Genomic DNA, 281,671 nt, shown 5'->3' with positions numbered 1-281,671 from the left:
GCCCTTCCTATGGGTAACTTGCAGGTGATCCTGAGTAGTTGGTGGTGGCTCAAGTGTCGTGTCTAGGGCTCTGATACGTGGGATGAGAATTATTATTGTTTTTCTTTCCTATGTATCTTATTTTGGAACTTGATGTTGTGGCCCTATGTTGGTTGAATTATGTTCTTAAGGCTTTATGCCAAGATATTATTTTGGAGGTTTAAACAGTTGTTGATGTTTTGATGATAATATTCCGCTGCTAATTAAATGATGATTTCATTGGATGTTTATTAAATAGTTTTATATTCTATTTAAGAAAAATTTGAAAATGTAGTGTGACATGCCCGTTGGGTTTTACTCTGATGTTGAATTAATTATTATTTAATTACTTTTGGGTAACGGGGTGTTACACTATGGATCTCAGCAATAACAAGTACTCCGTAAGTTTTGAAAATTAATTTTAATTTTAAAAAAATAAATAGACACAATTTTTTATACATAATTTTTATTTTTGATAAGGCAGCATGTCATTGTTTTTCTATAATTATTTGTGGAAAATGGGTTGAAGTTTTGTATCGATTGAATTACATCCTTTACATAAGTTTTAAAATGAGCGTCATTTTAGTAAATAAACTTTATTTTATAAATTGAACGTCATTTTTACTTTTGTAATATAAGAATTTTCATTATTAATACTTATAAAAAATTTCTTCAAACATTGGTCTCTCTGCATTTTCTAGTACTAAGTTTAGTTTTTTCTATTTTACAAAAATTTATGCCGCATGTTTCAAGTAACTTTTTTGATAATATATCATTGTTAAAACCTTAAAATATTCTGAATTTGATAAAGAAAAATTGTCATACAATATGAACTTAATAATTTAATCTTTAATTTAATACAATAATAAATTAATAAAGATTGAATATTTAAATTATTAAAATAATGTTATTTAACATATTATCGAAAAAGTCACTTGAAACATGCTGTGTGAATTTATGTAATTTTTTTTGGTAGCATAAATTTTTGTAATTAAACATAGACTAAAATTGATAACCAAAAATTTAAAGAAACCAATAAGTAAATAAAAATATGTGACGATAAAAATGTGAACTCTAACATGCAAGTAATTGTGACAGCGATTTCTAATCTTGAAGGGAACACGAGCAGATTTCTTGAAGGCCAACAGAGCACTCTTGGAGTCACCTTCTACCCAAACATGAGACCAACATACTCTAAACCCAAAATAAAGTTGTTCAATTCTGCTTCAATAACCGAACTAGGCCTCATATTAGAAGCAAAACATCCTAAAAAAGAACCTTTGTAATCACAGAAAATACCTCCATAAGCCCCAACATCATCAACCAAAGAGCCATCCGAATTCATCTTAATATACATGGTCATCTTAAAATACTGGACAGTCATGGTCATGTTATTACCAATGTAATTTGGTGGAATTTTTTTACCTATTTTTTTAGGATGAATTTTTTAGGGACATACATGGTCTTCCGAATTTTCGTTTCCCTTATATCTCTGTTTTACCATTTTTGTTTTATGTTTTTTAGGGTTTTGGCCTAGTCCCTTTCTTGTACAATATTTCCTTTTTCAAATAAAATTTTCGAACATGTGATGGTACATGATGGAAGAAGCTTTGGGATGCCAATCTAATCGGATGTCTAGCTTTTCCTTGATGTCTTCCTTACTATATTTTGATTCATAAAAAAAATAAAAAAGATTAAAAGGGACAAAAAGAAAACTTTAACCGCGTTTGTTTTGAAAGGAAATAAAGCGTTGACATTTATTTGGTGGAATAATAACAGGTTTTTGTTTTTTTGACAAATGGTGGAATAATAACAGGTTGTTGGTCCCCTAAAAAAAATAGGGTGTTTGGACCACTTGTTTTTTTTTTTATAGACGAAATGTCAAAAGTTATTTTAAACTCACATACATAAGTGGAGGTATCGGAGTTCGAACATCGATCATAGCATCTGACTTAATAATTTCGGCATTTTTGTCAGTTGAACTAAGACTTGTGGATGTTTGGACCACTAGTTTAATGGATAAAAAAAAATGATATTTGTTCAATTATTTTATGATAATTTTTGTCTCATATTTTTATTTTATTTTTATTTTCTTTCCATTATTTTGATTTTCGTATTAATATCTAATTTTCTTTATATATTTTTTGTTGTTCTATAAGTTGTGCTACAAATGGTTTGCTCAAATAATATATTTAAAAAATAACAAGTTTTGGGGGAAACTACGAAGAAGGTTATTGTTATTAGCGCGTTTAGTTTTTTCAATATTCGTACCAAGAGTCCCAACTGAAATATTGCTTAGTTTTTTCAACGTTTTTATATTTTAGAAAGTTTTTTCAACGTTCGTACCAACAAGTCCAAACTGAAAATATTAAAATATCCATATCATTGTTAGTCACCATTCACTAAGCTGAAAAAACCAAAAGAAGCACACCGAAAAAATAAAATAATTTTTTTCTTAGGGAAAAAAATAAGATAATAAAATAATTTAGCACACCGAAAAATTGTTACTGAATAAATTCTCAAATCTTTCATCTTGTGTTCTCTGAAAAAAAAAAAAAAAAAAAAAAAAAAAAAAAAGAAACTTTCATCTTGTATGGTTTTAAATTGTAATGTTGAGCTGCACTTGAATCGATACTTGTAAAAAAAAAATTCATTTTTTTTTTCTTCTATATCATGATATAGTCCCAATTATTCATTAGACAAATTCTATGGTACACCTAAAAATTTGGGTTATTTTTTGAAGAGAAAAATTGTCTTATATCACCTATAATTATAATAATTAAATTTTATTTACCAAAATCGTCGAAGAAATAAAATTTAATTTTTCTGAATTTTTAGTACTCATAATAGAGAATTTTGATTATTTTTTACAATAAAATGTAAAAAAAATTAGTATGATTTTTATGAATAATAAAATGATGTTTTTCTTATAAAATAAAATTTTCTAAAATATAAATATCAACAAATAGCTCTTTATTCCATAAAAATAATTGTTAATTTAAATTTTTTTGAAGTGGGAGTACCAATACACCTTAATTTGCGGGTGTATCGTAGAAGTTCCCAATTCATTATTGATTAGAACCAATTGCATCACAACATGTGCATATTTATTTTTTTATTACAACGAGGACCAGTGCCCAAGATAAGTGCATATTTTAAACTTCTTTTTTGAAGAAGCAATTTCTTTTTTTTAATATATAGTAACAGTAACTGGCTCACATCTTCAACACAAGATGTGCCTACAGAATGCAACAACATGTCAACGCAAAACAAAAGCACAATTAACAGATGTCTAGACAATTAAGAGGGCATGATAGCCAACTATGGACACCTAACACATAAACAACATTAGCCGCCTTCATCCACCAGTAAGAGTGGATTTTTACTTTTTCAACCAGCTGATGCATATTCGTCACCTTATTTTGAAACAACCTATTGTTACATTCAGACCACAAAACCCAAACACATAAAAGCCACACAAGTTGCATAAATGATCGTCTTGTCGCCGATCCGCCTAACAGATAAGTAAACTGGTGAAAATGATCATGTATATAAGGCAGATCAGCCCCATAGACCCCTATCCAACCACGAATAAGATGTCAAAACTCTTAGAAAATGGTACAAGAAACGAACAAATGTTGTGCCGTTTCCACTTCACCGCACCCAGCCACACACATTTGTGCCTCATGAGAGATGATCCCGCGAGCCAGAAGATTAGATTTGGTAGGCAATCTGTTGCGGAGTAGTCGTCATGCAAGGAGAGACACCTTTACCAGAACATGTATGTGCCAAATTAACTTAGAAATCGTATCCATAACATGTCTGTCATCTGCAGTGAGCATGTGATAAACACTACAGACATAATAGCCACCATTATTATCAAGGCGCCAATTCCATCGGCCAGTGATCGAAACATGCAAAACAATGTCGGACAACAACAACCTACACTCCCGTAACATCTCCTCCTCCCACTCCCACAACCTCCGCCGCCACCACCAAGTCTCTCCCCCCTCCTCCACCCCAACGAAAACATGCCCCCCACCATGTATATATGTAGGTCAATTACTCCTTTTAAACTTATGTCTTGATTGACTTTGTCCAAAGCTTTGTACAGGGGAATCATAAGGCTGAGAGTTGCAAGAAACCATAAGATCGTTATTTCTAACATACTTGCTGATAAGAACTTTGCACACTATAACTCATCTGGTTTATTTATGAGGTTTTACATAATCTTCTTCAAGAAAGCCTCATTCATACGATACAATGTGTTGCCTTTTATTCCATAAAGAAAATAAAAATGTGTTGCCTTTTAAGATGCGTTAATATTTATTTTTCACCTGTACACTTATTTTATAAAGGATATTTGTAAAACTAAATGTTTGAAATTGTACTATTGTTCATGTTGTGTCTTCTACAACGTTGTTAGCAAAATCTTCCGACTTCAGTTTGTTGGAAATTTCGACTTTATTGCGGTCCACCTCTGGTCGCTTAAATTGCGGCCTTTGGTTTGTCTTCATTGCAGCCTCCAACACCTTCATTATGTTGGCTTTGAGGGGGATGGATTTAATCTCACATCGGATAGATAGGACTCTTGAGAAGAGTTTATAAAGAAGATGCACTCTTCACCTTGTAAGCCGGTTTTATAAAGATGAGTTAGGCCCCAAATTTCACAACATGGTATCAGAGCCTATCCTAGATCTATTGCGGGCTAAAGCATAAAGGAGTGTGTTCGAAATTCCATCTTTATTGCGGTCCGCCCCTGGCTGCCTAAACTGCGGCCTTTACTTTGCCTTCATTGCACTCCTCACCTTGCAAGCCACTTTTGTAATGAGTTAGACCCCAAATTGCAATACTGTTGTGTTTTGTTACCATTTCATTATTATCTTTTTACTATAAGTAATGGTTTTGGTTAAGCATATTAGTTAGTATTAACGCATGTATTAAGTAAATGTTATCGTATTAAGTAAATGTTATTAATACACTATTACTATTATCGGTTAATACGCGTGTCATGACGCCCTAATAGCTGGCCTACACGAGTATCATACTAATTTACCGACAATAATTACTAATCTAGCATCCACGTGTCATAATCTTAAGGTCCATAAGAAAATCTTAGAAACATAAGAATTTAAAATAACAACTAATATACCAAAATAATAAATAAAATATTTTAACTAATATTTTTCAAAAAAAAAACTAATATCTCATGAATGATGAGTGTTATATGGATACTCACATTCTAACATCCACTCGTGAAACACATGTGACATGTGGTTCCCACGATTTGGAAATTAATCTCATATTCAATAGTGAGACTCACATGAGTTTTATCTAATAAAAGAGTTATGGATAGAAAGAATGTCCTTGGTATTTCTCTGAATGTATTGGACCAACTATAAGCCTTCTATCGTAACTATTCCTCCTTGGAACCATTTTCTTCACTCACTTTGGATACTTTCTCAACCTGACCCCCATTCTTGAATTCAGTTAACTCTTTCTCCTTTGAACTAGTTTCATCACTAACCTTGTCATCAATTTGTGGATTGACATTTTTGAATTCAGTTGAATTTTCCTCCTTGGAACCATTTTCTTCTTCACTCACTTTGGATACTTGATCAGCTGTAGGTCCATAAGCCCAACTGCATACTAAGTAATACAGTAGATTAAGAACATTAATTCCAGCTATAACCCATAAATATTTGTCGAAATGACCCTTGTTAATATTATCAGAAATCCACCCTTCATTTCCTCCACTTGAAGTAGTGTTTTCAATCGTACTGAATACAAAAGAAGATACCAAGTTTCCGGCAGCCATTGCCAATCCAGAAAGTGCAGAAGAAACACTAGACATAGTCTTTGGAAACTCTTTGTAATAAAACTCATTTTGGCCAATAACATTGAATGCTTCAGCTATACCAGCCAAACAAAGTTGAGGTGCAAGCCACATTGCAGACATTTTCAACACTCCATGAGTATTATTCAAAAATCCTGCCTGTATTGCTTTCTTTCTCCTTATACTCTCAAAAATTGCTGCAACTACAATGTGAAGAAAATTAAAAAACAACCCAAGTCCCATTCTTATCATTGGACTGATACTCGCTGGTTTCCCTCTTATCTTTGATGCTAAAGGAATAAGAACACGATCATAGATAATTATCCATATAAGTATTACAAAGATAAGGATTATTGTAAAAGATCCTGCCGGTACTTCAAAGTTTGAATTTGAAATGATATGTCTGTCTAAGGATAAAGCTTGCAGCAATCCAAATGAGCCTCCAATGTTAATAGACATTGTGATTCCAGTTGACCACAATGGAATAACTTTAATAATGGCTTTCAATTCTTCAACTTGATCTACTGTGCAGAGACTCCAACGATTTATTATGGAACCATCTGAGGCTATATCTTGTTCATGATCCTTAATAACACAAGCTTTATTTAGAAACCTGAAAATGAAATCAAATGTTTAATATGGGAAATGATTTTTGTACAACCTGAATTTTTGCTCAAATAACACAACTGATTTAATCCGTATGTACAAAATATGCAAAAGCTAAAGTGATGGTATAGTAGTTTGATTCTATATACCTTAGTTTATCAGTTGGAACAACAAGGACTGAGTCTTTTTTGTGATGGTAAAATTCAGGTGAGGTTTTCGGTGGCAATGAAAGTTTTCTGTTCTTAAAGGCAGCAACAGATACTTGTGCAAAACCAGTGAGCAAGCTGGTTCTTTGTGTAATTTTCACATAAAGTGGAGAAGCAAGAAAGAACAAGACAGTGGATATAAGCATGAGTGCTGCTGGAACACCAAAACCAATTCTCCAACCAAGATGATCTTGGATATATACTATTCCAAATAGAGCTGCTATGACAGCTATAGTTGTGGAAGCATAATACCAAGTGAAGAATATTTCCAAAGCTCTATTGTTATTGGAATTTTCTTTTCTTTTAACTTGGTCTGCACCAAATGCTAAAGAACATGAAATACCACCATTTCCAATTCCTATCAGAATCAACGCAGAGAGTAACATTGCCATTTGACCTGGTTTTGCTGATATACAGCCTTCAGGTGGATTGCTGCAAGCAGGAGGCTGCGCCGCTGGGACCATGGCTGTTAACCACAGCATTGCCATTCCCTGTAACAACAAACAAACAAAAAAGAGGGATTGTTACCAACTTTTTTCGTTATACCAATAATTTCAGAATCATAATTGAATTATACCAAGTTTGGTGGAACTTTTTTCCTTTATATGATTCTTTTTCATACAAGTGATTATATCACTTTTGAATTGTAAAAAGGAATCTAGTTGAATATCATAGTTGAATATTTTATTTAACTACTATAATATTTAATTGATACGGGCTCAATATATGTCGACTATGATCTTCAATATATCAGACACGCCGCATATTGTCTTGCCTAAGACCATACCGAGTCCTAGTTGAGAAATAATCACAAATCAAGGGGTATTCGTTATGACATTATCCGTCTCTCTTTATGTTTCAGATTGGTGTTGCCCGCGGACTTTAGCCATAGATTCAAGTGTTCCTAATATATCTTTAATAAATCAATATGTTGTAAATCCAGATTCTACATATGCTTATCTTTTTATTTTCCTTCCGCATTAAAGTGTAGTATATATATTGAGCATGTCTTCTATGTGTGTGATTAATTCAAATATATACAATTTACTAAGAAAAACGCAATTGAATGATAAAAGGAAGTAAAACAAAAATGAATATATTATATTACCAGGAAACTGATAATAGAACCTATTCCAACACCTAGGAATCGACCAATATAAGAATCTGCAATAAAAGCAGCAACAAGAGGTGTGAAATTTCCAGCTGCAGAGGATATGAGAAGTATCTGGGTAGCTGTGGCAAGATGAAGATTGTAAGAACCCATCAAATACAATATCATGTTAGGTCCTAATCCAGTACTTGCCATCCTAGCAAGTGCCTCATTAGCTGCAACATCAAAACCATATTAATATTATACATCAAATTCAAGCTCATTCAATATAAAAATAAAAATGCATGCAAGTTATAGATATTAGATAAGATACCAATGATAAAAGGCATGGTGACAAGACCACCCTTGCTTCTTTCTGGTTTTTGTTGAGAAACCATTTCTTCTTCATCAGCAGCATCAACAGAACAAAGTTGAAGTTCCTTGTCCATTTTTTTTATTGGTATCTTATAATGTTCCTGCAAAAGATAGATATATAGAAAGATAAGTAGAGTGAGTAGCTAGCAACGTGGATGCAAATTATTATATTTTTATTTGAAGAAACCTTTTTTGTTTTCTTTCTTTGGTTTTACTAAAAAAAATATAAGTAAATACTGTCTTTTCCCATAAGTTTGCAAGCATGCTATCAATGATTTTGCTTCTTAGTGCATATTTAGAGTGGTGTTTGATAAAACAAAAGCACATCTGCACACTATTCGATTCGATGTAAATCAGTTGAGAATTGAAGCTTCTACGTTAAAATGTTTTTTGTCATAATTTTAAGCAAAACTTGATTTGCAGTCGCCCATCCAAAGAGACACTTGATAACATTGATATCAGATGTTGACTTTCTATAAAAGATTAAGATAATTATCATGTGTCTTCAATGTTCATAAATTGTTTTTAAGAGGATTGATTTTAATATCAAAAATTATTAACGACACAATTTTTTTTTTGTCAAATAGCCTAGGAGAAATTCACCTTAAAGGTGAATAAGTGGGGTGTTCGGGGTTCGAACCTCAGCCCCTGCATACAAATGCATTATCCCTTACCAAATGAGCTAAGCTCATGGGGACTAACGACACAATCATTTACCATTTTGTCTCTGCATAAATTATTTTTAAAATACAATAAAATTTAGTTTTTTTTTGTTTTAGATGAAGTGGTAATCCAGTGAAAATAAACTCACACATAATTGTGGGGTCCCGGGTTCGAACCCATGTCATGGTGTCCGGCCTTGCAATTTCGGCATTTGTCAGTTGAGATAGGACTTCTTGAGAATAAAATATAGTTTTAAATTTGAAGAATTGTGAAATGAATGTCAATTTGGTTTTGTGGACAATCAAGTCAGTTGCGTATGCGTGTGTATCCACTTAAGGTCTTAGAGGTCCCCAAAAATCAATTAAACGAATATATCTTCTCCGACTCTTATTTATTTGGCGGAGTCTACTCTGACTTATGGTGTAACTATAAGTGAACTAATTGACATATATAAAACTAAGTTTGCATTACGTGCCAAAGTTAGACGTTATAATGCTTTTTTTTTTTTTTGGACTAGCCGTGTAAAACAACTTTACTCTATCAATCAATTAAAACAACTTTACGCATCATCTTAAGTGTTAAAAAAAAAAAAATAATAAATAAAATAAAATAAAATCTTTTCCAATAAATATCATATCCCACGTTTCTTAATTTAAGCATTTGATTTAGAAGTTTTCAATGTGCATTTAGAGGCTTTTGCATAATGAAGAGGCTAACAATCAAAATGGTGTGGCATTGAACATAGACCATCACAATAATGCTTGTATTTTAATACCATTGCAATCTGTGACTACTTCTCCCTATAGCCTCAATTCATATTTAATTTGATGGAAGAAGATATTGAAATTTGACTATTTCAAGAAGAGTTTACTACATTTCCTTGACGATGATAATTTGAGCTCCAAAACCTTCCAACTAACAATACATAGTTATAAGTAGTGATTCTACTACAAAATTCTGATTATCGTTCAAGTATGAAACAAAGTTATAGTGAAAATTGTTAAACAAAATGAGAAAAAAAACAGCCTATATATGACCAATCTGCATCCAAACAATGTCTTCCTTCAAATCATGAAGAAAGAAACAAATTTAAAAAAGAAGTTATTGGTTTTAGATAGAGCGAAAAAAAGAAGAATATTAATGATTGGGATGAGAAAGAGAGGCACCAAAGATTAAATGTGGAGAAAACCAAAAATCAATATCATTTGTTAGTGGTGGATAGACCCTCGCCACTAAGCTGAGAAAAACAAAAATCAAAAGCCTCTACAAAAGGAACAAATTTGGTTTACCTGAATTTAGGTTTTCTTCCTGAGGGAGTTTTTTGGTTTGGTCCCCTCCCTCTTCTTTGTTTCCTTTTCTCTTTTAATCTATCCTTTGTGGGTTGCTAAAAAAAAAAAAAAAAAGCCTCTACAAAAGATTTAATTAACAAATGTCCAAGAATATTTGTTAAGAAATTATAAAAGTTGAAAAAACACTACTTTAAAAATTATTTATTTACCTTTTTAAAAGTTGAAAAATATCTTTTGTAATATAAATTACTTTATTTTTTTAATTGTTTAACTAGTACATGAACATCTGAGTGTATTTATTTAGTCGGTATGATCCAAAACTTATTGCAATCAATAAAACAAAATAAAAATGCAAAAAGGAGCATGTCAGTTTGTTAGTGGACCCTCACCGTTGTCTCGTCGACGCCTACAATTATTGTTTACTAAATTCTCAAATCTTTCATTTTGGTTTCACACCATTTAAAAAAAATAAAAAAATCTTCGTTTCACACCATTTAAAAAAAAAAACAAAATCTTCGTTACATTCAATGGTTTACGTATGAGAGTTTTTTTTTTTTTTTTTGTGAATAAAATATGAGAGTTTGACTTTACTTTCTTTTATTTATTGTCTATTTATAAAATAGATAGATAAACATAGTAGATTAATGATTAGTGGATCCCATGAGAGACTGGAAGTATCTTTCATTTTAAAATAATTGTGTTATTTATAAAAAACAAAATTGTTTCAAAATAATTGATTCATAATATTAATTATTTTTTTCAAATCTTAATTTAATATAGGCTTAAATAGGTCATTTCGTCCCTCCAAATATAGGTCATTTGAATTTTCATCCTTAAAATTATCCTTCCATTTTGCTATTGTAAATATTAATCATTTGAAAAATGGTCCTAATTACATCTGATTAGTAACTTCAGGGACGAAAATTCAAATAACCTAAATTTGCAGAGACGAAAGACATATTTAAGCCAACCACCTCACCCAATCATCACTTGCCACATGGCATCACGTCGCTAATGACAACCCACCTCAACAAAAAAACTCTAATTATGACCAAAAAGTCAAATGATTAATATTTGCAATGGCAAAATGGAATGATTAGTAACTTTATGGACGAAAATTCAAATGACATATATTTGCAGGGACGAAAGACATATTTAAGCCTTTAACATATTCTTTTTTGCATCATTGATAATGAGAAATGCGTCAATATTTAACATAACATTTAAAACCATTCCTCTCGCTTTCACTTATACATTTTTTCTTATTATGCATGAAATGACTAAAAAGTTCAATCAATATGGAACGGAGGAAGTAATAAATAAATAAAAAATAATAAATGAATTAAAGCCAAAATCTATGTTAGGATGATAAAGTTAAAAACTTTCTTTATGATATAGTGCAGCTCATCTATCCATCATTGATGTATTGATTAATTTATTAGATTTTGCTAGAAAATGTTTTAAACGTACTCTTTAAAGATCTTAACTAAAAAATTGTTTATCGAAAAAGTTAACTTTCAATGCATCAATTTTTATAAAAATTTACCTCTAAAGATTGTTAAGGACAGTGAGGACATTTATCAACATTTCTCTAATTTAATTTAAGAGAATGATAATCGGTGTCCAATAGTATTGGTTTACCATTCAAAACAAACAAGTTTTTATGAAAAAGTTGTATAATCATTATTTGGTAAAAAATAACATCTTATATTTTCAAAATAAAATTTTATTACTCGATTAATATTGTGTGGAAAAGAGGTATTATTGTTATTTTATAAAATTATCCTTAATAAATAACATGGGAAAGATAAATGAAAGAATTGAAAGAAGAAAGAGTAATAAATAGTTAAGGTTATAATAGAAAAAAATAACACTAATGTTATATTGGTATTGTAAAACGACATATGACTTAGGACAATTTTTTCCCTCTAAAACAACATACAATTTAGAACGAATGAAGTATTAGAATCCTTAATCAAGGCCATTAGCGCGCTGATTAACAAGATCTTTTAATATGATTGATTGAGATTAAGGAGGGATACCTGCAATTTGAGACCCCACAATAACCACTATTTTAAAGAAAAATGAAGATATTTGATTTCAACAAAACAGGCTAACCGATTACCAGTCCCACACTCACCATTTGTCGTTTTTCTCGATAAAATTATATTATTTCTCTTTGTTCTCTCATTTTTTTTATTTTATGAAAAATACATTAAAAAAATATTCTTTCTAGTCACATTGATAAACAACAGTTACTTTTCAGATTCATTAATTAACTGATGTATTTTTTTCTGAAGAAAAGAAGTTTAAAACATTTCATTAATTAATATATGTTCAATACAATCAGGTATTACATATAATAACTGGAAACTATCTCACAATGTAGCCCTACATCCATTATGTGGGATAGGGGTTACATCCCGTATAAATCTTAATAGTATACCACTTCTAGCAATAGCTCTTAATGCCGCATCTCTTCCTAGACCGGGACCTTTTATTATGACTACGGCTCGTTGCATGCCTTGATCTACTGCTGTTCGAATAGCATTTGCTGCTGCGGTTTGAGCGGCAAATGGTGTCCCCCTTCGTGTACCCTTGAATCCACACGAACCGGCAGAGGACCAAGAAATCGCCCGACCTCGTACATTTGTAACAGTCACAATGGTATTGTTGAAACTAGCTTGAACATAAATAACTCCCTTTGGTATTTTACGAGGCCGCCTTAGCTAAAGCGTGAGCTGTCTCATTTGCTTGTCTCCGTACAGACTCTACCTTAGTGTTTTTATAATAATTCCTAAAAAGAGATTGACAATTTTAAATGATATTTTCGAATTTAGTTGCATCATGATTTGTTGATAAGAAATTATCAACAACCTTTTTCGCATCCATCTCAAAATCCATAGGACCAAGATTAAGCTCGTGAACCCATTCTAGAGCATATAATAAACCAAGAGCTTCTCCTTATGAACTTCACAAATCGAACTAAACCATTCAGTTTTAGCTAAGAGAAACGTACCTGTATAAAGACTATATATAATCTAAATACATACATCAGTTATTCAATGAATCTAAAAAGTGAAAAGTTGTTTATAAATATGACCGGACGTAGTCCCAAAATTTACAATAATCACTTGTGTCTTTAAACTCCTACTACTCATTCCAAACTTCAAAATATCCTAAATCAAATGTCTTCCCCTTTTTTTAATTTCCAATTTTTGTTTGAAGGCACTAAAAAACAAGGGTAAACTATTTTAAAATTTTAATCAATCGACAAATGGTGTTCTGGTTTTCTCTCTATCTAAACAACAATTAAAACTTCTTGCCAAAGTTAAAAATATATTTTTAATTCCTATAAACATTCAAAATTTTCATTTTAGTTCTCTTAATATTTTTCTTTGATTTTTAGTCTTCAAAAATTTTCCTTCATCATTTTTTGACTTTATTTTTAAATCAACTCATGTGTATCATTCGAAATTTTATTTTTTCAATTTAGAGTCATTTTAAAAATATTATAAAAATCTTCCTGATTTTTTTTTTAACAAAATGTAAATTAAATAAGTAAATAAAAACATGAATTAAATATGAATTTTTATATTTTTGACATTTAAAACTTCATATTTTGTTTAAGAATTCTATTTTTTTAGAGAGATTCTTATAATATTCTAAACTTTATTGCAAAATCTCATTCGAAAATTTGATTGGTACACCTTAACTAACTTAAAAGTAGAGATCAAATGTGATAACTAAATACTTTTAAAAGACGAAAACCGAAAGAAAACTTTTTAAAAAATTAAAACAAAAATTTGAAAAATATTTAACTTTTATCATTAGACTTTCTCACGTTAAACGTCACCTCCACACGGTTTGATGTTGAGTTGCACTTGCACTTGCACAGTTGCACCTATGCAGCTATGCTTGTCAATTTTATTTTATTTTGTTATTTATAATAATCATGATATAATACCAATTATTCATTTTTTTTTATCGTTTAGACCCACCACCAGCGCAAGCATACATACCAAAGTATGTATGAAAATAACCCGTTCATACGCCGTACTCATATTCCTTGAATGTTTACTAGTATATAAACCCACATTCATTTAATGAAAAAACACAATACCCACCTCTTTTTTTCTTTTTCTTTTTTGAGGGAACACTATACCGACTTGGCCACTTTATAGATGCTTGTATCTCTACTTGGAGGACTACAGTTTGTGGACGTCCACCTTCTTGGCCTCGAGGTTCACGTGGAGAACGCTAGCAAGCTAGGATTTTTGGAGAAACTTTTATGTTTTACTATGTCTAAATCATAAAAATAAAATAAAATAATTGTTAATAAGTATTTCCGAAACACTCTTTAAATATTTTTAAATTAAATAAATTATTTTAAAAAATATTAAAGTTTTCAATTTTCAATGTATTAATTACACAAACTTTTAAAAAAAATTATCATTTAAGATCCTTATTTAATGCTCTAAAAAATAGAAAGTATGATTGATAAATGGAATATGCCTCACTTTATAGAGGGGGCCACTGCCCACTACCATGGTCCAAATTTTATAATCTTGAATACACCCAAGTCTACAAATCGTTGGCAAGACTTTCTATTTTTGGATAATGTGTTTGAGAGTTGAGTTTTAAAAGAAAAGGGAGAAGAACACTTATTTTTCTTTCGGTTTTGAGAAAACTTACTTTTTTTTAAAAAAAATATGATGATTATGGAGTAAATGTTTTTAAAAATAAATTAAATATGTTTGACGTATTATGATTATTAATTACAATGTTATATTTTCTATAAAGGTAATTTTCTAACCTCAAAGCGCTCAATCATTTTTGTTGGACAATATAATGGTGTGATTGATAACATAAGAAATATTTTTTTTTATTTTTATTTTTAGATTCTTGAATTCTCTTCTAGTACTATTTCTTTTATCTATCTTGGTTTACCTATCTTCAAAGGTAAAACAAAAGTTGTGCCCATATGCTTGTTGTAGACATAATCAAGTTGTTAAAATTGTGATTCGACTAATGCTTATTTATACCTTTCTTTTTTATTGTTTGAATATATCTCCTATTAACATCATTAATAGATGGATTAGAAACTCTGTGTGGTCTTTTAAAAATTGATCAAAGAAAGATGGTTGCACTAACTTAGCATAAGGTGTGCACTCCTATCAATTAAGGAGGGCGACCTTGGGTTGAAATCTATAAGCGACGTCAATGTGGCTGCCACCCTCAAGCTTTGTTGGGAGTTGGTAACTCCAAATGACTTGGACTGTCAATTTAGACATAAATCACTTTGCCTTGTCCCAAGACTCGTGCTTGAGGGGTGGTGGACCGTAGATATCCTATTAAGAGCCCAATGTCCTTTCACAAGGGCTTGCTAACCCAAGGGCGTGCCTCCATTCCTAAAATCTCGCCACCGCGGTTATGGCTTCTAGAAGCATTTATAGTGCGTGCTTTGTATATAAAACGTGACTTAGGCCTAAGTCACGGAAGGAGCTATAAATACCGACTTTGAGATCATTCTCAAGGCATGATCAAAAGAGACTAAACCCTAGTTATCGATATTGTATTCACCACAGGTACATGACCAATAGGTCATTCGTCTAAAGGTTAGAGTTTTGAGATCTCAACGACTCCTGGAACACACAATAAAACCCGCTCTATCTATTCATGTGATCTTCAGGACCCCATACCCATTCGTACAATAAAAAAGGAACCACCTTCAGTCTGTTGATACTTCATCTCCACGACATCATCTTTACTTCGTCTAAAAGCTCATCAACCTCCTTTAGCATGTTATTAAAAGCTTTTTCATTTCTATTTCTCCAAATCATACAAATTACCCATATTAACCTTTTCAATAATTTACCCATATTAGCCTACATTTTTGTTGTTGCATATTTACATGCATTATTATAAAATATAGTTGAAATATGATACTAAAAAAGAAATATGATTCTATTATATGAAGTTAAATTCTCTAAAATCTCATGTTAAAATAGAGTTTAATTTTATCGGTCTATTAACTTGATAATATTTAAAGATACATCAAATTTAGTTATTTAAATATGTTAATATAAAATATGTTTTTAAATAGCCTTATAAATCATACTATACTTTCAAAAAAATAAAATTCATACCTAAAAAGAAAACCTTACTAGGTAGCAATTCAATACAATAGGCCTTGATGTTTTTAGTTAAAATACTAAACTTGAGTCTTGCAAAGTCTAACTCGACAATCAACTCCAATTTTGTTTCCAGCATGAGTGCATATAGGACCAAGCACAATCTTCTATTCCTCAAGTTATTTGCCTTATTCCCTTCTACATTCATTGACAACTCGGCTCTTCCATTGCCTTGATGTGGCACCTTCAAAATGCACCTAACTACCACTCTTCTAGCTCTATTGCTAGCTCATATCCATTTTGTTCCAAAGAAAAAAAGTTATGTCCATCCTTCCATAATTTGATTTCTGTTTTCTTCTTAATTTGCTTTTATTGCACAATGGAAACTCACTCCCACATCCGTTACATCGTGTTCCATTTTCTAACTCCCACATCAATTCAACATATTCTATGCTACGGTTACAACTCTATTTCTCAAATCCATATGCTCACCTTCACTGTTGCATTTGTAACTATTTTACCGTCGTCTTCCGACTCTTCTCCAACAAATTTACACAATGACTACTGCATTCCGTCTTGTGATTTTCAGTTTCACATTTTTATGAACTCCTTCGTTTTCAAATTGTGTACAAATTATGTGTGCTGACCTTACTGCCATGGTGAAGGAAACAATCTACTACAAGTTATCGCGAGGTTAGGTCACATTGTTTATGAGATAAACGTGGTTGCGAGGAATGTGAGCAGCGACACCATTAAAACAAGAGTATTGCTATATGGTATGGAACATGCATGTATGAAAATTAACAAAAGTGAAATTGAAGCATTTAAGTTGCATTGTTTCAATAGAAAAGTAATCACATAATTCCCACTTGCCGGAATACATGGATGGTTGGAAATAATTTATTTTTTTCAATAATAAAAAATAAGAATACAACACTTCAAGTCAGCCAAATACAAGGGTGGCTTTGTGTTCGTCAAAATTCGTTGTGTTTTTTCCCGCACCATCAAGCATTACTCTTAAAACAATACTAGAAATAAGAGTCAACTTATTATCAATTAAGAGGCATACAATAAGAAAATGGGTGAATTTTCCCGAGTGGTTTTCTCCTATTTTTTAGTCTTTGTGTATTTATTATCAATTGCTCTGTGAATGAAATAAAGTATGTGAACCCGTCATCTCAAGTAGTTTTCCTGCGAACATATTCGCAGGTACTTCCGCTGCAAACCACCCAGGAAAATCCAAAGGACACATTATGATGAGAAACAAAAATACGCAGATAAATCCGCATGAAATGGAATTATTTAATAAAAAAAAAAAAACAATACACTTCAATGCATTCCAAACAATAAAAACATAAATTATAAAAGATATTTTTTTAACATTTAAGCATTAAAACAAATTAGATGTGCAGATCATAAAATTTAAAGAAACACATCTCTTTATATAGTTGAACCTCCAATGTCCAACTGCTAATGTTTCATAATTCCTATAATTACTACATCATTTTCCCCCACTCCCCTTATGCCACATGTTCATTCTCCAATTATAAAGATGTGTAGCAAAAGGAACATGAACCTCCTTCGAGCATCTTCAATAAGCTGCTAATCCAAATTTCGATTTGGGACATGCAGGAAATAATTGACATAGATCAGTACATGCAAGATGAATAGAATAGATTGACTTCACAAATACCAATTATTGTAAAAGACAAGTTCCTACCTCGAAATCAAGAATCAGAGGACCCTTGTATCAAGGTTTTGAATTATGGAGTAACCCCTTTTTAAGTAGAGAGGGTCTTGTCTATTTCCTAGTTGCATTTTCTGCCAACTCATCTTTTATCAATTTCCTAGTTGTACAATATAAACTATAAATTATAAGTTATCGCCTAACTTATTAGCTATTTGCTATTTTTATCGAACAAAACCTATATTATTGTAAGAGATTTGATTGTCTTTTTTTTAATTATTTCAGGAATCTAATTACCTATTTTTAGATGAAAGAGAGAAAAGAATTAAATTGATATTGCACATACACGATAAATATGAAGGTGTTCTATTCCACATATGCTTTTTAAGTCTTTCGATTCAATATTTATGTTCTAATGTTATATTTTTTTTTAAGGAATTCTAATGTTATGTTATTTCTCAGAATATTTTAACATTGAATATAAACAAAAAAAAAAATTATTTACAATCAAGTTTGACATTTTATTTGGATATATATTGATTTGGACTTAAATTTAAAATTATAGGGTCTATCTTCAATATCTAAAATTAAGATCTTTCAAAATCTTACAAATTTTAACAAAATAAACAACCCGCAGAAAAATCTGTTGGAAACACCTTATGGAGAACAGCAGCAACACCTGCGAAATTTCCTACGATAATGTAGAAATTATATTCGATAATAATTTCGCAGAAAAATCCTCAGCAGAATAATAGTTACCTATGGATGTTCCTGTGGAATCCGAATCCGCAGGAAACTAATCAAAATCCTCTGGTATTCCTGTGGGTTATTTTTCGCATGAAAATCCGTAGGAAAAGATAGAATTTTTTTCTAGAAGTCAGATGTGATCTATTTGAATTTGGATCATCTTCTACCCATTCTTTCATGTTGTCCGTTCTGCCTTAATCTCAGTCATTACATGTCAACCGATCATCTGCTCTTATCAATGTTCAATATATAAGAAAAAAAGTCACCTTGCTTAAAGTCAGATGTGATGTATTTGAATTTGGATCATCTTCTACCCATTCTTTCATGTTGTCCGTTCTGCCTTAATCTCAGTCATTACATGTCAACCGATCATCTGCTCTTATCAATGTTCAATATATAAGAAAAAAAGTCACCTTGCTTAAAGTCAGATGTGATGTATTCATATTTGGACCCTCTTCTACCCATTCTCTCATGGTTGTCCATACAACCTTAATCTCATTCATTCATACCAACCGGTCATCTCCTCTTATCAATGTTCAATAGATAAGAAAAAAATAACCTTTCTTAAAGTCGAATGTGATATATTCGGATTTGGATCCTCTTCTAACCATTCTCTCTTGTCATTCACATACTAGTTTTTTTCTCTTTATTTTTTATTGAGATTTTTCTTTATGGATCAATCAACAGTTGGATTTAAAAAACGGTGAGATGCAGGGCCGACCCTAGGCATAGGTCGGGGTGCGAAGTTCTAGGGTTCATGCCAGTAGGGGCCCCAAATTTATTTACAACGGAGGTGCGTATATAGCAAGCTATTGTTTTTAGAGGGTACGTTTAGCAAAGAGCATCAAGAGGTCCCAAACAATGACTACTGAGTTGGCAAAAAAGGATGATGGGCTGAACTGAAGTCTATTAATATTTTGGCCTTTTTGGTATGATTTGCTATATATACTCCAACATTAAACATAGATTTTTATATACACCCTTCCCATAATTTTTTTTTGGTCTTTTGTTTCTAACAATGTGCCAAGAAATTGGTTATATTTTTTGGGTTATTTGTTCATAATAATGTGCCTCAATAATTATAAAAATATTGATGATATTTATTATCCGAGAAATATAGAGAATCTTCCTAACAAAACAAATTATATTTGAGTTGAAAAGGGAACTATTTGAGAAATCAATCTTAATCTTTCCTTTAGAGGGTCGAAAAAAAATTAAATGAATATAATAGTGTCAACTTTCTTGGGTTGACTGAAAAGATTACAAAATTGAATTTGATAATGCAAGATCATGTAAGACACATTCTTGATCATGAAACACAATGTGAGACACATTTACGATCATGAAATATATAGGATGGGTGCATTTGACACATGATGTTTTGGGGTGTCAGCATAACTGAGATATATATCAACCATCAAAATTGACGCATGTCTCATTAATTTGAGTAAGGAAATTACTTATCATAAGTGTCATAAAATTATTGATATAAATGATTAAGTGTGCTTAAATTCCCTATTGGTGGCACACCGTTAACAACAGTCAGTCTAACATTGATATTGTATCATCACAATGAATTTGATAGAAATACTTGCAGCATATAAAAAGAGGAATGATGTACTTGTAACATATAAAGGAGTTACGGTATCTTTGATTCCTCTAAAAAGTCTAATACTGATTTTGTATCAAGTATTATTGATGTTATGGGTTTAAATATTGGAGAGGTCTATATCCAAAAAGTTAAAATTTAATTAAATAAGTGTTGATATTCTTTAATTTTTTTGGTGTTATTATTCCCAGTTGCTAAAATTTCAGTCTCTATTTTTCCGGTGCTAAAATTTCAGTCTACTTTGCATGTGCTACTGTTCGCTGCAACTTCGATTTTTTGTTTTGGTTTAGTTTCTATTGAGTATTTGATTTATTTTAAGATGTTGTTTATTTATCTGATAGTGAAAAGCGAAGAAAATGAAATGAAGAGCTAATAAAATCACAACATAGAACTAAAAAAGTTTATGATGTATTATCATCTTCAAATTTATTTTTCTAGTATTACAATAATGTCAAAATTTGTAAAAACTTTAACTGCATGCCCTAAACAGCTTAGTTTTGCGGTAGAGTATAATTAAATAAAGGCTAAAATATGATTTTGGTCCCTGCAAATATGTTTTGTTTTGGTTTTAGTCCCTGTAAAAATTTTTTATTGTTTTTGGTCCCTGCAAAATATTTTGTTTTTGAAAATAGTCCCTTTTGTTTTTGAAAATAGTCCCTCAGTGACTATTTTCAAAAACAAAATATTTTGCAGGGACCTTTTTAAAAATCAAAAGATTTTGCAGGGACTATTTTTCTAATAAATGGGTTCAGTCATCATGTGCCACGTGTGCAAATAATCACAAAAGTGGGGCCAGGGACGAAAACCAAAACGAAACATATTTGCAGGGACCAAAAACAAAAAAAAAATTACAGGAACTAAAACCAAAACGAAGCATATTTACAGGGACAAAAACCATATTTTAGCCTTAAATAAATAAGAATAATAAAGAAACATCAGCTGAACTTGTTCATGTAGAAACCTGATGTATCAAATGGCTTCTAACAATACAGAAGCTGTGTGATTCTGCATAAGTGAAGCACCAAAGACTCATCTTTCTTTCTTCTTTTAATTTTAGAGGTTAAAAGTGAAATTCTAATCAATGACAGAAGTGGTACTCAGAACTTGGATCATGAAAGGCTACTTTGAAAACCAAATTGACACAAACAATGGTTTATGATTTTGTATTGTGCTTAAATATGAATAGTAATTATAATAATGGAGTGATTAAGTAGTTTCTTAATTACCTCTCCAAATGGGGCAACTAGGTAGCTGGTTTATGATTTATAGTAGGCAAAATACCTCTCCGGATCCTTTAAGTTTCATGTTTATTTTAGATATATAGATCCTTTAAGTTTCTAAGGTTTTAGATAGGTCCTTTAAGTTTGAAGTTTGTTTCGAATAGGTCCTTTAAGTTTCTAAGGTTTCAGATAGGTCATTTAAATTTCGAGTTTGTTTCAGATAGGTCATTTCTATCAACCTCTGTTAAGCCAAAGTTGATTTGATAGAAAGGACCTATCTGAAACAAACTTGAAACTTAAAAGACCTATCTGAAACCTTAGAAACTTAAAAGACCTATCCGAAACAAACTCGAAACTTAAAGGATCTATCTAAAACCTTAAAAATTTAAAGGACCTATTTGAAACAAACGTGAAACTTAAAGGATCCAGGGAGGTATTTGGCCTTTATAGTATTCATTAGTATATTTTTGAAGCTATGATATATAAGAATTTCATATTTTTTTCCTTGAACCAAACAATATTAAATTTACTTTATCTCTCATCTCTTTCTCTATTCTCACCCTCTTTCTCATATATTTCTCTCTTGTCAATTTATTCTCGATATCTGATAAGTGTCAGAAAGTAGTATTTCAAATTATTATTTACGGCACATTTGTTACTTGTTTCACAAGTTATTCAGGGAAAAGCCGAGAGAAAAGTGATTATTGACCTATTACGCTTTATTCATCTTACTCTACCCATTTGTGCAGGAATTGAGTGCCAAAACATCAAGCAAGGACCAAAAAGAACAAAAGTGGGAAAAAGCTACTTCGCCATGGCGAGCAGAAATCCTGCCAGAAGAAATATTTCGCCAGGCGAGACAAAGGCGAGCAGTTCCAGAGAGTTGGAAAAACAGGACAAGAGCACTTCGCCATGGCGAGCCGAAATTCTGCCAGGGAAAAAAAGGCGGTTTCATCTTATCAAAGTGATGTGGCAGAAACCCACTGGCAAAGAAAGCTTAAGTCGCCATGGCGAGCCAAACTTCGCCAGGCGAAATGTCACTTTTTCAGCATATGTATAAAAGCTCATTTCCCTCGTTTCAGAGAAGATAATCAGAAAATAAGCCACTTTAGGAAGAGAGAAAACAGGGGAAACACAGAGAGAACTTCAATAAGCAAGGGGCACAAGGATTGAAGGGATTCACAAGATCATTGAGACATCATGACTTGCTTTCATTCCATCTCTTCTTTTCTCCTTGTAAGGTTACCATGACAATGAGTAGCTAAACTCTTTTTGTTGGGATTAAATGTAGTTAACTCTATTAGTATGTATTCCCTTTGATTTGAATGTTGTGTGATTCTAAATTATCTTAAGATCTTGATGTTATTCCTGCTTTTCATTTCTATCTTATGGATTTGAATTGTTATTGAAAAATACATTTTCAATCTAGTTGAGAATAATCTTCTATCAATGCTTAGGTTCTAGACATGGAACATAGGTTTGATAATCACTTTGAATATTGGAACTTAAATCTTTCGTATCATTGTATAGTTTGGGAAATCAACTATACAACCATACAATCGACAATTGGAAAGCTTAATAGTTTGAGAAATCAACGATTAGGCGACTCAATAGAAATCACGACATCATTTAGGCACGAATGATGTTGTTGAGCAATATGTGATAATATCAATTGATAATTAGAATCCGCAACACTTAATCCGAGAATACGTATATGTAGGTTGATGAAGTTTAATCCCAGCATAATCATTTCCCTGTTAACTCTCAAATCTTTTATAATTTCATAGTTTTCTAGTTTATGAAACAAAACTTATTACCACTCCATTACTCAGAATGATATAGATTGTTGAACGGCTTAGAATATCGCACCAGTCCCTATGGAGACGATATAAATATTTATTATTGTTTGATGCAAAAATACTACATCAATACCAAACATATATTTTGACAGTGAGGCAGGGAAGAAACTTTTTTTAATTGCATTTATGTGTGTGTATATATAGCTTGCGTATACATGACTTTTTTAAATGGCTTGCATCCTCCCAAAGAGAGTGGTGGTATTGCACTTGTAGATAAGTAGTTGACGCTTCTAGACATAGGTTACATCGTTGCAACTTATTACAATAGACTTGTGGTCTTGTTGATAAATCATGAAATCGGAACTTTCGAAACTTTTTCCCACTTAGAGGGGTGCCGCCGCTTAAGCAAAAAACCCATATCATGTGTCTTGGCTTAATTCCCAATTATTTCGTTCTTCTTTTTTTGAAAGATGGTTGTCCACTACCTCCATCATCTACGGAGTGGAACAATCACAAGAGTGACGAGGCATCGACTTGGGAATTTGAGTATTTGGATCAACAAGCTAGGTTCCGGGAGCTCATGAAGATTGAAAAAGGATTAAAATCGCCCCTACCAAAAAAGAAGTCAAACCAAGCCAATCCTATTTTCTGTGACACTCCTGAAAAAGAAAGGGAAGAATTTCAAGTTATTGGGGAAGATGAAGAAGATTCAATTTCACTTGATGCGATATGACTGATTTTTTGTCAGTGTTCATCCTTTTTTTGGTCGAATTAGATCGATATATTTTTTTAGGGTCGATATTGTAACACCAATTTTTTGCGGCCAATATATAACTAACATTATATAAATATACATAAACATATGACTTTTATGTGGTGGAACTAGCACAATACTTTTTTATTCATTATTAATGTTTACGCATTTGATATATATGTCTATGTTTCCGTCAATTTATTTGTTACTACGTTTCATTTCATTTTATTCTAGTGTTTGATTTTTCATAAACTTTTGTGAAGTTAAATATGTCTGAGGTTGCACAAATCGAAGGTCGTGTTCGATACTCTGCTTTCAAAAAGGCAATTAAGGTTATGCTAACTCTGATCGACACTATTAATGATTTGAAGGCTGAACTTAACAAATATTTTGAGTATCTTATGTGAAAATCAGTATACACGTCACATATTTGTTCAAATGCCTTGCGTAGACTTGAGAGCAGATAAAGATGAAGACATGTGGAAAACGGTCAATTTTCCTCGGGTGTTCGTGACGATAGTGACGTAGGATTTATGTTTAGGCATATGGTTGAAGATAATATATTATATCTTTGTATTAGTTCCATCTGCATGTACGCAAAAAGTCAGTAAAGATTTTATGTAATGTTATGTAATGTGTTGTTTAATTTCAAACAAACATTTGTGTAATTTTAATGAAATATCAGATTGATTTAATTTTGGTCAGTTGTGAAAGATTATGTATTGTTCTTGTTTATGACTGATTATAATTGATGTGTGAGTTGTACCATCTCTGGAATTGATGTTGTTGAATTGCACGTAATAAATAGGCCAAAAATTGATTTGTGAACACATAACAGGTTTCGTTGTCTGCATAATTCATTACATCGACAATTAACTATCGATACATCTTACGGCAGTTAACTATCAATGCATCCGACGGCAGTTAACTGATGAGAAATATGAAACCAACAACGATTAATTGTCGAGAAAAATGTACGTCTTTTCTTAATGTGTTTTAGCTTTGTTTCAAGTGTGAACAACCATTTTAAAAATGTTTAGGCCAATGAAATGAAGAACCGCGATAGCTATTGGACCAGTAATCTAATATTCATTATTTATTCTATAAATGGTCATTGTAGATAAAAATTAGTTAATTTATTGTTGGTGGATAAAAGGTAACCACTGCCACTACCCATTTGGCTCTACATTCAAAAGTGATGAATTAATTAATTAAGGCAACATATATATTATAAAAAATTGACAAAGAAATTCTTTACTTAACTAATTATTAAAAGATCGAATATACTGGTAGAATTATGTGATTGTATGTATATATATTTGTCTTCTGATGATGCAATATGCAGCGTCACAATGATGAAAGCATCATCTATCTGAAAATTTTGGAGGGAGCATCTCTAAGAAATGGTGCATAGTTACATTACAAATGAAGCACTTGATGAGTAATAATATAATCTCAAAAGTGGTCCAAAATGGGTCCATATTTTTACATTAGGGTCAGCCACGCCACATCCATCCACATGAATGTCTGCCCATAAACCCTTTCTGACAACATTTTCTTTCTTTATTCAATTATATACTCAATATATTTTGTGTCATTTCCGGTTACAAATGACTAACAAACAAATATAAATCCATAGTAGCTAAAATGATAGTACTACACCTGCCATAGAATAGAAAACTTCTCTATGCAAAACAACAACAAAATGTGACTGTTTGTGTTCATGTTCGTGTTCCTTATTCATACCCCGAATTTGAAATATTGAGGAAGAGATATTCAACCGACAAATTGGAAAACTAGTGAAAGAAAAGGAATAAGATTAAACTATTTACATTTATCGTTGTTTTATATTGTACTGTACTGGTGTTGGGGTTGATTATCATATAATGCAAGATTTGATTTATTTTCACGTGCAAATGAGCACATTACTATTACATGTCTTCAGGAATTTAAAAAAGTATAATAGATGTAAATATATAAAGTTGAGTGGTGCATTTGTGCAAACCCTAACCAACTATATCTCATATCTAACGTTCTCTCAAAAAAAAAAAAATTTCTCATATCTAACGTGAAACTCTTAAAATAAATCCATCTATACTTATGATTGAATATTTGAAGCATGATATGAATGGTCCGATACCGGTAATATAATTTTGGAATATGAGTGACGTTAAATCAATCGAATAAGACTGACTTATAATACATGTTCAGACTATATCTTATCTAATGTGAGAATATCATTTGAAAACAATTTTGTCTTCATCAAAAATATTATTTTCAAAAGTATGTCCTTTAAGTTTGACCTTATTTTAGGCTAGAGAAATGATATTTGAACATCCATTTAACGACAACTTTTGTGACAACTTTCTCTATCCTTGATTCCTGTTTTTGAAACAACGGTCAAACTTATCCTTAACAAGTTTTTTCAAATTTAAATTTACACCGTAAGTAAAAGGAACTCAAAAAGTTAACTAAAAAATATTTAGTTGAACTTTTTATGTACAAATTTATCTTTAACATCATTTTTTTAGGGTTTAACATCTTAAGTTTTTAAAATTCATTTTTAAAAACATACAATATGAATATTAAAACAAATTTAGATGATATAGATATTTTATTTAACAATTAGATGATATAGATATTATAAAAATAAAACAAATGAAATAAATTAGAACAAACATTATACAATATATTTTTGGCAAAATTATACACGATGTCCTTTAAATTTGACCTTTTTTTTTTTAAGTTTTTCCTATCGAATTAATTTTTTATTTTACACCTCATTTTCACCTTTAGCCTTTAAGTTATGCTTATTTTACATTGTTGTCTTTTATACTATATTTTGTGACTATCTGAACCACAACTTTTATTCTGCAACTAAAGATAAACAACATGCAAGTGTCAATTTTGTCACGTCTCACACTAGAGATGATTACCTACCATTTTGGGTTTGTGAATTTGAACCATTGTTCATGAATGAAGTCATTGCTGCAAAAAATTAGGTACTCTAATTATAAGGCTTTTGGATTTGGAAATTTTGATTTAAACTAGAAGAAGTGAAGGGAGAAAGGAAATGGACAAATTTAACATTAAAAGACCAATGACATAATTTTGTCTAAAATATATGCAAGATGTGGTAGTTTTTTTGTTAGTTAATGTAATTTTAAAATTAGAAAACTATAGAAGAACCATTTCCCCCCTACTAAATAACCTGCAATTGTAAAGGAATGCATCATGCATGCATGTAACACTAATAATAATAGAGTAGTGTTATTTGAACAACCAAACGAGACAATTTATGTGACAATTTTTTTTCCTCTCTTTTTATTGATCAACAACAATGAAGAGAGAAAAAAAGAAGAGAGAGAATAAAAGTATAATGTGAGTATGAGAGAAAAAATTGTCAAAAAGTTGTTAAAAAGTGGTTGTACAAATATCATTTTCTCATGATAATAATACATTTAAACAAAAGAAGGGATAATTTCAACTAAGCACAAAGCATATTTAGAAGAACCAAACTTACATATCAATTGAAGTTTTGAACCAAACTTAATTAGATTAGAGGATTTTAAACATTCCAGTTATTGATGATCAACCATAATTAATTAATGGCATGCATATATATAGCATCGTGAGCAATCAGCCTTTTCATTACCACAGAATGACTGCTCATGATGTTATATCATCATCCACAAATTTCCTTGCTTCATATGTTAATTAAAATCCACTTCCAAATGCTGGTGCCCAATAATCAGCTCCATTTTCACTTCCAACATGTTGTGTGCATGACACTGGAACCAAGCACAACCCTCTACTCCTCAAGTCCTTTGCCTTATTACCTTCTGCATTCTGTTCATTATTTTTCAAAATCAATTAATTCATATCATCATAAACTCTTGCCAATGAGCTAACAACTCACAACAATTCACATCATTATTATTTTTTATTAATTAATTAAACAATAAGAATCATATGCAAAGTCTGACAGTTTCATTGCCCAATTTATGCACTTGATGATACTAATGGTTATAATGATAATATAGCACAGTATTATTTATTTTTAATAATATATATTAGAGTGATTAGAATCATATATATATATATATATATATATATATATATATATATATAAGAGAAATGCTAACGTGTGCCCTTAGGAAACAAGATAATGATCTAAAAATAGAATTAAAAAATAAATATTACATTGAAAATATAAGTTTTTAAACTTTTAAGATTTTGAATGCACAATTTTTAAGATTAAATTTCTACATTTAATTTTTTATCTTGTACCCTAAGGGCACAAGTCAACAAGATTGATATATATATATAAACAAGGAGGGGTCAAATGAAGAAGAATACTAAAATGATGATTCCATGGGGCAGCTTTTGTAGAAAAAGAAAGAAAAGAATACCTGGTTTGGAATTGGAGCGCCCTTTCTTTTTAGGCCAGTGTCATCCAACAGCTAGATGGGAATAAAAAGAAGAAAGTATATATTATTTACTAATTTTCACTTCTCTATGAAATTTGACTTCAAGTGAACAATTCAGCTTCATCATGCTTTTTCTAAAAGATGTTATATAAAAAGCTGAGAAACCTTGTTATTTCAAATTTCAATGGCTTCTTTCGTGAGTATATTAATATTAATTAATGAAATAGTGTAGTAATAATTGTAAAGAGAGGTTAATTTCCCTTAATTTGATTCTAATGAATTCTAATTAATTGATGGATCCAATAAAGCATACCTGACCGGGGTCTTCAGGAAATACAGAATTTCTTTCAACATGTACCTGTTAATAGTTTTAAATTAAAAAATTAAAAAAGGAAGGAACAAACATTCCCTTCAATAATAATACTATATTCTAAATACATTAAGTATACTCCATTTTTGTCCTATTCAATTTAGAAAGTGAAACATTGGGAAATGTGAACTTACAGAATGTTGATTCCTCATCATGTTTTTTGATGCTGCAGTGTCCAAGTAAGGGGTGCTGAGTGCCTGCAACAAAAGAGAGGAATAAAATTTTATAACTCCCATAACTAAAGAAAGAATGTTTTTAGAGTGAAAAAAAATCACATCAAAATTGAACTAACTTTAACTGCATGTTTGTTCTGAAATAACTTGCTGCATATTATTATAATTAATAAATAAATAAGAATAATATAGAAACATCACCTCAATTTGACTCTGTAGAAACCTGATGTATCCAATGGCTTCTAATAATACAGAAGCTGTGTCAGTCTGCAAAAGTGAAGCACCAAAGACTCATCTTTCTTTCTTTCTTCTTTTAATGTTAAAAGTGAAATTTCAATCAATGACAAAAGATAGGTACACAGAAATTGGATCATCAAAGTCTACTTTGAATTGAAAACAACTATTTCATGTGTGGACTTTTTTATAAAACCAAATTAACACAAACAATGGTTTATGATAATTATGGAGTGATTAATTAGTTTGTTAATTACCTTTCCAAATGGAGAAACTAGCTGGTGAAGTGCTGTTATTCTATCACCTAGCTTCTCCTTCCTCACCTGATTCAGATTCACATATAATTAGTATAATTTTGAACCTATATACTTAAGGATAAGAATTTCATATGCTTAAATAATTTCTCTCGTTCAACAAGTATATATATGTATATCAGCAAAAAGAATATTACAGTGTTGGAGAGAAAGACAATCAAGAAAAATAATAACAAAAAAACATACACATATATACAAGCTTACTAATTACCAAGTAATTAATTAAGATAGAAATTATAGAACAGAAAAGAGGTTAAAAGTGTTAATTTGTGAGTAATTAACCTTTAAAGGTGGTTGGCTTGAAGATGGCTGAACCCTAGCCTTCTTATTAACTCCAGTGGTTGAGCTATTACACTAGAGCATATGAAAGAGATAGATGAAATTAATTTGAATATCATATATACATGACTTATATTAATAAATAATAATATTAGAAATTGAGAAAAATAATAATTAACAAGAACCTATATATCCTTTCAAAAAAAAATGAACCTATATATATTACCTCAGATATTTGATCTGGTAGTTGATTCTTGCTATGATCTACCTTGTTGTAAGTGAAATCCAATATATTATCACTACTTAAGCTAGTGATATGAGAGCTTGGAGAAGAAACTGGCACCATATGTGACCAAGATGAACCAAGTGATCCAGAGTTAGCATGAAACTCCTCATGATGATGCCCTTGTTGGCCATAAAAATTCTCACCTTGAGAAACTTCATGCTTTATTATATCCATAAAAGGAACTCTTGAAGATGGATTCATAATTTGCACATCCCAGTTTTCTGAGTTTTTAGGTTGAAAATGATTAAAACCAAGTCTCTCTTCTTCTCCAGGTAGTCCAGTACTGCAAAACATACAAAACCCTCAAAATTTTCACACCATGTATACAATTATAATGAAAAAAAAAAACATGGATAAGGTCAAAGATGTTGTAACTTCAAGCCACGGTTTTAAATTGCGGTCTACAACTACAGTATAGAAGATTTTGAGGTCACTGTAACTGTAGCTTAACTGCAACTGTGATTTGAAATTGTGGTGATGGACACAAATTAAGAAGCTAGAGGAGAGAGACTAACAAAAGTAGTTGACTCCATGATTGAGGAGGTACTTCAGCATTATTTTCTGTCAAGGAATTGAAAGGGATTGAAGAAGATCCAAGCATATATTGAGGAGGGATATTCAAAGATGATGGATGCATGCTCCACCAGTTAGGGTTCCCAGCCATCATTTGCTACAATGGATCATGAGTCTCATGATATATGTGTAAGAAGGAATTATTTATTTTTTCAACTTAAAAAAATAAAAATAAGCTCCCTAAGAAATGAAATTTTTGTAAACTGCTTTTTTCTCTTACTTTTCTAACTTTCACCTTTGTGATGATATTTCCTTGTATGTGCAACCAAACAAGACTTTGGATAAAGGTTTGAAGAGTTGTGTTTTGCTTTCTTACTAGCTATGTGTGTTGAAGAAACGTAAAGTCTTGGGGTCTCAAAGTATTTTATAAAGAGATGAGGTTAACAAACTTTGCATACTTTTTTTCTTTCCTTTCAATTTATTCAGTTTTTTCCTTTTTTATTCTTGCTTTTACTTTATTATAAAGTAGAACAGAAAGAAAAAAAAAAAAGGTGGTGGCCAGTGTTTTGAGGCTATTAGTCACTCAATGCTAATTAATTCCTTAATTTGGGGTTACACCTTGGGATTATTTTTTTTTTTAGCCTAGCTAGGGTTGAGGGTGAATGTAGCAAGAGCATCATAATATAATAGTATTTGAGATCAACGTTTGAGATGCTTTCTTTATTCTTTGTGGCAATAATTCACTTTAATAGACTAAGCTACAAAATCTATAGTGGCTGATTTAATATAGAACAAAACAGAAAATGATAGAAATTGCCCATCATCGAATAAGTGCTTTCTCTCAACTCTCAAGTACTGTATATATACAAACATAAATCATATATTTATCAAAAACATGACATATGGAAGTAAGATTCTGATTAACTAACTAACATCAATTAATATAGAAAGTACTAACATTACATATATAATTAATTAAAATCGGCTTGCTTATTTTTTTTTTCTTTCTTTTAACATATATATACCAATATGTAATTCAGTGAACCATATTCTATCGGAAAAGACAAGCGATGCATATTGAAGTATACTTAGTATGCCAGAGGCTGCGTTATATTGAGATATATAAGAGCGGTAAACTTCACTCAAAGGTATTTTGTGGTTCTCATTTGAGGCACATACATTTTTTTTTTTCTTCAATAGTATAACTCTAAAGAACTCATGTATTTTATTACATACGGTGTTCTCAAATTTACTTCCAGAATTAGAGTTCCCCATTGGAAGGTGCTTGTGACATGAAAACTCTCAAACAAAACAATCGAGAGTTTTCAAGTTGCAAGCAAATGTTAGGCCACGTATAATAACGACTACTTTGATTAATAATTAGTTTGAATAATAGTTACTTTAAATAACAATTAGTTTTCATAACGGCTAATTTTGAAATTATTTTATAGTTTTTTATTAAAAAATATATGTGAAAAAGGTCATTATTACAACATTATTACCGCTGTATTCTGAGGTCCCTATTTTCTTTCCTCAAAAAAAGACACTTATATATAGGGATTTGCTAAGATACACCCAATTGTTTTTTATGAGGAGTATTTTAGGAAAGATATAACTAAAAAGTGGTTAAATACACCTTGAGGTGCATGTTGCTAAAATTCCTTCTAAAAAAAACAAATGGGTGTAAGTTAGTAACTCCTACAAGCGTTTGCTAGAATACACCTAGCTAGTTATTTTTTAGAAGGAGTATTTTAGCATGTGATGATAACTAAAACATTGGTAAATACACCCTAATGTACATGTTGTTAAAACACACATTCATAAAAACAAGTGGTTATGTCCTAACAAATCTCTTATGTGTGTGTACTGCGTGTGTGGTGCACCTTTATCCCGAGCAAAACCAATAAATAAATAAATGTACTTTAATTTGGTCAATAAATATGTCTTTCTTTGAGGTCCTAATTAGAACAACTAGTTTGTAACACCTAGCAAATTTTTGAACAAGACAGTTTATTAGATGTCATCGACATGTTGCTTCTATCTTAACTGCCCACGATACTAGTTATAGTTGGAAACGATTCTTAACCAGACGCTGTCTGTTTTTTTTATCACCTCCTCAAATAGATCCTTTGAAACAATGAGTCTTGATTGAATAAGCAGTGTATCTTCATCCCTTGTGAATGACTCTCGAGTTTTTTTTTAATAGAACTTGTTTCTCCATCATCAAGTATAATATTTTTAAGGCTAACTTGAGTTGAAAATTATGGAACTTAACATTCTTACTTAGAATCAATCAGTGTTTCATGTTCATAGCGAGTAAACTTTATACTTAGGTATTCATTTGATTTGAGATCTATGAAACATGTTGGAGTTGGTTGATGGACATAAACATGTTGGGTTTTGTAGGTGGTGTGAGACATTGAAAATTTTGAGAATCATGATGTTGATGATTTTGCATGAAATGCAACATAGGTTATCAAAATATTGAGAAATTGAGAAAAATATGCTATGTGGAAAAAACAACCAAGGATGAAAATAACAAAGTTTGATATTGGTAAATTCAATGGGTCCATCGATTTTGGGTGATATGAACTGTATTGGTTCATCAAGGTTTGGGTGATACATTAAAGGGAGAGGCAACACTTCCTCCAACAATGTCATCTAAAGAATAGAAAAATTTGACTGAGAATGCGAGAAATGTGAAAAAATTTGTGCTAGGGGGTAAAGCTCTGAGGGTGGTGAAACAACAAGTCAACAACAGTTGCATTATGGTTAAAGTTGAAGTCACTTTATATGACATAATTTGTGGCAAATAAGTTCTTATTTAAACAACTATTTTCTTTCAAAATGACTAAAGATAAGTTGTTGGATGATCAAATGGGACTTCAACAAGATTCTTGGTGATTTGGAAAATCTTGAGGTGAAACTTAAGGATGAAAATAGGGCTCTAATTCTTCTAAATGCTCTACCAAATTCATAGCATTTCATAGATGACATTGCTCTTTGGAAGAGATCAAACCATCAACCTTGATGAAGTGCAATCATCAATTAGAAAAAGGAATTGAAGAAAATACAATAGTTTAAACAACTGAAGGTAATTTAGGAAGCTTGAATAATTTCAAGGGAAAAATTAAAGATTAAAGGGTTGAAAGCAAAGCAAAAGTTTAAATCCAAAAATCAGTCAAAAGAAAGTATAAGTGCTTTTGTCACAAGCAATGACATTTCAATGTCTGATAATACAAAAATATAATATTGTATTTTTTGTCGGCACACATTTAAAAATGGAGACGACATCAGATATTAAAACAATTTAAATCTTAAATCATGAGAAATGATTGAATAAAAAATTTATTTCGAATAACTAAAATGAAAAAGTGACCATATTACATAGATGAAAAATATCAATTACCCTTTAGATTGCTTATTCATCATTATCCTCAATAACAAATAAACAAATTATTCCATAAAAAAAACAAAAAAAAAAAACAAATTATTCTATGCGGTTTAATTTTAGACCTAGCTAGTAGGCCCATTAGGTACGGACCAAAAATCACACTTTGCACTACAATCCAGAAGCCATAAAAGAATGGATGATATGCGACAACAATAAAATTACATTTCCTAGACGCCAAACAGCGATTTTTTATTTTTATGATTTAGTGAGCAACTTTTTTTTTATTTTTTAAGAGAAATGATATTTGTACAATCATTTCCTAACAACTTTTGTGATAATCTTTTCTCTCATACTTATATTATATTTTTACTTTCTCTCTGTTGCATTGATTTTTGTGCTAATACATACTTTTCTTTGTAAAAAAATAGTTGTCAATATGGTTGTCAACCAAATTAATGTTCAAATAACATTGCTCTTTTTTCAATAATAAAACACAACCATATCAAAATCCAGCAATTTTTTATAATATAGTAGAAATTATGTTTTATTATAGATTAACCTCAATATAATCTCTAGGCTTTTTTACCTTAGAGAAATTTAGGGTGAGAAATGGTACATACATCTATTCAAGGTAGGGAATACATTAGGGTTTTAGTATTTTTGCACCTAATGAAAAAAAATAACAAATATGAAAAAAGTAACCAATTTATTAATAATAATTTTTTTTTTATATAAAAATTGTTCATTGTATCCATTGTTAATATTTTCAATAATAGATAAAAAAAATTAATAGCAAAAACTTACTTTATAATAATAAAAAGAGTATTAGGAGTATTCTAACCCAACAGCAGAAGATTAAAAACAACGCAAATTTAATATCATAACCAATATAATTTTTTTAAGAGATTAAAATAGAATATATTACCATCAGTTGACAACCTTCTCGGAATAAGGTGTGTAAGAGAAAAGAGCCAAAAAAATTACAACAATATTTGACAATACTCCCTTCAGTCCTATTTACAAGAGATAATTTACTTTTTAGATACATTAAATAATTTATGTATTTGGTTTAGGTTTTTGACTAGATACATACATTATTCAATGTATCTAAAAAGTCAACTTTCTCTTGTAAATAAGTCCGGAGGGAGTATAAAACAACAATTAGCTAATACCCACACTTGTTTGTGGGATTTTGGCACCAATTATGAAACAAATCATTAAAAACAACAAATTTAACTTTAAACCACCAAAAGAAAAGAAACTTGATATTCTCCAAATACTAAAGGAGAGAATTTTCTTTTCATCGGAATAGCCTATCATTTCTTTCCTTTCAAATTACCGAAAAAACTTGCAAACTAGATCACGGACATAAACGAACACCTTGATTATGCATAACCAATAGAGTAAATTACACTCCCCTCCCCTCAAAGATGCTTGAATTACACTTCCCTCCCATCTTAAGTTAAAATATACACTTTACTCCCTCAATATTTTTTTTTTATGTTAAAATTTATACTCCCCTCCCTTATAAGATGCTTGACTTACAAACCTCTCCCTTAATAATTAAATATACACTACACTTTAATCTATTTGAACATAAATAAATATTCTTATAATATATATTAATTTTGAATCAACATTTAAGAAAAATTAATTCATTTCTTTGTAGTTTAAATGTCAATGATAATTAAATTTAAATATATTGCTATTGATTTTATAAATTAGAGTATAAAATTAACTTTTAAATAATCATGCTTTAATGATTTTAGTAATTTTTCACATATTTTAATTTTGTTTTGGGTTGTTTCATATTTTATAATAGAGTTTAAAACTACATGTTAATGAAATTGTGAATAAAAAATAGCGGAAAATATGTATTCAATTTTTTATTATATTAAAATAGACCCGCAATACTATTTTTTTTTAAGTGTGTTAAATTATTATTTTTGCTAGATTATTAGAAATAATAAAAAAGAATATTGATGGAGTAAAGTGTAGATAATTTGAACATAAGAGGGGAGGGGGATGTAATTCAAGCTTCTCTTAGGGGATGGAAGTGAAATTTTTTCTAATATGTTTTGAATAAGTGGGGAGGAGAGTGTATATTTTAACTTAAGATGGAATGGGAGTGTAATTCAAACATATTTGAGGGGAGAAGAGTGTAATTTACTGTAACCAATATAATTAACCTCAACCAATACCCTAGAATAGAGCCATACACACCACTCATATATAATACAAACAGGAACAGATCCAAACCATAGACTTGACCAACAACTATTTCAATAAAATGATCGCAGCACTCTCCATCAACCAACAAACAATACATCAAGTATCAAGTTAGAGAAACTATATTATTCTGAAACTCCCAAATAATCAATACAATCTAGTGTCAAATAAGAATAAAGTCTTCCTTGATGATTAGGTAAACAAATTAAGACAAACATACAAAATAAGAGGATCAAATTTGTTGGCATTACAAGAGATATCCCTATAACCAACTATACACTTCATATCATACTCTTGCTGGGACAATTCACACAAACAAAATAAATGCACCTATGATTCTTGCTACTGAGAATGATTAACACAACAGTTGCACTAGCGTCCAGTAAGTCTCTCCTTCTATATGTAGCAGGTTGCTTTAGTCAGTAATCTAGTGCAATCCTCAAATTCTACTAGATTGCAAGAAAGATAGTTAAGGATGATCAAATTACCAAGAAAAAAGTGAAGAGCGAGGGTGTTTTCATAACCAACATTCTCCGAGAACCATATTTATTTGCTAAATAATAAGGATGTTTTTTTTTATTATGGTGTTAAATAGATGAAACAGTCACCATTGTAGATGAACTAATATCTTTAATCTACGATAAATAGTTAAGGATTTAAAGACAATACAATAATTAATGTTTCGTTAAAATTTAACAACCACAATTAAATAGGAACAATATATTTTTTTAGTTGATCCATTTAATAAATTAAAGGTTTTTTTTTATGATAGTTGGATATGATAATATTGAAATTTAATTAATTTTTTATTTACGTGCTATTATTAAGCAGATTAACAATGTCAATGGCCCTCTCAAAGAAAAATGTCAATGGCCACTTCTAAAAGTAATTAAGTTGATCCTCGTAATATCAATGAAGTTGTGTCTAACGGAAAGAATTGGACTCTCACAACAATATGTAATATGGAGGACTAATCTTTGAGTTCCAAAAATAAAATTGATCCTCACAAATATTTTATTTTATTTTGTTACTATTTACTAGTTCACACACCCAAACGCTACTTTGAAAACAAAACAAAAAGGTTATGAATTGAACCAGATAAGCTTACTCTTTTTTGACCATTGGTCTTCCACTCAAGAATATTGAGTAAAAATCAGAAAGTTTATGTCTCACCAACACTCTTGAAGCTAAGTGATATCCACATTGATCACTTTTTATCAATACTTGAACTCTGTCTTTAATCATTAAGTGCAAAAAAGAAAACTGGATTTAGACTGAGTTTTGACTTAGTTTTTTGTTTTACTCCTTCTATAGTTCTATTTACATTACATGTGTGATATTGAAATAAAACTGAAAGGTGAGTCCACTTATGAATATAATTTGACTGACGTATTGAAAAATATCTTTACTTTAGAGGAAAGATGCAATCTAATCAAGCTTAACATTATTGAGACATTTGGTCAAAAAAATCTATTGTTGAGACATGTTGTAGAAGACACAAATTAATGGAAATCGTAAGCTTATTTATTACGTGGACAAGACTAATTAAAAAGAAAATCAAAATATGCAAGTATATTTATTGATGTAAAAGTGGTAACAAAAATTAAAACAAAAAGAGCCGTCGACAGCAGGATTCGAACCTGCGCAGGCAAAGCCCAACAGATTTCGAGTCTGTCTCCTTAACCACTCGGACATATCGACGTTGCTTGACTTAATTAGAAACATTTCAAATATAAATATGTAACTCTTTAGATGGTGTTAACTTGAGTTAGAGAGGCCCAATTGCAGAGAGTATCCATGACCCATAACCTGCAAGTTCAACAGAGAATCGAATTTTAGAGTTGCTTTTTAGGCTCCCTACAATTGCTCAAAAATCCAACTACTATAGGTTGAGCTATAGTCAACTACCGTTCGCCACAAATTAGAAGTTAAGTACCATTCGGCATTTTTTTGATTGGTTCAATCACTTATTTAAAAAGTCATTTAAATGGTAGTTAGCTGCTGTTAGAGGTATTTTCGTCAGTTCAGAGTGCCAGAGAGCAAACAATGGATGCTTAAAGAGCAATTTTCATCAAATTTCGCACCCGAAAAGATGGGATAGTAATTAAGATGGAAGTTATTATTTTACCCAAAAAAAAATAGAATGAATTATATTTTTTATGAGCAAAAAAAATGAAGCAATCACTTCTTGGTATGATGAGCAATCTCCTTCAGGCTGACCCTTTGTTCTATGCTATTTGTTTCCATAGAGAGCAATTACTTTTCTTTCTTTTGTACTATGAAGAAACAATTTAAGCTACAAGACATCATAAGCTTGACACTATGAGATCCTTTGTTAGCTCATGCCAAAAAAAAAAAAAATGTAAAATATTCTGATCATATAAATCTTCAAGATGATTTTCTATAGAAATACATACCTAAGTTGAGTTTGACACATGATACTTTTGCATCGGCATTATCAACACATGTGTAAAATGTCTAAAGACATTGGTATAAATACTTGCTTGTGTGTACATGAATTCAAATAATCCACGCACAAGCAAAGTCGCATCCGAAAAATAAGTGATTCAAAGTTTCCGTAGCCTGCAACACACATTCATATTTTGTTAAAGTATACCACGTTGAATTATAGATTATCCTTTGTAGGGATTCGGTTCTGAAGAAGCCATCAACAAAAATAGATACCTTCAATTATATATGATTGTAAATTTTTTATAACAACTAACTGTAATTGTTCAATTAGAATTGAATATAAACACAATTTAGTTTCTTTCTCATTTTGAATATAATTAGAGGAGATTCAAACATTTTTTTTGGGGAAGCATGTGTGTGGTGCTCTTTTCTATTCAAGGAGGTGTGTATGGTAAGAAACGCAGCTCATGGTAGGGATTGGGGGAAGAAACAAGAGAGGCAAGTACTATCTGGCCCAACCAACTAGCATCCCTACACATTATCATTCTCAATTCACTATGATTAGATTTACAATATTATTACCTTTAAATGCAATGATTTTATAGTTGTCACAACTTTTATATTTGTTACAGATGGTAATCGTCCTGCTCTCTGATGTTCTCCAAGAAATTAGTGACTTTATTCTAAATGACAACTAATAATATTTTTTTTGGGAAAAATGACAACTAATAATAATTAAGAGGAATGTTATGGGATTATTTACTTATTTGATACATATTAGAATTTTTTTCTAGTTACACCTTATTTAATTTTTGTTATATCCTAAAATAACAAAATTATCTTTAAATAAAAAATTATTTTCAAATTCACCTAAAATCTTTTGCATTGTTTTTCTATTCTAAAACTAAGTTTAAGTAGGTCATATACATTGAATTTAAGTGTACATATTGAAACTCAGTTTAAATAGGTCATGTAAACTCGGTTTAAGTAGGTCATGTAAACTGAATTTAAGTTTATACATAAACTGAAATTTGTGTTAACCTTCTCAATCTTGTTTAATGATTCTACGCAATCTTATTTTAAGTAAGTACATGTATATTTGGTTTATGTGTATCTACTTAAACTAAATTTAAGTTAACATCAACCTTTAAATAAATGTTTACTTAAATTTAATTAACGTTAACGCGTGGTGCACCATCAAATACTCGTCGCTTGTAGAGTGCATAACATATCAGCATGTTCAACAACAAGAAAAAAAATAGAAATTCAACATCATTGAAAAAAGGACGAAATTCACTTACCTATTTGCAATAGACTATGGATGAAAGACGTTTTAATTCACTCTTTAATCTTTCATTGAGATTGATTGAATATCCATGATTATTTATAGATGAAAGAGGGTAAAAATTTAAAGTAACAATCAATCAGGATTTTGAGAAAATTTATATAAAAATATAATTTTAGTATTATTGTAAAATTTTAAATAAATTTGGGTATAACCAGAAATATATGGGGTGTGACTAGAAAAATTCTATATATTAGCGACTATGAAACTTTATAAAGATGATTTGTCTATTTATTTTTTATAATTAAAATGATAGAAGTCCGACGAATCTACGTACTGAGCTAAGTCCATCACTTTGACTGCTTAAATGGGTCCCTTTGTCCATATCACCTATTTTACAATAGTACTTAATAAACACCAATTTTCTCCAACCCAGCACCGCAACAGAAATTACTAAATAGATATCATAAATAATTTTATATCATTACATTTCAACAACATTTTATTTATTTCATCATAATTTATTAAATGGGATTCAGAAAAAGTGAAGAGAGAGAGGGGGGGCTTCAATAGCCACCTTTCTATGTAAACACCCAAATATTATACCCCACAGCGAAGGTGCCTGCCTATTTAATACGGTGTTAAATAAGTGGAACACCCTGCATTATAGATGGCCTTACATGTTGAATTCACTTGAGCAAAACGAGTTTATTTAACAACTCGAACATAACAATTTGATTATGATAAATTACTTTTGCCGGTATATAACGGAAATATAAAGAGTACTCATAGCTCTTACCAATATTGTATGCATTCCTCCAAATTCAGAAATAACTCTTTAGAGAATACACCACATCATTTGCCAAAAATTAAAATAATACACCACATCAATTTCTGTGGTATATTAAAACATTTTCTGTCCATATATATATACCAAATTTCTAACCTCACTCAATTGTGTTGAATCATTCTATCCTACTTTTTACCAATAAAATAAATAAATAAGCTGGCATAGAGATAAGTGTGAGAAAAGGTATATAGTGAACATTATTACTATTATTCTTTAAATAACTTCTTAGGAAGATATAAACAGTTTTTTTTTTAAGTGAAACAATTTTTGTTTTTAAACAGCTTATAAATTCCAATATTAATTATTATCTGGATTGGCATTTGATTAGTTGTAGAATGAAAAAAGATAATGCTGATAATTCACGAACTCTAAATGCTCTAGTTCATCATCATTACAACTTTTGAAAGTCTTTTCAACTTGGAAAGATTCCAAACACATACTAATTTCCACTAAGAAAATGGATTGTCTGTTGTTGTAAATATAGAATTCATCTATTTCCTGAATTACTTCTCATAAGGCTGCTTTCTTCGTAGGGTTTTCTTGGTCGGAAAGTGTAGAAGTGCGTTTCTTTGGTGCTAGAAAATGACTCATAGATAATTTACTAAGTCATGCGGAATTACTGAAATTTTCTCTAGTGGTTAGATGTCAAAAAGTGCTTATCAAGGTCTTCCATCAAACAAAATAAAGGGTAGATTCTTTGCACCAAAAGAAAACAAAAGGGTCATACTAGCTAGGACATTTGTTAAATATTCAAAAGAGAAAATAATTGTTAAATTTTATGTATAAAAATTTATTTTTTAAAATTTCAACGTACTGAATACACAATTTTTAAAGTAAAATTTTCTTTTAAGACTTCTTAACGCACTTGTTACCATTTTCAAAAGAAAAAAAAAACTAAAATTATTAAAAAAGAAAGAAAAGAACATTAGTTAATAATGAACACATGCAAAATTAGCATTTCCACAAATGTGTTACTAATTTTTCTTAAGAAGGAAATAGTATACACCAAACACTTGTTTTGATTCTATCTAATTACTTGATACAATTAGAATTTTGAACATGTGAACAATTTGTTGGAGTGGTTGCTCTATCAGTATCATATAGGGATTACGTTATGTATCATGATCTCAATGACATTCATTAATCTACGATGTCTTATATCACAACCATAATTTGGGTCCTAATTGATAGTTGCATAAAGAACTCTGCCTGGAAACAAAGAATCAGTGTAATATTGAGAATTTGATTTATTTTTAATACTAATGATGCAGCTGCATGTTAGTTTTAAGGTGAGGGATTTATAAATTTTCGGTCTTCTCTTATGTCGTATACCATTGGAAAAAATCTTAGTCTAACATAAAGTAAAGACTGAACTAAATTTATAAAAAGTGACACTTCATTTTACAAGCGGATTTTGTATAGAAGTCATTATCTGAATAATAGTTAAAGAAACCAATAACATAATATGAATCTTGTGAAGTTACGAGTCATACAAATTTGTGTCCCAAAGAGTAAGCAAAGTAGTGATTTGAAGTTCATTCATGGTATTTGGTACGAAGAAATATTACTAGAAAATAGAGGAAACGATAAGGGTAGAAATATTTTGTTAAAAAATAATAAATAAGAGTGGAGATAAAAGTAGAAAACTTTCATAAAAATGGACTCTTATTTTATAATGAGAAATGATATTTGTACAATCACTTTAATACAACTTTTTGACAACTTTCTCTCTCATATTCATATTATATTTTTATTCTCTCTCTCTTCCTTTTTCTCTTTCCATTGATTTTGACCAATAAAAAGAGAGAAAAAAGAAATTGTCACATAAGTTGTATCAAATGATTGTTTAAATATCATTACTCTTTTATAATCTCTCAATTTTGGTTCATCATTTGGATTTTTTGACTAAAAAATAGTGAAGTAGCATGTTGACTCACGCAACATATGATATGATGATATGAAATAATTAACACTTTTAAAGTTCCAAGAAATTCCTTAAAATATCATTTTCAACAACATATAAATCCTTCATCCGTTTTTATATCTAAACATCCATTTGATTTTATTTTTGTTCTTAAATGTAAACCTTTTTTAACTTACTAGATGCATTTTTTTTTAAAACATACCTCTAATTAATACAACTAACTTGTTTTGAAATTTAAAAGGTCAAATTTAATACACATACAAACAAAGAACAATTTAGTAATATTAACATACAAAACAGACACATTAATTACACTGACAATTTTTCTAAAGAAATGTAAAAAAAGCAAAAGGGACTAACATAAGGGAACGAGGGAGTAATCAATTCATCTAATCATTCTACACAATCAGACCATATGTCATGTAATTTAAAACATGTCATCATTTATTAACTAGGAAATATGAGAAAGAGACTAAAACCGGATAATTTTAATATAAATGGATTAATTCCGCAAGTGGTAAAAAAAAAAGGATTAAAATTGCAATTGAATCAAATAATAATAATATATTAAAAATTAAAATAAAAAATTATTCTCATTTTAACACATGAATAATCGTCCTTGAGATTTTGAGTATCATGCTTAAGCTAAGATAGTGCAGTGTATATGAGTCAGATGTTAAAAATATTGCTAACAATTTGGCATATATCCAAGATTATGAGCTAAATAATTTGAGAACTTAGAATTGTTAGCTTAGAACCAAACTCGAAAGGGTCAGGTTTTGTTAACTTAAAAGAATCCGGTTAGAAACGTCTTGGACTGATCATTCGATCTGAGATCTTACTCGTTTGTACACTTTAATTTTGCCAAGGCCATCACTTTGTAGACATGAATATGTTTTGTGGATTAATTTTCTTTCAGGTTGGTCTAGTGCTAAAAGCTTACCTACAGGGCTATACACATGTTGCTTCCATTGCTACATGAACGAAAATTCCCTATTCATCAACAGGAGAGAAGACTCAGTCAGCATGGGCAAGTTTTCTTCCCATAAAAAAGGAGGTCGAATTGTCATGTTTCAAGTCTTAATTTCTATTTGGGTCGTTATCAACTTACAATTATTCTATCTATCTTGTTTCCCCACAATTTAATTAGCAGACATAATAGAGGTTTCCACAATGCGGGCTATGACCAAAAAAAACTACCACCCCTTTCCATGAAAAATGACATTCATGTGCATCAATAACTTTTTTAACAAAAAAAATCACTTTTTTTAAGTGTCAAAAATTTAAGTTTGGGATGAAATATCGTCTTTGATAATACAAATGTATATATTTAAAAAAAGATAAAAGACCAAAACAGATTTCTATAATTTACGAAAAATATATATATTTAAGCAAAAAAATGTTAAGCTATTAGTTTCACCTCAAACTTAACACATGTAACATGTTGACCCCAATGGTGCATAAGTTTACGATAAATATGAATGAAATGGTCGAATATGACAATTATTATGGACCAAGAAGTTACATTAACATATTAATATGAAGTGATAATTTTTGTTTTTTTGTTGAGGGATACATGAAGTGATAATTTTGTCAACAAAATAACACTTGAAGTGATTGTACGATTTTACACTTAAGTAGCTATTTTCAAATTTTGTTTTGCTTCACTTCCTATAAATATTTTGTTAGATTTATTTTTGGGTTAAAAAGTTGGGGTATATAGGCCAGGTTTAGTTTTGGGGACTCTTTAACAACGAGAGTTTATTGACTCTTTAAACATACAGGTTGTGGCTAGATTTTGAGGGTCTATATAAATTCATAGCTATAATTTTGTGGCAAAATTTGTAGATATATTTGTATGCTTAGATCTTGTTCTTATGCAACCTCCACCAAAGTCATGCTTGTAATATCTGGTTTTGTGGTGGTAGATTATGTAAGAAAAATTGTACGGTGAAGTCTTTTTGGTGAAGTTAACACTATAACATCAAAAATGTAATGAGTAACACCTCACTGTTTGTATAATGACATCAAAAGTTCAGTCATCATAGTATCATCAACTCATCAGATTAACAAGACTACACTTAATCTAATTTTATCATACCTTGTTATAAGTGTAACACCACACAAAGTATAACACTTAAGACTATCACATAATATCATCAACTTTGTTTCCATGTTAAAGATTTCAACGATAAAATAGCACTTGTAAGTCCAAGATGTCGCAAACATTACTAGATGAATTACTATTGATCATTAATCAGTAATCAACAATTTAAAAATGAATCAAACATTAAAATCAAAATTAACTTTTTCAAAAAAGTCAATTTCCTGACTGCACCGTAGAAGCTCCATGTAATGTGTTCTATTCAATTAATGAAAATTATGATTTACTAAGTAGAAAAAAAGTTTGATTCATTGAATCATTCCTTCTCTGTATGTAGAGGGTCCGACTTAGTTGTACAAACCGGATACGATACACAATCCTAAGAACCTTTAACGACTCGTGGGGATCAACTGGGTCCATCCATGCATGCTAAAGTCATTAAACTGTCATTATCATAATAATCTATCCTTTAAAATTAATTAAAACATTGCATCATTCCAACAAAAATTAAAGCTCATTAAAGATTTCTCAACTTATTTGATTGGAATCAAGCAAGCAAGTATGGGCTAAAATTATGAGAAGACAAACACTTTTTTCATATGTTCATTGTCATTTCTGAGGTTGATAATGATATATTACCTTTCAAATAAGAAAAAAAAAAATCACAAACTGTGTTTGCTTGCAAAAAAAAATTGCAGAATGGAATCACTAACCTGGTTATTTAATAATTTTGGTGACTTTAGTGTATTTAAGGTAGAAATTGAGAACTAAACATACAATATCGAAGATAAACAATTGAGAAAAAAATATTCTTGGGCATTTAGTTTCTTTCGATCACCATTTTTGGTCTATACTTGTAAACTCGTGTATAACCTTCACATTTTTTATTGAATTTTTTTTAATCACCACTTTTTAATGAATTTTCATTTGGGTTAATAGTCATATAGTCCCTGAACGTATGACAAATAGCCACAATAGTCTCTTAAAAAATCGACTTTCTAGATCTCAGTTCCCTCACATCATCTCTCGTCTCTCCTCTCTCTCTCTCTCTCTCTCTCATCCGTTCACCATCTTCTCTGCAACCACAATCAGATTGTCAACAACCGTACTGGACTGGCCACCACAACCGACAACCATCATTTTCTCTTGTCAGTCGTTATCCTCTCTCCAAACTCACATAAATTATTTTTCATTCTCAGTCTTTGGTCATCGTCTAACGTTCTCCCTTCGATCTCTTAATCCATAATTTCTGAGTTTAAAGTATTCAAGATCTATGTTGTTTTAATTTTGAGTTGATAGGCTTCTAAATCTGGCGATGTGATTGTGAGCGAGGGGGTGAGGTGATATAGCTAGTGGTGCGAGATGAAGAGGAGGTGGGGCACAGAGAAAATATGAGATAATGGTGGTAGTGAGGGAAGAGGAGGATGGAGGGTGTGGTGGTGACCGGTGAGAGACATAAGAGATAGAGAGAGATCTTTGTGTGTTCGGGGGGGTGTAATAGCCCGATTTTCGCTAGATTTATTTTTAATTGTTTTAATGTGTTTATATGTGCTTGTGTGTGATTATTTATCATTGGGTGCATTTTTATGGGTTTTCATGTTAGAAGGGTAATTTAGTCATTTTGGGTGTAAGAGTAAATTAGTAATTTTTGGTGAGGATTATTTTTAGTGTTTTTTTTTAGTGAGAACCATTATTTTACCAAGTTACTAGTGTAGTAATTAATTGTGAACCGTTATTAGTATTTTACCGTTAAGAGTATAGAAACATTTTAGAATTGTGTTTGAGTGGGTTAAGTCCACTAGGGTATTAGGGTTAGGCCCATTAGAGGAATAGCCTATATAAGACTTGTCTTAAGAGAAAATACAATTCATTTTTCATTACATTAGATATTTTGAGAGAGGTAGAGAGAGAAACTGTAGGAGAAGAGGAAAAAGGGTCAGAGAAGAAGAAGCTTGAAGATTCAAGAATTGGTAGAGATCCTAGGAGCTAAAGTGAAGCTTGGGCTAGGAATTGGTGATAATTAAGGTAAGGGGGTTAGAATTCAGTCATAATCATTTTTAGTGTAAATTTCCAATTGTTGTATGAATAAGTGTTTAATTGAGTAAATGATTAATTGTTCAAAGTTGTTATAATTCGTGCTCTAATTATGTTGATATGTTTGAATGCATGAAGTTGTTGATAATTGGATTGTTGTTGGTGAAATTTCATGTTTAAAGTATGAGAAAGTGATATATGTTGAATTATGCTCAAATTGTTGAATTATGCTATGTTGTTGTTGAACTGTGGTAAGAATCATGTTCAATTGATGTTGTTGTTGCTAAGTGATGTTGTTGTCGATGATTCATGACTTGGGTGTTCATAATTCATGATTTGTGATGTCATTTGAGTTGTTGGTGGTGGTTTTGTAAAATGGGTTGGTAATGAAAAAGTTTGATTTTGATGATGTTGAATGAGTTAAGGAAGTTGTTAGAAGGAATTAGGATGATATGATTTTCTGTTTTAATCACTTGGTTTTGGAGAGAAATCGTTTTGGGAAGAAAACGGGTTTTTGACTAAAAGTGATTTTAAGCGCTTTTGTAAAATAAGTCATTTTGGGATGAGTTTGATTAAGTTGTTTTAATGTTTATATGTCAAGTTTTCAAGTGTGGTTTGTATGGTCTAAGTGTTAGGAATGCATTGGCGAAAACGGAACTGAAATCGGATTCGAAAACAAGATTTTATGCGCGAAAACGTAAAAATGCATTTTGCTGTACTGGTGAGGTGACACGACCGTGTGTCTAGATGAAGCGACCGTGTCAGATTCTCCTGTAAGGGATAACACGACCGCGTGTCCTGACGACGCGACCGCGTCAGTTTTGCAGAATTCTGAAACCTCATTTTTTCGTGTTTTTGTGTACTTTTAAGCATGTCAATGGATTCCAAACACCTAACCCTATTCAATCAATTTATAATTAAGCTTCTAAGAGTATCATTGTAACACTCCAATTTCTATTAAAGCAATTAAACATGCGAATAATACATTTATTCAGGAAATAGAGGCTACGCCACATTCAAAATTCAAAAACCGATAAACATGTATATAAACCTCAACAGTTGCAGCGAAATATAAACCAGAGTAATCCAAATATGTACATGTCATGAATCAATAAATTACATCACACAGATGCATCTCAAAAATCTCAAACAAACGGGTAATCTCCAACATATCAAAATCCAAAAAATAACCTAATCTAGACCGACACAACAAGCCTAGATCAAAGCCGACTCAACACTGATATCGGAGAAAGCTCCTGATATCACCAAGCACTACTCCTGCACAACGTCTACCCATCCATACAGACAGGTAGACGGTTAAAACCACTGGGGGTAAGTATTACATTATCACAATCCAAAAAGCAGTTATCATGAATATTTCAATTAACATCATGCATTTGATCAATATTAACCACACAATAATACTTACATCACACCCCAATATCTCACATCAATAATCATCAATCATATGAACAATTATCAATTCGCAATTATTCATTCACAATCACCAATCACATTTATCATGAATAATCATTAATCACATTTCGTGAACAATTATCAATTCACAAATATTCATTCACAATCACCAATCACATTTATCAATAAGACTCATGTCATGATATGCACCTATTGACGCATATATGCATGTGGTACCAAATCTCCAAAAGATCGTCACCTTCGTTGAATCAAGCACATCGTATGTAAGGGTTCACACCCGCCTCACATAATCTTCGAAGTAAAAGAGCTCAACCCTTTTACAACTACACGACTATGATGCATGGACTTGTAACAAAACTCGATAATGCGACAACAATCACAATTTTCTCCACAATATATAGGACAACACCCAATTATATTGTTCATCTCCACATCATTTGCATTATCAAGAAAACATGCCCATTCACAATTAAATCATAGCATTCATCATCACACATCAACATGATTATCAATAATCAACATTGTCATTCAACATCAACTATCACATATAGTTTCATCTATTCAACATTTCTTACACATCTCATGATAGACATCATATCCCACATAACCATTCATTCATACAACTACACTTAGTTATATAAACATAGCCACCACAATTCTTAAGACAAAATGACATAGACAAGTTGAAAACCTTCAAACAATCTTAATCGACAATGTATTCATGAAATTAATTCGCCTCCGGATCATCAACATTAACTCAAGCACAACTTAAGTTCATATGAAAATCCCGTTTTCACAACCTTTCAATTTCCCACCCGAAATATCGCTTTTTACTTGATTAAGATGTTTGACCACTCTTGCAAGTATTACCTAAGTCTATAGGAGTTGTAGGTTCAACTTGCAAGCTTCATTAGTTTACAAAATTTGTTTTCGACAAAGTTTGGAATTCTCAAAATTCACAAGTTAAGACTCAATTCAAAAAATTTCAAGTATAGGCAAGCAATCATTGTTCCAGTAGGTTTTGGAGGATTAACAGTAGTTAAACATGCTTAAAGAATCATTTAAGAAAACTAGGATTGACCCCCAAAGACCCGGAACAATAGATCAAAGTGACTGAAACTGGAGCTGTTCGCTTAAGCGACCACCTGGTTCGCTTAAGCGAACAAGTTACAGAAGCAACTCACTTTGTTCGCTTTCTGGTCGCTGACTGGTCGCTCACCAGTTCGCTTAAGCGACCACATGTTCGCTTAAGCGAACGAGTTCCAGTAGCAACCAGAATTCTTCGCTTACTAGCTCGCTCACCGGTCGCTCAAGCGACCCAACCCAGAAAATCCATATGAATGTTCGCTTACCAGGTCGCTTAAGCGAACCTTCACAGGTTTGCAAAAAAGTTACGGGTTTAGACCCCTTTCCATCCAAAATCCTCAAATTTGATCCCTCAATGCCCAAATGTGTTTCCATAACATGTTTATAGGTCAATATGACTAAAAAGACTCACAAAGACACAATCAAACTTGAAAACACTTGACAATTGGACTAACTCATCATTTTCATCAAAACACCAACATCTCAAATTATCATCATCAATTCATGAATATGCATACCCAAGCAGTGATTCATCAACTACAACATCAATTAACAGCAATAGCATCAATTGAACAAGAATCATATCTCAAATTAATAACAACTAAGAAAAATTCACCAATTGAGCACAATTTTCACAACTTAACATTTGTTCCTATTTGAACATGTAATTTCACCAACAATCATACAATTATCATCAATTCATGCATACAAACATATCATCACAATTGGAGCACAAATTTAGCAACAATTATCCACTATGCAAAAATTCATACAACATTTGAAAATTCACAAAATGATGATGATTATGATAAAGACTAACCTCCTTCCCTTAATTATCTCCAACTATTAGCTCTAGCTTCACTTTTGCTCCTATGATTCTTCAAACCCTTGAATTCTTCAAGTTCCTATTCTCTCTCTAACCCTTCTTCTTCTCTTCTCCCACTTTCTCTCTCTACATCTCTCTAGAAAATATCTTATGAAATGAATGAAGTAATATTTTCCTAAGACAACTCATTAGGTATAACCCTTAGTGGGCTTAACCTAGTTTCTAGTGGGCTTAACCCATTTCTATTCAAACCAAAAATATTTCTACACTCCAAACAATATTTACTAATAACGGTAAAATGTCACTAACGGTCACTAAACGGTGAAATCTCAATTTACTCTAGTAACTTAATGAAATGACTATTCTCACTAATCACTAAAAGTAATTCCCACCAAAATTATAATTTTACCCGTTCTCACAAAATGACCAAAATACCCCTAAGTCTAAAATGACTAAAATACCCTTCTAACACATAAACCCATGAAAATGCACCCAATGATGAATAATCACACACAAACACATAAAACACATAATAAAAGTAATTAAAATAAATCTAGCTAAAAATCGGGCTGTTACAATCATAGTTTGATTCTAACGTGGTTTTGTTTTGAAAACGAATTGGTTTTGCAATATGGGAGAAACAATACGAACTTTGCAAAACTTTGAAATTTAAGTGAGTTTGCCTATGAGACGTTGATGTATACACTACTGCACTCATATGTGATTTGTGTATATACTTAGTTGAGGTTTCCAAATGTGTTTACTCTGTTTTGTCGAATAACTTGGGAAATGGTAAAATGATACGAACTTGTCGTAACTTTGTGATTTTGGTGATTTTGTCGTGGTCGGCCGGTGAAACGCACATGTATATTCAACTACACTCATATGTGATCTAATTGGATACATAGTCGAGGCCCTAGAGTTTATATACTTGGTTTTTGTTCATTTGTCTCAATTATTTTAGAGTTGTAGAATGAGAGACGAACTTTGTCGAAAATAATCTTTAAGACCAAATACTTGGCAAATCTATTGTAGATAGTTTGATATGATTATATGAAGATATGTGAATGCTTTACATGTGTTGAATATGATGTTTATCATAATGTGTTGTATTTTCTCCTTTACTTGAATTGTGAGAAATTGTATGGAGTTGTTGAACTATATGATGTAGTTGATGTTGAATGATATTGATGATCATTGATGATCATGATGATAATGTGATGATGACTCTTATTTGAATTATGACTTGAATGTTGTGTGGACGTAAATACTTGATAATGCAATTGTTGTGGAGGTGATCAATATATTTGAAAGTTGTCCATTACATTGTTGTGAAAATTATGAGATGATTTTTCATTGTCGAGTCTTTGCTTGTATGTCTATGCATCATAGTCATGTTGAGTCTTGTAGCCGTAAAAGGGTTGAGCTCTTTTACTTCGGTGATTATGTAAGACGGATGTGAAATCTTACATACGATGTTTTTATTGCATCGAAGGTGACGACCTTGAGGTGATTCGGTACCACATGCATATATGTGTCGAACTAGGTGCATATAATGTTGACCTGAGTCTTATTTGTGGCATGTGAATGATGATTGTTAATGATAAGTGTGTTTGAAGAATACATACTTGTGACATTTGAATCGATTGTTGATGAATCGTGTCATAATTGAATATGTGACTTGATGAATTTGTGCATTGGTGGAATTTTTGAATGATGTGATGCGGATTGTGTATATGTACATTGGTGGATTTTGTTGATGGTTGTAAATAAATGATCTATGCTCTAATTGCATATCTTGCTTACTTGTGCTTATACACTTGATGAATCTATTTAATGATAAATGTTTTGGTAATAGTGATGAGGTGAGAATTGTATATGTGTATATACATATATGTTTTGGTGATTTCTTTGATAATGATAATTACTTGCTTATAACTTTGAAATGCATTGTTGAGTTAAGTACGCTAAATGAAGAATAATGTGAGTAATCCTTTCTTGATTGTTGTTGATGAATGATGAGCTTATGTCGATGACTTGATTAGTGATTGAATATGTTGCTATGCTATGTTAGTAATTTGATAGCTTGAAATGTATGTGATGGGGGATAATAATCATGTGATGCTAGTATTTAGGAGGGATGGTTATGTATATGTGCTATGCATGAATCCTTGAATGCCTATGTTTGTTTATTTTATTGATTATGATTGATGTGAAGCTTACCCAGTGGATCTGTGATGGACCGCCTACCTATCTGTATGGATGGGTAGACGTTGTGCAGGATTAGTTGCTTTGGTGAGTTGCTCGGTGGTTGCTTGGATAGCGGGAGCTATCTTCGCTATCGTGTCTTAGAGTCTAGGATAGGCTATGATCTAGGCGTCTGTTTTGATTATCTAGATTATCTATTTTGGATTTTATTCATTTTTGAAGATTTACCCATTTTGTAGGGACTTAGAGAATTTTTATGATTATGTATTTTGATATCATGGCATGTATGCTTTGAAGTATATGGTTTATATCCGCTGCGACTGTTGGAAATTTTTATACATGCATGTTGTTTTGGGTTTTGTTGATGACGTATCGTCTATTTCTTGAATATTTATGCTATTCGCGTGTTTTATCGCTTTAATATAAATAGGGCGTTACAGGGGGAGGGAGCGAGAGAGAGAGAGAGAGAGAGAGAGAGAGAGAGAGAGAGAGAGAGAGAGAGAGAGGTGGTGACGTGAAATTCTGAAAATGCCCCTATCACATGGGGGAAAAAAGGGTCTTTTCGTTTTAATCCCTCTAAAAAATTTCTTCAACTTTTAGTCCTCAAAAATTTCTCATATTGTCTTTTGGTCCCTCCTTTAAAGTAAACTCATATGTAAAATTCATATTTTTGAATAAAATTTTGCATAAAAATTCATAATATTATAAGAATCTCTCCCCAAAAAAAATATAATTTTTTAACAAAACATGAATTTTTATATTTTTTACGGTTGAAAAATTCAAATTTAATTTGTATTTTGTTAAAAAAATTCTTTTTTTTTGTTTGTAATATTCCACACATTTTTGCACAATTTCATTTAAAAAATTCAAAAAATAACTTAAAACTAAGGATCAAAAGTAGTGATTGAAAATTTTATAGAGACTAAAAATTGAATGAAAATTTTAGATGGACTAAAATAAAAAGTTGATATATTTTTAAGGAAAAAAACATATTTAATCCTAAATAAAATGATAATATATGAATCTTTTATTTCTTTTTCAAAACGACATATAACTTGATTAAAAGATACTCCCTCCGTCCATGTATGTAAGCAACCATTGCATTTTTCACATTTTTAAGAAAAATTAATGTCTATTTTGTCCCCGTGAGTATGGATGGGAATAGGCCAGGCCGGCCTACAGGGGCTCGCGGCCTAGCCTGCTATAGTCTAACCTTGTCTGTTTAGTAGAGATGCCTAAGCTTAAACTTTTTAAAAAGCATCTTTAGTTAAATAGGTGAGGCTTAAGCTTCTAGGAAAGTCTGTTAAGACCGATAGGTAGACCCATTAATACCTATCTACTAAAAAAAAAAAAATTAGATTAAAATAATTGCATACATTAAAAGTAGAAACATATTTTTCTCTACCTATCAGTCCCGTAATAGGCTTTTAATTAGTCTTTAATGTTGTTAAAATTTGCTTGTAGTGAAATAGACTAAAGCCTACTTAGATTATTTATTAGGTCAAATGAACTATTTGATGACCTTAATTTAAACTAGGTTTGGAAGTAGGCTTTCAGATCAGGCCAGACTGTTAAATACGTCAGGCCATGTCAAGAAAAACGGTCTATGATAGGCCATAGATCAGGCTCAGGCTTGTAAACTTTTTCATAGGTCAGACCCAGGCCTATCGAAGCCTGGCCCGGCCAATCCTCATCCCTACCCGTGAGTTTAGTTTAGTTGATAATGACAATATATAATACATACAAGGTCTGAGGTTTGAACCCCATACACTTCCAAGAAAAAATGTGTTTATTTTGCGTGTTAATATTACAAAATTATCATTTATTTATATGTGTATTAAATTTGATTTTTCATAACCTTAGGAAAATAATAATAAATACATTTAATAATAAATACATTTAATAATTAAAAAAAAATTATATTTAAAGATAAATTTTTAATCAAAAATGGTGTTTTCACACATGAAGGATGGAGTAGTGCATTTATGAATAGTCGGAAATGTAATGATGAAGTGGGTTATAGTCCGTCCAACAATGGAACCCCGTTATGTTCCCTAACAACCACCTACACCGTCCGATCTTACCTGTCAATTCACACTTGACAGATACACACACTTCTTTCTTTCTTTCCACTTTTGGGTCTGTTTTTCATAAAAAGTAATTATTTCAGTTGGATACGTTACGATACGCGCGTGGATGAGTGAAATGAATATTCACCGTTACACTTAATTATTCTCTCTTTCTCTCTCCTCTGTTTCTCTTTTACCTCACACTCACACACGCTTCACTTCACTTTACTGTAACTTCATTTTTAACTCTACTTAACCAATTCATCTATGTACTCCGACTCATGAAGAAACAAACAGTACGTAAAAGGTTACCTTGCCGGGGAATGCTCAGAAACTTGTCGGTGCTAACTACTATACACTACACAGGACACATTCAAAATGTGTATAGAAATACTTGTTGATGTATTGAATATTAGAATGAAACCAATTTGCTTGCATTAAGAGAGGATGTTACCTTTCTGATTTATAGAACAATTCTACATACATTGTTAGTACTATTAGCGTAATGTGGCACTGTAGGTAGTTGGAGGCTTGTATTAAGAAAAAATATATCTCTTAAATTGATTTCAACTATCTAATATGCTTAATTATAATGCATATCAATGTTAAGAGTTTCCACGCAATCTACGTATCATTGTTGGATCATTAAAAATGTTAAGAGTTCTTAATGCATATCAATATTTTCAATTTATCTTTTTAATATTACATTCGTTCTTTTTAATAAATGTGTTATTTTTCACGCAATCTACCTTAGTTATTTAAAGTTCTTTTTATAATGTGGGTTTATGTGTCAATATAATTAAATATGCTTTTTTAATAATATCATAAGGATCATTGAAACTTACACATTAAGAACGAATGTAATATTAAAAAGATAAATTGAAAATATATAAAGTAATAAATAATTAAGGTATAATATCAAAAAATAACATCAATATTTCGTTGATATAATATATCAATTTATAATTTGAGATGATTTTTTTCTCAAACCATTTTATAATTTGAAAATGCTAAACAAATATAATAACATGACATTGAAACTTATACAATTAATTTTTCAAAAATTTAAAAAGTGGCACTTTTAATTTAAAACTTTTTTTTTTCTATTTTTTTAACAATTGCACCAGGAACATCGATCAAAATGACCCTTAAAAAATTTCAATGAAAGCAATTGTTTACAGATACTAGCACAATCATACCAGTATACACCACTCAGAAACATAATCATGTCTTAGGTTATTATACTACTATATACTATATTTGTGCTAACCGGTGCCCCGGAGCACGGGTTAAACATACTGTAAAAGGAAATTATTACCATAAAAAGAAATTGTTTTTGACTTTATTATAAATTAATTACACAATTTCAATGCATTAACTACTATATAATTTCCTTATTCATATCCTTAACCAGTGTCTCGGGGCACCGGTTAGCATTTCCCATGTAAATAAACAAAATAAATAAATTCTTGGAAAAAAGAAAGAGTAAAAAGTTTGGTACAGAAAGTCCCAAGAAGGTTGTTTTGAACATTAACAAAACCAGCCAACTCCTCTCCTATGCTACATAGTACATACATATCAATAATATAACATCACCTTCATACTCTCGTCTCTTCATTCTAAGTTTTCTATAACTATCATCATAAGTAATAATAATTTAAACTTGTGTTCAATATTTGATATATTTTCACCTAGCCATTTTCATGTCTACACCATTAGAACATGATTACATAGGTTTAGCAAATAATCCTTCAATGGACAAAACATCTTCATCTCTCAACTTCAAGGAAACTGAGCTCAGACTAGGCTTACCTGGTTGTGAATCTCCTGATAGAAAATCAGTTTCTGCTGCTGGTGCTGGTGGTGGAGTCTCTTTCTTTGCCAACAAAGATTTGAAGAGCATTAATGTTTGTTCTCCTTTGAAGAACCTTGTAGCTAGTGTTGGAGCTAAAAGAGGTTTCTCTGATGCTATTGATGAGTCTTCTAAGAAATGGAGTTTCTCTATGAATGATGGATCTGAAGGAGGTAGTTTGTTCTCGCCAAGAGGAGGGAATGTTGGAAAACCTCTTGCTGGTTTAGAGACTCAAACTAATATTCAAAAGATTAATACAAATGCAACAAAAAACATCAAAGAGGTTCTTCATCAATCTGTACATGAAAAGAATAAACAGGTTTCTGGAACAAATGAGCATGCTAATGCTCCTGCTGCAAAGTATGTTTATTTACATCATCCTTCTTATTGTTTTTAGATTTTACAATTGCTTAGTTCTGTTCTGTTTAGTTTTTTTGAGTAATCTTTTGTTCATTGCATAATCAACTAAATCATGGAACATGTTGATAAACAAGTTTGATATAGATCATGTCATGTTTTGGTTGGCTAGATTAGACAAAGGTGAAAGATATTGTAACTCATAAAAAACTAGACATGTTACTGTTTTTTTTTAATGGCTTTATGTTCTGTGATTCAACCCTTCAATAGACATGATTTTTTTCTTTTTGGGGTGAGTTTTAGTTAGATATATTTTCTTATGCAAAAATTGAATTTTTCTATATATAATTCAAAAATAGTGGCTTATGAATTTTTGGGTTGTTTTCAGAAAAGGTCTCATCTTCAAAGTTGTTAAACTTATGTGTTCTTCATTGTATCAAACTTCTGTAATAGGGCACAGGTTGTGGGATGGCCACCAATTCGATCGTTTCGAAAGAACACGATGGCGTCAAATTTGACAAAGAACAATGATGAAGCTGAGGGAAAACCAGAATTTGACTGTCTCTATGTAAAAGTGAGTATGGATGGTGCTCCTTATCTCAGAAAGGTTGATCTCAAGACCTACAACAACTATATGGAACTTTCTTCAGCTCTTGAGAAGATGTTCACCTGCTTTACCATTGGTACTAACTTTACCTTCATCATATTACTTCCCTTAGCTCTTTATTTTGATTTTTTACACAACTTTTTTTACTTGCTGTAAAATTATTTACATGTGTTTTAGGAACAAGTTTCCTAGCTTGACTTTCTCATGTAAGTGTTAATTAAGTGTTTATCATACCTTATCTAGACCCTGTTTGGTTACACAGTTAATTAAGTGTTTATCATATAGGTGTTTATCGATAACGATTTTGTGATCTAATATATTCCTATTCCTAAAATCAGGTCAATGCAATTCGCCTGGACTTCCTGGGAAAGATGGACTAAGTGAGAGCTCTTTGAGGGATCTTCTTCATGGATCTGAGTATGTTCTTACATATGAAGATAAAGATGGAGATTGGATGCTTGTAGGCGACGTTCCTTGGGGGTAAGTTATTTTTTAATTCGCTGTTTAGATAAACAGCTTAATTAAGCACTTATAGCATAAGCACTTATCATGTAATCGCTTATGTATAAGTTCTATCTATATCAAAAGAGAAAATAAGTCTAAATATTTTTATATACGCTATAAGTTGTTCTCATAAGCTATCATGAAAAGCTTATGAAAATAAGCTTAAAACAGCTTACAGACATGTCATAAGTTTTTTCTATATGCTCTCCCAAAAACTTTCATATTGAAGCTTATGTTAAATCATGATAGTCCAGTGGTTAAATCGGCTTACTGAAATTGTTGATTGATGCAGGATGTTCGCTGACTCGTGTAGGAGACTACGGATCATGAAAGGCTCTGATGCAATTGGGCTAGGTATGAAAGTTTACACTCTAGGTTCTTCTAAGGAAGTTGTTAACAAATTATTGCATTAAACTCTCCATTAGGCACTTCCAATCATAATTTCAAGATATATTAAGATGATTTCAGCCCGAGTTTTGTTTTCTTTTTTAACTGTCATCTTAACATATGTCGAGGTTTTATTTGGCTAAGTATTATGCTCGCGATAAAATTATTCAATTGTATATATCTTGTAATCTTTGATATGGATTACTGGTTTTATATTGGAGAGAAAGATTGCTGATAAGTATGTTCTGAATTATCTTGTTTGCAGCTCCAAGAGCAATGGAAAAATCTAGGAGCCAAAACTAGTCCAGAAAAACTCGTTGGACCAAAGAGGAGAATTCACTGATATGCATATATAAAGGTTTACAAGGAAGTTTGAGTTTATGGTTATGCCCCAAATCAAAAATATATGTAACTCAGTTTCTCAGTTTTTGTGAATTAATAGTCTGACAAGTTTTTAGTTAGTAGAATTTATCTGGAGACATGTCCAGAGAATATATACACATATTTTGTTTGCATATCTGTTTTGTGCACCTTTGAAGTTTGTGTCTGTATAAAAGAATGGCTTGTTATGCTTTCAATATATGATTTTGAACAATTTATGTAGTTCGGATACGCGGTTTCAAAAAGATTTTTTCACATTGAAGACGGGAAGCTGCCCGGTATCGAAAATATCATTCGACTCTTGTGTATATTTGAAATGGATTCCATATCAAACCGATTTCCTACCTTGCGCCTCCTTATGTCATTAATTATTTAAGCTGCACTAATGGTGCAAAGCTCTTGAACATGTTAATCAACATGTCAATCTGTACTTCACTTCTGCTAGAGAAGTATCATCACATTAACAGCATGGGATTCTAAACTTAAGACAATTTTTCATATCAATTAGTAAATTAGTAAATAAGTACAGACAAAATCAACATTTTTTAGTAGCTAGTTTTGGCTGTGTCCTTATGCAAGGATGTCACAAAGCATGGTATGGCAAATGACATCTACACTAGAAATATATATTCATGACCATAAAAAACAGAACCAGTTCTGATAAGCAAAATCCTGCGCCACTTTTTTTTTGTTCATGTTTTGAATAATCAAACTTGAAAGAAAGTTCTATCTTCCCAGGGTTCATGAAGAAGAATTAGATAACATTATTGGTGTATATATGCAAATTAATAGTACTTGGTAAACCAGGTATATTTATCTCTTTCCAAGAAAGCAAACCTTTGATGCATCGTTTCTTCTCTTCTTCATAGTGGAGACACATCACAGGCTGACACAAGAAGAGAACGAGAACTGTGTCACCTGTGGGAGGGTGCCCATGTTTTCTGAACAGAGCCCACATTGGCTGAGCAAACTGCTTGCTGTTGAAAAAAATGAGCTTACTATGTTTTGAACTACGGAACCATATGATGAGCACAAAGTGAACTATTCTTTCGCCTTTTACTAAAGAATACCGTGTGCTATGATATAGTTGTTCATGGATCTAAAATGAAAACAGATAGATGTTTACACGTGGAACAAATTTATAGAAGAAACCAACATGTTTAACAGTCGGTGACATTACTCTTGAAAAGTTTGAAGTTGTCCATTTTGGAAGGAATTCAACTTTGGACAACTTCTGAGATGAAACACGATGAAAAATTAGTGATCGAAGTGTGACACACATTTTGCTGATAAAGGAGTAGTTGTCCATTTTGCAACTGCTTTAGTTTCATATGAATGAACTTCTGAGATGAAAAATTAGTGATCAAAGTGTGACACACATAATATATAACAGCATATTGGCAATCAAGTTAGCCACAATACATTAAAAAGCAACTAAACAACATTTAGACAGAACAGAATTGAACAATGAGTAAAGAATTTGAAAAAGGAAAAGAGCAAGAAAAATAAAACTATATCTTAAGCCAAATCAGGCTGAAGCAAATATTTGTAAATAATACAGTTACAAAACTTCCTTCAACTACAACATACCCTTGTCTAAGCAACTGTAAATTATTGTTCAGATATCTGTAAATAAACCATTTGAGTGTATCCATTAAATACAGAATTGTCAAGTTTACCCAAACCAAGCCGCTGGAACAAACCATATCGCCCATCTTCAACAATAGGATTGGGAGCACGAGCAGGATCATATCTGGTTTGATGAGTGAGGGAAGGCCCAGCAACCGGTGGGAGTTCCCAGTACACATCAAGAATAGATTCAACATACCGGCTATTCTGGAAATGTTGTGCGTAAGATATTGGCTTATTACTGTGATTAAAGTTGTCACGCATGTACCCTCTAACTCCCCACCATGCTTCCCCCGGCCCACACAGTTCTTCAGTATCAACTGCTTTCTCCCAGAATTTCTTCCTTTTGGACCTGATCCTAGCTTCATCACTGTCTTTAAAGCAACTGTGTCCCCCACCTTACATCAACAAAGAACAAAACAAAAGTCAAATTCCTACTCCAATGCTATTAGAATAATATTTTAAAATTTAAGTAACTCCACCAATATGAAGATTATCAACAGAATGGAACCCATACAAACATTGACCAACAAATGGATGCTGGACTTCATGCCAACATTGCCTATATTTTTGCGACCAAAACCACAATTAAGAATTTTTTTCTAGTATTACGTAAATTCCTTTTGACATTGGCTAGAGCAGAACTCATACGTACAATTCCACATTCATTTGTTTATGCATAATTTCCCTACACTGATATGCATAAATATAATCTGCGAAAATGTATGCAAATACAAAACCAGAAAATGAATGAAATGCAGACGCACTTAAACCATAGTTGTCGCTACAGTGGGTGTCAAAGCGGTGCGGTACAAGATAGCGGCCGCTATAGCTGCTATAGTGGGTAACGGTAGCGGATTCTGATCCGCTATTGGATTTTAACAGGAAAAATCGCAAGTTGACCCTAATTTTAAAACCATTTTAGGGGTATTTATGGCATTTCGTATAAACCCTAACATTTTCCCAACTCTCTCTCTTATCCGCCACAAAACACAGGAAACACGATCTGTAAACTGATGTACAACCCTCGCACAATCTGCAAACCGATTGCCATCGCCGTTGCAGCCGCCGATTGTGCCGCTTCCATTGTCTTCCACTGTTCATGTCCCAGCTATCTTCCTCTAGTTCTTTGTTCTCTTTTTATTTCATATGTTCTTTTTTCTTTTGGATTTAATGTTTTGATTGAGACTTGAAAGCTTTCATAAACTTAATTATTTCTTTGACATTTGTTGGTATTCGGATTTGAATCTAATGTTCCGTGGATGTTTGAGTGTTTTGATTTATGAATGTTTCATGAGATTTGAGTTTTATATTTAATTTTATATTAAATAAATATGTGTTTGTTTATACTTTATAGTATTATTCAACAGCAGTCTTCACGCTATACGCTATCCCGCTATCCCACTTTTGGGGTCGGATGCTACGCGCTGCTATCCGGGATCGACTGCTATGACCTAAATGTGGCAGTGTCTAAGCCTCAAAAGTTTTGCCAATCATATAAATAGCAAGACTCTAATAAACGGTGGTTTCCTTGTAACAAAAATGTATTTTTGCAGTCATTTCTTGGGTTTGAACCTTTCAAGTTACTATATAGACTTATGTTTGTTTCCTTATGATCTAGTAGTGGTGTTTTTCATAAACTTTCTGGATTTATATGTTGGATTTTCATTCATTTTTCGTCAATTATACTATGCATATTATTTGTATGCATTTCTCACAGAAACAGAAAGAAAATTCAATAAAATAGGACAATTCAATACCAAAGTGAGTTTACACACCTCGTATGTAAAATTGATCACATATCTGCCTCAATGAATAGTGGTCACCAGTACCAGTGTCATAGTTATCCTCAAAAACAAGATGCCGGAACCCAGCTTTCAGAGCTTGTTCGATTCTGCTCATTATGACACATACAAAATAACAATTATAATAATCAGTAGCAATTTCATTCATAAGTACCCAACTATTGAATCATACATCTGGAAGATCTTGTAATTCACCTTTTCAATTCATTTTGATGGTCATCAAAAAATATAAGAACCCGACTAAGGTCCTTAATCCCATGTTCCCTCATCACTTTTGACCAATCAACACTTCCAAAATCCACAAAGTCCTTTCCAGCATAATATGTACAATTACCATCAACATATGCAGGTCCCTTTTTTAGATACTTTTCTGGATGCCTAGGTGAAAGAGAAACAATCCGTGTGTCTGGCATAGCTTGCCGCAAAACCCAAGTTGAATGTCCTTTGAAAGCGCCACTCTCAATCATCAGATCCGGTTTAAGCCACCGGGCAATAAACCAAAGTCCAAAGCTGTGGTCCAAACCCATTCCATACATATTGTTTTTGATTGGCCGTGTTTCGTATATAGGAACAAACTCTTCCAGCCCCTTAAGCAGATCTTTCGATGTCCATTCTACAGTTTTACCATGTTTCGATCTGCCTTTACCAACAATAAAATTATAAGTATCCAGCAACAACAAACAGTGTCACTTGACAATTTCAAAATAATAATCCAATAGTGTGAAACAACAGAAAATGAAATTGTAAATCCAGCACCACACACATTATCAAATCATTCTCACAAATTCTCCACAGTCAAGAAATACAACTTCAAACTCCATTTATAAGGAATGTGATTAAGAAGGAATAAGAAATGCCACTAAAATCAACATTTTACTCTCGACTAAAAAGCTTGATCTAACAATAAATATACCCAAAAGTGTTAAATAAATACTAGTTTTGCCACAAAACACTAGATAATTTCTGTTATGTTAACAATAATACATCAAATTTCCCTCTTTGATTAGTTGCTAAATGTAACTTTTTTTTGTTGCCGTGTTATAGGTATGAAGTTTCGACGGCTGTTACACAGTAACTAATCTCAATCGGGGAACTTGTGACGCACACAAGGTGGGTTCTTCCCGCCCAACTGAATTTTTTCCATATGCAAGAGTTGGGGAACGGACTCATGCCACTTGCTTAAGGGGCCCAAATCCCTTACGACTTCAACTAATTCATTGTTTTTTTTATTTGGGACTGTAGACGGAGTGGTAAATTCCACAAGAAACACACAATCCAGCCTAACAACTTCGATATTTGCCAATTGAGCTAGGACTTATGGATTGGATCAATTCAATGTTTGTGTTACTAAATCTAACTTAACTTAACTTACACATTCCTAATGCTATTCATCAGCATCAAAATGAACATGGAATAAAGCAAAACTCACAATTCAAAATCAACCAATTACACAAAAAGAAATAAAATTCGATTCAATTCAGGATCAACATCCTGAAAATCAATAACAATAAATTGAGTATTTAAAGAAAAGAAAAAAATCATTTTTTTATTATTTAACATTCTAATCTAGAAGCATTTCATTTTGATCTTCCACGCACAAGAAATTACCAACTCCTAAGCTACCAAATTGCATTTTTTTTTTCTCTTATCTAAAAGAAAAACCTAAAAATCATGATTCTAAAAAATGCGAATTTAGCATGAATTGGATCAGATCAGCGCAAAGAGACTTACAGCAGGGCACACCAAGAGCACCAAAATCCGAATCAAGTCCATCCAAATCAAAAAACGCGGCGCGTGAAGCAGGTTTGAAGAACGCGTTAGAGGAGATACAAACGAAGCTACGAGATGTGAAAAAGAAGAAGAAAGAGAAAGCGAAGAGAAGAAGAAATGCGATGGTGAGACACGGAACATAGTGACGAGTTTGAGAAAGAAAGGTTGAAGCTCTGTTGGTGATGCGAAAGAGAATGTGTTGTTTTTTGGTTTTGGAATCGTCGGCGTTGATTAGGTCGTCGTCGTCGGAGTCGCCGTGAGAGTTGCCGCGGCGGGAGGAGAGTGTCCGCTCTAACATGGCGGTGGTTTGCTTCGGAGAGTGTGTGTGGCGTGTTCCGGTGAATGTGATAGATAGTTTTGGTGATGATGATGATGACGACATTCGATTTTATTTTATTATTCTTCTTTTACTTTCTTCTTATTAAAAAAATGAAAAATTTAGTGAAAGACATGTGATTTGTTCCTTCATCATCTTCTTCCTTGGATTAACATCCTCCTCATTTATAATTTTTTCTAATTGTTTCAATTTGAAGAGAGATAGGATCCACCACTTTTTATTTTTATTTTTTTTGTCTATTTCTCTTCAAATTATAATAAATAAAAAAGTTATAAATGGAGAGGATATTTACTCCTTCTTCCTATATAATTAGAGAAAATTAATTAATGTGATTCCCTTATGTATTTATTTGTCCCCTGTATAAGCCGCAATTATTAGATATCTAAATCTCAACTTAAAGAATATTCATAATTAATTTGGAGGAAATTATCCTATATGGGGAATGCTTATGCACATCCATTCAAAAAATAGAAGGTGTGCATTAGCAATGTACATCTTTTGTATTTGGACCAAAAATCCACACTTCTCTTTTTAAAAGCCACTAAAGTGAATGGGTGTTATGGTAATTTTATTTTTTTTCTCTCTCCATGCAATTAATGAATCAACCCTTTCATCCAATCTTCTGTTATCTCTCATGGCTGCAAAAAATTTCTTTACTCAATTTTCTTTTTATCGTCAATGCTCAAATCATACAGGAGTAGTAGAACAAAAAAATTAAATGGTTATTATGATCTAATTCCCTACCATTGCAAGGAACGTCAAATTCAAATGATTATAATGTAAATCCCCTTCTTTTTCTTCAATTGGAATAAAACGAAAAAGATGCACGAAGATGTCTTTTTAAAGCATGATTTTACTTTGCTTTTGTTCCCGATTCAACAAAGGCATTTTGGCTAATGAAATTTGTTCACCTCTGGTCTCTAAAATTTTCCATTGCCATACACTCAAAGTTAACAATTTCATATTCAAATTGGTGGTATTATTATAAGATGATGGTGTTTTTGATGTAAATAAGAAGACTGTGGATAAAGAAATTGTTTTATGCGGTTTAGGTCTGATAGGTGGATAGGGGAGTCTCCTCTTTGTGTGCGGTTTAGGCGGTTGTTTGAGTTAACAGAGAATAAGTCTATGTTCGTGGCCGACTTGCTCTCTATTGATTCGGAGAGGTGGGGGGAGGTGTGGAGGTGGAGACGTAGGTTATGGCAGTGGGAGGAGGAGTTGCTAGATGAGTGTAGGGCTTTACTTCTTGATGTTTCCTTGAATCCTAATGTTTCAGATAGCTGGGTGTGGCTTCCGGACCCATCTGGTGGATACACAGTTCGAGGTGCATATAGTTTGTTAATCTCTCAGGTTCCTCCGGTCGCCGACTATGATTTGGATTTGGTGTGGCACAAACAGGTTCCCTTAAAGGTTTCCGTTTTTGCGTGGAGGCTCATCCGTGATCGTTTACCAACAAGGACAAATTTGATTGCTAGACGGGTGTTGTCGCCTGACATGTCTTCGCGTGTTGCTGATTGTGGTCATCCTGAATCGGCTCGACATCTATTTTTATTGTGTGATACTTTTGGTTCTTTGTGGCATTTGGTGCGTGACTGGATCGGTTGCTTTGGGGTGGACACAGATAATATTTCATATCATTTTTTACAGTTCACTCATTTGATAGGTGGTGGTGCTGCTAGACGTTCTTTTATGCAACTTATATGGCTTCTTTGTGCCTGGGTTGTTTGGAATGAACGTAATAACCGGATGTTTAATCATGTTGTTACCCCCATCCCTTGTTTACTAGATAAGATTAAGCTGTTGTCTCTAGGTTGGTTGAAAGCTAAAAAAAGCTACATTTGTTTTTGGGACTCAGCAGTGGTGGTCAAACCCTCTTGTTTGTTTGGGTATTGGCTAATGTTTTTCTGTTGTTTTTTGTTTGTAACCGTTGTAACTCTTGGTTTTTGTGGTAGTCTCTAAGGCACACCTTTTGCGTTGGGAACTACCCTATTCGTATATAATTCTATTTTAGCTTGTTCAAAAAAAAAAAAAATTGTTTTATGAGGCAGTCATGGTGAACCAAAAAATTAATTGTAAAGAGAGAAAAAAGATATTCATTAATGGCCGGGAAAAGGACAAAAAAAGAAAATTACCATAACACCTATTCACTTTAGTGGCTTTTTAAAAGAGAAGTGTGGGTTTTTGATCCAAATACAAAAGGTGTACATTGCTAATGCACACCTTCTATTTTTTGAATGGGTGTGCATTAGCATTCCCCTATGTGTGTGTGTATATTCATGTCGTTTTTGTTATATTTTTTAATATTTAAATTTATTTTTATCTATTTATTACTTGTATTGAACATCATAAGATAAAGTCAGGTGGAAAGGAGAGATTGTATATAGTATAGATGTATGCCTTCAAAATTCTTCTTAATCTTTTTACTTTGAGTTTATTTTTTCCTTTCCTTTCAATTTATTTTTGTTAAATTAAAATATGATGACAAAAAGTGTTGTGGGAATAGACCTTGGAACAACGTATTCTTGTATTGCTGTGTGGCTTGATGAAAACAGAAGAGTAGAGATTATCCACAATGACCAAGGAAACAGAACTACACCTTCTTTTGTTTCTTTCACTAAGGACCAAAGGTTGATTGGTGATGCTGCTAAGGGTCAAGCTACCTCCGACCCCGAAAACACTGTCTTTGGTAAATTTCTTCTCTCTTTATGCATTTAATATTATCATCATCCTTTTAAACAGCAGTTGCAGTTGTGCCGCAGTTTTCAAAATTGTTGCAATTGTTGCAGTTTCAATATGGGATACATTGTGATTAAGACGGCATCAAAAGTATGATGTCGTCATAATCCATGTCCAGTTTGCAATCAGCAACCTTTATTTGAAACCATGGTTACTTTACGATGAGACGATTGCTATCTATTTTAATTAGCTGAACAAAATGTATGATGCGAAATAATTATTTATGTTTTTTTTTTCCAGATGCTAAGAGGTTAATCGGTAGGAAGTTTAGTGATTCTGTTGTTCAAAATGATATCATGTTGTGGCCATTCAGGGTCATTGGGGTGGATGACAAACCAATGATTATTGTAAAATACAAGGGTCAAGAGAAGCGTTTTTGTCCTGAGGAAATATCGTCTATGATCCTCACAAAGATGCGAGAGGTTGCAGAGAAATTTTTAATGTCCCCCCGTAAAGAATGCAGTTGTTACCGTGCCTGCTTACTTCAATGATTCTCAGCGAAAAGCCACCATAGATGTTGGTGTCATTGTCGGCCTTAATGTTTTACGAGTAATCAATGAACCAACAGCTGCTGCTCTAGCATACGGCCTTAACAAGAGAATTAATTGTGTTGGAGAACGAAATATTTTCATCTTTGACCTTGGTGGTGGTACTTTTGATGTGTCTATACTTACAATTAAGGACAAGGTCTTCCGTGTTAAAGCCACTGCTGGAAACACTCACCTTGGAGGAGAGGACTTTGATGATAGAATGGTGAACTACTTTGCAGAAGAATTTGAGAAGAAGAACAATGTGGATATTATTGGAAACTCAAGAGCCATAAGAAGGTTGAGAACGGCATGCGAGAGAGGAAAAAGGACACTGTCTTTTGCTTCGTTCAGCACTATTGAGGTAGATTCTTTATTCCGTGGTATTGACTTCTTTTCATCAATCACTCGTGCCAAATTTGATGAAATAAATATGGATCTTTTCAACGAGTGTTTGAAAACTGTTAAGAGTTGTCTTATTGATGCCAAGTTGGACAAGAGTGCTATCCACGATGTTGTCCTTGTTGGCGGCTCCTCTAGAATTCCAAAAGTAAAACAGCTGTTGCAGGAGTTTTTCAAGGGGAAGGAATCATGCGAAAGCATAAACCCTGATGAGGCTGTTGCTTATGGTGCAGCTGTCCAGGCTGCTATTTTGAGTAAAGGCATTAAGAATGTTCCAAAATTGGTGCTGCGAGATGTTACCCCTTTGTCACTTGGTATCTTAAACAAGGGAGGTGTCATGAGTGTGGTGATTCCTAGGAATACTTCTGTACCTGTCAAGAAGACAAGAGTGTATGAAACATGTGAAGATAACGAATCCGAAGTCCTAATTGAGGTTTATGAGTGTGAGAGAGCATGAGTAAGTGACAACAATCTGATTGGTTCTTTTAATCTTTCTAGCCTCTCTGTTGCTCCTCGTGGTCACCCTTTAGATGTATGCTTTGCCATCGATGTAAATGGCATCTTAACCGTTTCTGCTAAAGAAAAATCCACTGGTAATAGGAATGAGATTACAATTACCAAGGACAAAGGAAGATTGTCATCTCAAGAAATTAAAAACATGATTAGAGAAGCTGAAATTTACCGCATTGAAGATGAAAAATTCCGTAAGAACGTCAATGTAACGTATGCATGAGGAATGCTCTAAAGATTAGCCAGCAAGAAAATGACAAGATCAATAATGCAATTACAAAGGCCACAAATTTGCTTGACACTAATCAGGAGAGTAAAACGGATGTTCTCGAGAATCATCTTAAGGAGCTTGAGAGTATATTCCAACGCATTAAAGGAAAATCCGTCTAGTTTTTTGTTATCTCATTTGGTTTTTCAAATTCTTGTCGTTGAAACCATGACTTAGATGCTTCTTTTTTCGTTTCATTTGTTTTTGTAGTTTTTTTCATTATTATTTATGAAGCCATTCTCTCCTGAAAGGCTTCCCGTTGAGTCTTCTTCAAGATTATCTCCACCTTTTTGATAAAAGCCTTCTAAAATGTTTATATATTTATATGCTGGCTTTATAAATTGATTGGAATAATACATTTTTATAAGTTGATCTAACTTTTTGAATTGAACTTATAATACTATATTCAGCAATTCTGTAATAGGTGTGTAAATACTTGTAATCTCCATTGTGAAAGTTAACTTAAAATCAGGTTTCTGCAGAATCATGGCACGATGGCTGGGCAACATGGCACGATTGGAGGTTTCAGTTTTGAGGCAAGGCACTGAAAAAATCGTGGCACGATGGTGCGCTGGCAGCAAATAACATAAACGTATTTTGGGTGCAGATTTGTTCCAAATTTTAAGCAATACTTTTACTATAAAAATAGACCTTGTATCAGAGTAAACTGGGAGATAGAGGGGGGTGAAACAATGGTTTAGAAAGGCAACAACAAAACTAGGGTTTGTATAGAGTTTGTCTCACTAGGTTTTGAGGGTTGATTCACCTTGGGAAACAATATTAGGATTGAGTCTCTTGGTTACGGGAAGAGGCTGGGACTTTGGGTAGAATTAGGCGGGAGACTTATTCTTGTAACCCATTGATATCTCTTTTGTAACGTTACTCATCATATAGTGGAACGGAGGGCTGCTCTCTCCCCCAAACTAGGTCAATTTGGACCGAACTAGGTCAACAAATTCTTTTGTGTTCTCTCTTCTTTTCTCTCGCTGTTGTTTTCTACTTTTGGCTTATGATTATAATTGTTCCATACACTTTAATTTTGGTTGCCTGATTATCTATTGCTCCACACATCAAGTTAGTTATTGGTGTGATTTTTCATCGAATTCGCAACATCCATAATTGGCATTGTAAGATGGTGCCTTTTAATCAATGAAGTCATTCTAAAGCCACTCCATGTATCATTCTATATTTGCAAAAAATTATCTGGAGTGTACATGTTGATTGTATATTATAGTTGTTGTGTCTGCTTCAAGTTGTCGACGACTCAACCCAAACCAAAGTCTTGTAAAAGAATCAATTTGGTCGCTCAAATTAGGCACTCGTATCAACTTAGTTGTTATTATTGTTAGAGGCGAGAGTTGAACTCATGACTTCCGATCTCTATGTTCCTCTCCCAAATCACTTTATGTGTTACGGACTATAGAATAGGCAGTGTCTACATTGACTACGACTTGTATGTCACCATGTCATTTAATGTTACACATATCATCACACTTAAATGATAAAATTAATGGAGGAACTAACTTGATCAATATTTTGATAACCTGTACCGTGATGGAAGATCTTTTTTTAAATGTAGGAAAGGCACCCTGTTGTTTGCTTCTTGGCATCTTTAGAAAAAGGAAAAGAAAAAAGCATCTTCATAAAAAAAATTAGTGGTTTACAAAAGAAGCATTGCTTCTAATAGAAGCCTACGTATTGAATACATGTTCTTTTCGTTGTTGTTATGCACTATTCAAGAGTACGATCACACATTTATTTGACTTTTTTCATATAATATATCTTATAAACTTGTATATTTTATTTAAATGGACAATATTGGAAAGGTTCTATGACCTTAAAAGGCATATAGAGCTGTAAGTTATTCCTTATTTGACAAACAAGGACAAGAACAATCCTACCTAATTGAAGGCAAGAATACACTAAGGAAGAGCATATATATATTTTTAATGAAATAATGTTTAAACATCAAAATGAGACATTAAATATGATGCCACTTATTTTTGTGGGGTATATTTTTTTTTATTAATTCCTATACATATGTATTATAAAATGAAAAGTATGTGAGAAACATATATAAACCTAGTCTAGCTCTAAATCATGCTTACCCTCCTATTCCCATGGCGTGTCTTGGGGCTCTGTTTGGATGCAAACGTTCCAATTCCATTGTAGGCTATCTTCTATCAACTTTGATCACTATAGCAATTCTTTGCGTTTTGCGTTTGCTATGTTATGGATTTTATCGGTTTCTAAAGAGGAGAGATTCTTGCATTGCTGAACAACAAAATGGTAGCTTACAAGTGCAATCAGAAAATACAAGGCAATAGATTCTTCTATTATCTTGCTCCATCATAATCATAATCATAATCTTCTAATTGTAATAATTTGTTGAATAAGAGCTTCTCTACAATATATTTTTTTTAAAATGTATAATCTGCTTTATTTTTACTCGATATAAAAGTTAGTTATCGTTAATTAGTTGGTTAGTTATTATCTATCTATCTATTTTATTTATGAGTAATGATATTTGTACAACTATTTTATGACAACTTTTGAACAACTTTCTCTCTCATACTTACGTTATCTTCTTACTTTCTTTCTTCATTTTTCTCTCTCCATTGTTTTTGATCAATAAGAAGAGAGAAAAAGAACAAAAGTTGTCACCAAATAGTTGTACATATATTATTATTCTTTATTTATCTATTAAATCAGGGTGGCCTCTAATATGGACCCTTTTTTTGATGGACCAATCATGGACCCTCTAAAATTACCTGCTGTTGCAGGTCATTTGTATTTCCTTAAGTTTATATAAAAACAATATTTCTTTTTAAAAAAATATAAAAACAATATTATTAATTAAGTAATTTACAGTTTTGCCCATCAATGTGTTGTTATTTTTGAAGAGAATACTGGAACCTTTTTTCCAGTTTTCTTTCCACATCACGTTGAAACTTTCTCACCATCTCACTCCTTGGATTCAAGTGAAACTTCTTCCTTCTTTTAATCAAACTGCTTATTCCTTTTTCCTTTTCATATCAAGATCGTTTCATATCAAGATCGTGATTGGCTTGTCTTGGTGAGGGATAATATGAACTCAACAGATCTGTGGCAGTGAGTAAGCGCAAATCCACAAAGGGGTTTTTATCAAAATTGGAGTTTTATATACGTAAGTGTCTGCCTATTTCATTTGAATGTATAATATCTTTCATTTTGGTAACTTTGTTCTGATAAGATGTTGTGAAATTTTTTGAATGCAGACTTTTAATTTGTTGTGATGGCTAACAGTAACAATGAACAGATTATGAGTAGCAGTGAAAATACCTCACAGGTATCATGCCTTTCTTTGTAATTTTATATTCTATTTTTGGCTAATTTATGGCATTTAGAATTTGTAGAGCCCTTTGTAATATAGTGTATGTATATATTTTGTTTGCATCAGTTTATGGAGTTTGGAGATATAGAAAGTGATATGAAAGTTGGATTTGGATTTGCTATTCAAGGAATGGAAGATATAGGAAAAATTGATTTTAAAAAATTAAATGCAAGTGATGTTATGAAGTTTCATTTTCCAAATATTGCAGTGGCTTATGCATTTTACAATTGGTATGCTCGAATGAATGGTTTTTCTGCTCGTAGAAGAAAAGTAAGGAGAAACAAAAACAACGAGATTATACAACAAATATTTGTTTGCTACAGACAAGGTTTCAGAGAAAAAAAGCTTGAGAACAATAAAATCCGTAAGCGTGAGGCAAGAGCTGACACTAGGTGCGGATGTGATGCCAAATGTAGTGTGCACATTGATTCTGGTAGTCGATGTTGGTATGTATGGGATTTTAACAATGACCACAATCATAGCCTTGTCGATGATGATTTTATTGCAATTCAAAGATTTTTCTTACAAACAAACAACCTTATGCCATCAACAGTCACACCCGAAACAAAAATAAAACACAGACTCTGGAATTATACCAAATTTAAAGAACTAACAAGAAGTGTGATTAACCAAACATTGAACGGTTGAATATTTCAAGTCTTTGACTAGACAACTTAAAACAACACGACACGCCTAATTCCACAAATAAATACCTTTTTTTTTTTTGGAAAATAAAGGGACCTTACTTGAAGAATTACATAATGGGAATGTAAGAGTGATTTACCTATTTACTCAGAAGGAGAAAAAACAAGCAGCATTTTATAAAAATACAAGTAACCAATTTATTCAACCATTTCTCTTTCCAGAAGCATCAATTCAATTTAGTTTAGTTCATCTATTCTTCTGACACAAATAAACACCTCAGTTAACACTAATTTGAAGTATTTGAATACTAACAAATCCAAATGCTGACATCAACCAGTAAACATGAAATTAACCTAAAAAGAAGAAAGAATCATAAGAATCCAAGGAATTAGAATGAATAGTTTGATAATAAAACAACTAGGAATCCACAACAGCAAAATTGGAATCGATTAACAGCTATGAAGCAAGAAAGGAAACTGCAATCGATTAACAATTATGGATTTGGGGTTTAAGTTTTGAAGATTTAGAATTTTTGTTTGAGAAGCTTAAGATTCAGAATTGACAATTGATGAAAAATAGAGGAGAAAAATGGAGGAAAAGAAATTACAGAAGAAGAAAGGGAACTTTCTGAGAAGAACTTTCTGAGAAGAGAGATGAAAAATATGAACACAGAACAGAACGAGATCACGAAAATCCAAATCCAATTCGTGTCAGATTTCCGATCTTAGCAATAAACGGACCTTCGATTCGACGATTTCACAAAGGAAAAAAAAAACGCTTTCTCAAGAGCTTCGTTGTCGGTGGCCCAGGCAAGTCCACCAACAAAGCATTGGTATTCAACTTCCGCCATGGAAATCGGGAAAGAAAATTGGCAATTGATGAAAAATAGAGGAGAAGAATGAATGAAAAGAAATTACAAAGAGGGAAAGGAATTTTCTGAGAAGAGAGATGAAAAGTATGGATTCAATCTAGCTTTTTTTTTTATAATTAAAATTGATTAATTCTTTTTTTTTTTTTTAATTATGATGATCGGTTGTAGCAGGTCATATAAGGAGGTTCATTGGTGGACCTTTTTTTGGGGTCTATATTAGGGGCACCTTAAATCTCAAATTAGTTTTTCGTTGGTGCTTTGATTGCCACGTCAAATAAAATCCGAGTTGTCACATGTTAGAATCTATGGTGCTATCTATTCCTTATTTTATAATTCTCATTTCGATTGACTACAATAGCAAATTGAGAATTGCTGTTCCCACATTTGGTTTGGCTGTGCCACACGAGTAAATTAATCAAATGCCCTTCGGCAGTTAACTGCCGAAGTTTTTAGTAAACCGGCGGCAGTTAACTGCCGAGGAAATAAATTCAGTATAATCCATCGGCACTTAAGTGCCGAAATTCCTGGACTCATGTTGTTCGACAGAAGCTGTTTGTTCCTTTTATACGAAGAATATTGTTTCATTCACATGTAGAAGAGAGTCAAGATTAAATGATTTTGTGGGCTTTACTTCATCAATTGCACACAAATTTAATTAAATTAGATAAAAAAAAGATGATAGAAAGAAATATGTTAGTTTAGGTTTGGTCTGTTCCATGCGATGAATTGAATCAAAGAATGAGAAGGATGTTAAACCCAAGCAGGAAACATTTAAATCTGAAAGATAATAAAAATCAACCAATACTTTAATTCATGCCATGGCTTTTCGTTGGATTACTCATAACACAAGACCCAAATCTTTGATTCATTTGAATCAAATATAAATATCAAAAGAATTGATGTTGTCGCATGAAGTTTGGAAAATTCAAGAAACTGTAGGTCTGAGATTTGGGTGAAATGGAGCAAGGTTAAGTGGGAGTGGGATTGATTCAGCACTCTTCGGTAGTTAACTGCCGAGGTTTTCCTCGGTAGTTAACTGCAGCCGGTTTCCCTTTTTCTTTGGCAGTTAACTACCGAAGGATATTTTCGTCTTTTGCATATGTTTCTCAGCCTTCTCATATGTGTAAACAGCAATTCTCTAGCAAATTCCTTCTTTTCTCTTTGCTAATGTCCGTTACAATTAAGTAAAAACCATCTCTTGTCTTCTGTTATAAAGTATGTTTAGAATAGAGTATAATCAACTTATTGTATTTTCTGATTTGGTTATAAGACACCTGCTACTATTATCAAATTTGGTTATCAAAAACCGGTTATCATAATTTAAGAACAAAATTCAAATAACCCCAATTTTGTATATAAGCTGTCATTTGTAAACCAAAAAAAACCTCAATATTTGATTTGTCACTCTTAAGGTTTTATAACTCGAGAGTTTACCTCAATTTATTTTGCTTAGGTAAACTCGACTCGAGAACTCGTACGAGTTTACCTAAAATTAAAATTAAAATTAAAATTAAATAAAATTTATTATTTACATGACATATGAACTAATATAATGTTGTAAATAGTCCAATAGTGTAAAATATGACTAAATTATAAAGGTTTTTAACCACCATAATAAAGCATTTTGTTCAACTAAACATCAAAATACAAAATAAACTTGCAAAGTCATAAGTCTCTTAAGTCTTAACCATCCAAAAAGGCAAGTTTCACAAGTTTCTAAAGTTGTTAATAAAACCATAAAAAATAAAAAAATAAAAAACATTAGACTTACATTCCGAGTTTACCCGAGTTTGACCGAGACAAACATTCCGAGTTTAATCAAATTTACCTCCAAATTGACACAATTTTGGTACCTATAAACGTAAACTCGACGAATTAATACTTGATTTGTGGAACATTGGTCACTCTTACATGACTCTTCTAATGTCTCATTTCATACGTCACTTTAAGAAAAATCTTCCATTGTCAAGTTGTTTGATAAAGCAAGCAAAGCTTATCCTCAAAGCCAAATTACATCATTATTAGGACATCGCTAACAAGTGTCTCCAAGATACTCTTTAAGATCCTAAGAACAATTATTCTTTCAAAAAATCAATTATTATAATTTCCAAAGCATTAAATACACGACTTTTCTTAAAAACATAACATTAATTTAAAGTGTTTAAAGAACGCACCAAAGATAATCGTTAGCATTTTCCTTATTAAATTTTTTTTGATAGAAAAAACTTATTAAACTAATATTATGGTATATCACATCTAAATCTAATCAATAAAAAAAATATTTTCGCTCGCACAACACGTGAGTCAAAATCTAGTTCCAAATTAACAACAAACAAATAACATCAATCATACAATAAATTTTGCAATATTGTGATGCAATGGATATAAATGTGTTATCCTAAAGTTGAAGAATATGAAATAATTAATAAAAACACAAAAAAGGGATTAATATAAAACCTTGTATATCTATGACAATTGATCCAAACACAAACATCTTTTCTATTCCAACTAATCAAACTAAGAAGAAGCTTCACCCAAGCAAGAGGCAACAATCTCCAAAATCTACAGGTGAGGGAAGAGAGAAAATTGAAAATGCTTCTTTGATCTTTACTAGTGCTTCTTCTCCTATATATAAGAGAAAATCTTGTCTCTAAAGTGTATAACTAAACGCCCCATCATGTAACCAAAAAAAATAAACGCCCCATCCCACATCGACAAGTATAATAACATAAAAGTGGAGCTATAAATAAAGAACTATGAGATTCGTTTAGATAAATGTTTAATTAATGCATTGTAAATCTAACGGTGTACCCCGTGAGCTTAACTCAGTTGGCAGTAGGGTTGGGAATATGTCAGGCCAGCTTACAGGGGCCTATGATCTGGCCTGTTTAAGTCTGGTCTGACCTGACCTGTTTATTAAAAAGGCTAGGTTTAGGCTTTTTAAAAAGCCTATTTAAGTATATAGGTCAGGCTTAGGCTATCAAAAAAACCTATGAAGCCTAATAGGCCGACCTGTTTATGCATGTTAGGCTTCATAGTGGACTTTTTAAATAGGCTTTAAAGCTTTATAGTGAAATAGGCTTTTAAGGCCTTGTAGTAGTGATAGACAAGTCTTACACTGAAATAGGCTTTGAGGTCTATTAAGCCTATTTAAAAGTAGATAAAATGAAATGTTTAGTGACTTTAATAGTAAGTAGGCCTGTAAATAGGCTTTCAGGCCAGGCCAGACTTTTAAATAGGCCTATGAAAGGCCATAAGCCAGACTCAGGCCTGCAAAATTTTTCGTAGGCCAGGCTCAGGCCTATCAAAGTCTGACATGGTCTGGCCTATTTCCAACCCTAGTTGGCAGGGATATTGCATATTATATGCAGGGGCCGAAGTTCAAACCCCGGACATCCCACTTCTTCACAATTATAATGTGCGAACTCTAGCCACTAGACCACTAGATAAAAAAAAATAAAATCCAACGGTGCTGTGGTATGTTTTATACATACTTATATAAAATAAATCTCTTCTACCGTTGGCTTTTCAGTTCGACTATTAATTATTATTTTTTTCCTCTTTTGAGTTTTTAGTTCCTCTAAATATATAATTCTTCAATGATAATTTTTATTATTATTACATGTTAATTAGATATATGTCGAATTACAGAAATCATTTACAAATATGCAAATTAATATTTAAATAGTAACATGTTACTATACTCTTTCAAAAATGTTACTATACATATACATATTATATTTTTTTCATTTATCTTAGATGAGAAATCAATAGTAACATGTTACTTTTTATTTTATTTATAAAGATAATATAAATATTTCTAGACTAACAATCTAATTAATTACTTCATCTTAACTTTTAACTTAAAATACAATGCATCAATTTTATTAATATTATAGTTTCACTACTTTTCAATTTATTACTCTTAATATTTGTAACATAAATATTTTTTTGTCACTTTATGTATTTTTCCTACATGTGATTGATTTTATTTTATCTATGAAAGATTATATTTTATTTTAGTTAATTGCTTGATTTAGCCACGAGATAAAAATAAAAATCAATTTAATTATTTTAATTTTTTTTACTAACCGATTGAAGTCGGACGAACTATCACGTGCGAACCACGGGTCACCACCTAGTTTTCATTAATTATATAAGCTTATGTACCTCTTCATATAATTCATATTCCATCGTTACAACAACAATCAAGCCTTATCAACTAAGTTAGTTTATATTCTCTCATTATCAATATAATTTTCGTTTTACTTTTTATCCCCTTCTCTCTTATCATCGACTTTACTCGTGCAACTAACTAACTAACTAACTGGTATAACTACCTTATATTGCATCATGGAAATTTAATTTTCTCATGGAGTTGGAGCTTGCAAATCAAATTCCAAGGCTGAGTTGAGTTTGCCTCCTCTTTACTTTTTCGCCAAGGTTCTTCAATTTCTCTACATTTCTAAATTTTGTTTCCAAATTCATTCATTATTTTTGTGTCTGAATGTAGTTTTGCACTATTCCTCTTGACAGGAATGTTATTGAATTCTTTAAATAGCTAGTACCAAGACAGAGCAAAAAAAAGAGATATATATTGGAAAAACTGAAAATTGGAATTACATTACATGATAGAAAAGAATAAAGAAAGGCATGGCATGACATGTTTAAAGTTGAGTTTAGCTTAGGATGCTGCCATGGTTGATGGCCTTACGGAGAAGAGCCTGACGTCCGGGGAATGGATTGACAATGGCTAAATTAATGTTGTCATCTTCAACTTCTTCAATATCAACCACATTGTCGTCCTTCTGTTGTTGTGCTTCATTTGTCGTCCTCGATCTCATTTTCTGTCTCGCTCTTCTCTCCATCCTCTTAGTCCTACTACTACTACTACTACTACTACTACTACTACTGTTACTACCGTTACTACCAATGATACTAGTAGCAGGTGGTTGGTTAGGTTGAGTGTTGGTATTGGCATCACTGTCGCTGAAATTGACAAGTCTCGGAATTCTCCCTCCTTTAGAAGTGCCGAGAAGGTCGAAATCAACTTTGCTCCAACCAACTTTGTCAAGGTTATCCCAACCAAATCTCTCGCTTATCTTCTGGAGCTCAGAATCTGCCGCTCCAATGGATTTAGCAGCACCAGAAGAAATGTTGTTACCATTTAACACATTAAGAGCAAATTCCCACTCAATGCGGTCTTTGTAGATTGGGTCTAGAAGGACTTGATCTGCAAGAATTGCCCACTCCTCAAACTCGCGTGCTCGTAAGTTTTTTGAAACCCACTTGAGGTAGCTTGACGGAAGGCTTCCCAACATCTTCCCCTTGTATTTTCCGAAATCTATTACTCTGTCTCTGGCCAGTTTAATTTCTCTTTCTGAATTGCGTCTCAACGATGTTACTGTGACTCCCACATAACGCTGCTTTTGATTTGTTATACAACGAGTGTCCCGAAACATAAAGTAAACATGATGCTGCTGGTGCAATAACAGATGCATGAGATGAAGATGATATGAACGCCTTTGTAACTGCAAGCAAACAAAACAAAAAGACTAGAGTTGGATGGGTCAACTCTCAATTCATTCAAATAAATAAAGAAAGGTAAAGATTTTCAATCTTTGGAGAGTCTAAGGCATTGTCTAACATGTATTTTCGTAAAATACATGTTGCTGGTGATTGGTTTAGCTTAAAAGTAAATAAGTATTAAAAACTAGAGTTAAGATCCATTTTGATCCTCACAAATTTTTGACGGTCTAATTCAGTTTTGACAAAAACAAAATCCAAAGTAGTCGGGTATAGCACAATAGAACAAAACTAACTTATGATATTATATTTATAAACATTTGTTCATGTCATTTATAATGTGTGACTCTTAAGACAATCTTTCACGCTAAGCACTATTAGACTTCATGTGTGAATATAAATGGTGGCCGGTCTTTGGGTGGATTAGTTTAGCCTCTTTAAAAAAAATGGTGGGTGATCCGATAGCAAAAACTTAATAACAAGTATTTTAACGAATTTTTGAGAATCTCTAATACCATATTAAAATTTGTGGTTGGAATGGACACAACTTCACAATTTTTTTTTTTTTTTTTTGAAGGAACAACTTCACAAATCTAGTTTGGAAGTTAGGACTGCCTATATATTACTTCCAAAGTAGGACTCTTGACCAATATTGACAAATTTGTCTATAACTCATTATAATAGAATAATTAATGTCCCTAGTATGAAAATGTTAAGACTAATGTTATGTTTGGCAAAATAAATAGGAGATACTTGATAAGCTAACTTATAACAGATGACTTATAAGAAGCTAGCTTATAGTTGATAACGGATAAGTTAACTGATTGAATTTGTAGCCTTTGATAAAAATAAAATTGAGATAAAAAATGATAAGTGAAGTTTTATCACAAACAGCTACAAGCTGGTTGAGTTTTATTTTTGTGACAGATTGCCTTATGCCGTTAAAAAATTGTGAAGTACTCTTCACTCTAAAAAGCAGTAAAAAAAAATGCAGAAATAATTGGAAGCTTTGCATATGATGATGTCTACGTAGCGTAAATTTGACATTTTGGTTAGTTTCTTTGTCTCACAATAGATGTTAAAAATAGAGTCTACCTCTGTGAGTTAGGAGAAAACCGTGGTTGGCTTCGACGGCGGAGAAGGAGGAGTGGCCTTGGCAACTCTGAACAGTGGAACGACTGCGCGGAGAAGGAGATGACGCTGTGAGTGTAGAGTAGTGGATTGTCTGTTTGTGCGATAATGTGAGGCTGTGAAACCAAATTAAAAGATTGGGTTTGGGTATGTACGATGCTTGTGCCACACATTTAAATAATAAAGTAACAAAGTGTTACGTGTCAACGCAAGAAGATTGGTTCAATTGATAAAAAGTTGATTCATAAATCACAACTATATTTTGCTGGTCGGGTGACTGAGTTCTCTCAATCGTCACCCGAACCAATAATGATCGGTTTGGTTTGGTTTGGTTTGGTTCGGTTTTGATCTAAACCGATACACAAAGGATATATTTAGTTTGATTTTTCAAGTTAATTGGATTTATCAAATCCCGTTGGAAACCATACATACATACATATTACATTCATACACGTACCTTTGCACATTTGAGTCTCTCATTCATTCTCAATTTCTCATATCCAAATGTCATCATACTCATATTATTATCATCCTTTCCCCACCAGCAAAGCTTTTCCAATTTGGCAGCCACTGTCACAGCAACAGCACTCTTTCCCATACTACGGCCGCCACCGGCAGCAGTTACTCTCTTCTCCACTTCTCAGACAACACAGGCTTCCTTGTTCAAGGCTTCAGGAAATAGTATCTGTTGCCTCAGAGTCACAAGAACAAGTGAGGCAGAGTGAAAACCCCAACAACAAGAAAAACTCCAAGGATGATGATGATGATGATGATGAAGAAGTGGGAATTTCTAAAATACAAGTGCCTAGACAGAAACACATCCCTGTTTCCAAGTCCCAGCTTCTAGATGCAATCCTCTCTAACATGCTTCATCAAGATACTGCTCATCACTTTCGCCTTCTCACCTCGTAAGTACTATCAATTTCCTATATTCATTTCAAACAACCAACACTTTATTCAACATTAGTACTGATATGTTCAGTATGGCTCATAAGCATATAATAGGGCAAGGGGCAGGGGAGCTGAGTGAGTGAGACGGTGCGATTCAGGGGTATTGTTGTAATCTGGACCGTAGTCTTATATATATGGTTTGTAATTGTAACACTGCAATAATACAGGACTACAGCTGCTCTATAGTCGCAGATGTAGGCACACTGGACCAAATTGCATAAACAAATGATTGTGTTCATTGTCATTGTTATTTATCGCTTCTTTGGTTCTTCCATTACAAGTTGTTATTCTAACACTAGACTACTCTATTATATAATCTACAGATGTTTGGACTCTATACTACATGCTGAACACAAATCCATCTTAGAGGAAATGCGTTCGGATTATCACCTCACCAATGCAGTCCAAACTCAAGAGGATGAGGACCCTCTTGTACCAGAGACACGGGTTGTGGCCAATGGAAACAATTCAAACTATGCCAATGACGACATCCTTCAAACCGGGAATGGAAATGGGAAGGTCTATCAGGATATACAGCTTCAACCGCAAAAGTCTATGCTCTCTGAGTATGCTCTCAGCCTCGGGAGTCTTTTGCGTTCTCTTGACATAACTCCCAACAACGATTCTGATACAGGGTCCAGGTTTCTGCTCCTTTCCACTTAACATGCTTCTTTGAATTCAATTGTTCCTCTCAACTTTATAGATTATAAAAGAATTACTGTGATTGATTGAAGTTCTAGTCAGTATAAGTTGGAAACGAATTAAAATTATATCACAAGGAGAGGTGATGGTAATTTCTCCAACAAATAAGGGTGCGAGTGTTAGTTTGAAAAATAGAGGAGAACCAGTCTATTCAACCATGTTCTTTTCATCTTTCCATTTCTTAGTAATGCTCTGATCAATTATTTTTTTCCAAACTTAATGGCAGAGTTACCATCGCTACTCGTTTCCAACGTGCTTTCATGCAACTTCTTTCTAATGCACAATTCGAAGAACTATCAGCTCGGGATCTAACGCTAACATCTGCATTGAATACAGACTATCTCCTTACCTTGCCAATATATGTTGACTGGGAGAAAGCATACGAGTCTAATGCCATTATATTTAGGTAAGGTAATTTCATATATATTTTTTCAGCATGTTTGTTCTTTAATAATAACTTTCAAATCAAATTTAAAAAATTAATCTTTTTAGCTTTGAAAAGGCTCAATCAAATGAAGTATTTATATGGCACACTAGGATTTTTCGAACGATATATAGTTTCACTGTCAAAGCTTCAAATGAGCAGATAGATATATGGTATACGATAGAGCTTTATGGCGTCGTTTAATCCATGTAGCCGACCCCATTTGGTGGGATAAGACTTGATTATTGACCAATTATTTGTTCTGACTGGCTAGTTAAGCTTCTGGGTTAGGTAACCTTCTAGATGAACTGAGAAGCAGAATATATAACTTAGCACATTTCTTCTGTTTATCTGAGAGTTATGTATTATCTTTTTCTATTGTAGGCGGGGCTATGCAACTGAGAAGCAGAATGGCCTATTAATTGTTGAAAAACTGGATTACTTACAGTCCAGGCTTCTACAAACAATCTTCTTTGTTATATCAAAACCACTAGCAAAACTTGGCTCCAAAATAAGCGAGGTTACTTTTTTGTGGTGGTTTCGTCATTTACCTTTATTGATATCTGAGTAAAGACATAGAATCATCCCATTATTCAGGCATGTCGAAGAAAGTTCTTTACGCACATTGTCGTGCACAAATATACTCTCAAATATCATATGGATATTTCGTAAGATGCATCAATATTTCTTAAATGCTTCCACTGTCTTGACTATTCTATAGATATTCAAATGATTAGCACATGCCAAGGAAATTCAGTGTTAATTGTCAAATGTAAAAGCTATAACCATTTTCAAGGGAAGAAAGTTATAACAAGGAAATTCAGTGTTAATTGTCAAATGTAAAAGCTATAAGAATGCAAGATGCTGTCAAATATCATATGAATATTTCGTAAGATGCATCAAAATTTCTTAAATGCTGATATTGTCTTTATATTTATTCATTCAATGGAATCAATTAATTTAGGTAGATAATCTTTGATATTCTACTATTAGAAAATGACACAGGCAGGTTTTAACTAGATTAGAGTCTATTTGAATTCACACTATACGCTGACATGTTTGATATGTAGGATCTTATAACAAGTTAGATCACCTATGCTTTGTCAAGCAGACTTACCACACTGGAAATACTTTTATCCTTGTACCAGTATATAGTTAGTCACAGTATTATAAAATCAAAATTTGTAGTAAGATTGAATAATTGAGATTATGGAAAAGCATGTTGTGTGAAGAAACAGATTTCTTTTTCCTATATTCTTTAATACATTTTTCTCATATATTATTTGACTATTTCGATGTTCAAGATTTATATCACAAATTTTATAGGGATAGGATTTAGGAAATCTGGAAATATATTTATAATTAGGCAACATTATTAGCCAAAGCATAGGTTTGTGTGCCAGGACATTTCGTGTGGGTGCATGGGTTTGATCCCATGACCACCCTTTCCCCCTCCCCAATGTCTGTGTGTTGGCCACTAGGCTTTGATGAATTCACTCTTAAATTGAAAAATATGTGCATCAGGATTTGTTTAATTACAATTCTCTTTGATTATGTGCATAATTTATATTATACATTCCTCCATCAATACTTTCATTCTTCATATTTGATAGGGCAACTCTATGTTTTCTTGATAAAAGTTGTTACATTTTCTAAGGATATGACAGTTACCTGTTTTCTTTATGAGAAATGGTCTTTTGATACGGCTTATCTCTAAATTATGTTTAATCAACTTATCGGAGCTGTCAATCTATCTACTAGGGTATATCATACTCTAGTTTGGTACTGTCAACTTTAGAAGTTATGCATTTTTTTAAAATAAAAAATAAAAAGTTAGAAGCTATACATGATATCACAATTATGTCTAACTTGTGTAAAAAGTATCTTACTAATTTTAACAACTTAGGTATCAGGTATAATCAGTCAGAAACATGAAGTGCGCAATTGGACAGAAAGATTGAAGCTTTGGCTAAAGAAACTTTCAGTATTTCAAAAGTCACTGATCTATACTGACAATGACAATGAATTGGACGAGCAAATAGATGAAAACCAAGTACCAAATGCAGAACTCCCTATTTGGCTGGCAGCTCAGAGGGCAGTAGCTCGATATGAAGGGATTTTGTCACCTGTAGGTCCCCGTGAAAGGCTCTTAAGGAGATTGCTTTCTTGGATTGGACTTATTCCGCCTACACCAGAACCACCTTTTCAGGTTGAAAATGATGGTGACTCTCCTGAACCTTATCTAAGGTTTGCTCCACAAACAGCTCTTTTATTACAGTCTGTTAACTCTCTTAGAAGCTCCTATTATTTGAATGATAAAGGAACTAATGTTTGCTTTCCGTCATTCCAAGAAATCAGATTTGAACCGATATTTCTGATTGCAGCAGCAACAGTGACATGGAAAAACTAAGCAATGCAGTATAGGCATATATAATATATAAATAAATGAATATCAAAATACTATCTATATAGCATTTCCATGTCACATACTTTTGGGTTCTTGCAAAATATTTATGCTTATCCAACATTTGTAAAGAATGTCTTGACAGTATCAAACAGATTCAAATATTCAAACTAAATAGTCTTGAAATCACTATTCAGAAGTATCAGAGTGTTGTGTGAGTGTTAAGTGTAAATATGATCCATCTTGGAGACAGACATGGCTCCTTTTGTTGAAGGTTTAGTGCTTCATAGCTTGCAGATACACTCAAAACAATATTATAATATAATTAGCTTTAAGCTCTGTTAACATTAAAAGCTCATTCCATTATTGTGATGCATATCTTTTTGCACATTGAAAGTGAAAGCACACTGGTATGGGAGGTGAATAGATGGCTACATCGAATATCAAACCTCCTACAGCATCATCATCACACGACAATATTATAGACTAGGGCCAGTGCCAGTTGAGCTATCCGCTATTTGACATTATATATGCAATAACTCCCACTTCTTGTTATAATTTATTCTTAATTAATGTTTTAGTCTGTTGGAAATAAAGATTTTGAATTGTGTATAATAATGAAGCCTTTAAATTGAAATATGTTGGATGCACCGGGAGTGATCAAATATATCCAAATTACAAATATGTGTTGATTTCATGTTAACATTGCTAGTATAGTGTAGTTTGGTTGAAGCATCACCGTTTGACATGACCGATCATTGGTATTCTCCATCCAGGCCTACTTTTTTGTCAAGGATATCGCTTAGTGATACATGGAGACCTGCAACAAGGAAATACTGCAGAAATGATCCTTGGAAAATGTTAAAAACTTCCATTTCCATACTTTTCTCACGATCAGTCCTGCAGGTATTACCCATATTCTACAATTTCTTGTAGGGTTACACAGATATGTATTTAGGTGAGCCATTCTGACGGCATGTCTTATGTTTGTGACCTTCATTTCTACATGGGATTCCCTTCCAAAAGGGGGAAGATAGATTATAAATCTTTTATTACGTATAAAAATATGGAACTCTCCTAATTTTACTAATAATGATTTAGAGAGGTTTTCAATTTTTCAGGCAAGGATTGAGTAAGTTCATAGTTGCAATAGTTGACAGAGTTCTTTACTGGCAATATTTTTCCAAGGACTGATAATTATGCTGGAATATTGATCCAAATTTTATACGTTTGCAAAATAGGAACCAGCCTTTGAAGAATTAATTCTACTATATACCAAGGAAGTTGAAATAAATGGTAAAGATAAAGCTGAGGTTCCATCATTGCAATTAAAGATCTATGAGAAAATTCCTTTTCCAGATTTACCGGTAATTATTTTGATACTACAGGGTCTGTCATATGTCAGATAAGAAGACCCTTCTTAGTGTTGTTCCTGTTGTAACTTTGGATGTTTATATGTTTAAAATTCTTCAGATGGTATTCAATTTATTTGCAGGTAGTTTTTCCTCACAAAAAGCTATCATTCCGCATCATTGACACAGTAAGAAATCTTCTAGAACTCGCGCTTCTTGTTTTTGAGTTTTAAACTCTTTTTAAAGTTGTCTGCTATGTCCCTAAGTGTAAATCATGATATAGTTTGAGCTTTCTCTGCTCCTAAATTTTCAGAGAAAAGCAAACTTTTTTTTTTATCAGAACCTGGCCCAGTTTTACAAGCCAATACATTATACATGTCTGTGTATTTCAGATATATAAGTATGCATTCTTTCCCGTAATAATTGAATAAGAATGTAGCGATGAAATAACATTAGAATATTGGTTGTAAAGTACCTTTAATTACCCTATTTGTTTAGTGTTGTAACTTTTAACTGCAAACTTACAGGTGCGCTTGGATGTTGCCTCAATTTTGGGACTCCTGGCATATTTTATAAACTACAAATTTGAGAATCTCTCAGATTCCCCGTATGTACATCTTAATTTCATATGATATTTATGATATTCCTAAACGATGTTTCTGCATCTAAATGATTTTTACTGATTTTAATTATGGTTCTAATTTCGTCTCTAGACTCAATTATCTTTGATGCTAGAAAGGAATTGCCTTTGTTTTTTTCTTTCACAATGCTGGTAGCTACCTTAATCGTGTACTTTTTTCCTTCCTTTCCAAACATTTTTTCAGAATAATACTATCAACAAGGGGAGATTATGATGCAAACAATATAATAGGAATATATTTGGTTAATATATGTTACCTTAGTAATAGGTTTTATTTTGTTTTGAACCTTACTCTATGCACATATTTTCTTGATGGACTAGTAGGAAACACCTCATTTCTACCTCCACCAATAATTTTCCTGCTTAGAAGTTACATCATCTGTGAAACTTTTGGAGTGCTTGTTTACAATATTTTACTTTCATTTTTATTTCAGATCAGCTATATTACTTGATGTAGTTGCCATAAGTGCCCTAATAATATTTGGGAGTCGTGTGGTTCTTGGTTACAAACAGACGTGGGATCGGTATCAGGTAGATTAACATGATATTTTCTTTTAGATGCTATTAATATTTGAAACTGTTGTTATACCAAAAGAATATAGTTCTACCTTCCACATTCTATGGAAATAAAACTATCTGAGATTCTGAGTTGTCAAAAATATTATATTGCAGCTATTAGTGAACAAGACGCTTTATGAAAAGACACTAGCAAGTGGCTTTGGCTCGGTGCATTTTCTTTTAGATGCTTCTGAACAGCAGCAAGTGAGAAACTTCCGCTCCTTATGCTTTCCGTGCATCTACATTTCCAGTTTCCATCTATAATTCTGCTGTTTATGGGGATGGGGACAACCAATGCCGTCGAATCAATCAGTTAAATAAATGGTGCTTCATTTTTTTCCTCATTAAGTTATTCAAACACACAAACATTTGTTAATGGATCTTGGCCATATCGTATCTTGCTTTCTAAAACATATTATCGTATTAGTATCATATTTTATCCATATTGTATTATGTATCCGGGATTTATATACAGTATACTAGTAAAAGTCATCCGGTTTTAGTAAATATCAACAACTATAAACCGGTTTCTTGTGGTTTAAGAAATCAAATGTCTGAACAGAAGTCCCAGTCACAGTAGTGGATAAGGCCATGCAGTATATTTTATTTGTAAAATGAATCCGGGTCTGATCTTGAAACATAGGTTCTAAACTCATATTTATTTCTATGCATTTTGACTTGCATTAACTTCTTTCTCCAAAAACTTTTCATGTGCAGTACAAGGAAGCTATTTTGGCTTATGCAGTCCTGCTCAAAGCAGATAAGAGCCAGGTTTGTTAAATTTCCTCCCAACGGCGTTATGCTATCATAAGTTCTGCTATGCATTTTCGTGTAGTTGTTTTGTTAGGAATAATTGTTTGCAAATCCTCTCGATGATACATAAATCATGTGTAACACTTTTTACTTCAGGTCACTTCTCGCCGAAGTGTAGGAGAGGACTGTGAGAGATTCATGTATGAAGCGTTTAAAGTAAAGGTAATGTATTGACAGGGTTCTGCCCTCCGAAGTTTATACTTCATTCTTTTACGCGGTAGTGCTGATTATAATCATTGCATAATTTGCATTCTTATACGATTTGAAATTGCCAGGTTGAAATGCCAATTGACAATGCACTCAATACATTATTACGGCTGAGCCTAGCAACTGAAACTTGTATTGATGGAAGGCATGGGTTGCTGGCTATACCTTGTCCTGAAGCCTATGAGGCCCTTAAAGAACGGTGGAATAATTTGCTTTGTTAAAATGTAAAATATGCACATTTCATTAGGTACTGTAGAAACAACCTTTAAGATTTACCCAATAAAGGCACTATATGGTACATAATCCCATCATCGCACCCAGTAATTGTTCTGTATATAGACGAGTCTAGGCACTATTCATACTACACCTTGTGTTGATGTATAGAACAAAGTATAGACCTTTATCAAATATACAAAGCTTGATTAACAGCTTCTGAATTCATTCCAATTGCATCAGTTAAAATTAGATTTAGATTAGTTATGATCAGTTATGCATGTTTTTCTACTAATTAATTCAGTTGAATTCCCTTTGCTCGAGCACCTACTTATACATATATTGGTGTATCATTTTCTTCAACCAATTTGAATGATTCTCTCTTCACTTTTATATGCTTCCCTCTGAAGAGTAACATTTTCTCATTGGTTACATAAGTGAGTATTATTGTTGAAATCCCTTGTACAATTCAAAATACTTGTTCCCAACTTGGGACAAACACTGATTATTATCAGGGGCATTCTTTGTAAGAGTGACACGCCAAAGCTTCAAGACACCATCAAGGCTTCCAGTACAAACAGTACAAGAATCTTCATTATCATCTTCCTTAACCAAACATCCTCCTAAAAAAGCTGTTACAGATCTAATTGGTCCTCTATGACCAGCCAAAACAGCTAAACAAACATGTTGTCCATCACGTTCTCTACTCCAAACCCTGCTAGTTGAATCAGCCGAACCACTAACTACATATTTAGCAACACTAGCTAAGCACAATACTGCATGTGTGTGTCCTTGAATTGATCCACCATATTGCAGTTGTCCTGCAAACCAACCCTTTAACCAATAGTGTATGTAACCATCAGTGCATCCACCATATAAAATTCCTCCATCATTATTGGTTAGTGTTAAGGCTTTCACAGGTGAATATTTGGCATGAAGTGTTACTGTGAGAGAATGAGGTTGATCATGGCTACAAAAATTCCGACGCCAAACTTTGATTGTGGCATCGTCGGAGGCCGTGTAGAGAACGCCGTCGTCGGATACAATCATGTCATTTATTGGATCAGGGTGTGCTTTGATTGTCTCTATGCATTTGAGGTCTGAGATTCTCCATACTTTTACTGTTTTGTCAAGAGATGCAGTGTATATAATATCCTCTGCTGTGTTAATTGCCATTGATGTTATTAGTCTCTTATGCTTCATCTGCTGAGTGATGCCATCAACCAAACAAAACAATCATGTTAATGGACCAAAAATGTTATTATAGATATATAAAAATTGCAAGTAAAACCAGTAAATAATTATTATGTAATGATGACTTACATTTTATAAATAAATAAATGGTTAGGTGAGTCTAAGAACGTGTATATGTGTTAAGAATAGAATTCATAAACACTTCCATGTTGTAATGATTTTTTACACTATTAATCAATCATAAGCGTTAGATCATTAATAATGTTTGATTTCAAATATTTCTAAAATCACACATATGATTGGTTGTGATTTATTGACGGTGTAAAACTTTCTACGCTGACCGTGTATCACAATTATACTCGTATATAAAAAAATATTACAGCTATGGAGGCAATTAAGGTACTAGACTTACTGTCTTGTCTTTCCCTGCGATGTAGCTACGAACATAGCCAAGTGTCTTAGGAATAGTAGCAGATCGAACATGTTTCAACACCTTGTTATCCCAAATTATTGTCCACACTCTGATCTTGCCATCACCATAAGCTGCATAAACAGTGTCATTGGAAACCTCAATAGCCACAACTTTTGAAGCTTTAGTCTTCAACTGTCCACATTCAGTGAACTCAGGCAGTTTCCAACACCTTACAACATTGGAATCAGAGCCTGTGTAAAGTAAACCACTTGATGACAATGCTATGGACGTGATTTGTCCGTCGTTTCTTAGGACAGAAGAGGCACAGTGGTAAGTTGTTTGTAGGGACTCAAAATCAGAGAGCTTAGTGGGAAAATAGTGATGTTGAGGAGATGAAACTGGAGAGTTTTGAAGACTGCGTGAGAAAGTTGGACATGAGAGTTTTGAGAAAGGTGTTTCTTTTGTAGAACGGCTTCTAAAGATGTTACTGTTGTTGTTGTGAACTGTGGTTGATGATGTAAAAGCAAAATCAGGTGAGTTGGGAGAGTCCATTGATATTTCTTAGTAAGTTGTATTTCTCTTCAAAAGAAAGATCATTTCATGATCAATGGTTTGATGTGTAGTAAGTAGTATTGGTTAATGTTATGATGATGATGAGTTGTGGGTTATGAATATGAAGTTTGGTGTAATTAATTAATGAGGTTATGAAATATATTGGTGGTAGATGTTTGCTATAACTTTGTTTATTGCAATAGCTGAATATAAGTTGCATATACAGTATATTGGTTGTATGTTTACATTTACAACTGCTCTCTGAGCCAGTGTTTATGATCATGGGGACAAAAAAAAAAAATTATAACTCTTTTTCATGTTTTTTATTTAGCTTCTCTACACTTCTCACAACTAGTTTAGGGTTATGAGTAAAAAATCTTTTTCAATATGAGAAAGGCCAAACACTCACCATATATTTGAAAGGTTATGTTTAGAGAAAAATATAATATCAAATGAATAATGGAATCATTTGAGGGAAATATAAATTTCTTTTGAATTAACTGATGAGGACTGATTGATTATTTTGATCTTAACCGTTTCCTGACTTATCTGGTGGCATTAATTGTAAGTCCATTAATGGTACTCCTTCAAGTTTCAATCATAAAAGCAGCTCACCAAATGGCCTGAAATTTGACATCCCAATTTCCATATGTATTTAGTGTCTCTTTGGTTTGTGTTATGATTTTGTTTCTGATGTCACCAAATGTGCTTTTATCTCTTTCAATCTATCTAACCAAAACAATGCATGTAACCCGTCAAAAAAAAGGCGGTCTAATGGACCAGCTCACCGATCTTTTTTGTTAATAACTTTGCTATAGAATATGGTTTTTTTTTTTTTTTTTTCAGATCAAAACTTGTAATATATCTGTATAAAGGATTGATAAACGTTTATATACACTCATGTTCCATGTTGGTCACCTACTCAAGAACAAATAAACAATTCCAGAATGAGCCTCTTTGTCACACAAAGAACTGATGACAAAAGAAGACACTGAATTGTCAACAAAAATAAAATTTGAGTTACAAGACATCATTTTAAGATCCCTGGATTTCTGTTCCATGATAAGTAGGATGGATCTCCAAGAGGTCTGCAAATAGAGAAATATAGCAATGTTAGCTCAAAGTGCTACTTACAGATAACCAAAAATGTTTCAGCTTTTCTCTACCATGTAACCATATGAATTTGCTAACATAAATTTGATCAGAACTCATCGATTTCAACCAATAGAATAGACCGTATTCAAATGTTATTGTTACAGAATGTGTCGCTAGCATTTCACATATATAATGTAAAATCATGATCTTTGCTCATAAAAAATAAATGTAGAACCATAAAGTAGTATAGAATAAGCACAATATTTCCTTTACCTTGGCTTGACCACATACAGAAGAATGAATCCTATAGCACAGAACAAGGATAGTCCACCAACACAAAGGTAGGCAACCCCCAAGAATCTATTTTTCCCACCAATCCAAGTTGTAGTTGATAGAACCAACTTCTTCCTACCTTGAAACTCGTATGTGTTGTAATTGTTCTGAATTAGTATTTCTATCTCATCGTTAACTTCAAGATCGGACTCTATCTTCCCATACAGTTTTCTGAACGTTGGTAATGCTGCTGTTCTCATCCAAACAATCAGATCCTCTTGTTCACTCAACTGATGCATGCCACAATACATAGATTACTTATTTCGCAAGTAAAAGATTATATTTTATCACATGAAAAAAACAAAGTAATTTGTGAAGTCATATTTTGTAACCGGTTGAAAGAGCTTATGGAAATAGTTAAAGACATGTCTATAAGTTGTATTGAGCTTAGTTTCATAAACTCTTCATAATAACTTATGAAAACAGTTTTATTTTATATTTTTGCGTAGAAATAACTTATATGTAAGTACTTATAGGATAAGTGTTTATATAATTAAGGCTTAAATGTGTGTTTAGTCCCTGCACTTTCGCCCAGTTTTGACATTGGTCCCTACGCTTTCAAAAAATGCAAGATGGAGATAAACCTCTCAAAGGTAATTGAAGATGAAGATAGAGATCCCAATGAAAATCCAAATGAAGATTATCGGAGGTTTTAGAACCTACTGATGTATTTTGTGAATTTGAGACCTATGTTTAACTCGCTATATTTTTTGTGCATTTTGAGAATTAGAGGCTTATGTTGCCAACTTATTATCTATGTGGTGCATTTTGGTTTATTTTGAGATAGAGAGGCCTGTGATGCCAAATTACTATCTTTTTGGTGCATTTTGAGAATTATAGGCCTATGTTGCCAAGTAACTTTTGCTCGACTTTGAAAGTACAATTACATGTTATACAATTATAGGCCTATGTTGCATGTGACTTTGAATTATAGGCCTATATTGCCAAAGTGCAATTTAATTTCCATCTTCTTTGTTGATTTTTATCTATTGTTACGGTGTTAATACGATACAATTTCCATTTGCAATGTTATACAATTATTACTTAATTTTTTTTAACAAAGATTTTTTTATTTTATTTTTTTATGATTATTCTCAATAAAAATAATGAACAAAACAATAATTAAAACATAATAATTTCATTGAAAGTATTTTAAAAAAAAAAAAAAAAAAGTTCAAGGACTAATACCAAAGTGCAGGAACTAATATAAAAATGCTGAAAGTGCAGGGACTGGTGATATTTTTAAGTAAAAAAATAATGAATAAAATAATAATTAAAAATTGATTTTTTTTGTTTTTTAGTGTGCCACGTGGCGTGTCATGATTGGGTCACGTGGCACACCGTTAGTTTTGGGTTTTTTTTTTAACGGAAAGTTAACGGAAGGACTAAAGCCAAAAGTTTTAGAAAGTGCAGGGGTCAATGCCAAATAAAAAAAAGCGTAGGGACCAATGCCAAAACTAAGCGAAAGTGCAGGGACTAAACACATTTAAGCCTATAATTAAACTGTTTATCCAAATAGGGACTTACAGGTACGCTTTCATTGAGTTTTGCACCTCCAATCAAACCTCCACTCTGAAAATTTTTAGGATAAACTTCATGACCAAATTTAGAATTTTTGTCACTTCCCCATGCTATGTTCTTTTTGTTGATAGTTAAATCCTTGTTGTCAATTGAAAATTTGTAGGTGTCATTGAACATACTCCATGCAATGAGGCCACAAGGAACAATTGGCTCCTTTCCTTCTGTTTTGTCTACTGGATCACAGTGGTCTGTTTGCAATTCAGCTGACTTACGCCACAACTGCTTATCATTTCTACTCTTAACATATCTGCAAGAATTAATCATCCAAAGTCATCATTAAAAATTGTTTTTGTTTCATAGAAAATTGTGAATAGTGGAATTCGAACAAATGACTGTTATTTTGCGATACACTATTTGAACAAACTAATATTTTCCATGATCCGCAATTGATAACATTGAAATTGTGCATACCGGCGATGATTTTGATAGTAATTCTCAAGCTGGTAGTAGATAAAAACAGGAGCTTGCATTTTTTGCTCAACCTGTAAAATTTATAACTAATTATTATTTCCATTTAGGTATAAAAATGAAACCCTTGTGAAACAGAAGTGAATGTACTAACAATCCATTTGTGGGTGCAAGTCTTGTTAGTGGTATCACTTTTAATATATGCAACTGCATCTTTAGCAACATCCGGAGAAAGACACGTTTCATCATATCTGAATTCAGCTTCCACCACCTGCATTAGTATTTCTTTATCATTATAAATAAAATTCAGTACCAAAACTTAATTTCATTCTATACATTGTTATGTTCATTACCTTCCCTGATGAAAACAATGATGCAAGACCAATAGGGATAAAGATTATTCCAATTGCAGTAAATGTGGCAATCACCTGATAAAATTACAAACATAAAATCATTGATTAATTTGTTGCATATATTAAGAAACTGTAAGAAATGGACGTGCATGCTTAAATTAACGGTAAGTATAGTAGAATTTTGTGCCACCGTGATTTTGACAAAAATTATATTTTGGAACTTCAACAAAATCATGTGATATTTGTCAAATTCGCCGTGGTTTCAAACAAGCACTAATTAAATGAGTTATGTTGCATATTATACCCATCCAGGTGTTAGAATCGGTTTCCATGCCGGAAGTTCTTGCTGTGAGAATTTTGAATCTACAGATTAAAATTAAAAAAAATTATGAGCAATGATAATATAACAATTTTATACATATGAAACAGCCTCAAGCCCTAAATTTTCCAAGATTTTAATACAAGCTCCGTAAATCACAAGGAACAAATGATATATGTTTTTTTTTTGTTTGGAATAATGAATCATTGTTTCAAGTTACATCATAGGAAGAAAAGGAAAAAAAAAAAACAAGAGATGCTATCATATCATATCATATATATTTACAAGTGAAAATTAAGACATACATTTAGGTTTCTTGGAAGTTTTCTTTGAATTTGGAGGAGATTGTCCATCTTTTGATGAAGTCATATCCATCATGGTTGCTCTTTCACTTTGTTATTGTTATTGTTAATACGAAATGATGAAAGGATAATTATTAAGTTACATTAACATGATGGCATATAGAGAATAACTGTAATGGAGTGGTTAAGGATTGAAGAGTGTGTGTACGTAAGTAATGCAGTTTGTTTGTTTGTTTTATCAAACGTTGGAGAACCGCACAATTTCATTGTTCAATATTGGACCAATTTCATTTCCCCACCGCAACTATCGCTCATCCTTTTACTATTGTATTATATTTTACTATTATATTATATATGAAAAAGAAAATAAACAGTTACCTTGACATGCATCCTTACCCAAGGTCACAATGCAATGTGCTATCAATTACTGAAATTTCCTCAACGTTGGCACATGATTGATATATCAATCATATACAGAGAAAAATGATGTTTCATGTGTGTTAACCTTTTGGTTCCTAAGGAAAGGGAATGATGTTCCATGCGTGTTAACATTTTGGTTCCACTCGAACTCAAGTTCTCCTGATTAACACTTGAGTTCAATTGTTTGTTTGGTTGAAGAAAAATGATGTTTTGATTCACATTAGTTTTTACCCTTAAAATATAAATAAAATTAAGGCTAAAATATGATTTTAGTCCCTGCTAATATGTCTCGTTTTGGTTTTAGTCCCTGTAAAAAAAAATTGTTTTTGGTCCCTGCAAAATTTTTTGTTTTTGAAAATAGTCCCTGACCCCATTTTTGTGATGATTTGCATACGTGACACATGATGACTGAACCCATTTTGTAGTTTTTGGTCCCTGCAAAATATTTTATTTTTTAAAAAGGTCCCTGCAAAATTTTTTGTTTTTGAAAGGGACTATTTTCAAAAACAAAAAATTTTGCAGGGACCAAAAACATTTTTTTTTACAGGGACTAAAACCAAAACGAGGCATATTTGCAGGAACTAAAACCATATTTTAGCCTAAAATTAATGGATGATGACCTTTATTTTGTTTGAGAGGAAAATTAAAGGATGTGCTTTAAAACTAAAACAATTGAATGAAATGATAAATACTTATAACCAAAGTAAACCACCATCCTAATCCTCCATATAAGGGCTAACTAAAGTTACAAAATGACAACTCAATCCTAACCTCAATTTAATTCATCCAGGCAAACATAAAACCTTTTAACATTGTGATGTTAACTAAATTGACCGTCATTCTTCAATTTAAGAGACTTAACTGTCATTTCTTAAATCTAAATTTCAATCATTAGAGTACTTTTTACCTTGTAACCAAAAAAAAAAAAAGAGTACTTTTACTTGATCATTAGAGTACCTAAAAAACTCAATATTATGGTATCTTCTTCACTTTAACAACCAAAACTATTTTGATAAACTAATCAATAATTGAACGGACTAAACTAATACCCCCCAAAAAAATTACAACCTAAATGTTGGGGTAGCTGCAAGGGCAATCAATGATAAATGCTAGTAAAATGTTGCATAACCCAGCATAGTGATATAATCAGATTATTCAAAACAAGAATAAATTGTTATGTTTAGTCAAGAAGCGGAAGTGGCAACATCTACTACATCATCTGACTCATCAACTGTCACTACTACATCATTTGACTCATCAACTGTCATGTCATTTCTGAAAAGCAATTTCAGATATGGAAGAACTTTGGGAAGCACTGGCAAATCTGCTATGTTGATACTCATCAAGTCAAATGCAATACACGTTATATCCATGTGTTCTTTGTTGATTACAGGAATTTTTGGATATCTTTGGCTGAAGTGAGTAAGTATGATACGATATACATTAGCAGCCTCTCCCGTTTCTATGGCTTCATTGGTGGTGCTGTGGTTTCTTGCTATAGCCTCCAATACCATACCCTCCTCAAAAGTTGCCTGCATCAATTAGCAATTCATAAGTTACCAAGATTTACAACTTATTTTTACATATCCTATGACATAAGTACATATGCAAGCATTTCAGAGTTTTTCTAACAACTTATAACATATTTAATATTTATAGCTGTTTTGCCTTATGTGATAATAGATATAACATATACACAAGCACTAATGCAATAAGAGCTTATTTAAAATGTTTATGCAAACACACCCATGTTGAAGAAAACACACTAGAGTGGACGAAATGTATATTGTTGGGCTTAAAACATTCACTGCAGAAGGAATTGTAGCAAAAAGATTTAAAATAGAAGACTTGCCTCGTGTATAAGAACTGTTGCATCTCGAGATGCTTTTATTAGCTCTGGGCAAGGCCTTGTGTCACCAGAATATACAATCTTCCAACCAGGTATCACTTTTCCAACACTATTAATCCTCTTTTCTGCTTCTAGAACAACACCATATGACTGTGAGCAATGTACAACGGGAAAACTAATCAAAGTATTGAGACCAGCTTCCTGGATTACCCCCTTCAATTTCCGTAGGAGGGGATAAACTGTGTCTTTGTCAACAGGACTACCTGGTCTTTTCCAAAGGCTTTGCATAGGAGACCCTCTAGCAAATAAAGTTGAATCAACTTTTGATGCATTTATTTCTGCATTATTATTGTTCAGATCCAGAGAATTAACTGTTTCTTGCAAGTCATTCTCAAAATCAGCCAATGACGCTTCAAAGGTGTGCTTGCAGTCAAGAAATAACATGTCTAAATCTTCTAGTCTATGGTATGCATCTAAATATCTCTTGAGCATCCTTGGTCCTACAACAAGCACCGGTTCATGAGGAACCCCCTTCAGCAAATCACGTCGTAGAGCGAGAATCCTTGTCAACCCAGTGTGGTGATCGGCATGAATATGTGAAATCCAAATGCAGCTTAAAGATCTCACAACGTCATCGGCACCACTTACACCATATCTTCTTTTGAGCTGTCCTAAGGTTCCTTCACCACAATCCAAGAGCAAACCCCCTTTTGAGAAAAGATTTATATATATTGAGGTCACGTTTCGATACTTGGATGGCTGGGATGAACCAGTTCCAAGAAGCACTATCTCCAAGTCATCTCTCCTTATATTTTCCAAGCAAGCAGGAGTAATACCATCTTCAGACAGCCATGGCTCCTCAATCACCTCACTGTGATCAGCCAAAGGAATTGAATCTTCCTTCGCCTGACTGGAATCTTCCCAGAGCTGCCTGACATGCTGAGCTGCTTCCACAACCTCTGGAATCTCTAACAGCAACTCATCAATAATTTCTGAGGAAGACGCTTTAGGTGGAATACATGATCTATCCAACCCAAGATTAACATAGGGGCGCAAAGTAAACTGTATAGCATAGAGCAATATATTCATCAATTTATCAACTTTGCAAAAGCAAGAGACAAAGAACGGACAAGTGAAAATAGTCCTAAGGTGACAAAATGTATGTGGGATATAGTTTAAGCAGTACATATCAAGGAAGAGATGAAAACTCTCCAAACAAAAGCAGTTATGTAAGAAAAATAATAGAAGCTCTAGTGGGAAAAGTGGATCAGATGGGAGATAATTTGATTGCAAAAATAGAGGAAAACCAGAGAAATGAAAGTGCGCTAAATGTATTTACAGCAAATCTGGAGACTTAATTTGCTTGAATTATTTATTATTTTTTCATCATACAAGGTTCATGAGAAAGCCACAGTCCAAGGATTCAACAAGAATACCATTCTTAAGTTCTATAGAGGTGCATCAAACCATTTAGAGTTCAAGCACATTTGCAAATGTCAGATCAGATCATTATAAATATTGTTAATTTGAAAATCACAAGGTTGTTACTTAAGCCTGTTTCGCAGCATGAAGTCTAATCTTAAAACTTTAAGCTCTTAACACTTACAAATAATAATCTCTTCTTTTTCAAAGGAATTGTCATCAACAGTCGTGTGAAAATTAGACTTTTCTTAAATTCTAAAAACTTTCTTTTGACATCTTTCAAAACAAATAAGTTAACAACCAGGCAAAGTCCATCTTCCATACCTTGAGAAGATTTTCAGCGTAAATGACATTAGAAGGTGCTGAAAAAGAATCCTGCAAAAAGAATCGAATCAAACACTTTGCTTAGACACGTCTCACATGTATGATGTATGTCTTAATTACCAGTGTACATGAAAACACATTTCTCATTTTAGCTCATAGTAACAAACCTCGCTTGAAGCAAGAGAGACAGGTTTTGAGCAATTCTGATTTGGAAGAGACCAAAATCCTGGAGCTGGAAAGAATCGAGGACACAAGTAATTAAGCCGTGTTGCAATTCTTGCACTGGCTTTCAAAATAGGAACCTCTATATTTTTCCTGCAAACAGCAAGAGCAACCAGAAGTAATTATTAATAAAACAACTAGGAAAACCAGAAGGAAAAAAAAAAAAAATGACTCTCCAGAAACACTAAGACCTTACTTTTCATGTCCGGCCATTATATGTTGTGCAGAACTAAATGTCTTCATCCAATTTTGGTAATTTGAACAGCAAACAACAGATTCAGGAGTTAAGTGAATTACGCATGAAACACTTTTACCAGCCTTTGGCAGGTTTCCCACTTGATCGCCGTAAGTGTCAAGTGATTTTGCGGACAATAATGCTTCCAAGTGAGATTCTGTCGGGCAATCTACAACAAGTACAACAGGACCAGGAATAGAAGGATCCATGACATCACTTGGGTGAACCTATGGTGTTAGGAAAACAGATACAGTAAGTTGTATGGAATCTCAACATCAAACTAAAAATAAACTAAATCATGTACAACTGTGAGGGAAATCTATCTGTCACACTACTCAACTTCTTTTGTAAATTTCCTTACATCCTGGTTTGGGTATAGAATGTGTTACAGTTTTGAGGCTTACCATAACATTCTTCTGGCGATCAGATTCCACTGAATTTCCAAGTTGCAGTTCACGATACTTTGGTCCAGGTCTTAGACCAAGTGCCTTAGCTTTCTCCGGATCGAATTTTCCTTGAATCTCAGGCAGTTCGCAAACATATACTACAGACATATCACCAGGCTTAGCAGCTAGCAGCTTTTTTCCGTTGAGGGAATCAGCGATGTCTATGCTATGATCTGTCTTTTGTGAAGGGATCTGACAAGGTTGGAGGATAATGGCTGATATTTTGACCACCTCATCATCAACAAGAACAATGGGGTCACTTTGACTCTTCACAGTGGACTCAGTGCCAAAGGTGGGTCCAAAACTTTTTGTGTGAACCATGGCGGCATTGGGAATAAAAGATCTCATGGCATCTACTAAATACTTAAGATCTGAAGGGCCCCATACGTTGACCTGCAAATTAAAAGAAGTTAGCATGTATATAATAAGGGAAATGCTAACTTGTGCCCTTAGGGCACAAGATAAAGATCTTAAAATAGAATGAAACAATAAATATTGTATTGAAAAGATAAGTTTTTAAGGTTATGAATGCACAATTTCCAAGGTTAACTTTCTTTATTTAGTTTCTTATCTTGTGCCCTTAGGGCACAAGTTAACAAGACCCATATAATAAATATATTTGACAGAGCTTGAAGATTATACAAAGTTAGTCTACTACTTACCGTCATCCCCTCGTCTCCCATACCAGCCAGAGTAAGCAGTAAACCTGTGAGTTGATAAACGGTTGTGAGTATTTTGAAAGCTACTCTCATGCATTGTTACTCTAAATATCAAATTTAAGTATTCCATAAAGTAGAAATACAATTTAAACACCAAATTATGGGCTGTTAATATAGTATGAACAATGACTAAAACAACAAGATTACTAATAACAAGGCTAAAATATGATTTTAGTCCCTGCTAATATGTCTCATTTTGATTTTAGTCCTTGTAAAAAAAAAATTTGTTTTTGGTCCGTGCGAAATTTTTTGTTTTTCAAAAACAAAAAATTTTGCAGGGACCTTTTTAAAAACCAAAATATTTTGCAGGGACCAAAAACTACAAAACGGGTTCAATCATCATGTGCCACGTATGCAAATCATCACAAAAATGGGGTCAGGGACTATTTTCAAAAACAAAATTTTGCAAGGACCAAAAACAAATTATTTTTTTTACAGGGACTAAAACCAAAACGAGGCATATTTGCAAGGACTAAAACCATATTTTAGCCTAATAACAATAATTTAACACGGACCTGGGAGCCCACCAGCAGTCTCAGAACAGACACGAGAAAGAAATATGTGATCTATCTGAAGAAATCAATGATGAAAATTAGCAAGAGTGACAATACATTGATAATAGCAAGAGTGTGAAACTAAAAATTGTTGGAAACTATCATCTCTGGTGAGTCAATAATCAGTAAAACTCACACCACAACAAAAAAGTGTCAAGGCTCGAGATACATGATATACCTTTGACAACTTAATCCCATGCTCAGTGCAAAATCTTTGCAGTCCCTGAATTGAAATAAGATACAAGGTTAATAAATCTTGTAAGTCAAGTCATATATTAAAGTCATGTTTTGATAAACAGCTTAATCAAACGCTTAGAGCATAAGCCCTTATTATACAAGCACTTACGCATAAACTATTTCTAAAACAAAAGCCAAGATAAAAGTCGGGGTTTTTTTGATAATCTATAACTGTTTTCATAAGCTATCCCGAAGAGCTTGTGGAAATAAGCTGACGAGTTATAGACATGTCATAAACTCTGCAGCGACAACACTTCAAATTGAAGGTGTGCATGTGACTGGTGTTGGATAGGTGTGACCGGTGTTGGAAACATGTCAATACCTGACACCGAAACATGTGATTGCATTCAATTATGTTATTTTCACAAATTATTATCTGTGTCATGTGTCCGGTGTCAGTGTCAATGCTTAATATGTCATAAATTGCTTTCATGAGATCTCTCAGACAATCTCACAAGTCTTCATGCCGGTAAGTAAACTCAAATAAGTCAATCCTAACAGGTGCTGAGTTCTTTATGATATAACATATAAAAATTCATAGACGCAATAAACTTACCTCCCCAGCATTAAAGATGAATCTTTGTTTATCAAAGAAAAGCATAACAGCAGGTGATGTATCTTGAGTATCCATTCCAGTACCCAAAACCTAAAATCAAAATAAAAATCAATAAATAAATAAAGCAACAATTTTGAAAATTTCTATAGCATAAAGGGAAAAAATAGAACCAACCCATTACCTGAACATACGAAATAGTGTTAATGGGATTAAGTTTTCGAACTTTGAGTTGAAGATTTTTCTTGGGTAAACCGGAATTTTCAGTACCCTCTGCCCTTCTTTTGTTGAAACCAACGGAGCTATTCTCTTCGACTTCCATTGGGGTGGTGCTGGTGGTGGTGCTTCTGCGGCGGAGATGAAGAGGAGGAGCGTTGATGTTACTGCGGCGAGAAGAAGAGGAAACAAGGGTTGAGAGGAATCGGAGTCGGAAGTGGGTTGTGGGTTTATAAGAAGGGAGGAAAAGAAAGTTGCGAAAGTTTAAAATTTGGGCCATAATGCCCTTTTTTTTTATCTATCAAGGGTTTTAGGTTTTAAGTCATCTACACACACAATCTCATATTCTATCTTCTTCTTTTTTTTCTTTTCCTTTTTGTACAAGTTTCCTATTCTATTTTATTTGTTTAAATAAATTGGACAAACAAAATTTAAATACTAACACACTTTAGTTAGGACAAAAGATATTCTCAAAACAGACTATGAAAACCCAGGAAAATAAATTCTAGCAAAATCACTCGAAGAGTGTGTGACGGAAAGTCAGGAACAACATATAAAACATTCAAATATAAATCCAATTTCAGCCATATTTAACAAGGACATTGACTATTTGGTTGACTTCTTGGAAGATATACATCCACTTGATAGAATCTGGCCACAACATGAATAAACTCGATAATTTGAAGAACAAAATGACGATACTCACTAGTGGAACGAACTACATTTTGAATCATATTAATAGATGTGAGTGCATCACTCTCAACAATTACAATTTGGAGGCCATGATTCTTAGCCAAAATTAAATTATGATAAATACCCCCAAAGCTCAACATGTACAATAGAGCAACATCCTATTTTTCGAGCATATGTAAATGATTGCACGTAATTCAACCCACTTTGGTTGGTTTGGTGGTGTTGACTTTGAGCCTTGGAGTGTGCTGTCCGTTTGGTTCAACCAAGGGGAGGGGAGGGAAAGGGAGGGAAGGGAAGGGGAGATATTTTAATTAAATATATGTTTGGTTCAAATGATGGGAGGGAAGGGGAGGGGAGGAATTTTAATCAAATACATGTTTGGTTCACAAGGGGAGGGCAGAGATTTTAAAACTAAATTACTTTTTTATCCCTCTAATATTAAAACAGTATCACAATTTTTAAATTATTCACTTCATAAAAAATTAAACATGAAAACTTGGTAACCGTAAACACCATAAATAATCATACACAAAACTTCTGACAAGATGTTGGGTATTCATAAATATTAAAGCACTGATTTATAAAATAACCTACGAAAATATAAAAATATTTATAAAAAAATTATTGTTAGAACTGATTTATAAAATATTTTTGTAAAAAATCCCGCACAAATTTTGTTGATAATGTTTTAATATATAATACAATTAAAAAATATTAAATAAAAAAATGAGAACAATGTTAGTACAAAAAAAAAAAGAATTCTCGTAAAAAATATATTACAAGAAAAGAGTATGTGGTTCTACTTAAAAAAAAAAAAAGGATGATATAGGCATGTTAAGAAAAAAGGGTAATAAGCAATATATTGAAAACACTTAAATTTTTAATAAGGACGATTTTGTCATTTAAAAAGGAATATGAGGATAATTATGTCAATATAATTAAAATTGCATTAAATCATTTATCTTTCCCTCCCCTCCCCTCCAAAAAACTCCAATTTGAGGGGGAGCAATAATTGAACTTATAAGTGATTTTGCTCCCCTTCCTCTCCCTCCCCTCCCCTTCTAAAAATTAAACCAAACACAACAAATTTAAAATATTCCCTCCCCTTCCCTCTCATCCCCATCAAAACCCCCGAACCAAACGGACCCTTAGGTTCAATTCTCTCCGGTGTTAATTTTGATGGGTTAGTTTCGCTTCTTCAAAAAGAATAGTCTTCCACAAGCACCTATTCCATTTGACATAGTTATAACACCGTCACAATTCACCTTTACCTAGTCCAGTAGATATGTGAGGTATACTCGATATGTGTTATGTGGATACAAGGTCAGTGTGTTTGAAGTCTACAGTAAGTTATCATCTCTTCCACCAAAAGCTTAATACGAGAGTCTAAGGTCTGGTGAGACCAAAAAATATGGTTGAAAACAAAATCATTTATGCTTTGCCAAATGACGGCAATGTTAACTGCAGAGGTGATTGTCTATTCTTGAATAAAAGAGATTTTTCAAATAAAAATATTCATCATCAATAGTTGAATATCTCCGGTTTGATTTGATAAGTATTGACATCAAATAAAATTGTTTTAATAATAAATTGAATTTAATCCATTTGACTTGGTGTATGGGTGTTGGTTTAGTATTTTTGGGTGTGCTCCTTTAAAGCTCTCAAGTTCGATTCCCCCTTAGATTGGGTATCAATAGTTTAAGTCCATACAACACTATAATTTGGTTTTAATTGTCCCGCCCCTTCCCCTGCCGCAAGTGAATAGTGGGATTGGACTCATAAGATCAGTCAGTCTTTAAGTCGAATACTGAGTTAAAAAACAAAAAATTGAATTTTTAGCTCAAAATTTTGAGGTCTAAAGACCTAGTTGTTCATTGTGACAACCATGAATATTATAAATGTAAAGTGAAATATATTAACTTAAGCGATACACATTATATTAATATGAAAGCACAACTTGATAAAAACATTACATTGAAAATGAAAAATAACACTTGTTTTGAGACTTTTTTTGTTCATAAAGTTCTCTCATTGTTATAATAATTATTGACCAGACTTTATTTACTTCCTAACAAAACTTCGAAGAGTTTATTATTATAAAAAAAATAAAATTGGAGAGCTATGATATTAGTCCAATCCTATCGATGGGTTTATTAAATGAAGCATGTACACGACCATTTAATAAAGTTAGTCATGTTAGATGGCAACAAGCTGGAATAGCTCAGTTGGTTAGAGCGTGTGGCTGTTAACCACAAGGTCGGAGGTTCAACCCCTCCTTCTAGCGTTTTCTATTTTATTACTTCATTTTTTGTTTTTTTTTCTGTTATGAGTTATTAATTTATGTCTTTATCTCCAACATGGATATGAATATATATAATATTAAATTTCATACATTATTATTCTTTATGGTGTGAACCAATTCAAATTGTATGAGATAAGATAATGATCATCACAAAAACAACCACAAATGAAAGACACACTCCACTAAGCTCAAATTCTATGCAAAATCCTTCAACAACATAACACTAGTTGAAGATATCATTCACTCACACATGTCACTCCTCCAACTCAAACTAACCCCTAATGCATTCACACCTCTCTCTTCTTCCTCACATAAAAAATTCAGACCAAACACAACACTCTTTGCAAGAACCAAAATTAGAGCAGTTGGTACAGTCCCTGAGAAAAAGGATTCAGAGACCACTACTGACTCTAATGACCCTCCCTCTATAGGCTTTGCATTTGTCAGTGTAAGTTCAAATTCATAATACTATACTAAATGTACATATATGTAACATAAAATAACATGTAACTAATTAATTTTACTTGTATATAGTTGGTTTTACATTTTTTATTAAATTAATCTCTAATGTTTTGTGGATTAGTCTGTGTTGCTACCAGATGGAACACCAGATGTGCATTATCGTACAGCTTGTGGTGGACAGAAGCTTAGGAACATAATGTTGGATTCTAATATTGAACTCTATGGACCTTATGTAATTATCTCACCTAACTTAAATTATTTTATTTTTAAGCAATAATTGGGTGATATTTAATTATTTTATTGTTGATTTTTCCAGGGTAGAATTTTGTTAAATTGTGGAGGGGGTGGAACTTGTGCAACATGTATGGTAGAGGTGAGCTATAATAATATTATATTAATTTTCTAGCAAAAAAAAGCACATTTTACTGGGTAGTTCAGAGTTAGCATTAAAAGTAAGTTGATTTCGTAAGGTGACATTTTGTTAAGTAATTGAAATTAATTTCTATGCTGCAGCAACTTAAACTTTTTTTCATACACGCATTCAATCAAATTATATTAAGGTGTCATTTTTCTATGTACCGAACCGACAACTTAAATCTTTTTTATAATTGTTATTAGGTTCTTGAAGGCAAGGAGCTTCTGAGTCCTTGCACCGACAAAGAGAAAGAAAAACTTAAGAGGGTAAATGACTAAATTTTAACTTGATTAATTGTCTTTTTTTTTTTTTTTTTAAGAACTTAATTGTCTTATTGAAAGAAAGAAAGAAAAACTCTTACCATAAGTATAATGTGAAATGTGAACTCTTTGTGGCAAGGAAGATTACAATTGTGATATCTTTGTGTTTTTTTATAGAAACCAAAGAATTGGAGATTAGCATGTCAAACAACTGTGGGTGAAGCAGATTCTACAGGGGTGGTTAGTACTACTAATTTTTTGGGTTAATATACAGATTATAAATAAATTAATAAAATGGCTGTATTTATTATTTATGCTTACTTTATATTGAGCAATATATCGTTACATTTTCATTCCATGTGATGTAGGTCGTGATTCAACAATTACCAGAGTGGAAAGGACATGAATGGAAATATGAAAAGGATGATGATGAGTCAGCAGAGTCTTTGTGAGGAAAATCTCTACTGTAAATCGTCAAGATAATATTTGATATTTGCTTGTAATAGAAGTTGTATATCTTTGTTAGAATTTTCATATTCTCATTTTTTTTTACATTTTTATTTTTTGTAACATTGTTTATCACATTTCTTTCTCTTTTATGTTTTCTCCTTTTATGTTTTCACACTTTCTCAAAATTTATCTACAGAAAATAGTACATATTAGATAGAAGAAATATTGAATGATTTCATTGATTGATTTGTAAATGATAGAAAAGGGTCATTTTCTATGAAGCACAGACACATACATGGACACCGGACACGGTACTGACACTGACACGTCAACACAGATAAAATTTTGAGAAAATGACATAATTCAATGTAATCACAAGTGTCGGTGTCGGACACGATACGTGTCAGACACATGGACACACCTTCAATCAGAAGTGTTCGTGCAACAGAGGTCCTTTTAGAGAAAAAGTTACATGGTCTGAGGGCAATAGATCTCCAGTTTATTGGCGAGGAACACAAATCACAAAAGCTACAAAACAACCTCAATCAAATCAAAAATCACTAGCCAAAGGTACATGGTCTGAGGGCATGAAGACATAGCTATAGATGACACCAGCCAAACCACCACCAATAAGAGGTCCAACCCAATAGATCCAGTTGTTATGGTAGTCACCACTTAAAACTGCAGGCCCGAATGAACGTGCCGGATTCATTGACCCACCAGAGAATGGTCCTGCAGCTAAGATATTGGCACCAACAATCAAACCAATAGCAATTGGTGCAATTGTCCCTAATGACCCTTTCTTAGGATCAGCTGCTGTGGCATACACTGTGTACACCAATCCAAATGTTATGATAATCTCTGTCACAACTCCTTCACCAGCTCCAACTCCAGAAGCAACACTGTGGATAGGAATTGTCTGAAAACAAATACATAGCACACAATCAGTTATGGAACTATTGATGTTTTAAAATTCAAAAAGGTATGAAACTTGTGATGCAAGAATGATAAACATACCAAGCCTCCTGTGGCATACTTGAGGAGAAAGCATGCCACTATGGAACCAAGAAGTTGTGCAATCCAGTAGAAGATACCAGTGAGGATAGTGATCTGTCCCCCAATAGCCAACCCAAAGGTCACAGCTGGGTTGACATGTCCACCAGATATGTTGGCTCCAACAGAAACAGCAACAAAAAGAGCAAAACCATGACAAACAGCAACTGCTACTAATCCAGCAGGATCAAGAGCTGCACCTGATGTCAACTTAGCTGCAAAAGTACAAAGTTTTTAAGTGTTTGGTTTCCATAACTCAAACTTTCTTCAATGAAATATCTTATCATGGTAAAAACAATGTATTACTTTAGAAATGGCATAGTCATTTTGGTTTTAATTCATTTGTAAAGAAGAAAAAACTAACCATAGGCTATGGCTGAACCAACACCAGCAAAAACAAAGATCAAGGTTGAGATGAACTCAGCAACATAAGCCCTAATGGAGCTCACACTGAAAGAATCATCAAAGCGTCCAAAGGCTATGCCACGACCCATCTACACAAGTTTCTAGTGAAGGAAAGGATAAGATAAGAATGTATGTGATGAGATAAGGAAAATGTTTCTAATTAGAAATGTAGTACAAATGGCTTCTATTGTGAGTTATATATATAGTAGAAATTGTGAAGTGCGACATCAAGGCTAGTTAAATAAGTTCACGAACTTGATCTGTAAGGTTGCATTATTATCATTATTAATTATATAATATTTTTTTTATAAGCTTTAACTAAACTGGTTTTATTATAACCAATTTATAGGTACGTTGTTTCCACCTTGTTTATGGTAAATAATATATGTAGAAAAATCGGTTGGATATACAAGATAGGTTCTCCCAACTAAATTTACTCCGTACGTAAAAGTCATGGATCAAACTATCAACCGTTTGTTTGCTTAATGTGTCGGAGTTCGTTAGCGCTCAAAATCTAATCAGGTTATATTACACTGAATAAATAAAGAAATGGTTATCCTTAAATTGTAAAGGGACACTTTAAATGAAAAGGGTGGATAAAGGTACATGTACTATAGAGTTTTGAAAGAAAAAAGAGGGAATGTAGTTATTTGGTATAGACATGCATATCCAAACATGTATATTTCTGGCAACCTTAGCTGTCACTGGCGTGATTCATTAGAAGTGTCCAGAAACAAATAAAATATTCTTTCATGTGAATTGTAGGGAGTGGTAAAGAGGTGCTGTTTGGTGGGGTAGAATGTGAAGGAAATAACCATAATCATAAAAGTAAAACAAACAAGTATTACTTGGAGGGGATATGAATAGCTATGGACCACAAACAGCACCGGCCATTCTCTAAAAACGGCAGAGGTAAATAATTTTTTTTTTTTTTTGGATAAGGCCAGAACATAAAAACAACAAGAAAGAGAATAGGTGATATATCAGCCATACTCTAATCTTGTGTCTAGTGCTCATAAACCTGGTGACAAGATTTGCCAACAACTGGATTTCCATTTGAGTTACTTGTGGAATTCAAAATGAGTGAACAGAAACTCATGAATCATGGGTCATAATACATCACATATTGGTTGTTTTTGTTGAGGTCTATCTATACTAAGGCAACATGTGATATGGTCAGCTAATTGGAGGGATCGGATTCGGTACATTTAAAAAACGCGCAGTTACATGTATTAACATATATCGGCTGTCGATTTGATTTTGATCGTGTTACATTACACTTTCACTAAATCAACTTTAGATAATCTTTTATATTGATTTAAGATTGGACGACCATGATTAATATAAATGTGTCTCACATTTACTTGGTGACAGAAACCTTGTGGTAAATTTTCCAAAAGACTTCATTCTAGCTAATCAAATAGGTTTGCAGCAGATGAACTTCTGTGTGAAGTGGAGATTTCACCCTCGACAGTGATTGCAGCAGTAGCACATGTTTTGTCTCAATTGCAGATTATTAGCTACTAATTAAAGGAATGAATCCTTATCTTCCAACTGTTATCTAATAAGACAGAACCATTAAGCTACAAAATAGGCAACTTTGTTAGCATCTGCTAATTGTTTAATACATGCATCATAACCCTGTTTACCATAGCATTATCCTAGTTAGTTTTGCTATACTTACAAGTGAAATTAAAAATTGAACCAAACACAACAATAGACTTGGACATACCATTACTGTATGTTACATAAATATCATGTCCAAGTGTATGATAAGACCGCTCCAAACTTTAGCATATGACTGTCTGATCTGTTATTTAACATTAACATAAATTATTTGTAAAGTTTGATCTGATCTATTTTAAAATATTTTTAAGGCTCTAGTTAAGCCTCATCCATTACTAAGATAGGTTATTGTGAGGTCTTGTCTGACCTTTTTAAGAATTTATCTTGGCAAAGAGTGTATTTATAAAATTCTATTAGCACTGAACCAAATTGGATTGAAATTCATTGATTTTAAGATGGAAAAGTCACGATGACTTTAATGTGTTTTATAAGTGAGAAAGATGAAAGAGAAATAATAAAAAGATGAGAGAGTAAGTAATATAAGTGAGAGATAGACACAAAGTCACCGTGACTTTTCCGCCTTAAAGTCGCTGAATCTCAATCCGACCAAGTTCTGAAGTTTGAGGAGGAGCAAAAAGTGATGCTAGAAGGGATTTGGCTCCCCTCTCTTTCCCTCCCCTCCCCTCCCCTTCTAAAGTTTGAACCAAACACAAAAATTAAAATGCTACATCCCCTCCCCTCCCCTCCCCTCCAAAACCCCCGATCCAAACGGACCCTGAATCACTGAAACTCAATCCAACCAAGTGCTAAAAATAAAAAATGGATAAGCACATATTTAGAGAGATGCTCATACGTGTTTATGAATAGAGCATGTACCCTGCTAGATATAATCATGGAGTATTTCAAACTTCACAGGCTGCCTCATTTTGCTGTTTGAAAACTCTGTTACATTGAAGCCATTAGTATCTCATAAGTTTGATTTCATTCAAACTAAAATCCAAATACAACCACCATGTAAAGACGTCCATATTTTCAATGATTAAATGGCTCGACGCCCCGATCACATGAAATGCTTAGTAATGCGTGATGCTCAGCAAATGAATAGAATAGATTAATAATTTAAATAGGCCAAAAGATTGTGTACAGTTAATTTCTGAACTCTATGGTACCAATAATAATCATCCCTAACACTCAATTGAGTGCATATTTTATGGATATTAATGGTACAGAGTATAACAATGCAATTATCCTTTGTTTCTTAATTAAACAATGGAGGTCTATAAAGGTAGACTGAAGCAGTAACAAATTGGACTCGGCAGGTTCCGATCCTGCAATCAATTGCTCCTATAAAAACTTAATGCCACTTGACCTGAGGTTCTTGGGCAAAATATATGAGCAAATTGACTTCATATGCTTCCCCCTTCTAGGCTTTCATTCATACCGCTTAAACTTGCAGAACCAAATAAAAAAGAAAATCAAACTTCTCATTATGAATATTGAAAGCACATAACAGTTATTAAGGAAAATCTACAGAGAAAAACTAAAAGGAAAGAGAAGCTTTATATTTTTCGGGCAGCATGGTTATAAATAAAAATGAGCAATCTATTCATCCCGAGAGAATCACAAGAAGCTTTTGGCCAATTAAATTTCTTCATTTCCGGAAAACATGGAAATCATGGGTACAGTTTAGGAAAAAAATCAAGTAAATAACTGCTCGGGAAATATTCGTTGGATTTTCTGCGGCTACAAACAGTATTTTCCAAGAAAAATACTCAAAAAGAGAATGAAATGGCAGCAGCACCTTGTCTTCACCTTGCAATAATCACAGCTGCACGCATCTGCGATTCAAGGTGAGAAAATAATTTGGATGACTACTGAAAACAACCAAGACGAAAACACTCCCTCTTCCTCCTCAAGTGCCATCAGACGTGGAGGTTGATGTCCATAGATTATGTAATGAGTTTTTTTCTAGATCTAGTGACACACAACCATTTCCTTGGGATATCAGGTTCATCGCTAACTACAGTTGGCACATGCCAACTTCCATTGGCTGATTCCTGCAGTTATATTTCCCAAAAAATTATTCATCTTTCATGAATGTATTTAGCATATATAATTTAAGTTTCAAATCTCAGTTCTAAACCCCAAAGAATTGGATAAAAATCTCAACTCAATGCATTGACCACATCATTTTCTTGGTGGAAACTTTTCAAAAAAAAAAATCTTGGTGGAAACATGCTCTTCTATATCCGAGGAACAAGAAAATCAATTGGGTTATCATCTAACCTGAATAACTAGTGAGTAGCGAGGAGGTAGAACTAGGGATGCTCCACGAGTTGAGACTGATACTCGAACCTGCAAACCAAAAAAAGGCATCATCTACTGTTTCATTATAGGTATCAAATATCTAAATATCATTAATAGAAGACAACTAACAAGTTAGTAACCACCATCAAGAAAAGCTGAAAACTCTCCGTCCCTAATTATAAGACCATTGATACAAACTTGTTTGTCCCTAAATATAATAAGACATTCTACAAATTTCTAGATGCATTTATTACTCTTTTACAAATCTATCCCTTATTAATAATACCAATTTATCTTGGAATATGAAAACTAACAGTGAAAGCATTTATACATAAAGGGTAATTTAGTAAAATCACACATTTCAGACAAATTTATACTCCAACAATTTTTCTTAATACCCGTGAATTTTGTTAGGTGTTCCTATAATAAGGGACAGAGGGAGTATAACTACATAACCTTTTCTTACAAACTAGTAGTTAAGAAAAATTGTCAGTGGAGCTAATGGTTAGGGAAATGAATCAAAAGGAGGATGAATTATATTTCTATAGGAACTTAATTGCAGGATTTATACGCTTTTCTAGACTAGCATCAATCCATTTAGATTAATAGGATTATAGTTAAGCAGACATGGTTGTGCAGAAGGCATATTGAACAAAAAACTGAAGGCAATATGCATGGCCAGCTATAATAATTTTTTTCCCTATGGTGTGGTTTTAAAATCCTTGCTTCTAGTCATGGCTAGACAATAGTTCATAGATACAGAACACATGCAGAATTCATAATAGCCTCTGCCTTATAATGAATGCATCTTGATATGGTTATGATAAACATGAACTTCTATGATAATTTAGAATACCTGGTGCTTTTCCTTCCATCTTGGGAAAAAACTAGAACCCAGTAGTTGGAACAAGTGGTCCCTCATCTCATCATTTGTCAAAAGTAAGCATTTACAACTAACTGCGGCATATAACCAGTACCTGCAATAAACAGATCAACATTTTAGTGCAGCTGAGTTTTTTGGAGTGCTGCGCATTACACAGATGACGTATAATGAAGAGTCTATATTCCTAATAATGTATAATACAATTCAACCAGAGTTGAAAATGTAAAATAAGAAGAAAAAATTACATTAGGAAACTCAATCTAACTAAAATATCATGGAAGCACTTCATTACCAATCGTCATTTGAACCATGGGGAGTAGCATAAAGAACACCATTTTTTTTCCAATTTTCTATAAGTCTCTTGTTATTTGGATTCTGAGCAGGACCACCAGTTACTCGATTAACATGCAAAATTATAAGTGGCAATCTCTTTGAAGGGCTCAGTTGACGCAATTGTCGAACAACATAATCAAGCTACAACCAAGCGGAAAGAACCATTAAGTAGCTGCTTTCATGATGTGCTAATAAAGTCAACAATCCCACACTTACCTGTTTAAAGCTGAATTCAGCAATGTTGGCCAGTCCTACATTTGCACCATCAACAACAGCATCAAACGGGCCATTCTTTTCAAGCCACTTCTGCAAAAGTTAAACATATATACATGAGTTCCTAGGCCTATACTAATTCTTCTATATCATCTATAAACAACTAAAGACAGAGGCTTGAAAGCATAGCCACTACACAAAGGCAGTCTACAAGTTAACAGAAGAGTCCATCACCAAATTCAGTTTTTAAGTAAGTAAACATAATTTATGGACAAAGCAGTGAAGACTGTTCTACCTGAAAATGATTGAAGTTTGCCTTAGGTTGTTTTTCATGAGCCAATTTAGACAACGAGGCAGCAAAGTTTTCAGTCTCTTTTGGATCAATATCAATGCTCACAAGCTTCTCACTGCATGAAAGACACATTCCATCCTCATCTACATTCGTCTTAACAACCTTCCATTCCCCGCTTCCAAGCCACCCTTGACCATGCCATCCACCACCTCCCCTCACAAACCCTTCTCTTATCTCCTCATCATCCCACTCCCTCTTCCCAATTTTCATCGCATATTCCGACTCAAACCAATCCTCAATAACCTTCAAAGTCGACTCAGACACCTGCCTAACCACGGCCCTTAACCGATGCAATATCTCATACACCTTATCTTCATTCTTCACCTCAACACTAACCTCCAAAAGTGCACAGAGCTCATCCTCCTCCGCCATAACACCTGACTCAATCATATCATCATCAACCTCATAAGCTTTCATAGCATCCCCTCTCGCACAAAAACCATACAAAGCTGGACCATAAGACCTCAACTTTGGTGCAATTCCAACTCTCTTCATCTGCTTCAACAACTCAAATGCCATCTCAGGATCCTCCTTAGCAGCAGCTAACCTAGCAGCATTAGTAAACGTCGCTTCATTCGGTTCAACATTGTCCCTTAACATCTGTTCAAAAATCTCAAAACCTCTTTGAAGACCCAAATGAAAAAAACTTCCATCACCATTTTGCACAGTACATAGGTACAAGAGTTTATTATAATGATCAAGATTGAGGGGAACATGCGCTTTTCGCGCTTCATCGTAGAGGTTTAGTGCTTGTAGAACATCACTGGTTTTAGAACAGTTGTTGAGTTTTTTTTGTAAAATTCCAACGGGGGATTCTTGAGCAGCTTTTCTTCTGGCTTTGGTTGAAAGCTTGATGGGGTGAGTGGTTGATTCAGTGTTGTTTTGGGAAGTGGGTGTTTGAGATAAAGTGTTGTTGATGGTGGTGGTAGTGAAGGGAAGAGTGGCACGGTTGAAAGTGTGTTTGAGAGAGAAAGAAGATAGAAATGGGCGATGGGTGAGAATAGAAAAAAGAGGGGTGCGTTTGGCCATTGAAACGGTTCCACGCAGCATTTCGTTAAAGAAAGAAAACAAAGAGAGAGGAAAACGACCTCGGACCTGTGATGTTGTTTGTGTTCAAAACCCTATCCATATATGTCCCGCGTACTTCGTCTGTTCTGTTCTGCGGACCGTGATTCACTGCAGTCCTTAATTTGATAAGGTCACGCAGTCAAACAAAAGATAGCCATCCGATCTAATCAACGCTGTAGATTCTTCTTTCTCTAACTTTTCCACCGGATCTGGATTTTGTTATGAATTAGCAGTCACCGATTTCAATCTTTGTTGAGAGAGAGGGACGTTTGCAGGGTTGGGAGAAGACCAGAATGAAAAACTTGGAAAAAAACCTCACAGAAATTTGACAGTATCCCGTGTTGTGGGTTTAGTCATTTTAGATGATCTAAATCATAAAACTGATTATGGTTTAATTGGTCTAGTAGGTTGTTGAATCGATTAAAAAATAAATAAATAACATTCGGCATCAATACTTTGAGTTTTTCTATTTACACCCCATATTTTTCTGGTTACACCCAAATTTTCTTAATTTTTTTTATAATACCAAAATTGCCCTTTTATATAAATTTTCTTAAAACCCTAATTTTATTCATTGTCAGTGAGTTTCACCCTCTTTCACCCCACAAAGCGATCGATCAAACAATTTGATGTTCAATATCAATCTCCATAAAAATTAAAGAGTGAATCAAAATATTTTTCATCCATACTCAATTGGATATAAGTAAGTGAATTTCTTCTTCTATTTGCTAGTTTCAATTTTTTTCCTTCAACTGCAATGATGCACTGTACGATTACGGTTTTAATTTACATTGGCAGGGTTAACTTAAATTCAGTTTAAGTAGGTTCATGTAAACTTAAACTAACATGAACCTACTTAAACTGAGTTTACATGAACCTACTTAAACTGAGTTTACATGAACCTACTTAAACTGATTTTTTTACTGAGAACCCATAACAAGAAAAACACAATCGATTCAAGAACAACACTTGCTAACCTGATTTGCTTCGAATTTTCTTTGAAATCATGAATGGACGTGAGAAAGTATGGTTTTGAAAATCTTCGCAGAACACAATCGATCGATTGGAGAATTATGGTTTTGGAAGAAGGGTTTTGGGGTGTAACCAAAAAAGAAGGAATAGGCTTTTTGAAAATCAAATTTTATGAAAGGGTAATCTTGTCATTTTAGGGTGCAACCATGATTAACTAGGGTGCAACCATGAATAGACTTTTAGTTGCTTAAACAATACTTTTAAAGCATTTGTTATCATAAATATATTACATTAAATATAATTATTCGATCCCGTTAAACATAACTCAATTGACAAAGATGTAGTATGCAAAAATCAAGGTTCTAATGCCGAGTTCCTCACTTATGGGGTGAATTTTTAGCCACCCAAAAAATGTCTCCTGCTCTAACTCAACTTTTTATGTGTATGGAAGAGGCTCTAGTTTGGCAACACCAATTCTCAAAGATCCTTCAAAATTGAAGGAAAGAAAATATTCGAGTTTCGAAATTGGCTTCACGAATCATGGATCAAATGTTCTTTTGAATTATTGTGTCGAGAATCATGTGAACTTTATAGTTAATACGATGCAGTGCTTGTTTGGTATAATGGTATCAATGTGGATTGTCATAATCACAATGGTTTACCATGATTTTGGTAAATCTACTGTGAAACCAACAAATATGCATTGTAATTAACCTTTAATTTGATTGTCATAATCACTGAGCATTGCTTGTATGTATATACAATTCATTTCCGTCTGTTTCGGTTATATTGATTGTACATTTAGTTTGTTGTCTTTCATGGTATGATAATTAAAGCAAATCAATAATAGATTTGGATTTGATGCCGGAAAAAAATCTCACAATCAATAGATTCCAACTGTTGAATAAAAGATCAACCGACTCATTTTGAGTTCATATTTTAAATATGATTTGGTGAGTCCAATATAAAGTTATTTGAGCTCAATCCAATGTCATGAAGATAAGTAGAGTGCAATAACTGAGTTTGGTGACGGCAAAGAATCCAGGTCCATCAATAAGCTATCAGCAAAAGGTGCAATATCAGTGATGTTTAACGAAAAAAACATTTGACATTCACTGCCGATTAGGAATTCGAGCTCCATAAGAAACCGTGTCAACTGTCAAGCAAAGCATTTAAACACAAAATTGATCTAAACCCCATGCACTACTAGTACCCACTTTTTTCTGATTGGTGTCGACAAGCATTTACATTGGCTGCAAGGGAAGTTTAAAGACTTTGAGAAGCAACTCCCATGATTCCTCAAAGATATCAATCACTCTACCTGCATATTTTCAGGAAAAGGTATTGAAGCACAGCAATGATAGTATCCATTTTCATCAAATGAAAATCTCTTCGATAGATGAGCTTCACGAATAAGATATTCCCCCCAGTCCTCTGATCCATACTGCTTGAATATGTTTCGTGCATCAAAAGATACATCATTTCTCTTCTGTTTTGTCCTGAACACCAGTGCCTTATATCAGCTATTTAAACTAAAATAATCTAACAATGTTTTAAAAAGAAAGGGAGAATGTTCAGCAGCAAAAGCTAAGGAATACTTGAAGTCTAAAAGAAAAGATAAAAAGGGTAGAAGCACCTTTTCCTATGCCTTGCATTCATCAAAGTGGCGTGCAGCTGCAACACAAGAAAAAAGTCGTTGATCACTGAAATTACCAAAGCTACAAGCAAAGTATAACGGCATAGGGAAAGTACAGTCTTATTCTGATGGTAAGGTTTCCTATCAGGGCCTCAAAGATGATATCCTTCTTTAGTTTTTTCTCATTGAAGAAGTAAACTCAAGTAGTATTCCAAAATCTTTATAATTTAAAGCTGGAAAGAGAAAATTACCTTTCTGCTAGAAATAATGAATAAATAACACTCACACGGGAATTTATATAGAAATATACAAATGAAATTCATGGCAAAAACCTGGTTTGACACTATATTAATATAAATCTCAGATAAGAAAATGAAATTATGGAAAAATGACATCTAATATATAGCTCGACTAGTAGCCTTGAACCAAAGTAATCATATTGAAAGTAGGTTGCACCACTTTTCTATTAACATCTTTTCAAATATTTGCACATAAGCACAATGAATACGCTAAATTTAATTTACCTTCAGTCCTTGTTTAGCATCACTCTCCAAGACAAGTCCAGCTTTAACATATGCATCAATTATGACTTCTAAATAAGCTCAGCAAAAAACAATTTTTGAGTAGAATGTATAATCAAAACCAGGTACGATGACAGATCCATAATTATTTGTAATTTACAGAACCAAAAAGAAAGAAAAAAAACTTTGTAACACTAACAGAAAACTATTCATATTTCATATATGGATACGACTGGCACGTAAAAGACGCCCCTCACTGCCAATTTCTTCTACAGGAGCATACAGGACACGGGCTTTGGCCAACGAACCTTTCATGCATTCCTGCAAGATTAAACACATGTTTCCCTTATCAAAGCTATCAAACAAATTGCATAAGGTCAAACTTTGTGGTATAAGAAAGCAAGTTTCTATCCAACATACATATTGGAAATCTTTCGATGAAACCCAAGTTAACATAAGTATTAGGATTAAAAGACAAACATCTCACAATGCAATGCTGAAGTTAATGTAACATTTTATCTGAGTTTGAAAAGGAAAAACTTTCAAAATGTGAATCAATTATAATTTTAAAAGCAACATAAAAGACACGTTGCAGAAATCAACTTGTATGGTATTTAGCACTTCCTTCTATAAATTTAGTGAATGCATCAGTCTTAAAATGTCCTACTATATTTTGTCAACAAACCATTAGCACGTAGGAATTCATGAGTGTTGTATTGATAAGCTGGAGTTAAAAATAGATTTTTACCAGCCCCTTTAATCTTATCGAGACAGGTCGATTATCCAATGCTTCCATAACTTCTGAGGAAATACTCTGCACGGTTACAAACATAATTACAAAGAAAGAATTTAATCGCATACTATATTATTATGTTGTGTTTAATAAAACTTACCTGCAAGACCTCAGTAGCTGTCTTAACCCGGTCCTTGTTCCACAGCTTAAGCATGAGTACTGTGAGGTGAAATGTCTTAGGCTTGATGAATATAGATTTTTCAATCCCCAAGTCTGTAAAAATGAAAAAGAAATCAGTGATATTTCAAATTAAAGAAGATAGCACATGGTAGAAGAAGATTAAACAGAAGTTATTATCTGAAGTAAAGCATAAACATTTCTTGATGGGTTTCTATACATGACAAAGTAATCTCATAAGCTATGAAAAAATGACTAGTTACTGAATAATATAAGTATGTATTGGGAACAACCATCACTTTCATAGATGATTAACTAGAATTCTTGGGTCAGGCCCAGAGTGTAAAATTATAGTGAACAGAAAAATGTAATGAAAATTTATGCTGCCGAGTTGATAACACAATGGAGATCATTTCACAATCTTTTGATACGATTTCTTTGAGCAGTACACATTCAAAATATAGAAAAAACAGATTGTTCCCATACCAGATGAAGTGGGAGCCTTGGATGCTTTAGGTGCATAACTGACTAGTGGTATGCTAGTAGGATTAACTTTAACTGATTTACGGTCATCATCAACTTTCAGTTCAACTGCAACATCAGCCTTTTTCTTTGACAATTGATCCACTTCTTTGTTATCATTAATATCCTCAGCCTCATTGGAGTCGGTGTCAAGATTCTCGTCTATGCTAGAATCGTCATTTCCCAAAATAGTGTGTTGAAAATTGATTAGTTTAGAAACTAACTCAGGATGGATGGCCAATGGAAGGGATACGAGGTGTGAATAATCAAGACTTCGACTCCTGACCGCCTGTTATAAACACCAGAAAATATGTGAACCATAGTTTGTGACTAATTTCTTAAAAAAAAAAAAACAAATTTCTTGAGGTAGAGGAAGACCTAGAAAAACTATAAGAAAAACAACTAGGAAAGATTTAAGGTTAATGAGTTGGATCCAAATATGATTTATGATCGAACGTTATGGCGTAATTTGATCCATGTAGCCGACCCCACTTAGTGGGATAAGGCTTGGTTGTTGTTGTTGTTGAGAGATTACATTGACAGACTACTGACCTCATCAATTATAGCCTGAATCTTCTCTGAAGCTGAAGTCACGCTATCTATTGAAATGCCTTCAATGGCTGCAAAAGAAAATTATACCTCTTAGATGATATGAGAAATATCATATAATATCTTGATCTTATTCTAGAATAACATAGTCTTTTGTATCAAATCACATCAAACACAGTTCAATTTTGTCTTTCTTTCTTTTCCCTCTTTTATCTAAAACTCTACAACTTCAACATAAATCATTTAGATATTGAATTTTCTTATCCACTCTTGCCAGAGTCATAATGATGTAGACAAGATCTTGTTCCAAATTGCCAAGCTGTTAAGAGGGGAGAGTCTCTACTAGGCTTTGTTTGCGAGTTTGGAGGGGAAGGGAGGGGAAGGCTTGGGAAAAAAGGAATAGGTAAGTGGAAGAAATAGAGGAAAGTGGGAGAGGAGAGGAGGGCTTTGGGGGTTAACTTTTCTTCATAATACAAAACCCTCCTCATTTGGAGGAACTAAAAAATTGTATTGGAGGAGAGTTTTGGGGGGTTTTGGAGGGTTAATAAGAATTCTTCAAATTTAATTTATGTTGTTATAATATTTTTAAAATTAAAAATAAAGTAATCATATGCATTAATTTATCATTCTCTAAAAAACTACTCTTTTAAATTTTTTGAAAGATTTCTCTATTTTTCCTCATATTTTGCACCCCTCAAAGCCTTTCCTTTCCTTCCCCTCCAAACTCCCAAACAAAGCCTAAGAGAACTACTTACTTGGTCACAGGACCAAATGTATAGTGCTTAGGCACAAACATAATGAGGCACTTGTCCCCAAAATGTTTATTTAATTTTATTTTTTATTATTAGAAAATATGTCTGCTTGTATGTGTGCCTAAACACTATACATATGGTCTTTTGAATAACACTATACATATGGTCTTGTGCCCATAGAAGACTAGCTCAATGGAAGTTCTGTATCTCACACTCGGCCAATATAAGACTCAATCTTATGTTTCTGGTCTATAATTATGTTATAGTCTTTTGATGGAGAAGAATTGTATTCATGTCAAATCAGTTATTACTTAATTTAATATCTCAACCAATAAAAAAAACTAATAAAAGTTGAAACAGAACCATAGTAGAAAATAATTATTTCAAAGCTGAAACATACAAGATACACAGTGGATTAGTTGAAACCAAAAACTTACTGATAAACTCGTCTTCTTTTGAAGAAGGGAATATTATCTTAACCTTCGTCTCCTCTTCTATCTTTTTCTGTGTGAATCCCCTGAAAAATTATTAAGTATGAGTGGCAATTCACAAGCATCTAATCTTATATCATAAGAACTATCTTCTACACTCTCTCTTTGATAATAACAATAGCAACAAGATTTGGTATTATTGTATTCATATGATGTTGACAATGTGAATCTCAAGCCTGAAGTATTTACTATTCCTGATAGGCAGTGCTATTTTTCCTTTTCTGTCTATCTATAACTATTAATATGCATTGCTGATTACAATTCTCTATCACTTTCACCCATGTCATACCCACTCTCCCTTTCATGTGATTTTTATTTAATTTCAGTTGTCTAAGCAATATTGTTATCAATATCAAAAAAATCAAAAGCTAGTTTTTACCCTTTTCCTTTAATAAAACGAAATAGAGAAGCACCAACCTGCACAACAAACACAAAATGAAATAGTTGAAGTTGTTGACTGTTCAATGCATAATCAAAAAGAGAAGCAAATGCACATAGGTTTTTTTAAAAGACAAGAAGAAAATATGAACTAGATTGGCAGAATGAGGCGGATAGATGGTACATTCAAAGCTTTCCAAAAAGTAACAGGTGATATCATTTATTTCCACTGTAAATTGTGGGGAAAATGGAAGAACAACATCAGACGATAAACAATAAAATAAAAAAAATAAAAAAAACAATCAGCCGCATATTGTTTCATGCAAGAGTTCTTATGAAGTTCTCCGATCCAATTTCTATGAAGTCATCCATTTGACAACAAACCAATAAATTCTACTGCTATAATAACTTTCAATATAGATTGAGGTATTGAACAACTAACAATTCAAGAATCCTGAACGTAAAGATAAGGGGCCAAATAAAATGCAAATCGTAACCAGTGTCATGGTTCACCAGCACATTAAAGAACAGATGAACAAATATTGGCTGACAGCTTCAGCAAATATGAACTATCACTTCATAAAGATAAAAATAAAAGTAAAAATAATATATACTCTTGCCTGCACAGAAATTGAATGCTTTTCGGTGGAGAGAGATGAATCTCCTAGCACTTTGTTTTCAACATCACCCTGCAATTGGCTGGAACTAGCAGCTGATTCTGTATTTTCATCAATAGATTCAGCAGCTACCTTCATGTCATACTCATTAGAGATAGTGCCGGATGTGCTACAACCCACTTCTTGAACTCTATCTCCATCTTTTGACTCAACCGTCGCAGCCGTTAACAAGCTTTCTGCAAAACACATGGAGGTCATCTTAATATTTACCTTTACATAGCCAAAAATATAAAAGGTGCCAAAATTCTCATTCAATCTAAGGGCCTGTTTGGATTGGCTTGAGCATAAGCTGTTAAGGAGAACTTATGAAAACAGCTTATGACATTGTTCATAAGCTTTTTTAGCTTATTTTCATAAGCTTTCCAGGATGGCTTATGAAGATAACGTATAGCTTAAATGAAAACAATTTAACTTCATTTTATATTTTACTATAGAATTAGCTTATACAAGCGCTTATCATGATAAGTGCTTGTGCTATAAGCTGCAAATAAGCTGTTTACCCAAACACGGCCAAAGAACATGGAACTATGCATTATACCATAATTGAAGATCGGATAAAAGTAACTACAGTATATGTTTCAATACTTTCGAAGGAGTATCACTAAAGTCATGTCATACAATATAAAAGAAATCATACATATCAAAAACATAATGTGATGTTATTGACACTGCCCATTGCATTGGACAAGAAATACAAACCTTCACAAGAACTAGCATTAGTCGAAACAGGTCTCCAGATAGAAGTCATTGCTTTCTGCTTATTGCTATGGTCATCAATAACAACTCTCTTTTTTCTACCACCCATTATAGAATCACAGCTTAAACCATAATAAGTTCTCTGTCCCTGTTGCAAACCCAAAAAAAAAAAAAAAAAAAAAAAAATTAAGCAGAGAAATTACTTCAAAACTTTTAAACGAGCAAATTTGTTACAATTATTATAAGCCTGTTTGAATTGACTTATTTGAGGTTATCCACTGGCATAAACATTTGTGAGAAATGTTGATAAGTTGTTTTTGGCTTATTTCCATAAGCTAAGCGGTTATGCTATAAGGTGCAAATGAAATGAATTAATAATGTGATAAAAAGCAAGAAGGAACCTGAAAGTGTATAAGGTTGGTAAATCTGAGAAATCGGTGGACTCTGCAAAAAGAATAGTAATATCAATTCACCGATATAAATTTGAAGATAATAACAAAAGCATGTAGAAATCAAATTTGTGCGCGACTCCAAGAACCTCAACAAAGACCTGCAACCTATCATTCCCTCACTCCGATGAATCAATGAATGAATTCCAAGGACACTTTCGGTGCATAAGCATGTTAATTGTAATTACTCCCTCGTAGGGGTGGCAAAGTTAAATATGTGCCCACGGGTCAAACGGCCGGAGCTAAACGGGTATCCGTTAATATAATAAACGGGTATTTAACTGCATGTTGCTTATTTTAGGGACATTACACAGATTTAATAAATTACTTCCTTAAAAAAAAAAAAAAAATTACTAAAATAAGTTTAGTGTCTTAAAACAAAACCTCAGAATGCTCGTGCGTATGGCGTTATTCTCTGTTTTTTCTCAAAGATTCTTTACAAAAAAATTATCTTCCTCTCCTCTTCTTCTCCGGTCAGGTTTTCTTCGACTGATGATTGATAGATGTTAACTTATAGTTGAAAAGTTTGCTAATTAAAAATAATGTGTTTGGTAAAGTTAGCTTTGAAGTGACTGATAAGTATAAAATGACATAAAATGAAATGTTTTTTTTAAATACATATATATATATATACACACACTTTTTTTTTGTGATGTATTTATTTTTTAATATTTTAATTTATAGTTAAATATGTTTTTGTTCCTTATAAATATTCAAACTTTTGGTCTTAGTCTTCATAAAAAAATTCTTCGACTTTTAATCCTCAAAATATTTCATCGACGATTTTGATCTCTGTTTTATGAATTCCAAAAATAAGAGGAAGGTTGAAACAAAATGTGAGCTAGAATATATAAAATTTTACGAGGTACATTAGGCTAGTTATTTTTTCCTTTAAAAAAATAGGCTAGTTATTTTTTTTATGGTGTACAGTAGGTTAGTTATAGCAAAAAAATAAAGCTTTTCCTTAAAAAAAAAATACATATATATAAAGTGCTCCTTAAAAAAACAACGTGGCATTTTTTTTAAGGGAAAAAATATGGCGGTTATAAAGATGAAAAACATGGGTAGTTGTTTTATTAAAAAAATAATTAATTTAAATTAATAGAGTTAAAGTTGGAAGAAAATATTAAAAAAAACTACCAGCTATAAGCTCAAAAGCTACTCGAAATAGCTTTTCAAAAAACGCTATAAGCTCATGATAAAAGCTTGTTACCAAACACGTCACGTTTTCATCCAACGAGCTTATAAGCTAATCCAACAAGCTATAAGTTAACTTTTTTGTGTTACCAAACACCTCCTTCATCTCTTCTCTTTTTTTTTCTTCTTCTCCTTAGCATGATTACTTGTTTATTTGGATTTTAGATGTTTTTATCCTTTTATTTTACTTCAAGAATTTGTATAAATTATGTAAGAATCATGAATTTTGTATGCTTTATGGTATGGTGAATTTGCATGGGATTTATGTAAGAATCATGAATTTTGTTTGAATTTTGATATGAAATTTGAATGGAATATGTTATCTATGGATGTTTAAAAGTTGAAGTTTGTAAGTAATTAAAAAAGTATATTTCTTTGTGCAAAAAAAATAATAATTAACAATCCATGAGCAGCCACGGATATAAGTGGAAATCTAAATACTCATGAATTACTCGTATAGAGATACCTGCACGGGTATGGAGACGGGCACATGTACCATATTTATCCAACAGAGTTGGGACAGATATCATACTACATGTACTCATGTACACCCATTGACATCCCTACTCCCTCTTCCAACAATGAAGTAATAAAATTTCAATGAGAGTATCAATTAATTAAATACTAAGTATATAACCAGTGCGTTGCACGGGTTTGATTAAAATACTGCTTGCAATTTACCCAAGAACCGTACCCAAACAATATTTTTAATTTGATCCACCCATTTTCCCACATTATCCATCCCACCTTGAAATATAATATTGTTTCTAATATTTTAAATGCACCATATTATTGCCAATCAAACCAATTGCTTAAATTTTTTTATGTGACTTTGCTATAACAAAGCTCTAAAATATTCTCTCTAATTGTTATGCATAGAACCTGAAAACAAAATTAAAAGAAAAACAACATCAATCTTGTTAAAAAAATAAAGTGCTCTCTCTAAAAATAAAACACAGCATCAATCTTTTTAAGAAAATAATCTGCTCTTTCAATGTACAATGATGATACAAAATTGAAGAGTATCATCCAAGAATTGATTGAAGAAAGTGATAATGATGATCCAATGCCAAAACAATACCACCGAAATTTATACACAGAAGGTTAGTACAATAGCCCTTAATTTAAAAAAAAAAAATTGACAAAATAAAAGATATTCATTCATTCAAATTGAAAGAGTACATCAATATATTGCAAATTCGCTAAAAACAAAAGGATGAATCTGTGAACAGGCTCACAACATCCATGTTAATAGCATAAAACGGCAAAGTACAAATGCCTACACATATGACTATATTTAAATCTCCGGAATAACCATGTTTCCGGATCTGCAACGTGGATGACACCAAAGTCATTGATTGGATCTGCACTGGATCGAAGCTGATCTGACAATCTGAAGCGATTAAATACCTGAGAGAAACAAGAAAAACAAACAACGTCGCACAAAGACGACGAACAACCAACGTCGCACGAAGACGACGAAATCACAAAATAAAAAACGAAATAGATGTGAAATCACTTATTTCAATAAAAAGGAAATAGAAAAACGAGTTAGAGGGTGATTTTGGGTCAAAAATTGACCCTAATCACCCCTCTTTGGTGGATGAAGGAGAAGAAACTATGGTTTGTGTGACGGCTCACAGGAGAGAAAGGAAAATAAAAAAATAGCCCTTAATTAAAATTATAACCAACCAATTTTCAACAAAAGTGTAGAAAAGTATTTATTGTGAAATTGATATCAATAGAAGGCATGGTGGAAACATCCCGGGATTGAGTAAAAATGAATGTGGTGTAAGTCGTGGTTATAAAGGGTGAATGGGAATTAAAAAAAAATACACTTTAAATTTTTCCATTTTGTAGGTTATAATTTAGGGAATGTTAAGAGATACATCCAATGATGATGGTGTAAGAAATTATGGAACGTTTGAATAGTTTGTTGGGTGCATAAACCGTTACTATTAGATTCTTAGAACATGGCTATAGAAAAAATATGATGTTTCTGTTCATTAACGTAACATCTTTGTTATTTTTTTGTTTAGAGTGAGATCATAACCCATTGTATTCTAATGCATTGTATGATTGATTTAGCATTATTGTGAAGAAAAATAATGTGATAAGTTACGTAATAGATTAGTTTATTAGATAAAATAATTAGAGAATAGAAATTAAGCCTTTTTTAGAGTGAGTCAAATTTAGTTTACAAAGAGAATAAGATATAGATAGATAGATAGATGCTCCAAAGATGTGACACCTATCTTGTTCCTCAGCTCCTAAAACTTGTCATTCTTCACAAACTTTGTTGGAACGTCTGCTTAGCGGTTTCATTCTCCCTTTATTTACTTGATCTCTAATAGAGTGATTCCTTGTCTCATTGTGTTTATGGTAAAATGTCACAATATTTTTTTCGATAGGTAAAATTTCATAATGTTTAATTTAAGTTTAACAATTAGATTGGAGAAAAATATGTCAACTTATAATTTTTTTTCTTCTTGATTTACATTGTATTTCAAATGGTTGAAGTAAAAAATAATATTTTTTAATATGGTTCCTAATTTTCACATATTCTTTTCCCATAACCTATAATATATTAAAATAGACCTCCGAAATTATTTGCTAACAACTCATCAATTATACGCTACATAATTACCTCACATCCTCCTCTAATCCAACACTACACTCCAAAAAAATCATTCCCGAACACTTCTTTTAATTCATTTCTCATTCTCTTTTTCTTTTTTTACTAACTCTTTCTCACATTTTCTACTCTCTACGCCTTTTTTAATGGAGGATAAATAATAACTACAAATATATTAAGAAAGGATGATAAATTTTGTAACTGAAAATTACTTGCATTGTGTCAATTATAAGATTAGATAGAATAAGAAAGGGTGAGAAGTTATGCTATATGGGAGAATGTTTTTTTAGAGGTGACGCATATGCATAATCATAACTTAAGAATAATGAGTCAAATTTAATTTATGGGAAAATCTTTAAGCTACCATATCATCATAATGCTAGATCAAGAGTAACTCAAACCTACTTTACAATATAAATATAGAAGACAAATATATAATTGATATAAACACTTATACATTCAACCTTAACCTCATACTTTCAAATATATAAAATCCATATAAACTTTATTAAATTAAATCTAAAAATATTGCTAATAAATTTATTAAACCTTAATTAAAAGAAAACAACTAAATGACAATAAAGTCATTTAATTATCCTTAATAAAGTAATAATAAAAATTTCTCAAAAGAATGTGAGTATAGTTAGACAATTTCATAAGGTGCACCTAAATTTACTCTTAATTGTAGGAAATTCAATTGATGGAAAGTATGAAGGGCAGCCAATTCCATGGTCAAGGGTTAAATTTCCATGTAAATGATCAAAACATGATTTTGACTGTCCAATTTTATGAAGATGAAGAACATTCCATTAGAATTTTGAATAGATATGTGCTTCTACAATTAGTTACCTAGGACTTGAATAGATGTGTGCTTCTACAATTAGTTACCTATGATACTTGATCTTATAAGAACCTATTCAAGTAAAAATATGATAAGAGTATTTTTCACTTATTACAAAGACGCTGATACTTGATCAAATTAAACTAACACCTATGGATAAAGATTCTTACTTTATCTTGTTCGACCCTTTAGAATTTTTGGTGTTGAGAGTTTTGAGTTTCTTGTAAGATCCAACCAAATCATCCTCCATCTTATGGCAATTAGTTGGGAAGGAAAAATATCTAATAGTTATAACAACAACCACATGTTGGCTTGGAATAAAAATGAATAAAAAAATATGCATTTTTAATATGTTTCTTTCCACATATTTAGTGAACTCTTGATCTCATAACAATGTTAAATAAAAAATAAGAATGAAAAAAATACTTTAATTTCAATGAAAAAATACAATCACCATTACATATATGAAGTGTCGTCTCAACAAAACTCTCTCTTTTTCCAAAACTTGTGTATTTGAAATAAATAAAAAATATCCATTAGAGAATACGAAAAATTATAGAAATAGAAACACACACACACAAAGCTTGAAGAGAAAATCAAAACTATCGAAAAATGAAATGGAAGAAGAAATGAAAAGGATAACATAAGCAACATATATATAAGCTTAGAAAAAAATGAAAAGGATTGATTAAGAATATGAATAATTTTAAAATGTAACCCCTCAATATTAATAAAATGGATTATAATAATCTTGGTAAAAGGGAGTTACAGATGCAATTGGCCAGCCGCATATAATAAGTGTTGTCAATTATTAATCAAAAATTAAGGTAATGATTTTTTTTGGGTTGTAACTTACAATAGGAGATTCCACGTTTAAACTTAGAACATGTCATATATAACTTACAATTTTGACATTTATAGTTGAGCTATAACTTAAGATTAAATTTATATTTATATTTTTATTCCCCTTGCTATTGCTAATATATAATATATTTCTCTGTCAATTTTGATTAATTCTACAAAGCAACAAAAGAAAAATGCTTAATTCTAGAAAAATTCTTCTTTTCAGAGGTTTGGAAAACTTGTAGTTTTCGTAAAGTACAGTAATGCAGATACGCAATAACAGCTCAGATTCTTTTTAAATCACTCAATTAAACATGTGTATGAAAAATGTTTGCACATGTCAGAAATCTATTTGGAAGTATTAATACCCCCAATTATAGTCCACATTTTTATATGTCGCGTCTTGGCCAATTGGATAGAGATAGCTTCTAAACAATCCATGGCAAGAGCTACACATGTTCTGGGCTTTTGTCTCAGCACATGCACACAAAGCTAAAGTATCCTATGAGATTTAAATTTTAATCACTGCTGTTTAACCCTTGGAATGAAAAGTCGATCGGAAGATAGAATCCGATAAATTTTAGTAAAAGAAGAAATTGATCGAAAGATATGTTCCGTTGAGTTTGTACCGTCAAAATATAAATGAGGGGGCTTCGAGTAAAAATAGGGGGCTATCGAGCTCTACTCTAGAGATTTTCTTGTTCTAGGCAAAACTCATAAGAGTTGAATGAGATATATCTTAAAAAGATTTAATCTTACATGTTTTCTTACCGTCACTTCATGATTGGACATCTTACCATAAAAATCAAAAGCTACTATTTGTAGCTTCAACTTCAACGTGATGTTTTACCGTGATTTCAAAACCTCGTACATCGTATTCAAACACTTACTTATATATAAGAGATCGCACCAAATCCCACTTTATGATCGTAAGTTTCTACCAAGGTAAAACTCACAATCACATGTGAGAGAGGTTTTCATGGCATAGGTGTTTCATCATCTCTTATATTACAATTAATTCTAATCAGCATCAATTAGCATCCAAAGTACTAGTACTTAACCAAAACATTGAAAATAAGAATGAAAAATTAACAAAGTAGTATAAGGAAGGAAAGCGAGAACAAATGCTAGTGGTGTGGTGTCATTAGACATTGTCCATTCCTACAATTGAAGCGTGGAAGACACCAATTGGTTGTGAATGTCTTTAATTAAAAACTAAATTGGGTGGAGAATGGGGTTTTGTAAAAAGTAACAAGACAATTGTTAAAGGTGGGATGTTGACTTATGAAATTCAACCAAAAATGTGGCTAATACACATGTGTAATACCTTAAAACATAACTTCATTATTTTTAGGTACAACCTTAAAACATACTAACTTTATACACCTCAAATCTATTTAACATCTTTATTTATAGTATTTTTTTTCTCACATCCGTATAATTTTGCATGAGATCTTTACTAGTAGGTACCACAAAAAGACCTTGATTCAAATATAAAATACAATACATAAGTAGGTCCTTTCAATAATAGTAAGATAATCCATGATATCTCTAACCAGTCCTACATGACCTTATACTTGTCCAAATAAATCTTACACAAGAAAAGGAAAATCCAATCCTCTCTTCATACTTTTCTGTTTCTTTTACCGTGTTGATTTCATCACTTATATAGTTATATCTTTTTCTTCCGTTTTTTTCCAACCTTTGAAATTTGCACTTCCAATAGTGGAATATACTATTGGTGGGTTAAGGGTCACTATATCTTGTGTCTAACAGTATTTTATGAACGTCCATTTTTCCATACACCGATGTGATACATGTTAATCACGTCTAAAAATATAGTTAACTCAGTCGGTTAGATGATTAATTTAGATTACGTTGAAATTTACATAGAATTGAATTAACCATAATTTTAACCATGTGTCTTTGTGTGTGACAAGTGTACGAAAAAGGGTATAGATGTATCGTCATTATTGATATGACAAAATATTTTCTCGTATAAAAAGCAATTTCACCAACACTATTTCTCCTCAACACCTTCCATCTCTTATCTCTCAATCTCTTTCCCATTCTAAAAAACAATGAAAGAAATAAAAAACTATTTCTCACCTTCAAATCCAAACTCTTCAAAACCTAAAAAAACAGAGACAAAGAAACAGAGCAAGGTGAAGAAAAACAGAGACTGCAACAGCCACCCGGTTTATCACGGCGTTCGAATGCGAAGCTGGGGAAAATGGGTATCGGAAATCCGCGAACCTCGCAAAAAATCACGAATCTGGCTTGGAACTTACGCTACTCCTGAAATGGCAGCTAGAGCGCATGATGTTGCTGCTTTGAGTATAAAGGGTCATTCAGCAATTCTTAACTTCCCCGAAATAGCGCACATGCTTCCAAGACCAACAACGTTGTCTCCACGTGACATTCAAGTTGCAGCTGCAGAAGCTGCTGCCATGGTGGAATTTGATTCTCAAATATTGCGCTCAACAATCTCACTCAGCTCTGAAGTCTCTGACTCACCTTCATATTCATCAGAGTCTACAGAGCTTAGTGAGATTGTTGAGCTTCCTAATATAGAAGAGAGTTATAACTCGGTTGAGGTGAGAAGTGAGTTTATGTTGATTGACTCGGTTGAAAGTTGGTTGTATCCGTCAGTAGAAAGTTTATGTGACATGATGGTTGAAGAACAGAGTTTTTTGTTATAATAAAAAGAACATAGTTTAGTTGTGATATTCAGCAATGCCATATTTGGTTTAGGGTTTTGTGAAGTTTAGATTATTGTTGGTTTGCCTCACTTTCATCAGTGTAATATAAGTACCCTTCAACTGAATTTCATCACTCTTTCTTCTTCTCTTTGGTACTAAAAAAGAACATAGTTGTGATGTTGATGTTTTTGCACTTGAATTTTCCAAAAAAATAATCTAAAACAACCAACTAATAATAATTTCTCTTTTCACAACATATAATCTCATGTAAATATTCTTCTTTAATTTTTGTTTATTATAGAAAGAGTTTGTATAGACTAAATTAGAAAAAAATAAAAACTGAATGAACTTAACAGTGAGAATTTCACATTAAATAAAAGTATTCAATTAGTGTGTAATTCATGATGCTCTTCCACCGAATAAATTAGTATGGAGGGTTAGGTTGTTCAATTGGTTTAAATTAAAGAATAAGAATTTGGAGGTTTTGGATTCATAACTGGACAAAAGATAAAAAAAATTAATTTAACAATTAATTACTATCATTTATCATTAGAGAAAAAAAAAACACTAATAAGCTAGTCTTTACTTTAGGATTGAGTTTTCCTTCTTAGCTTAATTAATCCTAACATAAATTTTTTATTCCTATACATGGTTCATATTCTTTTTATCAAGCATGGTTCAAATATAGTTTCTGAGCTGCCAGGCAGCTGCATCCCATGACTTTTTATTCTCATCACATTATTATTCGACTGCAATAATGGTACTTTATGTTACTTCTAATTATTATTAGTCCTAAGATTCTATTTTAGGAGTCAAGTGGAAAGAAAAACAAAGCTTATAGTAAATAATTTCGTACAGATTGCCGCTTTCAATTGACTAATGCTAGAAAAGTATCCATCTTCAGATGACAAGTAAGAGTGTGAAAATCATTTATTCAGTACAATATACTTTTGCTTCCTCCGATCACTAATATAAGTAAAAAAAACTACTTTTTAATTTCATTGAACATAAAAAGTAGTTTTTTAGCTTATAATAGTAACCGGATGAAGTATTTGCTTAATAATGCACATGTTTTATGGCTAAGCATGCATGCAAGTAAAATGGCTGTCTATAACGATCAATCATTAATGAGATTGAATTTTGTGAAGGACGCCAAACACCCAAACTCTTATGATATGGTGTATCAATACTTGAATTTTAACCGAAAGAGGTATTTACGTTTATATCTAAGTTATTTTGAATAGGATTATCTTTGTGGAAGAAACTATAGAAAAAAATGTGTCCTCAATAGAAAAAGAGAAATAATTTTGTAGAATCATTTTGGTATAATTTTTGAATAATTTTCTCTTTTATAGACACGTTCTCTCTGTTTATTTTTCTCTTTCTATTGTTTTTGATCAATGCGAGGAGAGAACAACAAGGTTGTTCAAAAAGTTGTACCAAAATAGTTGTTTAAAGTGGCGAAGCTAGCACAATTTTTACGAGGGAGCCAAATATAAAGAAGAAATAAAATATATTTTAAAAATTAATAAATTAAACTTTTTTTTTTTGAGAAAAAATAAATTAAACTTAATTAATAAGTAAAATAAATTTGCAATAGATTTTACTTATATTTAATGAAGCGACAACGAAGAAAATAAAATTTAACAATAATTATTTATAAAAGTTGTACTTTATGAAGTTTTAACAAGTCAAATTTATTTATAATTGACACTAAACTAAGTAGATTATAAGTATTTTTTTAAAATAATCTCTCTTTAAACCAACAAAATTGTTTGGAGTAGCCAAATAATATATTAATGGGTAGCTATATTCAAAAATACACAAATTATGCAAAGTTTAATTTTCTTTTGGGGTAGCAATATGGAGAGAAAAAAACAAAGAAATTTGGATTGTTTTCTGTTTTTTTTTAGGCAAGACAAACTTAATTATTAGACATCATAAAAAGAACGGTGATTAGTATAGAAATGGGATGGCTCTAGCTAAGTGTTGAGCAACCTCACAATCTCCCAATTCAATCATTGATAAAGAGGAATTGTTTATCCAATATGACTCATTGAATTGAATGGGCAAGCTGCTGCATGTCTCTGTGAGGTCCAGTTTTCCAATCTAAGGGTATTCCAAATATTAAAAATAAAAATAAAAAAAATAAAAATTGAGCACGCCCAGTGGGACTCGAACCCACAATCGCTTGATTAGAAGTCAAGCGCCTTATCCATTAGGCCATGGGCGCTCCTGATGTTTTTATTTGAATATTAACTTTATTTGTTTATTTGGCATTTGCACAACATTACATTACATCATGTATGTATGGAAACAAAATTGAGAGATAAAAAATGTATAAACAATGGAGGTTGCGGTTCAATTTCATTTATAATATTAGATTCTGATTGGAGGGTTAGTTTAACTTGTGAAATTGAGTTTTAATAAATTTATAATCACAATTTATTATATTGGATTGTTTCCTACCAGTTGTGTTGTGTGTGTAACATTTATATTGTTCCATGGAGTTAACAAACTATCCTCTAATATTTTCATACTTGACATAAATTAGTCTCTCTGTTGATTCAAAATAAAAACGTGAGAGAAATTAATTTGTGTCTTGTTTGAAAATTCATGTTTTAGTTTGAGCCACAAAAAAATAAAAATTGTGAGGGATCGGACCAAATTTAATCTTTAGTTTTAAATTTAAATAGTTTTAACTCATTTGAATCTTGGATGAAATGAAAATCATTTTAACTAATTATATATTCTTGATAGTTGATGAAATTAGCAAGAAGGCAAGTGAAAGGTAGGTAAGTCATGTCTTCACCCATTACTTGAAGTTGGGTTAGCTTGATCATGTCATCCTTGTGAGTATTGAATAGGAAACATGTAAAAATGTGTTTATATATATGAAGAGAGAAAAAAAAATAATCATAAAAGCTAACACTGCATAGCAAGGACAAAACCAATATTGCACTTGTACTTAGGATATGGAACACAAAGTGTGTGTAACAGGAGCTTCAGGCTTTTTGGCTTCTTGGCTTATTAAGCGACTTCTATTATCTGGATATCATGTCATTGGAACAGTTAGAGATTTAGGTAAAATGTATTTTATGATCATGACCAAATGTATTTTCACTTTTCACATTTAACATATACTTGCAGGTAAGAAGCAGAAAGTTGAACATTTATGGAAGTTGGAAGGAGCAACAGAAAGACTCAAACTAGTCCAAGCTGATTTAATGGAAGAAAATAGCTTCGACAATGCGATCATGGGATGCAAAGGTGTCTTTCACATTGCCTCTCCAGTACTCAATCATATATCAAATGATCCTAAGGTTTGATATTTCATTTATATTAATTAATTATTCATAGATATCTCTATGTCACAACCTATGATACTTTGATTATAATCTCAAACAACAGGCAGAAATCTTGGAACCAGCAGTCCAAGGTACGCTGAATGTTTTGCGTTCTTGTCGAAAGAATCCAGCCCTTGTTCGAGTGGTGTTAGCCTCATCGTCTTCAGCTGTTAGAGTAAGAGCTGATTTCGATCCAAACATACCAATAGACGAGTCATCTTGGAGCTCATTGGAATTGTGTGAGAAACTCCAGGTACACATTTCCTTAAGTAATAATATATTTATAAGATTTTGATTAACATGTACTCAATGTGACAAACTTGTATTGAATTAAGGCATGGTACCCAATGTCAAAGACATTGGCAGAAAAAGCAGCTTGGGATTATTGCAAAGAGAATGGAATAGACTTAGTGACTATTTTACCATCATTCATAATTGGACCTAACTTGCCAACAGATTTATGTTCCACTGCATCTGATGTGCTAGGCTTGTTCAAAGGTACATTCACAAAAATGTTCTAGGCTTAATTTGTAAAAATTATATGATCGATTAAACTATATTGGTAATTAAAATTATAGGGGAAACTGAGAAATTTCAATGGCATGGAAGGATGGGATATGTTCATATAGATGATGTTGCACTTTGTCACATCCTTCTTTATGAGAACAAAGCATCTGATGGTAGATACCTTTGCAGTTCAAAAATAATGGATAATGATGATTTGGTTGGCATGCTAGCAAATCGTTATCCTGGTTTTCCCATTCCCAAAAGGTTCAAGAAACTAGATAGACCACATTATGAACTAAACACTGGAAAGCTTGAGAGTCTGGGATTCAAGTTTAAATCTGTTGAAGAAATGTTTGATGATTGCTTTGCATCGTTTGTGGAGCAGGGCCATCTTACTACTCTTCCCCACCAACCCCGTGTTATACTCTAATTCCTCAATGTTTCAAGCACCTTTTATATAGCAATAAATTACTTCTGGAACCAAAACAAGGGAGCTTAGAAATAATGCATATTAGGTTCAAATATGCTTTTGTTTTTCTATCCTTCATTCAATTGAAGTTTAAAAAACATATTTGTAACTATCACTAATGATTAAAGTCTGTTTAACCCTGAAAAACTAAAATAAAAATAAACCATACCACTAATTGTAGTTTAGAAGTCTTTATCTAACTCGTTTGAACTAGTTCAATTTTCTGAATTTTAAAATACTTTTCCTAATAATCTTATGTGTGCAAAGATGTTAAGGAATATTGAATGATTCAAAACTCAATTTGCAAAAATTCCACACAGCAAGATCTCTGGATTTTCAAAATAAAATAAACCCAAAGTTTCTAATTTGTTGAACTTTTTTTTTGGTAATATGTTGACTTTTTATATTAAGCATTTAGATAAAAAAAATACATTTGAAGACAAATTCTAGGAATTCTTATGCAGAGAATCTCTTTCTATTTAAAATAAATTGTGTGATGTGTACTTTTCTTTATATTATTTCTCAAGTTTATTTTCATGACATAGATGAGATTAACAAAAATGATATTTTTAGACCAAGTTTGGCCATAAAATTAAAGTTGTCGATCATTTCGTACTTTCCTAGCAATTTTGAGAAAATTGTATTAAGCTTCCTCTTAACCAATCATAGTTCATTACAAACTATTTACACGAGAAATTCTAATATGAGCCACTTTGATAAGTGGTCAACCATGAACTAATACTTAAAAAATGTTCAAAACTCCAACGACAATCGAAGTCATCTCTTGGTAGGAGATGTTAAGGGTCCTCTTTAATTTTATTTTATTTTTGGTTACAAGGGTCCTCTTTAATTGATATCAGATATATTAAAACAACGGAAAATATATGTGTGTGTAAATATGAAAATATTATAAATTTTTATTTCTGAACAGTTTCATCGACGATCGTTAAATTTTTTGATAATTTTAAGTACCGATCAGTGATAGACCACTTATGAATGTGAGCCACTGAAGAACTCATCCCACTGACGTGAAAGACCAAGGTCTAAGTTTAAGATAATGTTTTTCTAAGTCCATAGTAGTATTGAAGTAAAATTACTAAATTTAAATTTTATTTCTAATAAAATACATTTTAGAATATAAAACTATTTCCTTCAAAAAATATATATATATAACTAATTAATAAATTAAAGCAATCAATTTCATTCAAAAAAAAAAAAAACAATTGATAGCAGAATCAATCAACTTAATCTTTGATGAAACAATAAGATTTTCAATAAAATTATATTAATTGTAGTTTTGACGATAAAATAATATGATATAATTTTATTCCGTAGAAGATTGTATTTTTGAAAGTTTAAGGCTATTGATTGTCCTGGTGACCTTCCTCTTGAAATGACTTTGAAACTTTCTATTTCTATCACACTCTTGAATCCTGGGACCATTGATTAATGGGCATGATCCCCTTCCATTCATACCAATATAAATTTGTTACCAAGAAGCTTCATGGAAATGGGAGTACTCTAAGGAATTTTCCTTGAAAATGTTAATACTATAACTAAGATCTTTTTTCATCCAAAAACCAAAACACACGCTAATAACTCATTAGTCCAGACTATGACCTTTGTCCCTACTATAATTTCCAAAACATTTCCTAAAAATTTTAGTACTATAACTAACCTTCTTATATAAGTGGTCACATTCACAAAGCCTAACTGGTTATTCTCTCAATGCTTAAAAACTAAAAAGGTTTTTAATTCAACCCCAAGAATATGGATCAAGAGTTTTTTAATGCAATTAAGAATAATGACATTTCCACATTTTCAAGCATAGTGAAAGTAAGAGAAGGAATTCTCAACCAGAGAACTGATGATACCTTCAACACTCCATTACACCTAGCTTCCAAGTATGGTTGCATTGAAATGGTGTCTGAGATTGTTAGATTATGCCCTGACATGGTTTCTGCTGAGAATGAAAACATGGAGACTCCAATTCATGAGGCTTGCAGACAAGAGAATGTTAAGGTCTTAATGTTGCTTTTAGAAGTCAATCCCACAGCTGCTTGCAAGCTTAATCCTACTTGTAAAAGTGCTTTTTTTGTGGCTTGTAGCCATGGTCATCTTGACTTGGTAAACCTCTTGTTGAATCTATCTGAGATTGTTGAGCCAGGATTGGCAGGGTTTGATCAAGCCTGTTTTCATATTGCTGCATCAAGAGGCCACACAGGTGAAAATAAAGAGTTTTCTTTACTATGCTTGCATGTTTTTTTAACTTTATTATCAACTTTACCTTTTTGAACTTATTTTTTTGTAGTAATGAACTACTATTTAGGGAGATATTAACTTAAGGCGGAAATGTACTTTTTGGTAGGTTGTGTGTTTCGATTGCGCGAGTTAGGTAAACATGTAATCTAATTGATACAACAGATTACACTGTTAATTAAACGTAAAAAATTTAACTCTTGGAGCCTACGTGGGTCTAAGTTGGTGTCAACTTAAGCCACCTTAGCAAGCTGATAGTTGCGTGGGCACTTCAGTTTGCCAAATTGGTTAGGTCAACGTCAACTAAGACTCACGTAGCCTATAGGGTTAAAAATTAGATGGTTAATAGACAGCGGAATTTGATTGTAGAAATTGAGATACCTAAGGACTAAAATTGCACAATGTTAATATTTGTGGACCAAAAATGAAATTAAGCTCATCCTTAATCACTAATAATAAGGTGATGGATTGGAAATTCTATATAGTTTATGTAAGATATATCCTAAACTGTTGACTTTCTATGCAGATATTGTTAGAGAGTTGTTGAACAGGTGGCCAGATCTTTCTCAAGTGATCGACGAGAATGGGAATTCGGCATTGCATCATGCTTGTAATAAAGGACACAGAGAGACTGTATGGATCCTACTAAAACGCGATTCAAATGTTGCTTTACAATACAACAACAATGGTTATACACCATTGCACCTTGCAGTAATGAACGGAAAAGTCTCGATCCTCGATGATTTTGTGTCAGGAAGTGCTGCATCATTTCATTATCTAACAAGAGAAGAAGAGACGGTATTTCATTTAGCCGTGAGATATGGATGCTATGATGCTTTGGTTTTCTTGGTGCAAGTTTCCAATGGTACAAACCTATTGCACTGCCAAGATAGATATGGCAACAGTGTCTTACATCTTGCAGTTTCAGGCGGTCGCCATAAGGTGAGAAATTGATGGGAGTTCTAAATATATTTAACTAGTGTTTTAACCTGTGCAACATACGGAGAGATAATTTTAGTTTATTTATATACGTGTTGCATTTTCTTACTGAAAAGTCGGTAACTGTTGTAATTTGACCGATTTGAATGATGTAAATAACGAAAAATAATAATTAAGATTTTTCGAATGTTTACTTTTTTTCATGATAATGCAAGTAAACAATATATCAGGCATCAAATACTGTTAGTAGTATATGGATTTAATACATATTCTTTCTCAATTTTATTTTGTTCAATAGCTAAGGATTATTTATGGTTTTATGATAATTGTAGATGACAGATTTCTTGATCAACAAGACAAAGCTGGATATTAATACTAGGAATAGTGAAGGGATGACAGCACTTGACATTCTTGATCAGGCTATGGACAGCGTAGAAAGTAGGCAACTACAAGCCATATTTATCAGAGCTGGTGGTAAAAGAAGCATCCAATCTTCCTCATTTTCACTTGAACTAGATAAGAACAATTCTCCCTCACCAGCATATAGACTTTCTCCATCGCGAAGGTATATCCCTAATGAAATGGAAGTGCTAACTGAAATGGTTTCTTATGATTGTATAAGCCCTCCACCAGTTAGCAAAAGCTCCGATTCAAGATCGCCTCAGCCTCAAGCAAGTGAGAGATTTGAGAATGGAACCTATAATCCGTACTACGTTTCACCAACAAATTTAGTGAAACAAAAGCATCATCATAACAAAGGAAAAATTGAAAATGTGAATCATACTAAGAGGAAACACTATCATGAGATGCACCAAGAGGCATTACTAAATGCAAGAAACACTATTGTGTTAGTGGCTGTTTTAATTGCCACCGTAACTTTTGCTGCTGGTATTAGTCCACCTGGTGGTGTGTACCAAGAAGGACCAATGAGAGGCAAATCAATGGTTGGTAGAACATCAGCTTTTAAGGTATTTGCGATAAGCAATAACATAGCCCTCTTCACCTCTTTATCTGTAGTTATTGTTCTTGTTAGTATCGTTCCATTTAGAAGAAAACCACAAACATTATTGTTGATCATTGCTCACAAGGTTATGTGGGTAGCTGTGGCCTTCATGGCAACTGGCTATGTTGCAGCCACATGGGTGATTTTGCCACATAATCAAGGGATGCAGTGGCTATCTGTTTTGCTACTAGCACTTGGTGGTGGCTCCCTAGGCACAATATTCATTGGTCTTAGTGTGATGCTAGTTGAACACAGCCTTAGGAAATCCAAGTGGAGAAAGAAAAGAAAGGAAATTGGGGATGGAGCTGCTGAATCAGATAAGGAAAGTGAAAATTCAGATTTTCAAAGCTCTTATCTACAGGGTTACCATTCATATTGATTATTTTTTTGGCTCCTAAATTGAAAATATTAAGTGCTGTGTAAAAAACTTGTACATTAATATCAATGTTAGTTATGTATATTCCAAAATATTTCCTAAAACTATTTCACAAACCAGAATCAGAACGAAGAAATTCTAGCATGCTATACACACTACTCTAAACCACTAACTGCATATCTTATATCGCGATATTTACCAAATTAATTTTATCTTGTCCATTTTTAAGCATTCAAAATTTGTTTTAATTGAAGGCACTTCAGTTTTTGAGGTATTATTATCGGTGACAGTAATGTTTAGGCCACTAGTTTTACCTTTTCCTAGTCATTTGCTATGTATTTTTTTTCCGCGGATTGCTGTAATTTTGATTGTTCAATTTTTTGGAGTTGCTATACCTCATATGTAGAATTGAAAGTTCTGCAATTAAGCGGAAACGTTGAAAGCTGACCCGTCTTAGGAACACATAATATATAAACTATTGCAGTGCTTCAATCAGAACAGTTATAAAAGAGAAATTTATGACTTGAACACAAATAGTTCAATACTGTACAAAAACCATAAGGGAAAAATATACTCACCTCCCTTGAGTTTTAAAATAGACAATGACCTCCCTTAAATTCTCAATAAATTAACAAATACCTCCCTTCTATTTTATTTTATTTTATTTTATTTTTGGGAGCCTCTGGTGTGTTTCGAAAAATGGGGTTAGATGGACTTCAAATTTGATATTTTTAATGTGAAAGTTGATGTTGATTACCAGAATTTTAAGATAAAATGAGAATGAATACCAGGGCAAGGAAAAATATTGGAAGATATATATATTTTGAGGGAAGGTTAGTTTTCTAGTGTTAAGAGTAATTAGTATAGACCAAAAACAAGTTGGTGAGAAATACACTGCCACCACATAGCTGCCTGATGAAGAATTTTGATTAATAATGTTAGGTAGGCTTAATTGGTTGCAGCGGCGTAATGCATTCAATCTTCAAGAGATTGTTTGTAATTCATAGCAGTAAGGAAATCTACGCTTTACCGTATGCTCTTTTCTGAATTAAACAGATAGTTAACAGTGTTAGATCAAGGGAGGTTATTGTATTATTGAAACTAGAGGGGAGGTATGTGTCATTTAGCCCAAACCATAATGAAATCAAAGTGATCCTAAACTTGCTAGTAGAAATGGGAAAAAAAAGTTCAAATGGTAATAATTTTTTTACGTTTACATTTACAAGATCCAGAAATCAAACCCTTTGACCACTTGATTAACGGCCATGGTTCCTTACCTTTCTAACCTATTTAAGTTTGTTGCTACTAAGAGTCTTCTTGGCAACAGTGACATTGATTATGTGGAAATAAAATTGACTTTTGAGGCATTGTCACCTAACTTTTGAGGACTTTTCCTTGAAGATGATAAGGCATTGGAACCTGACTTTTGAGGTGTTTTCCTTGAAGATGTTTAAGCCCAACTAGCTATTCTCTCACTCCCTGAAAAGGCTTTCAATTCAACCCCAAGAAATGGATCAAGAGTTTTTCGATGCAATTAAGAAAAATGACATGATCACATTTTCAAGCATAGTGAAAGAAAGAGAAGGAATTCTTAACCAGAAAACAGATGATACCTTCAGCGCTCCATTACACCTTGCTTCCAAGTATGGTTGCATTGAAATGGTGTCTGAGATTGTTAAATTATGCCCTGACATGGTTTCTGCTGAGAATAAAAACATGGAGACTCCAATTCATGAGGCTTGTAGACAAGAGAATGTCAAGGTTTTGATGTTGCTTCTGGAAGTCAATCCAACAGCTGCTTGCAAGCTTAATCCTACTTGTAAAAGTGCTTTTCTTGTAGCTTGTAGTCATGGTCATCTTGACTTGGTGAACCTCTTGTTGAATCTATCTGAGATTGTGGGGCAAGAAGTAGCAGGGTTTGATCAAGCTTGTTTCCATGTTGCTGCAGTAAGAGGGCACACAGGTGGGAAGAAAGAGTTTTATTCACTATGTTTGCATGTTTTTTGAACAATATTTTTTAATGAGTATTGAACTTATAATTTAGCCTTAGGGAAGAAAGAGTATTGAACATATAAGATTTTCAACCCATCACCTTCTCTGGATCAAAAGTGAAATTAAGCTTAATTTAATCACTAATAATAAGGTGATGGACTGAAAATCTTATATAGCTGATGTAAGTTATCTCCTAAACGGTTGATTGTCTATGCAGATGTCGTTAGAGAGCTGTTGAACAAGTGGCCGGATCTTATTCAAGTGATCGACGAGAAAGGGAATACAGCATTGCATCATGCTTGTTATAAAGGACACTTTGAGATTGTATGGATCCTACTAAGTCGCGATTCAAAACTTGCTTTACAATACAACAACAATGGTTATACACCATTGCATCTTGCAGTGATTAAGGGGAAAGTCTCAACCCTTGACTATTTTGTGGTAGTAAGTACTGCGTACTTTCACTATCCCACAAGAGAAGAAGAGACAGTACTTCATCTAGCTGTGAGATATGGATGTTATGACGCTTTAGTTTTCTTGGTGAGAGTTGCCTATGGTACAAATCTAGTGCACAGACAAGATAAATATGGCAACACTGTCTTACATCTCGCAGTTTCAGGCGGTCGCCATAAGGTGAGAAGTTTATGTGAGCTCTGAATATATTTAACTAGTGTTTTATTCTGTGCAACGTACGGGGAAATAATTTTAGTTTAATTATATCCATATTGCATTTTCTTATTGAAAAGTAGTAACTGTTGTAATTTGAGAGATTGAAATGATTTAAATATTGAAAAGTAACATTTAAGATTTTTCTAATGTTTGTTGTTTTGAAATCATGACAAATGCAAGTAAACAGTATATCAGGCATCAAATTTTTGTCTGTAGTATCTGGCTTTAGTACTTCATCTCTTTTAATATTTTTCAATTCAATAGTTATAATCATGGTTCTGTAATCTTTGTAGATGGCAGATTTCTTGATCAACAGGACAAAAGTGGATATTAATACTAGGAATAATGAAGGGCTCACAGCTCTTGATATTCTTGATCAGGCTATGGACAATGCCGAAAATAGACAACTACAAGCCATATTTATCAGAGATGGAGGTAAAAGAAGCACACCATCTTCTTTTTCACTTGAACTAGACAACACCAGTTCTCCCTCACCAACATCTAGGCATTCTTTGTCACGAAGGTATATATCGAAGGAAATGGAAGTGCTGACTGAAATGGTTTCTTATGACTGTATAAGCCCTCCACCAGTTAGCGAAAGCACTGAATCTATATCACCTCAGCCTCAAGTAAGTGAGAGATTTGAGAATGGAACCTATAATCCATACTACTTCTCGCCAACAAATTTAGTGAAACAAAAGCACCATCATAACAAAGGAAAAATTGAAAATGTGAATCATACTAAGAGGAAACACTATCATGAGATGCACAAAGAGGCATTACTAAATGCAAGAAACACTATTGTGTTAGTGGCTGTTTTAATTGCTACTGTAACTTTTGCTGCTGGTATTAGTCCACCTGGTGGTGTGTACCAAGAAGGACCGAAGAAAGGTATATCAATGGCTGGTGAAACATCAGCTTTTAAGGTATTTGCAATAAGCAATATCATAGCACTCTTTACCTCTTTATCTGTGGTTATTGTTCTTGTTAGTATCATTCCATTTAGAAGAAAACCACAAACAATACTATTGACCATTGCTCACAAGGTTATGTGGGTTGCTGTGGCATTTATGGGAACTGGTTATGTTGCAGCTACATGGGTGATTTTGCCACATAATCAAGAGATGCAATGGCTATCTGTTGTGCTACTAGCACTTGGCGGTGGCTTTCTAGGCACGATATTCATTAGTCTTAGTGTGATGCTTGTTGAACACTGGCTTAGGAAATCCAGTTGGAGAAAGAAAAGAAAGGAAAGCGGAGACGGAACTGCTGAATCAGATAAGGAAAGTGAAGATTCAGATTTTCAAAGCTCTTATCTACAGGGTTATCATTCATATTGATTAATTTGTTGGCTCTTAAAATGAAAATATTATGTTCTATGTGTAGAAAACTTGTACATTCATATTACTTATGAAAGAATATTAGTTATTGCAAAATGTTTTCTAAAACTGTTTGACAAGCCAAAATCAGGCAGAAAAAATTCTAGCAGCGTAACACAGAAAATGAGGATAATGATATTACACACACAAACTCAAAAGTCTAAACCATTATACACATTTCTTATCGTGATCTTTAAGCGTTCATAATTTGATTTTATTGAAGATGGTATCAGTTTGAGAGATTATATCAGTGACAACAATGTTTTTTTGGCATAATGTATACAGTTTGAATGTTTAATTGTCTGTAGTTGAATATGCCTCACAGAATGGAAAATTCGGCGAATGTGTTAAATTTAGTTATATATTAATTGGAATTAGTTTATATATCTAACAGATTAAGTAGAAACGCCGATAGCTGCTCAATTTGTCTTAGGAACACAGAATATATAAACTAATGCAATGCTTCAACCCAAAGCAAACGGTTATAAAAGAGAAAGTCATGATTTGAACATAAATAGGTTCAATACAATACAAAAAGCATAATGAAATCAAATCGATCCTAGACTAGTAGAAATAGGAAAAAAAAATCAAATGCTAATACCTAAACAACTCAAATTTCAGAAGAATCAACAAAATAAAAACAACTAGTTAACCATAACAAGACATTCTAGAGTGCTAACATCATCACAATTCCGAATGTGACCAAAGTTAACATAAAACTTGAAGTAACCACCATGGAGGAGGATGAAGCCTCTATGGAATCAGAAGAATAAGGCGAATTTGCAGGAGCCATGATCGGTGATGAACCTTCTGGTGGATTCGAAATGGTGGTTGGTGGAGATGCTGGAATTGGATGTGGCGCCATAACTTCCACAAGCAACTTTTGACCATGACTGCAATGCTCATCAGTTCCACTTATAAAGTAGAAAGGTCCAGATCTGTCAAGATTAAGAGTGCTCTTTCCATTGGTAAAAGTAGTGATAGGTTGACTTGCATCACAATTAAAGTAATCAAACTTCTCCACAGTAAGAACTGAATCATTCTCGTACTCAAAAACTGCATAAACAAAAATGTGAATCATAACTTGGGCTGCAAGAAAAAGAAATGAAGTGAATAATGAATTAAAAAGCATTATATACCGAGAGAATCTCCGATTTGGAAACGGTTTCTTTCAGCCCATTGAGTGTAAAAAGCAGTGTTGTTTGGTTCAGGTTCACGCCAACCTAAACGACCACCAACTTGGAATTGTTTTGCAGATTGAACACAAGTAAAAGTAGTGGCAGCCATGAAAATGATAAAGCAATTGAATATAAAGGAAGACATGTTTGTTTCTTTGTTTGGTTGTGTTCTGCTTCTAAGTAGTAAATTTTTCAGAAGAGCAATGAATGAATGAATGTAACTTGTAACCGAGAGGAAAACATAGTATATATATAGAGAGAGAGAGAGAGATGTCTAAGGGAAAGTGGTGAAGGTTAGTGGGAAGTTATTATGATGCATATGGTCGTGTGTGTAGTGAGTGATAGCGGTTATTTTGTTTGTAGAGATTAAGGATGAAGTTCGTGTGTTGATTTTGAAACAAAGCTTGTGCCTAACGTGACATGCCACATACTGACTTTTTATTCACTTCTGACAACTAATCCAAACCGTTACTTCACAATCATCCTACTTACAAAATAAAAATAAAATAAAAAAAAGTAAGTAGTTTGAAACCCAAAAAAAAAATGTAATAATTCGATCATATATCATCATCATATGATTTTTTTCTTTTAGGGAATCATCATCATATAATTGTTTTTTGAAGTATTTTAGAAAATATAATAAGGTGACTTTATAACTTTTTTAATACTATCAATGTGTGTGTATATTATATATTAAATTCTAAATATAATACTTGACCAAAAGAAAAAAAATTCTAAATATAATATATGAAACAATTAGGTATAGCATTTTTCAAGTGTATTTTGTGAAAGAAAAAAAGTTATTATCATTTTTTTATCATGTACTGTTTTTGCATTTTTGACAACTAAGTATATTATATACAATAATTCTAAATATAATTTTTTTTTTTTACAATTATTCTAAATATAAAAAATATACATCGGAAACTTCTTTTTGTAAATAATTCTCGATCGTTTCTTCGCATTAACAATGAAGAAAATCATTCACGTATTTAATTTAAATACTCAAAAAAAAAAATTTAAGTTGTTTAAATTATAAAAAATAAGTGAACTTGAAGTAAATAATTTAAATTGTTTAAATTATGAAAAATAAGTGAACATGAAGTATTCTAAATATAAATTGTTTAAATTAAATGTTCCTAAAAAATATATTATAAAGCTAAATGAATAAATATCTATTAATATTAGTAAAAAAAAAATATTAAAATAATTACGTTGTTTATGATACAGTTAATAAAGGTGATAAATTGATAATACTTATGGGAGAAAGTTTTTTTTAATTTATTAAATATATTTGACGATAACTGATAAGAATATCTAGTATTATTTCCACCCTTCCCTGGTCAACAAATGCAGAAGACCTAAAAAAATGTCCGTACTCTATAAAGGTATGTAAAGAACGAATATAATACAACAACACCATCCCCTAACCCAAAATTTATTTTATCAAACAAAAAAAACATAATACAACAATAAGATACATCAAATATGCATAGAATAGAAAATTCCCAAAATTGGCGGGGCACTTGCCCTTATGATTCGTTTATTTCCTTTCCATTACTAGCTATTTCTTGTAGTTCTTTATGTTTGGCATCCCTTATGTCAAGTACGCTAATAGGAATTGGTTTTGCGTGGCCATGCAATTGTACAAGACGAACAATGTCTTCTTTGGTTAAGGTTTTCTTCACAACAAGTTCATTCACCAATGTATCCATCAGTGTTTTATTTTGCTGCAGGATCTGATAACATGCAAAACAAAGTGATCAAATTTTAATCAATAATCATCATTCACGTGAAACAAGGCTGTGACATTGAATCCAATCAAGAGTCGTCATCAAGTTTTTTAATCCTTCACTGAAACTGAACTATATAACATACATACCTCTTTTGCGCGTTCATAGCAAAGGTTGAGAATCTTCATTGCTTCCAAATCAATTTCCTGACAATACAATGCAATTTTGCACATGTTATCCAATATTGCCATATATAAGTATTATTTATTATTCTGTCTCTCCATGTTATAGAGGATTTTACATTGTCTCCTATGGGTCTACATTAGTTTAACTTGTTTTTTCGAGATATACTGCAAGGCGTTCTAGTTTTGGCATTTTAGATGCAAGTGTAACTTAGGCTGAAGCTGAAACAAGAAACAAGATGAGAAAATAAAACTTGAGACAGAGTAGGTACATTAATTCGGTCTGTAACCCAGAAATTGGATACTCCACGATACTTATCAGAAAGCCCGCCAATCATATACATTCTCGCTGCAACCCTAGCATTGTCTGCAGTTTCAGCCCATATCGTACTCAACTGCAATATTGCAAATCAAGTTAAAAAACATTTTAACGTAACCATAAACTATATATACATATATAATCAAAGACGCGGTGCTCATAACTTGTGTACACAATGACATTGACATAAAAATTGTAATTTACAATGGAAAAAAAAAAAGGTGTGATAAATGGTAACAAGAAAATCAAAGAACTTAGAAAGCCATTCCTCTGGCCAGTTCATAACTATGCTGTATTTTCATTCTTTTTCATAACAGATTTCCCAGACATGCAATTGCAATCCCACTTATTTTAATATAAAATGTCCCTAGAAATACCATATTCTTGACATTCATCAAAGCTAGTTAACAAATATCTTAAACAGTGTTAAAATTGAGTTTTGCTCACTGCATTACGTGTATGTTCTGCAACTGTATTTAGGAACTAGAGTCGGGAATTTATAGTTAACAAGTAGAAAGATTCTCTTACCTGATCTTTCCCAAACCACATTTCATCAGCTGCACGGGGTGCGAGTTGAACAGTAATATGATCAAAAAGGGATTGCCGACTGCATGATATTAGTAGTTACAAGAAAATAATATGGTAGACACTAAACATAGTTTGTAATGCAATTTGATTAAGCAGTAATTTAAATCAGATGAATATGAAGGCAACATAGAACCTTTGCAAACATTATCCTTGACTAATGCTAAAAATGCAGACAAACATTTCATTCAGAGGGCATTAACCAACAGCTTATATTTATTTAAAATAAAGGTGCAAAGGTTTAATTAAAGAATCCATACGTGAGCATTCCATCGTTAAAATTTATGGACTCCAGCATCGTCCGAACATATCCCAATTCCCTACCAGCTCTAGGAGCAATTGTGATCTACAACAAAGCAATAAAATGCTAAAATGTTTTAGTTCCTTGCCAATAGCAGTCAGATGATGAATATTAAGAGGACAAAGTAAACAGAAAATTAATAAACCCAATAACAATTTATTTCAAATGCATGTGGTGTCCATACATATTCGATATTGTCGAAATTAGGCAAGTTCATAGCAGCAACAGCCATTGCTGCTTCATTTATAGCTACTTGTTCCCATTTCTCTTTGCTTCGCTCCTTTCTATCTAGCATTCCTCTCTCTTCCATTTGAGCAGCTTGTAATAAGTCATCGGTGCTAACCTGCAACAGTAAAACCCAGAAATGAAGAACTGCCAGCTACCATGTATTGAAATTAGTGTTACAAAACGCAGACTGGTCCGACTAGTTTAACCGAAAATCAGACCCATAACCGGTGTCCACATATCAGATTGTATATGCATTTAAACTAGTAATGACGCCATTAACCCAGTCTTGTACAGGCTAAAAAATGAACCAATGACTCGGTTTTCAAATTTTTCGTGGATTCCATCACTGTGTCTACCTGTGACTGCATGCTATCCCTTGTCACTGCACCTTGTCTCACATCAGTCACGCTGTCTCATATGCAAGGCAGTGATGGATGTGCATGTGTTATGCACATGAATTCAATGGCCATTTGCAAGCTAAATCCTATTATGCAAAAAGGGCATTTTCCGAGATCAAACCACAGGCAATGAGTGTGCCATAAGAATATAGGATAGCCTTGCCACTCCGCCAGATGGGTTTTGAGTAGGTTGTTTACATACAAATTATATATAACCTTGATAAAAAAAAAAAAAAAAAAAAGTATAAATTTCAAACAGACTGGTTTATGCGGTTCAACTAGTGACCTACCGATTTGACCAGTGATAGACTGACCCGGTTAGATTTTTATAACATTGACTAAAACTAGTAAAGCCTTTTCTTATCATGGGACCATAGAAACTGCTGACATCCACTATCAACTTTTAAGCATTGCAAAGTAAAATGAATAATTCATGCAATAAATAAAGCACTTATGGTTGGATAAACAGACCTTTTATTTGCATGCTTGATTTTAGAAAACGATAAGGCAATATTCCCTCCGGTCTCCATTATAAGAGAAAGTTCATTTTTTAGGTTCATTCAATAAATGATGTATCTCGTTCTTAATATAAACTAGATGCATCATTTATTGAATGAATCTAAAAAGTGAACTTTCTCTTATAATAGAGATCGGAGTAGTACCTGAATAATAACTATCGGGCAAAGACAATTAATGTACATCACGGATTTATTACCTCGGTCCTCGAGTCCCGCATCATATTGATAGCAGCAACCTCAACTATGTTAGCTAGCTCTGCACCAACCATTCCATCAGTCATACTAGCAACAATTTCATAGTCTACATCTTCAGCAATTGGCTTTTTACGAGCATGGACCTATCACGTAACCAGAAAAGAAAAAAGAAAAAAATGAATATACATACTACATTTGGTGCCATTAATTACAAATCCACAACTAACAATACTTACCGGATCACAAAACAAAACTGAATCTTAAAGCTGACTTGAAATGTAACTGAAATGCGATAGAATGCTACCTTTAGAATTTCAATGCGGCCAATGAAACCGGGTTTGGGGATAAAGATCTTCCGATCAAACCGGCCAGGTCTTACAAGTGCTGGATCCAGAATGTCTGGTCGATTTGTGGAGGCAATAGTGATCACCTCCCCTCTTCCTTCAAATCCATCTAAGCACACCAGGAGCTGGAGCATTCAGCCGACAGAAAACATCAACCAAAATGTACACAAAAGTTTACTTATAGGAAGCAATTGGGAAGTCCAGAAGTGTCATGGCTAACCTGATTAAGAGTAGCATCACGTTCCTGTCCACCTGAACCTTTAATCAAGCCACGTTTCCTTCCTACAGCATCCAGCTCATCAATGAAGACAACAGAAGGAGCCTGAAAGCATAATATAAAATGTTTTCCGATTAGATGTAAAACACTGAAACTTAAGAAGTAGGTTAGATACAAGTGATGATTAGTATATGTAGTATGATAAAAAAGATAGGGCGCCGATCAGCTTGAAACAAATAAAATGAGGAATAACAGAATGTGACTTGTGTAGATGCCAATTGACAGAAGAAATTAATTAGTGGAAATAGGTTGCAAGAACCAAAGTACCAAACTCATAATTTGAGTTTAAACAAATAAAAAAATATCTGAGAGTGCAATGGAAAAGCTAAAAATATACGCACATTTTCTTTGGCTTCTTGGTAAAGTGATCGAACACGAGAAGCCCCAACACCAACGTATATTTCGACAAACTGTGAAGCAGAAATAGAGAAGAAATTAACTCCTGCCTCACCAGCCACAGCTTTTGCCAGCAATGTCTTTCCCACTCCAGGGGGGCCACAAAGAAGTATGCCACCTGATTAAGTGACCAGTTTAATCTTCATTTAGTCAAGTTCAAATCACTCTCTCAATATTGAATGTTTCTTTTTTCCGATATATAAATGAAAAACTTTGTAACGAAAAGATTATCAAACATTTCTGCAATCACGGCATTGCCATAACGCTAGAGATAGAAAACTAAAACTGTCCTGTAAAAAAAAAAAAAATCATAAAAAAAAAAGTTTTCCTTTAGGCTAAAGCAGTTCTAATTATTCTGTCAAATGGTTAGTTAACAGTTAAGGTAAATGAAGTGAGACCTGGGATTTTCACTCCTCTCCTTCGGTACATCTCTCCATGAGTGAAGAACTTGACAATCTCCTCAAGTTCAAGTCGTATTTTACCGAGACCAGCAACATCAGTAAACTTCACATCCACACCTCTCTCAAGATACTGAGGAAGCCTTCTATTTTGTGCTCTTCGAACCCGTGCCCCAGATTTCATAAACTCCTTTGTCATTTTCAAATAAGGATTCTCCTCTCCTTCTTTCACCAGCTCACTCTCATCCTCATCACCGCCAGCTTCACTCCACCCCATCTCGGCTTCCATCTCCCTCATCTTCCTTCTCTCTTCCGCATCAGCTTTCTGAATCTTAATCCTATCTTCGTAATCCTTCTTCTGCTTCTTATAGCTAACCACCACAGTTCTGTAAAAAATCACGAAAAAAAGCACTCCAATTCCATTAATCGCCATTTTATCCTTCGCCATACGAGTCCAAATAGTAGTATTAAAAAACTCATTGGCCTTAACTTCAACCATTTTCTCCTTATACTCTTTCCTCCTTCTCATTCTCTTTTCATTCTCCGCTTCTCTCTTCTTATTCCTCTCATTCCTCTCAATCATCTCCCTCTCCTTCATTGTCTTCACCACTTCTTCTTTCTTCTGCCTCTGCAACTGCATCCTAGCTTCCCTCAACGCCAACTCCTTCTTCGACTTTTTCTTCGGCTGAAACCTATTAACAAACTCAACCAAAGGCTTGTGAAATGGCAGAGACAACCAAATCCTCGCCAATACCGAAAGTGGTATCTCTGGAACCTTAACAGGTGGTGAATATGCATTCACACACAAATTCTCAATCTTTAACTCATCCCATAAACCCCAAAATTTTCTATCACTTTCAACATTTGGCAACACTGTTCTCAACACTCTAGAATCCTCCAAAACAACCAATACTGCAACAGCACGTTCCCTCAATTCCACGGCACTAGGTTTCACTATGTGTTTGAGCATACCCAAATTCTTCAATTCAGCTATTTCTGTATAAGGTATGCGTTCTGAAACAATGGGTAATCCTTCAATCCATGTTTTCACCTCCTCTATTGATAAAGCTTCAACCTTTTTGGTTGAAGCCTTTCTGGGTGCTCGTTTTTTTCCAGCGGCAGCGACGGCAGTGGCGGCTTGGGGAAGTGACGCGGAGATAACAGTGAGGGTTACAGTGAATTTGAGGAAATTGAGGTTGTTAAAGTTGAGATTTTTTTGGTTTTTTTCGTCATTTTCAGATTCTGGGGTTTGAATTTGTGATGAGATTGAACGGAATTTGGAGGGTTTTGGGAATTTTTTTAATTTTGATGATGAAGATGAAGGTGGAAAATGAACAAAGCAATGTGAAGACATGGAAATGAAGTTGATGTAATGAAAAAGATAAGGTAATGTTATGATTTCATGTTATGTTTGTGATATTGGTGAAGCTAATGGCATTGATGATGATGAAGATTTTAGTGGAATTTGAGGAACATGAAGCTGAAGAAGTTAAGTAGTTCACACAGTTGAAGGAATTGTGTACTTTCGGTGGATAACTGTTTTTTTTTTTTCTTCTAGTATTTGGTTTCTGATAATTGTTGTTCCCACATATAGTATGGTTGTGCCACACCAGTAAAATGCGAAAATGTCCTTCGGCAGTTAACTGCTGAAGTTTGTTGTGAACCGGCGGCAGCTTACTACCGAGGATTTCCTCGGCAGTTAAACTGCCGAGGAAAATTGAACATAACCAGAACGCAGAAACTTAGTTTTCCAGTATTGCTTCATTCTTCAAAATTCTTCCAAACCATCCAACTTCTTCAAATTCGATTTTTCAGCAAAATCAAGTGCATCATCTCCATTTAATCACAAGTAAGTATCTTGACTCATTTTTAATCATAATGTTAGTTTGGGTAGGTTTTTTTTTAAAAAAATGGTAGTTTTCATGTGGTTAGGGTTAATGTATGAATTGAATTTTTTATGAGTGCATGTAGTTTATAATTGAATGTAGTTGGTTTAATTGATGATTGAATGATGTTAGGGTATAATATGGTTTTGATTGGTGGCAAAATAACACATTTTGAGTATGTTTGATACTTTGCACACAATGTTTTTGATAAAATGTGTCAATGACAATTTTATTGATTATTTAGTTAGTTTAGGTATTGGATACGATCTTGATTGTAATTCGAAAACGTGTATGTTGAATTAAGTTGAATGCATATTGAAAAAGTGTATATTGAATTAGGTTGAATGTGTATATTGAATTATGTTTAGTTTAGGTTGAATGTGTATGATAATGCATTTGATTTTTTGCGTTTGAATGTTAATGATAATGTGTATGATAATGTTTAGGTTCAATCAATGTCTTTATTTTGGTAAAGTGGTTTAATGTGAAAGCGGTTATGTTTAGGTTATGTTTAGGTTGAATGTGAAAGTGTAGGTTTTGTTTAGGTTTACTGTTTGTTGATAAAGTGGTTGAATGATATTAATTTTTATTTTTTATTTTTTGTAGATATGGCCGATCAGGACCTCATTGATCCATCGAGGATGATTGGTGGTAGGCGTGCCATGACTCAGAGCCACCGCATGGAGAGACAGAGTGCCCACATCCCAAAGAGGGGTAGAGGTCGGAGGGGAGATGCCTCAGGAAGCTCTCAAGCTACACAGCCTGAGGAGTCACAGGTTGTTGACCCGTCACAGCCTGTTGATCAGACTGGGGTGGAGTACCTGAACTATCAGGATCAGGTACATCATGATGTGACGGACGGTGGATATGACCAGGATCATATACCACATGAGCAGGATGCAGGAGACGAGGATGACATTGCAGCAGCTGCTGCACCGGAGGTGTTACCTACGGACCCTCCCTTTCCTGGTGGACCGGCTGACTTGTCCTTGCTCCACTCTTATGCCGGTCATGTGGCGTTGCCACTCTGGTATAATTCAAATAATGTAAGTGTATCTTTTTTAATTGTTTTTTCTTTATGTTAAAATATTTTCTTTAATTTAAATGTGTGTTTGTTTAATTATTATATCCACTTTTATATGTGTTTTTTTTAATTGGTTTTTCTTTATGTTAAGATATTTTCTTTAAATGTGTGTTTGTTTTTATTATTATATCCACCTCTATATGTGTTTTTTTTAATTCTTTTTCTTTATGTTTAATTATTTTCTTTAAATGTGTGTTTGTTTTAATTATTATATACACTGTTATATGTTTATTTTTTTTAATTCTATTTTTTATGTTTAATTGTTTTGTTTATGTGTTTTTAATTATTATATACACTGTTATACATTGTTATGTGTTTTTATGTTTAATTATTATATCCATATTTTTTTTTTCTATTATTTCAGGTTCGTAAGACCCGCGTGCTTAAACTGATTAATCATGGGGCGAAGATTCTCACTCTCGGACGCCCTAACGGGAATGAGAATTGGTTTTGGGATGCGCTTCAGCAGAGCGGGCTACATGAATTGGTCTACTTGGGGTACTCCACCGTGCCTCATGCCCTGCTGCTTACTTTATGCGAGAGGTGGCATCCGGAGACCAGCACCTTCCACATGCTGATGGGGGAGATGACTGTGACATTGGATGATGTCGCATGTCTCACGCATCTTCCTATTGAGGGGCGGATGTTGGCCCATGGGAAGAAGATGCCCAAGCATGAGGGAGCGGCACTGCTGATGACGTATCTTGGTGTGGCCCAGCATGAGGCTGAGAAGATCTGCAACCAGGAGTACGGTGGGTACATTAGCTACCCCAGGCTGAGGGACTTCTATACCTCGTACCTTGGTAGGGCCAACGTATTGGCGGGTACGGAGGATCCTGAGGAGGTTGAGGAGCTGGAGAGGGTCAGGACATACTGCGTCCGGTGTTACCTTCTGTACTTGGTCGGATGCTTGTTGTTTGGCGATAGAAGCAACAAGCGCATCGAGCTGATATATTTGACGACCATGGCGGACGGCTACGCAAGGATGCGTAATTATTCCTGGGGAGCTATGACCCTCGCCTACCTATACGGCGAGTTGGCGGATGCATGTAGGCCTGGACACAGAGCGCTTGGGGGGAGCGTGACACTGCTCACTGTAAGAAAACTGAAATTTTATATTTATGTTAACTTTATTTTTTTGTGAACTTTTAATTTTTTGTTATATTTTTCCGTGCGTAATAATTTATAAATGTTATTTGTTTGGTTTGTGCAGGCATGGTTTTTGGCGCATTTTCCAGGGTTTTTCAGTGTTGATCTCAACGCTGACTACCTGGAAAACTATCCGGTTGCAGCGAGGTGAAAGCTCCAGAAGGGTCATGGGGAGGGGATCACGTATCAGTCACTGCTCGATCGTATACAGTTAGATGATGTATGCTGGAGGCCGTACGAGGAGCACAGAGAGATCCAGGACTTCGAGGAGGTTTTCTGGTATTCTGGATGGATTATGTGCGGCGTCCGTAGGGTGTACCGTCACTTGCCCGAGAGGGTTTTGAGGCAGTACGGATACATGCAGACTATCCCCAGACATCTGACTGATGTTAGGGACCTCCCCCCGCCTTCCATTGTGCAGATGTTCGTCGACTTCCGCACTCACACGCTTAAGGCGGACGCTCGGGGTGAGCAGGCAGGAGAGGATACATGGCGGGTGGCAGATGGCTATGTCCTGTGGTACACTAGGGTGTCTCACCCTCAGATCTTGCCACCTATTCCAGTAGATCTTCCGAGGCCTGCAAATGAAGAGCAGATCATTGCAGAGCAGTGGCAGCGGTATGAGGCGAGAAGCTCGCCTGACACCTATGACATGGTTAGTGGCGTTGTTGCCTACGCTGATGCGCAGTTAGGCCATGAGGAGGTCATGAGCATGACCCCTCAGCAGTGGTATGAGGCCATGACCCATATGAGGGAGCAGATCGCGCCGATTTTGACCAGGAGGAGAGTCCAGAGGCTGAGGAGGAGGCACCATCATCAGGATCAGGACCAGTAGTACTATTTTCCTTTTTTAGGACTTATTTTTTAGTTTTAGTCTTTTGATGACATTGAGTTATGTATATTTGTATATTTGTATATTTCTACTTTGATGACATTATTTTTAATTTCATGGGCTTTTTTTACTTTGTTTAATGTACAAAAATGTTGGTTTAATTAAGTTGTGCATTTGCACCAATATTTATTTGTTATTTGAACTGTTATGATGAATTTTAAAACTTTGTGTAAAAATACTGTTAGAATGATTTTGAAATGTTTTATAGATGAAGATTTCCTCGGCAGTTTACTACCGAAATTGTTTAAGTTCAGATTTCCTCGGCAGTTAACTACCGAGGTTTTCCTCGGCAGTTAACTGTCGTCGGTTGCCTAAAAACTTCGGTAGCAAACTGTCGAACGGCATTTTTGTATTTTACTCGTGTGGCACAGCCAAACAAGATGTGGGAACAGCAATTCTCTTGGTTTGTTGCATGCACTTTTGATTTACTTGTAGTAACTGAACTGAATTTAGAGAAGATGAACAAATTTAGTGCAATGAAAAAACATGACACTTATTAGATTAAAATAATTTTAGTTCTTAAAATATTTGAATCGATTAAATGCGTGTGTAAAATAATTTTACAATATAAAGGAAAATTAAATATATAAAAGAAAAAAATCGAGTCATCATTTCATCTTTTAACATTTAGGAAATGTTAACCGGTGCTTTTGGGGGGTATTGGTTAAGAATTTTTGGAGTAGGGTAATTTATCTTATGAATTTTTTCAAAAAAGGCAAATGAAGCAAAGCATTGGTTTTGAATTATATTGGGTAACTCATTTGTTTTAGTTTTCTCTATTTTGTATTAAAATAATTTGGTAAAATTGAATCTCTTTTTGAATATTTTCTTTGGGGTAGTGAAAAAGCTCGTAAGGTTATTTGGGTTCGTCGGAGTAATGTTTGTTTATATAGAAGGTAAAGGAGGATTGGGAGTTTACTTTAGAGGATAAAGGAAGTTAATTTCTCTCTTTCAGAAAAGTGATGTTGGAAATTTAGGATTAATCAAGAGAATAAGTGGTGTAAGGCTTTATCCCATAAATATAACACATAGTACTGGAATATCAATCTTGGATAGAATGATTTTTAGGTGGTCGAAAGATTTGAACTTTGTTAAAGAAGGTATGAGGAGGACTAATAAAGAAAATTGGTTCGATGATCATCTTAGGAGGGTAATTGGTTTGGAGAGATCATTGGTTGGAAGGTGATATTTTTTATGAGAGATTCCATAGACTAGACTCATTGGGGTTAGCTTTAAATAAAAATGTGTGTTGGGGTGGAGATGTTCCGCATAGGTTGGGGTAAGTGGAATTGGATTGGAGACGTCATATATTAATATTTGTTTGGAAAGAAGAACTAGCTCTTGAATCACGCAGTATTCTAGCTAATGTTTTATTGTAGGAAAATATTTTAGACAGGTGAACATGGAAAATTGACAACAATGATGTTTATTCGGTTAAAGGAGAATACCGGCTCTTTTCTCAGCAAGAGTCAACAAACTATTTTCCTCTTACATTTAATTTTGAACAAATTACTTCCTCTAAATGTGTCTCTCTTTGCTTGGTGGTTGCTCAATGATAGACTCCCTACAAAATCCAACTTAGTTTGTCGTGGAGTCATCAACTCGGATTCATCTAATTGTTCGGGTGGATGTGAATGCGAAGAAAACTCTCAAAACTTGTTTGACTCCAACATTATATGTTATAAAAGCATATGATATGATATATTGTAATTCGTTTTTGAAATGGTCTTTTGTGTGGTTTGACGCATTTTAAATTATATTATCCAAATTATTGTTAAGGTTTTTAAATTATATTTTCTTAATCGTATGTTTACAAATTTTGGACAAACTAGAGTGCAAATTCTGTTTTTTCAGAATTTTTAGGGGCTCAAATTATATAATTCGAAAACCCTATAAAGCGTTGAAATTATATAAAATCCAAACAAGAATATTTTTTGAAATTCCATAGGACACATTGAGAAGAGGGTAGGGTGGAAGAAAGAAACTGCCTTAAAAGAGCTTCAAACCTTCAAGAGACATGCCCGAACTCAATTATTAAACCCAGTCTTTGTTTGAAGCATTCAAGAGAAGTATTCTGTCTAAAATATAAAGCCATGAAATAAATTTACATTAAAGATTGTTTCAAATAATTTACCGTTTTGCCATTGAAATTAGTAGTAGTAAGTAACTTTCGAACTCAAATAATTGTTTCTCAACGTTTAAGGGCATACAAGTTTTTCTGATGTGAGATGAATATCAAAATCTCAAGTGCATAAACAAAAGGTGATTTCTCAAATTGTCCCCTTAGGGGATGTTCAAATCTGTCAAAATGCACTACCGGATGCTTTTGGTAAAGCCCGTGTTTTAGGGGATTGGCTGACCAGTCATCTAAACAAAAACAAAAATCCAAGTGAGATGAATTGCATCACTCAAACAAATAAACATTACACTCTTAAGTGTCTGCACAATGAGCAAATTTTACATAAACATTGATCAACCTGTATCCATATATTATGATCCCATTTCTCAAAACATGTGACCACCAAGTACTGATCATAGCCATTCATAAGATTGCAGTGTTAAGAATTAAGATACCATAAGATTCAATCAAAAGAGTAAATATTCCAGCTCAAATCCAATGAACACTAAAGGCCGAACCTCTTCAGATGGTATGAATAACTGAGTAAAATATTGCTTATAATAAAGCAGGATGTTACAGTTTGATTCACCAAAACAGATAATCTAGACTGCAAACATCAAGTCCATGATCTTGGATGCAAAGGATTTTGTTGGGGAAGCAATGGTACCTCCAGTCTGCCTTGTAGTTGCATTGCCATTCTGCAGATAATATGGCCGAGAAGGAGCTCTTGATGTGCTTACTTCTGAGTTCCTAGCAGTGGGTAGAGGTAGGGGCATAAATCCTTGATTGTTAAGCCTTTCGGTCAAAGCTTGACGTTGCATGGGATCCAAGGGTTTCACACCAATAATTAGGACTCCATTAATTTGTATTCCATTCTTGTTGAGAGCATTTTGTGCAGCAGATCGATTCTGCATCACCAAGAAATTTATTTAGTAGTGCATAGGCTAATATCAGGGTGGTTAACAAACAGCAACTAAAAAACCACTTCAAAATAGCAAGGCATGGAAAGAAAGAAAAAAATTAAAAGTAAAAACATTGGGAATATTGATAAAAGGACTATGACAACAATGTCAAAATAGCTGGATGGATGGTCTTGGATTGGCACACAAGAAACGGCCATTGCTTTATAAAGAAAAATTTAATCATAGTATTCAAGCAAGAGGAAGATTGCAAACCTGATACAAAATGTGCATCCAGTTAGCATCTCTAGGGCCAGGAACATGTTTCAAAATTTCACCACATTTTTCAAACTCCCTTAAAACCAAATTAGTATCATTTGGAGAAAATCTGCACAGAAAGAGCATTTTTAGAAGCATGTACATTGGTATATATAATAATCATATATACTCTTGAATGGCCAAATAGTTTACTGAACCGGCGGTGAGGAATCGCTCAGCACAATCAATTATCTATATGTAAAGTTTAGTCTTTTATATTTGACACTACATAAATAGAGAAACAGATTATATGACAGCTAAACAAGTAAAAACACAATATATTCACCACTTAATAGATTACATCCTCTCTAAAAAGGAGGTACCTTCCAACAAATATAAAGCGGTATTTTTAGTTTATCGATTTCACGTCTCAAACGTTGCTGCAAAAAGTTTAATAGGCCTAATCAAAGATATTCAAGAGCATATTCTCCAAAAGCTTCACAAGATTATACATTAAAAATATAAGGTTGCCCTTGGAAACAATACACATAGATTGTTAGTTAGGCAAGAAAGATGGGTATATTAATAATATCATTTTGTATCCGTTGATGGGGCAATTTGTATTTTGTAGGAAAAGGTGTGTCAAAGAGCTTTAGAAATAATGATTTATTTAATCCCTTCAAGATGATAATAATATACAAACACAAAAGTAACATAAATCAAAAAAATTAAACTACTGTCCCAAAAAGTCTATTTAAACAAATAAAAAATCTAAACCATTTTAGCGGACCTTCGTGGCCGCAACTAGCTATGATTTTTGCTACTATAAACCACTACAGTCTTCACTGCAGTTCCAGCCATTCTATAAAATTGACAAATCATTCCACCAATCCATACATAGCCATAGGTATTGTTGATCCCTTATTATTAGGAAATTCAGAAGCTCTTTTTTCAGTGTACTTGCTAAAAATAAGGCTAAATTGCATGTTTGCTCCCCTAACGTTTACTTTAGGTTTCAAACTGGTCCCTTACGATTAAAATGTTTAATGTTGGTCCCTTATGTTACTGATGTCAGCATAAGTTCATCCTTTCCGTTGAATTTTAAACAGAAATTTGACTAAAATGACTAACTTATTGTAACGTTTGTAACGTCGGGACCAACTTGAGACTTTTAAACATAGGAGACCAACTTGAAACCTAAAATAAACGTAAGGGACCGATCATGCAATTAAACCTAAAAATAAACAAACTGAAAAGAAAAGCTTTTCCTACTGCACTAAACCAGGAACCCAACCCAGAGCTTAAAGAAACATAAATGGAAAATAACACCCATTAGGACATTATCTTAGAGGGGCTAACTTCCTCTCTGCAAAAAAGGCCCCAATTACTTTTTGTTTTGTCTATCCTCACCCTGTCCCTCATTATGCTCTCGATTATTCTCTGAAACAAAACTCAATATTTCCTCACTCCTACCTGCCATATGTGGTCTGGCATCATCGACCTATATACCTATTACATCATGGATGGAAATCCATTACCACCCTTTTAGACAATTATTCTTGAGACTGGTTATACAACCAAACTTTGCCAATATTCTAACTGATTACCTCTCGATTCTTAATATATCGGTGATAATTCCCAAAACTTTGGCAGTGAGAACAAAGCCTCTGCTGAAATCAAATGTTTTGTTGGAACAATAGTAGTGATAAGAATTAAATCAAAACAAAATGGTATAGTTTTTCATACTAGAAAGTTTTTCCCTGCCAACATATGTGATTGTGTATGACTATTGACGTGCATTCGTATTTGTAAGTCGCTGCACATTTCTTCTCCCATTCTCACATTTCCTAGCCGTCTTTACAATCTGGAATAAGTTGTGTTGTGCTACAGGAAACATGGGTTTGCTCTCAATTGTTTAGAGCAACTTCTTTTTTTATTTAGTGGTTAAGAAGTTGAATATTATGTCATTTTAACTTTCACACTTTTTATGTTTCTTATTACTGCAGTAAAATGTACCATATTTCTAGGACAAATCCTTATAAATAGTTTTAAAATGGAATACACTACTATCATTCCTTATCGGTAAACCAAATGTAAATGCTAAAGTAGAGTTAAGACATTACCCATATACTGTTACCCATTCTTCCTCGTTAAGATTTCCTGCAGGTAAGGAATTTCGCTGGACTTCAGGCCTTGCCACTTCTGGTGGTGGAGGAAGAGTAATCAATGCACCAGGCTGAACCACACCCTCGACTGGAGAACCCCTTCCTTTCTCCTCTTGTTCACCACCACTCTTTGCAGGTGACGACCACCAATTCAAACTAAGCGAGCCTTGTTGGTTTTGCTGCACCCCTCTTAAAGCATAAGATGTGCTGGCTTCGGACTTGCCTTTCGCTGGAGTCGAAAATTCTCTATTTGGAGTTTGGATGGGAGTTTTATGGTCCGACTTAGTCTCAGGAGACATTTGGTAATCCAGTATGCCTGATTCTGGAGAAAAGTCTGATCTGTCTTCCAAGGTGAAAAAAGGAGGCGGAGGAAGGTCCGAATTACCAAAGTTTTCACGCCATAGAGAAGAAGATGCTCCTGACTGGCCTGGACTGGAAAACTTTCCCCGGCGGGCATTAACAGGGGATGCTAAATCCTGAAAAAATAGTGACTGTCTACCAGACCTTGGAGTTCTTTGCGCTGTGGTGCTCATATTATTATATTATATATTTCAGCAAATAGAGTCAATATCTGCAAACCAAACCAAGAAACAAATGTATTAAAACCAAATTCACTAAAAAAAGTTAAGCTGAGAGCATACCTCAGTGGTGAGCAATAAGTAGGTTTAACATGGAGCTAAAATCACTAAGGCCCTTCTAGGATAAATAACAAATTTTGCAGCTTATAGCATAAGCATTTTATCATATAAGCACTTATGAATAAGCTATTTCTATAGGACAAGATAAAATAAAGTCAAACTGCTTCCGTATACTCAATAAGCAGTTGTCATAAGTTAACCTAATCAGCCTATGGAAATAAGTTGAAAATAGCTTGTGAACATGTCATAATCTGTTTTCATAAGTTCTCCCAAGCACTCTCACAAGTGCATATGTTAGTAGATTAGCTCAAATAAGCCAAATCAAAAAGGCCATTAACATGGAGCTAATTTTGCAGCTTAAAGCATAGATAAGAGCTTATTATAAACTACTTTGATAACAAAAGATAAAATAAAATCAAACTGCTTTCCTATAATCTATAAGTTGTTTTCATCCTAGAGAGCTTATGAAAATAAACTGAAAATAGCTTATGAACATGGCATAAGCTGTTTTCATAAATTCTCCCAAACAGTGTCAGAAGTGCTTATACCAATAGATAAGCTCAAATAAGTCAATTCAAACAGACCTAAAATCACATAAATCCATGGGCTGAATACTAGAACATTGAATAGCCTATGAAATTAAATTACTAATTCGTTTCTATTTCATATTCTCAATCAACCTAAATCAAAGGGGAAAAAATAAAAATCGAGTCATTTTCCACCATGAGAGATTCTGTAACATAAATAAACGACGCAACCATCAAATTGTTCAACTAATTGATCAACAAAACAAAAAAAATCAAACAAAGGAAAAGACTCATTAATTAATTCCGTTTTGTAAGGATTTTTCAGCACACAAACGATTCTGAATTCAGTGAAAACGAGTTTTTAGGTATTCAAACGGAGCAGTATAGAGAGAGGAGAGAGAAGTACCTGGTGGTGGTGGCGAATTGAAGTGAAGAGTTCCGATTCAGAATGTGAAATTGTGAATTTAAGGGTTTCAGAATTTTCCCTCCCGATTCAAAACCCTAATTCTCCTCTTCGTTTTTCAATTTCAGAACGTTGCGTTCTCTCGCTATAAACTGTGAGATTTTTTTACATCAATAAAAAGGCTTCACTCAAAAAAAAAACATTAAATATGATGTATTTAGTTTTTTAATAAATAAATATCTTTAAAAACTACATTTTTCATAAAGTTTTCATCTTCTCCTTCTATTTTCCCTTTTTAAATGAGAACTTTTGTTGAATTTTAATAAAGCTAAATATAATTGACCATGCCTGAAAACATGCCGTGAAATATAGATTCCGACATTGAGAATGATATGCCTTTTTTTTTTTTTTTGACAATTGAGTTTAGGAATTTCTGTTAATATAAGTTATGAGTATCCCCTTCAACCTCATCAAATGACAACAAATTATGTTCTTTTTCCGCAAACTAATTGAAAATTTCTAAAATATTTTGAGTACTAATCTTTTTTTAGAGGATTTAAAGTTCAATCTTTAACAATATTTTTTGCTCAATTTGTTACTAATATTTTTTTAGAGGATTTAAAATCCAATCTTTAACATTATTTTTTGCTCACGTTTATTACAATTGACCAAAGGCTAAGGAAGAGTAACTTATATTAATAAAATCATAAAATAATATGGAAATACTGTTTTTTTTAAGTAATAAAATAATATGGAAATATTGCTTTTTGTGGAAGGGAAGTGAAAATACTTGACAATCTTTGTCGATTGTATTGAGGAGGAATAACACAGATGTACAACATAAAATCGGTTGATAAAAAAGTAACATGAATTTTTGTTTTGTGCTAGTTTTTTGAGTTTGATATGTGGTTAACGGAGGTAAAAGAGGGTTAACGGAGACGATTAGTGACATGGATTAGTAATTCACATGTTATTTTATAATTGATTGACAATAAAAACAGTTCATAGGGAATTGTGTGTAAGTTTTTTCCTTAAATTAAATTTACTATTATCTATTTGTTACATCTGTTATTTGTATTTAAAATTAAAAATTAAGGGTATTTTTGGAAAGAAAAGTCCAACCCAAAAATTTGCTGACAGAGTTAGGTTTCTTTATATACGGTATAGATAACAAAATATATTTACTCGTTAATTAACATTTTTAATTTCTTTATATATATATATATATATATATATATATATATATATTTGGTTTGGAAAGAAAAGTTCACACCCAAAAGTGTGCTGATAGAGTTAGGTTTCGGTATAGATAACAAAATATATTTACTCGTTAATTAACATTTTTGTCAAAAAAAATTATCAACTCAACGTTTTTTTAAGGGTCAATCAGCATGGTTAGTCACAGTGAATGTTTAATAATAAATAGATATATTTGTTTCAACTAAAAAAATATAGACACTTACTTGAGTCTCTCAATTATTTGGTTTAAGGTGTGATCCTAGTGAGATCGTAACTGCTGCTGAATGAGAAAAAAACATTTATTAAAAGATATCAATCCTTTAAATGAAAATCAGTTGTCTTTTAAAGTTGTACAAGAAGGATATTGTGAATTTAGGAATGAAATTGGTTTTAATTAATGTTTTATGTAGCTTCTAAATCAACTCGAAGTCTTTTGTTCTTGCATTGTTGGATCATAGGCATCCACTATCAAATGAATAATAATTCATGTGATAAATAAAGCTCTTCTGGTTGGATAAACAGACATTTTATTTACATAGAAAATAAAAGGATTGGATGATGGCTCGCCATGAAAGATACATCGAAGCAAATATCAGTTTTCTATAAGAAACTACACGTCACAGATTTGTTACCTCAGTCCTTGAGTCCCACATCATATTAATTGATAGCAGAAACTCAACTATATATATATTTGTTAGCTTTGCACCAACCATTCCATCATTCATACTACAACAATTTCATAGTCAACATCTTATTAATTGGCATTTTACGAGCATGCATGCATGGACTTATCGCAGTCACCAGTCACAAATCCACAACTAATAATACTTTCTTGAATCCTAAAGCTAACATGTAAGTTAAAAACAATAGAATGCTAACTTTAGAATTTCTATGCGGCCAATGAAATCGGGTTTAGTATCAGAAGTGTTGGATCCAGAATGTATGTCTGGTCGATTTGTGGAGGCAATATAATGGTGATCATCTACCCCGGCCCTTTACTTCAAATCCATCTAAGCATTCGGCAAACAGGAAACATCAACCAAAATATACAAAAATAAAAATACTTTTAAGAAGCGATTTGAAAGTTAAAAAATGTCAAGTGTTGCTTTATGTTCATGTTGTCCATCTGAACCTTTAATCAAGCTAGCCACACTTCATTCCTACAACATGAAGTAATTAAGACAATAGATGGAGTCTTGAAGCATATTTTTAAAAACCGGATCAGCCAGTCCAATCGGGAACCGGATGGTTAACCGGTTCCATTTAGTGATCAGATCGGTTATGTTATCAACCCGTTATGGACCAGTTTAATCCGGCAAGATCCGGATTAAATCGGCGAACCGGATGTTATATTAAACCGGCCGACTCATCTTATTGACCCTTTTTTTTTCTTTCTCTCGCAAGAGACAACAAGTGTCTGTCATAATTAAAAAAATATATTTAACCTAGCTGCTTGAAGAGAGATTTGAACAGGCAACCTCGGCCGAATAAATGTGAAGAGAGATTTGTGTTACTTTTGTACTACTTCTGATAGAAAGAAAATTCAATTGCAAAAGATAACTGTCATAGTTTATTGTCTATCTACCTTTTATAATTTTAGCTTAATGTATGGCAAATGTATATTAAAAATTAACAAACAAATTATTTTAAGACCAAAGAAATACACTTGTTTTCTCTAAAAAAAAAACACATGTTCGTAAATATTGTTGTGACCAATGTTTTGAAAACCGGACCGGAGATCGAACCGGTATGACCTCTGGTTTATGGTTCAATCGATTTAACCGGTTGAACCGTTATAGAACCGGTTAAACCGGATACCATATAAATAACTATACATTAGTGACATTCTTTTGGCCCAAACCCACATAAACTAGTTGAAACCCTAGAAACATGTTGCCTTTTTCACTTTACAGCCGCAACACGTATCTCCTCGTGTCTTCTTCTCTCAACATTATTATCTTCTTCTTACTTCTTCTTCTCTTCATGCTTCCATTTTTCACCTATTTCCCTTCTCTTTCTTGTGATATGACATTGGAATCAATTTTAGTAATTGTATTATACAATTGTTCAAGTTGCTGTTTTGTTTTTGTAGAAGATAAAGGAACACAAGTTGCTGCTTTGTTTTTGTATGAATTAAAGGAACACAAGATCCATCATCAAAACTAGCATAAAAATAACAAAAAAAGGCTGCTCGTTGAATAATAAGGCAAATTGAGTTAATAATGTGGACCGGCCGAACAGACAGAACCGGGACCGGTTCACCGGTTTTCTCGATTTTAACAGGTTCGCTCTGGTTTTCCACCAGTTCTGCAGACCAATGGTTCTTCAAGACTGTCCGGACTGGGATCTGGTCCGGTTCACGGTTGAACCGGTCGAACCGGACAGTCCGATCCGGTTTTCAAAACATTGGTTATGACTATTGGCATATTATTTTTTCAAGAATAAAAATAGTGTAGTTTCTTTTGGTGAATATCATAATCAACAAATTAAATTTAAAAATGAACTTATGAAATTATGTTAATTTTTAAAAAAAAAAATAGAAAACAAACCATCCAATTTGATACGAGATTTTTTTTATAGTGACCGATAATGGAGTCAACTGATTTAATCTGATTCTTTCATACGGTTCGACCAGTGACCAGTGGCGGAGCTAGAAAAAATATCGGGGGTGGGCCAACAAAATATACTCTAATATATAAAATATAAATTTTTCAGTTGAAATAAACGCTAAGCACAAAGTTTAATCAAAAAAGTAAACTACATACCTTAGGAAATTAAAATAAGTCGTTACGCGATCCAACTAACTTGAAATCATCAATAACTGACTCAGAACTAATACTTGCACTAGTTTCCCTTTCGATATAAACTGTCATGGTATCATTTAGAAACCCACTTCCCATCTTGTTTCTCAACCTAGTCTTGATAATCTTCATTGCTGAAAAAGATCTCTCAGTTGTGGCTGTAGAAACTGGAAGAGTCATGATAAGGCGGAGTAGTCTATCAATCAAGAAGTAAATTTTATTCCTCTCAGTTGCAACCAAACACGAGCATAATTCTTGAATAGTTGATAAATTCTTCAAACATGGTTCTTTGCGGGCATCAACAATGAATTGCTCGAGTTGATAACGCAAGTGAATCTTCTCTTGATCATTGAAATCCATGGGATAGTATTTATCAACAAGAGTGCAAATAGTATCAACATCAAAAGCTTTATAACTATCCTTAGGAGTCAAAGCACAACTTAGAGTTAACAAATCCATTGCCTCCTCACTAAATCTACTATTCAACTCTTGTAATTGTTTATCAATGGTAGTAAAAAATATTTCAACTCTAAAATAGTGCTCTATTGTTACCAGGTTCTCTTCGAGACGAGAGCGTCCAAATCTTGTTGTTGAATGCAAATCATCGAGATCAGGAATCTCAATAGCATGTCTTACACAAAAATATCTCACATTAGCAAGTAATTTATCCCAACCATCTTCTCTCAATTGTTGAATAAGAGTTTTTGTGTTACGAACCAGAAACATAGCATTAACTACATCTTGAGCTTGTAGTTGCAAAGCTTGACAAAGCACATCTGTTATCCCCATAATTTCTTTCATCAAATGCAAGATAAATATAAAATCAAATGACTTCAAGTAATTGTAAGCACTGTCAGCATTCCCACTTGTAGAATAATTTGTTGCTTCCTTTGCAATTTTTTTTAAAACAAAACAAGTTGCTTCATACATGCGGATCAAGCTACAAATAGAACTGAAATGTGATCCCCATCGAGTATCTGTTGCCCGTTTCACAGTACCAATTTGGTTTGCACCTTTACCAGGTACAATCTCTTCAATTTCCAACAAATATTCATTTTCTTTTAGTTGGGCAGCTTGTAACTCATCATGTCTCTTAGGAGAAGAACAAACAGCATTGACAATAAAAGTCAGTTTCTCAAAGAATTTATGAATTGGTTTGACTTCTCTTGATGCAGTAACCAAGGCAAGTTGTAATCTATGAGCAAAACAATGGATGTAGTATGCATAAGGACAATCCTTCATAAACAATGCTTGTAAACCGTTCCATTCTCCTCTCATATTGCTTGCACCATCATACCCTTGACCACGAAGGTTAGAAACATCAAGGTTATGTCGAGAAAGTATATCACACACCGCTTCCTTAAGACTTAAAGATGTAGTGCTGGTAACACATCTCATATCAAAAATCGCTCTTGTATTAAACCATCTTTATCAACAAATCTTAACACAAGAGCCATTTGTTCCTTTTGTGACTCATCGCGAGCTTCATCTACAATGATACAAAACTTGGAATCACCAATTTCCTCACGGATATGTTTTTTCACTCTACTAGAAAGAATTGCCAAGAGCTCTTTTTGAACTTGATGGCAAGTATATTTTTCATTCTTTGGAGCATTATTCAACACAACTTGTGCAACTTCATCATTATAAGAGGCCAAAAGTTTTAGCAACTCAAGAAAATTACCTTGGTTTTTTGATATAACCTTTTCGTCGTGACCCCTAAAAGCACAAGCTTGAAGTGTTAACCAACGAACAACATCAATTGAAGCCTTGAGACGTAGTCGGTTATTCATAATTTGACTTGAGCTTTGTTTTTGAAATCCATGTCTAATGTGTGCCCTTTGATTCAACAAGTCATTACAAGCTTTCACTGCATTGTTGTGATGCGAGCAAGGATCCTTCCCAACGTGCTTAAGAAAAGCACAATTCTTTCCATCTCTAACTCTCTTCCAACCTCTAAAACCTGTAATAACGAAGACATCAAATTCAGAACGTCCATTTGGTCCTTTGTTAAAAAGATAGCATGGTAAGCAAAATGCGGCATCCTTTGAAGGTGAATATTCTAGCCATGAATGAAATAAGTTAAACCAAGTATCTTTAAACCGTCTTGGATGATCTCCTGTACCAGACAAAGGATATTCTTCTAAATGGATTTGATATGGACCCCAATTCAAATAAGCTCTTCGTATTTCATCCACATGATTTGCTGGAAATGTCCATATTGGGGAACGCTTTCCAGGATCACGTTCTAAAGAATTCAAAAAATCACCCGCGTTATGCAATTCTTCAATTCTTTGAACATCAACAGGTTGAGTCATATGAGTTATGTCTTCTTCAATTCTTGGAACTTTAATAGGTTGAGATGGAGGAGTCATTCCTTGTTCATCTCTTTCACTCTCACAAGCTCTCTTCTTATAAAAATGATCAAGTGTTACACTCTTCTTCTTCTTAACTTTTCTGTTTTCAAAAAAATAAATAATTCAATAAGTCAAATAATTCCATAAGTCCATAATTCTATAAGTCAAAATCACTTATGCTTCAAAAGTTTAATTGAAAACAATTAGAACATATTCATTGCAAATAACACATTGGCACATTGCCACTGCCATAGAAAAACATTCATTTATGAACAAAATGTGAACAAAATGTTGCTACTACCATAGAAAAACATTGCTACTGCCATAGAAAAACATTGCTACTACCAATAATATGAACAAAATGTGGGTGGGCCGTGATAACATTGCTACTGCCAATCTGCCATAGCAAGAGAAGAGAATCACATAACAAATGCAAGGTTGCTCAAGATGTGCATAACAACAAAAATATGAAAACATTGCAGTTTCAAAATTCAATTATCAAATACCAACAATCAACAAACAAGAACAACAAATAAGAAAATTAATTAACATTCAAACTTAGTAATAATAGCAATCATCAATCAAAAATTATCAAACAACAACCAATCTTAGTAGCAAACAACAACAAACAAACACCTTTAAATTCTAAAATCAAAAAGAAAATCAACAATAGTCAACAAATTACCTTTCCATTTGGATAGGAAAAACAGAGTGAAAAGAAAAAGGGTTTTTGTTTGATCTTTTTTGAATGAGAGAGAAGGGAGTGCCGACGGTCGGAAGGGGAAGAAATGCCGGCGGTCACGCGGTCGGAAGGGGAAGAAGTGCGGCGGTCGCGCGGCGGAAGGGGAAGAAGTGTGGCGGTCGCGCTTCAAAGAATGAGAAGAAGTGTGTGCTGTAATAGAGGAAGTGGAAGGGGAAAAGTCTGAAGTGAGAATGTTGTGGGTCACTTGGAAAAACAAAATAAGCTGAGGGTATTTTCGTAATTTCCCAATATTTGGGGGTGGGCCATGGCCCACCTCAGCCCATACAAGCCTCCGCCACTGCCAGTGACCCACTGATTCGACCATTAACTCGGTGACCCAACACCTTTACCAAGTCGATGATCGTTCCAATTTTTAAAACTATGCCTAAAAGTATAATACAAAACGCGAGTTTGAGAAAATTGAGGTTGTTAAAATTGGGATTTTTTTTCGTCATTTTCGGATTTAGGGGTTTGAAATCGTGATGAGATTGAACGAAATTTAGAAGATTTTGAAAATATTTTAAATTTAGGGTTTAGGAATTTTGACGATGAAGGTGGAAAATGAATGAGGGAGTGTGAAGAAGACATGGGAATGAAGTGGTGTATAAATCTTACTCCCTCCGTCCCAAATTGTATGTCGCTTTGGAAAAAAAATTGTCCTAAATTATATGTCGCTTTACAATACCAATGAAATATTAATGTTACTTTTCCTATTATATCCTTCACTATTAATTACTCTCTCTTCTTTCAATTATTTCATTTATCTTTTCCATACAATTTATTAAGGATAATTTTGTAAAACAACTCATAATTTCTCTTCCCCACACAATATTAATTACATTTCTTAATACGTGTGAAATGGCCAAAACGTCGTACAATTTGGGACGGAGGGAGTACGATTTAATGTTATGTTATGTTTGGTGATGAAGATTAGAGGGAAATTTGAGAAACATAAAGATAATGATGTAGTGAGCTATAATTGAACGGAGGGTATGCTTTATGTTCATAAATGTTTTTCTCCAACTCCATTCGTTTCGTAATACATGACCTATTTGTCCATAGATGTAGTTAGTATGTTGCATTAACTCCGGTCTTAATTAATAACGAGTGGAAAATACAAATTTGTTTTCTTATGGCACGTGTTAAGTATTCCACTAGTATTTAGAATTTATTGAAAAAAAATGATTATTCAAAAAAATAAATTTTGAGCAATAAATTAAGATAATTTCCAATACATAATTTTTAGAGGTATGTTATTTGAACAATCATTTACATGACAACCTATAAGACAACCATCAATTTACAAAGAAAAATATATATTGACATGAAAACCAAATTAATAGATTATAAAGTAAAATCATAATGTGAATATGATAGATAAAATTGTCACAAAATTGTCATAAATTAGTTGAACAAATATCATTTCTCTAATCTCTAATTTCTATTAGTGAAATTCTTAATGTGTGCCCTAACGACACATCTCAACATCTCTTATAATTCTCAACTAAATCCAATGAAAAAATAATTTAATGTCTATGCACTTATACAATCAAATTACATGATCGTGACATGCTTATTAAAATAAGAAATGATATTTCAACGATCACTTTTAAATAATCTTTATGACAACTTTTTTTTTTTACACTTTCATTGCACTTTTATTCTCTATATTTTTCTTTCTTTATTGTTGTTGTCCAATAATAAGAGAGGAAAAAAAGGTTTGTCACAAGTTGTTTGATTTTGGTTGTCCAAATATCAAACCTCTATTAAAATATAGACACAATTCGTCTCTTAATTTAATTTCAAGTAACATTTTCATCTTTTTTCTTTTTAATTGTCCTGATATGGTCCTTTATGTTATAAAATGACAATATCTTATCAATTTTAATGAGATTTTTTTCAATAAAATCTTATTTTCTTAGTTTGTATGATGAAAATTTGAGTTTGTTTATGATTTTTTTGATAAAAAAAAATGATAACTTTATTGACATTTTATAACATAAATTACTAAATCGAGACAAAAAAATTAAAAAGGAAAATATTACCTAAAATTAAGTCAATGGATGAATTGTGCAAATTTTCCTAAAATTTATAAAAAATTTCATCACAAAAGAATCTTTGTAAATATCTACATTGGATGATTTAATTATATGCATTTGTAAAATATCATGCAAACTAAATTCATGAAAGAAAAAATATATTTTTTTATAAATAATTTTACAGTGTCATGCAAATTAAGTTGAATGCCTCATCAATATTAATTTTAAAACTTAATCTCTTTTTAAATCTTTTCTTTTAGCGTAATGAATAAGCTTGTTGGATTAAGTGTTCCCTCTCCATGTCTCTCCTTCTCTCTGTTTGAAAAGAATGATAAGGTAACAACAACATCAATCAGCAATCTTGTTTTGATACTTAATTTTAATAAATTAAATTTTTTCGTTTTACAAGCATTTGATCTTATGGAGAGAATGATGAGGAGTATTAGAATCACCCTCGATTCAAAGTTACTCGTCAGAAAATCAAACCGGCTGGTCACTTCGTTCATTCATGAACTTTTGTCCCAAGCCGAACATCAGTCTTCTACTCATGACATGGTTAACCTTAAAAAATTATTTTGTTTTTGTTGTTGTTGATGGACTGGGAATGAAAAACCATGTTTCTATGTTGTCGATGATGGAATAAGATTGGTAAAACCTTTAAAATCTGGTTTGTACTTTTGTAGTTGTTAATTGACAAATTTTTTAATTGTTTTTTTTCCTTAAAAAAGGCTTAATTGCAGTTTTGGGCCCTTAAGTATCACAATCTTGCGACTTTGACTCTATAAAAAAACAACGACAAATCAGCCCCCTAAGTTTACCACCTTTTGCACTTTTGGTCCCCAGACCAATTTTGACCAAGTCAATGCATACGTGGCACCCACATCACCTAAAGTGAGGTGACACGTGTGACTTTCTATTTTATTAGGAGGCCAAAATCGTAAGATTGTGATACTTGAGGGTCAAAACTGCAATTAAACCTAATAAATAAAGTGATTTGGGTGTCACGTATGCATTGATCTAGTTAAAATTGGCATGAGGGGCCAAAAGTGCAAAAAGGGATAACTTAGGGGGCTGATTTGTTATTGTTTTTTTATAGAAGGTCAAAATCGCAAGATTGTGATACTTGAGGGGCTAAAACTGCAATTAAAAAAAAAAGTTTGTGACGATGACAATGAGATGATCTTGGAATATCAATCCAACAAGAAATTAGCTCTATGTGATTCTCGACTGATATCATCTAACAACGTCGGTTGTTTTCTTCCACTAAAATCTATCCTAACTGTTTCTAATGACTTTTCTAAAATACTGATTTTGCTTAAGAAGCAAGTGTAGGTATGTGATGATAATGAGATGATCATGGGTGACTATCCCAACAAGAAATTAACTCTCTGTAATTCTCGATTGATATCATCTGACAACAAGGTCAGTTGTTTTCTCTCACTAAAATCTATCCTAGCTATTTTTACGATAATTTTGTATTCTTAACATATAAATATTCATTATCACATGACATGCATTAATCTAAAAGTCATGTTTAATACATGAAAAGTTAAGAAGAGTAGATTCAAGAGTCATGCATGTAGCTGGTTGAGAGGTGTTCTTAGTGATTATTATGCATATAGTTGGTTGTTGGTGTTCTTTTGGGATTGATATGCATGATACCAAGATACATATTTAATACATGAGAATAATAATGGGGAAATAAACACCGTATAATTTACCAAATAAACAAATTTTGATTAACTTAATTTAAGATAATATATTTGTTATCTTTTTTTAATGTCATTTTTGTTCTTTTAATCCATTTGCACAAATATATATATATATATATATATATATATATATATATATATATATATATATTCAAGCATCAAATCTAAATTTCATATGAAAACACGAGTAAAGGATCGTAGATTTGAATACTGAGAGTTCATATCAAAATACAACCATAAATCCAAATCTTCAAAATCAATATGCAAGTTGATCAAAATGATGAAAATGACGTAAAAAATTATAATGATGAAATCATGTCATGAAATTAAGTCAAGGGACGACGAGAGTAATTTTTCCTAAATTTAATAATATAATTTGTATCCCTTGTTTATTTAAGGCTTAAATATTTAAATGATCCCTGTAAGTTCGTGCATTTTTGGTTTTGGTCCCTGTAAGTTTTTTTGTTCTAAAACAAACCCTGTATTTTGATAACCTTTTGAAAAAGGTCATTGCCGTCAGCTTCCGTCAATAAAAACGCTTTGGTGGCTAACTGAGGCCTACGTGGCAGGTTCTGAGTTGGCAAACGTTGATGAGATGGCATGAGAGGGACTAAAACCAAAAACGAAAATTGACATAGGGATGAATTTAAAAAAAGTAAACATCAAATTTTGAATTTTAAAAATTAAACTTTCCATCTTCTCCCTCTCACTATTCTTTGTTTCTTCTTCCTTCTTCCTCTGAAATTTTTCCCAATCTCCCGTTAACTTGCGCCCTTGAAGGAAAAACTCATTTCCTTCAACAAGATAAAATATGATCAGATTTTAAAACTTATAAAGCTTCTCCATGATGCAACAAAGTATAGTTATAAACATCCTAAAAAGTATCGTCACTTTTAAACTATGTCATGTTATTAAAACCTTGATTATAACATTGCAAACAAGCCTTTTGATTCCTGTTAAGCTACTGAACTATTACAGTATACAAAGCTACAAAGCATGTACGCAACAAAGGTTAGGAACGCTTAATAAAGCAGCCAAATTTACAAATGCCTATGTTTAAAAAAGTCATATATTAGATACAGTGCTTAGCTTCAACTTCTGCATAATGTACAAATGTTTATGTTTAAAAAAGTCATATACTAGACACAATGCTTAGTTTCAACTTCTGCATAATTCTAGCCTTTTGGCCATATGCATTAGTCATGATAGATATCTCATGAATTGTGGCCAATTCATTCCCATGAAGGTGACTTCAAATTCATGTCAATTCAATCCAGAATTCTAATTAATTTAATTGCAATCCATGCTAATTTATCAAATTCACATTCCAATTCTGAGTTTTTTATTTTCTGGTTATGGTGTTGGAATGTGAACTTTTTTATTTTCTCTCTCAATCACACCATAAACCCAGAAACTTAGTCAACAAAATCTAAAAAATCAACCAACAATTTCTATATGAAACACCAACAATTTTTTCCTAACAAGAAAGAAAAATCTGAACTATTTCTTTGACCCTCACTCACTTAACATTAGTGAAAAAAAAATGTTGAGAGGGTGATGGGAAAACCGCGAAAGGAGAAACCTTTATGGTGTTTTGGAATTTAGAACATGGTTCATATGAAAAAGAATAAATTTGTATTAACCTTAAACCATTGTGTACAAGAACAGGCAACTCATATTACTAAAGATGTTGTATCCAACCCATGTTAGAAGACATTGTTGAAGGATATGGATTTTGGTTTAAAGGCGCAAGGTATGGGAGAGATTGGGGAAAGTTTGAGAGGAAGAAGAAGACTGAAATTTGAGAGGAAGAAGAAGACTGAAAGTTTGATTTTTAATTTAAATTTTGATGTTTTCGTTATTTTAATTTCATCCCTGTGTCAATTTACGTTTTTTATTTTAGTCCCTGTATTCTAACAACTTATCATCTCTTATTCCATCTCATCAACTTTGCCAACTCATGACCTGCCACGTGTGCTCCGTTAGCCAGCATTGCGTTTTTGTTGACGGAAGCTGACGGTAAGAACCTTTTCCAAAAGGTTATCAAAATACAGGGTTTCTTTTAGAACAAAAAAACTTACAGGGACGAAAACAAAAAATGCGCGAAATTACAGGGACCTTTTACATATTTAAGCCTTTATTTAATTAAAATTTGTAATACTTTAATTTCTAAAATAAAAGTAAATTTATCAATTTTATTTAGGTTCAAAATTAAATTCTTAATCATCAGTATGCAAGTTTGATCTCTAACTTAAAAAGTATATGATATATCTTACTTACCTCTCGATTCAATTTTAGGTCATCGAATCTCTTTTCAAATTTTAAAATACGAGTGCCATAATATGCAAAATAATTAAAAAATTAAATATAAACGTTGTTTTAAAAAATAAAATAAAATATAATAACAAGAGACATTCAGAGTAGAACAATCAATCAAATTCATATAATGCTCATATCTCTCCTTTTTCCACACAAAGGAAGGTCGCCTCCATTTGACCCTCAAACCCAACGCCCTCAACCCATTTCCCCATCTTCACGACAAAGCACCCTTGTTGCTTTGAAAGTGTAAATAATATAGGGAATGCTTGTCTAAAAGTAGTATAACCGCACCACACACTGTGCCAAAATAAAGTACTCCCACCACAACCAATTTTCTTACTCATCACATTTAGAAACCAATCCGGCCACACACCTTTTACACACTTCAGACCACAAATCCTTCCATCACATGGATTAAATTGATGACCTAGGAAAACTAGATAAATTCGGGTTAGACAGCAAATCCGCATCATATTTAGACATCAAAACCTTATTCCTTTGAGAATCCCCTCCGATAGTAGCCTCCATCTCCATTTAGATATCAAAGCTTTATTAAAAAACCTTAGATCCTTTACACTTAGCCCACACTCTTTTTTCGGTCTACAAACATCGCCCCACTTAACCCAACAAATTTAGTTTTCCTCCAACAATCCTTCCCACAAAATTTCCTTTGCATCCTCACAATTTTTAACCAAATAATTTTCAGTAGTTTTAGGAAGGACTTAAAAAAATGAAAAAAAAAACTTCTAAAGCCACGATGATAAGAACCTCCATACCACAAAGACTTACAAATCTATTCATCTAAAACAAAAGTATTTTATAATTACCTTCATCGTCGAATTTGAAGTTGAAACCTTCCTAAGATTTGCTCTCAAAGACCGAGATAAATAAAAATATTTTTTCTCAATTTACAACTCAAGAACCATAAATACTTTTAAATGTTGTACGAAAAATAATAGGTAGAACATCTAAATTGATGAAAATGCACACACAAAATGTACCCCATTTGATTCTATACGTAAGATAAAGCTACAACAACAAAAACAAATGTATCTAATTCAATTGAATTAGATACACCCATTTGGGACGAAAATAATATTGTATTTTTTTTGTTTGTTGAAGTAATTGTATTGTTTTTTAGAGTGATGATATTTGAACAACTCTTTTGTTACAACTTTTGGGACAACCTTAATGTTCTCTCTTTTTATTGGTAAATTAGAATGGAGAGAAAAAAGTAGGAGAGAGAATAAAAATATAATATGAGTATGAAAGAGAAAATTGTATAAAAGTTGTACCAAAATGGTTGTTCAAATATACTCCATCCGTTTCAAAATATAAGCAAATTTTACTTTTTAGGTTCATTCAATTAATGATGTATATGGTCTATATTATGAACCACATACATCATTAATTGAATGAACTTAAAAAGTAAAATTTGCTTATATTTTAAAAGGGAGGGAGTAATTTCTCTTTTTTTTAACCATATTTATGACTATATGTATAATGAACTCGTAAAAAAAAAACGCTAATGGAGTGGATGGATTAATGAACAACTAACAATTAATTAAAAATTTTGGGCTACCCAGACTTGGTTGGGCTAGCCTGTCGGGGTTCGGACTAAAATGCCATTTTTTTTATTCAAACTCAAAATTTTTTGTCCAAACACTCAACCCGTTTAAACAATCCGTTCAACTATACTCATTTTGACAACTCTATTTACGTCACTTTTTAAAAATACCATAATTTTTTTAACGAGTAGTGATATTTGAACTAACCGTTTAAATTTATTCAAACTCAAGCATTGATGTCCAAACATTATATTTTTTAAGCCGAACTCAGTCCGTTTGAACGATCCGTTCAACTAGACTAATTTTGACAACTCTATTATATCACTCTTTAAAAAGACCATAATCTTTTAATGAGTAGTGATATTTGAACTTATCATTTAAAAAAAATATGGTTATACATATATCCTTTATCTTTTTTAATTGAACTAACCGTTTAAAAATGTATTGTTAACGAGGGCCATAAGAACACTCTTTAAAGATTCTTAATTAAAAAATATCTATAAAAAAGTTAAATAGTTAAACTTTAAATACATTAAATACATCAATTTATATAAAAACTAACTCTTTAAAGGTCTTCAGAGAGTTTCGATATCTCCCTTAAAACTATTTATCGGTTTGTAACTTTCAAGTATGACAAACATCCTCGCAAAAAACACTTCAAATTTTATACCACGGCTTACTTGCATGTTTGATCCCTTATGTTTATATTAGGTTTCAAGTTGGTCTCTTATGTCTTGAAAGTTTAAAGTTGATCCCTTACGTTTTAATGTTTTCAAGTTGGTTCAAAATGTTATTCACGTTGAAATAAGTTAGTCACTTCCACGACATGATATTGAGTTTAATAAAACAAAAAAATCAAAAAAATTATTTTAAAATAATTTTTTAAATAAGTTAAATTCCTTCACCCAACCAAAATATTTAAAGGGTCAAGTGTCATAAGATGAGGTTAACTTATTTAAATGTGAGGAACATTTTAATCCAACTTAAGACTTTTAAAATAGACCAATTTAAAATTTTTAAAATATTAAAGATCAACTTAAAATTTAAAATAAGAGGAGTGTTATTTGAACAACCTTTAATTGACAACTTATGGGGACAACCAAAATTTACAAAAAAGAAATAGGTATTGCACGAAAATCAAAGCAATAGAGAGATAAAGTAAAAAATGACGTGAGTATGAAAGAGAAAGTTATAACAAAAATTATCACCAAATGGACGTTCAAATATCATTTCTCTTAAAATAAACATATTTATTGTAACTTTGTAAGATAGAAGTAAGAGGTAGCCCCGACACCGTCAACCAAATTGTATATCACTGTTACCTGCCATCCTATCCCATCAAATGTCACACGTCTCATCAGTGAAAGTCATGACATACATATCAAATCAATTGTGGGGGGTGTCCGTATAATAATAGCATAGCATGTATGTCAAACCTTGTCAAACAGCACAGCACAACACAACACAACAGTACTATACGGTTATACTCCTAGTCCTATCCTATTTATATGAATTATGACATTGCCATCATCACCATCTACTGTTAATTAATAAATAACATATAATAAGTGTTTTTCCTATGAATAAAGAAAAACATATGGTAAATATTTAAAACGAAAGACGCATGCAAAAAGGTCATGATGGTATGACCCACCATGCTTTTGTGTATTTTAAGACTCTTTCATTGCATTTTCCTTTCCCTAACACCATATTGCCTCTTCATTTTTACTCTTTTGCCACTGTCTCTATTCGTGTATGTCTCCATCCTCCATTTTTCCGTAATGATTTCTAATGCACAAACTTATAGAAACATATGAATAATTAGTAATTACTACTGTTTCCTACTCAATTTTAAAACGAGTCTATTGTGATGTTCGATAAAAACAATTTCATTTATAAATCAACTATAGCTTATCCCAACGACCAATTTAGTAGTTAAAGTTTAGGTTAAAGATTACCGCAAACTAATATCAGGCATCGTTTCGTCAAAACAAAAAATATAAAGCATGCTACATATTAAATATTAATAAAAAGAATAATAATTCTTAACTATTTTCTTCACAATCAATTTTTTTAAAAGTAGTGGTTAAAATTATAAATAGAAAAATTAAGAATGCAAAAAGCATAAAAAACACCGACCTTGTCGATCTTCACATGTTAAACTCAATTCATTGAAAAATATTATACAATTAAATTTTACATATAACTATTTACAACGTGATCACTCACGAGATATTTGCAAAACCTATTTATCACATATAAATTACATACTACTAATACAAAACACATTTCTCACTTATATTGGCTCTACTAACTCATTTACTTTTGTTAGTTGGAATTAAATGGTGATACGGTAAATAAAAAATGAAGCAAGTAAAAAAAAAATGCATGAAGAGGGGGTAATAATGAGATTAAGCAGGATGATACATAGAACGGCGGGACCCGTGAGTATTGGGACGTTCCAAAGCAACAAATGTCAGAACACCAATCCCCGCCGCTCAAAAAGGGCATTTTAGTCCTTTTCCATTCCAATTTCAAAAATAATTTAAAAATAGAATAATATGCTCCATTTTGAAACCGAAAGCGAAAGAACCAATAGAAAACAAAAACAAAAGACGAAGAAGAAACCAACAACATTAACAACAACACCACAACCTCAAAATCATGCTCAATTTCATCTTTCTTTTTCTTTCTTTAAATTTATTAAATTAAAATAACACAAAAAAGTTATTAATACTTCATTTCACTGTGCTAGAGATTCCTTCTTACAAAAAAAAAAATACTTTCCTCAATCTCATCATAAAAAAAAACTTCATGTTTCATAAACATGAAGATCGTTTAAACGGTGTCGTTTCAGTTCATGCTCTGTTTTAAGAAAATCAAAACCCAAGGAACCAGATCGTTGTTATCACGATGAAGTTTTTCACAAAGCTCTGATCTCGAAGATTTCAACGTGTTTTCTTGTGTTCTTCACTGTCTCTTCTTTAGGAAACACGTTTATTTCCGTGCTTAAACTTCTTTTTTTACTTCCAATGAATTTTTTCATCTTAAAAAAGCACTTATAATTGGAATCTGGATAGATAGAACAAGAAAGTTCTGTGGTTGGTGAAAGTGATTTTGAAAAAAGCTATTATGTCTTGTAAAGATGGTAAAGGTGTTATGGATAATGGAAAATACGTTCGTTATACACCTGAACAAGTTGAAGCTCTTGAGAGGCTTTATCATGATTGTCCTAAGCCAAGCAGTATTCGTCGTCAACAGCTTATTCGAGAGTGTCCTATTCTCTCTCATATTGAACCTAAACAGATCAAAGTTTGGTTCCAAAATAGAAGGTATTATTATTTAATTTCTTAGATTAATTAATGTTCAAAAAATTGATTTTTATTATCTTTTTACTGTTATTTTAATACTCATTAAAAAAAAACAGCTTATCTGGGTCTGTTTGGATTGACTTATTTGACCTGACATAAAATTGTGAGATTATTTAGGAGAATTTTGTTCATAAGCTGTTTTCAGCTTATTTTCATAAGTTCTCCTGGATAAACTGTCAATTATGATTTTTTTTTTTGGTGTTTTGAATAAAAAAAATGATTTTTTGGTATTTTGAATAAAACAATTTGATTTTTTGGGTTATTTTTGTAGTAGTGATATTAATGGTGGGTTTTGTTTGTTAATATAGATGTAGGGAGAAGCAGAGAAAAGAGGCTTCAAGGTTGCAAGCTGTGAATAGGAAGTTGAGTGCTATGAATAAGCTGCTGATGGAAGAGAATGATAGGTTGCAGAAACAAGTATCTCATTTGGTGTATGAAAATGGCTACTTTCGCCAACATACTCAAAATGTATGGTTTTTGCTTAGTTAGAATTAGAAAGTTTTTCAATCATCAATTATTTCCTTATTTTCCCTTGATTTCCTAATTTATAGTATTATTACTAGTTTAGAATTGCTTCTAAGTTATAAAAAAAGCTTACTTTAGTTGTTTAGAATTTGAGTTAGAGTGGTGGTTTTTGTGCAGACTAATCTGGCAACCAAAGATACAAGCTGTGATTCGGCGGTGACTAGTGGTCAACGCAGTTTGACAGCCCAGCATCCGCCAAGGGATGCAAGTCCTGCAGGGTTAGTGGGAATATGATTATTGCAATTGGGTCCCTTTTTGTTTTTTTCTTGTCTGTGAAAATTTGGATGCGTCTGTTTGGACTTATGAATTCATGTGGCATTTTTTTTCTTCTTCAGGCTTTTGTCCATTGCAGAGGAAACTTTAGCAGAGTTTCTTTCAAAGGCTACTGGAACTGCTGTTGAGTGGGTCCAAATGCCTGGAATGAAGGTAATCTAATTCCTCTGATATTTTTTGTTTTATTATTACCTCATTTTTTTCATCGGTACATATGGCAAATTTACATATTTACTACCTTGCCCACTAATTTCCGGTGAATTTCTTTGTTACTAAGGGTTTCACTTCTATTTGATGTGTGCTTGCTTGAACAAATATTTGAAACATTACGTTTTTTTTTTTCTCTCATTAATTTTTTGATAATTTGTGCAGCCTGGTCCGGAATCTATTGGAATCATTGCGATTTCTCATGGTTGCCATGGTGTGGCGGCAAGAGCATGTGGCCTAGTGGGGCTAGAACCTACAAGGGTTAGTGGTCTGACTTTATTCTCTGATAATTGTTTTACCGATGTTCATTGATGACATGCTCGACCTGTATTATATTACAGGTTGCAGAAATCCTCAAAGATCGGCCCTCGTGGTATCGTGATTGCCGAGCTGTGGATATTCTGAACGTGCTTCCCACAGCCAATGGTGGAACCATAGAGCTGCTTTACATGCAGGTAAAACAACTCAAACTCAGCGTGTATGAATTATGACTTTGTAACTTAACAGACTAAATTTTTATCTGCATATCTGTTGATGATCAGCTATATGCGCCAACTACATTGGCTCCTGCTCGAGACTTATGGTTGTTGCGCTACACATCTGTTTTAGAAGATGGAAGCCTAGTGGTAAGTGAATGTTAAGAACCTTTAATATTTCTATTTGATTCGATCGCGTAGTCAAAAACAGAAATCTCATATGTGCAATGCCTATCTCTATTTTTTTTATTACAATTAAGTCCTCATAATTCAGAAGTAGTTGAGCACATTCAAATCATTCCTGTTTCAGATATGTGAGAGGTCTCTTAAAAACACACAAAATGGTCCAAGCATGCCTCCTGTGCAGCATTTTGTCAGAGCTGAGATGCTGCCCAGTGGGTACCTGATAAGGCCTTGTGAAGGAGGTGGTTCCATCATCCACATTGTTGATCATATGGATTTGGAGGTACAAAAGTTCAACTTTGTTTTATTGGTATTTTCATCTAACATAAAATAACTTTAGCATGTATGTATTATTATTGTTAGCCATGGAGTGTTCCCGAGGTACTGCGTCCACTCTATGAATCATCAACAATGCTGGCTCAGAAGACAACAATGGTGGTATGATTGATCTTTCTGTTATTTAAATTTGAACTCTATATAATTGGGAAATGTTTACCATCTTAAAGACTGGGACAAATATAGAATACGGGCTCCACAATTGGCTGTGTTTTCTTTACATTTTTTCTCCTTTTCATCCAGGCCCTACGTCACCTAAGGCAGATTTCACATGAAGTTTCTCAGTCTAACGTCACTGGATGGGGTAGACGACCAGCAGCACTTCGAGCACTTGGCCAAAGACTGAGCCGGTTAGTATATTCAACTGAGGCATCATTTTTTGTTGAAATTCATTGCATCTAAATTTGGAATCTCACTTATATTTGCTGGCAGGGGTTTCAATGAGGCACTCAATGGGTTTACTGATGAGGGATGGTCAATGATTGGCAATGATGGTGTTGACGATGTTACTATTCTAGTGAATTCATCCCCTGACAAATTAATGGGTCTGAATCTTTCATTTGCCAATGGATTTCCATCTGTCAGTAATGCAGTCTTATGTGCTAAAGCTTCAATGCTGTTACAAGTAAGCATGCTTTTCCATAAAATTAGCAAATAAAGTATCAAGCAAAAAAAAACAAGTGCTGGTTGCTATCTATGATTTTAGACGAAGATAAATGTCAAACAACTATTATATTGTAGACATTAAATTTACAGTGTTCATGGCATTTTCTTGTTTTGTTGTATGGTTGTTAATCTCATGTTTAATTGAAAAGCCAATATTTATGACTAGCAAATTTCCTAGTTAACAAACACTGCTTGAATCCAGTGGTATTAATGGATTATGGTCCGGTGATATTAAAACTTGTTTGATCATTCGTTGACCTTTCTTATATGCAATTACTTTTAGTATTATTATTACTATTATTTCTGTCTAGTTCCAGTCTTGCTGTCCTCCTTAACAAAATCATGGCCAGAGATAGTACCAATTTTAAGTTTTAAGTAACAATGTACTGCTGCTATTGTAATGTGTCATTTCTTTGCCTAGAATGTGCCTCCGGCCATTCTACTAAGGTTTTTACGGGAGCATAGATCGGAGTGGGCAGACAACAACATGGATGCTTACTCAGCTGCTGCCATCAAAGCTGGTCCTTGTAGTTTCTCAGGATCTCGGGTTGGAAATTATGGGGGCCAAGTAATTCTTCCTCTAGCCCACACTATTGAGCACGAGGAGGTAAAAATTTGCAGTAAACATGCTAAAAAAACAATTATGAATTTAATGATGCGTAGGTTTTAACTTTTTGCTAACCTATTCTAGTTTCTGGAAGTCATTAAATTGGAAGGAATTGCCCATTCTCCCGAAGACGCGATAATGCCTAGAGAAGTGTTTCTTTTGCAAGTAAGTTTTCCCCCTTATGTTTCTTGCTTTATGTTTTGCCTCATGTGATGCAGATATGTAGAAACAAATCCGATTCATATATCTGATTTTTTTTTATAAGCTTATGGGTCTGTTTGGGAAACCCTAAAAAAGAGCTTTTAGCTTATAGCTTATAAGCTCGTTTGACAAAAAAAGCTCTGTTTGGTAACATTTTTTCACCATGAGCTTATAGCTTATTTCACGAGCTTATAAGCTATTTTTCAGAAGCTATTCCAAGTAGCGTTTGAGCTTATAGCTTATAGCTTCTCACTTTTTCTTCCAATTTTACCCTTATTATTTCATTTAAATTGTATTTTTATCCATTATAATTTTTATAATAAGCTGCGTAATAAAAACTACTATCCCTTTATTCCAATTTTTGTATATATATATCAGCTGGCCTTTTTTTTTAAAAAATATATACCTTCGTTTTTTTTTACGAAACAAAATATAAGTGTTACTTTTTTTTTTTTTTGAGGTAAGTGTTATTTTCTTTATTCTCTGTTATTAGTATGACTCTATTAGTGCTACCTTTTTTTTTGTTTTTGAGGTAAATGTTATTTTCTTTATAAAGTGGAAACACTTAAATGATAATAAATATAAGATAAAATTTTTGTGAATAAAATTTAATTTAATTTATAATACATAGGATATATTAAATTAATAAATTTAAAGTATTTTTTTAAAGAAAAATTAGTTTACAAAATTACAAATACTTAAATTAATGATATAATTTTTATTATGAATTAAGAATACCCTTTATGTCATTTTACATTTATCAGCTAGTTGAACCGCTATTTTTACCAAACACTTCAGTTAGCTTATCAGCTAAAAGTTATCAGCTAGCTTATCAGCTATAAGCTATCAGCTAAAAGCTATCAGCTAGCTTATCAGCTATCCGTTATTTTTACCAAACAGAGCCTATATCTCACTAACTAATTATTTGTTTTTTGACTGAATTAAAAAATTCTGTTCATACGGTCTGAATTATTTAAGGTTCACATATCTCACTTATATGTAGCATGCTTATGTTTTGTTTCCTTGAATTTCCTAGGTTTGCAGTGTTTGGAAGTTAGATGCATATCATAACTCACAGTAGTGTATACTTTTATGTTAGTGCAAACATTTCTGTAGGTTTTGGGTAATGTAAAACTTGATAATGTTGGCACACTTGTTCCCTGTCGATGCAGTGTCATTCACATATCCTAGATTATAAAGCAAATAAAATTATTAACAGTCCATATGCTTATTTCTTTCTATGTCTATGATGTGGAAAAAGTATTATTTTCCATGTTGAATTTTTTTATAGAAAAATTAACTTGCTCGTTTAGGTCAGGCACTACAATATGAACTTCTGTGGCTGCCAAAATGAGGCAACTTTTGTCCGTGCCAATTACCTTCACTTTGGTTTCTATCATACCATTGGTTTACTCTCTATTGAGAAAGAAGAAAAGAGCAAGAAAATGTGTGAATCGATGTGCTTAATCCTTTTATGAATAATCAGATTTGTGGTAATTTATAGTGCACCCTGATTATATAAACATGCATAACTTCCCAAAAGCGAGCTCTTGAATTAACTGTTAGAGCTAGATGAGCGTACAAGTTAATGATGCTCGACATATAGTTTCTGCACTTGACCTTGCAACATGATTCTGTTTTTACTTTTCTAATAGATAAGGCCTCCCTTAATGAATATACAGTCCCAAATCCATAAGTGATTTTATTATTAGGAGAACCTATTCAATTTGCATCCGTATATGTCCCACAACCAGGGCATGACCCCTTGCTTCATAGGTAGTACCTTTTCTTGAAGTTGCTTTAATGTACTTTAGGATGCGAATTATGGCATCCCAATGTTTTACACCAGTTGAATTAAGAGTCTGGCTTATCACACTAACAAAGAGGAGAAATTTGGGGTGAGAGTGAAATTTGCATACTAGTCTTTTGTATCTCTCTAGATTTAAAAGTGGCTTCCCCTAATTTGGCAGAAGCTTGGCATTAGGATCTGTAGAAGTGTCAACATGTTTAGCATCATCAAATGTCTATCCTCTAGAATGTCCATTGTATACTTATTAAATGTTAAAATACCATCCTCGAGTTGTTCCATCTCTATCCCTAAAAAGTACCAAAGTTTTTCAAGATCTTTCTTCTAGAAATTGTAGCAAGGATGTTGTTTATCTGACCAATGTGATGATGATCATTGCCTGTAATGACAACAGTATGGATTGATACAGTTTACTGTTCTCAGAGATTTATTAAATAGAGTAACTATGACCGAAGTTACTCTGGGAGTAAGCGGATTCCCACCCTTCATATATATATATATATATATATATAACACGGGCGCGTTATCCTAATTATTATATTACACGTCTGTACAACAATAACTATCCTAGTTACATTATTTATGACGCTTGCTTATAGTTCATTTGATTTGTTTTGATAGCTCTGCAGTGGAATGGATGAGAATGCTGTTGGTACCTGTGCTGAACTTATATTTGCTCCAATTGATGCATCCTTTGCTGATGATGCCCCCCTTCTGCCTTCTGGATTTCGTATAATTCCTCTTGATTCTGGAAAGGTCAGCCTTAGTCAATTATTGAAGCAGTATATTTTGTTTGAATTTCGTATTGACCTTTTTAGGAGTATATCTAGTATATTTTGTTGAAGCAGTATATTTACTATATCTTGTTTTAATTATTATGTAAATTTTTCCAGGAAGTGGCCAACAACCCAAATCGCACCCTTGACCTGACATCTGCCCTTGATATTGGTCCCGCTGGAAACAAAGCTTCTAATGATTATTCTGGAAATTCTGGCTGTATGAGATCAGTGATGACAATAGCATTTGAATTTGCTTTTGAAAGTCATATGCAAGACCATGTAGCATCTATGGCACGGCAGTATGTTCGCAGCATTATATCGTCTGTCCAAAGGGTAGCATTGGCACTTTCACCTTCTAATTTGAATTCACAAGGTGGGCTCAGGACACCACTGGGTACTCCTGAAGCTCAAACACTTGCTCGTTGGATCAGCAACAGTTATAGGTGTGTAAGCTCCTTTTATTTTTCTTTCCGTTTACATTCATCTTACTTAGACTGCCGCTAGTTTTATGTATTTAGCCATGAATCTTATGGTACTAGTTGATATATGCTGCGTGTGTTTACTGTCTTTATTTTGTAGGTGCTTCTTGGGTGCTGAGCTACTTAAATCTAATAATGAGGGGAGCGAATCATTACTCAAGTCCTTGTGGCATCACACTGATGCAATACTCTGCTGCACTCTAAAGGTATGCTTGAAATTGATTTCTATTTAATAGTATATGCGTATATAATTCTCATTGTCAAATGCTTCCTCCGTACCTAGTGCAACTCAGCCTTTTGATATCTAAGGTGCCTGATGTTACTAATGAAAGGAATTGAAAGATGTTCAACATAATCCGTGTTGTAGTTATATTTGTCTAGATTTTGTTCTGTTTTGTTGCCTAGAGTTTAGATGTATCTCTACTTGGTACCGTAGTTATATTTGTCTTGATTGCAAGTCAGCTAATGATTACTTATGATTATTACACTGCTCTATACTTGTTTGAAAGCACCTTCATGGCACTTGGTTTTTGCAGGCATTGCCCGTGTTCACTTTTGCCAACCAGGCAGGGCTTGACATGCTGGAGACTACCTTAGTTGCTCTGCAGGATATAGCATTGGAGAAAATATTTGATGACCATGGCCGAAAGATTCTGTGCTCGGAATTTCCTCTAATTATACAACAGGTATGCATATTTTATTTGAATCGACCCATCATTTATTCCACTTCCATCAGGTTTGTCATTGAATGGCATTTGTGGGCATACATTCTTCTCATTGGAACGCTGAAAAAATAACTAGAAACATTTTCAAACTTAATTGTGCTTTCTATTGATTTCTCTTCGTTCTTATTTGGCAGGGTTTTGCATGCCTTCAAGGTGGTCTTTGTCTCTCAAGCATGGGGAGACCTATTTCATATGAAAGAGTAGTGGCTTGGAAGGTGCTGAATGAAGAAGAGAATGCTCATTGTATTTGCTTTATGTTTGTGAACTGGTCTTTTGTTTGACATTGTTTTTAGACAATAGGACTCCAAGTGGTGTTAAAGAGGAAGCACTCTTATTAAGACATGTTCTTTTGCTTGCTATTTTGCTATATTCGCTGCAAAAACTTGGATTGCATGTAAAAACTACTTATATATTAGCCTATGTTACATTTCCCTTATAATTTTGTGCCGTGCTTTTATGATACTATGCACTTTGTAATGTGGGAAGAAATCTAGACACTTCTAGATACTTGTAAAGAAAGAAATGGACAGAAAACGTTAGAATTAGTTGAATATTTTTTAAGATAGTCACAGTGATTAGTTGGAAATTTATATTTGTTTGGAAAAAAAGTACAAGTTCAACTAAAAAAATTGTTGAAATTGTTAGACTTGTTATAATTGGGTTTTGAATAACGACTCCTTAACATGTATATGTAAATTTTCAATAATTATTGTGATTTTGTCTATCTAAAAAAAAAGTTTGAAGATACACGGTCTTTTTTCTTTGAGCAAAAGATACACGACTTAAATAAAAGAAAGTTTAAATAATTATTTGGTCCTCTAAATACATCGGTTATTTTGGTTTTAATTTCCATTTTGTTCTCAATTTAAAGCAAATAGTCTTGGCCGTTAATTTTTCTTGGGTAAATAGTCATTTTTTTCCCTTAATATGTAACGAGTAGTTACAATAGTTTTTCAATGTATTAAAATTTTAAAATAGTCCCTAATTATGCACTACATCATTAATTAAAATAGCCCATGACATTAAAATGCTCTGTTAATATTGTCGTATCAAATTTAGTTTTATTAGGTAAATGGGAGTGGAGAATTTGTAATGAAAAAAAAAAAAACAGCTTGTTTGTTAAAGTTTTGTCTAGTAAATACTGGGAACTCAAAAATAAAGTAAATAAGGTTGGGAGACATTGCTCGACAAGATGGAGAGATTTACAAAGTATTGAGAAGGGGTGTGGGGCTTCAAATTAGGCTGGTTTGCTGAAAAATCATCTAGGAAAATAGGTAATGGTGAAGAAACTTTATTTTTTTGGATAGATCTTTGGCTTGAAGGTCGAATAATGAAAAATATGTATCCATTGAAAGGTTTGATGTATGTGTTAGGTGGAATTGGTCGAGAAATGGTTATTCGGTAAAAAAAAAAGCCTATTCTTTGATTGTAGGAGAATTAATAGTTGAAGATTGAAGAAATCTTGCAACAGTTTGGAATGATTTAATCCCTCTGCGGAGATTATTGCAAAATAGGATACCGTCGAGAGAGATAATTTTTAATGCCGTTTTACACAACACATCAATGACTATCTAGTATTTTCTCAACTTCTCTATATGCTGATGTGGCAGCATTACGTGTGAATTTCAAGTGACGTGGCACTGCCACATATTTAGTTTAGGTTAGATCAACCTGTTAGTCTTCAATTTATCACTTCCCCATTGCATCTCCTATCAGATAGATCTGCGCTCCCAATTCTCAGATCTCGTGCGTTTCGGTAAACATTTCCTTTTCTTTTCTCTCAACTTCGCCATTCATGTCTTACGCGTTCATCTGAACTTTGTTTTTTCGCAGATTCAATTCCATACAAGAAAAACCAACGCAATCATGGTATGTATCTCTTATTGGTTCTTAATTTTGAAACAATTTCGCTTCTTATGTTATGTTCATTTTGATACCACATAATTGCTTGTTTGATGTATGAGTTTAACCCGTGATCTAAAACTACCGTTTGCAAATTGAATTTTCTGCTACATGTATTTCATTCTTTAATGTTAATCCCAAATTGGATCGATCATTTCTTCTACAGGTCGTCCTTGCTGCGTCCATTGTCGGCAAATCTGGCAAAGGTGACACTTCCTTGCATCCATCCTTAATTTTTACAATAAATAATTAACACCAATTTTTTTTTTTTTTTTTTTTATCATTACAGTCTTAGTCTCTAGACAATTTGTTGATATGTCTCGGATACGAATCGAAGGACTTCTAGCAGCATTTCCCAAATTAATAGGCACTGGTAAACAGCACACATATATTGAAACCGACAATGTCCGTTATGTTTACCACCCGATAGAATCTCTCTATCTGCTTCTTGTAACTAACAAACAGAGCAACATACTCGAAGATTTAGATACTTTGCGACTTCTCTCCAAACTAGTCCCAGAATATTCTTATTCCCTTGACGAAGAAGGTATCTGCAAGCACGCTTTTGAGTTGATTTTTGCGTTTGATGAAGTTATCGCTCTTGGGCACAAGGAAAATGTGACTGTTGCCCAAGTTAAGCAATATTGTGAGATGGAAAGTCACGAAGAGAAGCTTTATAAGCTGGTTCAGCAGAGTAAGGTTAATGAAACTAAGGATCTTATGAAGCGCAAAGCTAGTGAGATTGATAAGAGCAAGGTATCATTTCAAGGACTACTATTTATTACCTTTTTATGTTTTAAGAGTATGTTAGGTTCTGCGGTAGTAAGAATTGATTTTGAGTGAATAATTGATTATGTAAAATTTATTCTGACTAAAAGTGATTTGTGTTTGTATACATTCATGTAAAACTGAGTTGAATTATAATTTTGTGTTAGAATCAATTCTAAAATCAAAAGCTACAAATCCTAGTTTCAAGTAGAATCAATTCTACTTGAAAGCAACCAAACATGTCAGAATCAATTCTACAGCTCCAGGATCAATTCTAAAAGTAGAACCAAACATACACTATGTCTAGGACTGCTCATAATTTAATTGAACAAAATTCATTTATTGTTCAGATTGAAAAGAATAGAGGTGAAAAAGGAGGCTTTGGTCCTTTGACGTCAATGGGATCTGGAAGAATTGAAAATAGCTTCAGTGATATGAGCATATCTAGCTCTGGAACTGGTTTCGGAAGTGTCTCTGGTTTTGGATTGACAACTACTGACATTGATTCCTTTTCCACCAAGCCTAAAGGTTGGTTTTCATAGATTCTCACAAATTATTCTAGAATGCTTTAATATTTGCCCATATTAACATGTTTCTGAATAAAGTGGAATATTTTCATTTATGTACTCTCCTATTCTCTTCCTTAGGTCGTCCAACTGCATCTGCCAATGCTCCGCCAAAGGGTCTTGGTATGAAGCTTGGAAAATCTCAAAAGACAAATCAGTTTTTGGAATCCTTGAAAGCAGAAGGTGAGGTCATTCTTGAAGTTGTTCAGCCAAAACTTGGCCCGTCTCGGTCAGCTGCCCCACCACTTACCGATCCCATCACTTTAACTGTTGAGGAGAAACTGAATGTGACACTAAAACGAGATGGCGGGGTTAGTAATTTTGATGTTCAAGGAACATTGTCTCTCCAAATTCTTAACCAAGAGGATGGGCATATTCAAGTTCAGGTATTGCATTCTCACCATCTCTCTCTACCTCCATGCTGCATGAAGAGAGAAATACAATGTGAAATGTTCGTGTCCATTGGTTTGCTGCTTTGCATAACTTGAGCAGTCTTTTTGATAAATAATTATTTATTGACATGAAGAGCGAAACATATTTTCTCCTTTCTTAATTTCTTTATTTTGCCCTCATATACTCTTCTCAAAGTTTGCATCCTCTGTAAATGCAATTGTCAGTGATATTGAAGGTTAACAATGGGTTAATTTTTAAATGGATAATGTTTTAAAACCAGCCAATGTTTTAGTGTTTAATGCAAGGCAAGGCAAGGCTCAGATAAGTTAATTATAAGTTTTAGCAAGGCGTAGATGTCAGCAGTTTTTTATGTGATTCAAATATTTAGCTTATACTTCGGATTCTAGGTGATTTTTATTTGTGTTTTATCTGTATTTGAGTTTGGACTCTGTTTCTGTTTAGGCCTTGTGTTTATCTCAATCCCACTCTAGAGCATCTTGTTAGGGATCAGAATTTGGGAATAGTAAGCATGTAGACTAGAAGGAAGAAGCAGTAATAGAGTGATTGATAGCTCAGAGAATATGCTATTGTGCAAGTTAGTTTGTAGATATAAATATTTGGGAAGAAAGAGAAGGGAACGGGGTGTTGACTCATTTGTAACTCACTTATAATTCGTAGGTGAAGATAATTCCTCCTTTGGCAAAGCAGAACTATAATAGCTCTAAGAAATGAAAGCACATTTTGTTTTCTTCAAACGCTTGTTTTCTTTCTTCTTATTGAATCTTGAACCCGTTACAGCTAGCAGTAGTAGCTTGTTAAGAGTTCTAGTCTTTCGAAGTTAATTAATTTCTTAGTTTCTTTTGCTAACTGTCCCAACTCCCAACTGTACATTGCGGTTTTAACTGCCTTCAGATTCTCTTTGAAATTTTCCTTCACTTTCCTCTGTTTTCTCTTATCACAATTCTGACAAGCATCAGATCATATCGTTGGTTGAATATATCAGTTTTAATGTTTTTGCTTAAAGAAGCTTAGACTTTTGAATCATACATGATTGACGCAAATGGGAGGAAGAGAGGGAAAATAAAGAGAAGGGGATGGATAAAAGTGGCACTTCAATTAGGCAGAAAGGATGAAACTGAAGGTCATTATTCTGATGGTTTACTTGAAGTTCTTGTAGGGTGATAACAATGCTGGTTCCATTGTTTGACAATGATGGATGAGTTTACTTTTAATGTGAATTAATTGGGATAGGGTTAATTGATATTTTATTTTTGAGAGCAGAGAGGCCATAATGAGGGAGGTTGCAGACCGTTGAAGATCTGCAGAATTGTAATTCGGAGTGATTTTCCCTATTTCTTTGTAATAAAACACCACTTCGGATTATTCTTATACTTGTTTTCTCCTACCATCCTTCAGTCTTGTTTTGACTGTTGAGATCTCCCAGCCTAGGTTTACTCATGCCGACATGCCTTGAATTTGTCTTGAATGACAACGTCTATTCAGGAGAACAATGAAAAAGATATGTACTTACATATTGTGCCTTGTTTTTGCAGGTTCAGACTGGTGATAATCAAGCCGTCTCTTTCAAGACACACCCTAACATGAATAAAGAATTATTTGCCAATGAATATATATTAGGCCTGAAGGATCCAAATAGGCCCTTCCCCACTGGTCAAGCCAGTGATGCCGGAGGTGTTGGTCTTTTAAAGTGGAGAATGCAAAGCACTGATGAGTCAATGGTGCCACTGACAAGTGAGTTTATAACTTTCATTGATCTTGGCTTTGTGTTCATGTATTTATAACTTACAGTGTACTATATATGTCTAATGCAGTCAACTGTTGGCCATCTTCTTCTGGAAATGAAACTTATGTCAACATTGAATACGAGGCTTCATCAATGTTTGACCTGCGGAATGTTGTGATCTCAGTGCCCCTTCCAGCTCTTCGTGAGGCTCCATCTGTTAGTCAGATTGATGGGGAATGGAGGTGTGAACATTATTTGTTTTCTTTTTTTGAATTAGGGTTAGAGACAACCTTGATTTTTGCGTTTCAGTATGAAGTTTGCAGTAAATAAACCGGTGGTTTTGTATTGGAAATAATATCTGTTACACGTGTAAATGCAATCTTGAATTATCTGACTAGATTCACATGAATTATGATGCTCTCTGAAACTAATACTATTCCTCCTCTTCTCCTGATCATGAGTTTAGTCATTCATATTTTATTTATGGCTGTAAATAATTTTACTTCATGTTTGTTCATACCATTCTTAGTCTCTTTATAATTCCTTAATAAAATTGGCTTTGCAGGTATGACTCTAGGAATTCCATTTTGGAGTGGTCCGTCCTGCTGATTGATAATTCAAATCGCAGGTATGCTAAAATTGGAATGTTTTTTTAAGAGCTAACTTATGCTATACTATGATCTTTGTATTTTTGGATTTGTTTTGTCTGATCTTTAATATATTTGGCAGTGGGTCGTTGGAGTTTGTTGTTCCGCAAGTAGATGCATCAGCATTCTTTCCCATCTCAGTTCGTTTTATGGCAACTGACACATTTAGTGACCTGAAGGTTCGTATGTTTATTTTTTATTTTGGCATTCAAATTTATTAGGGGCTGTGATGCAGTGTAATTTGGAATGACTGGTCTAGATGGTATGATAAAAACTTGAAACTGACACATTTATTGACCCTGAGATGTTTGTATGGCTGGGAAATCTTTTGTCATCTCTAAATAGAAATTCTTTTCATTCAGCCCTTTTACCGTTTGTCATCTGCAGTTATCGATAGTATATGACATATTATTGCTTGAATGATGATGTAATGGGATCTTAACCAAATACCTTGCTTCTCTTTGCAGGTTATGAATATCATACCAGTTAAGGGTGGTAATCCTCCTAAATATGCTCAGAGAACACAGTTGTTAACAGAAAACTACCAAGTTGTGTGATTGATTTCCTCTCGGCTTTGAGCTTCTATGACAGTTTTGCTTTTACAGCCGTGTCTCTTTTGTCAATAGGATTTACTTTTAGTTGCAACATTTGCTACTATTCATGAATTTATACTTTTAGTTCTACTTGTCAAGACAAGGAGCAAACTATGATACTTGTATTTACTATTGTGGCAAGCATCTTATGTGGAAAAGGATGCATTTCCCATCTCCCTGTTTTTCTTGTGATGAATAAGAAGACAAGCAAGTCAAATACAAATCGAGTACTTCATATCCCATACATGGTAGTAAACTAACTAGTTGTGCATGTAATGTGGTATATTTGCTAAATAATGTTTTTATTTAGTTTATCTTTAAAATACATTTCTCAACAAAGCACGATCTGAAATCTGGGTGATCTATACTTTGGTATATATTTGAGATTTTTTGAAATTGTGAAAATATTGAAATTTCTAATAGAAGTTTTTTGCGTTACTTCAAAATTAAAGCAATATTTTCACATAGGCTTTGTATGGTAAAAAAAAGCTATAAGCTAGCTGGTAGTTGAAAAGCTAGCTTATAGCTGATGATTGAAAGCTTTTAGCTGAAAAGCTAGCGGTTTGAAATTAAAGTGTTTTGTAAAATTAATTTTTAAAATGAGTGATAAGTATATAATGACATAAAAATACATATGTTTATTTTTATATAAATTACTACATATTTTTAACTGATATATTTATCTTAAATATGTAATTTATTTCAAAGTATTTTTTTAGCTTTAAAATGATAAATTACTTCATTTTTATATCTTTTTTTTAATTTTTTTTTATGATTTTTTTTTATTTTTATTTGAATTAGGAAATAAGTTAAAAGGAAAAAAAAATGATAATATGAATATATAAGTACAATAGAAAGTGCCCCTTTTCAAACAGTACTTCGAAGAACTGAAATTAATACTTGATAAAAAAAAGAACTAGAGTTAAAAAAAATAAAAAGCAACGTGTAAAAAAAGAGAATTAAGGAAAAAGGAATAATACAAATTAGGAACGTGGGTGGTTAAGGCCTATTTAGTGTGCAGTTTATTTTTATAAGAAAAATAATATTAAAGGTTAAAAATGGAAGAAAATATAAAAAGCTACAAGCTATAAGCTCAAAAGCTACTTGAAATAGCTTCTTACAAAAAGCTATAAGCTCATAAGAAAAACTTGTTACTAAACACGTCACGTTTTCATCCAACGAGCTTATAAGCTAATGCAACAAGCTATAAGCTAGCTTATTTATGTTACCAAACACAATCATAGAAGCTTCATTTTCTAGCTTCTAAAAATCATGTCAATTTAGTATTGGTATCACCGTTGACGCGTATATTGGATTATCAAATATCAAACTATTAGTCCTCTTTACAACAACTTTAATTTGATGAAAATGAGAGTCAGAAGAATAACATAAGTTTCTCTTCAATTGAAACCGTTGACTAATACTGATTACTCGAAAGACACTTAAAACTTTAACAATGATTTATGCCACTCACCGTAAGTAAAAAGTCATTATATTTCTTCCCAACACTCTCAACACTCTCACTTTTTCTCTTCTCAACACTCAATCAATTGGGTCCAAGTAAGACCATGTACAATGGTTCAACACTCTCAACACTCACTTTTTCTCTTCCCAACACTCCACAGTCCACATCATTTTCTCTCTCTTCCACCTAATAATTCAACACTCATTCAACTTTTATCCTCTCCAATGATTTTTCATTCAACACTCTACCCCACCACTTTTTAATATTTTTGTTTTGGCTTAATTGCACTTTCCCACCTATATTTTGCTAATTGTGCGATTTTGCATCCCCTCTTTTTTTTGAGCGATTTTGCACCCCATCTTTTTGCGCCCTTTTTGGTTAGATGGAACTTCTTGTGTTTAATTGCACTTTTCCCCCTATCTTTTTGTCAATTGTGCGATTTTGCACCCCCTCTTATTTTTTTGAGCAATTTTGCACCCCATCATTTGCCCCCCTTCCCCTCTTTTAATGATGATTTTGAACAAAACACAATTGGCAAAATATGAGGTGCAAAATCGCTAAAAAAAAGAGGGGATGAAAAATCGCACAATTAGCAAAATATAGGTGGGAAAAGTGCAATTAAGCCTTTTGTTTTTTGATAACATATAATTACAATTATCGATTATAATTAAATTAAAATAATAATCACTTAACAATTTATTTTTTAGTTTTTTGTAAAAAACAAAATTTATTTAAATAATTTATTTTTATTTTCTTAACTTAAAATGCAATACAACAAACTAAGCACGCGACGCACAAATAACTTAAAATGCAAGACAAGAAACTTCAAAATATAGACAAATACTTGATTGAAATTAATTTCCAAACAACTCTTGGCTCATTTCACTAAAAAAAAGATTAAAACTTCAAAAGAAAACCTAATAGAAAGATAATAATAACAATAAGATAGTGAAAAACTTGTTTTTTTTTTTTTTTTTCTGTGTCCAAATCAAATGAACCAAGTCTCTATTTATAGAAAAAAAAATCATGAATTTTGGTTTAAAAAAATAAAATAAAATAAATTTGCAATGAATTGAGTTTAAATTATTAAAATGAGATAAATCCAAACAACCAATCAGGATCAACCATGTGTCAAAGATTATACACTCACCCTTTCTCTCTTTGCGTCCTGCTACTGTCGCTCGCCTTTGTCGGCACGTGTAGCTCACACGCCTGTTTTGACCAACAGAAATGCACCGCGTGTCGTTCCCGATCTGGCAATTTGCAAGCTTCAACATGTTGAATGGTTTCATCACCTCTTTCTTCCACCTCATCTCTCAACCAACTTCAACTTACCATCGGAAGGTTTCAACATGTTGAATGTGGCTTTCAATACCACCATTGCACTTGGTCTAAGAAAAAAACAAAGAAAACTTATATCAATGTATTAAAACTTAAACTATATCGTTATCTCTTATTTTTATTGAATCATCATCGATTATGTCATTGTCTCAATTGTAAATGTAAAAAACTATAAACTACTTATACGTGGTGATCATCAATATTTTGAATTTTGTGTATTGATCAACCGTAAATCACATATGACACTTCCTTAACCTAAGAATTGACTTAGTTGATTTTGAATTTTCTTTCTTGATCATGATCATGATCATTAATTAGGGGTGAGCTACTATCATTCAGATATTTATTTATTATTTGATTTATCACTGCCAAAATATATTTTTGGTACAATTAATTAACCGATGTTACATTACATTCATGCACAAACGTACGTTACATGTATGATACATGATATATCAGGACCTATCTACTAACTTTTATGTTTCAGCCTTTGAGCCCCCCTACCCTAGTTCAATTCATAGTATCTTTTACAGCATGACTTCAACTTTATTTAGTTGATAGCTCCATTGAAAGTACTAAATGGCTTTATAACCTTATGCTTTTTGAACTTCTCGTGAAATGAAAAGTTAACGTTTGTGGAGGAAGGCTCGTGTGAGGTGCAGTCTCTTTTTTCCTTCTTCATGTTTAATCAAGTCAAGTTTACCACAAAAGCAGAAAGTTGTGGAAAATAAATATATATGGTTTTACCATGCTACCACGTGAATACCCCCACAATCAGCTTCTATTGGAGGACAACCAATCAATTTTCTTAAAGGAAAACTTTATATTAATGCTATCCAACTTTCTTATTGTGTTATTATATTAATTTTTTTGACTAATAATTTAATATTAATTGTTATTTTAAACATTATCCTTTTTTCAGGGCAAAACATTATCATAGTATTAGTAAGTACAGTTTTTCTTTTTATCTCTTTCTATTTATAAACATGAGTACAAGAAGATAGAGCTGCTCATGTACATGCACATTTTAAGAGTTGTAACACACATTAAATAATAAAAAGATCAATAAAATCTGTCTTCATTTATTGTCATTATTATTATTTTTATTTTGATTTTCATCAATTCAACTTATAGGCATAGTAATATCTTTGATTTTGAATATAAGCAATGAAAAATTCAATTTTCATCAATTCAACAGAGAAAATTGCCGTTACATTACATAAGGCTGAGACACACAAGTAAAATACGTTTTTGCCCCCTCGGCAGTTAACTGCTAAGGAATTAAAAAATCGGCTGCAAATAACTGCCGAAATTTGTTATAAGAACAGAACAGACATAGGAGTTTCAAAAACTCCATTGTTACATTTTTTGATCTCCTAGGTGCGATTTTGAGCAATTTCAAGCCATTCCAAGCCAATTTCAATCACAAAAACAAGCAAGTTTTTTGAATCCTATTGCATTGTTGTTTTGTGGTCGAATTGTTTGTTTGTTTTTTTTGTTGTTGTTAAATTTCGATTATATAGATTCGATTATATAGGTTTTATTGATTTTATGATATGTTAGGATAATTTAGGTTAGAATGGTTAGAATTGTTAGAGATCTTTTATTGAATTGTTAGGTTTAGATTTTGATGAATCGTTGTAGAATTGTTAGAATTGTTTAGGTTTAGGTGTAGGTTTTGATGATAGTTTAGGTTTAGGTTTAGTTTTTGATTTTACGATTTTATGGCATTGTTGTTTAGTTAGGTTTTGATCGCCATTTTTTTTTATTGTAGATATGTCTCAGAATCAGAATCAGGGTAACGTTCAGGGTGAAGAGAAGAACAAAGAAAAATCGCCTATGACATGGCACATAATTGTTTGTGATGGTTCCGAAAAAAAGAAGGGTTCGAAGGTGCCGGTGTACAATCAGTCCAGGTTGACGAGGAGTGGGAGGACATGCTATTTTGGTCCTCAACCAAAACAAGGTGCCCCAGTGACTGTAACGGACAACCCGATTGACTTGTGTGACGAGGAAGAATGAATGTAATGACTTTTAATGCCTAATTGTTTTGGATTTTTTTATGTTTTATTTTTGTGTCGCGCACATTTTGTTTGACATTATGGTACTTAGAATAAAATCGCATTTGGAATAATTTCGATTAAAGTCGCGTTTTGAATAATTGCATATTTGAATAAAAACTAATTAAATCTTAAGGTGAATTCAACTAATTAAAATTGCGTAATGAATAAATAAATTCGAAAAATGAATAAATAAGATAATTATTGTTCCATTCAAAACAACATGTATTATGCATATTCAACTATATATGTTATCAAACTACATTGCATTACATTACATTCTGAAATGTACCTTCCAACTGCAACAATTATCTTACTCCTGGATGGGAAAATTTAAACTTGCTAAACAGCAGGACTCCAGCATCCGATGAGCATCTTGAATGATGGTATTCAAGTGTCAAAATAATGAGGTGCATTCCTTGACACTTCAATACCAGTATTCAAGATGCTTATCGAATGCTGGATTTCTGCCGTTTAACAAGTTTGAATTACCTCATTCAAAGAAAGACAATTATTGCAGTTGGACGTTTGTACCTCCCAACTACAACAATTGTGTTACCTTTGAATGGGGTAAATTCAAACTTGCCAAGCAGCAGGACTCCAATATTCGACCGGCATTCCCAATGTTCCATTCAAAAGATTAAATTCTTGTTAGGTTGGGATTAAATGATGGTATTCAAATGTGAAAAGAATGAGGTCCATTCCTTGACACTTCAATACCTTCATTTAAATCAGCCTAACAAGAATTTAATCTTTTGACAGGAACAGTGGGAATTCCGGTCAAATATTGGAGATCTGCCGTTTGGCAAGTTTGAATTACCCCATTCAAAGGAAGGCAATTGTTGTAGTTGGAAGGTGCATTCTTTCCGTACCTAATGACGATCTTCTGGCGGAATCAAACTTTTGATGATATCTTCAGTTGATCTCAGCAACTAACATCTAATCTAAAAATGATTTATAACATGTAAATCTAATTAAAAACTAAAATAAAAAAATAAATATAAAACACCAAATTAAAATATAACCCTAAAATTTTAAACTATAACATAAACATCATACAAACATTTTAATTAAATTAAGCAACTAACATTTACTCTTAAAATGAATTATACTATGTAAATCTACTCAAAAACAAAAATAAAATAAATCTACTCAAAACTAAAAAAATAAAAATATTTATAACAACTAAAATGTAAGTTAATAGCATTATAATTACTTACTTGTGATTTTGTTGAATAAATTTAGTTGGGTTTTTTAGAGAGATTTGTGAAAGAGATTGGAATTTTTTTTTTGGAAGATGAGATGAATAATGGATGAGAGAGCTTCTGCCAGATTTATAACAGAAGATTCTCGGCAGTTAACTACCAAGGTTTTCCTCGACAGTTAATTGCAGCCGGTTATTAAATTCCTCGGCAGTTAACTGTTAAGAAGACAAAAGTATATTTTACTCGTGTTTCTTATGTTTATGCAATCCGTCAATAACAATTTTCTTCAACTTGCATAGTAAAAAAAGAATCAATATGCCAACGTGTACAAAACATGGACATTTACAATTGTGGCTCTTATCATGTCGATTTGAAGTCACACTTCACGATTCATTTTGGCAACCAAGTCCAATTACATTGACTAATATAGTGGCGTAAAATGAGGGACCGTGAAAAAATATGTAGAAAAAAAAGTCATAATATGGATATGCAATTTGAAGGTCTACCCTCCATAGACCATAGTTTCTTAATTTCCTTTTAAAATATATTTTTCGTCTTTTCCTTAATATATATGGTATTTTTAACTATTGAACATTTTGAAAGAAAAGTTACATGTAGAGAAAAATAGTTATAACAAAGATTCAGATAAATAAATATATTTGATATGAAACTCTCAAACAATTTTGATTAATAACTATAATCACAATGATTAGAGCATCCACATTCATACCACGCACATTGATGGTATAAATGAACCCCACATAATATATAAATATTATTTCACATTTTTTAATTATTTAAATCATTCAAATACATTTTTTAAATAGAAAAATGTTACATGAACACCCTTTATTCCTACATCCCATTGTACACTCTATGTATTAGGGATATTTTGGTAAGTTCATCTCATAACCACACTTTATCTTCTATTTATGTGGGGTCCAGATTGCCACGTGTCAGAATTTTGTATGGGTGTAAAGGGTGTATTGCCACATGAGGTGGTACATGTAGCATCACTCTTTTTGGAAAATGTTACATAGACACCTTTTAATTGCATACACCCTTGTACACCCTATGTATTAGGAAGAGAGAAGAGAAGAAGAAAGATAAAGTGTACTTGTGCGGGGTCCATATGGCCACATGTCAGATTTTTGTGTGGGTGTCAAGGGGTGTATTGTCACCTAAGGGTGTTTATGTATCATAACTCATTATTTTTTGCATCACAAAAGTAGAAAAACAATGTTGGTAATGCAGTACCACGGTAATTGTTGGAGAATGTGAAATTCTGACTATGTGTCATAAAATTTAAGCTAAGACACTCTAAAATGTTTTCGATATTTACGCTCTTAGAAGAATGCTACAATGAATTCAGAATAAGATTCTATATATTATATTAGAATAATTAAAAAAAAATAAAATTAGATGAATGGTCATAGGTTTGAGTTAACTTATCTCTATACATGTACTCGAGGCATTGTTTGATTTTTTTTATTTTTTTTTTATGAAAATAGCTTATGAGTTATGACATATCCATAAGCTTATTTCAAACTTTGGAGATAGTTTATGAAAACAGCTTATAATTTATACAAACAAATTTGACTTTATTTTATATTTTGAACTAGAAATTATTTATACACAAGCAATTATATAGACACTTAATTAAGGTGTTATTCAAACATGACCTTAGGGCTTAGACCATATATCTATGAAACATGAAACTCTCCACACGCATGTATGTGGTTGCCTTTCAACTAAATTATCAGCCATAGAATGAAATCATATACATTGATCACCTTATTCTTGAGGTCACAACTACCAACGTGGAAGTTCACTTGGTAGTGAAGCATTGACATATGGGAAATTTAAAAGTATGTACACAACTACATATCACTAAAAGTTATACGATACATCACATTCACCTCATAAATCTTCTTGAAAAATCTAGCAATTAAGTTCACGATCATTGAAAACTGACATTTGCATTTCTAACATCCACACATCTCACATTCTTAGTAGCAAAACACAACTATTATAAATAAGATTGTTCCTCCTAGCTAGTTTCTTCAATATTCATAACACATTTATCATATTCTCTTACTAACAAATACAACTATTATGGCACCTCATGGAGATTCATTACCTAGCTCAATCTCTAGGAGCAACAACATTGTATGCTCCAAACCACCAAAACCTAATTCATCTCAACTCAACAACAATAACATTCAAAGAACAATCTCAGACATATCATTTGAACTATCAAAACAAGACCTTGATTTAACGCAGCTTCCACCGATAACTGAAGTTGAAGATGCAAAGTGTGAATGCTGTGGCATGTCGGAAGAGTTTACACCTGAGTACATAAAACGTGTACGTGACAAATACTTAGGGAAATGGGTTTGTGGTTTGTGTTCTGAGGCAGTGAAAGAAGAGTTGGAGAAAAATGGTGGGAACAATATTGAAGAGGCTTTGAGTGCACACATGAGTGCATGTGTTAGGTTTAATAAATTTGGAAGGAGTTTTCCTGTTTTGTTTCAAGCTGAAGCTATGAAAGAGATGCTGAAAAAGAGTAAAATGGAAGGGAGAAGGGCTAAGTCATTCAACCCTAGAGACAAAGGTGGTGAAAAGAAAGGTGGTGGGCTTGCTAGAAGTTCAAGTTGCATTCCTGCTATTACAAGAGATATCAATGATTTCACAATCACCAATTAATCTTATCTTATAACATAGAAGTTAACCGTATGTTTGAATTGATGGTAAGTTTAATAGAATCTCAGCGAGTCACCGTAATTTTATTCAATAATATTACGGTGAGACCATCATGATTTCATCAACTCAACGTGATTTCAGACATGCATTAAGTGTTTTAATTCTGTATTGATTAATTCTATGTTGTTTAGGAGCATGGTTTATATACTCGTTCCTTTTTTTTCTTTTCTTTTCTTTTTTCTACTGACTAGTGACTACTCCTCAGAGTCTTTAGGGTTTGATCAAGATAACATAACCCTAAAGTCATACCTTTTGATCCGAGTATAAGGTTTTTTAGGTCTCTCTCCCTATCACTATCATAGTTTTTATTGAAGGATCAAGTTGAACCGTGTGTGAGTTCTTTGTCTTTCTTTTTGATGGAGAGGGTTTTTAATACTTTGTATTTTAGTCAGTGGCTTTTTCAATGTATTTTAGATATTTCCAATCTTATAACAGAAATAAAATTTGCTTCATGCATTGATCTACTGCTTTTGTTGGCTGCCTTTGTCTCAATTCAAGGTTACGTACCAAACCCAAGAGAGAAATTCCGTGGCTTAGAAGTTAGTTGTGACCTTTTTATTAAAAGGAATTTAAATAGGCATAGCAACAAATAAATATTATATGGATTTGTAAAAATAAATAAATAAATATTATATGGTTTTAGTTTTTTTAAACAATCAAAATAAAATAGATAGAAGTATAATATATGTATACACGAATAAAATTTGCAACTGTGGTGGATCTTCCTCGAGACTAGGAATGTTAGCCACACAAATTTTCTTTTTGTTGTTGTTAGTTGTTGAATATAGCTTCAAAATAAATGCTAGCCATCTAAAAAATAATTTGATGATATATATAGCTGCAAAGGAAAGGTGGAATAATATTATATATCATACAATAAATAAATTATAAAATAATTTAATTGGCTATTAAAAAAAGACATCTTAACCTCAAAGCTCCACTATACTTGAATGTTTTTCATTTCCATTTCTTCAAATATAAGAGTAATATAGTTCTTTTAAGAGTTGTGTTATTTGAACATCCATATATGTGACAATTTTTGTAACAACCAAAATTTTACAAAGGAAATGAGGTAGTGACACAAAAACCAAAGCAATAGAGAAAGAAAGTAAAAAAATAATGTGAGCATGAGAGAGAAAGTTGTCACAAAAATTATAAAAAATGGTTGTTCAAATATCATTTCTCTTCTTTTAATTGAACAAGCGACTTCCTTTTCCAATAATCTACCCACAATCTCTTCCTTGTGCTAGTTATTATGGCTACATATATAACTGCTTCAATTCATAGAACAGAAGATTCCATTTGGAATCTTTGAAACTTAAACATATTATTTCCCTCTTGGAATAATATTACATATCATACCATATAAAAATTAATTTACTTGAAGGTGATAGTTTTTGTTACATTAAATAAAAATCCATTGAAAACGTAGACTTCAGAGAAAAAACATTGAATTTGAAATGTAATTGTCATCAGGATAGTTAAGAGAGTTCGATATAAAATAGTATTATTATATAATAAAAACATCGGACTTCATAGAAAATAAATAATAGAACATCAGAATTCTCAAGCAAATTCAAGAATTTCAAATGTTGACATCAACGCATCCTTAAAATTTATATTAGATTTTTTTAATTCATCATTAATTATCTGATGATTTCAACATTTTTAATGGACCTCTATTTTTATTTTTTGTTTGAGCCTAATTTTGAACTTTTTTTTTTTTATTTATAAGACGGTCGTCCTCTTCACCATATCTCGTATACGATTAGTTGTCATAAAATAATTGTACAAATATGATTACTCTTAAACTATCATATCTATCATAGAGTCTCTTTCTCTCTTGGTCTAGAGGTGTATACACTGACAATTAGAGTGTAAAAAAAAAAAAAAAAAACCATTAGAGAAGGTAAATGCATTGCTGGCTGCACAATATGAAAATTATATGGCTTGGTGGATGTTCAATTTCAAACATTTCAACCAAGTAAAGCACTCCTTTTGTCGTTTTTCAAAAGCATAGGCTTCCCCCAAAATATTATAAAGACATAAAGTAATACAAAATATGTATGCACCCACCACGGGTTATTCTATTTCCATATGGTGGATTCAATATTCATTTATCATTTTCCTTCTTTTCCCCCTCACTATATATAACCTCAACACCCTCCTCCCTCTTGTCCTCAAATCAAATTCATCTCCTAATATCTCTCCTTCTCTCTCTCTCTCTCAATCTCTCTCTTTCAAAATCACTCTCCTCAAATTATTCCAAACAAAAAAAAAAAAACAATTTCTATATAAAATAAAAAATGGAAAACAATCTACCAGTGATATCAAAGAGAGTGTGGAGTATGGTACGTGTAGCCTTCTTCATGTTGAGAAAAGGCATTTCAAAGGGAAAACTGATGATGGGCCTAAACATGATGCTCAAACGCCGCAGCAAGCTTGCCGGAAAAGCCATTGCCAATCTAATGTTCCACCATCACAGCCACCACAGCTCCTCCTCAAGCCGCTCTCACGACTCACGCCACCAATTTACCGCATCAAGGGAGTATGAATTCAGCTGCAGTAACACTCCTCATCACTTTTTCCCAATAGGGAAACGTCACCGCAGCAACAACCACAATCACAACAATTTCTTCACTTGCGCTCATACGCCACCTACGCAGGACGATGATGTGGCGACTATGAGCGCAATGAAGGCCGTGCTGGAGATGCTTAACAATGATCAAGCAATCGTAGAAGCATCTCCAGCACTACCTGGATTCGGGCGTAGCCCAATGGTGAGGCAATTGAGGGTGACTGACTCACCATTCCCTCTAAGAGAAGATGATGAGAAAGACAACCAAGTTGATAAGGCTGCTGAAGATTTCATAAACAGGTTTTACAGCCAGTTGAGGAAGCAAGATTGATTGATTAAATAATTCAACCTTCCTTGTTTAGTTAATAATTAATTAATATGTGTAATCGTTTGTTGTGAATGTTAAGTAAACCATTTTTAATTTTTGGTTATTTTCATGATATATATGATCCAAGAGTTGATATACCTATATGTGGGAGATTAATGATTCATGTTTGATTTAACTGTTGATTATGAACATGATAATAATAATAAGCTAGAAAATAAATTACAGATTGAATTAATTTATTCTTGCGTTTTTCTATTTTTTTGTTACGGAATAATTACTTTTCATAATTTCCAACAAAATAATCTCATGTATATGTTTGAGGAGTAATTAATGACCATCACTGTGGTCACAAAAAAAAAAAAAAAAAACTTTCTTAATAATAATCACTTTTAAATTCTGAATTTTTTTGTTGTTGTGTACTTGGTGACTTTATTTTAGTTAACTTTACGTACTCTCGCATTTTGGAGTGCTTTTATTTTGAGTCTATCTACAAATTGAAGAAAAGGACTACACTTTTAATTCGTATATAAAATTGAAATATGTGTAAAGGGTTCAAGCATAGGCTTGTTTTTGTGATTATCTTTCATTATTAATAATAGAAAAGAAAATATTTGTTTTTTAAACAATACTTGAAATTATTAGAAAGTATACAAATTTTACGAATTAATTAGCCGGTATATTATGTACTCTAACAAACATGATAGGATCTTTCTGAGGTACCCTTCGTACACATATGTGTACTAAAAAAGAATTTCAATGAATCTTTTGGATTTAGGATATAATCTTGGCTATAAGATTAGAACCCTTGCAGATTTTTGGGTTGTAACAACAATATTAAACATTGTTTCTTCTCTTTCTAACTAGTTTCTTCAATTTTAATTCTTGCTTTTAACCTCTTACCTTTGCCTTAATCGATCAATAATGTGTCTTCGTAAGCTTAGCTCAGTTGGCAGAGACAATGCATAATATATATATAAAGTTCAAGGTTCGAACTCCGGACACAAAAAAAATCCACCAGTGATGTTATTATATATTTTAAATAGATATTATCTACTACATATATTTCATTATTTTGTACAAGTTTCAAAGTGTTTTTTTTTTATTTATAAATAAAGACCGCATTTGGTAACAAGTTATTGTATTATTATTATGTGTTTGTTTGGAGATTTTGAAAGATTTAGCTATGTGAATTAGTAATGTGATTGGTGACCTTGATACGGTTTAAAGTTAAATTGGATTGTACAGCAACAACATCGTTGTCCTAATATGATTCCACCATGTTTAACTTATACTATAGGTCTATTTATAGCTAGCTGGGCCCCTCCAAAATTTTGTTGCCTTTTTACTTTCTTCTTTGCTCTTTTACTTTATTTAAACTAATTAAAGAAAAGTTTTCCAAAAATTTTAAGATGAAAAATACTTTCTCACAAATAAAAAGATAAATACTAGTACTAGTATTAACAAACTCATCCGAACATGGGTGAGTTTTTCGGTGGACCACATGATTATCAATACTTAAATTATTATCTTTTTTAGGGATGATTGACGATTCTATTAAAAAAATACGCATGACATTTTCATGTTTAAATTGATTGATGTCGATTCAATACAAACGTATAAGTATTTTATGTTATTTTAATCAAACTCGTATAACTAAGTCATTATTTCAATTGTAAAGATGAAGAGGATCATTAATGTCTATGACCAAGAGTATAGTAATATTCAAAAACAAAATCAAATCTAAATAGTAGAGTAATTATTAATTAATCAAAATAAACGTGTAATAACGATATTGCTGAAATCATAGGATATGACTAATTTGAATGAGGTTTGGACAAACTAGCTTAATGATTACTATAAATTACTACAATGTTGATGAATTATAATTGTAAAAAAATAAAATGTCAATTTCAGTGAAAAATAATTAAGTCAGGGTGGATTACCTGGACTGTCGTTTCTTGCGGGAAAAGTAAAACACTCAATAGTGATAAGCGACTAAATCGTTTTTTAACTTTTTTCAATCACAATAATGAAAGGTGGCAGCCCTTAAAGCCAAAAGCTTAGGTGAAGTGTTTGGTTGAAACTTGAAAGTACAAATTAAGGATCTGTGAGAGATTAATTGGGAGACATCTGTAGTTTGTGTAACTTCTAAATGTTTTCTTTTATTTTTGACATCTTATGGAATGAGTTTATATCTCTCCATTTAATATCTTCTCAATTTCTTCTATTTAGAGAGATAAAAATACAATAAAATTTAAAAATAACATCAATAAATTTAAATAAGTGAGTAAATTTTTTATTTTATTTTTTATAAATGAGATGTGTGGGGTAAAACTGTAAATTTAAGTAGCAACTAAATCTTTTTGTAAAATAAAAGTAGTAATTAAATCTAAGGTAATCTTCAGCAGCAACAATAATAGATTTAATTTACTATAACAATTAAGTATAGAGTAAAACCATGATCAAAATAAATTCTCAATAAATTCAGATCATGTATCAGATGAAAAATAAGTAGAAAAATAAGGATTCGAAGCCAACAATAAAATTAGGGTTTGTAGAGTTTTATCTTATCAACAAACATTAGGGTTGGGATTGAATTATCATTGTTTCACCTTGAACAAACAACATTAGGATTGAAACTCTTGGTCACCGAAAGAGATTCATGACTTTGGATAGATTTAAGTTTGAAGAGTGATTCTTGTAACCCTTTGAAATCCTTTGTAAAGTTACTCATCGTTATGGTGGAGTGGAACAGAGAGTTGTTCTCCCCCAGAGCAGGTAAGTATTGGACTGAACTGGGTAAATAAATTCTCTTATGTTCTTTTCTTTCCTCCCTCACTGTTATAATTTTTGCTTGTGTTTATAATTGTCACCCACGTTGATATTAGTTGCTTGATTAATTTGCTCCACATATCAAGTATTTTATTTATGTGATTTTAAATGAATTTTGAACAATGAGATTAAAAAAAAAAAATCACTCACCAATGTATTTACAACGTTTGATAGAGAATTTACATTTCTTTCTTCTAAACTTTTCTCACTAATTTTTATTTTTTTAGTTTTCATTTTTAAGCTAAATTTGTTTGTTTACATAAACAATAAAATAAATGTTTTGACATTTTCAAAATTTCTAAAAATGTTATATTTATCTCTCTTAAAAAAATGTTATATCTTTTTATATAAAAGATATAAAAAAATAAAGAGTTAAGAGAAACTATTCATAATCACTTAAGGTATGTGTGGATTGGTGTTTGGAAATCTATATAATTTTTTCGATGAACTGGAAATCTGTATTTTTAGTATATACATTTGAGATATTTTGTTTCTCAAGAATAATATGATTGACGATCAGTCAATCAAATAGCATTTTCAACATTTAATTTATTCCCCTAAAAAAAAAACATTTAATTTATTTGAATTTTTTTTATAGTTTCTTTAATTTGAAAAAGAAAAATAAGTAACCTCCTCCAAAATCCTCCCATCTAAACATATATATGTTTAATAATAGTTGAAGTGAAAATGAGAACATGAAAAACAAAACACCCAAAATTTCTTTAAAATAGAGATTAGTGAAACAAAGAAAAAGTAGTTATGAAAAATTCAAATAAATTAAAACGGAATTGAAATTTTCATGCGTCGTTTTCCTACTTTTTATAGCTGTCAACAACAACATTTCGAGCATAGATCGAATTATAGTATATATTTATCTGGGATTAAACGTGATTAGCCTTTTCTTTGCACCATGGAAATTACTAAACCACGAGATAAATTTTTCTTCTTTTGACAGAAATAAAGCACCAAAGTTAAAGTTTTACCATTTGTCAAAAAAAATGAAAAGAAGATAAAGTTTCAGTAGTTGACCTAGACGAAAATTCCACAAGCCGAAAATTGAAGTATACTTGACTTACTATGTTTAATGCAGTGTATGTGTATGGTTGTATGCTATAGCTATAAGCACTTTTTTATGCCAGCTTTGTTGAAAGCTGATTTGTACGTTCTATTGTGATACTTTTAATTTTGCTTGGCATACTTTTATAATAAAGTATTGTTTCTAGCAGTTAGGATTCTCTGAATATATTGTTCATAGGTTTGTATAGTTCCTAATAAATTTCTTTGGAGCCAAATAGTGCAAATTTTTAAAACATTTTCTCGCATAATATATTGAAATAATTAAATGTTTTGTTTGTAAAGAATGGTTCAAGAATAACACCTGAACATGTGTTTATAAATAAAGATAATCTTAATCTTACACATAAGTTTTATAAGGTTGAGTTAGACTCAACCCAAATTTTAATATAATATCATAGCTTATTTAACATTAATTAACCTATCTACTATCAAGTCACTGATGTCGAGTCACTAGGATCACTGTTTAGATGTCCAACCATGAGTATGATAAACGTGTTAAGAGTTTCACATTAAGATAAAGTCTGAATACGAATTTATAAATAGAATCAGTCTTAACTTTACAAACTAGTTTTCTATGGTTGGGTTAACTCCAACTCAAATTGAAATAGAATGAAGGGAAAATATAAACTCAAAATTAATATGTCACTCCATAAACCAAACAACTAATTACAAATCAATTACTCTATCCGCTTCAAAATGTGTGTCGTTTTAGGCAAAAATATTTGTTTCAAAATGACTGTCATTTTCAGTGTTTCAATGCATATAATAACTTTTTCTTTTCAATTATACCTTTTAATTAATACTTTATACACAACTTCCAAAGTATTATTTTTTCTTTAATGAAAAACAAACCAATAGTTTATTAGGATAATTTAGTAAGACGACACTCATTTTGAAGCGGATAGAGTAATTGATTTCTATTTCTTAATCTGTGTGCAATTGCTTAAAACGACACTCATTTTGAAACGAAGGGAGCATTAGACTTCATATATTCATTCAGAATAGAATCTTTGTTTTTACATTGTCCTTTCTTCTTTACCGATAATTTAAAGTCGTTGATAAATCGAAATCATATCAATCCATTTCAATCGAAATTAATATGTAAAGAAGTTTCTAAGATTCTTTTTAAAAGAAATCAAATTTTATTTGGGTAAAAATAAAAAGTTAAGAAGTCAAGAATTTTCCCTCTTTATAAAAAATCATGAAATTTTACATAAGAATTTTCTTTGGACAGTACCATAATTAATAGTTTAATTTTAATTTATTGTTGATATAAAAAATCACGAGTTTTTTTTTTTATATTGTCAATCAACAAAAAGAAAATACCATGTTTCTATAATAAAAAAATATCATGCATGACTTTTAAATTAATTGTAATCAAGGGACGTAGTTCAAATTATGTTTGAGACAATTTTTTTTTTGAGAAAATGTCTGAGACAGTTGTTATATGATTATTAATGTCATTTTGTTTAATAATAATTTTTTAAAAAATAATTATAATCAAAATCAAATAGTTTTACGATGTAATAGTTTATGTAAATATAAAATTATTTATATTATCATTCTATGTTAATTAAAAATATTAAAATTTCATTTATTTGATTTCCCGTGCATTTTAAAATTGTATGACGATGATTAATTTATTCCTGAAATGTTTGAATTATTGGAGCAATATATGAGTGAGCATCCCTAAATCTAAGGGAGTAGGGACTTATAGTGGGCGAGCAAAAAAATAAAATAAAAATAGTTTTCGGGTTTTCTTTGATGTTAAGCTTTCTCTACAACACGAGCCTGGATGTGAGTGTGACCATTCAATTCATTTAGGTACCTGTTAAAGGCTCAAAAAAGCATGATTAAAATGGAGTGGAACCAAACAAGTATTGACCAAGTCTAAAACGTTTTGAGTTTGATTTTTCCATAAATAGAGAGGAAATAGTAGTAACGCACATATGATATTTGACATTTTTTTTTTTATAAGACGTGCAAGGCGAGGGAAATCACCTATTCAAAATAAGATCACATGTCTCTTACTGATCTATGATTTTTATACTTTTTTAACAAAATTATTAGAACTTGGTGAGCAAAAAACTAAATCTATAAGGGCAAACAAATAGTTGAAGAATTAGCAATAACAAAAAAAAAAAGACCAAATTTCGTTAAACCATTAGTCAACAGAGCTCGACAAATTTAAAGGCCTAAGATAAAAATAAAAATTCTAACAAAATAACAGTTGGTTACGAATTAGCTTTGAAAACTTGGAGAAACTGGAACTTTTGAACTTAGAGGGAAATCTTAGCAAAAGAGTAAAAGTGTTTATGAGAAACGCTTGAGATTACTTTTACTCCCTTCGAAACGATTCGAACCTAGAAGTGTCAATCTAGTACGGCGCTTCACATGTGATTCATTTAAGTGAAACAAATCTACGGTTTAGATCAGCCTTACCAATCTATCCAACAAATCATAACGGGTCCTTCAGAGTATCTAAATGTCAGATTGAATCAGTGGCCTCGATTGAACCTCGAAAAACAGTTCTGAACAAACAAAAGGTCTAGGCAATAAAGTGTTTGAATAGCATTTACACATTAAATGCTGAGAGGATAAACGATCAACTCTCCGACAAGGGAATCAAACAACATAATCACTAACGGTCCAATTGACGTGAGCACACACCAAAAATTCATCTCGAGCATTCCTCTAACTAACAAGGGTACCTCCGAGAATTGTTCATTACGAGCATACCCATTCCATCAGATCCAACGAGCATTTCACTCATCACTCTTTAACCCCTTACGAGCATAAGGTTCATCCAAACACGAACTGCCTTGCTCAAAGTCATCACTCATTTTCAATAGTAACGACTTGGGGGGCTACTGTTCTGGACCGATAAAAAGCATAAGACCCATTTATGTGGACCCAATCAGAACAAGCCCGATCTTATTTGCAACACACCCCCTCCCTGCAGGCGGGGGTTTACTCTAACGTCTCTGTGAATCCCGCTCGATGGTTTCGATTCCTACGAATTTGTAACCGCTGACCCTTGCGAGTGCCCTACAATGGCTCATGCGCCTCCAAACTATATAAATGGGACTCAACATTCTTCAAGGTTAGATTCTCTACATTCTCCTAACCCCCTTTCTAAAACTCAATACTAACTTTAACTTTAACGTCAGAGTGGTTGGCAACTGAGTTGTATTTATGCGACAACTTAGTAGGCCTTCACTGATTTAATTTCTAGATTTATTTTAGCACAATTATAAGTTAAAATACTAGTATATAATTGCGCCTTCAAATAAAACCATCTTATTTTATATATTTGGATAGCACGCAAATATTTAACGACTTTAATTACAGAAAAATTAGGCAAGTAATATCAAACGCAAATTTGTTATTATAATCAACAATTCACCAAAAAAAAGTGTAGTACCATCAATCGGGTTTATATATATTTTCAATTTATATATATAAAATAAATAGTTGATTTCTTTTTCCCAGAAAGGAACCTGAAGTGGCTACAAAAGTGAGGGCTGTCTTTATCTCTTTTTTTCTTCAACAAAATGTTACATATAATGCAATCCAAAAGAGTTTTGGCTCCTTACTTTTGGCCACTTTTAATTGTTTACTCAACCAAATTAAATAAAGGTTGTCCCAAAGTATATAGTTGCACAAACTAGTGCTCATTTCAAGGGAGAAAATTATTAAGAAAAATAATTTTTTGCTTGTTGTGATTGAAGGTGGCAACTTCCAACCAAGGTGCCGTAATACCCGAACACGAAATAGGACCATTTTGATTATGGAATAATTGAGCTTCCAAGTAATTCCAACCTTTCCTAAAAAAAAAAAAAAACTTATCCAAATGTACACTTTTTTTTCTTCTTCTTTTTTTTTTCACTCAATACAAACGTAAACTTATTAAGGCACATCGTGGATCCAATAATAATGGCTATGAAATTAGCATATATAATGTGACAATTATAGAGATAAAGGATTGGATAAAACTCAGCCTTATCTTCTTCTTTCAAATAGTTATAATACAAGGTTATCTTATGTTAACATATTAACACTTGAAATCGTTTATTTGCTTCTTTTCAAAAAATATAGTACGTTGCTTTGTGTACCAAAAAGAAATGTAGTACGTATGCTTTTAAAGAGGGCCAGAGCATTCACAGATAAATGTGACAATTATAGAGATAAAGGATTGGATAAAACTTAGCCTTATCTGTTAGAGGATTGGATCTAAATTAGCTAGCTAGCCCTATCCATTATATTCAATATATTTTGTCATAATCGCTTTCTTAATTACCATACAATAATGATTCTATTTGTCTTCAGAATCTAGGTTAACCCTTCGTTAAGAATGTCTTTGTTTTTTGAAAAGAAAAGAATGTCTTAGTTGTTAGTTAGTGGAAAATACATGAGATTGTTCATTATAATTAAGTTTTTTTTTAACGGATTTTGTTTTAGTTATGAGTATGACTATTAGATTGAGCAAAAGTTTACCAGCTCAATAATCATTAAGCCACGCAGACCTACCTTGTATTTCTTTTGGCTTTTTTATCAAATCTTTTTGGACAATACTATGCTTTTATCTGAAATTTGGATAAAGATGCATATTATTGATTATCACCCTTGCAATCTCCACTTTGTGATGGTTTCTAGCTAGTATCACAAGTTAACATGTAAAGAGTAAAGATGTTACATTTTGTGGGCACATTAATGGAAAGGTGTCATTCTATTCATTTTTTATCCAATATGTTTAGATGTTTAAAACACATTTTATAGTGAGACCTTTTAAATTTACAAGTTAACATGCATGTAAATATGTTACATTTTGTGGGTACATTATGTAAGATGTCATTCTAAAACAAAAATAATTACACAAGATACATAAGAATAAAATAAAAAATAAAAACATGATAAGTCCAAGTTTTGAACCTAAACCATCGGTATATAAGTCTTCCGATCATCTTGACTAACAATTATAGTTACAAAGAAATATGTTTTTTTCCATAGGCGCGACCCCTTATAAAAAAAAAATAGAGTATGTTAGTGGTGTACATGGGTTGGGTCAACTCAAAAAATTCAGTCAAATCTACCAAAAAATTTCAAAAATATGGGTTGAACCGGATAATTGGGTGGGTATGGCTTCTAAAAATTGAAAACCCAAACAAATAAGTGAGTTTCGGGTAAAACTGGACCCAGATTCAAAAAATTCACTTATTCAATAATGTCGATATTTTTTTTATCTTTATTTCCATATGGTAGAAGAAAAATACTAAAGGTTATGGACCATATATGGATGGGTATTTTACCTCACAAAAACTGGAGTATCCTATATGATTCGAGTTTTAGGTTTGACCAAACCAAATCCAAACTGATCCACGTATTCCCCTATATATCACTTATTTTGTCATCTTAAAGAAGCGGCTTTCTTCAATAGAGCAATTCTTGTATGAACATAATTATTTGTACACGTCATTTGGTGACACAAGCATATGCAAAAATAAACCAATTTTTTAAAAGATCGTTTAATCGTAAGATTGATCTTCAACTTTATGGTTCTCGATTTGAGACATCATCTTAGAAAAAACACACAAAAAAAAACAGAAAAAATAATAATTGAATAATATTTAGGAGAAAATTTAGGTATAATTCCTTAGGTGTTTTTCGTATGGTTCTTAACTAAATTCACCATGATTTCCTCAAATTCATAATTTTCTCAAAGTTTATTATATCCAAAAAAAATATATATTTTTAGTTTAAAACCATACGAAAATCACCTGAGGAATTGTACATAAGTTTTCTTCTAATATTTATATTTTAAATAATTATGTGTATTTATAACAAAATAATTAAAAAAACTATATAAAGTAACACAAAACATGCATGCACCCACGGGTTATTTTATTTCCATATGGTGTATTCAATATTCATTTCTCATTCTCATCCTTTCCCTCTCATCCTTCACTATATATAACCTCATCACCCTCCTTCATCTTGTCATCAAATCAAATATATCTCTTTAATTATCTCTCTCTTTCTCAATCTCCCTCTCTCTCAAAATCACTTTTCTCGCATATTATTGCAAACAATAAAACAATTTCTATAAAAAATGGAAAACAATCTACCAGTGATATCAAAGAAAGTGTGGAGTATGGTACGTGTGGCCTTCTTCATGTTGAGAAAAGGTATGTCAAAGGGCAAACTAATGATGGGCCTAAACATGATGCTCAAACGCCGCAGCAAGCTCGCCGGAAAAGCCATTGCCAATCTAATGTTCCACCATCACCACAACCACGGTGGCTCCACCTCAAGCCGCCGCTCACACCACCAATTCACCGCCTCAAGGGAGTACGAATTCAGCTGTAGCAACACTCCCAACCACTTCTTCCCAATTGGGAAGCGTCACCGTAGCCACAACAACTTCTCCACTTCCGCTCAAGCACCACCTACACAAGATGATGATGTGGCAACAATGAGCGCAATGAAGGCAGTGCTGGAGATGCTTAGCAATGATCAGTCGATTGTAGAAGCATCTCCAGCACTGCCAGGGTTCGGGCGTAGCCCAATGGTGAGGCAATTGAGGGTGACTGACTCACCATTCCCTTTAAGAGAAGATGACGAGAAGGACGATCAAGTTGATAAGGCTGCTGAAGATTTCATAAACAGGTTTTACAGCCAGTTGAGGAATCAAGCTTGATTGATTAATTAGTTCAACCTACCTTATTTAGTTAATAATTAACCATTTTTATCAAAATGTTGGTAATTTTCATTATATATAATCCAAAGTTTTTTTTTTGGACAAAATATATAATCCAAAGTTGATGTGCCTATTGTAACAAAAAAAATAGAAGTGTGTTACGTAACCAAAATAAGAGTTGTGGGTAATTTACGATTCATGTTAATTATGCGTCGCATGTTTAATTTAAACTGTTGGTTATCAAGTTATCGACAACAAGAGAACAAAAATTCCTTAATAAAAAAAGAGAGAGAGAGAACAAATTCTTGATGGAAATAATTGACTATATACTTTTAGCTGCTCTTGCCCATTACGTGAGACCTATAAAAATGGTGGGTAATTTACTCAAACCACGTAAGAAATTTGTAAGTGGTATTAACAAACTAAATTCATTCTATTAACAAATTTACTTGTATGATTAATTTTCATCAATCGTCGGATAAATTAACCACAATTCTTCCAAGATTAACCTATAAAAAACTATTTTGTTATTTTGCACAACATTTGGTATTATTATGTGTTTGCGGAGATTTTGAAAGATTTAGCTGTGGAAATTGATTAATGTGATTGGCAACCCTGATACGGTATAATGTGATAGGTGATTCGCAACTACCGCTATTTGTATCATAATGTTAAATTGAACTATACAACAACAACATCGTTGTTCTAATATTGAAAGAATCCCCCTTTCTTCCTCTCTCTCTTCTCTCCTTCACAAACCCTTTCTTCTTCTTCTTTTTAGAGGGGTGATTTAGGGTCAATTTTGACCCAAAAATCACCCATCCGAATTGTTTTTCCTTCTATCCTAATTGAATAAGTGATTTCACAAATTTTCTGTTTTCTTTCGTTTGTTTTTGTGATTTCGTCGTCTCTGAATGACTCTATTTGTTTTGATTTACCGTCTTTGTACGGTGTGTTTTTGATTTCCCGTCTTAGTGCGGTGTTTATTTGATTCAGGTTGAAAGATTAGCTTTGAGCAAGTGCAGATCTGATCAATGACAATGACTTTGGCGTCGTCAACATTGCAGATCTGGAGACATGAATATAGTCATATTAGTCATATTTGTAGGCATGAGTACTTTGCCGTTTTATGCTATTAACATGGATGCTGTGAGTTTGTTCACAGATTCATCCTTTTTGTTTTTAGCGAATTTGGATTTATATTATATCAATGTATTATATCGATTTGAATGAATGAATATCGTTTACTTTTGTCAAAAAATCGTTGTCCTAATATTATTCCACCATGTCGAAGTGTTACTATAGGTCTGTAGTTAGCTGGTCCCTCCAAAATTTTGTTGCCTTTCTCAACTTTTACTTTCTTCTCGCACTCATACTCATACTCTTTTTTTTTTTTTTTTCTTTTTATTAAAATAGTTTTTTCAATTAAGTTTTTTAAGATGAATAATACTTTTTCTCAAAATTAAAATGAGAAATAGTGACAAGTAATGACAAATTTTTCCCAAGATGTCTCTTATTGGATTCGACTTAATATGGACGGTGCTTATAAGGACAGAGCTATTGCAGGGTGCATAGGAGTGTTTAGAGGTGAAGATGGTGCTTGGATATGTGGTTTTTTCAAAGGTTTGGGTGCATGTAGTGCATATGTGGTGGAACTCTGTGGAGTTTTTGAAGGATTGAAGTTGGCTCGTGCTTGACTTTTTTAAAAAGTCGAGCTTCATATTGATTCCTCGGTTGTGGCATCAACACTCTCGTCTAAGTAATGAGGTTCAACATTAGCAGGTTGGAGTTTGCTACAAAACATAGACAACTGTTTAGGTTGGATTAGGAAGTTTGAATTTGTCACTTGTATAGAGATGTCAATCGTGTTGATGTGTTGATAAATATGATGGATTCTCCACTGTCATAAATTCAAAGTGAAATAGTCAGTTATATTTTTTTAAAAAAAAGCCTTAGTTCTCCTTCCGTTTTAAAATGAGTGCTGCTTTAACAAAAATAATTTATTTTAAAATGAATGTCATTTTAACTTTTCAATGTACTATTAATTACTTTTTTCCCAATAGTACCCTTAATTATTATTATCCACACAACTTCTAAAGTATCATTTTGTACTTTAATTTATAAGGATGACAAATGCACCAATAACTAGCGAGGCTATTTTAGTAAAAATATCATATATTTGACAACATTATTGCATTCATTAATTAAAACGATACTCATTTTAAAACGGATCCAGAGAATAATAAAATAAATGTGTAAGAATTAACGACATTAATTGCTAAAATCGTAGGATAGTTTATCCTACTAACTAGTGTCTTCTAGCTTAATGATTATCCTACTATTCCTAATGTTGATGAAAAATTAAAATGTCAATATCAGTGAAAATTATAATTATAATTAAAGTCGAGGTAGAGACCTGGATTGTTGTTTCTTGCGGGAAAGATAGAACTCTCAAAAGTGATTGTCGTTTTAACTTTTTTCAATCACAATAATTGAAAGTGGCAATCCTTAAAGACAAAAGTCTAGGTGAAGTGTTTGGTTGAAACTTGCAAGTACAAATTAAGGATTTGTGAGAGATTAATTGGGAGACATCTGTAGTTTTTGGAACTTATTCTCACCATTGTTTGCTTTTTATTTTTGACACTATGGGCTACACATTTGTAAATCCATTCTATATTTTTTTTAGATACTTAAGTTTGGTGGGATATCGGTATCATAGGTATAATTTATTAAAATTTTATTTTATTTTTAACATATAACATATCATGAAAAGATAACATATCATTGATATATTGATAATGGGTACGTGCTCAACTAAATTTCATGGGTAACAACAGTGTGTTCATCAAAATATAACGAACATGCAATCTCTTTAATTTATTTGCACTAATTCTGATGATAATATTTTTTTGCTAGATAGATGAAATGAACATAATGTAAAAAAAAAAAAAAATTTAACTTTGATTATTGTTGTATAGTTTTTATATTACCAATCAATCACAATAATATATATTATATGTAAGGTCGGCCCAAATATAACGCTATCAAACTCTAGTTTTAGGCCTATCAATAAAAAATAGTTTTCACTAAATTTGACATTTTTCTGTCAAAAAAAGAGAAATTAAATTTGACTTTTTATTGTTCATTAAATTTTATTGTCTTTATTTTATTTAAGAAGTTGATCACTATTACGAGTGATCGAGTAGTTGTCCCTTGTCTTGAGATCATGTAAATTAATCTTATGGTAAGCTTTCTAGCTATGATTTTTTCTTTTCTTTTGATGTGAAAACTCGAAAACCTAATATAGCTTCATTGTTTTTAAATCAAAGGCAACACTCTTGTTGAAAGGCATGAAAGTTGTTCCCAATATGAAGTTAGACAAATGTCTTAAAGGATGAGAATAACCTAAAAACTTTTGGGATGATAGGAGTAGTATGGTGCAATCAGTGGCTGAGCCCTTCATGGCGTGGCGGCCCACCCGGAAAAATTAAAAAATCAACGATTATAGGTCTATTTTGCGAGATTTTATACAATTTTGTGTCGGTTTTAGGTTTTGATTGATCCAAATTCTCGCAAAGTGGTGTAGTAGTCCACCCGAAAAATTTAAACAATTCAATTATAGGTCTATTTTGCGAGGCTTTAAACAATTTTTCAACGGTTAATTTTAGTGGTCCACCCTAACTTTTTTTTCTCGCTCCGCCACTGGGTGCAATAAGTCTTACCAACATAGAAACCATGATAATAGTGAGTTATGTTGGTAAGACACATCATTTGTTCTTGCAAGAGGACAAATAATATTTTTAAGAGTTACCTCTTCCTTAGACAATGATTTTTCATAGCATTAAAAAAATTATGAACTAGGAATTGTTCATCGTAATGATGAACTATGTGCTTCAAAAATCTGCATTCAAAAAAGGGCTTATATATTGAAACTTGCTTTAAACTTCACTTACTATTGAAGATTATTGAAATGACCTTGATTATTATGTGAATGTTTTAAATAATTAAAGTTTAATATTTTTGCGAGTAATATATTTTTTTTTTTTATCTTTGCGAGTAATATTTATAATTCATTGAGAATGCAAAAAGTATTTACGTTATCATTTTATGTTAATTAAAACAACTAATTTTTTTACTTGACCAAAAAAAAACTATTTTTTTTTATAAAGTAAAATAAATCCATTAAAAAAAAAACTTTTATTTATTTGATTTTCCATGTATTAAATTGTATTAGAGATTACAATATAGATGAACATAAGAGAACTGCTTCCAAATTCTAGGAGAATAGGAAGGCATGTATTGAGATAGAGAAATAGATAGGAAAAAACAAAATGTTAACAAATGTCTGATTATTGTTTTATTTAAAAGTATTGTATTTAGCACATTAAGTAACTTTTAATACATAAAATTTATAATTATTTTATTTTGAATTTCTTAACAAATGTTTAGGATATTTATTATTTGGGAAATATTAACTAATGCTCCCGAGACACTAATTAAAAAAACTAATATAGAAATTTGGCATTAGGAAGTTGTAAAAAGTGGAATATTCAACTTTATGAAAGTCAAAAAATTGTTATTTTTTATAAAAAAAAAAAAATTATTTTTACTTTTTAACTATGGGCACAGGTTAAGATGACATGTTATTTTGACCAAAAACAAAATAGTACTCCTATCTAGGTTTTCTTTGATGTTAAGTTTTCTTCTCTTTACATTTTTTCTAAAAAAAAAAAAAAAAAAGTTTTCTCCTCTTTACATATCACGCGCATGCGCATGCGTGAGCTACTACGCGCTCTTCTTAGAATACTCTCATTAATTAGCCGTTTGTGCCCTTCAATTCATTTAGGTACTTACCGTTAAAGCCTCAACAAACAAAGCATGATTAAAAATTAAAATGGTCTAAAACATTTTGAGTACATTAATAGTGAGATCTCTTTCATCATATTCATACACTTAAAAAGAAAATATTGTTAAAGCACAAATGATTTGACATTTTCTTTTTATAAGATAAGCAAAAATGGATCACATATTTTGATCACATGATTCATGCTTGTTTGTAATTTTGTATTTAACAACATATATTCATATAATATATATTATATAATACATTAATATAATAGAAGGAATGCAATAATTGAAGTCGAAGGATTCAGTTCTGCTCTAATAGTTTTACTCCTATATATGCGTCCTATCTTAATCTCTATTATTATTACGCAGACAATGTATATATATAACACCCACGATTTTTTTAGTTTTAGTGGACCTTTATACTTGTTTGTTTCTAGATTTTATTTGATTAGTTGTCACAAATATACGCTAAAATATAAAATCGTGCATTCAAATTAAACCATATAATTTGTGGCACTTGGATAGCATGCAAATATGTGCATTCAAAGACTTAACTATAGAAAATTGTTAGGCAAGTAACATCAACATGTCTATCTTATTACACGTGTAGCTAGTAATATAAATCAAATATGTTTTTTAAAGGTATCAATCAAATATGTTTATAAACCATCAATCAATATCTATATATATATATATATATATATTATATAAAATCATGCGCAATAGCCTAGATTTTGTCTTTCTATATGCAATTCAGATTTATCAATAACTATGATTTATACTCAATTTTCATTTATGTTTCTATATTTTTCTTTTGTTTTTCTGCATGCAAGTATTAAGTTTTAAAAACAAAGCACCTGAAGTGGCTACAACAGTCGGGCTTGTCTTCTCTTCAACAAAATGTTGTTACATAATGCAATCCAAAAGAGCTTTGGTTGAGCCTTTGCCCACTTCTATTTGTTTACTCAATCCAATACAGTTGCACAAATTAGTGTTCATTTCGAGGATGAAAGTTATAAGAAAAATAAAAGTTTGGATTATTAATTTAGTTTTGTGACTGTAGAAGAATACTTCATTTCCATCTAAGCTGCCGCAATACGAAACATAGCCATTATTTCCAAATTCAAATTTGACGTATGATTATTTTGATTTTGGAATAATTGAGGTTCCAGGCAACTAATTTGATCGATTTATTATGTTTTTTGAGACAATGATTTCTTAAGTTTTTTAAAACCATCATAAGTTCTGTTTATATTCATTTATATAATTCAATGGTGGTTATCGAAATGAGTCAATCTTACAAGACTAAACATTATTTTAAATGGGTCTTGATTTTTTAATTGTATAACACTTGATAATGTTTATTTGCTTGATACGGACCCTTTTTCTTTTATCCTATCTTATAAAACTTTTTTGACGGCTTAATTTACCATAAGGCTTACTTTACTATAAGATTTTAAAATAACTAAGAGCCCTATGATTATACAAATATATTATTATTTTTTATCAAATAATTCAGTGGTTATAAATTCACTTTCTTAATAGAAATAAGTGGATAGTCTCAGATTCGAACCCGACTCATATATATGTTACACAATGTCTCTATAACTGAATTATGCTCATAGAAACAAACATGTATCAGTCTTTTATGAGACCTAAATATTCAGTTTACATACATATCCACACAGATAGCTCATAGAAACAAACATTATTTTTTGATTGGTCGTTAATATAGAAGACTTCTGGAATGTGTAACAGTAAGCTATATATCTATTTTGTTGAATATATTTTCTCATAATCGATTGGTTTTCTTACCATAAAATAATGAATACATACATTTGTCTTCAGAACCTAGGTTAACCCTTCTTTAAGAATGTCTGTGTTGATATTGTTCACATAAGTTAGACATGACTATTGGATTGAGCAAAAGTATGCTCAATAATCATTGACACGGAAACCTACTCTTCTATTTCTTTTGGCTTTTTTTGGATAATCCTAGGATTTTATATGAAATTTGGATAAACATTCATGTATATTTGTGGATGAAGTATGCTCAATAAAAAAATACCCTGAATTCAGTGGTAATAGTTTGATATTGTAAATTTTGAATTTTCTTCCTTGAAATTATAAGGCTAAACTCCTTGACTTGCATCTCATGGACCAACAAGACGCTGATAGTTAAGGATAGGGTGCAAATAGCTATACAGTTTCTTAAGAGCTATACAACCCAACAAAAACCGATTGCATGATTGCCTTTCTACAAGTTAATGGGCCTCATTTTTTAAATACACCCTGCATTTTCCAAAGCACCAAAATTAATATCTCCAACTACTACTACTTATCTGAAAGTAATTCTAGGAACACGTTTTTTGTATCTAATTTTTTTTCAATTATTCAAAATATTGCACCAAAAATTTAAATTTTTTGTATCTTAAAACAAAATTCTAGAATTCAAAATATTCTAGACCTTATAGACAAATAATAATACAAGTGTCGATGTTGGGTGTTTTCTTAAAGAACTATTTCTTCCTTGTGCGTTTCTTGCAATTTCATGTGTTTTCTTAATCCTCCTTTCTCGTATCCTTGTCTTAAACTATGATGATTATGGACGCAATGCAAGTACTAGTAACAATTCAAATTCGAACAACAACAATTTGAATTCCATATATCCAGCACATACCATGTCAGATGGTTCTTTCCTTGATGTTGAACAAATTGAGACTAAAAAATAATAATCCATTTTCATTTTTCAACAAATCAAAATGCTATGAAAATATTTTGGTTGACATCTGATTTTTCTACGATTAAAAGATTACAATGTTTAGGTACAAAACTTCAAAATGTAGCACTTGAAACCAGGAAGAATTTAGGAAGAAGTAGGAGGGTCCATCTGCTAGAACACATGTTTTCACTTCTATTTACTTAGGTGCCCACATGACATGACTCATGCACTGAGTCAAGCCGGAAAGAATTTAGGAAAAAAATTGCAATAACGAGTTCTTTTTATAATAAGTATCATTTGAATAAAGGATTAAGAGTTACGACAATGCTGCCAGCCACGTATCTTTTGCTACCTTTCTTTATCTTTATCATATAAATAAATCATACTAAATACATAATTAATATCATATGACCTTTTCTTCATAGGAAGCCTGGACCTAAATTGAACAAATTTGAAAACGCCAAACATAACTTTATGGTTTCAAACAACATTGTTCTTTTAATCCAAAAAAGTAAACCCGTTACACTCAAGTAAGTATTTACAAATTGCACTTTTATTTATTATGATGATTGAGCTTACACAAGTCCAGACAGTACTAAACTCACCGATGTGATAGAGTATAAGTAGTACTATTCTAGACTAACATGTAACCTTGTTGAAGTTGGTGATAGGATCTAAAATCTATCACTAAAAAAAACTATAAGAAGCTCAAGTTCTAAACTAAAAGAGAAGATGAAACTATCTAAGAAATAAAATATTTGTTTCCTTCTCTAATGGAATATTCTAAATAGATCATAACCATCCATATGGCATACCACTTGCAAATAACAATTAATAATATATTAACGTATTTAAACTAATAGTTTATTGACTCAAACAAAGCATATCCTATCGCTTAAGCTTGGAGTGAGTTTTCTAGAAGGAAAAATATTTTAACATCCTTTATATATATATTAGCATTATGCAGCCCACGAAAGGAAACACAAGACTGCAGCAAGAGAAATCCTATATTGATGGCACAATCAAGGGGAGAGGTGTTGGAGGATTAAATAGTTCTCATCTTTTTTCTTTGTAGAAGAATTAATTAAGGAGAAACAAAAATGGAAGGGAGTTTAAGTAGAAGCATAAGTAGGAGTTTAAGCAGGTCAAGTTGGAGAATGGAGGGAGTGTTTGCTAGTGGAAGATATTCAAGAAGGACTTCTAATCTTGATGAAGATGAAGAAGCTCTCAAATGGGCTGCCATAGAGAAATTGCCTACTTATGATAGACTAAGAACAAGTATACTTCAAACATATGCAGAAGAATATGGTGATCAAGATCATCCAAACAAAGTGCAACATAGAGAAGTTGATGTTAGGAAATTAGATGTCAATGAAAGACAACAATTTATTGACAAAATCTTTAAGGTTGCTGAAGAAGATAATCAAAAGTATCTTAGCAAGTTCAGAAACAGAATTGATAAGTAAGTTTTCTTATGAATTTCTCATTCAAAGTCTATTTGATTCATAATTTTCCTCAAAATTTTTAATACTATAAGGAACACTGTCAATAATATTAAAGTCATTTTTTTTTGGGTTCTACTTATTTCTGACTTGCACAATTTACAATTATGATCAAGTAGATTTTTTTAATGTAATTTTAGTTTGGATTTATTTTACAAGTTTTAAATAAAAATAACAAAAATGAATGCTATTTTCTAGACGCATTTGACTTTGCGGTCGGCAAGCTAAATGCCGTCCGGTTTTGGTGTTGAAATATATATACTAATCGTATGCCTTTGTCATCATTCCTTTGCAAGCAAACATCAAAATAATACTATTAGTAGAAAACAAATTAACATGATGGTGTTGGAAGAGTTACCAACATGACTCTTTCTCGAAAAATAATCTTAAATTTAATTTTTAGAATCCTTCATTTGAGAAATAGTCTAGTTAAAAAATTAGTTAACAAAAGTTAATGTATTTTGTTCAAAATTTATGTCAGATACATCAATATTTATTGACCTATTTTTTTTTCTTGTATCTTGCGAGAAAAGAAGTAGTTCTTAAACATACATGATACACACACTTCTCAAACATTTTGTTCCGTCACACACCCCCATACTTAAGGTAGAAAAATTACCATCCACTTGTTTATTAATTAAACTGAAATTAATTGTTCCTATTATAATTATTGTAGGGTTGGTATTAAACTCCCAACAGTAGAGGTGAGGTTTGAAAATCTAAGCATTGAGGCTGATTGTTATGTTGGAAGCAGAGCTTTGCCAACCTTACCAAATGTTACATTGAATATGGTTGAATCTGCTCTCCGCATTTTTGGTATTAGTACTGCCAAGAGAACAAAACTCACCATACTTAAAAATGTTTCTGGCATTATTAAACCTTCAAGGTAATCACTAAATTTACTTAGTAAAAATATTGGACATTTTTATATATATAAATTTATTTATACTTGGTTTGGTATTAGGATGACCCTTTTGCTAGGACCTCCTTCTTCAGGGAAAACGACCCTATTACTAGCTTTGGCTGGAAAATTGGACACTGACTTGAGGGTAAGCTCCAAAGTCCAACCTTATTAAATTTTGTTACGTTCCTGACTAACTAATTAAACTACTATTAAAGTTTGGAAAAAACAATGACAACAATTATTTGATCAATGTTTAATTATATATCACTTGGACTTCAACCTACATTGTTGATGCATAAGTTTACTTACTACTTTCACATGTATTAAGAAAAATTGATAGTATAATTAACATTTTCATTATATGTATGAATATTATTACATTATCATTTGTTTATAGATGTATTTTTATCTCTCGAGATAAAAAATAAAAAAAAAATATTTTGAAGGAATAAATTAATAGCATTAATAAAAAGTGTATATATTTTTCCACAGAAATAAATATTTAGTGTAAGTTGAAGTAGGACAATTATATTTAGGGATAAACTTGGTTCCCAAATAGGACTTATATTTAGAGAATAATAGTGGTAATTATAGGTGTTGTTTGGTTTTGATGAAACAGGTAGAAGGAGAAATCTCTTACAATGGTTACAAGCTTAATGAATTTGTCCCTAGAAAGACTTCAGCCTATATTAGCCAAAATGATGTACATTTGGGTGAAATGACTGTAAAAGAAACCATGGATTTCTCAGCTAGATGCCAAGGAGTTGGAACACGATATGGTATTAAATTTCATCAATAAATTTCCTTTCAATTTTATATTGTCAAGGGAATATCAAATCAAGTAAATTTTAAATATGAATTTGTGATCAATAAATTAAAATGTTACTGCAGACCTATTGTCGGAACTTGCTAGAAGGGAAAAGGATGCAGGGATATTTCCAGAGGCAGAACTAGACCTTTTCATGAAGGTATTCAAAGATTAAACATTAATCAATAATTACTATATCAAATTATGTTACTAATGTACATGGGATGATTTTTAGGCTACTGCAATGGAAGGAACAGAAAGCAGTCTCATTACTGACTATACTCTTAAAGTAAGTTATCATTTAATTTCTCGACAATATTTTTATTTGAAGGTTAGAACTTATAATAAAGAGAAGAAAATAATCAGATTATACTAGACTAGATTCCAACGTTGTTCCCCCACATGCAAAGTCCAAACCACGTTCTGAGGAGTGAGGACTATGCTATCTTATATTATAAAAAATATAAAATCTAGTACTTTTTTCAATGAGCAAAACTATTTAATTAAACTTAATCAAGAGAAAATTGTACAAGTACTAGTAGTAGTGGTACCACTTGATCCAATGCAAACACTACAGATTACATATACGAGGGTTAAAGTGGACCCACCTGGAAAACCTCTTGTTTCTATCTATGTGGATTATCTATGCCAATAATACATTCTTAAAATGTTTAAGAGCAAGTTTGACTTTTAAATTATAATAGGTTTTTCAAAAGATAACTTATTTTAATTTAAAAAACCTCTTTAAAGATATTTTTTTAAGTAAAGAACCATAAACTTGTTATAATTATAATAAAAAAATAAAAATAAAAAACTCTTATTAATTGAAACATATCTGCTGATATAAAAAAATGAGACCTATCTTGTAAACATTAATATTATTTAAAATGGCAGGCCTTATGATTTAATTATGTTATAAAAATTGTTTGTTGTGTTGAACAGATACTAGGGCTTGATATATGCAAAGATACCATTGTGGGTGATGAAATGCAAAGAGGCATATCTGGTGGCCAAAAAAAGCGTGTCACAACAGGTAAGAACAAATACAAAGTCAAAATTCTTTTTTCTTAAACCTTTTGGTTACATAGATTGACAACAATGTTTTTGTCATTTTTAAACTCACATTATCACCTCCTAAAAAATAAACACACACTATCATATAACTTTTTGTCACTAAAAATAACGATCTATATATCTATCGATATATATATAATAAAATAAAGAGTCATGATTAATGTCTTAAGATAATAAATTACTAGATATAGAACATTAGAAGGGTTCAAATTCAGATTCAATTAAGATTGCAATAAACCAAGTTCAGCTGCCCACGTATTATTGTGTGAAATCATCTAAAGTCACGTCACTAATAAATTTACTGAGTCAAAGTGAACTATAAATTGAATTGCAACTAATTAGTTATTAGAGTTAAATATGTTTTAGTCTCTGTAAATTTTAAAATTTTGATTCAGAAGTCCTAGCTCAACTGGTAAAATGTCGAAATTGTTAGGCCGGATGCCATGACCGGGGTTCGAACCCCGGTACCTCCACTTGTGTGTGTGAGTTTATAATGACTTTGTCATTTCGTCTATCTACCAAAAAAAAAAAAATGTTGTTTTGTCACGCTTAAAAATATCTTATCTTTTTTCGTTAGTCTTTTGTTGTCAAGTCAACCTATGTGTTTGTTTCAAATTTTTGAATGAATTTTAGCTAACATGTTTAGGACGTTATAAAGTTATCTTCATGGAAAGTAATTTTTTGTAACAAATGATAAATTAAATTGTTAAAGCGTCAAAAATTCAACAAATTAAAATAACCAAAATTATAATGGTCTTGTTAACGATTGCCCCCTCTTTAAGCATTTCAAAAGAAGAAGTTATTTTATAAAAAAAATCAAAAATTTCAATTTCCAATGCATTGACTCTCTCCATTTCAAAATGAGTGTCGTTTTAAGCTTTGGCACACGGTTTAAGAAATGGAATGAAATAATCATTGGATACACTTTTACTAAACTGCCCTTACTTTATAAGGAAAAGACAAAATTAAAGTTGTATTGAAAATTATGTGAGAGAAAAGTTGAAGTATTTATTGAGGGTAACGTTGGAAGAGAAAACTTAAAGTTGTATTGGAAATGTAAACGGATGGAGTATTAATTTTCAAAAAAAATTATATTTTAAAGGTCTTAAAGAGTGTCTCGGACACCCGTTAACATTTTCCAAATTATAAACCAAAAACTGAATTTTGAGTTTATTTTTTTAGACAGAGTTCTATTGTAACACAAAGTGTATTTTCAAAGTTGGTAGTATTCTGATAAGACCTAGGTTTATTTTGATTTTATGAAGAGTAAAACTGTGATTTTTTTTATAAAGACTAAAACATATTTTTTTTTATAAAGACTAAAACATGATTTTGAAAATTTAATAACATAGTTTTGGATTTGGCACAGGTGAGATGATTGTTGGTCCTACAAAAACATTGTTCATGGATGAAATATCAACTGGTCTTGATAGTTCCACAACATATCAGATAGTGAAATGTTTGCAACAAGTTGTTCACCTCACTGAAGCAACCATATTCATGTCCTTACTTCAACCTGCTCCTGAGACATTTGATCTCTTTGATGATATTATCTTAATATCAGAGGGTCAGATAGTATATCAAGGCTCACGTGACCATGTCCTTCAATTCTTTGAGTCATGTGGGTTTAAATGTCCTGAGAGAAAAGGAACTGCAGATTTCTTGCAAGAGGTATCATCATACATTACATCATCTTAACAAACCTTATACCATGTTGATCGAATCACACGTTTATCGTAATTTTTTACAGGTTACTTCAAGGAAAGATCAAGAACAATACTGGTCAAACAGAAACATACAATACCGTTATATAACAGTAACTGAGTTTGCAAACAGTTTCAAACATTTCCATGTTGGAACACAGCTTCAAAATGAACTATCTCTACCATTTGACAAGTCAACAGGACATAGAGCATCTCTTGTTTTCAAGAGATACACTGTCTCTAAAATGGGACTTCTCAAAGCATGTTGGGACAAAGAATGCCTTTTAATAAAGAGAAACTCTTTTATTTACATATTCAAGTCAGTTCAAATATGCATTATTGCTGTGATATGTGGAACAGTTTTTATAAGGACTAAAATGCATCAAAGAAATGAGGGTGATGCATCTGTTTATATTGGTGCAATTTTGTTTACTATGATTATGAACATGTTCAATGGTTTCTCTGAGTTGCCACTCACAATTGCAAGACTTCCTGTGTTCTACAAACATAGAGATCACCTTTTTCATCCTCCATGGACTTACACTCTCCCTAATTTTCTTCTAAGGATTCCTATTTCCATTTTTGAGGCTATAGTTTGGGTTCTTATTACATATTACACAATTGGATTTGCACCTGAAGCTAGTAGGTAAACTCAATCACCTTAACTCGTATATTTTTCGAAACTCTACGATAGTATTGTGCTGAAGTTGTAGGGACTAATAGATATATTGATTGATTTGTAGGTTCTTCAAGCACTTGTTGTTGGTGTTTCTTGTTCAACAAATGGCAGCTGGGATGTTCAGGGTAATATCTGGAGTTTGTAGGACAATGATCATTGCCAACACTGGTGGATCACTCATGCTTCTTCTTGTTTTCCTACTTGGAGGTTTCATCCTTCCTAAACGTGAGTCACTAATCAAACTCTAATTAAGGGACTAAACTATGTAATACGTTAATTAAGCTCGCCAATATGATTAAGCTTTTACGTTAACAGGTGACGTTCCAAATTGGTGGGTGTGGGGCTATTGGGTTTCTCCATTGTCTTATGCTTTCAATGCATTTTCTGTGAATGAAATGTTTGCTCCTAGGTGGAGCAAACCGGTAAGTACTATCATATTTCTCGCCACAATATGAAAATGTGATTAAAAGGTTACTAGTCCCTAATAAATTTCAAGATTTTGTTTTTAGTCTCTATAAAATTTTGTGACTAAAACCGGTGATGGAAAACATTGTGGGACTAAAATTTGAATTTGTCTTATATAGACTAAAAAAAAATTTTAAAATTTTAGGGGGACTAATAATATATTAACCCAAACTTATATTTCTGACTTGATATTTTCATATTTTGCAGTCTTCAGATGGTTTTAACTCATTGGGTGTAGCCACATTAAATATCTTTGATGTTTATTCAGAAGAAAATTGGTACTGGATAGGTGTAGCAGCTCTTCTTGGTTTCACTGTTTTCTATAATGTTCTATTCACCCTTGCACTTATGTACCTAAACCGTAAGACCTCACATTATGTTCAATATGTTAAGTAAAATCTTTTTTCCACTTTTTGTTTAGTGTCAACAAAAGATTTTGATTTGCTTTGTTTTGTTTGATTCACTAGCTGTTGGAAAGAAACAAGCAATTATATCAGAAGAAGAAGCAAGTGAAATGGAAACTGGAGGAGATTCCAAGGAGGAACCTAGACTTGCGAGGAAGGAGTCCAACAAAGGGAATAACACAAGTAAATATAAAACTAAATAACTTCAACTACGGTTTAAAGTTTAGCTAGAATTATATTTTTTTCGTTTGTTTGGTACGGCTCATAGTTTACTGATAAGTAGGCAGGTCGCTCGAGCAGGGCGAGTATTTAAACACAAGTTGTATTGCAGTCGAAGACGTATGCACAATAGACCAAACTCTGTGGTCAAATATCATGTTTTCTCTGTTTACGTTTTTTTCGTAGTTTTTTTTTTTTTTTGACTTTTGAACCAGGGTTGTTCTTCTATCTTTTTTGCTTGATGTGAAATGGTGCTAATGAAGCTTATCTTTACATGATTCATTTCAGAAGAAGTAGCAATGCAGAGAATGGGTAGTAGAGATAATCCAACACTTGAGTCAGCCACTGGAGTTGCTCCAAAGAGAGGAATGGTTCTTCCTTTTCAACCACTTGCAATGTCTTTTGATAGTGTTAATTACTATGTCGATATGCCAGCTGTAAGAACATCATCCTCATAGCCTTTTTCCATATGACTCTACAATATGAATCATCAAATGTACCTATGAAGTTTTAATTTGAACTTTGAATAGGAAATGAAAGAGCAAGGAGTAACAGATAATAGGCTACAATTGCTTAGAGAAGTAACTGGTGCATTCAGGCCTGGAGTTCTAACGGCTTTAATGGGAGTTAGTGGAGCTGGAAAGACAACTTTGATGGATGTTTTAGCTGGAAGGAAGACAGGTGGTTACATTGAAGGAGATGTTAGAATCTCTGGCTTCCCTAAGAATCAAGAAACATTTGCAAGAATTTCTGGATACTGCGAACAAACCGATATCCATTCACCACAAGTTACTGTCAGAGAATCTGTGATTTACTCGGCTTTCCTTAGGTTACCTAGAGAAGTCAGTAGTGAGGAAAAAATGGTAAGTACTCAGAAATCGGCACAGTTTATTTTATATGCTCCAAATCAATGTCTTAAATAGCAGCTGTGTTCGCAATTCTTGATATTGCAAATAATCACAGTCAAATACAATTAAAGTAGCCTCTGTAGCGATCCTTTATATTGCAAAGAATCATAGTCAAATTCAACCGATATAGCCTTAACTGTAGTTGCATTGCACGTGTGGTGACATCAAAAACCATGATATCATAGTCCAGATTACACTCGCAAACCTTTATTTTATGTTACATAAAGTAGGTGAACTTAGATGCTTTTTATCTTTACAGAAATTTGTGGATGAAGTAATGGATTTGGTGGAGCTGGATAATCTTAGCGATGCCATAGTTGGACTTCCAGGTGTTACAGGGTTGTCAACCGAACAACGAAAAAGGCTAACAATAGCGGTTGAGCTTATTGCTAATCCTTCAATCATTTTCATGGATGAACCAACTTCAGGTCTTGATGCAAGAGCTGCAGCAATTGTTATGAGGACAGTGAGAAACACTGTTGACACTGGAAGAACAGTTGTCTGCACAATTCACCAGCCTAGTATCGATATCTTTGAAGCCTTCGACGAGGTACCAATAAACTCGTGATCTATATGTGTCATGTGCTTCTACTTTCACCCTGTTTCGATAAAAAACTTAATTAAGCACTTATAGCATAAGCATTTATCACATAAGTGCTAATGTATAAGCTTTTTTTATAACAAAAGGAAATATAAAGTCAAATTGTTTCTGTAAGCTATCTTGAAAAACATATGGAAATAAGCTGAAAACAGTTTATGGACATGTCATGAGTTGTTTTCACAAGCTCTTTCAAACAGTCTTACAAGTGTTTATGTGAGTAAATAAGTTCAAATAAGTAAATCCAAACGGTCGCTTTATCTTCACGGTAATTAAATTTTGTTGTGCATCAGCTCCTTTTGATGAAGAGAGGAGGGCAAGTGATCTACTCAGGACCATTAGGAAGGAATTCACACAAGATTATAGAATATTTTGAGGTATTAAAAGTTTGAACAATTTGATTATATCCTTTTGATCAAGTATTGTGACATAAATTAAACATCTAATTCCTTTGTCACAGGCAATTCCAGGAGTCCCTAAAATTAAGGAGAAGTACAATCCAGCAACATGGATGTTAGAGGTAAGCTCAATAGCAGCTGAAGCTAGGCTTGGAATGGACTTTGCTGAATACTACAAAACATCGACATTGCATCAGTAAGTCAACAAACAACTAGAACACCCTTGTTTTCTATTTGAGTTGCATGCATTTGATAGTTTTAGCTAACATACAAATTTATGAGCAAAGAAATGATATTTCAATGTCATATACATACAATGTCGGTATTTTTACGTCGAAATAACACAATTATTATGAGTAGGAGAAACAAAGCTCTTGTAAGTGAGTTAAGTACACCACCACCAGGAGCAAAAGATGTATATTTCTCCACTCAGTTTTCTCAGTCAACTTTTGGACAATTTAAATCATGTCTATGGAAGCAATGGTTGACTTATTGGAGGAGTCCAGATTACAACCTTGTCAGATATTTCTTCACCTTGACAGCAGCTCTCATGGTAGGGACAGTGTTTTGGAAAGCCGGCGAGAAAAGGTTTAGACGTGTTTCCTATATATAAATGAAATACAATTCCATCTTCAACCATTTAGTTTGATTTTAATTTTTTTTTTTTCTTCTACAGGGGTAGCACAGCTGACTTGAACATGATCATAGGAGCATTATATGGTTCTATATTTTTTGTTGGTGTAAACAATTGTCAAACAGTTCAACCGGTTGTATCCGTTGAAAGAACTGTATTCTATCGAGAAAGAGCTGCTGGAATGTATTCTGCTTTACCTTACGCCCTTGCTCAGGTCAGAGGACGAGTTAACGTAAAAAAAAAATTAGAGGTTTAAAAATATATTTTAAGGGTCCGTTTGATTCACAAAAGAGTAATTACTGGATAGAACAGTATCATGGTCACTTTTTAAATCAAACATGAAACATCTTTTGTCCTGTCAAATGCCTTGTTAATTTGCAAATCAAAGGGATCCCAAGCCTGCACAAACACTTACTAAAAAAATAAAAGTTGTAACGAACTTTCAATGATTGTAAGCCTTTTAATCAAAATTTGGTACATGTTGTTTATTATTATGTTGACATGTATAGTGGTTCCATATATGCAGGTTATTTGTGAAATACCATATGTTTTTGGTCAAACTATATTTTTCTCAGTCATAGTGTATCCTATGGTGAGCTTTGAATGGAAAGTGGCGAAGGTGTGTTGGTTCTTCTTTGTGAGCTTCTTCTCTTTCTTGTACTTCACATATTATGGGATGATGACGGTTTCCATTACACCAAACCACCAAGTAGCAGCAATCTTTGGAGCAGCATTCTATGGACTCTTCAATCTCTTTTCTGGTTTTTTTATCCCAAGACCAGTAAGTACCAAAAGTATTTTTTATTTTTATTTTTTAATAATTACTCTTGTTATTTTTTCTGACAAAGTTCCTCTACAAAAATTTGACATTTCAGAAAATTCCTAAATGGTGGGTTTGGTATTATTGGATTTGTCCAGTAGCATGGACAGTGTATGGATTAATTGTGTCACAGTATAGAGATGTGACAATAGGCATAAGTGTGCCTGGGGAGACTAATAAAACTGCAATCAACAAGTATATTGAAGATTATTATGGATTCGATCCTGATTTCATGGGACCAGTTGCTGCGGTTTTGGTTTCTTTCGCTATATTTTTTGCCTTTATATTTGCCTTCTGCATCAAGGCATTGAACTTCCAAACCAGATAAAAAGAAAGTCAGATTCTTGAGAGTTTTACCAATGAAAGTACCTTATTTATGTGTGTATACATAGCTATTAGCTAAGGACAACACATTTCGTATCGATTATAGGCAAATATCATAGCAAGCTTTGCTAAAGATTAAGTTTTGAAGGTCATTTGGTACATGTAAGTTATGTTGATCATGTAATTTTGATATTGTTTGCTTCCCTACACATAAGAAATGTTTTACTTTATTATGTCATCTTTTAAAACAAACCATTGTCAACACTTATTTTTGTAGTAATTTGGGGAGAGATTTAGATATTCAATTTTAAACTTATGTCTATAGGAAGAATATTTGTTAAATGATGTTAGCATCTTAAATAGATAGATCTTTGTGTTTATATAGTTCTCGGTCGTGATTTTGTTTGTTGCCCGTTTAGACAATATGCGGTCAATGATAAATGAAGTTGTGTTCTCTATGGTATGCACTAAGTAGTGTGCTTGATAAAAGGAATTCAAAGCATGGTTGAAGAAATTCATCCTAACAATCTAGAATTAGAGTTAGTCTGCAAGAATACCTCGTCTATTAGATTGACTAAACAAATTTTTCAGTGTTATCCCACCATAGGGATTTGAAGATTTATTGTGACACTTGTGCGTCGCAGTAGGGCAATCTTGCTACCAATGGTGGCTTTGCAAGAGAATCCAATCGTCGTTTTCTATGGGATTTTGCAGCAAAATTGGGGCCTTGTTATGTCCTACAATACATGCAGAGTTTTGGACAATTATTTGGGATTTGCAGGGTGATTAGAATAAAGGGTCTTCTATTGGAGATGTAAAAGTTAATTCCCTTGAGTTATTCTCTTTAGCTTGACAATCATCACCAACAAACAACATCCAAGTTTCTTGTTTATGATCTTCTCTTTTGATCAAGTGGTTCCTTCTTTTTCTCACTCCTGGTCTACAAAAAAAGGACAATAATTGCAATCTCTTGAATGATTTCTTTATGTTGTGGAATTGGAAACTTGTTCTCCAAGGCATCGGAGAATCTTGAGGTTCTCTTAATTATGTTCATTGAACATTCCAGTGTTTTCTAGACCATCCACTCCTTCATTTGAAGAAGCTGAGTTTGGAATTGAGTTAGGATTTGACAAAAGATTCGATTTTGGAAGATTTCTATGTAGCATGAACAAGTTATCATCATAGCAATCATTAGTACTTTAGTGTATAATAACTCGCATTCTTTTGGTATTTTTTTCATGTTCATAGATTATAGGCTAATTTAGGTGGGTTTCTTGGAAATTATACTTCTTTTCAAGTGGGGAAAATAAAGTTGGTGATGAAGGGGATGATGATACAACAAACAAATCTTACTTGTCAAGAATGGAAGGGTGTATGTGTACCCAGTTGCATATTGAGTTCCATTTCTTGTAGAGATAAAAAAAAAAAACAATTGAAAATAACATTGAGTATGAGAGATTTGTTACATCAAGTGTAATGAATTGAAGAGTTAAAAAGGACAATATAGGAAATGTGAATGTGAACTCTTATAAATAAGAGAAGACCACAGAAAAATGTATAGAAATTGTGATATCATAATCATTTTTCTATCCCTATTCTCCTTCTCTGGATTCTCTCTAATTCTTGCTTCTTTATTATACTAATTCAAACTTATGCTTCGGTTATGAAACTTATTTTACTTCTCTAGTTTAAGGACTGTTACACAATCATTGATGTAAAGGATTGTCGACTTAGCTAAACTAATTATAGCTTATTTAAGAGTCCACAACGGATTGTTTGGAGAAATTTAAATTATCTTTTCAATCTGAACAAGAAGCACATCCAACACTAATAATCAACTTTTATACTTGCGGTAGCTTTTTACCCAAGTAGGGATTTAATTTCCTTTGTTTCTCACAGCGTATAAGTTAAGACTATTACTTTGTTTTTTTTTTTTTGACCAACAAGACTATTACTTTGTTTAAAAACTGCAAACCGCTACCAAACCGACCTAAATCAAAACTGTAAAAAAAAATAAAAAATACATTTAATTTGGTTGTATTTATATCATTTTTTTACTCAACCGTATAGTTGATTTGGTTTGCGGTTTTTATTTTACAAATCAAACCACAACATAAGAAAAAAAATTAATTAAACATATGTCACCAAGACCAATATTTATAGAAACTCAATGCAAATTTTTATGAAAGACATATTTTTTCTTTTGATAAGTTTCTTCATTGCATTTTATTGCAAAAGTGTATTCATATGCTACTTGAACTTTTAGTGAATGTTAAAATCTTAGTCTTTTTCTTAGAAAATATGATTATTTTTTGTTCACTTTTTTAATTTGGTCTAAATAAAATTGTATTGTTGGATGAAATTTAAAACATTGTTAAAAAAAAAAAAAAAAAAAACTTGATTTTAATGTTGAAAAAAAAAATTGTATTGTCTCGAAAAAAAACTGCACCAACCGATCCAAACAAAATTGTATTAGTTTGGTTTGGTTTGGTTCATATTTTATTTTAAAGTCAATTGATCAAATCAAACCGCACGTTTTTATCTTACAGTTCGGATGATTTTTACCTTCAAAATCGAACCAAACTACACTGCGAACACCCTACTTCTCATTATATTTTCTTTTCTTTATTTTTTGAGAGGTTCTTCAAAATTTCCTTTTTCGATACAAAGTTTTTACTTTTACATTCAATAACATGTGTTTTATCCCATCAAGAATAGAGTTGAGAGCTCTAATTTAAATGGAGAGATCTCAACTCTCAAAAATAACATGTCTTTTAAATTTTTTGGTAGCAATGCTAATTTGATTTGGATATGTTATTTTGTGTCTTTGTCTAAAGGCACATGTTAAGGAATAAAAAAAAAAAAAAAAACTTTGCATTAAAAATATAATATTTTAACTTTTAAGAAGTTGATTACACGATTTTTAATACATGTATTTATATAATAAGTTCTTTAATACATGTCTTTGAAAGCACAAGTTAGCATTTACATTTACTCCCTCCGTCCTAATTTATAAGCAAAAAATACTAATTCATACTTATTAAGAAAACTAACATTTAGTGATTTGAGGTATGATTTTTTGTGTTCTCCTTAGAATAAGTTTCATGGAAAGATGTAAAAATAATTTTCATTGGTTAAAAATTATGGAGAAAATAAAAAGGAGAATAAATTAAATGCAACTTGCATTTAATTTTACATTGAAAAAGATGATTTGTTTGAAATAACATAAAAATTGATCTTTTTTACTTATATTTTGATACAAAGAAAATGAGATTTTTTTGTTTATATTTTAAGATGGAGGGAGTAATTTTTTTCTAACTATAGAGTCTATACTCTATAATACTGTTAGCGAGAGAGAGAGACAGAGAGCGTGTGCATTTGAATTAGTGGAAGCGTGTGGTGCGCACTTGTAGGATGATGGCCAACTAAAAGTGACGTTATTTTCAAGGACGCTGCGATTTGACAACGTGGTTTTATCTCTACCCCTACTTCAATTTTTAACCATTTTCTCCATTGTGGGCCAAAATGCTTTATTAAAGATAAATTCCACTTTTTTAAGTCATTTTTTGTGTGGCAATAAAGACTAAAGAGTGGGCTTCTTTCACGTGTTCTAGTGTAGGACTCATGGAGTCATGGTCTTGTTTATTTTTTACGGGAAAGTGTAGGTATGGTATTATGTATATGGATAGATAATGTGCATTTCCATGATTATTATGGTTAATCAAAATTTTTTTTTTAAGAAATCAAAATGAGATTATATTAAACACTAAGAATACTCATCTCGCATAAGGTGTGTAAAGAGAATCATTCTATAAAGTTACAATGTTAAGTGCCTAATGCCAAAGGAAAAAGAACAACAAAAGGAAAAAATAAGAAGTAAGTAAGTCTTTAACACCCATACATAGAAGAGGGTCCCGCCACCAATCATTGTAACGGAAAGTGGATGTAAGCTTATTAGTTTTCAACCATAAAAAAGACGTTAACTTAACACTGTCCAGCAAAATAAACAAGTCTTAGATTTTGTGATTAAAAACCATGTTGTTTCTTTCCTTCCAAATGAGCCAAACACAAGCATGTCAGATCACCTGAAGAAAAGAGTGAGTAAAACGCGGTAATCCCACTAAATTGCCAAACTGATAAAGATTATCACGAACCGACTTGGGAAATATGAAAGAAATGTCGAGCCATTGGTAAACACGATGCCACAAGCCGCCAAAGGTACCACATCGGAAAAAGAGATGATGCGATGTCTCCTGGCAGCCACACCCTCCAACACAAGTAATGTCATCTTGGTGAAGGGCTCTCTTGCAAAAGAAGGTTATCTTTAGTCAGAAGCCTGTTGCAGAGAAGGCGCCAGACGAACACATAAACCCTTAACGGAACATGTTTCAGCCAAGTTGCATCAAAATGATCGGTCTCCACAAGTGTAGTAGGAAACTAAGATGCTGATATGTCCCCTTAACGAAGTAATCGCTAATAGGATCAAGCACCCACCGCCACCTGTCAAGAGTAGAAACCTGCAAAACAATATCACACAGCAAGGGCAAACACTCCAACACGGACTCCTCTTCCCAAGCTAAGAGGCGCCTCCTCCACGCCCAGGCACCACCACCAACATCCCACCCTCTCTCTGTCATCCCCTTCACTGTCGCCCCTTTGTTTTTAGACAATTCAAAAAGGCGGAGAAATTGCACTCGCAAGGGAGCTCCCCCCAACCAATTATCTAACCTAAAATAAGTGCTACTCCCTCCACCAACCACCTTACGAACATTATCCTCCATTTAAATAAATTCTTAAATATAAAGGTTATTAGGAATGACATTGATCAATTCATTCATTACTAAATTATTAAATAGAAAAATCACATTTTAAGTTAAAATGGAAAATAATATTATAATATTTTTTCTTTCGATAGATGTACCCTCCACGTGATATAATTATCTATGTTTTGAAAGAAAAATATTTAGTTGGATACAATTTTAAATCAATAGTTTTTGTTTTTGAAGAAAAATCAAAAGTCTTTGGACACATACTTATAAATAATAAAATTTAAAATAGAAATAATTTAGTCAAATCACCTATTATGATATTTCTTTTAAATTTTATGATTCATATTTGCCCAAATAAAATTTATCTTGGGTTATGTTTAGGATATATTTTTCATTAAAATGAGAAATCACTTTTAGTAGATTCATTAAAAAAATGATTTCAAGAAATTGGAGTCAAGTGTCCGGTTTTAGTTAAGGTCTAATTCATTGTCATGTTTTATCTCCGAGAATTAAAAGGTTAAGACAAAAAAAAAAAATTACAAAAATACATTTATATATTCCGATCATCTCTCATCAAATGTAGAATTATTTTACTCAGCACCTCCTTTTTTTTTAATACTATTGAATTTGATATAGATGATAGATGGTTTGATAACAATAATTCAATGAATCATGGAGGAACATGTGACACAATCTTAAAATTTATGATTAATTTATCCTTACAAAATCAACTTATAAGATGAGAGGGTCTATCTTTATAAACTATTTAGTATTTATCAAAAATCATAATTATTTCACGTGAGACTTGAGTTTTTTATTTTTGATGTAGTCTCGCTTACATCTGATCAGTATTCCAGCGTGTCTTTTCCTTTGGGCAAACTGTTTGGCAGGACACAGTAACACATTCAAATGACTTTAGAATTTTCTATTTTTAAGCGACACGTGAAAGGAAACTTCCTTATAGTCAGTAGAGGAATCGGACAAACGACACCGCATGCATGCATGCATGCATTTCTTAACAAGAATGTTTGCAAATCTCATTTGATATTTTTATCTTAAGAAGAAAAAATAAATTAAAAAATCGAATATTTTCCTTCTCCTGCACCTTCCCTTTGTTCAAGCAATAAGTGCATTACACAATTATAAACCATGACCCTATGGCTATGATCTAAATCAATAGTACAAATTATTTATAATTTATTTAGTGCACTACAAACCGCAACATACTTGTATATCATGAATATCTTCTATATTAACCGTCTTATGCATTAGAGTTAAGAGGCCCTCATCCACCAATATAAATAAATATGATGATAACATGTCACCATGACACAACCCTCAGCCGGGTACAATAGGCATCACCCTACCAAAGTTCATAAACACCGAATAAATAACATACCTAACACATCATCATCCACTCAATCAATTTCTCACTAAATCAATATCGAGAGTCAATTCCCCTCTCCATCCCTTCGTCTTTCTCTTCATTGAGTGGGTTATTTTGGTAGCTATTAATGTGTTGTCTAGTATGGAGCGGCCCTCGATAAACGATGATTGCTCCCCTGACACACATTTATCAAGACAATGTTTCAGTCGATTAGCGAGTAAATTCGACACCATCTTATACAAAATATTACAAAGAGATATAGACCTAAGAACCTTCATATTATTCGCATCTCGGGATCAAACAAATATTTATTTATGTATGGATTGAAGGAAAGTAACCGCGATCCAACCAAGAAACCATTGCCTGAAAAATATCATCACCACACACATGCCAGAATCTCTGATAAAATGTCAGGTTAAAACCATTTGACTTGGGACTTGTTCGGCTGCATCTGAAAAAAACTTTTATGCAATTCTTCCTTTATAATAGGTGATCAAATGTCGGGTTAAAACCATCTTGACCTGGGGACTTGTGCGGGCTATCGTTGATGTATGAAAGAACTTAGTATGATAGTATCCATGTCCCCTTCCTTCAACCAGTGCATTTTCGCTATTTGCTTCCAAAAAGCCTCCTGATCTTTTACAAGTAGTCGAGCATGCTTCTTACGGGTAGTGATATATTGCATACGCATCATATACCATTTGAGTGGGCAAGAAATTCCTCTAAAATACGAACATTTTCTTAATCCATGTAAAATTGATAAAGTGATCGATGGAGTATTTATTTTACCTTTTCGGAAAGAAAAAAAACCTGTACAAATTAATAGAGTTGACAATTTTGTGGTATACCACGATGATGCACACGTGGTTTTGGTTGCTTTCACAGGTTGTTAATAGCATGAGATTTTCGTTGAGGTATGAAACCAAACACGTCTTAACTAAGAATTGATAATGGTAGCCTCAATTAAATAGCCTCTAAGGTTTGCCGAAAATATTTCACTCAAACTGTAGTTAGCGTCACCATACCACATTTTCCACCCAAATTAATCAAGTAGTGGAATTATTATTTTTTTGACAAAGTATTGTGGAATTAATTAATAAAATAGAACCCTTGGTTATTTTGACTGCTTCAAAGTACTTGATTTATTAAATGTCTCAATTCACACATTTTGTTTTGTAATTTTATCAATAACTTTTGTATGAGCATAATTATAAACATTTTGCCTCTTGGTAACAACAATAATATACTTTCTTTTTAATAACAATATAATTTCTTTTACGAACAATATACTATTTGCTAGCAAATTAGTAATTTTAACTCATCAAATTGACTATGAATTGAGCAACAAAAAAGCTTAAATTAGCTTTATGTCCGTCTTGTGGTTGTCATCTATCTCTCCCCCGCTACATTTATAGGACTATTTGATTATCAATATGCGTCGGATGTTAGGATGAAAATAGCACTTTTTTTGACAAGGGAAAGCCAAATTGCCTATGTCCACAATTATTATTAATAAAATGATAAAGTAATAAACCGGGTTTTCAATATAATTAATGTATACAATAGACTACTTTATATATTGCACTTCTTTTTACAAGCTGGGAAAACCAAATTGTCCATGTCCACTTATTATAATTTTACTATGGTCTTCATAACAAGTTTCCTAGCAACATTCTTTAAGCAACCTATAAAAAGAAATTTTATGGTAAAAATAAGTCAAAAACATATACTTCCTCCATCCCAAATTGTATGACGTTTTGGCCATTCCACACATATTAAGAAATGTAATTAATATTGTTTAGGGAAGAGAAATTATCAGTTGTTTTACAAAATTATCCTTAATAAATGGTATGGAAAAGATAAATGATATAATTGAAATAAGAGAGAATAATTAATAGTTAAGGATATAATAGAAAAAGTAACATTAATATTTCATTGGTATTGTAAAGCGACATATAATTTGAGACAAATTTTTTTCCAAAGCGACATACAATTTGAGACGGAGGGAGTAAAAATTATAATGCATAATTTTTAGGAAAATTCTATGGTGAAGTCATGAGAATGACTTTTTCGGTGAAGTTATGAGAATGATCAATCATTGAACATTTGCGTATCTAATGCATACCACGTCAAATTATATGGTGTGTTGCACGTTTGCTCATAGGGTATGTCACTATATCTTTACTTATTACAATTGTGTCCTTAATAAAATTAAAATTAAACATTTTTAATATTATTTTATTTTTTAATCATAAAAATTGGATACGAGACACTTCCATCTTCCCCATTGTCTTCACTTCAGAATTAAAATTGGATACGACCACTTCATCTTCCCCATTGTCGCCCATCACTGCTTGCTCGATTGCATCTTCAATTATCAAGTAAAATTACAACATGTGAATTGAGAAAATTGCTATTTAAGGTTGCAGCACAAACTCAATGTGAGAAACCACATCTTCTTCCTGTGACAACAGATTCTGCAATCATAACAATGCAACCCATTATCAAAAAATTCAAACTTTAATATCAAAAAATGATTTTGAACAAAACCCAATATGGAAAAAAGTAAAGAAATCGTACAAGATCATATTGATGAAGAGAAAGGAGATTGATGGGGCAAGCTCTACGTTCGGCTTAACGAGCAAGAGTTTCAGCAGCATCCAATGCGTTACCAGTTTGAGTTGCGTATAGAATCAGAAGCTTATGATGCCGTTGTTGTTGAATCTCTTTCATTCTCTTAAGTTCTAAAAATGATTCAAAAGGGTATTTTCACCTTTTACTCGAATCAGAGGCTTACGAATTTTGATTGAGGTTTTGAGGCTTACGAATAAATGTTCTCAACGCTTTGCGCGATCTCAGCTGATAGTGACGCCGCAATCCAATAAACAATTGTGCCGTTACAAGAAGAACACGAACAAAAATGTATAATTTAGGTTAGCAAAATCCCCTTCCGCATATGAAGATGAAGAAGAAAGAGAGGATGATTAAAAATAATTTAATTTAAGCATAAAATCCGCTTATGCAGGTGAAGAAGAAAGGACCAAGATGAAGAAAAATGAATAATTTGCAGATGAAGAAGAAATGACGAACAAAATGAACAGATGAAGAACAAAAATGATTTTATTTTAAATAAAATAAGTTAATAAATCAAAAGTAATTAATATTTTGTATAAGGACTAATTTGTAATAAAGTAAAATTTAGTCTTACGGTGGTCCATCCGAAAAACATTAATTGACATGGCATAACAAGTTAACAACTATTCTATTGGCTAAATAAAATGACTTTTTTTAAAAAAATTATTTTCTTGACTACACCATAGAAGGCTCCCAATTTTTAATGCAATTGTTAGCATTTTCCATTTTACTATTTACTCCTTCTTGTCACATTTGTAAGCAAAAAATGATTTTTTATGTACATTGAATAATTAATGTATCCGGTCACATTTATGGGTTAGATACATTAATTATTGAATATACCTAAAAAGTTGTTTTTGCTTATAGATGTAACCGGAGGGAGTGCATGTTTTCTTTGGCTACCACCTTATAGCTACGGAGTTTTCACGACACTGATAAATGATGATTAATCCGTTGCAAAACATGTGAGATATACAATATGGATTCTCCTATATCAATCAAATTTTCTACATATGCAAAAGGCAATGGTCGAATCCATGTCCATTACCCTAAACGATTCAAATCTTTTGCCATTTGAACCAATAGTGTTGGTAAGTTATATGATATACTTTCATTCCATTTCAAAATACATGTCGCAATTTTACAATGTGCATTATTCACATAATTTTCTTTGACCATATTTTTTAACTAATATATAAATACAAATGTTAGCATGTAAGATTTTTCAAAATATCAAAATTTTATAATTTTTTATTATACATAACTAAAGATATTAATGGTCAGAGTTTTATATTGGCATGTGTACAATGATTAACTGCGATATGTATTTTAGAACAGAGGATATACAAGTTATAATTGATAAAATAATAAATCAAGTACAATGGAATTAATGAATTCAGTAGACTATACTATCATCATGAATGAAATATAGAAGTTAATTGTTGATTATATGTTGCATCGCCCATGGGAATTAAGACATGACACATTTAGGAATGTACTCTTTAAACAAGGTGGCCTACTTTCAACCACTCCATTGTTATTATCCACATGCTAGCTCATGGCAATCTCCCACCTACCCAATGCAACTCCTTAATTTTGTATAACTGCGCCTCTATTTCTCAGCCGTTCAACTTCATTTGCTAGGAATTAGTTGCAGCTTTGCTTAATTAATTTGCAATTTGTAGTCTTGGATTTACAGTACGTAAAAGATGAAAATACATGAGATAGAAGTATATAATAGAATAATCAACTGAGATAATTACAAAAATAGAAATGACGATAGATTGTTACTAGGATGATTATTTTTTTTAATGAAATTAAAAAGCAGTTTTCTGTTTTATTCTTGTCGCCTTTCTAAATTGGCATTATAAAGGACAAAAATGGAAATAAGTTATGATAGTACTAGTTATATGAACATTATTTGTACACTAAAGTAGGCATGATAATGCGGCAGTTGGGCACGAGTTTACCTTCCCCAACCCATGTCTGACTTCTATATACATATTCATTATCATATCCATATTCAACGGAAATGAGAAATTGAATCTCATCATCGTCCTCGACAAGTTCGGATATCCTCGTCTTCGCATTGAATCATTTTTTTAATTAAAAAAGAAGTTTTTTCAGCCATGAGATAAATGTTGTAATGCACATTATTCAACAATATTTCACTTTAACATTTTCAACAATATATCCTTACTTTAACATTTCGTTAACCGATGATGTGAGATGATGGAGATCGATGTGTACGATGAACGAGAAGAGAGAGAACTCAAGCGAGGGTCGTTTGACAGATACATTGTAACCGTGAGTACGAGTTTTGGGGCCACGCCTACACTAAAGTTTTGTTAGATACCGGTATCATGCATGTAAATAAAGTTAATTTATTTTTTAAAAGAAAATTAAATAAATGCAAAAAATAACATGATATTAGATTATTGGATGTTGGATACCCACTTAGCAAAACTTTTGCAGATAATGGACTCTTCACTATCATTAATTATATATTCATCATTGATGCTAAATAGAATGATTAGCATATAAATGGAATGAAATTTAGTAAGACGACAAATGTGTATGTATAAAGTTGATTCTCGAATGACCACAGCAAAGTTAACACAATTAACAACACTACGAGAATTAACTCCAAATTTAGTAAGACGACAAATAAAGCATTTGTGTGACTGTATAGTTATTATAATTTGTTAAAATTATACTATTGAAGATGTTTCACGGTGAAAACAAAGGAATATTTCACTTTATTGTTGTGTGCAAGTGTAAGTTATATGTCCCACATCAGATAGAAAAATATCTCTTACTTATGTGATTGTTCTAACTTCGATGTGGACACGGTCACCCAAACTCCTCCAGTGACCCAACACACTTTGCCAGTGTCAAGAGTTTTACCACGTACGAGCAAAACATCATAGAAAACAAAGAACCAACGTGTTTATTATATTTCCAATTCCAAGTACGCCATAAAAACGAATATGCAGTTTGGTTTGTCCTTCCCCTCAAGAAGTACCGTTGTATTGTAGGTCGTTTTCCTTCCCCACATCTACCTAAAATTAAATAAGAGAATGATTATATGATTTACCAGTTAGTTCAACTCTAAATTGGTCCTTGATTTTGTTATTAGAGATACCATTAAAAAAAAAAAACTATCACTGTAGCTTATATAAATGTTTAATCATGTCATAGATATATACTAAAAATGGACGTCCTTATATATACACAAAAGTATAGTGACGAAGTTCTCTAATTTTCTTTTAGAAATGAAGATGGTTCCTGTCTTGATATCTCCACCTAATCATATGTTGTAAATAAATGGTGTAAATAATATTAATCAAACTCATTAGGTTAGAATATTGTTTTTGAAAGATATTAGGTTTTAATAATAACAAATTAGTGCATGTACTATTTTCACAAGTTTAAAACATATTGAAAGATTTTATATATGGTACTATTAAAAAAAGATAAATATGTTTGTTAAGTTTGTTACATTTGAAAGTCAATGTCTATTTATAATTTTAATCAATATCAAAATTTATATAAAATATCGTTTGTAATTTACACGTAAAATTTCTATAAAACATTGTTGATAATCTACACACGTTAGCGTAATACAAAAAGTAGAAAAATGAGCATATAAGTGTCAATCTTTTCGTTAGTACATATAAAAGAATAACATTTTGTTCTCTGTAAAATAAAAAAAAAAGGAAAGAAAATAGAATAACATTTTGTTGTTACGTTTCACCTCAGGAAAAAAAAAAAATTGTTTTTACGTAGAAGGTCATCCAAACAAACACCTGATCCATCGCTGTGAAAGCTATTGATTGAAATCTTATATGAATTTTTGCTTAAGAAAGGACAATACTCTTGCAAAAGTGACAAGATAATTAATGATCTTGAAAGGTTTTATTTAAAATTATTAATGTTAGAAACTAATTATTTTCAGAAAGTACATTGTCGAGGGTTAAATTTGAGCACTTTTCAATTGAAATCTGAACATTGATTGCCACGTTTTAAAAGACAGACTCCTTCCGTCAAATCCAACTATATATATTTTTGGGTTAATAGTGTTTTTCACCCCTGTAATATAGGTCATTTCCGGTTTTCGCCCTTATAAAATTTTCGGTTTGATTTGCATCCTTGTAAAACTTTTTTTTTCCGGAAAACACCCCTCCCCCATATGACTGTACATATTTGCTGATGTGGTACATTGTGTGGCATGCTGACTGTACATATATGCTTATGTGGCGTGCTGACTGTATAATTAATTTTATTTTTTATTTTTCTAAGGCTACATGTGGCATTTGTGACTATTTTTTTTTTAAAAAATTATAATATAAATACATTTATACTAATTTAGAAATAAAATAAATTTTTGAAAATAAAAAAATTCGGGATTTTTTTTTTATTATGAAAAATATTTTCCAAATTTTTTATTTTTTGTTTAAATTAGAAAATAATTTTTTCTAAAATTTTAATTTCAAAAATGATTTAATAAAAATCTGGAATAAAATTTCCGAAAGAAAAAAAAAAATCTGAATTTCTTCTAAATTTTTTAAAATTTTGGTATCCAGATTTTTAAAAAATATGACTTTTTACTTAAAATTACGAATTTGTTTTTTCTAATTTAAATTTTTACTTTATTTTGAAAATTAAACTCCAGAAACTTTAAAAAAATTTCGAAAAAAAAATCTGAATTTCTTCTAAATGTTTTAAAAAATTGTATCCATATTTTTAAAAATAAAACATTTTCCAGAATTTTTTTTTTGTAGAAAAAATTTTAAAACTGTGTTTTTTTTTTTTAAATTTCGAATTTGTTTTTTCTAATTTAACTTTTTTTTATTTTGAAAATTAAACTCCAGAATCTTTAAAAAAAATACTGAATTTCTTCTAAATTTTTTAAAAAACTGTATCCAGATTTTTAAAAATAAAACATTTTCCAGATTTTTTTTTTTGTAGAAAAAATTTTAAAACTGTTTTTTTTTGGAAAAAAATATGAATTTTTTTTAAAACCTCGAATTTGTTTTTTCTAATTTTTTAATATTTGAATTTAAAAAAAAAACCGATATTTCAAAAAAATCTTATCGTTTTTTCAGAATTTTTTAATATTTGAAAAAAAAAACTTTTTTTTTCGATTTTTAAATTTTATGGAAAAAAATCTGAATATTTTTCTGATTTTTTTTTTTTGAAAATTAATTTTCAAATATTTTTAAAAATAAAATCTGATGTAGACAATTAATAATAAATAAAAATTAAAAAAAAATGCCAAGTCAGCGCCACATATGCGCATTTGATGAGTTGGATGGAGGAGGGGTGTTTTCCGGAAAAAAAAAGTTTTACAAGGATGCAAATCAAACCAAAAATTTTATAAGGGCGAAAACCGGAAATGACCTATATTACAGGGGTGAAAAACACTATTAACCCTATATTTTTTTTAGAGAAATCAAACTATAGTTGTTAGTATATAAATTATTAATTTTTTTTAGAGGAATATAAGTTGTTAGGAATATAAACTATATATTTGAGTGTACCGGTACATTCATTTTTTAAATTCATAGTTAAATGAATTATTTTTTGAAGAATTTTTTTTTTTTTATCATTTATAATTATAATAACTAAATCTTTATTCATCAAACGTGTCAACGAAATAATTTTTATTTTTTAAAATTTTTATCACTCATAATTGAAAAAAGTCATTATTTTTTACGATAATATGTAAAAAAAAGTTACTATGATTCTTATAAACAATTAAATGATGTTTTTTCTTATGAAATGTTGTTTTATAAAATATAAATATTGATAAATAGCTATTTACTACATAAAAAATGATCGTTCATTTATAAAATTAAGAAGCAGAAGTATCGGTACACCTCATTTTGTGAGTGTGCCGTAGAAGTTCCCAAATTATTAACAGAATATAGTTTTATGACATTCAATAAAAATTCATATCTTTTTAATATTATATTACCAATTTGTATTTTTTGTTGAAGTGATTGTCAATTTGTATTAATTTTTTTGAGTAAATTACACTCCCCTTCCCTTAAAGATGCGTAAATTACACTACCCTCTCCTCTTATGTTAAAATATACACTCTCCTCCCTTGAAAAATAAAATTTATACTCTCCTCCCTTATAAGATGCTTGAATTACAACCCCATCCCTTAGTAATTAAATATGCACTACACATTAATCTATTTTAACATAAATAAATATTTTTATGATATATATTAATTTTGAACCATTTAAGAAAAATTAAATCATTTCTTAATAATTTAAATGTCAGTGATAATTAAATTTAAATATTTTGCTATTGATTTGATAATTTAGAGATAAAATTAACTTTTAAATAACCATGTTTTATTGTCTTTAGTATTAGTAATTTTTCACATATTTTAATTTTATTTTGGGTTGTTTCATATTTTATAATAGGGTTTAAAACTACATGTTAATGAAATAGTGAAAAAAAAATAGCAAAAATTATGTATTCAATTTTTTATTATATTAAAATAGACCCGCAATACTATTTTTTTTTAAGTGTGTTAGATTATTATTATTTTTCTAGATTATTAGAAATAAAAAGTAAATATTGAGGGAGTAAAGTGTAGATTTTAACATAAGGGGGAGGAGAATGTAATTCAAGCTTCTCTTAGGGGAGGGGTGTGAAAAAAATCTAATATGTTTTGAATAAGAGGGGACGAGAGTGTATATTTTAACATAAGAGAGGAAAAGAGTGTAACTCAAACATCTTTGAAGGGAGGAGAATGTAATTTACTCTATTTTTTTAAAATGATCACCAATTTGTATGGTAACTATATAAAAGAAGTATTATATTTCTCTGTTAGCTTAACTCAGTTTGTATAGTTGAAATATATAGGGTTGGGGTTCAAAACTTAAACTCCCAACTTATTCACTTCAAAGTAAAGTGAATTCTTAATCATTAATAGACAATAAGACCAAAAAAAAAAAATGCCGCATAAAAATAATAAATAAATTATATAAATACACATAATTTTTAATTGAATATTTATGCAAAAATAACTATAACAATAGAAATGTCCATTTTTTTAAAAGAGAAGAGGATATCAACTCAAAATAACCCATCACATCTTTTGAATCCACAAACTAATTAATGTTTCCATCCATTATTATTTAAAAAAAAAAAAAAAAAAAAAAGTAATGTATCTCTCCATTCCACGTGTTAATGACTAATAAGATGGCACCCACAACACAACCACAAACATTGGACGCTGGTACTCCGTCCACCACAGCAATTGATGAAGTCTCATTCCATAGTGGCAACACAACCCACAGACCATACATAAGATTAGCCTCAAAACAAACGCTCAATAAATATAAATTAATTTCTCAAAAAGTCAGTCCTATGTTTTGGTCGAGAAATTGAGTTTTTTGAAGGTAAAAATTGAATCAATAAAAAATAATTGGGTCATTTTGTTAAGTTTTGTCAAGTTTTTCACAAAATTCAAAACTAACCAAATTGATGAAGAACAAGTTGATTGGATTCAGTCAAATTCACATTTTTAAAATTTTAAGAAACTTATTATAAAATATCTAAAGGAAACTAATTTTGTTTAGATGTTGTAGAATTTTTACACATCAAAATAATTTTATGAGAAAAATAATAATATACAATAGTTAAAAAAATATGAATGCAAAATATTTTTTAAATAATACTATTGATTTACTTTTTTATATAAAAAAATCTAGGGTGAGAAGATTGTGACAGAATCGAGTGACTTGAAATTAAAATTTCTAAGATTAATGACTCTCTCTTTTTACCATTAGACCAAATCTTATCTAACAAAACTTGAGATCTAAGACACGAGGATGTCTGTGGATGCCGGACTTGAACATTAGTACCTTCCTTCTCCGGCGGATGAGGGGTGTACATGCAAATACTCTTACGACAAGTAAGAGTGCGCTGAATATGTAAAGTTTTATGATAGAAAGTGTGTGCATGTGAATGGAGGCTATGAACTGTCGTTTATATTGGTGAATTAGGGTTTTGGGCACCCTCAACCTTAATTCAGACATTTGTCCTAGAAAGATACTTATGAGTAGATTAGACGATGTTGGTCTTGGGCACCCTCAACCTTAATTGAGACATTTGTCCTAGAAAGATACTTTTGAGTAGATTAGACGATGTTGGGCACCCTCAACCTTAATTCATTCTGTATATCAGCTAATGACTTGGGAGAACCCAGTCCATCAAAGAAATGAGCCTTTATCCCAGTCCGAACAAAACCCTTGAAGTTAAATATCAATTTTTTATGACAAATAAATATCATTCTTGACATAGTTTAAAATAAAATATAACAATTGATTTTGGATCTTGAGTGATCGATTTTAAATAACGTGAAAGCAATATCCGATTTAAAAAATCAAGTTTTATCGGTTTGTTGTGTACCCCGACAAAAACTAAATCAATCTAATTACTTTAGATTAGACTTTTGGATTCATTGATTTGATTCAAGTAAACAAAACATATTAATTACTTTATATCGGACTTTCGATTCATCATATTATTGATTTGATTCTTACACGACTAAAAAGTAAACCAAACATTTTGTGACAATTTCTTGAACAACTCTCTCATTATCTCCATGATATTCACATTTTTTAAGCCCTTGATTAAAACGTATAGAAATAGTTTTTGAAGGAAACCCCACTTATACCCCACTGATTTTGGGCACTTGATTTGTTTTTATTATTATACGTGCTTGTTTGGTCAAGCGTTTTCACGCCCCAAACCACGTTTTGAAGGCAAAACACCGTTTCAATTATTTTTCTTATGTTTGGATGTTTTGCAAAATCAAATCCCAAGAAAGTGATTTTGGTCCCAAACGTGGGTTTTTCAGAAGCCACAAATTGAAGCTTCCACGGCAATTCAACAATCACGTTTCACTTTAAAAGGATGATTTACCAAACTACCCATATTCACACAAACAACACAACTGCTTCTTCTTCACATCACCCAGATTTCAGCCAGTTGCATGTTCCCCTTTCTCTATGAAACACACAGCCATACAAATCTCTCTTTACTTTGGTAAGTTTGAGGCCATCACACAAGCTTTGAGTGATGAAAAAATGGGAAAAGAATATTAGAGATATGGGAGGAGGAGAAATGGCAGAAGGGTATTGAGAGATGGGGAAGCAAATCAAAATGGTAGAAATCAAAGAGACATACAAGAAATTGAAAGATCTATGTCAATGGGTATCCAATTGGTATGAAATTGAAGGATTTGCATAAATGGGGATCCAATTGGTATGAGAGAGTTTCTTGAAAATGTTTTTCTTTTTCTTTTGAGGGTGAACGTGTTGTTTTCTTTCTGTTCCTTATTGAAGTTAAAAATTTATTTGTTATTTATAAATATAAATACTTTTTTTTTTTGACAAAAATAAATATAAATACATTAAAAGTCCATTTTGGTTGTTAAAAAAAAAACCCATTTTGGTAATTAGACACCCAAAATCAATTTTAATCCAATCTATCCAAACAACATCAATTCATATGAATTACTTTTAAATGAGTGCATCAAAACATAAATCAATTTACATCTAATTCACTTTTAATCAAAATCAATTCTCGCCACCGCCATACCAAACACACACTACGACTATTAAAAAAAGCATAGAAATAGTTTTGGAAGAAATTGAGGGTAGTTTGGTAAGACCGAGGATGGGAAATGGTGTTCATTCCTGGCACTTGTTGAAACAAGTTGCGAGTTACAACCTTTTTAAGGTGACCTCACAAAACGTGTTTCACTTCCATAATTCCCAACAACACATTCATTTCTCTTCTTCTGATCTCTCTTTCTCTCTCTTTTGTGTTGTGTTCTTGTGTTACACAGAAACTCAACTCATCATCATCAGTTAAAGAGAAGAGAAAGAGTGACAGAGAAAGAAGTGAATAAAATCTTAACACTCTCTCTCTCTCTCTCTCTCTCTCTATATATATATATATATATATATAACTTTCTCTTTCATTTCTGATACAGCAAAGCAGGACTCTTTCTCGCACTTCCATACCCATCATCATGATCTCCGCAACCAGATGCACCTTCCTGGTAACCCATTATCTCTAAATCACAAAATAAATATGGCTTTTTTAAATATTCAACAAGTTTCTGGGTTATTTGTTCTTCAGCTAAAAATAAATAAAAATTGTATTTTTCTTGTGAATTTTGATCAGATTAGCTGATTTATTCATCTAGGTATTATTATTAACGTTCACAATTTTCTGGGCTATTTGTTTTTCAGCTAAACATCATTTTTTTTTTTTTTTTTTTTTTTTTTTTTTTTTTTGTGAATTTTGATTAGATTAGTTGATTTATTTATCTGGGTATTGATATTAATGTGTTTTGTTTATGATTAATTTTTTCCATTTTGATGGAAATTATTACGAGCAGGGTTGCTCAGGATTAGGTGGGAGTGGTAACATCTGTGGTGGACAGAGAAGGGGTTATGGACCTTGGAGGGTGACGTGTATGTCACCAATCAATGATAGAAATGGCAGTGTTGTTAATGTGATGGAGACACCTTTGAAAGAAATTAAAAAGGAAGCAGTGGTGGAAGATGTGGATGATAATCCGATCTCCGGTGGCGGTCCTCGCGATGTTTATGGCGAGGATAAGGCCACTGAGGATCACTTTGTGACTCCTTGGAGTGTTTCTGTTGCTAGGTTAGTGTGACACTCATGATCTTGTGTTTTTACTAGTTAGTCCTAGATTTTGATCACATATCATAATTTTCTTATGTTTTATTTGTTCCTTGTTTACTGTGTTGTCTATGACATCCCCTCAATTGGAGTACTTGAAAATTTGAAATTTCATTGAAAAAGTTTTGTTGTTATGAATGGATCATGAAGATTTTATTTAATTTAATTTAATAATAAAGGGGAATCTTGAATATGCTTGTTAGATGTCATGAGTGTAGTTTTTTTGTCATATGTTTTGTTTCTGTTTGATATATGCTTGTAATAATTCACGTTACTTTTTTTGATATATTTTTCAACAGATTGAAACATTCATTTTTTATTTGAGAAGCTTCTTTATATATTAAGAGTTCTGTATATTTGTCCATGATCCAAGTTCTTACATGTTGGTTGATTCTTGGTTTTTAGTGGTTATACATTGTTGCGAGATCCACACTTCAACAAAGGGTTGGCCTTCACTGAAAAAGAGAGGGATGCACACTACTTGCGTGGTCTTCTTCCCCCAACAACTATTCCTCAAGAAACTCAGGTGAGGAAAATGATCCAGCACATACGCCAATATCAAGTTCCGCTGCAGAGATATATGGCAATGATGGATCTTCAGGTGTGTCCTTGTCAACAATCTATCTCGTCCCTTTTTGAACATTGTCAAAACTGTCGCGTTCTTTGGTTTTTTGTTCATGCTTTATTTATAAATTTGAAACTCGTCTTTAATGTAAAACCATATGTTATTGGAAGTTAATTCACATGGCCTGATTGGCAATATTTTGAATTGAATTCTAATGCTTTCACTCTGATATATTGTTGGTTGCAGGAAAGAAATGAACGTCTGTTTTACAAACTTCTCATTGATCACGTTGAAGAATTACTCCCAATTGTGTATACTCCAACTGTTGGTGAGGCTTGCCAGAAATACGGGGACATTTTTATGCGTCCACAGGGTCTTTATATAAGTTTGAAAGAGAAGTAAGTTTAATTGTGCCCGCTTGTTTATCCTCGTAGAATTTTTTGTTGCTGTTCACCTTTGATCGAGTCTTTAATCTATTCTTTGTATTGATTTTATTGTTTCTTTTTCTCTTGGGCGGTGTTTAAATTATAGGGGGAGGATTCAAGAAGTACTGAGAAACTGGCCTGAGAAGAACATTCAAGTCATAGTCGTAACTGACGGAGAACGGATCTTGGGTCTTGGGGATCTAGGTTGTCAGGTAATTTATATCATGCTTGTTCACGTTATTGATTTATGATAGTTAAATTGAATCACTAGATCTGATGTTGCAATCTCTCCTTTGACAACCTATTTTGTATTCTTAGGGAATGGGAATACCTGTGGGAAAACTTTCTTTATATACTGCACTAGGAGGAGTTCGTCCTTCAGCTGTAAGTATATTTCAGCTACATTGTAACTCGTTAACCCGTAAATAATGCCTACTGTAAACTTGCAATGATCTGATACTTTGTTTTTAAGTTATTGGTTGTGCATAGTGTAATCTTCATTTCCTATTAAATCTTTAATGTTATCTGTTACAATCGTTACAGTGCCTGCCTATTACTATTGATGTCGGGACAAACAACGAGAGGCTGCTCAATGATGAATTATATATCGGGCTAAAGCAAAGACGAGCAACTGGGCAGGAATATTCTGAACTCATGCACGAATTTATGACTGCAGTCAAGCAAACTTACGGTGAAAAAGTCTTAATTCAGGTATCAATCAGTATCAAAAGGCACAATTTATTTCCTGGCTTACCGGACTGTAATCTGTACTAATTCCATTTTTCCTGTTTTCTGTATCTGTTATATCACATAATTAGTTTGAAGACTTCGCGAACCACAATGCTTTTGATCTGCTTGAAAAATATAGATCAACACATCTGGTTTTCAACGACGATATTCAGGTAATAAATTGCTATCTTAAATATTGATTTCATGTATTTTGTTAACTTATGTACTCATATCATAACCGTCTCCGACACTTTATCTACTTTATTCCAGGGAACGGCATCGGTTGTTCTTGCTGGACTAGTTGCAGCTTTGAAATTGGTTGGGGGAAACTTAGCTGACCACAAATTCTTATTCCTTGGTGCCGGCGAGGTAATGTCTTATTCCTTGACATAGCATTTTGAAACTTGTTAGATGTAGGTTTTTTAAAATCTTGGAGTAAAACCTGGCTGCTATTACATCATTTACTCTTTGTGGCTTAAGTGTGTTGTTTGGTGGTTGCAGGCGGGCACTGGAATTGCAGAGCTCATTGCACTTGAAACATCTAAACAGGTTGGTAGCTACTTTTAGGGTGGTGAGACTGAGAGTATTGTGATTGAGCATTGCATGAGTAATTTAAATTTATTGAGAAACTACCGTCTTTGATGCAGACAAATGCCCCATTGGATGAAGTGCGCAAGAATATTTGGTTGGTGGACTCAAAGGGATTGATTGTCAGTTCCCGTAAAGAATCACTCCAACATTTCAAGAAGCCGTGGGCTCATGAACACGAACCTGTTAAAAACCTTCTTGATGCTGTTAATGTACGGTCAATCTTTCGGTTTATCACACCTTGATACATGCATATACACAACAGAAGTTTTGGTTCTTACATTTTCAATGTTATATTTTCAGAAAATTAAGCCAACAGTGCTTATTGGAACATCGGGACAAGGAAGTGCGTTTACCAAAGAGGTGGTTGAGGCGATGGCCTCTATTAACGAGGTACTTAGTCAATCTACTCATCTACCTAGTTAGTATCTCCCATGCAATTTCATGTCTGAATAATTCAAGTAATGTTGTTTTGTTCGATAATGCTTGTAGAAACCTATTATTCTTTCTCTTTCCAACCCAACGTCACAGTCCGAATGTACTGCTGAAGAAGCTTATACGTGGACACAGGTAATAGAACCGGCTTGTATTTTTGCATTGAAATTTGAGCGTATTTTTGGATCAACGCTGACTATTCTGTTTCATTTTTCTCAGGGACGTGCGATCTTTGCAAGTGGGAGCCCATTTTCGCCGGTTGAATATAAGGGGAAAGTGTTTGTGCCTGGCCAGGTCTAAGCCCAATATTTTTTTATTTAGCATAGTATTTTTCATGTCAAATAAGGTCTAATTTGGATGTTTTGTTCATCAGGCAAATAATGCATACATATTCCCTGGGTTCGGCCTAGGTTTAATAATGTCTGGGACCATTCGTGTACATGACGACCTGCTTCTTGCTGCCTGTAAGTTCACAACTGATTTGAACATTAATTTTAAATAAATTGATATAATAAGGTATGGTTGAAATGGCATGGTTTTAAATCTTTATTATTGAATGGAACAGCTGAGGCATTGGCTGAACAAGTATCAGAAGAGAACTTTGAGAAGGGTTTGATATTCCCACCATTCACCAACATCAGAAAGATATCAGCTCACATAGCTGCCAAAGTTGCTGCTAAGGCTTATGAGCTTGGTAAGATTTTTCTTTTATTTTACCTTTCCTTTCTCAACTCCATTACATGTTTTGCATATTTGAAGGCATTTTGGAAAAATGATCAAGGCTCTGCTTGTATAAACAATATAGTTAAGCGCTTATAGGATAGGCGCTTATCATATAAGTGTTAATGTATAAGTTATTTCAATAACAAAAGATAAAGTAAAGTCGATTGTTTCATATAAGTTATAAGTTGTTCTCATAAGCTTTCTTGTTTGCATTTTTGTCAGGCTTGGCCACTCGCCTTCCACAGCCAAAAGATTTGGTGAAGTTTGCCGAGAGCTGTATGTATACCCCGGCCTACAGAAGCTACCGGTGATACAACAAGACAATAATACCTCCATTTTCTTTTTCATGAAATAATTTTACTGGCAATTTTTTAATTTTTTATTTTCTTTTTCATGTTTTGTTTTTACAAGTCATAATTGTATTGGGTGGGTTAGTAAGGAAATTAGGAAGGTGTAGTGGTAGTTGGACTGCTAAGGGTAGCTTGAAAAGTTATGCTAAAAAATATTATTTTCTCTTTGTTTGACGGTATTCAAATTTAGAAATGGAAGCATTTTAAACAGTCACTTGCATATGTCATATTTACATATATAGTATATGGTTGAATTGAAAATGAACTGATTCAAGGAGATAAATGTGTTTGTTGATGGATTTAAGTCATAATTATAATCACGTGAACTCGTCTTTCTTGACCATTTTCAAGATATTAACAGTTTTCTTTTTTTGACCCAGTCAATATTTACGTTTCGTAAACAATAAATTATTGGTGAAAAAAAGACAATCCACAATTATTCTTAAGAAACTCTTCTGCAACCATTTCCATTTGTTTCGTGCTAGAATAGAGCAGTAATATCTTTTTCAATTGTTGTTTGTAGATGTAGTAGTAAGAACCATAAGAAACTCACATGAGATTTTGAATTTGAATTCAGATGAAATTGTTTAGTCTAACAATATCAGTATTGTCGGTTGACTTGTTTTTGGTGTCAATGGATTTCAAATCTTTTAATTAATATTTTGATTTTGATAATCAATTTATATTTTAAATATCTAATGGATGGTGAACTATTGTCCTCTTCTTCAGGCACGAGCAACTCAGGAAGTAGTATTTGACTTGTGGGAAAATGGGAATGGGTTTAATGTAAAACCATAGTATGTTGGTGGAAGTTCGTGATAGGATGTAGGGTTTACTTCATTGTATTGGGCACTTCTGAATTCAAAGAAAAAGGGAAAAACAATACAACACCACTTATGAATATGATTATGAAACTCATTTCTTACGGAATATTAGTCATAACATAAGATGAATTACAAAAGAAAAATATATTCAATAAAATTCAAATTTTTATGCTTTATGAAATATATACTTTTATACAAAAAAAATTAACAAAGTTTTTCTTTAATAATGCAAATTTTATTAATAAGCACTTTAGCATAAGCTGTGCTAAAGGCTGAAATAAGTGTTACAGATAAAAAGCCAGCACTATGGTCAAACAAAAAAACTGGTTTTTTGAGATTTAATTTAAATAACATTACGTCGTAGTGAGGCCGTTGAGGGACGCATCCCCGAAGCAGAATTTGCACGCACGAGCCTCTTTCCGGTGAAGCAAGAGAACAACAGATTAGTACAAGTGCGCTGCCAACCTTCTTTCCAGCATTCCTGGCCCGTTGATCACTTTGGGGAGGATCGGGAAATTATTATATATAAAAAAAAAAAGTTAAACTCTCAACCAGCCAAAAAATGATACGTGATTAAATATATTTAACTATAAATTAATCAGTCTCTCGAAAAACTATAAATTAGTTTAAGCTCTAAACTAAAAAAATGAAAAATAAATTTAAGACGAGGATCAAGAGTAGTGCTTTTGACAATGGATAGAAGAGCAAAATGTCTTGAAAGCTTTTTCCTGTTTTCTCTTAAACATTTCTTGAATACACTGTCATTTTAATTATTTGTTATGTTTTCATTTCTTGGTTTGGCTTTTGGGTATTAATAATCATTTTTATTTGTTGTATGATTCACATGTGAATTTATTTGTTAGAATCAATTACGCTAAACATGCATGTATTTCTTTTCCCTTGATTTTTTCTAAACATTTGGATTTTCATTTTTCTTCCATGCTTATAATTTGGTGTATGTATGATATCATGTTTCTTGCAGGCAAAGACACGGTGAAGCAGAAAGCAAAAAAACGCATCCGTGAAGTTCTTCGAGATATTGGTAATCATGATCGGAATCAGATTTCAAGAATAATCAAAAGGTTCTGAAATTTTCTTTTCATTTTCAGGTTTCTTGTAGTTTTCATGCAGGGAAAGAAACAATTGACTTCCATTAATCTGATCCTAATTCATTCTCATCCCTAGTTGCTTAGGTTCTCTCTCTCTCTCTCCTTAATTCCTGATTTATCGGAGGTTAAGTTCTCTTCTTTGTGTAACTTGAAGTTATTGGAAATACAACTTGAGTGTGATACAACATGCCTTACAATGAAAAATGCCATATCCATAAAAGGCGCCAAGAATACCAGCTATCTATCATTCACATCTCTGTTTTGCTGAAAAGGTAACATTCATTTTGATGGATCCTCTTTGAGTTTCTGTTTGAGGTCCATGAGATTCATCTAGCTGGTAGTAGTCTCCAATTCCAAATGCAGATTGTAATATACTATACTTATTTGGGGACAAATGATTTGGGACTTCGGGAGGGGTTTTCTTGTAGGTCTGGTATTAAGGGTTTCCCATGCCCCTGTTAGTGTTGTCATGAATTTAGTGTCCCAAGGGATTGGGAAATTCTATTTAGATGATTCTCGACTTAAATGGTGGGAATTTTATTTGTTCATAAACAATTTTAAATGAGAAATTGTAGGTGTCTAGTTATCTAGCACCTAACTTTAAAGGTATTGCGGTATTGTTTGTCTTCACTGCACATCTTTAATCTGGTAATTGTTACCTGTAATTTGTCCATGTCGTTGCATAAATGGTTATCTTTTATTTGTCAAGCAACAGGATATTAGATTTACCTTTTATTCTGAATGTAGATAAGGTAATATTTGTGATTAAAAAAAATATTATCAGTGGTTTAACAAAATTGTTCTTAATAAATAGTATGAAAAAATAAATTAAAGAATTGAAAGAATATATTTTTTTGACAAAGAATTGAAAGAAGAAATAGTAAAAAATAGTTAAGGATATAATAAGAAAAAAACATTAATATTTTATTATTATCGTAAAACAACATATAATTTGTGACAATTTTTTTATTTTATAAAATGACATACGGGATAGAGTGGGAGTATAAGTTTTTTCTTTTAAGGGTCAATATAAGAAAGTTGTGTGCGTGTATTTACATCTAATTATATCTCACTAAGCAAAGCCAATCCAATGATAAAGCAAGCCACCAAGACAATCATCTTAAGCTTGAAAAATATAAATTTTTTATATAAGAATAAACACAAAATACTGTAATCTTATCTAAAATTAATATTCTCACAACAAAATATCCACCGAAAACACTGCATGGTAGTCCAAAATATCAAAGCTATATCATCAACACAAGAATTAGCTTTGAAGTGTATATGGTTCACATGACTAGTCCAATTGGGATGGTGGTCCCTTTTCTCCCTGGGAACTGGTTTAAAAAGACAACATTATTTATTTTATTAAGTTGTAGAAAATAATGTCTATGTTAATTTACAATTATTGAGTAAAAAAATGTTAAATGTTCAATTACCTGCTTGGGGGCACGTGAGGATGACACTACATAAAACCATCACGAAGACAATGATATCTCTTAACTTTAATTAAATTAGTTATACTTCAATTTGCTAATTACTTTATTATACCTTTAAATATTTTAATTCCTTGGATAAAGCTAGTTTCTTGGAATTTAGATATATGTCATTTACTATGATAACATATTTTATTTTGTTGGTATTAACCATCAAATTCTATGAGAAAAAACATTTGATAATTCAGAATTCGACCTCAAAGTAAGTAAAACTTGATTAAAATCTATTCTACCAAAAAATTGAATTTAAGTTTTCAAGAACAATGTCTTGATGAAGCTTATTAACCATTTAAATCAAATTGCATACTTTATCACGGGAACATAAAAATGGTACAAGATATACTTCCTCTATCCCATAATAATTAAGTTATTTGCAAAAAAAATATTATCCCAGTAAAATTGACTCATTTCACTTTTCAATACAATATTAATTACTCTCTCTTTCAAAATGAGTGTCGCTTTAGACAAAAAAATTTGTTTCAAAATGAATGTCACTTTCAGTTTCCAATGCAATAATAACTTTTTCTTTTCAATTGTACCCTCCAATTAATACTTTGCACGCTACTTCCAAAGTATTATTTTTAAAACTAACTAATAGCTAATAAGGATAATTTGGTAAAATAACCATTCTCTTTATTTTAATATTGCATTTCTTAATATGTGTGTAAAGACCTAAAACGACACTCATTTTGAAACGGAGAAAGTACTATTTTTTCTTCCAATTATAACACTAATTAATACTACTTTCATCACTCCCAATTCAATATATTCTATTTTGCATTTATGATAAAGAAGAATGCACTAATAGTTTCACAAGGGCACTCAAACCTATTTTTCTCTCTTTCATTTATACACTTTTTCTTAAAAAGTATGAAATGAGTCAATAGCTCAGTTAAAATGGGACGGAGGAAGGATGTGTTACTATAACATATCTTGAATTATTATAGTCTAGACATTAATAAGTCTCCACAACTAAAGTATGCAAAAACTTTTTTTTTTTTTTTTTTTTTAAGGATAAAGTATGCAAAAGCTTGACTTTGCCTCATTAACCCTATCTTGATCCCTATGGTCTAAGGCATTTGGAAAATGTATAATTTGCCGTAATCCATGCTACAACGTGTCCGTACAAATCATATTATTAGATACACCCTCCGGTCATTAATATAAGCAAAAATTTATTTTTTAGATACATTCAATTAATGATATATGTGACATATAATAAAGACCACATACATCATTAATTGAATGTATTTAAAAAGTGGATTTTTACTTATATTAGTGACCGAAGGGTGTAGATCTTTATCATCGGAGATAATTTTGTTTACTTGAGACTGAAAATTTTAATATTTAGGACGGCCAATGAAATGGCTACAAAATTAATCGTCCATGTGTCTGAAAAATTAGTCCCAAGATATGGCATGAACTTAAAGAAGGATTCACACTTTTATAAATAAATTAAAAAATACAAGAACAAATCTTTGATATCCAATAAAGAACAAAGCAATAAAAAGATTCACACTTTTGTATACACTCAAGAGAAAATATTACATCTGCAATCAAGAACACACCCCATAAAAATTACTACCAAAAAGCAAATCTTTCTACAATTAAAGAGAACATTTTTCTTCATCGCACATTGTTTGGTGCAGATTTTTCAACATCCCCTCCATTCAAGCATGTTTCTTGCCACTAGACAATCAATGATCCAAGCTTTTTGTTGGTGGTTGCTGCAGATCTGAATTGTCAAGAGAGAAAAAGAAAAAATGCAAGAGATGATAGGAGAGAGATAATGATGATGAAATAAAAGAAATTATTGAGTGTTGATAGGATATAGTAAGACTATAGACTTTTATAATCCAAAGGTTGATCAATCCTTATATAATGGTTCATATTCATTTTTACCAAAAAAACTAAAAAAAACTATGTCTCCTACCATAGGAGACCTATTAAGGTCTCCCATCAGAAATGGAGCCCAACTTGCAGTGGGAAGAAATGTTTGGAAGACTATTTTTTGGATGTAAATCGAGTAATATATGCGTGCAGATGCAAATACTAGTTTCTCGAGCTACAATGAGTTTAATTTGTTTGAACTTTATTGATGTTTTAAACTAAACATTTTTATGATAGAAGTACTCATTTATATAAGCTAAATAATACTTTTAGTCTATTAAATTAATTTTAGGTTTCACTTTCTGCCTTGATTTTTTTTTCCTTTTTACATTGGTTCCTTAATTTACAGACAATTTTGGTCTCATAGGTTTTTTTCACTTAACATATAAATATTGAAAAAAAAAATTCCTTAAGTTACAAACTTTAGACACTTTCGTCCTTCCTATTATGAATCAAAAATGTCTTAACATTTTAACTAAAAGGAGTAACGTATCTAACGTTCATGACTTAAGGGACTAAAATAAAATAATAACAATTTCAAGAACCATATTATATAACATTTGTAACTTAAAGGAGCAAAATGAAACAAAACAAATTTAGAGACCAAAGCGAAACTTAAAAATAACATAAAGGATAAAAATGAATTTAACCTATATATATATATGAAGTAGCTTATAAAGCTTTGACAACCTTGAATTTTAATTAGCTATATATATATAAATGATTAGTAAAAGTTAAAAAAAAAACACAACTTTAAAATTAATTAATAAAATATCTGATAAGTATTATAAAAATATAGAGAATATTAATTTGCAAATACTAGTTGAAATAACTGCAATGAAATCTAAGTTTATAAAGGTTCTTCTTGTGTTTGAAAGGTTATTATCAAGACGAAGTTTTGAAATCTAATTTCAAGAATAGAATTGAATTGGAATAGGAGAGGTTTTTCTTTAGTATGACAAATGGTTGGAGGATGATTATTTTTATAATCATGTTGCTTATGTTCATATTAATGAAACTAATTTGAGACTGAAGAACATTTATCATCACGACTTTTAAAATTTCTCTCATCTAATTCAGATACCTCTCCATATTCAACTTTAAATTCAAAGTATCTTCATAAATAAAAGTTTTTATACACTCCCAATCACAAAGCAACCTTTATGAAAAGTAAGTAGCAAAGATTAATTAGTTGTATATATCAGCTTGGCAAAACCTCTTAAAGAAAATAGTCTGGTAAAAAAGAATGTAGTATATTATTAGCAAGATACAAAAGAAAGTCTGTAATCTTTTTTGACAGTGGTTGGGGTTTGAACTCCGAACTTTGCATATTTTATGCATTGTTCCAATCAACTGAGCTAAGCTCATGAGGACAAGAAAGTCTGTAGCTAGTAAAAAATAAGATAAATGATATTTTTATAACAACTTTTTGAAAACTTTTGAAACAACTCTCTCTTACTCTCATATACTCACATGTTTTTTTTATTCTTTTTCTTTTTCTTCATCTCTCTATTGTTTTTGTACAATAAAAATAAAGAAAAAGTGGTTGTCACAACGGTTGTACAAAATTGATAGTACAAATATCACTCGTCAAAAAGAAAATATTCCTTTTGGATTAGGTAAATAGATAAAGTAATGTGCATGTAATAGCTTCATGTCCACGTAAAGCAGGTGGAGCCACTAGTCATTCCACGTGACCTATTATTACTGTTCCGAAACTACATTTATTGGCCATTTCTAGATTTCTAAGTTCCTATTTAATCGTAACGCATCCAAATCACTTCACCAAACCAAAGTACAAATACAATACAAACACCACCATCTATCCCCAATAATTGCGCAAACGAATATTATATTATTGAACAATAAACATTCAAATAATTGGTCAACAAAAACAAAAAAAGAATCCAATATAGATTTGGAAAGAAGAAAATCAAAAGCACTTTTGCCATATATATGTTTGTTGAAAGGATAAACAGATAAAAAGTTTGCGTCCGTGTTTACTCTCCAACCATTCTTTTCCTTAAATAATCAAAGCTATCCATTTTGAGTTTTGACCAACTCTAATTTCTCAATAACCATAATTAATCTTTCTTTTTCTAAAATTATAATGCAATTGCTGCTAAATTAAACTAAAAAAAATATACTACTAGCTGTAGTCAAATACTAATAAAAGTGAAAATTAGTTTTACAAAAAATTAAATAAAGGACATGACTTTCCCATTATAAATGTGCGATTTAAAGTTAGTTCCACAATACAAGGTAATACAGCGAAACAAAAATTAAGATAAAAAAGCAAAACTAACTAAATATTTAAGGTAATAGTTTTGAGTTGAGGATAAGAAAAAATATATAAATTTTTAAATTTCAGAGAGCATTTTATATATAAGTGTAAAACTCAAGAGTTATTGACAAAATATTATGTTGATTAATAGAAGAATTTGATAGAGGAAGTAAATTGATTAACGCGGTACAATTTTAACAATAATTAAAGTTTTGTTTTGTTAATGTCAAAGGATAGTTAAGAAAACTTACAATTTTAGAGTAATTGACTATTTACTTAAATAAGAAGTTAGAAAGGTAAAATAGTAATTACAATGTGAAAAGAAATGAACGATGCACCGCGTTCTCCTATGACACCATTTAACACGTTAAATCAAAATTCCACATTTAACCCCAGGTTTAACAAAAAAAAAATATCCAGTAGTATTATCCAAACAAACATGTAACCAAAAAAAAACAAACAAACAAACACATTTTCATTTTCCTTAATTAACCAAAACCCATGCATCATTTTTTATCTCTAATCTCTAATTAATCCATTTTCTCTTTCTCTTTCTCAAAATCAAAACATAGCACACGTTGCTATTCTCCTCTCATTCTTATTCTTCCTCCGTCGTGATTGCTTTCATTGCAACCGAGTCATCCGCGGCGGCGATTCGTGATGACTCGGCGTTGCTCTCACTGCAGCAACAACGGCCATAACTCACGGACATGTCCGTCGAGAACAGCCGCCGCCGGCGGGGTCAAGCTTTTTGGTGTTAGATTAACCGATGGATCAATCATCAAGAAAAGTGCGAGTATGGGAAACCTAAACCTCGCCGCTCTTCATCATTCTTCTTCTTCTTCATCGCTGAACCCCGGTTCATCGTTGAATCCCGGCTCACCTTGTTTTGAACCGCCGCATGACCCGGATGGTTATTTGTCTGATGACCCGGTTCATGCTTCTTCTGCTTTCGCTACCCGCCGCAGCGAAAGAAAAAAAGGTATTTGTTTTTTGAGCATAATCATGATTATTTGCATTTAATTTGTTTTTAATTTAAAAATGTTGATAATAACTTGGATTGATTTTTTTAATTTCACCAAACGAAAAGTAAAGTTGGTGGAAAAACCACACATTATAAGCATGTTGGATTTGCTTTTTAATTTCTTTGATTGTGAAATCTTAATTGTTTTCTATTTTTTGCACGCAAAACATTTCATAAATGTATATAATTAAATTAAATTATAGAATTAGATATGAAGATTTTATTTTATTTTTGGAAAAAATTAATTGTTCCCCATATCTGGTTATGGTTTTTTGGTATCCACGTTTTATTTTATGGAACACATTTGGTTTGATTGGTCACGCAATGACGGCATTTAATGTTATTATTAATGTTTATGTGTAATTTGGATAGATACGAAACATTTAATGTAATTATTGTTTCATTGGTTTTGGTTCCGTATAGTACAATCCATGATATTTTGAGAGTTGAGACCATTGGAGCTAGTAGGGGTTGAATTTGTAGTATAGGACACAAGGGAATGTTTACGTTGGTATGGTACGAATTAGGCCCAGTTTGGATAACTTAATTTGCAGCTTATAAGTTTGTCATAAACAATTTTCATAAGCTATAAACTGTTTTCGTAAACTCTTCTGAAGAGCTTATGAAAGTAAGTTGAAAACAATTTTTTTTTCTTCTTTCGTTAACAATGTTGTATTGAACTTTGAAAACGGCAAATAAGTAAAAATAAAAATTCTTCTACAAAAGTGACAGAATAGAACAGAAGGAGTATATAATACACCTAGATATATGATTTTTATGCTTTCTTCCACAAACAACGAAGGGGTGTCGGTGGTAAACGGTTTAATATATTGAGGTTTAAGCAATTCACTATAACAAGCAAGTCGGCTATTTGAAAGTTACTGGTCTCCAGACAAGAGTTTGTTGCTTGATTAACTTGCCTTTCCGTTTTCAAATGTACTCAAGTTTTGAGAAATATTATATGTTAAAGTACATAAATTATTAAATAGAGCAGTAAACATATTTAATATGACGCTGATAAAAAAAAAATGTCGAACATCTTCATTATTCTGTTAGAAGAATTACTTGCATTGTTAAAATGTTGCAAATTAGCAGCTGTACAAATCAGTACTATTATGATCAGTTTGGCAGCTAAATACTACGTGTAACAGCGGTCTTTTAAAAAAATCTTAGTGTAACAGGGGAAATTGTTGTTTCTGGCTTTATTCCAGTTGCTGAATCACGTCCCTAGGTTTTTTATTCCCTTGTTAAAGCAGTCATACTCATTTGCTTTGTTAGTTTACTAGACAAATTAAGGGCTAAATACCACAGATATTCGTAAATTTTAGTTGTCAAATAATGCCATTTTTTGGGGATTTGTCAATTGCTTGAAAGCTGTGACTTTTGTAACAAGGATATAAGATTTTAACCCCTTTAATTCATAATCCAGAATGCTGCTACTTTGCTACTTACCTGTTTTATTTTAAAGCCTCTTAACTTTATTTTTCCTTTACCATGTCTTTGAGGAGATTAATTGCTGCATCGGATTGTTGTATTTTAACAAAGACTGTTGATTCATTAAGCAGGCCGGGCATCCTTTTGTCTCGTTGATTAAATTACTTAATTTAATTTGTCCTTTTGTATGTTTTAGGTGTTCCATGGACTGAGGAAGAACATAGATTGTTCTTGGTTGGTCTCCAAAAGCTAGGCAAAGGAGACTGGCGAGGGATAGCACGTAATTTTGTTGTGTCAAGGACCCCTACTCAAGTAGCAAGTCATGCACAAAAGTACTTTATCCGACAGAGTAATGCTACCAGGAGGAAGAGACGTTCCAGTCTTTTCGACATGGCTCCTGATGTGGTCAGTATTCATTCATCATTTCTAATTGAGCAATCTTCATGCAGACACATACATATGTCTGCTACATATATATCGTCTGATGGAGAGTGAAACTAGTGTCCTCCTATCCTTATCAACACCACCACACCAGCCTATAAGCAATATATATATATATATATATATGTTACCATCACTACCATAACATATTTTTAATCTATGTTTTGAGAAAATACCTTGGTATGTTTGGCTTGAATCCATTTAAACAGAGTGCAGTTATAAACTAGACTACTAGAGAAATCTGTTGAGATAGTCTTTCATATTTATCATGGCATGATGATGCCTTGACTCTATTGAGTTTCTCAACAATAGTTCTTGCTTTGTAAGACAAGATTTTTTTTTAATTTTTTATTACAGTGGCACATTTACTGAAGCCTTTATTTGCTAATTACCATAAATGCGTTCATCCTCGTTGTCACTGGATATTGAATTGTTTATTATGAGTTATGTTTGATGAGTATTATGTAGTCATTTTCCTATCTAGCTAACTTTTTATTTTTTTGAAATCATATGTCAGTGTCCAGATTCAACTTCGATGCCAGAAGAGCAAGTACTACTTCCACCTTCTGAGAACTCACAACCTTGTAATGGAAAATCACAACCATCACTAAATCTGTCTCTCAAGTCAGAATATGAACCAATGGAAACTACATCAGAAGAAAATATAGAAGAGGCCAATGAGACTACAATGGGATCAAATGGATTCACACCAATGACTCAAGGATTCTTCCCACCTTATTTACCTGCCTCATTTTCCATATGGCCATCAATTGGAGCTCCCTTTGAAGAAGTCAACAGAGGAGAGACATCACATCATCAGGTCCTCAAGCCAATACCAGTCATTCCAAAGGAACCTGTCAATGTTGATGAGCTTGTGGGAATGTCTCATCTGAGCATTGGGGAAACACGGGTTCTTGATAGAGAGCCTTCCCCCCTTTCCTTGAAGTTGTTAGGAGAGCCCTCAAGGCAATCAGCATTCCATGCAAATGCTCCAGTTGGTGGTTCTGATCTAAACAGTGGCAAGAACAACGCCATTCAAGCGGTTTGAGGCTTTCAAAGTCTGGTGAAGACAGTAGTAACTAAGCCTTCTTTTGGTCATCTTTCATTTGTGCTATAATATATAACTTTTTTTTTTTTGTTTTCTCTAAGCCATAGTGTTTAACTTCTAAGTAGTAAGAAGTCACATGGTGTTATGTAGCTCAGGTTAGATCAATTCTTGGCAAATATTTATTCTTTCTAACTGTAAACAAAAATCAAGTTTAAATAATCAAATATAGCCAAGAGGTCCATGTTCCTCTCGGTTCGGCTATAATTGTTGGCTGCCCAACACCATATATTCTTTCTTCCTGCAACTTGCTCCTGGATGATGCCCCCCTTTAGTTGATATTCAAATCAGCAGATGACTAAATCAAAATGACACTCTTAATTTCCCCATCTTCTTCTATAGTTGTATAATTGGGCTAACTCAGCCCATATATCCTCGGTAAGTCACATGAGTCCAATTTGTACCCATAGTCAAATGGGTTGGATCAATGTTGGGCTAACTCTTCTCAGTCGATCCAGGTCGGTTGCCCCCCGAGAGACAGAGTGGCAAAAAATGAGTATGTTACAAAGAAGTGTGAGATGAGATCAGTACTTCTGTAGTTTGTTTTATGAGAAGATGAATAAGTGATTAGCTTCATCTAGAGAAAATAATATAATTGATTAGCATATATATTGTTAACACCCGCTCATCTGTTTCAAAGTAATTGTCATTTTAGTGGATTAAATTTGTATCTAATCATTTATCATTTAAAAAAAATAATTCATTATTACTATTTAATCTCATGCAAAATCTTAAACAAACAGATGATACATAGTGAGGGGGTGATATCCTCTCAAAAAAATAAAATAATGAGGGGGGTGATATGTTTCAACAAAAAAGCATCAGATGAAATTACTGGCAAAAGTGAATGAGGTTTTGGAATTTACACAAGTCTGCACAATCTTCTAACGAAACTCAGTTTGCAAAACTTGATTACCCCCAAACCCAAGGTGTTTGCTTTGTTAATCATCATGATTCTGATTTATGAAATATCAAAGTTAGCCAATCATTTGCATTATCTGTATGACTATGACAGAGTATAGATATCTAATCTAATGTTCACTTTATTCAAAAACAGAAAATATCTTATGTTAACAATATAGGATCGTATCGCATCGACCTCTCTTGTATCTTTTGAAAATACAACCTATTCATGCATTTGGATGCAAAACACAGACAGAGACGCAAAAAGGATGTAACAGTAATCGGATATATCCTCAATCAAAAGGTTCACTGAATGTTACTTTTGTTGGTTTGGAGTGTTGTTTGTATCATCAATCATCATGTCTATGCTGGTGCCCCAATTATTATTATTTGGTCATTTCGTTTTCCAGGTTTGCAAACAAGGATCAATGCATTTGGATAAAATTTTGATGGACACAACAAAAGTTGGGTTTAGTGGGCAATGATAGATAGCTGCTTTCAATAAAATCAGTGGATACTTTCTGAAGATGATGATTATGAGTAGAAGAATTGATGCTGCCAGTGCCAGAAAAGAAGAATAACACATAAATGTCACTTGTTAGTGAGAAAGCAGCCTCAACTAACTCCTCCATGCATGAATGCATCAATTCCCACAGGCTTCGTGTCAGAGCATATTACTTGATGAGGAAAGGAAAAGGAAGGGACAGAGATACTTTTTTTAGCAGCTAATTCTATGACGTGTAATCCATCCGATGGACTATGCATATCACTCATGTCCCTTTCAGTGTTATTAGATTTTCTTTGCTTTTCCAAATAGGAGATGCAGACAGGTAGACAATGTTTTCTGGTATTAAATTGAACATGAAATCACTTCAACATGTTGAGATTCTAAATTTGTGTTATGCTTTTTAGTTACTAGACACTTGCAGTGTATATAACCACAGATATTTGTACAGATATGATTGAATGTTTGCGTAAGAAAAGTTATGATGTCGGTGTATAGTTTTTTTTTTTTTGAATAAGCAAAATTTATTAAGCCAAGCATGTGAAAGAATCACAAGAAAACTTGGACCACAAGACAAATACAAAGATGCCGTATATATGCAGAACACCTAAAAGGTGAGAACAACGAGCATCCGTATATATGAGGAACCTCTAACCAAAATCCCCAGAGCCAAAACACCTACACCGATTATTAAACTTGTTTTGGCGCTATTAGATTGCCATGTGTTTTACTTGTTTTGTAAGTTTGTCTGTTCTTTTTTCTTTTGGTTATGTTGATAATTTACTAATGAGTGGTTTTGCATGGGAATTTGTTGTGAATTGTAATGATGCATAACATATATGACTGCTAGGCTTGCTGATTCAAAGTTTACATGGACATGCTAGGTTATCAGTTTCATGCAGGGGAATTCTTATCATAGTCCACGGTGGAATACTTATCAACATAGGAGATATTGATAAGAGGGGGAGAAAAAAAAATCTGAGTCTTGAAAATGACAGAGAAACCAGATTCTGATCCTTTTCCACCCACCTAAAACATTCTACATTCTTAACACGTTACAAAGGAGTAAATGTGACCACATAGATATTAAAGAAATTTTATCATTGGAGAAAGGAGAGGATTTGGTGTGGGAGATATGGACCCATGCACTCTAAGTTCTAACATGGATACTAGCATGATACTGACACATATACATCGACATTTTAATGTAAAAACATATGACATTGACACTGAGACCCCATACATATTTATTTATTATAACTAAATAAAATGTGAAAAATATTATTATTATAAAATATATAAATTGAGAATCAGTGTGTCTCTCTATGTATGTATGTATGCATGCCTCTAAATTGATCAATTTGTTTCATTACCAAAAAAAATTCTAAAACAAGATATGATAGTCTTTCATCTTCGTTCATCTATCTACTATCAAAAAGATAAAAATGATGTGATCTCTTATGGTGTTGGTTTGGGAACTTGGAGTGCGCTCTTCCTCAACATCTCAAGTTCGATTCTCTGGAGACATGGTTAGTCCGATTGGTGTTTGTGATACATAGTGTGGGAGAGGGTTAGTTAAGCTGTGCTTCAGATATAATACTCTATTGTCTTGTCACTTCAGCATGGCAGCATAAGAATTAGGAATAAAGGAAAGAATGCATAAAGAATCTCTTGTGCAACACTTCTTTCTCCTATGATAGGAGCCAACTACACTTGTTTCTGTGATTGCAATAGAAAGAAATGACGAGGACCACTGAGATGCAATACAAAAATTTTATGTCAATCATTGAAAGTTTTCCCTCTTATTTTTCTTTCCTCTTTTGGTTACATGAATGGTTATTCCCCTGTTTGTTATTCTATGTGCACTATATCTTACTACAGTTTCTAGAGTAAAAAAATATTCAAGAATGTAGCACTTGAGGAGGTGTTGCATGTAATTGGCCATGCAATTGGGAAGCTAAGAACCGTCGACTTTTGCTTTTCTTTAGAAGAATACATCAATTTTTGTTGACTCATATTCTCTTATAAAAAAGAACCGGAGTTAGTATATAGCACTAACATTTCAGATTGAAAGCGTTATATGCGTGTCTGTGTCCGGTGTTGATGTTTCATAGTCGATAACTGGATGGATAAGCAAAATCAAAGCAATCTATTGAAGAACATGTTGCAAAAACAAGTAGAAAAAGACACTACTGATATTCATGGATGTTGCCTTCAACAACATTGCCATCATACAACTTGGTTAATGAGTCAATATTGTTCCATTCCATGTAAATCAAATATAGACAGTTCGACACATGTCCAGTGAAAAGTTGAGGGTTGACTTTGTTATTAGAAAATGGGTAAGAGAGAACTGTTCTATTTACAGTCAAAATCAGTTGTGACCACTCTCTCTTATTCAGTTATTTGTTACTACTTACTTCCCTTTGCCACTCTTTATTAAGCTTCATCCTTATTTCATTCCCACTCAATTTCATTTTATTTCTTCCTACCAATCAATGACATAGGTTCCATATTTTTAAAAGAAGCAAGTGTCCACAAGATTGGTGGTGACATGAACGATAAAATTCTAAATTGCAGTGATGCCGTTAGAAAATTACTAGTAAATTATACATTTCCAGTTTTTTTTGGTACAATATATTTTCCATTTCATGTATAGAAATTGTGTATAGGTGACCGTAATAAGAATATTTCTAAAGATAAACCGTTGGAAAGAACTCATATACTCCCTCCGTACCAAATTATAAACAAAACAAAAAAATCACACTTACTAAGAAAACTAAAATATAAGAATTTGAAGTATAATTTTTTGTGTTTTCTTTAAAAAAAGTTTTATAGGAAGATGTAAAAACAATTTTCATTGTTTTTAAAAATGAAAATGAAAGAGAGAGAAAATTGAAAGTTTTTCTTAGAAAAGAGATTTTTTAAAAAAACAAAATTAAATATGATAAAAGTTTTTTTTTTTTGCCTAGATTTTGGAATAAAGAAAATGAGTTTTTTTTTGCTTATATTATGAAACGGATGGAGTATATTGCTAGGGGTTTAGGGCTCCTTTCCCATGATAATTGGAGGGTTAAGACAAAAAAAATAAAAAAAATTTCATAGGTTTAAGTCGTGCCACGACCAATAAGTATAACAATCAATTTATTTAGCAGTGATGCTATTTCCAGCGACAGAATTCATCCCGAACAAACCACGAGAGTATGGTAACCGTTGGATTTGGGTCTTTATAACAAACAATACATGGTTGATGGAAAACACAATGGGTGGCCCATACTCTTTACTTTAAACTATTGTGACGTCTTCGGGACACTATTTGTCGGGCATTTTCCTTTATTTAGACCCTCAAATTTTTATTGAAGTCAATTTTTATTTTTTTTTACATAAACCAAATTAACTCATTTCATTCATAATATTGTTCTCAATACAAGATGACATATGATCAAGACAATGGAAATTAAGATAAGATAGTGACATCATTGCTAACAATAATTTATCTTAAAGTTTGGTAAAAGTGAAAATGAAGCTTTACAATAATTTAAAATAGCTTCTAATTCAAAATTGGTACCAATGTTTTTTTTTAAAAGAAGAATTGGTACCAATGTTTTTGGAGATGCAGTTAACCACATGCTTACAATCAAGTTTTATAGACATCGCCACTAAGCCTCGACTATCAAGCTAAATTATCTTCTCTTTTAGATAGCATGCTTGTGCTTCTTGTGGTTGTGGAATGCCTTAAAATTAAACTATTTCTGCATAGCGGCCAATCTGTATAGGCTCCTTTCCCCTAATAGTAATGCTATCAACACTCTCTTTTTGAACACTCACTAATACTCACCCTCTTCTTGGTTTAAATCATTGTGGATCTATACTCTGAAAATAGCACTTACGCAAAATGGTAGAACATACATTGATTTCATCCAATAAAAAAGTAAGTACTAAACAAAAGTGTTGAAAAGTGACTATTACTAGACAAATTATAAATATAGCTATTTGGAAGGCCAAAAAATCCCAACGCTAAAAAAAACTCTCATTATGTAATCTTCCTGAGACAAAAAGCTCAAAAAACTAAATCCGGCCCATAGGCTCTAACTTATTTCCGAAAATATGATATATATATATATATATATATATATATATATATATATATATATATATATATATATATATATATATATTTTAAATATAATTCTTTTCTCAATTTTATTTTAGAAATTTAAATTATTTTTATAGATAAAGTTACATAAAAAACTTATCGGCACCATGAATCCCCCCAAACCTAGATCCACAAAACAATAATGACATAATAAAACAAGGTCAAGATGAAGTTCCCTAAAGAAGAGACCCATGTTTAAGGGAATATAAGGCTTAATAAGTGAGACTTAGAGATTTGGGATTTATTTAACAGCTCTTTTAGTGGTGTGGTGCGTATAACACCCTCCAAAATTATTTTAATTATAAGATATATTTTTTGAATTTGGATCGTGTGTAAAAATTATCTAAGTTGAACTAAATATATTTACGTTTCTATCTCTTAACACGAGGAAGAAAATGATATTTGATTATCAAATATTTATTCTATTTTAGTAGGAATTAATTAATAGTAATTGCTAAATGTTTGACAATTTTTTTAATTATATTATTTTATCTGTATTCTTAAAACTTCTTGTGATAATATCTTTTATTTCACAAACGGTGTGAGAACTTGGGTAAAGATCATGGATTAAAGTTATGATGAATGAAAATATGATTCTTTTTTATATATTTAAAATGAAAATGCTAGATTTAAGAAAAAGAGAGAATTTCAAAAAAGAAAAGAGAGAATACATACGTAATATTGATGATATATTTTAATACGGAATCGATCGTTTGATTTGTAGGTGAATCTAATCTTACATATATCAATGAGTAAAGTCTAAAAACGCAGAAACAAAATTTAAGTTGAATTGTCAAAAAAAAGTTGTGTTTAATTATGGTTGTTTGTAGAGAGTATTAGTATTAGTATTCATTCTAGTTCTAGAATTGATTAAAAGAAAAATATATAGTATCCCACTTAAATCATGGCAAGTGTCTTATCATGGATGGAATCAACAACATTCTCAACTTTTTTTTCTTTTTATGAAACATAAACATTACTTAAAACACGTAGTGCATGCAATATCCAACATGTATGATGATTGAAGTTAGAAATTGATGTACGGAGTGTTATTTTACACGTGTAACCGTCAATTTATAAGGCGACTCTTTAAAATTAGTTTCTAAAATATCTTCATAAAAGGGATAGCAACCAATTTACTTCTCAACTTAGCCCCCTCACAAGGAGAGATTTACTATAATAATCAAATATAAAAGGGTCTTGCTAACTTATGTTTTAAGGCATATGTTAAACAATCTAAAAATAAAAGTAGAAACATTCTCTTAAATTTTGTGTATTAAATTAATCAAAATGAAAAAAATTAAATTCTAATGTATTGATTTTTTGAGCAAATTATTTCCACTTTTAACTAATTAACTTGTGCCTTAAGGGCACACGTTAGCATTTTCCAATACAAAATAATATTTTCTCACTTATATATTCGCTCGCATATGTGAGGAACACTAGATTTGGTTTTCCCCCATTCTAAGTTGCTCTAACATAGTATAATCTCTCACACAGTAATTTGTAGCACTTAAATGCTTGAAAAAACAAAATTACACATTCATAAGATCACAAGACAAAATTAACATTTATAAGTAAAAAAAAACCCTAATTTCACATAATCACAAACATGCAAATGAGAATCAGAGTATTACAAGATCTGTTGAAGAGTCTTTGAAAGATTTATTGTCATTGTAGATCACCGTAGGGAAAAACCTAAGTTGATGGGTAGAGTATAAACACTTTTTTTACCATGGCTTTGTGTGATTCAAAAACAATTTTCATCAAAAAATTGACTTTCACGCTTAAACCTCGTATCACTTTAATGAACTTCTAGAGAATCTCTTATATGGTAATAAATAATGCAATATGTCTCTTTGATGAACCAAAGAGAGTAAATGAAGTGTTTAACATAGATCAGATAATAGCTCCATTAAGTAAAGTAAGACACACTTTACATAAAATGAAAACGTTTTGTACGATAATGATAATGTGCTTCACTTTTGTCAATAGCCGGTGAACATCCATATGGAGTTGTTTCTTTGGTTCAAGACACACTCTGCACTTTACTTAATGTCCTCAAACAGTAAGAACAAAACCTCGTTGCTTTCTAACGACGGACCAAATCCATGCTTTAACACTTCATCCATCTCAAAATAATAGTCGTTTAAGGTTTGTGAACGATTTTTAGGGCACAAATTAGCATGACCTATAATTTATTTGCACATTTAAAGAATCGTAAGGTTTTTTTTTGAATGGTAATATATATATAAATGATAATAGTACAAATACACCAAAGGTCATCTGAAGATGCCCAAAATAACAAAAACACCCAAAACAACAACCACCAACCGAAACAAGAGAAACACGACCCCCAACTCGAAAACAAAGAGCAAGGAACACCACCTGGGAGGGATCACCAAAGGGAGACCACCCCACTCCCGCAAAGCACCTGCAAAATCAAAAAGCACAAAGAAGACCCATGGAACCAGGTCGGGAAAGATGAGGCAAAAAAAAACCCACCCAAACCCCCCACAACCCCAGGACCACCACCACAAAAACCCTACCACTGTCAACAAAGGACGGGCTGCACCTCCCACTCATGATAAGTGCAGGAGCTAGCAGGACACTTAGCCAGGAAACACTTTCAAGCTAAGAGTTTCGCTCTATCCACCAAAGACTCCACACCACGAGCACCACCAGAAAACACAAGGTCATTCTGGGACGTCCAGATGGTCCAAATAATAGCACGTCAAACCAGAAGTAAACCTAGCATAACTCTCTTATTATCAAAATATTAAAAGATAATAATATTTCTGAACCAATTGGTTCAAACACGGAAATTAAATCTTGTTACTTGGTAAAAAAAAAAAAATTCCTTGTTATAGCAACAGAAGGATATTATAAGATTAAGCGTCGTAAGCATGCTTTTACTTTAGGGTCCCTCTTGAAGATAAATTCTTTGTCTCATGCGATGCCCAATAACATTGTTTTAGGAATTTCTTTAAGTTGATTTTTATTTGTGCAAAGTTAATTTTTCTTTTGGTTGCAATCAAGTAAATTGAGTTGAAAGTTGAGACTAGATAGCGCAAGGCATATGCTAATTTTGGTATATGTCTGTCTCCTTTTGTTATTCATTTTATTTTATAAAAAAGGGAAAGAATTTCATTCCTAATTATTCTTTTTATGCATCCGTATAGCAGAGATGGAATATGTTAATGCATCTTCATCATCTTCCGTCAATAACCTTTCTTTATCTCATTTTTAGACAAGATGGTTGGCATTGCATTTGTGTGGTGTGAGTGAGTGTGACACTGAACACATTATAGTGGGTTGCTAAATATGAGATGATTATGTGACCTTCTATTAAACTTTTATAATAGTTAATTAACTTTTTTTTTCGAATAAATTTTTCGTATCATCAAACTTTATCTAACTTTCGACTAAACTTTCAATTAAAAAAGTATTTTAAAGGAAGGTATGTCATTATCTTAAAAAGAAAAACCAATTTGAAAATAAATTTTCAATTGTTATTACAAAATATTAATTCACTTCTCATATTTGAAAGAAGTCATAAAGTTAGTGTCAACTCTTTATTTTGTTACTTCCTACGTCTCTAAATTATAGTCCTTTAATGTTTGTGCACGATTATTAAGGAAATTATTAATTGTGTTGATATCAATGATAAAATTAATATCATTTACTAAAATATCCTTATTAATTGTAGTTAATGGAGTAGTTAAGTTGAATGAAATTCAATAAATGAGAGTATAATAATGGAAAAAAATAATAAATGTTGCATTAGTATTCTAAAGTGACAATTATTTTAAAAAAATAATAATATTAAAAAGATAATTATTATGAGACGAAGGGAGTATAAACGTTGCTACCCACATTTAAATTTAGGGATCTTCCCAAAAACCTTGATTAAATCAAAATAGACTCGTGTTATCTCTTACAAAATTTTGGATCATGTCAATTCATTTTCTTTATATGTGTGTGTTTTTTTCTCTAAATAATATTTTTCACAACAAACAGGAAGCTCAAAGAAAGGTCCCACGTTCCGTACAAGTCATGTGTCCATAGCTAATGGTCCTTATAAGTTTCTTTTTTTGAAGGAAGG

The 281,671-nt window shown here is 32.3% G+C and overlaps 33 protein-coding genes, 3 non-coding genes and 2 pseudogenes across 46 annotated transcripts; 21 read left to right on the top strand and 17 right to left on the bottom strand.

The window, feature by feature from the left end:
* Positions 1-5,103: 5,103 nt before the first annotated feature.
* On the bottom strand, positions 5,104-8,288 carry LOC11421494 (protein NRT1/ PTR FAMILY 1.2). The gene is made up of 4 exons (XM_024777409.2): positions 8,091-8,288; positions 7,775-7,992; positions 6,610-7,157; positions 5,104-6,467 (listed from the first exon to the last, which is right to left on the bottom strand). Exons 1-4 carry the CDS (start codon positions 8,203-8,205, stop codon positions 5,435-5,437), a joined length of 1,914 nt encoding a protein of 637 aa, XP_024633177.1. The 5' UTR covers positions 8,206-8,288; the 3' UTR covers positions 5,104-5,434.
* A 19,223-nt stretch (positions 8,289-27,511) lies between these two features.
* LOC11425782 (transcription factor bHLH68) lies at positions 27,512-31,071 on the bottom strand. 2 transcript variants are annotated; one of them, XM_003597669.4, is made up of 10 exons: positions 30,913-31,071; positions 30,635-30,789; positions 30,060-30,402; positions 29,837-29,908; positions 29,498-29,563; positions 29,208-29,273; positions 28,968-29,030; positions 28,777-28,821; positions 28,446-28,496; positions 27,512-27,882 (listed from the first exon to the last, which is right to left on the bottom strand). In XM_003597669.4, the coding sequence occupies exons 2-10, from the start codon at positions 30,784-30,786 to the stop codon at positions 27,751-27,753; spliced, it is 990 nt and encodes a 329-aa protein (XP_003597717.2). In that variant the 5' UTR covers positions 30,787-30,789; positions 30,913-31,071; the 3' UTR covers positions 27,512-27,750. The 2 variants fall into 2 exon arrangements, with proteins under 2 accessions (XP_003597717.2, XP_024633254.1); XM_024777486.2 differs by having other exon boundaries at positions 30,635-31,070.
* Positions 31,072-37,874: 6,803 nt separating this feature from the next.
* TRNAS-CGA (transfer RNA serine (anticodon CGA)) lies at positions 37,875-37,956 on the bottom strand. Its single transcript has one exon. It is a non-coding gene; the product is annotated as a tRNA-Ser (tRNA).
* An 18,063-nt stretch (positions 37,957-56,019) lies between these two features.
* Positions 56,020-58,803, top strand: LOC11432380 (auxin-responsive protein IAA27). The gene is made up of 5 exons (XM_003597667.4): positions 56,020-56,702; positions 57,153-57,382; positions 57,645-57,786; positions 58,103-58,164; positions 58,463-58,803. Exons 1-5 carry the CDS (start codon positions 56,194-56,196, stop codon positions 58,498-58,500), a joined length of 981 nt encoding a protein of 326 aa, XP_003597715.1. The 5' UTR covers positions 56,020-56,193; the 3' UTR covers positions 58,501-58,803.
* A 795-nt stretch (positions 58,804-59,598) lies between these two features.
* On the top strand, positions 59,599-59,703 carry LOC112419566 (uncharacterized; annotated as a pseudogene).
* Positions 59,704-60,001: 298 nt separating this feature from the next.
* Positions 60,002-64,250, bottom strand: LOC11431444 (uncharacterized). Its single transcript, XM_003597665.4, has 4 exons — positions 63,744-64,250; positions 62,208-62,652; positions 61,986-62,101; positions 60,002-60,605 (listed from the first exon to the last, which is right to left on the bottom strand). Exons 1-4 carry the CDS (start codon positions 64,162-64,164, stop codon positions 60,190-60,192), a joined length of 1,398 nt encoding a protein of 465 aa, XP_003597713.1. The 5' UTR covers positions 64,165-64,250; the 3' UTR covers positions 60,002-60,189.
* Positions 64,251-65,160: 910 nt separating this feature from the next.
* Positions 65,161-66,130, top strand: LOC120578419 (uncharacterized). The gene is made up of 2 exons (XM_039831138.1): positions 65,161-65,929; positions 66,072-66,130. Exons 1-2 carry the CDS (start codon positions 65,161-65,163, stop codon positions 66,128-66,130), a joined length of 828 nt encoding a protein of 275 aa, XP_039687072.1.
* A 467-nt stretch (positions 66,131-66,597) lies between these two features.
* On the top strand, positions 66,598-68,684 carry LOC112419465 (heat shock cognate 70 kDa protein-like; annotated as a pseudogene).
* A 2,574-nt stretch (positions 68,685-71,258) lies between these two features.
* On the top strand, positions 71,259-73,531 carry LOC11441999 (putative protein FAR1-RELATED SEQUENCE 10). Of its 2 annotated transcripts, none has more exons than XM_039830905.1 (3): positions 71,259-71,673; positions 71,820-71,890; positions 72,002-73,531. In XM_039830905.1, exons 2-3 carry the CDS (start codon positions 71,837-71,839, stop codon positions 72,581-72,583), a joined length of 636 nt encoding a protein of 211 aa, XP_039686839.1. In that variant the 5' UTR covers positions 71,259-71,673; positions 71,820-71,836; the 3' UTR covers positions 72,584-73,531. The 2 variants fall into 2 exon arrangements, with proteins under 2 accessions (XP_039686839.1, XP_003597711.1); XM_003597663.4 differs by having other exon boundaries at positions 71,260-71,728.
* Positions 73,532-78,026: 4,495 nt separating this feature from the next.
* Positions 78,027-80,268, bottom strand: LOC11432379 (uncharacterized). 2 transcript variants are annotated; one of them, XM_024776857.2, is made up of 2 exons: positions 80,073-80,268; positions 78,027-79,006 (listed from the first exon to the last, which is right to left on the bottom strand). In XM_024776857.2, exon 2 carries the CDS (start codon positions 78,950-78,952, stop codon positions 78,131-78,133), a length of 822 nt encoding a protein of 273 aa, XP_024632625.1. In that variant the 5' UTR covers positions 78,953-79,006; positions 80,073-80,268; the 3' UTR covers positions 78,027-78,130. The 2 variants fall into 2 exon arrangements, with proteins under 2 accessions (XP_024632625.1, XP_003597708.1); XM_003597660.4 differs by having other exon boundaries at positions 78,027-78,982.
* Positions 80,269-80,515: 247 nt separating this feature from the next.
* LOC11420975 (uncharacterized) lies at positions 80,516-88,600 on the top strand. 2 transcript variants are annotated; one of them, XR_003009547.2, is made up of 14 exons: positions 80,516-81,016; positions 81,383-81,700; positions 81,988-82,167; positions 82,570-82,705; positions 84,092-84,432; positions 85,366-85,495; positions 85,831-85,956; positions 86,085-86,129; positions 86,469-86,548; positions 87,016-87,112; positions 87,254-87,463; positions 87,857-87,910; positions 88,049-88,114; positions 88,228-88,250. XR_003009547.2 is itself a non-coding variant. In XM_003597659.4 (14 exons), the coding sequence occupies exons 1-14, from the start codon at positions 80,613-80,615 to the stop codon at positions 88,378-88,380; spliced, it is 2,220 nt and encodes a 739-aa protein (XP_003597707.1). In that variant the 5' UTR covers positions 80,516-80,612; the 3' UTR covers positions 88,381-88,600. The 2 variants fall into 2 exon arrangements, 1 of the variants encoding a protein (XP_003597707.1); XM_003597659.4 differs by having other exon boundaries at positions 87,254-87,343; positions 88,228-88,600.
* LOC11436354 (protein JINGUBANG) lies at positions 88,528-90,834 on the bottom strand. Of its 2 annotated transcripts, none has more exons than XM_003597658.3 (2): positions 89,979-90,834; positions 88,528-89,575 (listed from the first exon to the last, which is right to left on the bottom strand). In XM_003597658.3, exons 1-2 carry the CDS (start codon positions 90,528-90,530, stop codon positions 88,817-88,819), a joined length of 1,311 nt encoding a protein of 436 aa, XP_003597706.1. In that variant the 5' UTR covers positions 90,531-90,834; the 3' UTR covers positions 88,528-88,816. The 2 variants fall into 2 exon arrangements, with proteins under 2 accessions (XP_003597706.1, XP_024632623.1); XM_024776855.2 differs by having other exon boundaries at positions 88,528-89,578; positions 89,979-90,830.
* Positions 90,835-91,375: 541 nt separating this feature from the next.
* Positions 91,376-95,198, bottom strand: LOC11420974 (ALA-interacting subunit 1). Its single transcript, XM_003597657.4, has 8 exons — positions 94,925-95,198; positions 94,605-94,663; positions 94,301-94,375; positions 94,102-94,218; positions 93,951-94,021; positions 93,486-93,786; positions 91,899-92,188; positions 91,376-91,618 (listed from the first exon to the last, which is right to left on the bottom strand). Exons 1-8 carry the CDS (start codon positions 94,995-94,997, stop codon positions 91,561-91,563), a joined length of 1,044 nt encoding a protein of 347 aa, XP_003597705.1. The 5' UTR covers positions 94,998-95,198; the 3' UTR covers positions 91,376-91,560.
* A 1,218-nt stretch (positions 95,199-96,416) lies between these two features.
* LOC11427220 (tRNase Z TRZ3, mitochondrial) lies at positions 96,417-102,459 on the bottom strand. The gene is made up of 11 exons (XM_003597656.3): positions 102,087-102,459; positions 101,906-101,995; positions 101,291-101,335; positions 101,074-101,128; positions 100,502-100,545; positions 99,798-100,232; positions 99,355-99,620; positions 99,104-99,251; positions 98,937-98,987; positions 97,194-98,252; positions 96,417-96,873 (listed from the first exon to the last, which is right to left on the bottom strand). The coding sequence occupies exons 1-11, from the start codon at positions 102,396-102,398 to the stop codon at positions 96,526-96,528; spliced, it is 2,853 nt and encodes a 950-aa protein (XP_003597704.1). The 5' UTR covers positions 102,399-102,459; the 3' UTR covers positions 96,417-96,525.
* Positions 102,460-105,021: 2,562 nt separating this feature from the next.
* TRNAN-GUU (transfer RNA asparagine (anticodon GUU)) lies at positions 105,022-105,095 on the top strand. The gene has a single exon. It is a non-coding gene; the product is annotated as a tRNA-Asn (tRNA).
* Positions 105,096-105,217: 122 nt separating this feature from the next.
* LOC11429907 (photosynthetic NDH subunit of subcomplex B 3, chloroplastic) lies at positions 105,218-106,872 on the top strand. Its single transcript, XM_003597655.4, has 6 exons — positions 105,218-105,561; positions 105,697-105,807; positions 105,892-105,948; positions 106,194-106,256; positions 106,428-106,490; positions 106,619-106,872. Exons 1-6 carry the CDS (start codon positions 105,364-105,366, stop codon positions 106,700-106,702), a joined length of 576 nt encoding a protein of 191 aa, XP_003597703.1. The 5' UTR covers positions 105,218-105,363; the 3' UTR covers positions 106,703-106,872.
* A 37-nt stretch (positions 106,873-106,909) lies between these two features.
* Positions 106,910-108,348, bottom strand: LOC11433452 (aquaporin TIP2-1). The gene is made up of 3 exons (XM_003597654.4): positions 108,118-108,348; positions 107,718-107,968; positions 106,910-107,619 (listed from the first exon to the last, which is right to left on the bottom strand). The coding sequence occupies exons 1-3, from the start codon at positions 108,245-108,247 to the stop codon at positions 107,251-107,253; spliced, it is 750 nt and encodes a 249-aa protein (XP_003597702.1). The 5' UTR covers positions 108,248-108,348; the 3' UTR covers positions 106,910-107,250.
* A 2,466-nt stretch (positions 108,349-110,814) lies between these two features.
* On the bottom strand, positions 110,815-115,216 carry LOC11433451 (proteinaceous RNase P 1, chloroplastic/mitochondrial). 3 transcript variants are annotated; one of them, XR_003009544.2, is made up of 7 exons: positions 113,756-115,216; positions 113,464-113,553; positions 113,207-113,388; positions 112,888-113,008; positions 112,011-112,079; positions 111,526-111,781; positions 110,815-111,173 (listed from the first exon to the last, which is right to left on the bottom strand). XR_003009544.2 is itself a non-coding variant. In XM_003597653.4 (6 exons), exons 1-6 carry the CDS (start codon positions 114,860-114,862, stop codon positions 111,674-111,676), a joined length of 1,677 nt encoding a protein of 558 aa, XP_003597701.1. In that variant the 5' UTR covers positions 114,863-115,216; the 3' UTR covers positions 111,188-111,673. The 3 variants fall into 3 exon arrangements, 1 of the variants encoding a protein (XP_003597701.1); XR_003009545.2 differs by having other exon boundaries at positions 111,537-111,781; XM_003597653.4 differs by lacking the exon at positions 110,815-111,173 and having other exon boundaries at positions 111,188-111,781.
* A 1,527-nt stretch (positions 115,217-116,743) lies between these two features.
* Positions 116,744-123,673, bottom strand: LOC11420973 (uncharacterized). 2 transcript variants are annotated; one of them, XM_013610062.3, is made up of 14 exons: positions 123,523-123,673; positions 123,386-123,428; positions 122,988-123,132; positions 122,232-122,464; positions 121,613-121,650; positions 121,180-121,259; positions 119,994-120,061; positions 119,406-119,730; positions 118,903-119,015; positions 118,758-118,823; positions 118,240-118,330; positions 118,013-118,080; positions 117,489-117,526; positions 116,744-117,351 (listed from the first exon to the last, which is right to left on the bottom strand). In XM_013610062.3, exons 1-14 carry the CDS (start codon positions 123,546-123,548, stop codon positions 117,165-117,167), a joined length of 1,521 nt encoding a protein of 506 aa, XP_013465516.1. In that variant the 5' UTR covers positions 123,549-123,673; the 3' UTR covers positions 116,744-117,164. The 2 variants fall into 2 exon arrangements, with proteins under 2 accessions (XP_013465516.1, XP_024632621.1); XM_024776853.2 differs by having other exon boundaries at positions 123,535-123,626.
* A 7,270-nt stretch (positions 123,674-130,943) lies between these two features.
* On the top strand, positions 130,944-131,797 carry LOC11433098 (dehydration-responsive element-binding protein 3). Its single transcript, XM_003597651.4, has one exon. It carries the CDS (start codon positions 131,031-131,033, stop codon positions 131,649-131,651), a length of 621 nt encoding a protein of 206 aa, XP_003597699.1. The 5' UTR covers positions 130,944-131,030; the 3' UTR covers positions 131,652-131,797.
* A 2,014-nt stretch (positions 131,798-133,811) lies between these two features.
* On the bottom strand, positions 133,812-133,884 carry TRNAR-UCU (transfer RNA arginine (anticodon UCU)). The gene has a single exon. It is a non-coding gene; the product is annotated as a tRNA-Arg (tRNA).
* Positions 133,885-134,588: 704 nt separating this feature from the next.
* LOC11420972 (tetraketide alpha-pyrone reductase 1) lies at positions 134,589-136,134 on the top strand. The gene is made up of 5 exons (XM_003597650.3): positions 134,589-134,735; positions 134,802-134,974; positions 135,063-135,251; positions 135,334-135,496; positions 135,577-136,134. The coding sequence occupies exons 1-5, from the start codon at positions 134,627-134,629 to the stop codon at positions 135,933-135,935; spliced, it is 993 nt and encodes a 330-aa protein (XP_003597698.1). The 5' UTR covers positions 134,589-134,626; the 3' UTR covers positions 135,936-136,134.
* A 1,199-nt stretch (positions 136,135-137,333) lies between these two features.
* Positions 137,334-140,814, top strand: LOC11432378 (ankyrin repeat-containing protein At5g02620). The gene is made up of 3 exons (XM_003597649.4): positions 137,334-138,198; positions 138,760-139,175; positions 139,505-140,814. The coding sequence occupies exons 1-3, from the start codon at positions 137,745-137,747 to the stop codon at positions 140,552-140,554; spliced, it is 1,920 nt and encodes a 639-aa protein (XP_003597697.2). The 5' UTR covers positions 137,334-137,744; the 3' UTR covers positions 140,555-140,814.
* Positions 140,815-141,893: 1,079 nt separating this feature from the next.
* LOC11441998 (ankyrin repeat-containing protein ITN1) lies at positions 141,894-144,648 on the top strand. The gene is made up of 3 exons (XM_003597648.4): positions 141,894-142,514; positions 142,761-143,176; positions 143,506-144,648. The coding sequence occupies exons 1-3, from the start codon at positions 142,061-142,063 to the stop codon at positions 144,550-144,552; spliced, it is 1,917 nt and encodes a 638-aa protein (XP_003597696.1). The 5' UTR covers positions 141,894-142,060; the 3' UTR covers positions 144,553-144,648.
* Positions 144,649-145,258: 610 nt separating this feature from the next.
* Positions 145,259-145,996, bottom strand: LOC11430672 (mavicyanin). The gene is made up of 2 exons (XM_003597647.4): positions 145,731-145,996; positions 145,259-145,647 (listed from the first exon to the last, which is right to left on the bottom strand). The coding sequence occupies exons 1-2, from the start codon at positions 145,912-145,914 to the stop codon at positions 145,259-145,261; spliced, it is 573 nt and encodes a 190-aa protein (XP_003597695.2). The 5' UTR covers positions 145,915-145,996.
* Positions 145,997-147,070: 1,074 nt separating this feature from the next.
* On the bottom strand, positions 147,071-153,211 carry LOC11441997 (probable inactive ATP-dependent zinc metalloprotease FTSHI 2, chloroplastic). Of its 2 annotated transcripts, XR_003009542.2 has the most exons (12): positions 151,644-153,211; positions 151,191-151,363; positions 150,793-150,894; positions 150,533-150,697; positions 150,231-150,371; positions 149,074-149,232; positions 148,849-148,934; positions 148,532-148,610; positions 147,957-148,079; positions 147,652-147,708; positions 147,231-147,508; positions 147,075-147,174 (listed from the first exon to the last, which is right to left on the bottom strand). XR_003009542.2 is itself a non-coding variant. In XM_003597646.4 (11 exons), exons 1-11 carry the CDS (start codon positions 152,995-152,997, stop codon positions 147,302-147,304), a joined length of 2,646 nt encoding a protein of 881 aa, XP_003597694.1. In that variant the 5' UTR covers positions 152,998-153,211; the 3' UTR covers positions 147,071-147,301. The 2 variants fall into 2 exon arrangements, 1 of the variants encoding a protein (XP_003597694.1); XM_003597646.4 differs by having other exon boundaries at positions 147,071-147,508.
* A 1,314-nt stretch (positions 153,212-154,525) lies between these two features.
* LOC112419013 (protein MAIN-LIKE 2-like) lies at positions 154,526-156,302 on the top strand. Its single transcript, XM_024775700.2, has 3 exons — positions 154,526-154,575; positions 154,978-155,709; positions 155,827-156,302. The coding sequence occupies exons 2-3, from the start codon at positions 155,185-155,187 to the stop codon at positions 155,911-155,913; spliced, it is 612 nt and encodes a 203-aa protein (XP_024631468.1). The 5' UTR covers positions 154,526-154,575; positions 154,978-155,184; the 3' UTR covers positions 155,914-156,302.
* A 2,600-nt stretch (positions 156,303-158,902) lies between these two features.
* LOC11441996 (nuclear pore complex protein NUP35) lies at positions 158,903-163,827 on the bottom strand. The gene is made up of 4 exons (XM_003597645.4): positions 163,667-163,827; positions 162,054-162,666; positions 159,949-160,060; positions 158,903-159,681 (listed from the first exon to the last, which is right to left on the bottom strand). Exons 2-4 carry the CDS (start codon positions 162,626-162,628, stop codon positions 159,376-159,378), a joined length of 993 nt encoding a protein of 330 aa, XP_003597693.1. The 5' UTR covers positions 162,629-162,666; positions 163,667-163,827; the 3' UTR covers positions 158,903-159,375.
* Positions 163,828-167,676: 3,849 nt separating this feature from the next.
* On the bottom strand, positions 167,677-169,101 carry LOC112419464 (zinc finger MYM-type protein 1-like). The gene has a single exon (XM_024777190.1). The coding sequence runs from the start codon at positions 169,099-169,101 to the stop codon at positions 167,677-167,679; it is 1,425 nt and encodes a 474-aa protein (XP_024632958.1).
* Positions 169,098-170,818, bottom strand: LOC112419463 (zinc finger MYM-type protein 1-like). Its single transcript, XM_024777189.2, has 2 exons — positions 170,746-170,818; positions 169,098-170,160 (listed from the first exon to the last, which is right to left on the bottom strand). The coding sequence occupies exons 1-2, from the start codon at positions 170,751-170,753 to the stop codon at positions 169,098-169,100; spliced, it is 1,071 nt and encodes a 356-aa protein (XP_024632957.1). The 5' UTR covers positions 170,754-170,818.
* Positions 170,819-181,572: 10,754 nt separating this feature from the next.
* LOC11432376 (homeobox-leucine zipper protein ATHB-15) lies at positions 181,573-189,517 on the top strand. The gene is made up of 18 exons (XM_003597642.4): positions 181,573-181,772; positions 182,120-182,279; positions 182,454-182,554; positions 182,672-182,762; positions 182,982-183,077; positions 183,158-183,271; positions 183,359-183,442; positions 183,603-183,758; positions 183,839-183,913; positions 184,055-184,161; positions 184,244-184,436; positions 184,899-185,084; positions 185,169-185,249; positions 187,714-187,848; positions 187,986-188,314; positions 188,451-188,556; positions 188,887-189,036; positions 189,210-189,517. Exons 1-18 carry the CDS (start codon positions 181,573-181,575, stop codon positions 189,354-189,356), a joined length of 2,511 nt encoding a protein of 836 aa, XP_003597690.1. The 3' UTR covers positions 189,357-189,517.
* Positions 189,518-190,677: 1,160 nt separating this feature from the next.
* On the top strand, positions 190,678-195,997 carry LOC11420971 (coatomer subunit delta-2). 2 transcript variants are annotated; one of them, XM_024776851.2, is made up of 11 exons: positions 190,678-190,831; positions 190,909-190,944; positions 191,144-191,183; positions 191,267-191,733; positions 192,096-192,273; positions 192,393-192,697; positions 194,258-194,456; positions 194,537-194,690; positions 195,014-195,076; positions 195,178-195,274; positions 195,563-195,997. In XM_024776851.2, the coding sequence occupies exons 2-11, from the start codon at positions 190,942-190,944 to the stop codon at positions 195,650-195,652; spliced, it is 1,596 nt and encodes a 531-aa protein (XP_024632619.1). In that variant the 5' UTR covers positions 190,678-190,831; positions 190,909-190,941; the 3' UTR covers positions 195,653-195,997. The 2 variants fall into 2 exon arrangements, with proteins under 2 accessions (XP_024632619.1, XP_003597689.1); XM_003597641.4 differs by having other exon boundaries at positions 190,693-190,821; positions 195,563-195,930.
* Positions 195,998-203,806: 7,809 nt separating this feature from the next.
* Positions 203,807-204,986, top strand: LOC11433448 (uncharacterized). Its single transcript, XM_003597638.3, has one exon. It carries the CDS (start codon positions 203,875-203,877, stop codon positions 204,463-204,465), a length of 591 nt encoding a protein of 196 aa, XP_003597686.1. The 5' UTR covers positions 203,807-203,874; the 3' UTR covers positions 204,466-204,986.
* A 1,717-nt stretch (positions 204,987-206,703) lies between these two features.
* On the top strand, positions 206,704-207,571 carry LOC11433447 (uncharacterized). The gene has a single exon (XM_003597637.4). It carries the CDS (start codon positions 206,829-206,831, stop codon positions 207,429-207,431), a length of 603 nt encoding a protein of 200 aa, XP_003597685.1. The 5' UTR covers positions 206,704-206,828; the 3' UTR covers positions 207,432-207,571.
* A 9,728-nt stretch (positions 207,572-217,299) lies between these two features.
* Positions 217,300-218,239, top strand: LOC11420970 (uncharacterized). Its single transcript, XM_003597636.4, has one exon. The coding sequence runs from the start codon at positions 217,447-217,449 to the stop codon at positions 218,032-218,034; it is 588 nt and encodes a 195-aa protein (XP_003597684.1). The 5' UTR covers positions 217,300-217,446; the 3' UTR covers positions 218,035-218,239.
* Positions 218,240-226,563: 8,324 nt separating this feature from the next.
* LOC11432375 (ABC transporter G family member 35) lies at positions 226,564-237,356 on the top strand. Its single transcript, XM_039830904.1, has 22 exons — positions 226,564-227,066; positions 227,783-227,992; positions 228,071-228,155; positions 228,630-228,789; positions 228,902-228,978; positions 229,054-229,107; positions 229,761-229,851; positions 231,262-231,563; positions 231,643-232,241; positions 232,339-232,499; positions 232,590-232,696; positions 232,947-233,100; positions 233,207-233,326; positions 233,651-233,799; positions 233,893-234,225; positions 234,530-234,820; positions 235,162-235,245; positions 235,329-235,462; positions 235,627-235,854; positions 235,943-236,114; positions 236,427-236,681; positions 236,776-237,356. The coding sequence occupies exons 1-22, from the start codon at positions 226,705-226,707 to the stop codon at positions 237,046-237,048; spliced, it is 4,401 nt and encodes a 1,466-aa protein (XP_039686838.1). The 5' UTR covers positions 226,564-226,704; the 3' UTR covers positions 237,049-237,356.
* Positions 237,357-255,498: 18,142 nt separating this feature from the next.
* LOC11434761 (NADP-dependent malic enzyme) lies at positions 255,499-260,609 on the top strand. The gene is made up of 18 exons (XM_013610057.3): positions 255,499-255,605; positions 255,862-255,930; positions 256,273-256,544; positions 256,986-257,181; positions 257,392-257,543; positions 257,677-257,782; positions 257,889-257,954; positions 258,114-258,281; positions 258,389-258,472; positions 258,570-258,668; positions 258,801-258,848; positions 258,947-259,099; positions 259,191-259,280; positions 259,380-259,457; positions 259,542-259,616; positions 259,696-259,786; positions 259,888-260,016; positions 260,268-260,609. Exons 1-18 carry the CDS (start codon positions 255,543-255,545, stop codon positions 260,354-260,356), a joined length of 2,028 nt encoding a protein of 675 aa, XP_013465511.1. The 5' UTR covers positions 255,499-255,542; the 3' UTR covers positions 260,357-260,609.
* Positions 260,610-268,459: 7,850 nt separating this feature from the next.
* Positions 268,460-272,231, top strand: LOC11430671 (transcription factor MYBS3). The gene is made up of 3 exons (XM_003597631.4): positions 268,460-268,980; positions 270,653-270,861; positions 271,415-272,231. Exons 1-3 carry the CDS (start codon positions 268,659-268,661, stop codon positions 271,943-271,945), a joined length of 1,062 nt encoding a protein of 353 aa, XP_003597679.1. The 5' UTR covers positions 268,460-268,658; the 3' UTR covers positions 271,946-272,231.
* Positions 272,232-281,671: the final 9,440 nt, after the last annotated feature.

Source organism: Medicago truncatula, chromosome 2, assembly GCF_003473485.1.
Source record: "Medicago truncatula cultivar Jemalong A17 chromosome 2, MtrunA17r5.0-ANR, whole genome shotgun sequence".
Taxonomy (NCBI): Eukaryota; Viridiplantae; Streptophyta; class Magnoliopsida; order Fabales; family Fabaceae; genus Medicago; species Medicago truncatula.
The sequence above is the reverse complement of the archived record's forward strand: the minus strand, read 5'-3'. Positions and strand labels throughout refer to the sequence as shown.

Bases quoted from the DNA above. Each gene is read 5' to 3' on its own strand.
- LOC11436354 (XM_024776855.2), bottom strand. From the start codon at position 90,530: ATGGACTCTCCCAACTCACCTGATTTTGCTTTTACATCATCAACCACA. The intron at 89,579-89,978 runs GTAAGTCTAGTA...GGCATCACTCAG, and splicing joins TCGCAGGGAAAGACAAGACA to CAGATGAAGCATAAGAGACT.
- LOC11431444 (XM_003597665.4), bottom strand. From the start codon at position 64,164: ATGTCGTCATCATCATCATCACCAAAACTATCTATCACATTCACCGGA. The intron at 62,102-62,207 runs GTGAATTACAAG...CATAATGAGCAG, and splicing joins CATCAAAATGAATTGAAAAG to AATCGAACAAGCTCTGAAAG. The intron at 60,606-61,985 runs GTGTGTAAACTC...TGTTGATGTAAG, and splicing joins TGATCAATTTTACATACGAG to GTGGGGGACACAGTTGCTTT.
- LOC11432380 (XM_003597667.4), top strand. From the start codon at position 56,194: ATGTCTACACCATTAGAACATGATTACATAGGTTTAGCAAATAATCCT. The intron at 56,703-57,152 runs GTATGTTTATTT...CTTCTGTAATAG, and splicing joins GCTAATGCTCCTGCTGCAAA to GGCACAGGTTGTGGGATGGC. The intron at 57,787-58,102 runs GTAAGTTATTTT...TGATTGATGCAG, and splicing joins GTAGGCGACGTTCCTTGGGG to GATGTTCGCTGACTCGTGTA.
- LOC11441997 (XM_003597646.4), bottom strand. From the start codon at position 152,997: ATGTCTTCACATTGCTTTGTTCATTTTCCACCTTCATCTTCATCATCA. The intron at 148,935-149,073 runs GTATGGACACCA...GCTTTGTTGTAG, and splicing joins ATTTCGACAATATCGAATAT to ATCACAATTGCTCCTAGAGC. The intron at 147,709-147,956 runs GTACCTACTCTG...TTGTATTGTCAG, and splicing joins GGGTTACAGACCGAATTAAT to GAAATTGATTTGGAAGCAAT.
- LOC112419013 (XM_024775700.2), top strand. From the start codon at position 155,185: ATGCTGATGGGGGAGATGACTGTGACATTGGATGATGTCGCATGTCTC. The intron at 155,710-155,826 runs GTAAGAAAACTG...TGGTTTGTGCAG, and splicing joins GGAGCGTGACACTGCTCACT to GCATGGTTTTTGGCGCATTT.
- LOC11441996 (XM_003597645.4), bottom strand. From the start codon at position 162,628: ATGAGCACCACAGCGCAAAGAACTCCAAGGTCTGGTAGACAGTCACTA. The intron at 160,061-162,053 runs GTAATGTCTTAA...CTTTCTGTGCAG, and splicing joins GAATGGGTAACAGTATATGG to ATTTTCTCCAAATGATACTA. The intron at 159,682-159,948 runs GTTTGCAATCTT...TTGGTGATGCAG, and splicing joins GGATGCACATTTTGTATCAG to AATCGATCTGCTGCACAAAA.
- LOC11420975 (XM_003597659.4), top strand. From the start codon at position 80,613: ATGTCATCATACTCATATTATTATCATCCTTTCCCCACCAGCAAAGCT. The intron at 85,957-86,084 runs GTAATTATTTTG...ATTTATTTGCAG, and splicing joins TTCCTTTTCCAGATTTACCG to GTAGTTTTTCCTCACAAAAA. The intron at 87,911-88,048 runs GTTTGTTAAATT...TTTTTACTTCAG, and splicing joins TCAAAGCAGATAAGAGCCAG to GTCACTTCTCGCCGAAGTGT.
- LOC11420972 (XM_003597650.3), top strand. From the start codon at position 134,627: ATGGAACACAAAGTGTGTGTAACAGGAGCTTCAGGCTTTTTGGCTTCT. The intron at 135,252-135,333 runs GTACACATTTCC...TATTGAATTAAG, and splicing joins AATTGTGTGAGAAACTCCAG to GCATGGTACCCAATGTCAAA. The intron at 135,497-135,576 runs GTACATTCACAA...TTAAAATTATAG, and splicing joins TGTGCTAGGCTTGTTCAAAG to GGGAAACTGAGAAATTTCAA.
- LOC11441999 (XM_039830905.1), top strand. From the start codon at position 71,837: ATGGCTAACAGTAACAATGAACAGATTATGAGTAGCAGTGAAAATACC. The intron at 71,891-72,001 runs GTATCATGCCTT...TGTTTGCATCAG, and splicing joins GCAGTGAAAATACCTCACAG to TTTATGGAGTTTGGAGATAT.
- LOC11432378 (XM_003597649.4), top strand. From the start codon at position 137,745: ATGGATCAAGAGTTTTTTAATGCAATTAAGAATAATGACATTTCCACA. The intron at 138,199-138,759 runs GTGAAAATAAAG...CTTTCTATGCAG, and splicing joins TGCATCAAGAGGCCACACAG to ATATTGTTAGAGAGTTGTTG. The intron at 139,176-139,504 runs GTGAGAAATTGA...TGATAATTGTAG, and splicing joins TTTCAGGCGGTCGCCATAAG to ATGACAGATTTCTTGATCAA.
- LOC11421494 (XM_024777409.2), bottom strand. From the start codon at position 8,205: ATGGACAAGGAACTTCAACTTTGTTCTGTTGATGCTGCTGATGAAGAA. The intron at 7,158-7,774 runs GTAATATAATAT...TTGTTGTTACAG, and splicing joins GTTCTATTATCAGTTTCCTG to GGAATGGCAATGCTGTGGTT. The intron at 6,468-6,609 runs GTATATAGAATC...TTTCATTTTCAG, and splicing joins GTTCCAACTGATAAACTAAG to GTTTCTAAATAAAGCTTGTG.
- LOC11429907 (XM_003597655.4), top strand. From the start codon at position 105,364: ATGTCACTCCTCCAACTCAAACTAACCCCTAATGCATTCACACCTCTC. The intron at 105,949-106,193 runs GTGAGCTATAAT...AATTGTTATTAG, and splicing joins GTGCAACATGTATGGTAGAG to GTTCTTGAAGGCAAGGAGCT. The intron at 106,491-106,618 runs GTTAGTACTACT...CATGTGATGTAG, and splicing joins AAGCAGATTCTACAGGGGTG to GTCGTGATTCAACAATTACC.
- LOC11425782 (XM_003597669.4), bottom strand. From the start codon at position 30,786: ATGATGGCTGGGAACCCTAACTGGTGGAGCATGCATCCATCATCTTTG. The intron at 29,909-30,059 runs GTAATATATATA...CATATGCTCTAG, and splicing joins TACCAGATCAAATATCTGAG to TGTAATAGCTCAACCACTGG. The intron at 29,031-29,207 runs GTGATGTTTCTA...CTTTTGTTGCAG, and splicing joins TTCTACAGAGTCAAATTGAG to GCACTCAGCACCCCTTACTT.
- LOC112419464 (XM_024777190.1), bottom strand. From the start codon at position 169,101: ATGAGATGTGTTACCAGCACTACATCTTTAAGTCTTAAGGAAGCGGTG.
- LOC11441998 (XM_003597648.4), top strand. From the start codon at position 142,061: ATGGATCAAGAGTTTTTCGATGCAATTAAGAAAAATGACATGATCACA. The intron at 142,515-142,760 runs GTGGGAAGAAAG...TTGTCTATGCAG, and splicing joins TGCAGTAAGAGGGCACACAG to ATGTCGTTAGAGAGCTGTTG. The intron at 143,177-143,505 runs GTGAGAAGTTTA...TAATCTTTGTAG, and splicing joins TTTCAGGCGGTCGCCATAAG to ATGGCAGATTTCTTGATCAA.
- LOC11420970 (XM_003597636.4), top strand. From the start codon at position 217,447: ATGGAAAACAATCTACCAGTGATATCAAAGAAAGTGTGGAGTATGGTA.
- LOC11427220 (XM_003597656.3), bottom strand. From the start codon at position 102,398: ATGGCCCAAATTTTAAACTTTCGCAACTTTCTTTTCCTCCCTTCTTAT. The intron at 101,336-101,905 runs GTAAGTTTATTG...ATTTCAATTCAG, and splicing joins TCATCTTTAATGCTGGGGAG to GGACTGCAAAGATTTTGCAC. The intron at 100,233-100,501 runs GTAAGTAGTAGA...TTTAATTTGCAG, and splicing joins TGGGAGACGAGGGGATGACG to GTCAACGTATGGGGCCCTTC.
- LOC11432376 (XM_003597642.4), top strand. From the start codon at position 181,573: ATGTCTTGTAAAGATGGTAAAGGTGTTATGGATAATGGAAAATACGTT. The intron at 182,555-182,671 runs GTTAGTGGGAAT...TTTCTTCTTCAG, and splicing joins AGGGATGCAAGTCCTGCAGG to GCTTTTGTCCATTGCAGAGG. The intron at 183,078-183,157 runs GTTAGTGGTCTG...ATTATATTACAG, and splicing joins TGGGGCTAGAACCTACAAGG to GTTGCAGAAATCCTCAAAGA.
- LOC11420974 (XM_003597657.4), bottom strand. From the start codon at position 94,997: ATGATGGATATGACTTCATCAAAAGATGGACAATCTCCTCCAAATTCA. The intron at 94,664-94,924 runs GTATGTCTTAAT...TTTAATCTGTAG, and splicing joins AACTTCCAAGAAACCTAAAT to ATTCAAAATTCTCACAGCAA. The intron at 91,619-91,898 runs GTAAAGGAAATA...CTCTATTTGCAG, and splicing joins CTGTATGTGGTCAAGCCAAG to ACCTCTTGGAGATCCATCCT.
- LOC11434761 (XM_013610057.3), top strand. From the start codon at position 255,543: ATGGGAAATGGTGTTCATTCCTGGCACTTGTTGAAACAAGTTGCGAGT. The intron at 259,100-259,190 runs GTACGGTCAATC...TTATATTTTCAG, and splicing joins ACCTTCTTGATGCTGTTAAT to AAAATTAAGCCAACAGTGCT. The intron at 260,017-260,267 runs GTAAGATTTTTC...CATTTTTGTCAG, and splicing joins TGCTAAGGCTTATGAGCTTG to GCTTGGCCACTCGCCTTCCA.
- LOC11420973 (XM_013610062.3), bottom strand. From the start codon at position 123,548: ATGATAGGTTGCAGGTCTTTGTTGAG. The intron at 123,133-123,385 runs GTTCCTTCTTGC...GGTTTGCAACAG, and splicing joins CCAACCTTATACACTTTCAG to GGACAGAGAACTTATTATGG. The intron at 118,081-118,239 runs GTATCCATATAT...GAGCTTATTTAG, and splicing joins GCGTCTTTTACGTGCCAGTC to AAGTCATAATTGATGCATAT.
- LOC11432379 (XM_024776857.2), bottom strand. From the start codon at position 78,952: ATGCATCTGTTATTGCACCAGCAGCATCATGTTTACTTTATGTTTCGG.
- LOC120578419 (XM_039831138.1), top strand. From the start codon at position 65,161: ATGCGGTTTAGGTCTGATAGGTGGATAGGGGAGTCTCCTCTTTGTGTG. The intron at 65,930-66,071 runs GTTGGTTGAAAG...TTTTTGTGGTAG, and splicing joins GATTAAGCTGTTGTCTCTAG to TCTCTAAGGCACACCTTTTG.
- LOC11430671 (XM_003597631.4), top strand. From the start codon at position 268,659: ATGACTCGGCGTTGCTCTCACTGCAGCAACAACGGCCATAACTCACGG. The intron at 268,981-270,652 runs GTATTTGTTTTT...TGTATGTTTTAG, and splicing joins CCGCAGCGAAAGAAAAAAAG to GTGTTCCATGGACTGAGGAA. The intron at 270,862-271,414 runs GTCAGTATTCAT...ATCATATGTCAG, and splicing joins TCGACATGGCTCCTGATGTG to TGTCCAGATTCAACTTCGAT.
- LOC11433452 (XM_003597654.4), bottom strand. From the start codon at position 108,247: ATGGGTCGTGGCATAGCCTTTGGACGCTTTGATGATTCTTTCAGTGTG. The intron at 107,969-108,117 runs GTTAGTTTTTTC...GTACTTTTGCAG, and splicing joins TGGTTCAGCCATAGCCTATG to CTAAGTTGACATCAGGTGCA. The intron at 107,620-107,717 runs GTATGTTTATCA...ATTTGTTTTCAG, and splicing joins AGTATGCCACAGGAGGCTTG to ACAATTCCTATCCACAGTGT.
- LOC11433447 (XM_003597637.4), top strand. From the start codon at position 206,829: ATGGAAAACAATCTACCAGTGATATCAAAGAGAGTGTGGAGTATGGTA.
- LOC11433451 (XM_003597653.4), bottom strand. From the start codon at position 114,862: ATGCTGCGTGGAACCGTTTCAATGGCCAAACGCACCCCTCTTTTTTCT. The intron at 113,554-113,755 runs GTAGAACAGTCT...TAACTTTTGCAG, and splicing joins CAAACTTCAATCATTTTCAG to AAGTGGCTTGAAAAGAATGG. The intron at 112,080-112,887 runs GTATTCTAAATT...TTTGGTTTGCAG, and splicing joins GATGGAAGGAAAAGCACCAG to GTTCGAGTATCAGTCTCAAC.
- LOC11433098 (XM_003597651.4), top strand. From the start codon at position 131,031: ATGAAAGAAATAAAAAACTATTTCTCACCTTCAAATCCAAACTCTTCA.
- LOC11432375 (XM_039830904.1), top strand. From the start codon at position 226,705: ATGGAAGGGAGTTTAAGTAGAAGCATAAGTAGGAGTTTAAGCAGGTCA. The intron at 231,564-231,642 runs GTATCATCATAC...AATTTTTTACAG, and splicing joins CTGCAGATTTCTTGCAAGAG to GTTACTTCAAGGAAAGATCA. The intron at 232,697-232,946 runs GTAAGTACTATC...CATATTTTGCAG, and splicing joins CTCCTAGGTGGAGCAAACCG to TCTTCAGATGGTTTTAACTC.
- LOC11433448 (XM_003597638.3), top strand. From the start codon at position 203,875: ATGGCACCTCATGGAGATTCATTACCTAGCTCAATCTCTAGGAGCAAC.
- LOC11420971 (XM_024776851.2), top strand. The intron at 191,184-191,266 runs GTGACACTTCCT...TTATCATTACAG, and splicing joins TGTCGGCAAATCTGGCAAAG to TCTTAGTCTCTAGACAATTT. The intron at 191,734-192,095 runs GTATCATTTCAA...TTTATTGTTCAG, and splicing joins GTGAGATTGATAAGAGCAAG to ATTGAAAAGAATAGAGGTGA.
- LOC11430672 (XM_003597647.4), bottom strand. From the start codon at position 145,914: ATGTCTTCCTTTATATTCAATTGCTTTATCATTTTCATGGCTGCCACT. The intron at 145,648-145,730 runs GTATATAATGCT...TTGTTTATGCAG, and splicing joins CCAAATCGGAGATTCTCTCG to TTTTTGAGTACGAGAATGAT.